Source organism: Stegostoma tigrinum, chromosome 6, assembly GCF_030684315.1.
Source record: "Stegostoma tigrinum isolate sSteTig4 chromosome 6, sSteTig4.hap1, whole genome shotgun sequence".
NCBI classification, from domain to species: domain Eukaryota; kingdom Metazoa; phylum Chordata; class Chondrichthyes; order Orectolobiformes; family Stegostomatidae; genus Stegostoma; species Stegostoma tigrinum.
Window position 1 is genome coordinate 113054553 of NC_081359.1, and position 288358 is coordinate 113342910.

Consider the following 288358-nt stretch of genomic DNA (forward strand, 5'->3'; position numbering starts at 1 on the left):
ATGTTCTTTAGGGAAAGAAACTGCCATCCTTACCTGGCCTGGCCTACATGTGACTCCAGACCCACAGCAATGTGGGTGACTCTTAACTGCCCTCTGGGCAATTAGGGAGGGGCAATAAATACTGCCTGGCCAGGAATGCCCTCATCCTGTGAACAAATAAAGAAAGAAAAAAATGAAGCAGCTGAAGATGGTTGGGCCGAGGACACTACCCTGAGGAACTCCTGCAGCGATGTCCTGGAGCTGACGTAACAGACCCCCAACACCCATGACCATCTTCCTATGTGCCAGGTATGACTCCAACCAGCGCAGAGTTTGCCCCCTATACACATTGATTCCAGTTTTGCCAGGGCTCCTTGATGCCACACCCAGTCGAATGCAGCCTTGATGTCAAGGACTATCACTCTCACCTCACCCTCTGGAATTTACCACTTTTGTCCGTGTTTGAACCGAGGCTGTAATGAGGTCAGGAGCTGAGTGACCCTGGCGGAACCCAAACTGCAGCATGGATAGAGTTTTTTCCCAGGGTAGAAATATCAATTACTAGGGAACACAGTTTTAATGAAGGGGTAAATTTCAAGGGAATGTGACAGGCAGGTGTTTTTTACACAGAAGGTGGTAAGTGCCTGGAATGTGTTGTCAGAGGAGATGCTAGAGGCAGATGCAATAGCAACATTTAACATAGAACATAGAACATTATAGCACAGTACAGGCCCTTCGGCCCTCGATGTTGTGCCGACCTGTCATATCGATCTCAAGCCCATCTAACCTACACTATTCCACGTACGTCCATATGCTTATCCAATGATGACTTAAATGTACCTAAAGTTGGCGAATCTACTACCGTTGCAGGCAAAGCGTTCCATTCCCTTACTACTCTCTGAGTAAAGAAACTACCTCTGACATCTGTCCTATAGCTTTCACCCCTCAATTTAAAGCTATGCCCCCTCGTGCTCGCCGTCACCATCCTAGGAAAAAGGCTCTCCCTATCCACCCTATCTAACCCTCTGATTATTTTATATGTTCCAATTAAGTCACCTCTCAACCTTCTTCTCACTAATGAAAACAGCCTCAAGTCCCTCAGCCTTTCCTCGTAAGACCTTCCCTCCATACCAGGCAACATCCTAGTAAATCTCCTCTGCACCCTTTCCAAAGCTTCCACATCCTTCTTATAATGCGGTGACCAGAACTGTACGCAATACTCCAAGTGCGGCCGCACCAGAGTTTGTACAGCTTCACCATAACCTCTTGGTTCCGGAACTCAATTCCTCTATTAATACAAGCTAAAACACTGTATGCCTTCTTAACAGCCCTGTCAACCTGGGTGGCAACTTTCAAGGATCTGTGTACATGGACACCGAGATCTCTCTGCTCATCTACACTACCAAGAATCTTACCATTAGCCCTGTACTTTGCCTTCTGGTTACTCCTACCAAAGTGCATCACCTCACACTTGTCTGCATTAAACTCCATTTGCCACCTCTCAGCCCAGCTCTGCAGCTTATCTATGTCTCTCTGCAACCTACAGCATCCTTCGTCACTATCCACAACTCCACCGACCTTAGTGACAACAAAATGTGAGGCTGGATGAACGCAGCAGGCCAAGCAGCATCTCAGGAGCACAATGAAGGGTCTAGGCCCAAAACGTCAGCTTTTGTGCTCCTGAGATGCTGCTTGGCCTGCTGTGTTCATCCAGCCTCACATTTTGTTGTCCACCGACCTTAGTGTCGTCTGCAAATTTACTAAGCCATCCTTCTACGCCCTCATCCAGGTCATTTATAAAAATGACAAACAGCGGTGGACCCAACACCGACCCTTGCGGTACACCACTAGTAACTGGTCTCCAGGATGAACATTTCCCATCAACTACCACCCTCTGTCTTCTTTCAGCAAGCCAATTTCCGATCCAAACTGCTATATCTCCCACAATCCCATTCCCATTGCATTTTGTACAATAGCCTACTGTGGGGAACCTTATCGAACACCTTGCTGAAATCTATATACACCACATCAACCGATTTACTCTCATCTACCTGTTTGGTCACCTTCTCAAAGAACTCAATAAGTCTGTGAGGCACAACATTCCCTTTACAAAACCGTGCTGACTATCCCTAATCATTGTATTATTTTCTAGATGATTATAAATCCTATCCCTTATAACCTTTTCCAACACTTTACCAACAACTGAGGTAAGTCAAAATCCCAGAATTCCCTCCCTAAGGACATTGTGGGTCAACCTACAGCACATGGACTGTAGCAGTTCAAGAAGGCAGCTCACCGCCACCTTCTCAAGGGGCAACTAGGGACGGGCAAGAAATGCTGGGCCCAGGCAACGACTCCCACATGCAATGAATGAATTAAAAGGAAGTGGGAGGCCGATATGGAACGGCAGATTTTGAACATTTCAACTGGCCGGAGCAAAAGCTACAAAAAGAACTAATCTGGCTAATTGACTCCGTTAGGTTCAGCCTTTCATAGATAAGTAGAAAATAAAACTTTTTTCTAAACTCATAACGAGTACAGGTCCAATCCACCCAACCTCTCCTCATAAGAAAATCTTTCTGTACCTGGCATCAGCCTGGTGAACCGATAAGGGGCCCGAAACTTTTAACCATATCCCAGCTGTGGTCTGACTATTATCTTGATTATTAGGGGGTTTGTCAGGTAGTTGTGGAGAGTTTGTTACCCTTTATGAGAGTGTCCAGGACCAGAGGGTATCATTTCAGAGTACAGGGTGCCCAGCGATGAAGAGGAATTTCTTCTATCAGAGGGCCATGAATTTGTATTCAAGACTGAGAGAGAGATTTATAATCTAAAGGAATCAAGAGTTATTGGAAAATGCCAAAAAAGTGGAAGATTATCAGTCAGGATCTCAGTGAATGGCATTAGCTGAATTGCTTACTTCCTGTCCCACGCTTTATGTTCTTGTCCAGTTGTAACAATACTTCCCAATTTTTATACTCAATTCTCTTTGGAATAAAGTCAGAAGTCACACAACATCAGCATATAGTCCAACAAATCACATGATTTCAAATAAACCTGTTGGACTATAACCTGGTGCCATGAGATTTCTGACTTTGTCCACCCCAGTCCGACACCAGCACCTCCACATTTTGGAATAAAGGCCAACATTCCATTTGAACATAGAACATAGAACAGTACAGCACAGAACAGGCCCTTCAGCCCACAATGTTGTGCCGACCATTGATCCTCATGTATGCACCCTCAAGTTTCTGTGACCATATACATGTCCAGCAGTCTCTTAAATGACCCCAATGACCTTGCTTCCACAACTGCTGCTAGCAACGCATTCCATGCTCTCACAACTCTCTGCGTAAAGAACCTGCCTCTGACATCCCCTCTATACTTTCCACCAACCAGCTTAAAACTATGACCCCTCGTGCTAGCCATTTCTGCCCTGGGAAATAGTCTCTGGCTATCAACTCTATCTATGCCTCTCATTATCTTGTATACCTCAATTAGGTCCCCTCTCCTCCTCCTTTTCTCAATTGAAAAGAGACCGAGCTCAGTCAACCTCTCTTCATAAGATAAGCCCTCCAGTCCAGGCAGCATCCTGGTAAACCTCCTCTGAACCCTCTCCAAAGCATCCACATCTTTCCTATAATAGGGCGCCCAGAACTGGACGCAGTATTCCAAGTGCGGTCTAACCAAAGTTTTATAGAGCTGCAACAAGATCTCACGACTCTTAAACTCAATCCCCCGTTAATGAAAGCCAAAACACCATATGCTTTCTTAACAACCCTGTCCACTTGGGTGGCCATTTTAAGGGATCTATGTATCTGCACACCAAGATCCCTCTGTTCCTCCACACTGCCAAGAATCCTATCCTTAATCCTGTACTCAGCTTTCAAATTCGACCTTCCAAAATGCATCACCTCGCATTTATCCAGGTTGAACTCCATCTGCCACCTCTCAGCCCATCTCTGCATCCTGTCAATGTCCCGCTGCAGCCTACAACAGCCCTCTACACTGTCAACGACACCTCCGACCTTTGTGTCGTCTGCAAACTTGCTGACCCATCCTTCAATTCCCTCGTCCAAGTCATTAATAAAAATTACAAACAGTAGAGGCCCAAGGACAGAGCCCTGTGGAACTCCACTCACCACTGACTTCCAGGCAGAATATTTTCCTTCTACTACCACTCGCTGTCTTCTGTTGGCCAGCCAATTCTGTATCCAGACAGCTAAGTTCCCCTGTATCCCATTCCTCCTGACCTTCTGAATGAGTGGATGCAGTATACCACATTGGCAGATGTGCAGGTGAACCTCTGCTTAATGTGGAATGTCATCTTGGGGCCTGGGATAGGGGTGAGGGAGGAGGTGTGGGGGCAAGTGTAGCATTTCCTGCGGTTGCAGGGGAAGGTGCCAGGTGTGGTGGGGTTGGAGGGGAGTGTGGAGCGAACAAGGGAGTCACGGAGAGAGTGGTCTCTCCGGAAAGCTGACAGGGGAGGGGATGGAAAAATGTCTTGGGTGGTGGGGTCGGATTTGCTTTCCCTATTATCTGCTGAGCTTGAAAGTGAGATTGTTGTGACTAATGCACGAGGACTCCTAAATCCCAATGCGCTGCAGGCTTTCTCCATTTAAATAACATTAAATAACTCATGTATCCTCCTGATTAAAGTGCATAATCTCACATTTCCCCACATCATATTCTGCTGGTGATATTTTAATCCACTCACTTAACCTGCGAATATACCTCTGCGGATTCTTTGTACAATTCTCAAAAAGCAGGGAAGGGGGAAATAGTGTAGGATGATAATTTAGAATTTAGCAACAGTGAGACCATAAGAGATAGGAACAGGAGTAGGCTATTCAGCCCCTGGAGCCTGCTCCATCAATCCATCGGATCATGATTGATCTGAAATCGCTCATGTCGACGTTCCTGCCTTTTCCCCATAACCCTTGAACGCAAACTGATCAAGAATCTATCTCAGCCTTAAGTAGACACTTGGACTGTACCTACACAGGTCTCCGTGGGAAGGAGTTCCAAAGATTTTCAACCCTCTGAGAGAGAAGAGACAGAGAATTAGGAGTTCAGAGTGTACTGAACCCATGACCATTGATAACACAGAGATATACAAAGGTTGCAACAGTGAGAGAGGAAGAGATAATAAAATGTGAGACTGGATGAACACAGCAGGCCAAGCAGCATCCCAGGAGCACAAAAGCTGACGTTTCGGGCCTAGACCCTTCATCAGAGAGGGGGATGGGGAGAGGGAACTGGAATAAGTAGGGAGAGAGGGGGAGGCGGACCGAAGATGGAGAGTAAAGAAGATAGGTGGAGAGAGTGTAGGTGGGGAGGTAGGGAGGGGATAGGTCAGTCCAGGGAAGATGGACAGGTCAAGGAGGTGGGATGAGGTTAGTAGGTAGCTGGGGGTGCGGCTTGGGGTGGGAGGAAGGGATGGGTGAGAGGAAGAACTGGTTAGGGAGGCAGAGACAGGTTGGACTGGTTTTGGGATGCAGTGGGTGGGGGGGAAGAGCTGGGCTGGTTGTGTGGTGCAGTGGGGGGAGGGGACGAACTAGGCTGGTTTAGGGATGCAGTAGGGGAAGGGGAGATTTTGAAACTGGTGAAGTCCACATTGATACCATATGGCTGCAGCGTTCCCAGGCGGAATATGAGTTGCTGTTCCTGCAACCTTCGGGTGGCATCATTGTGGCAGTGCAGGAGGCCCATGATGGACATGTCATCTAGAGAATGGGAGGGGGAGTGGAAATGGTTTGCGACTGGGAGGTGCAGTTGTTTGTTGCGAACTGAGCGGAGGTGTTCTGCAAAGCGGTCTCCAAGCCTCCGCTTGGTTTCCCCAATGTAGAGGAAGCCACACCGGGTACAGTGGATGCAGTATACCACATTGGCAGATGTGCAGGTGAACCTCTGCTTAATGTGGAATGTCATCTTGGGGCCTGGGATGGGGGTGAGGGAGGAGGTGTGGGGACAAGTGTAGCATTTCCTGCGGTTGCAGGGGAAGGTGCCGGGTGTGGTGGGGTTGGAGGGCAGTGTGGAGCGAACAAGGGAGTCACGGAGAGAGTGGTCTCTCCGGAAAGCAGACAGGGGAGGGGATGGAAAAATGTCTTGGGTGGTGGGGTCGGATTGTAAATGGCGGAAGTGTCGGAGGATAATGCCTTGGATTATGAAACTTTCTGAGTTCTGGTTCCTTTCTTTCACCACGCTCTTCCTAACACCAGTTTGAGAGTCAGTTTTGTCATTGCCCTCAGAGAGAAGACCCATTGAAATCAGTCAGCCTGGAGCTGCTGCTCTCAATTCAACCACAACAACACCCATCACCTCAGTGTGGAGCTGGATGAACACAGCAGGCCAAGCAGCATCTCAGGAGCACAAAAGCTGACGTTTCGGGCCTAGACCCTTCATCAGAGAGGAAGCCTCTCTCTGAGGGCCTCTCTGGTGAAGGGTCTAGGCCCGAAACATCAGCTTTTGTGCTCCTGAGATGCTGCTTGGCCTGCTGTGTTCATCCAGCTCCACACTTTGTTATCTTGGATTCTCCAGCATCTGCAGTTCCCATTATCACTAACGACCATCACCTCACCAGGTGGTAAACCCCTTAATGTCCCCGTTAACCCAGTGACTGGCAGTAAACCCCTTAATGTCCCCGTTAACCCAGTATCTGGCAGTTAACCCCCTTAATGTTCCCGTTAACGCAGTGGCAGGCAGTAAACCCCTTAATGTCCCCGTTAACCCAGTATCTGGCAGTAAACCTCTTAATGTCCCCGTGAACCAAGTATCTGACAGTAAACCCCTTAATGTTCCCATTAACCCAGCGTCAGGCAGTAAACCCCTTAATGTTCTCGTTAACCCAGTATCTGGCAGTAAGCCCCTCAATGACCCCGTTAACCCAATATCTGGCAGTAAACCACTTAATGTCCCCGTTAACACAGTAACTGGCAGTAAGGCCCTCAATGACCCCGTTAACCCAGTATCTGGCAGTAAGCCCCTCAATGACCCCGTTAACCCAATATCTGGCAGTGAACACCTTAATGTCCCCGTTAACCAAGTATCTGACAGTAAACCCCTTAATGTTCCCATTAACCCAGTGTCAGGCAGTAAACCCCTTAATGTCCCCGTTAACCCAGTATCTGGCAGTAAGCCCCTCAAAGACCCCGTTAACCCAATATCTGGCAGTAAACCCCTTAATGTCCCCGTTAACCCAGTGTCTGGCAGTAAACCCCTCAACGTTCCTGTTAACACAGTATCTGACAGTAAACCCCTTCATGTCCCCGTTAACCAAGTATCTGACAGTAAACCCCTTAATGTTCCCATTAACCCAGTGTCAGGCAGTAAACCCCTTAATGTCCCCGTTAACCCATTATCTGGCAGTAAGCCCCTCAATGACCACGTTAACCCAATATCTGGCAGTAAACCCCTTAATGTCCCTGTGAACCCAGTATCTGGCAGTAAGCCCCTCAATGACCCCGTTAATCCAGTGTCTGGCAGTAAACCCCTTAATGTCCCCGTTAACCAAGTATCTGACAGTAAACCCCTTAATGTTGCCATTAACCCAGTGTCGGGCAGTAAACCCCTCAATGACCCCATTAACCCAGTGTCTGGCAGTAAACCCCTTAATGTCCGCATTAACCCAGTGTCTGGCAGTAAACCCCTTCATGCCCCCGTTAACCCAGTGTCTGGCAGTAAACCCCTTAACGTTCCTGTTAACACAGTATCTGGCAGTAAAACCCTTAATGACCCGTTAGACCAGTATCTGGCAGTAAAACCCATAATGTCCCTGTTAACCCAGTATCTGGCAGTAAACCCCTTAATGTTCCCGTTAACCCAGTATCTGGCAGTGAACACCTTAATGTCCCTGTTAACCCAGTGTCTGGCAGTAAGCCCCTCAATGACCCCGTTAACCCAGTATCTGGCAGTAAACGCCTTAATGTCCCAGTGTACCCAGTGTCTGGCAGTAAACCCCTTAATGTCCCCGTTAACCCAATATCTGACAGTAAACCCCTTAATGTTCCCATTAACCCAGTGTCTGGCAGGAAACCCCTTAATGTTCCTGTTAACACAGTATCTGGCAGTAAACCCCTTAATGTCCCCATTAACCCAGTGTCTGGCAATAAGCCCAATGACCCGAGTAACCAAGTATCTGGCAGTAAACCCCTTAATGTCCCCGTTAACCCAGTGTCTGGCAGTAAACCCCTTCATGTCCCAGTTAACCCAGTGTCAGGCAGTAAACCCCTTAATGTTCCCGTTAACCCAGTGTCTGACAGTAAACCACTTAATGTCCCCGTTAACCAAGTATCCTGCAGTATAGCCCTTAATGACCACGGTAACCCAGTGTCTGGCAGTAAACCCCATAATGTCCCCGTTAACCCAGTATCTGACAGTAAACCCCTTAATGTCCCCGTTAACGCAGTGTCAGGCAGTAAACCCCTAAATGTCCCCGTTGACCCAGTGTCTGGCAGTAAACCCCTTATATCCCCATTAATCCAGTTTCTGGCAGTAAGCCACCGACTGTTCCCGTTAACCCAGTGTCTGGCAGTAAACCCCTTACTGTTCCCGTTAACCCAGTATCAGGCAGTAAATCCCTTAATGTCCCCGTTAACCCAGTGTCTGGCAGTAAACCCCTTCATGTCCCCGTTAACCCAGTGTTGGCAGTAAACCCCTTAACTTTCCTGTTAACACAGTATCTGGCAGTAAACCCCTTAATTTCCCCATGAACGCAGTGTCTGGCAGTAAACCCCTTCATGTCCCCGTTAACCCAGTGTCTGGCAGTAAACCCCTTAACGTTCCTGTTAACAGAGTATCTGGCAGTAACCCCTTAATGTCCCCATTAACCCAGTGTCTGGCAGTAAGCCCCTCAATGACCCCAGTAACCCAGTATCTGGCAGTAAACCCCTTAATGTCCCCGTTAACCCAGTGTCTGGCAGTAAAGTCCTCAATGTCCCCCTTAACCCAGTATCTGGCAGTAAACCCCTTAATATCCCCATTAACGCAGTGTCTGGCAGTAAACCCCTTAATGTTCCCGTTAACCCAGTATCTGGCTGTAAACCCCTTAATATCCCCGTTAACCCAGTGTCTGACAGTAAACCACCGACTGTCCCCGTTAGCCCAGTGTCTGGAAGTAAACCCCTTAATGTTCCCGTTAACCCAGTGTCTGACAGTAAACCCCTTAATGTTCCCATTAACCCAGTATCTGGCAGTAAACCCCTTAATGTTCCCGTTAACCCAGTGTCTGGCAGTAAACCCCTTAATGCCCCCATTAACCCAGTAGCTGACAGTAAACCCCGTAATATCCCCGTTAACCCGGTGTCTGACAATAAACCCCTTAATGTCCCCGTTAACCCAGTATCTGGCAGTAAACCCCTTAATGACGCTTGTAACCCAGTGTCTGGCAGTAAACCCCTTAATGCCCCCGTTAACCCAGTGTCTGGTAGTAAACACCTTAATGTCCTCGTTAACCCAGTGTCTGGCAGTAAACCCCTTATATCCGCATTAATCCAGTTTCTGGCAGCGAGCCACCGACTGTTCCCGTTAACCCAGTGTCTAGCAGTAAACCCCTTACTGTTCCCGTTAACCCAGTATCTGACAATAAACCCCTTAACGTTCCTGTTAACACAGTATCTGGCAGTAAACCCCTTAATGTCCCCGTTAACCCAGTATCTGACAATAAACTCCTTAATGTTCCCATTAACCCAGTGTCTGGCAGTAAACCCCTTAATGTTCCTGTCAACCCAGTGTCTGGCAGTAAACCCCTTAATGTCCCCGTTAACCCAGTATCTGACAATAAACCCCTTAATGTTCCCGTTAACCCAGTGTCTGGCAGTAAACCCCTTAATGTTCCTGTCAACCCAGTGTCTGGCAGTAAACCCCTTACTGTTCCCGTTAACCCAGTCTCTGGCAGTAAAGCCCTCAATGTCCCCCTTAACCCAGTATCTGGCAGTAAACCCCTTAATATCCCCATTAATCCAGTGTTGGCAGTAAACTCCTTAATGTTCCCATTAACACAGTTTCAGGCAGTAAACCCCTTAATGTTCCCGTTAACCCAGTATCTGGCTGTAAACCCCTTAATATCCCCGTTAACCCAGTATCTGGCAATAAACCATCGACTGTTCCCGTTAACACAGTGTCTGACAGTAAACCACCGACTGTCCCCGTTAACCCAGTGTCTGGCAGTAAACCCCTCAATGTTCCCATTAACCCAGTGTCTGGCAGTAAACCCCTTCATGTTCCCGTTATCACAGTGTCTGGCAGTAAACCCCTTAATGTTCCCGTCAACCCAGTGTCTGACAATAAACCCCTTAATGTCCCCGTTAACCCAGTATCTGGCAGTTAACCCCTTAATGTTCCCGTTAGCCCAGTATCTGGCAATAAACCCCTTAATGTTCCCGTTAACCCAGCATCTGGCAGTAAACCCCTTAATTTTCCCATTGACCCAGTATCTGGCAGTAAACCCCTTAATATCCCCGTTTACCCAGTATCTTGCAGTAAACCTCTTAATATCCCCATTAACCCGGTGTCTGGCAGTAAACCCCTTAATGTTCCCGTTAAGCCAGTGTCTGGCAGTAACCCCTTAATGTTCCCGTTAACCCAGTGTCTGGCAGTAAACCCCTTAATGTTCCCGTTAACCCAGTGTCTGGCAGTAAACCCCTTAATGTTCCTGTTAACCCAGTGTCTGGCAGTAAACCCCTTAATGTCCCCATTAATCCATTATCTGGCAGTAAACCCCTTAACGTTCCTGTTAACCCAGTGTCTGGCAGTAAACCCCTTAATGTCCCCATTAATCCATTATCTGGCAGTAAACCCCTTAACGTTCCCGTTAACCCAGTATCTGGCAGTTAACCCCTTACTGTCCCCATTAACCCAGTATCTGGCAGTAAACCCCTTAACGTTCCCTTTAACCCAGTATCTGGCAGTAAACCCCTTAATGTTCCCGTTAGCACAGTCTCTGGCAGTAAACCCCTTAATGTTCCTGTTAACCCAGTGTCTGGTAGTAAACCCCTTAATGTTCCCGTTAACCCAGTGTCTGGCAGTAAACCCCTTAATGTCCCCATTAATCCATTATCGGGCAGTAAACCCCTTAACGTTCCCGTTAACCCAGTATCTGGCAGTTAACCCCTTACTGTCCCCATTAACCCAGTATCTGGCAGTAAACCCCTTAACGTTCCCTTTAACCCAGTATCTGGCAGTAAACCCCTTAATGTTCCCGTTAGCACAGTCTCTGGCAGTAAACCATGAAACATAATAAAATGTAAAGTCAGTTTCATCTTACTCTCTCAGAGAGAGACGATGGAGATGGTTTATCCTGAGAGTGGCCATGCCTCAGGGTGAGGGGAGGGGTTCACTAGGAGTGTCCTTCATTGTAACATCAACCAGAGCAGGAACTGAGCCCACGCTGATAAATAATAAAGAACAAAAGCGAAGCACAGCATGGGAATAGGCCCTTCGGCCCTAAGCCTGTGCTGATTATCATGCCCTGACTAAACTACAAAAAGCCTTCTGCCATTATTCTGTCTGTATCCCACTATTCCCTCCCTATTGATGTAACCATCCAGATGCCTCTTAAATGTGGCCACATGCCTGGTTCTACCACATCCTTCTGGTAGTGTGGTGACCAAAACTGCACACAATACTCCACATGCAGCCTAACAAGGGTGTTATATAGTTACAACATGGTTTTCCAACTCCTGTTCTTCATGCCCCGGCCAGTGAAGACAAGCATGCCATATGCCTTCTTAATCATTTTGAGAACTGTGGACTGACAGGCACAGATCCACCTGCATGTTAATGTTCCTAAGGGTTCTGCCATTTCCAACATAATTCATACCTAAATTTGATCCTCCAAAATGCATCACCTCGCATTTGTCTGGGTTGAACTCCATTTGCCATTTCTGTGCCCAAGTTGCCAATCTATCAATACCCTGTTGTATCCTTTCATTCGCATTGGCATTATCAGCAACTCAACCAATCCTCACGTCATCTGCAAACTTACTAATCAGACCACCCGCACTATCCTCACGACCATGGCATTCAGGAGGCATGGGATTCAGGGAAATTTGGCTCTGTAGATACATAATTGGCTGCCCAATAGAAGACAGAGAGTGGCAATGGATAGGAAGTATTCAGCCTGGAGCTCATGACCAGTGGTGTTCGCAGGGATCTGTTCGGGACCTCTGCTCTTTGTGATCTTTATAAATGACTTGGATGTGGAAGTGGAAGGGTGGATTAGTAAGTTTGCCAATGACACAGAGGTTGGTGGAGTTGTGGACAGCGTGGAGGGCTGTTGTAGGTTGCAACGGGACAGTGACAGGATGCAGAGCTGGGCAAAGAAGTGGCAGATGGAATTCAACTGGAAAAGTGTGAAGTGATTCATTTTGGAAGGTCAAGTTTGAATACAGATTACAGGGTTAAAGGTAGGATTCTTGGCAGTGTGGAGGAACAGAGAGATCTTGGGATCTGCGTCCATAGATCCCTCAATGTTGCTATCCAAGTTGATAGAGTTGTTAAGAAGACGTATAATGTGTTGGTTTTCATTGGCAGGGATTGAGTTTAAGAGCCACAAGGTTATGCTGCAGCTCTATAAAACCCTCGTTAGACCACACTTGGAATATTGTGTTCAGTTCTGGTTGCCTCATTATCGGAAGGATGCGAAGCTTTAGAGAAGGTGCAGAGGAGATTTACCAGGATGCTCCTGGACTGGAGGGCAGGTCTTATGAGGAAAGGCTAAGGGAACTAGGGCTTTTCTCATTGGAGATGAGAGGTGACTTGATAGAGATGTACAAGATGATGAGAGGCAGAGATAGAGTGGATAGTCAGAGACTTTTTCCCAGGGTGGAAATGGCTATCAGGAGGGGGCATAATTTTAAGGTGATTGGAGGAAGGTATAGGGGAGATGTCAGAGGTAGGTTCTGCACACAGAGAGTGGTGGGCTGCCGGCAGTGGTTGTGGAGTCAGATACATTAGGGACTTTTAAACGAGTCTTGGATTGGCACATGGAGGATAGTAAAACGTAGGGTATGCAGGGTAGTTTGATCTTAGTACGATACTATGTTGGCACAACATCGTGGGCCGAAAGGCCTGTGCTGTGCTGTACTGTTCTATGTTCTATCATTTACATGTATCACGAACAACAGAGGACTCAAGACTGATCCCTGTGGAACACCACTAGTTACCGGTCTCCATTCTAACACTACCCTCTGTCTTCTATCCATCTAGCCAACCCAACCTGAATCCCATGTGATTTTAGCTTTTGTACCAATCTGCCATGTGGGACTTTATCAAATGCCTTACTAAAGTGCATATAAACTACATCCACCGTTCTTCCCTCATCAATTATCTGTATCACCTCTTCAAAATTTCAGTCAGGGTGATGCGACATGACCTTCCCCAAGGGAACAACACAGGCTAACCTCTAGCCCTCTGGAACCTTGCCTGTAGTCAAAGACGACGTGAAAATATCCGCTAATGTTCCAGCTATTTCTTCCCTTGCCTCTCACAGTAACAATGATCCCATCTGTCCCTGGGATCACTGAACTGAGCTAACCGAGCCCCCATATAGAAACATAGGAACTGAATCCAGTGTAGGCCATTCAGCCCTTCAAGCCTGCAATACCATTCAATACTGTCCTGGCTGATCATGCAATGTCCATATCCCACTCCCACCCCCTCCCCATACCCCTTGATCCACAAGGGCCATGTCCAGCTCCCTCTTGAATATATCTAATGAACAGACGCCAACAGCTTCCTGTGGGACAGAATTCCACAGATTCACAACTCTCTCAGTGAAGAAATTCTTCCTCACCTCAGTCCTGAATGGCTCCCCCCTTATTCTTAGACTGTGACCCCCAGTATGTTCCCTGGTCATATGTTTGAGTTCAGTTCTTGTCCACATACCACAGGACCAGCATGTCTGTGGTCTAAATCTCATCCAGGATTCTCTGAAGCCTTAATCTGGGGGCTGTGGGGAGCTCTGTTTCCACATTTCACCAGGAAGAGGCCCTATATGTAAAGCATTTTCAAAAGATATTTTGTGTACACCCCTCTGATCCACTTAGCAGGGTATTGTATGGGTCTCTCCCTTCTCCTGAAGGACTCTATGCCAATTCAATTGTCCTGTGTTGTTAAGGTTCTGATCAAAGCTGCAGTGTCTGGAGCACTAGCTGTGTGCTGGCTTAATGTGTCGAGAGAGTGGGTGAAGATCGTTTGTGTGTTCCCCTCTTCCAAGCGATCAGGTGCTTCTCATCTTCAGCCCACATCACTGACAGCAGCAAAATGAGAAAAAGTCAGTTGAGTGTGTCTCTCCCTGTCAGCACACATTGGGAAGCGCTCAGCTGGGCCTCCTCCTGGTGGAAGAGTCCCTCACAGCCCCAGGTTAAAGCTTCAGGGGAATACGGATGAGATTTGGACCTCAGACATGCAGATCCTGTGGTACGTGGACAGGAACTGAGCTCAAACATATGGCCAAGAAACAAGAGGCGGCTACCCAGCCATTCTGATCTGATTTTAACCTCAACTCCAAATGCCTGCATATCCCTGATATGAATTCATGAACAAACTCTCAGCAAAAGGGACAAATAGGCCCAGTTCCTTGTGGATCACAGAATCATAGAATACATACAGTGTAGAAGGAGGCCATTCATCCAATCAAAACAGCAGGTCCTCCAAAGCGCATCCTACCAGGCCCAACCCGCTATGTTATCCCTGTATCCTTGCATTTCCCATGGTGAATCTGCCTAGTCTGCACATCTTGAGACCTAAGGGAATATGAAAAAAAGTCTGGAGTCGAGTCAAAAGATAGATGGATGTCTCAAAGAGGCCGATCTCCAGCAACTGCTGAAGCCAGGCCCATGTCAATGACCCAAAACGTCAGCTTTCCTGCTCCTCTGATACTGCCTGGCCTGCTGTGTGCCTCCAGCTCCACACTGTGTTATCCACATCAAATGTGGTGTATTTCATTCTTTTGGACTCAATCAGGTGACAAGAGGAACCCTGACATTTGGGCAGCCCATGGGGATCCACAGATTTCACCCAAGTTTGTGCCCTGGACACAATGGGATTTTTCCGTTCATACTAAACAGGCCATTCTCATAATGGCAGGTGGTGACTATTAGACTCAGTACTTGGGCCTCATCTATTCATCATACATACGAAGATCTGCAGTTCAGGACAAATGTAATGTTTCCAGATTTGGAGATCAAACAAAGTAACATGGGAATGTGTGTGTGGGGAAGATGTCACATGGCTTCAGGAGGATCTAGACAGACATAATAACTGGGAAAGAACGTGGCAGATGGAATGTAATTGGAAAGTGTATCCAGAGTAAGAGGGAACAAATGTGCAGTGACCGTTTGAAATTATGAGAGTTTAAAAAGTCTGGATGCACAAAGAGACCAGGATGTCCTTGTCAATAAATTCACTGAAGGCTAACATGCATCTGGAGGAAGATTGAGGAAGACGGCTGGAATGTTTGTTTCTATTGCAAATGATTTGAGTACAGGAAGAGTGAAGTCTTCCTTCAGTTGTATAGGGACTTGCTTAGACTACACCTGGGAAACGGAGAGACAATTTTCGTCTCCCTGCCACGGAGGGAGTTCCTGTAGGTTGACCAGACTTGTTCGTGGGATGGTGGGACAGTACCATGAAGGAGGGTTGGGCAAATGGAGCCTGTATCCTCCAGCGTGCCGAAGAATGAGGAAGTGGGAAGACAGGGTAACTGCAGGTAGAATATTTCCGGGTTTAGCAGGTCGAGAGCCATCGGCTCAGTTTAAAAACTAAGGGGTTAGAGCCTCTTCAGCCCGAGAGAGCAAATATTACTTTACTCAGACAGTTTGAACCTTTGGCATTCTCTAGCACAGGAGGCTGTGGAAGCTCAGTCTTTGAGTGCATTTAAGAATTTTACACTTCAGAAGGAAGCCACTCGACCCATTATATCTGTAATGGGTCCCAAAGAAGTTACCTAGATAGTCCCATTCTCCAGTCCTATCTCAATAGTCATCTAAATTAATCACTTTCAAATATATACCCAGCTCTCTTTTGAGACTTCCTGTGGAATCTATAGCTACCTACCTCCCAGGCAGCACATTGCAAATCCTGACAACTCTCTGGGTCAAGAGATTTCTCGTCACCCCATTCCTAGTTCTCCAGCTGACAATATTGAAATTATGACAAAGAAACTGCAGATGCTGGAATCCAATGTAGATAAACAGGAGGCTGGAAAAGCACAGCAGGCAACATCAGGAGGAAAGGAGCAGTCGGTGTTTCGGATATTACCCTTCTTCAGGACTGGGAAGGTGTCAAATGTTTCACCCCACTGCTAGGTAACATCGTCTGTGAAGCGTTGGTGTTCTGTCCCGTTTGTTGTTTATAAGCCTCAGTTTGCTGGGGTGGTCGGTACCACTTCCAGTTCTGTTTTTCAGTGGGTTGTGCACAGGCTCTAATTCAATGTGTTTGTTGAAGAAGTTCTGATTGGAATGCCAGGCCTCCAGGAATTCCCTGGCATGTCCCTGTTTTACTTGTGCGATTATGGATGTGTTGTCCCAGTCTAGTTCTTGTCCCTCGCTGTCCTTGTGTAAGTGAGACAAGTGAGAATTGGTCATGTCTCTTGGTGGTTAGTTGGTGTTCGTGTATCCGTACTGTCAATTTTCTTCCCGTTTGGCCCATATAATGTTACTCACAGTCCTTGCATGGTATTTTGCATATTAGAACAGTTACACAGGTTTTGGTACGGGATCCTTTACATTCGTCAGTAGCTGTCAGAGGGTGGTTGTCAGTTTGTGGGCTACCCCGATACCCAGGGGTCTGAGTGGTTTGGTGTTCATCTCTGAAATGTCCTTGATGTAAGTTAGGGTGATTAATGAGTCTGGTCGTGTTATGGTCTGTCTCGGAGGTAACAGCAGATTGTACTTTTTGTGAATCCATTCCTTTTGAAGACACTATAAAGGTGCTCCTTTTCTGCTTTGCAGAAGTGTTCTGGAGCGGTCTGAGGTTGTTAAAAAGTGTAATACGCCAAATCCCCATCACCTGTGGGGGTTTTCAGGACAAGGGGGCTTATGTTTAAGGTGACAGGAGAAAGATTTTAAAAAATCCATGAGGAGCAATTGTTTCACACAGTGGTTTGTATGAGGAATTAATTTCCGAGGAAAATGTTAGATGTAAGTACAGTTACAACATTTAAAAGGCATTTGAATAATGACATGAATAGGAAATGTTTAGAGGAATATGGGCCAAGCACAGGCAGGTTGGTGTAGTTTAGTTTGGGATTATGGTCAGCATGGACTGATTTGACCAAAGGGTCTGTTTCTATGCTGTAGGACTCTGTCCGTGGGGTACAGGAGCACAACTCCCTGTCAATAACAAGAGAAAACCCAGGTACACTTCCAACATAACTCTCCAGTCTACTGTAGAGAAACACACAATCAGATCAGACCAGTCAATCAAAAAAATGAAAAATGGGATATGGAGCTGACCTTGGGTTTACTTGTGCCTACAAATATCGTGGAGTTAATGTACAAATGCAAGAATTTCTTTTGTATCCTTCAATAAGATTTGACACAGTGGCTGAAAGTGGCACAGCTTCTATTTGTGAGCAGTAGTGGTGGCTCAGATTAAAACACAGTATTGCATCACGAACCCTTCATTGTTTTGTTTGTGCATGATTGATGTGATTTTGTGATAAGCTGTGACACAATGAGAGAATGCAGCAACTGAGTTACTGAGAAGCTTCAACCCATTGTAATAGTGGAACAATGATAATAAAATGTGAGGCTGGATGAACACAGCAGGCCAAGCAGCATCTCAGGAGCACAAAAGCTGACGTTTCGGGCCTAGACCCTTCATCAGAGAGGGGGATGGGGAGAGGGAACTGGAATAAAAAGGGAGAGAGGGGGAGGCAGACCGAAGATGGAGAGAAAAGAAGATAGGTGGAGAGAGTATAGGTGGGGAGGTAGGGAGGGGATAGGTCAGTCCAGGGAAGACGGACAGGTCAAGGAGGTGGGATAAGGTTAGTAGGTAGATGGGAGTGCGGCTTGGGGTGGGAGGAAGGGATGGGTGAGAGGAAGAACCGGTTAGGGAGGCAGAGACAGGTTGGACTGGTTTTGGGATGCAGTGGGTGGGGGGGAAGAGCTGGGCTGGTTGTGTGGTGCAGTGGGGGGAGGGGACGAACTAGGCTGGTTTAGGGATGCAGTAGGGGAAGGGGAGATTTTGAAACTGGTGAAGTCCACATTGATACCATTAGGCTGCAGGGTTCCCAGGCGGAATATGAGTTGCTGTTCCTGCAACCTTCGGGTGGCATCATTGTGGCAGTGCAGGAGGACCATGATGGACATGTCATCTAGAGAATGGGAGGGGGAGTGGAAATGGTTTGCGACTGGGAGGTGCAGTTGTTTGTTGCGAACTGAGCGGAGGTGTTCTGCAAAGCGGTCTCCAAGCCTCCGCTTGGTTTCCCCAATGTAGAGGAAGCCACACCGGGTACAGTGGATGCAGTATACCACATTGGCAGATGTGCAGGTGAACCTCTGCTTAATGTGGAATGTCATCTTGGGGCCTGGGATAGGGGTGAGGGAGGAGGTGTGGGGGCAAGTGTAGCATTTCCTGCGGTTGCAGGGGAAGGCGCCGGGTGTGGTGGAGTTGGAGGGCAGTGTGGAGTGAACAAGGGAGTCACGGAGAGAGTGGTCTCTCCGGAAAGCAGACAGGGGTGGGGATGGAAAAATGTCTTGGGTGGTGGGGTCGGATTGTAGATGGCGGAAGTGTCGGAGGATGATGCGTTGTATCCGGAGGTTGGTAGGGTGGTGTGTGAGAACGAGGGGGATCCTCTTTGGGCGGTTGTGGCGGGGTCGGGGTGTGAGGGATGTGTTGCGGGAAATACGGGAGACGCGGTCAAGGGTGTTCTCGATCACTGTGGGGGGAAAGTTGCGGTCCTTGAAGAACTTGGACATCTGGGATGTGCGGGAGTGGAATGCCTCATTGTGGGAGCTGATGCGGCGGAGGCGGAGGAATTGGGAATAGGGGATGGAATTTTTGCAGGAGGGTGGGTGGGAGGAGGTGAATTCTAGGTAGCTGTGGGAGTCGGTGGGCTATAACTGACTGGCTTGCTCCTATTCAGTATATTTTGACATTGCTACACCACAACCTTTGCAAAGTGTCCTGGGCTCTTCTTGTGCCGAGAATGAAGATAGTGTCTCTTTAAATATCCAACTGGTTGTGCTCTGTGAGAGGATCCAGAAAGGTCAGGGGTCAAGAGGAGCCTTGTTTAATCGACAAGCACTGGTCTGGATTTCACACAATAACCTCTGCAATGTTGGTCACGCTGTGTGGTTAATGTCTAATTTGTGTGAACATACAACTGTTGAATCAGACAGCACAGGCCATTCAGCTCACCTTACCAATGTGTACTGGCTAAGGTGAAAGATCAGTCCAACTTTTCCTCTCTCCTATAGCCTGGAAAATACTTCACTTTAAGTATTTATTGAATTTCCCTTTCGGAAAGTTCCTGTTGAAACTGCTCCCACTGCCTCTTCAGGGAGCATATTCCCACATCACAACTCACTGTGGGAAAAATAACATTACTTGGGTTTTTTGCCAGCATGATTAAATCTGTGTCCTTTGTCTCTGACTCTCCGTCCACCGGAAACAATATCTCTTTATTTACTCCATCAAAATCATTCATAACTCTGTACACTCAAATCAGTTCTCCTCTTAACCTGCTCAGCTCCAAAGAGAACAACTCCAGCTTCTCTAGTCTCACCACATCCACTTCATGACATCCTTCATAAAGAACATTGATCAGAACAGGCGATAATCCTCCAGCTGGATCTGAATCTGTTTTATAAAGGTTCAGCATCACTTCCTTGCCTTTGTACTCCATGATTGTGTTTACAGGACCCAGGATCTCTCATCCTATGAACTACTTTCTCAACCTGTCCTACCATTTGTGCACATGGACCCCGAAATCGCTCTATTCCAGCACTCGTCACTGAATGGTCATGTTATAGTTTGTATTGCCTCTTTGAACACTTCTTTCAAGTGTGTATCACCTCACTCTTCCCTGGATTATACTTTATCTGCCCTACATATCTCCTTTTCACCAGCCTGGCTTTATTCTTCATTGGTGTGCCACCGTCCTCCTCATTCTTCAATATATTCCACCTTCCCTGCCACTTGCTAACATTGAAATGATGCCCATGTACCCAGTTCATTCAGTGCCATCGCCCCATTGTCTTGCCTTTGGGCTCCTGACCGTGTTCTGCCCTTCCTCCTCACTCTCTGGTCCTCTGCCAACTTTGTGCCCATTCAGGTGTTGTTCCTTTAACTTCATGGATCTTGGTTTTGTGAACAAATCTGATATGTGCAACTTTATCAAAGACCTTTCGAAAGAGATGGTGAGTCAGGGACTGTTTGTTCTGGTCTCTCTGTTCCAAAGGACCTTGCCATCTGTTTACTTTGAAACGGGACTGCAGAATCGGATATATATTGAGCCCCAGGCTTGGGCACAACACTCAGTCCTCACAGATCTACCAAGTGACAATGAAGTTTCTGCTGGGAGGATTGTGTCTGTTTGGGGCTGTGGCCCTCAGCTCCTGTTACCCCTGGTAAGTGTTGTTTCTGTGTACAGCTTTTGCAGAATATTGTGCTGTCAACTGTTAAACTTCCATTAACGTGTTCTTAACTGATCATAAAGCTGACAGAATCCATGTACTGTGGGTAGGGTCTAGGCCCGAAACGTCAGCTTTTGTGCTCCTGAGATGCTGCTTGGCCTGCTGTGTTCATCCAGCCTCACATTTTATTATCTTGGAATCTCCAGCATCTGCAGTTCCCATTATCTCAGAATCCATGTACTGTCTGTTTCTAAAATAACTTTCACCAAGACTTGCCAAAATCTTGTGAATTCATTTATTTATTTTGTGTAGCTTCAAACAAAGAGATGGTTCAAATAGATGCTGACGATCAAAGAGGTTGAGCTAATGTACACATCAGGAACAAGAGAGAAGGAAAATTGCTTTTACCGTCTGGATTCTTTGCTCCAGGCTCTGACGTGTCTGTTAGAAAGGGAGGTGGCAAAGAAGCTAAAGGGCTCAAATTCTAAAGGAAAGGACTTTATTTCAGCTGCAGGAAAGCAAACTGAACGGAACAGATTGAAATTGTTCTTCAGAACAATGAATGATTGAATCAACACAGAAAGTGATGATTTATTATTTTGTTCCAGGTTAAAGCACGTGCCAAACATTACAGAAGATGAGTTGAACCAGGATCACTCCCATCACAGACGTGAAGGTTTGTGTCTACTTAGCTTCTCCTATCTGTGAACACCACGAGGCGATCTAATGCACTCACATCAGTCCCATCATTCATAAGCTCATAGCTCACCTGCAACTGAACTCTATCTACCCAACTTTGTCCTGATAGCCTTTAATGGTGAACAAAAACCAATAAACCTCAGATTTAAAATAGACAATCAATCCTTCGTTCACCAAAGAGAATTCCAAATTTCTCAAATCCACTCTGGAATGGTGTGACTAGATGGCACCTCCACAAATAACTGCAATTGCACAATTCCACTTTCCTCTTCTTTTAAATTCACTCGTGGGATTTAGGCACGGCTGGCTAGGCCAGCATTTATTGGCTGTCTCAAGCTGCCCTTGAACGGAGGGCTTGCTCAGAGGGCACTTGAGAGCCAGGCACGATGCTGTGGGTCTGGAATCACATGTAGGTCAGACCAGCTAAGGATAGCAGTTTTCTTCTCTGAAGGCAATCACAGAGCTGGATGGGTTTTTACAACAATTAACAAGGGTTTCATAGCCATTAGTAGATTCTTAATTCAAGCTTTTGTTTTGATTTTGAATTCAAATGCCACCATCTGCTGTGGCTGGTTTTAAAACCCATACTCCAGGACATTAGTGATAATGTGTCTAACCCTAACCCTCTCTGATGAAGGGTCTAGGCCCAAAACGCCAGCTTTTGTGCTCCTGAGATGCTGCTTGGCCTGCTGTGTTCATCCAGCCTCACATTTTATTACCCTCTGGGTTATAGCCTATTTATTTTGCGTTACTTATGAAAGAAAACATTGAACATCTATTTTCATTTCATATCTTATCCTATCATCCCTACAGTGTGGAAGCAGGTCCTCGAACCAACAAGTCCACACCGACTCTCAGAGCATCCCACCCAGACCCATCCCCCTAATCTACACATCCCTGAACACTACGGGCAATTTAGTATGGCCAATCCACCTAACCTGCATGTCTTTGGACTGTGGGAGGAAACCGGAACACCCGGAGGAAACCCACGCAGACACAGGGAGAATGTGCAAACTCCACACAGACAGTCACCTGAGGCTGGAATCGAACCTGGGTCCCTGGTGCTGTGAGGCTGCAGTGCTAACCACTGAGCCACCGTGCCGCCCTGATGGTAAGAGTTGAGGCAGTGAGGGGCATCTGTACAGTGAAGCATTCACTCACCTTATAGAATGGACCTGGCCCCTCGGTCCATCAAATTCTAACAACTGCAATCCCCTACTTTGGTTACTTCAGCCGAGCTATGTATCATTGACACATTGCAAGGAATCAGACGGCAGCAATCTGTTCCCAATGCTATTGGCTGAGGGCCCTCCCACCTGGCCCAAATGGATCAAATCCCAGTCAACTGAATCCTTCATCTCTGGTCACACCACCAAGAAAGGCAGTGAATAAAGACTTTTTCAATGGAATTTGTCAGGACATCAACAGGCTCCAGACTCCTGGTTGTTACATTGGTTTAACTCCTTTCATTAAGTGTTCACAATTTATTTCTCCAGGTTTTCCTGATCGTTGCGATGGTCTCGGATTTGATGCAGTCACCCTGGATGAGCAAGGAGTTACCTACTTTTTCCGAGGTGAGATTATTCTGCCTGGCGCAGGCCCAGGCCGGGTGAGGTGACTTCCCTCACGGTTCAACTTTCCACACAAAACAAAAACCATTCAAGTAGGGGACATGGTGGCATAGTGGTTAGTAACCTAGTGCTGCAGGCAGACATTCTGAAAACATGGCACTAAAGACCACCAATAGCAGCTGGTAGAGTTTACATTCAATTAATAAATCTGGAAGATTAAAGGAAAGAGCATCTTTCAGTGACGGTGACCAAGTACCATCAATGATTGTTGTAAAAACCTGTCTGGGTCACTAATGTTCTTTAGGGATGAAAATCTGCTGTCCTTACCTTGTTTGGCTAGCATGTGCCTCCAGGCTCGTAACTACCCCCTGGAATAGCCAAGCAAACTCCTCAGCTCCAGGGCAATAAGGGATGAGCAACATATGAAACCAAACAGCTGCTGACTGCAGGGTTGGTAATTTAGGATGAGCTGTTGGTTTTATTTGCCCTGACAGCTTTGGAGAAACAAAACGAGTTTAGACTATGGCCTAAAGTTAGATATTGGATTAGCATCTGGTCAGTGACCACAGTAACATGAGCCAAAACTCATGCAACCCTCATTCAGCACCTTATTGTGTTCAGTTCTGGTTTCCACTTTACCAGAAGGATGTGGGGGCTTTGGAGAGGGTACAGAAATGGTTACCAGGATGTTGCCTGGTCTGGAAGGTATTAGCCACGAGGAGAGATTGGACAAACTCTGAGATAGTAAGAGCTGTCGATGCTGGAGTCAGGGATAACACAGTGTGGAACTTGAGGAGCACAGCAGGCCAGGCAGCATCAGAGGAATGGGAAAGTTGACATTTCGGGTCAGGGTCCTTCTTCAGGAATGGGGAGGGAAAGGGGGCTTCAAAATAAATAGGAGGAGGAGGGGTGGGGCTGGGGAAGGGATGGTGATAGGTGAGTGCAGGTAGGTGTGATGGGGATTGGTCAGTGAGGTGGGAGGAGTGGATAGGGGGACAAGAAGACGGACAGGTCAAGGAGTTGGGGATGAGAGGCAGGGTTGGTCTTGGGATGAGGCCAGAGGGGGTGGGGAGAGTTTGAAACTGGTAAAGTCCACATTGAGACCATGGGGCTGTAGGCTCCCGAGGAAGAATATCAGGTGCTGCTCCTCCAGTTTGCGGGTGGAGCTGCTGTGACATTGCAGGAGGTCCAGGATGGATATGTCACCCAGGGAAGGGGAGGGGGAGTTGAAGTGGTTTGCGATCTGAAGGTGTTGTTGTTTGTCACGAACCGAGAGCATGTGCTCCACAAAGCGATCTGTTTGTTTTCATTTTAACATTGGCAGCTAAGGGATGACCTGGTAGTGGTTTACAAAATTCTGAGGTTACATCGATGGCTGTATTGGCGCCATCTAGCGCTCCCACAAGGAGCTTGAATGATTCATTCATTTCACCAACACCTTCCACCCCAACCTTAAGATCACCTGGGCCATCTCTGATACTTCTCTCTCCTCCTGGATGTCTGTGTTTCCATCCCTGAAACCACCTGGAAACCGATGTCCATTTCAAGCCCACCGACTCCCACAGCTACCTAGAATACACCTCCTCCCATGCACCTTCCTGCAAAAACGCCATCCCCTATTCCCAATTCCTTCGCCTCCGCCGCATCTGCTCCCAGGATGAGGCATTCCACTCCCAAACATCTCAGATGTTCTCGTTTTCCAAGGACTGCAACTTCCCACCGCCCCCCCAAAGTGGTCGGAAACGCCCTCGACCTTGTCTCCCACATTTCCTGCAACACATCCCTCACACCCCCTTCCCCGCAATAACCACCAAAACAGAATCCCTCTCATCCTCACATACCACGCCACCAACCTCCGGATACAACGCATCATCCTCCGACACTTCCGCCATCTACAATCTGACCCCACCACACAAGACATTTTTCCCTCTCCACCCTTATCTGCTTTCTGGAGAGACCACTCTCTCTGGGACTCCCTTGTCTGCTCCACACTCCCCTCCAACCCCACCACACCCGGCACCTTCCCCTGACACGCCCAGAAGAGCTACAGCTGCCCCACACCTCCTCCCTCACCCCCATCCCAGGCCCCAAGAAGACTTTCCACATCAAGCAGATGTTCACCTGCACATCTGCTAATGTGGTATACTGCATCTGCTATATCCGTTGTGGCTTCCTCTACATCGGGGAAACCAAGAGGAGGCTTGGGGCCCGCTTTGTGGAACACCTACGCTTGGTTCGCACTTCACAACTGCACCTCCCAGTGAACCATTTCAACTCCCCCTCCCATTCTTTAGACGCCCTGTCCATCCTGGGCCTCCTGCAGTGCCATAATGTTGCCATCCGAAAGTTGCAGGAACAGCAACTCATGTTCCGCTTGGGAACCCTGCAGCCCAATGGCATCAATGTGGACTTCACAAGCTTCAAAATCTCCCCTTCCCCCTACGGCATCCCAAAACCAGCCCAGCTCGTTCCCACCTCCCTAGCCTGTTCCTCCTCTCACCTATCCCCTCCGCCCACCTCAAGCTGCCCCCATTTCCTACCTACTAATCCCATCCTGCCCCCTTGACCTGTCCGTCCTCCCTGGACTGACCTATCCCCTCCCTACCTCCCCACCTATACTTTCGTCTACAGGCTCCATATCTGCCCCTTTAATTTGTCTGTCTCATCTCCAACTATCTTCTCCTCTATCCATCTTCGATCTGCATCCCCCTCTCTCCCTATTTATTTCAGAATCCCTTTCCTCTCCCCCATTTCTGATGAGGTGTCTAGTCCCGAGACGTTAGCCTTCCTGCCCCTCCGATGCTGGGCCTGCTGTGTTCATCCAGCTCCACACGTGGTTATCTCAGAAAAGACCATTTGTTCACCTGTCCCGTTCCATTTGACAGATGAATTTCTGTGGAGAGGGTTCCGTGCTCCTGCTGAATTCATTAATAAAACCTGGCCCGCATTACCGGATCACATCGATGCAGCATTCCGGATCCACCATAAAAACTCACCGGAGCATCACGACAGAATGTTCTTCTTCAAGGTAGGGCTGACCAGCGACAGTATCCGATGGTTATCAAGTCTTCAGCAGGCCTGCAGCTTCCATGTAGGTTTCTATGGAGCAGTAATCCCCTGGGCACAGCCCAGACTGTGGCAATGGCCAACAGCCAGTGGACATACCATTCTATATACCCACTTGGTGTTTCACAGGCTTGCCTGGCACTGGGTCATCAATCAACAGGCCTCCACCCTTACACGGCACACTGGCTCAACCAATCTGCAAATCAGCAAAGAGGGGATTGGAGAGGGCAGGAGGGCAGAAGGAATTTCTTCTCTCAGGCAGAAGTGTTTCTGTGAAATGGGTCATTAAGTATATTGGAGGCTGAGAGAGACAGATTTTTAATCAGTAGGATATCCAGAGTAATGGGAATATGCAGGAAAGTGGAACTGAGGACTTTCAGATCAGCCATTATCTTATTGAAGGCACAGAGCAGACTCGTGGACTGAATGACCTACCTTGGCTCTCACACTTTATGGTCTTATAGGAGGTAGGATGTGAGGTTGGGAATGTCACTGGGTTAGTAAATATAGATGCACAGGTTGATAGTCTGGGGACATGGGTTTTGAATCCCACCCTGCAGCTGGTGACAGTTAAATTCAGCGAATCGATCTTGAATTGAAATCTAGTCTCAGTGATGGTGACCATGAAACTACCATCGACTGTTGTTAAAACCCATCTGGTTCACTAATGTCCTTCTGGGAAGGAAATCTGCCACCCTCACCTGGTCTGGCCTACATGTGACTCCAGGCCCACAGCAATGTGTGTGACTTTCATTGGCCATGCCGGCAATTAGTAATTGGCACTGAATGTGACCCAGCCAGCGATATCCACATCCTGGTAATGAATAAACAAAAAGGTCTGCAAATTCCTGAGTGGGCTGTATGGAGTTGACTGAGAAAAGCTGTTCCCACTCGTAAAAGAAACAAAAATGTTATATTCAAAGCGATGTGTGAATGAAGCAAGAGTGTGGAATACACTCCCTGGAAATGTGGTGCAGGTAGGCCCAATTGAGACATTCAAAAGGGCGCTGGATAGTTATTTGGATAAAAAGAATGTGCAAGATATGGAGATAAAGCAAGGAATTTGCCACAAGGTAATGATGCTACAGACAGGATGGGCCAAATAGCCTCTTTCTGCACAGTAGAATTCTACGCTTCTAAAATATTCATAAATGGTTGGGGACATTGGATACAAAAGGCTCTGGACCTTGGCAATATTCCAGAAACTGTGCCGAAGACTGCTCCCCAAGCAAAGTTGTTCTGGTATAGTTATAACACATAGTTAAACCTGAAACACTACACTGGGTTTCCCACTCTCCCTCCTTCTCTGACCAAAAAAAAAGTCTCTGTGAGGACCACTGGCAAGGTAAGGGTGTACAAGGGAGCAGCCATTAAACAGAGTGAGCCAGTGTTAGAGTGGAAATGCTGAGGCCTTTGCTTGAGAGGTTTCGGTGTGAGGAGGCTGAATAGGGAAACAGGTAAGAGCAGGTAAGGGCTCCTTAACTCTACTTTCTTTCTGTCTAGACTGAAGGCAGTAGGGACAGCAGTTACAGCAGTGGCAGGCTCCTCTTGCAGGATGTGGGAGATCAGGGAGACTTCCAGTGTTCCTGGTAGCTACGCCTGTGAGACATGCACCCAGCTGCAGCTCCTGACAGATCACGTCAGGGAATGGGAGCTGGATGCGCTCAGATCATCCGGGATAAAAAGAACATCATTGCTACGAGGTAACTCCTAAGGTGCAGGCTGCAGGGAACAGGTAGAGGTAGGTTCTTTACTCAGAGAGTGGTAGGGGTGTGGAATGCATTGCCAGAGAGGGTAGTGGAGTTGGCCTTATTAGGGGTCACTTAAGCGGCTATTAGATAGGCATATTGATGATACTATAAGGTAGGGGTGGAGGTTAGATAGACCTTAGGTTTAGGGTAAAAGTTCGGCACAACATCGTGGGTTGAAGGGCCTGTCCTGTTCTATGTTCTAACTGGGTGACCACTAGAAGAGGTAAAGGGTGATAGCAGATAGTGCCGGGCCCCTCTGTGGCCATTCCCCTCAATAACAGATATACCACTCTGGATACTGATGGGGTGGGGGTGGATGTGACCTTTTAGGGGCTAGCAGCAGCAGCAGCAGTCGGGTCGGTGGCTCTGAGCTCAGAGGGAAAGGGTACAGTCAGACTGAGCAATAGTGATAGGAGACTCAGTTGAGATGGGGACAGACAGGAGATTCTGTGGCCTCAGAAGAGACACCAGGATGGTGTGTTGTCTCCCTGGTGCTAGGGTCAAGGATGTCTCTGAGCGGCTGCAGAACATTCTTACGGGGAGGATGAACAGCCAGAGGTCATTGTGCACATCGGTACAAAAGACAGACGGAGATTAAGGAATGGGGTCCTGTGAAATGAATCTAGGGAGTTAGGTGAGAAGTTAAAAAACAGGACCTCAAGCGTAGTGATCTCTGGATTACTCCCAGTGTGACGTATCAGTGAGGATAGAGATAGAAACATAGGCCAGATGAATGTGAGGCTGAGGAGCTGGTGTCAGGGACAGAGTTTTCAGTTCTTGGGTCATTAGGATCCCCTTTAGAGTAGAGATGACCTGTACAAGAGGGACGGGTTGCACTTGAACCTGAGAGGTTCCAGTATCCTCACAGGGAGATTTGCTAGTGTTACCCAGGAGGGTTTAAACTAGTTTGGCAGGGGGTTGGGGCTCTGAATAAGAGAAGGGTCATCGAGAAGTCAGGGGAAAATACATTAGCCATCAAGAGCAAATTTGCTATTCAAGATAACCGGGGCACAGTAAAGGGCGGGAAAAGACTTCTGTATTAAAGTGCACTTATGTCAATGCATGACGACTGACTGGTAAGGCAGATGAGCTCAGAGCATGGATTGGCTCTGGGGAGTAGGATATTGTAGCAGTAACAGAAACAGGGCTGAGGGAAGGGCAGGACTGGCAGCTCCGTATAGCTGGGTACAGAAGCTACAGGCATAACAGAGGTAGAAGTGAGCGAGAAGGGGGATTGCCCTTTTGATATGGGAGCACATAACAACAGTGCTTAGAGAGGATATTCTTAAGGGGTCATCAAATGACGCCAAATGCTTAGAACTTAGAAACAAGAAAGGGATGGTCACTTTGTTGGGACTGTATTGTAGACCCTCAAATAGCCAGCAGGTACTAGAGGAGCAGATGCGAAGGGAGATTGCAGATACCTGTAGGAATAATAGAGTAGTATTGGTCGGAGATTTTAATTTCCCCTGTAATGACTGGGCCACCCAGAGTGTAAAAGGCCCAAATGGGGTGTAATTGTCCAAATAAGTTTCCTGAATCAATATGTTGAGGGCCCTACTGGGGAGAATGCAACACTCAACATCCTCTTAGGAAACAGGGTCAGGCAAGTGACTGAAGTGTCGGTCAGAGAACGTTTTGGATCCAGTGATCGTAACAATTAGCATTAACATAGTTATCGGAAAAGATGGGACAAGTCCACAAGTTAAGGTGCTGAACTGGAGCAGGGCCAATTTTGGGTTCATTAGGCCAAATCAAGCAAAATTTCATTGGGCGCTGGAAAAAGAATGACTGGCAAATGGGAGGCTTTTAAAAGTGTGATATCAGGAGTACAGGGACAATGTGTTCCTGTTAGGGTGAAGGGAAAAGCTGGCAGGTTTAGGGATCCCTGGCTGACAAAGATTACTGAGGCTCTAGTCAGGAGAAAGAAGGTGGCATACATTGGTTTTAAGCTATCAAGCTCAAGTGAACCCCTAAATGATTAGCATGATTAGAAAAGATTAGCATGGCCGTCTATGTGTGGAGCCACAGTAGATGGGAGAGATTTTTAATGAATATTTCTCCTCAGTGTTTAGAAAGGAGAGATTCATGGATGCTAAAGAAAGACAGGAAACAAGTGAGGATGGTTTGGACCACATACACATGACTGGAAAGGAGGTGTTTCCAGTATTCAAGTGCATCTGGTTGGATAAATGCCTTGGGCCTGATCAAGTTCATCCTCGGATGTTGTAGGAGACTAGGGAAGAAATTTCAGTGGCCCTTGCAGTGACGTTTGCTTCGTCTTTAGCCTGTGGTGAAGTTCCAGAAGACTACAGGCCAGTGAGCCTGACATTGGTAGGCAGGTTATTGGAGAGGATATTGAGTGACAGGATCAACTAACATTTGGATAGTCAGGGTCTGAGGGGGATAGTCAGCATGGATTTGTGCGTGAGAGGTCATCTCTGACAAATCTTTTAGAGTTTTTCAAAGGGTAACCAATAGGATAGATGACGGTATGGCAGTGGATGTTGTCTATATGGACTTTAGTAAGGCCTTTGACAAGTTCCCATATGGCAGGCTAGTTATGAAAGTTAGGCTGCATGGAATCCAGGGGGTGAAAACTGGAGGAATAGATTTAAGGTGAGAGGGGAAAGATTTAAGGAGGATCTGAGGGGCAGCTTCTTCACACAGAGAGTGGTGTGGGCACAGGATGGGCTGCCAGAGAAAGTGGTTAAGGCAAGTACAGTAGCAACATTATTTAAAAAAATGGATAGGTACATGGATGGGAAGGGTTAAGAGGAATATGGACCAAATATGGGCAATTGGAACTAGCTGAGTGGACACCATGGTCAGCATAGACAAGTTTGGGCTGAAGGGCCTGTTTCCATGCTGTATCACTCTCTGGCTCTACTAACAATACTATCAAGCCAACATCTGCTCAGCAATAACCAGGACCATTCAGCTGCTGATCTCATTACAGCCTTAGTTCAAACATGGACAAGAGCTGAATTCCAAACGTGAGGTGAGAGTGATAGCCCTTGACATCAAGGCTGCATTCAACCAAGTGTGGCATCAAGGAGCTCTACCACAACTGGAATTAATGGGTATCAGGGGGCAAACTCTCCACTGGTTGGAGTCATATTTGACACATAGGAAGGTGGTTATGGTTGTGGGAGGTCAATCATCTCAGCTCCAAGACAACTCTGCAGGAGTTCCTCAGGGCAGTGGCCTAAGCTCAACCATCTTCAGCTGCTTCATCAATGACCTTCCCTCCATCATAAGGTCAGAGTGAGAATGTTTGCTGATGTTGCACATTGTTCAGCACCATTCACAACTCCTCAGGTACTGAAGCAGTTCCTATCTGCTGCCTCACAGCGCCAGGGACCCAGGTTTGATTCCACTCTTGGGCGACTATGTGAAGTTTGCACATTGTCCCTGTGTCTGAGATAATAAAATGTGAGGCTGGATGAACACAGCAGGCCAAGCAGCATCTCAGGAGCACAAAAGCTGACGTTTCGGGCCTAGACCCTTCATCAGAGAGGGGGATGGGGGGAGGGAACTGGAATAAATAGGGAGAGAGGGGGAGGCGGACCGAAGATGGAGAGCAAAGAAGATAGGTGGAGAGGGTGTAGGTGGGGAGGTAGGGAGGGGATAGGTCAGTCCAGGGAAGACGGACAGGTCAAGGAGGTGGGATGAGGTTAGTAGGTAGCTGGGGGTGCGGCTGGGGGTGGGAGGAAGGGATGGGTGAGAGGAAGAACCGGTTAGGGAGGCAGAGACAGGTTGGACTGGTTTTGGGATGCAGTGGGTGGGGGGGAAGAGCTGGGCTGGTTGTGTGGTGCAGTGGGGGGAGGGGATGAACTGGGCTGGTTTAGGGATGCAGTGGGGGAAGGGGAGATTTTGAAACTGGTGAAGTCCACATTGATACCATATGGCTGCAGGGTTCCCAGGCGGAATATGAGTTGCTGTTCCTGCAACCTTCGGGTGGCATCATTGTGGCAGTGCAGGAGGCCCATGATGGACATGTCATCAAGAGAATGGGAGGGGGAGTGGAAATGGTTTGCGACTGGGAGGTGCAGTTGTTTGTTGCGAACTGAGCGGCGGTGTTCTGCAAAGCGGTCCCCAAGCCTCCGCTTGGTTTCCCCAATGTAGAGAAAGCCGCACCGGGTACAGTGGATGCAGTATACCACATTGGCAGATGTGCAGGTGAACCTCTGCTTAATGTGGAATGTCATCTTGGGGCCTGGGATGGGGGTGAGGGAGGAGGTGTGGGGACAAGTGTAGCATTTCCTGCGGTTGCAGGGGAAGGTGCCGGGTGTGGTGGGGTTGGAGGGCAGTGTGGAGCGAACAAGGGAGTCACGGAGAGAGTGGTCTCTCCGGAAAGCAGACAGGGGTGGGGATGGAAAAATGTCTTGGGTGGTGGGGTCGGATTGTAAATGGCGGAAGTGTCGGAGGATAATGCGTTGTATCCGGAGGTTGGTAGGGTGGTGTGTGAGAACGAGGGGGATCCTCTTGGGGCGGTTGTGGCGGGGGCGGGGTGTGAGGGATGTGTCGCGGGAAATGCGGGAGACGCGGTCAAGGGCGTTCTCAATCACCGTGGGGGGGAAGTTGCGGTCCTTAAAGAACTTGGACATCTGGGATGTGCGGGAGTGGAATGTCTTATCGTGGGAGCAGATGCGGCGGAGGCGGAGGAATTGGGAATAGGGGATGGAGTTTTTGCAGGAGGGTGGGTGGGAGGAGGTGTATTCTAGGTAGCTGTGGGAGTCGGTGGGCTTGAAATGGACATCAGTTACAAGCTGGTTGCCTGAGATGGAGACTGAGAGGTCCAGGAAGGTGAGGGATGTGCTGGAGATGGCCCAGGTGAACTGAAGGTTGGGGTGGAAGGTGTTGGTGAAGTGGATGAACTGTTCGAGCTCCTCTGGGGAGCAAGAGGCGGCGCCGATACAGTCATCAATGTACCGGAGGAAGAGGTGGGGTTTGGGGCCTGTGTAGGTGCGGAAGATGGACTGTTCCACGTTACGTGGAACAGTCCATCTTCCGCACCTACACAGGCCCCAAACCCCACCTCTTCCTCCGGTACATTGATGACTGTATCGGCGCCGCCTCTTGCTCCCCAGAGGAGCTCGAACAGTTCATCCACTTCACCAACACCTTCCACCCCAACCTTCAGTTCACCTGGGCCATCTCCAGCACATCCCTCACCTTCCTGGACCTCTCAGTCTCCATCTCAGGCAACCAGCTTGTAACTGATGTCCATTTCAAGCCCACCGACTCCCACAGCTACCTAGAATACACCTCCTCCCACCCACCCTCCTGCAAAAACTCCATCCCCTATTCCCAATTCCTCCGCCTCCGCCGCATCTGCTCCCACGATAAGACATTCCACTCCCGCACATCCCAGATGTCCAAGTTCTTTAAGGACCGCAACTTCCCCCCCACGGTGATTGAGAACGCCCTTGACCGCGTCTCCCGCATTTCCCGCGACACATCCCTCACACCCCGCCCCCGCCACAACCGCCCCAAGAGGATCCCCCTCGTTCTCACACACCACCCTACCAACCTCCGGATACAACGCATTATCCTCCGACACTTCCGCCATTTACAATCCGACCCCACCACCCAAGACATTTTTCCATCCCCACCCCTGTCTGCTTTCCGGAGAGACCACTCTCTCCGTGACTCCCTTGTTCGCTCCACACTGCCCTCCAACCCCACCACACCCGGCACCTTCCCCTGCAACCGCAGGAAATGCTACACTTGTCCCCACACCTCCTCCCTCACCCCCATCCCAGGCCCCAAGATGACATTCCACATTAAGCAGAGGTTCACCTGCACATCTGCCAATGTGGTATACTGCATCCACTGTACCCGGTGCGGCTTTCTCTACATTGGGGAAACCAAGCGGAGGCTTGGGGACCGCTTTGCAGAACACCGCCGCTCAGTTCGCAACAAACAACTGCACCTCCCAGTCGCAAACCATTTCCACTCCCCCTCCCATTCTCTTGATGACATGTCCATCATGGGCCTCCTGCACTGCCACAATGATGCCACCCGAAGGTTGCAGGAACAGCAACTCATATTCCGCCTGGGAACCCTGCAGCCATATGGTATCAATGTGGACTTCACCAGTTTCAAAATCTCCCCTTCCCCCACTGCATCCCTAAACCAGCCCAGTTCATCCCCTCCCCCCACTGCACCACACAACCAGCCCAGCTCTTCCCCCCCACCCACTGCATCCCAAAACCAGTCCAACCTGTCTCTGCCTCCCTAACCGGTTCTTCCTCTCACCCATCCCTTCCTCCCACCCCCAGCCGCACCCCCAGCTACCTACTAACCTCATCCCACCTCCTTGACCTGTCCGTCTTCCCTGGACTGACCTATCCCCTCCCTACCTCCCCACCTACACCCTCTCCACCTATCTTCTTTGCTCTCCATCTTCGGTCCGCCTCCCCCTCTCTCCCTATTTATTCCAGTTCCCTCCCCCCATCCCCCTCTCTGATGAAGGGTCTAGGCCCGAAACGTCAGCTTTTGTGCTCCTGAGATGCTGCTTGGCCTGCTGTGTTCATCCAGCCTCACATTTTATTATCTTGGAATCTCCAGCATCTGCAGTTCCCATTATCTCTGATACTATTGTCCCTGTGTCTGTGTGGGTTTCCTCCGGGTGCTCTGGTTTCCTCCCACAGTCCAATGATGTGCAGATGAGTTGGATCAGTTATGGTAAATCTGAGGATAGGAATGGCAGGTTTGCTGCAGACTGAATGGGCCAAATGGTCTCTTTCTGCACTGTAGGATTCCAAGATTTTATGGCCAAATGCAGCAAATCTGGACTTGGACAGTTTTGGGCTGAAATGTGGTAAGGAACATTCTCATCGCACAAATGCCAGGTAATGATCATCTCCAATAAGAGACAACCTAAGCATTGCCCCTTGACGCTCAGTGGTGTTGCTATCACAGAATCCCACACTATCAACACTCTTCGGATTACCATTGACTTGAAACTCAACTCGACACGTCACATGAACACAGTGGCTACAAGATGGGCACGAAATGCTCTCCCAGCCAGTCAGCTACATCCCATGAAAGAATATTTAATCTCTACCACCATTCCAATTCACGAAGCAAGCAACATTCGTAAAGCCATAAATACTACATGCTTCCCATAAATCTCCTCAACTAGTTCAGCAACATTTAATCACTTCCGGATCAGGACTCTGCTCCAGCACTCACTTTCAAATCACTCACTAAGCTCTTATTGGTTATCAGGGGAATCAAGTCTGGCAATACAGCGGCACTAAACCAGAAGGTCAGTTCCTCATTCAAGACAAATTCCATGGAATTCCAGATGATCTGGGGGCTGCAGTCGAGTGTCCTGAGGGAGAGTGCCAACATGATTCTGTGCTTTTCTTCAAAGGTAAGACCATTCCCTGAAATGGGATATGACCCTCTGACAGCATGGTGCTCCCCTCAGCACCGACCCTCCGACAGTGCGGTGCTCCCTCGGCACTGACCCTCCGACAGTGCCCGCTCCCTCGGCACTGACCCTCCGACAGTGCCCGCTCCCTCGGCACTGACCCTCCGACAGTGCGGCGCTCCCTCGGCACTGACCCTCCGACAGTGCGGCGCTCCCTCGGCACTGACCCTCCGACAGTGCCCGCTCCCTCAGCACTGACCCTCCGACAGTGCGCCGCTCCCTCAGCACTGACCCTCCGACAGTGCGGCGCTCCCTCAGCACTGACCCTCCGACAGTGCCCACTCTCTCAGTGCTGACCCTCGGGCAGTGCGGCGCTCCCTCAGCACTGACCATCCGACAGTGCAGCGCTCCCTCAGCGCTGACCCTCCCACAGTGCCTGCTCCCTCAGTGCTGACCCTCGGGCAGTGCAGCGCTCCCTCAGCGCTGACCCTCCCACAGTGCCCGCTCCCTCAGTGCTGACCCTCGGGCAGTGCAACGCCCCCTCAGCGCTGATCCTCGGCACTCCCTCTGTAATGCAGCCTACCTCTATACTTGTGTTTGCAGGAGCCACCACATACGTGTTTGATCTGAGCACCAACACAGTGAAGGAAAGGCCATGGACAGGGTTACATCTCTGTTCAGCTGCAATGAGGTGGATTGATAGATATTACTGCTTCCAGGGGTCAAACTTCACTCGCTTCCATCCTCACACTGGGCTGGTTTTTGAGAACTACCCGAAGGATGCGCGGAGATACTTCATGCGGTGTGAAGGCCAAGGTGAGAGGTTGGTTATTGCTCCTGTTTCAGTGACTTGGGAGGTTTGAGCTGGATCCTGACTCCAGAACTGGGTGCTTTTGTCTCAAACACAGGCCATGGGAACAGAACTGCAGATCCTTCCATCCATAACCGTTGCAGTAACCGGTCCTTTGACGAATTTAATGAAGATGGGCTCGGAAGAGTTTATGCATTCCGAGGTGAGTTTCATATTCAGTGGGTGGCACTTTGTGGAGTCCTGATACACTATCCCTCGGTTATGAGGAAATATTCAACAAAAGCAGATGCTGGTAATCGAACCGTGCTGCAGAAACGCAGTGGGTCTGGCAGCATCAGCAAAAAGAGGAACTAAAGTTCATCCCTCAGTTAGTGACCTTCCATCAGAGGCAAAAAAGGATCAGAGCTTCCTTCTGCGCATTCACTCTCTCCTGTCAGTACACATCCAATGAAGGAAGCAGAGGGCCCTTTTGGTACAATATTCCCATTGCACCAACCTCTTTCAATTCTCATTGAAATTCCCATGAAAGAAGGACAGAAGGCTGCGTGGGACTTGACTCCACCAGCTGGGAATTGGTGGTTTCCAAAATAAAATTGGGAATACTACAGTCAGATATGGATGTCTGGGAGTCTATTATCTACCCGGCTTTTTTTTATTTGTTCACAGGATGACTGGCTGAGCCAGTATTTATTTTCCCGAGGGCAGTCAAATGTCAGTCCCATTGTGGTGGGTCTGGAGTCACAAAATGCCAGACCAGATAAGGATGGCAGATTTCCCTGAAGGGTAATAGAGGTTTTCAGCCCACATCCCCAGAACATTAACCTGTGTCTAGAGTGCTGCCTCCTTCCACCCTAACCAATTACAGAAATTTCTCACTATGTTGGGCTCGGTGTGTGAGTAGTAGCTTTGAGCCAAGGCTCCCCTCATCTTGGCTGCTTCCTTTGATCTTTCCAGGCAACTGGTACTTTCGTATAGACTCCAAACGAGATGGCTGGCATGCGTGGCCAATTCATTCTGCCTGGCCATCACTGCACGGCAAAATCGATGGAGTTTTCAGCTGGAACAAGAAGATGTACTTTATCCAGGTAAGTAACAGCTCCGGGTCTGTCGACACCTTCAGAAATTTCAACAATCTGTCATCTTCAGTCCTCAATATGCACGTGCGTGTCTGTTTCTGGCTGTTCTTGTGTGTGTGCATCTGTGTTTCTGGCTGTTCCACTGTGTGTGTCTGTGTATGTATGTTTCTTAGTCTATGTCCTCTGTTTGTGTTTCTAGCTGTTCTTCAGCATATGTGTATGAGTGTTTCTGATGGGTTTGTGTGTGCGTGTGTGAGAGAGAGAGAGTGTGTGTGTGAATGTTGGTGCGCGTGTGTGTGTGTGTGAATGTTGGTGCGCGCGTGTGTGTGTGTGTGTGTGTGTGTGTGTGTGTGTGTGTGTGTGTGTGTGTGAGAGAGAGAGAGAGTGTGAGAGAGTGACAGTGTGTGAGCGAGCGAGCCTGCGTGTGTGTGCATGTGAGAGCGTGCTTGTAAGAGTTTTTGGAGGAGGGATGAGTAGGTCTCTCAGGTTGCATGATCTGCTGTGCCATTTCATACACTGCTGGCTGAATGACACCGTCAATATCTTTTACCCACAGTATCTCCAAAACCAAATCAAAAACTTGTTAACCTCTACCTGAAACATACTTAAAGACTGAGTGTCTACAGCCCTGTGGGATAGAGAATTCCAAAGATTCAGCACAACTCCATCTTACTTTCCTTCTTGTCTGTCCTTCCTAAACATCAAATATTTCTGAATATTCAGTTCCAAATCCTGGTCACCTCTGTAATGACAATTCAGTCACACCCATGTATCATTAATTTTGCCTTTAGATCAAATTATTCTGTCCTTTCCTGACATTTTTCCACTTCTAAAGCATACTCAATGCTCAGCTTTGCTTCACAGAAACAGAGAAAATAGGAGCACGAGCTGGCCATTTGGCCCTTTGAGCCCTCCCTGCCATTCAGTTTCATTGTGGCCGATAATCCAACTTAGTATACTGTACCTGCTTTCTACCCCATATCGCTTAGCCCAAGTTTCTCCTGTCTTCGGATCTCCTTGCAGCTTATCAACTTCCTGTTACCAGCTTAATTACCTTCCAGTTTGTGTTACCCGTCAGGTTCCTGTCCCTGTGATGATGTAGTTTAACCTGCCCTAGCAGCCCTGGTACATCTCCCTGGGAGGATATGACTCCCAGGCCCATTCAGCTGCAACCCATTCAGCTTGTTCCACCTGCCTCAGAACTGGTCCCCATGTCTCAGAATCTGATGCGTCTACAGCCATGTGTTCAATTGATTGACCCTCCTGGTCTTATACTTGCCAGCACATGGCACCGGGAGTAATTTTAAGCTTCCTTTCCAAACATCCTGCTTTTTAATTTCCTTCCCAACTCTGCCTTCAGGCCCTCCTCCTGCTTCCTCCCTCTTGTTGCTGGACCATGATCTCTGGTGAACCACCTCCTTCCCCAGAAGGATGTTCTGCAGCTACTCTGTGACCCCATTGATCCCGGCACCAGGAGACAACATACTGTCCTGGAGTTACATTTACTGCCACAGAAACACTTGACTGATCCCCTACAGTATAGAAACAGGCCATTCAGCCCACCATATTTGTGCTGACCAATAAACACCAAACTACATTAATCCCATTTACCTGAACTTTGTCCATAGCCTACTATACCCTGGCATTTTAAGTGCTCATCCAGATGGTACTTCAATGTTGTGAGAGTACCTGCCTCCCAGGCAGCAGGTTCCATATTTTTACCACCCTCTGGGGGAATTTCTTTTCTCTCAGATCTCCTCTAAACTACTGACTCCTCACCCTAAACTTATGCCATTTGGTCTCAGACACATCTGCTATGGGGAAAAGATTTTTACAATCTACTCTATGCCTCTCATAATTTTGTAATACATCATTCAGATCTCCCATCAGCCTTCTCTGCTCCATGGAAAACAAACCCAGCCTATCCAGTCTCTCCTCAGATATGAGACTGGTCATTCCAGGCTGCATCCTGGTAAACCTCACTTGCACCCTCTCCAGTGCAATCGTGTCCTTCCGGTAGTGTGGCGACCAGAGCTGCACACAGTATTCCATCTGTGGCCTAACCAATGTTTTATAAAGTTGTAACAATACTTCCTTGCTTTTATATATTGTATGCTGTGGCTAATAAAGGCAAATATCCAGTATGCCTTCTTCACCACCCTGTCTAACTGGGCTGACACCTTCAGAGTCTTGCACACCAAGGTCCCTTTGTTCCTCAGTACTCCCTGGGGACCTACCATTCATTGTGTATATCATTCCTTCATTAGACCTCCCAAAATGCATCACCTCACACTTATCAGGATTACATTCCAAATGCCATTGCTCGGCCCAATTTAGCAGCTGATCAATATTAGATTGTCGCTGGTGGCAATCCTTCTCAATATCATGTTACAGTTGTATAAGACTTTGGTTCGACCACATTTGGAGTACTGTGTACAGTTCTGGTCACCACATTACCAAAAGGATGTGGATGCTTTGGAGAGGGTGCAGAGGAGGTTCACCAGGATGTTGCCTGGTATGGAGGGTGCTAGCTATGAAGAGTGGTTGAGTAGATTAGGATTATTTTCATTAGAAAGACGGAGATTGAGAGGGGACCTGATTGAGGTCTACAAAATCATGAGGGGTATAGACAGGGTGGAAGCAAGAAGCATTTTCCCCCAGAGTGGGGGACTCAATTACTAGGGGTCATGAGTTCAAAGTGAGAGGAGGAAAGTTTAAGGGAGATATGCGTGGAAAGTTCTTTACACAGAGGGTGGTGGGTGCCTGGAACGCGTTACCAGTGGAGGTGTTAGACGCAGACACGCTAGCGTCTTTTAAGATATATCTGACAGGTACATGGATGGGCAGGGCGCAAGTGGACACAGACCCTTAGAAAATAGATGACAGGTTAGACAGAGGATCTTGATTGGCACAGGCTTGGAGGGCCGAAGGGCCTGTTCCTGTGCCGTAATTTTCTTTGTTCTTTGTAATATCAAAAACACCCATTGATTTTCATGACATCTATAAACTTACTAATTATTCCTTCTATATTCACATCAAACTCATTAATACATATCAAACAGCACTGATCCCTGAGGTACACCACTGGTCACAGGCTTCCAATCACAAAAACATCCCTCCACCATCCCCCTTTCCTTCCTATTTGCAAACAAATTTTGGAACCAGTTTATCAACTTGCCTTGGGTCCCAGGAGCTCTGGCCTTTTGGACCAGCCTTCTACGTGGGACCTTGTCAAAGACCTGACTGAGACTGTGTAAACCACATTAACTGCACTACCCTCATCAATACATTCAGTCACCATTTCAAAAAAACTCAACTAAATTTGTCAGACAACATCTCCCTTTAACAAATCCGCACTGACTATCCCTGACCAATCTCTACTTTTCCAAGTGTTGATTGTTCCTGTTCATCAGAATATTCTCCAATAATTCCCTCCCACTGATGTCAGATTAACTGGTCTGTAATTCCCTGACCTATCCCTGTTGCCCTTCTTGCATAGAGGAACCACATTAGTTGTCCTCCAAGTTCACCTGTGTCCAGCAAAGAATTAAATATCCCCACCAGAGCGTCAGGAATTCCTGCTTTGCCTCCCATAGCAGCCTGGGATACATGTCATCATGTTCTGAGAATTTCATAAAGGTGTACACCAACTGAAAAATCTAATACCGCATCCTTATTAGTCTTACCACGTTCTAGAATTTCACCATCATCGCTATGACCCTTCCATTCTTCCTCCTCCTCCCAGTGCTGAGACATACTTTGTGTCGAAACACATTTGTCTATGGCTGCACTCTCCCAGGGACCCATCACCGTCACCAGTTTCTCTGTCTCGCTGTCTCTCAAACACACATACACACGCTATTTTGTTCAAAAAGCACACAGTTTATGGACAATAAGTCAATACGGCATTTTATAAATGCCTACTTTAGAAATAAAACCAGTCTGACTCCAAACCAAAACACAAACAGATTCTAAACAAGGCCTCACACCTAACATGCACTATCTGACCTTAAACATCACCTCTTCTTTACACTGATAAAACCTTTAATTCTCTCAGGACAGTGACTTGGAAACAATTTGAAGATTTACATATAAATATTAATCAACTAAAACCTTCTAACTGATTAAAGATTTAACAACATCTTAGGTTTGTTTAATACAGCCTTATCAGTGATGTGACCCTTTGAACTATTATTTATAAGTTCTGTGCCTGATGCCAACTCTGTCACTGACACCTGAAGGAGGAGTGAGAGTCCAAAAGCTTGTGTTTTCACATAAACCTGTTGGACTATAACGTGAGATAACAAGATGTAGAGCTGGATGAACACAGCAGGCCAAGCAGAGGAGGAGGAAAGCTAATGTTTTGGGCCTAGGCGCTTCTTCAGAAATGGGGGGAGGGGAAGGGGGTTCTGAAATAAATAGGGAGAGAGGGGGAGGCTGATAGAAGATGGATAGAGGAGACAGACAGGTCAAAGAGGCAGGGATGGACGCAGTAAAGGTGAGCGTAGGTGGGGGATAGGTCAGTCCAGGGAGGATGGACAGGTCAAGGCGGTGGGATGAGGTTAGTAGGTAGGTTTTAGGGGTGGGGCTTGAGGTGGGAGGAGGGGATAGGGAGGAGGAAGGACAGGTTAAGGAGGCGGGGTTGAGCTGTGCTGGTTTTGGGATGCGGTAGGGAGAGGGGAGATTTTGAAGCTGGTGAAATCCACATTGATACCATTGGGCTGCAGGGTTCTCAAGCGGAATATGAGTTGCTGTTCCTGCAACTTTCGGGTGGCATCATTGTGGCACTGCAGGAGGCCCATGATGGGCATGTCATCTAAAGAATGGGAGGGGGAGTGGAAATGGTTCATGACAGGGAGGTGCAGGTGAACATCTGCTTCATGTGGAAAGTCTTCTTGGGGCCTGGGATAGGAGTGAGGGGGAAGGTGTAGGGGCAGGTGTAGCACTTCCTGCGGTTGCGGGGAAAAGTGCCGTGTGTGGTGGAGAGTGTGCAGTGGACAAGGGAGTCACGCAGAGAGTGGTCCCTCTGGAAAGCAGATAAGAGTGGGGAGGAAAAATGTCTTTGGTGGTGTGGTCGGATTGCAGATGGTGGAAGTGTTGGGCTTGATGCGTTGGATCTTGGTGAGGTGGTACGTGAGGACATGAGGGATTCTGTTTTGGTTGTTATTGCAGGGGCGAGGTGTGAGGGATGAAATGCGGGAAATGCGGGAGACACAGTTGAGGGCATTCTCGACCACTGAGGTGGGGGGAAGTTGTGGTCCTTGGAAAACGAAGACACCGGAGATGTACAGGAGTGGAATGCCTTATCCTGGGAGTAGATGTGGTGGAGGCAAAGGAATTGGGAATAGAGGGTGGCATTTTCGCAGGAGGGTAGGTGAGAGCAAGTGTATTCTAGGTAGCTGTGGGAGTCGGTGGGCTTGAAATGGACATCGATTTCTAGGTGGTTGCTAGAGATGGAAACAGAAAGGTCCAGGAAGGAGAGAGAGGTATCAGAGATGATCCAGATGAACTAGAGGGTGGGGTGGAAGGTGTTGGTGAAGTGGATGAACTGTTTGAGCTCCTCATGGGAGCACGAGGTTGCACCTCATAACCTGGTGTTGTGTGATTTCTAACCTTGTCCACCCCGGTCCAACACCGGCATCTCCGCATGATGGTAGATAAGGAAGAGCAGCAAACATTCAATTGAATTGGTTTTAAATTTAACACAATAAATTGTAGATAATAGTTTTTTTGACTTTCAGGGATCACAAATATACATTTACAAAGCTGAGGCACATTATACCTTGATTGAAGGATATCCCAAATCGATCACAGAAGAGCTGGGAATCCACGGCGCAGGTGTTGATGCAACATTTATCTGCCCAGGAAAACCTGTCCTGTATGTGATCAGGGGTAAGACAAACATTTATGTTGTAATGATCTTCATGAAAGATATCAACATGGTCTGTTATTTAAATGACTTAGAGATTGCCACACTGTTGGAAGGTCGGTACTGAGACAGTACTGCACTGTTGGAGGGTCAGTGCTGAGGGAGTGCCGCACTGTCGGAGTGTCAGTGCTGAGGGAGCGCCGCACTGTCGGAGGGTCAGTGCTGAGGGAGCGCCGCACTGTCGGAGGGTCAGCGCTGAGGGAGCGCCGCACTGTCGGAGGGTTAGCGCTGAGGGAGCGCTGCACTGTCGGAGGGTCAGTGCTGGGGGAGCACCGCACTGTCGGAGGGTCAGTGCTGAGGGAGTGGGCACTGTTGGCGGGTCAGTGCTGAGGGAGTGTCGCACTGTCGGAGGGTCAGTGCTGAGGGAGTGTCGCACTGTCGGAGGGTCAGTGCTGAGGGGGCGCCGAACTGTTAGAGGGTCAGTGCTGAGGGAGTGTCGCACTGTCGGAGGGTCAGTGCTGAGGGAGTGCCGCACTGTCGGGGTGTCAATGACTGAGATATAGTCGATCTTTACAAAGGATGAAAGAATGAAGGATAATGGATTGAAAAAAAATCAAACTTAAAGAAAATGCCTTCCTGATACCTTCTGGCCACAGAGTGTACCCAAAGAATAAAGCTCTCAGGCATGGCAGGGCAGCTCTGCTGCATGGGAAGCTTGTCCTTTAGTTGATATAAAATGTGACTGAGATTGTCATACGTGGCACTGTCCCCAGCTGCAGAAACATGATCTCCGGCTTCGGACCTCGATCGACACCAGAAGCCACTTGATGCATTCCCCATTAAATCCAAAAGAACTGCGGATGCTGTAAATCAGGAACAAAAACAGAAGTTGCTGGAAAATCTCAGCAGGCCTGGCAGCACCTGTGAAGGAGTAAAAAAGGAGTTAATGTTTTGGGTCTGGTGGCTCTTCCTCAGAACTGACAGGACCCAAAATGTTAGCTCTGTTTTCTACTTCACAAGTGCTGCCCGACCTGCTGAGCTTTTCCAGCAGTTGTTGTTGATGCATTCCCCAGTTTGACAGCTACATAAGCCATATGTTTAGACAAGTGCTGACTCCAATGGCTGACAGCATGCAGGGAGAAAGTTAATGGGTAACAGTCAGGCAATCCAGGATACCCATACAAGTACCGCAGGAGTTCCCCAGAAATCCTGTTCACTAACAGTTCTTCCACTTTGGATGCTGGTGAGGGCACTGGAGTACAGACAAGGCCAACATTGCTAGCTCACCTGGCTGCAGTGCAGTATAACACCAATGGCGTGTGTTCAATATCTGCACTGGCTGAGGTTACTGTGAAGGATTGTCCTTCACTTGAGCATTGGGGACCATTGGGTCAAACCTCCTGGAGTTGTCTCTGGCTGTTGAGAGAGCAGCTATATGTTCCGGTTGGGCTACGGTGACTTTATCCTTACCGTATTTAAGGAAGGATTGAATTGCCTATTCGTGTCTTGTTCAAACTTAAAAGGAGATTATTCAATCTGGGACCTCACTGTGTGCAAATTGGCTGCTCCATTTCAAACATTACAAGAGGAACTCTACCCTGTAAAGTACTTTTAAAGTAATTTGTTTGCAATATTCTGAGATTATGAAAGTTGCTGGTTTAAAAAAAACCTGTTTGTTTTAACCTTTCTTCCTGTGTGATGTTGCAGGTAATCAAGTGCAGAGTATCAATCTGGAACAGACACCCAGAAATCTAGGCGATGGGTTCCGGATTGGTCATTCCCATGTTGATGGTGCCATGTGTAATGCAAATGGTATCTTCATATTTGTCGGTACAGATTACTACAAGTACCATTCAACAACTGAGCTTGCAGGATGGAAAAACACCCCAGAACCACACAGTATCAGTGCAGATTTCATGTCTTGTGCACAATGATTGGGCAGTTGGGTAGCAGGAGGGTGGGACAGTTGCCCTGGGTACATCTGAAGTGAGAAACTTTCGGTGATGTCCTGAATCTTAGCATCTCCTAAAATGCAAATCCTTTCTGCTGACCCTACTGCATACAATAAACAACTGGACAATTCCATGTTCTTGCTGACCTATCACTTATCATTAATAAAGGAATTATTATTCCACATTCATTGGCTGACTTGAATTATTTACAATATTTTGCTGCCTCCCTAGTTTGTGAGCTGAACACGCACACATCACATTTATCCAAATCTGCCATTGTTTCAGTGGTGAAGGCTCTGCTAATGTGGGATTCCAGCCTTGCTTAATGACACCAAATCAGAAAACACCCTTTGTTTTCGGGAGCCTTTTCTGCTACTTGTCCTTATTCCTTTGTCCAAACATGAATTCCAAAGGTGAAGGGACACTGACTGCCCTTGACATCAAGGCTGCACTTGCTTCAATGCAGATCAAGGAGCCCTGGCAAAACTGGAATCAACGGGTACCAGTGAAAACTGCTACAAAGTACATTACAGAAATTCACTCCTTAGACAAAACCCTCCAAATCCATGAACACTTTCCTTCCTATGGTAGAGACCATAGCTTTGAAAAGCAAGGTTGAATATGGCTCAGTGAGTTACTGCAGATAATTTTTTTTTAGATTTTGTAGGCAACAAAGGATATGGAGAAAAAGTGGGAATATTGCATTGAGACAAAGGATCAGCCATGATCATATTGAATGGCACAGCAAGCTAGAAGTGCCAAATGGACTACTCCTCCTCCTAGATTCTATGTTTAGCATTGTACACTAATCAGTAAAATTCGATCACATGGGATTCAGTGTGAGCTTGCCAACTGGATACAAAATTGGCCGAATGGTAGGAGACAGAGGGTGGTGATGGAGGGAGGTTTCCAGACTGGAAACTTGTGATCAGCTGTGTTCCACAGGGATTGGCACTGAATCCACTTTTGTTTATCATTTATATAAATGATTTGGATGAGAATATAGAAGGCATGGTCAGTCAGTTTGCAGATAACACAAAAATTGGTGGTATATTGGACAATGAAGAACATTATCTAAGAGATCTCAATCAATTGGGTCAATGGGTTGAGGAGGGTCAGATCAAGTGTAATTTGGATAAATGAGAGGTATTGCATTTTGGTTAAAACAAAGGAATAGGATTTAGACAGTTAATAGGGCCTGGGTAGTATGGTGGAACACAGAGACATAGGGATTCAGGTACATCATTCTTTGAAATGTACACCACAGGGAGACAAGGTGGTTAAGAATGCATTAGCATGCTTGCCTTCATTGCTCAGACCTTTCAGTATTGGAGTTGGGATGTCATGTTGAGGTTGTACAGGACATTGGTGAAGCCTTTTCTGGAACGCTGTGTGCAGTTCTGGTCACTCTGCTAAAGGAAGGATATTATTAAAACTGGAGATGGTTTAGGGAAGATTTCCCAAGATGTTGCCAGGAATGGAGGGTTTGAGTTATAAAAACAGGCTGGAACCTTTTTTCACGGAGCACAGGATGTTGAAGGAAGGGTGAACCTTATAGAGATTTATAAAACCATGAGGGGCGTAGATAAGGTGATTAGCAAGGGCTTTTTCCTAGGGTGAGGGTGTTTGAAATTAGGGGGCATATTTTTAAGGTGATAGTAGAAATGTTTAGAAAGACATGAGGGACAACTTTTTTTAAAAAGACAGTGGTTCATAGAACATAGAACATTACAGGACAGTACAGGCCCTTCAGCCCTCAAAGTTGTGCCGATCTGTGAAACCAATCTGAAGCCCATCTAACCTACACTATTCCATTAATATCCATATGTTTATCCAATGACCATTTAAATTCCCTTAAACTTGGCGAATCTACTACTGTTGCAGGCAGGGCATTCCATTCCCTTACTACTCTCTGAGTAAAGAACCTACCTCCGACTTCTGTCCTATATCTATCATTCTTCAGTTTAAAGCTATGCCCCCTCGTGCTCGCCATCACCATCCTAGGAAAAAGGCTCTCCTTATCCACCCTATCTAACCCTCTGATAATTTTATTTGTCTCAATTAAGTCACCTCTTAGCCTTCTTTTCTCTAACGAAAACAGCCTCAAGTCCCTCACCCTTTCCTTGTAAGACCTTCCCTCCATACCAGGCAACATCCTGGTAAATCTCCTCTGCACCCTTTCCAAAGCTTCCACATCCTTCTTATAATGCGGTGACCAGAACTGTACGCAATACTCCAAGTGCGGCCGCACCAGAATTTTGTGCAGCTGCAACGTGACCTCATGTCTCTAAAAGTCAACCCCTCTACCAACAAAACTTAACACACCACACACCTTCTTAACAACCCTATCAACCTGGGTGGCAACTTTCAGGGATCTACGTACATGGACACCGAGATCTCTCTGCTCATCCACACTACCAAGAATCTTACCATTAGCCCAGTGCTCTGTATTCCTGTTACTCCTTCCAAAGTAAATCACCTCACACTTTTTCACATTAATCTCCATTTAAGACTATAAGACATAGGAGTGGAAGTAAGGCCATTCGGCCCTTCGAGTCCACTCCGCCATTTAATCTGGCTGATGGGCATTTCAACTCCACTTCCCTGCACTCTCCCTGTAGCCTTTGACTCCTTGCAAGATCCAGAATTTATCAATCTCTGCCTTGAAGACATTTAACCTCCCGGCCTCCACTGCGCTCCATGGCAATGAATTCCACAGGCCCACCACTCTCTGGCTGAAGAAATGTTGTCTCATTTCCATTTTAAATTTACCCCTTCTAATTCTAAGGCTGTGCCCACGGGTCCTAGTCTCCCCGCCTAATGGAAACAACTTCCCAGCGTCGACCCTTTCTAAGCCATGTATTATCTTGTAAGTTTCTATTAGATCTCCCCTCAACCTTCTAAACTCTAATGAATACAATCCCAGGATCCTAAGCCGCTCATCGTATGTTAAACCTACCATTCCAGGGATTATCCGTGTGAATCTCTGCTGGACACGCTCCAGTGCTAGTACATCCTTCCTGAGGTGTGGGGCCCAAAATTGGACACAGTATTCTAAATGGGGCCTAACTAGAGCTTTATGAAGTCTCAAAAGCACATCGGTGCTTTTATATTCCAACCCTCTTGAGATAAATGACAACATTACATTCGCTTTCTTAATCACAGACTCAAGCTGCAAATTAACCTTTAGAGAATCCTGGACTAGCACTCCCAGATCCCTTTGTACTTCAACTTTATGAATTTTCTCACTGTTTAGAAAATAGTCCATGCCTGTATTCTTTTTCCCAAAGTGCAAGACCTCGCATTTGCTCACGTTGAATTTCATCAGCCATTTCCTGGACCACTTTCCTTAATTGTCTAAATCTTTCTGCAGCCTCCCCACCTCCTAAGTATTACCTGCCTGTCCACCTAACTTCATATCATTGGCTAACTTTGCCAGAATGCCCCCAGTCCCTTCATCCAGATCATTAATATATAAAGTGAACAGCTGTGTCCCCAACACTAAACCCTGCGGGACACCACTTGTCACTGGTTGCCATTCTGAAAAAGAGCCTTTTATTCCGACTCTCTGCCTTCTGTCAGACAGCCAATCCTCAATCCATGCCAGTAGCTCACCGCGAACATCATGGGCCCTCACCTTGCTTAGCAGCCTCCCGTGAGGCACCTTATCAAAGGCCTTTTGGAAGTCTAGATAGATAACATCCACTGGGTTTCCCTGGTCTAACATACTTGTTACCTCTTCAAAGAATTCTAACAGGTTTGTCAGGCACGACCTCCCCTTACTAAATCCATGCTGACTTGTTCTAATCTGACCCTGCACTTCCAGGAATTTAGAAATCTCGTCCTTAACAATGGATTCTAGAATTTTACCAACAACCAAGGTTGGGCTAATTGGCTTATAATTTTCCATCTTTTGTCTTGATCCTTTCTTGAACAAGGGGGTTACAACAGCGATTTTCCAATCATCTGCGACTTTCCCTGACTCCAATGACTTTTGAAAGATCACAACCAACATCTTCGGTATTTCCTCAGCCACCTCCCTCAGAACTCTAGGGTGTAGCCCATCGGGGCCAGGAGATTTATCAATTTTTAGACCTTTTAGCTTTTCTGGCAGTTTCTCTTTTGTAATGCCTATCATACTCAACTCTGCCCCTGACTCTCCTTAATTGTTGGGATACTACTCATGTTTTCCACTGTGAAGACTGACGCAAAGTACTTATTAAGATCTTCAGCTATTTCCTTATCTCCCATCACTAGCATTCTGCAATAATTCGGAGCGGCCCAATGTCTACTTTTGCCTCTCGTTTGTTTCTTATGTATTGAAAGAAACATTTACTGTCATTTCTAATATTACTAGCTAGCCTACCTTCATATTTGATCCTCTCTTTCCTTATTTCTCTCTTTGTTATCCTCTGTTTGTTTTTGTAGCCTTCCCAATCTTCTGATTTCCCAGTGCTCTTGGCCACCTTATAGGCAGTCTCTTTTTCTTTGATACATTTCCTGACTTCTTTTGTCAGCCATGGCTGTCTAATCCCCACCCCCCACCCTCTTCCCCCCACCGGACAATCTTTCTTTTCTTTGGGATGAACCTCTGTACTGTATCCTCAATTACACCCAGAAACCCATGCCATTGTTGCTCTACTGTCTTCCCCGCTAGGCTCTGCTTCCAGTCGATTTTCGTCAGTTCCTCTCTCATGATCCTGTAATTACCTTTATTTGACTGTAACACCATTACATCCGATTTTGCCTTCTCTCATTTGCCACCTCTCATCCCAGCTCTGCAGCTTATCTACGTCCCTCTGTAACCTGCAACATCCTTCTGCACTATCCACAACTCCACTGACTTTAGTGTCATCCGCAAATTTACTAACCCATCCTTCTACACCCTCATCTAGGTCATTTATAAAAATGACAAACAGCAGTGGCCCCAAAACAGATCCTCACGGTACACCACTGGTAACTGAACTCCAGGATGAACATTTCCCATCAGCCACCACCCTCTGTCTTCTTTCAGCTAGTCAATTTCTGATCCAACATGTGTAAAATGAACTGCCAGAGGAAATGGTGGATTTATTTTTCCTTTATTCCTTCACAGGGTGAGGGCGTTGATGGCCAGGCAGCATTTATTGTCCACCCCTAATTGCCCAGAGGGCAGTTAAGAGTCAACCACATCACTGTGGGTCTGGAGTCACATGTAGGCCAGACAAGGGTAAGGATGGCAGCTTCCAGGCAGCTGCCTGGGTCTCTGGATTAACAGTCCAGTGATATTATCACTCGGCCATTGCCTCCCCAGTGGGTACACTTACAATATTTAAAAGACATTTGGATAAGCACATGAATAGGAAACGTTTGGAGGGATATGGGCCAAATGCAGGCAGATGGGACTAGTTTAGTTTGGAACACAATTGGTCTGGACAAAATAAAAACTGAAAGAACTGCGCATGCGGCAAATAGGGAACAAAAACAGAAGTTGCTGGAAAATCTCTGCAGGTCTGGCAGCAGTTCTGTGGAAGAGTCACCAGACCCGAAATGTTAACTCTGATTTTTCTTCACAAATGCTGCCAGACCTGCTGAGCTTTTCTAGTAATTTCTGTTTTTGGTGGGATGGACTAGTTGGACTGAAGGATATGCTTCCATGCTGCAAGATTTTATGACTCTAAGACGGTCTGAGTAGATGCAAGTTCCTCTCCAAGCCACTCACTGTCCTGACTTTGAAATATATCACTGTTCCTTCAATGTTGCTGGTTAAAATCCTGGAATTCCCTCCGTAAAGGCATTGTAGGTCTACCTACAGCACATGGGTTGCAGCAGTTCAAGAGGCAAATCACCATCACCTTCTTAAGGGCATTTAGGGGCGGGTAATAAATGCTGGTCCAGAGAGTGATGCCCACAAATGTGAATGACTCTTCTAAAAAATTCCTAGTGAGGATGGTGTGAGATTTGGAAGGGAACTTGTATGTTGCGTTCCTTTGCAACTGTTGTTCTTGTCCTTGTTGCGACAGCGAGTGGGTGAGAGTTTGGAAAGTACTGTCAAAAGTAGCTTAGTGAGTTATCACAGTGTATCTTGCAGATGGTACACACTGCTGCTACTGAATGACAGTGGGGGAGGGCGTGGAAGTTGTAGATGTGGTGCCAATCAAGTGGACGGGCTTTGTCCTGCTGCACCCATCCAGGCAAATGGGGAGTATTCCATCACACTCCTGTCTTGTGCCTTGTAGATGGTGGGTAGGCTTTGGGGAATCAGAGGGTAAGTTACACACGCAGTGTTCCCAGCTTCTGACCTGCTCTTGCAGCCACTGTGTTCATATGGATTGATCAGTCCAGTTTCTAGTTAATGATAATCCTGAGGGTTGATAGTCAGTGATTTAGTGATGGTAATGCTACTGAATATCAAAGAATTATATTCTGACTTATTGAAGATATGTATAAAGCCATAAGAAATAGGGACAGCAGCTGGCCATTTGGCCCTTACAGCCTGCTCTGCCATTCAATAGGATCACGGCTGATCCAACACTCTTCATGCCTACTTTCCTGCACTTTCCCCATAATCTTTGATCAAGAATCTATCTATCTCAACATTAAATATACACAAGGATTCTGCCTCCACAGCTCTCTGTGGCAAGAAGTTCCAAAGACTCTCAAACCTCTGACAGGAGATATTCTTCCTCATCTCAGTCTTAACTTGGAGCCCCTTTATTTTGAGACTATGCCCTCTGTTATAGATTTTCCCATGAGGGGAAGCAACCTTTCAGCTTTTCTCTGTCAAACTCCTTAAGAATCTTACATATTTCAATGGCATTTTGTACGGCATGGATTTCCCCTTTAACCCAAGCCTGATTGCTTTCCAGGTCTTGCTACATTTGAACGTGGACTGCATCAGTATCTGATAAGTCTGAATGGCTCTGAACGTGTTTGCTGATGATTGCACAATCTTCAGAGTCAGAGTTCAAAGTCACACAGGCCTCGAAGAAAAAGAATTTTCAACCCTGTGCCTAAAAAGCAACTCTTAATTTTGAAACAGTTGTCTCTAGCTCTGGACTGACCTACAAGACGAAACATACTTCCCATGTGCACATTGTTAAGACCATTCAGGACCATTTATACACTCCAATCAAACCACCCCTCTTTCTCCTAAACCCTAATGGATACAAGCACATTCTGTCCAAATGTTCCTCATATGACAACCTGCTCATTACAATCTGAACTGCCTACAACGTATTTACATCTGCGCTGAAATGAGGAAATCAAAACTGTACACACAATTCAAAAAGTGCCAAACATTCTTACTTCGATGTTCAATTTCTCCCGTTAGCTTTCTTCATATTTTTCGAACATATTTTTGTCTTTCCTACTAAAGTGAAAACTTCACATTGTGCACATTATTCTCTACCTGCCAATCAATCTATACACGGCTTTCTGCATACTTCTTTATGTCTTCATCACAACACACAAACTAGGTGCAGGGTAATACGTCTGGCCCTTCAAACCTGCCCTGACATTCAATATAATCAGAGCTGATCTTGTCTCTTTTGTTTTCTCCGTGACCTTTGATGACTATAATGTCTAAAAGCTCTTTTTTGAATATATTCAGTGACTCGACCTCTAGAATTCCACAGGTTCACTACCTCTGAGTGAAAAAAAATGTTTCCTAGTCTCTGTCCCTGATGGCCTCTTCTCTCTGCATCTAGACTGTCGAGGCTGATACAATCAGAACACTCCCCAGTCTTCTGAATGGTAGTGAACATGTGCCCAGTGGAATCAGTGGGACAGCAGTGCAGTTGCCTTCAGAAAGACATGTTGTAGGGAGGAACAGGATTGGTGATTCAACATTCCAGGGCAAAGCACATTCAGACAGGACAGGGATGTAAAAACACTTGCATTATTAACTAAAGGATTCACTTTCTGCAATAAAGTATAGAATGTACCGGGGCAACATAAGAAAGCAATTAGGAGAGCAGAGAGGGGGCTTGAAAAGCTCTGATGGGTAAAATTAGGGAGAAACCCAAGATATTCTATAAGTGTATCAAGGGAATAGGATTAGCAGGGAAAGAATAGGGCCCATTAGGAACCAAGGGGGCAATGTGTATGTACAGCCAGAAGACATTGGTAGAGTGTTAGACAAGTACTTCCTGTTTGCATTCATTTGGGAGAAGGAGGATGTAGGTACAGAATTCAGGAGGAAAGACTGTGAGATTCTTCAGCAGTTTGACAGCTTAAAAGTAGATAATTCCCCAAATCTGAATGAGTTGCTAGGAGTTCATTACCTCCTGTCGGAGATGAGGGATGAAATTACAGGGGGTTTAGACCCAAATTTTTAATTCCTCTCTGGCCACTGGGGAGGTGCCAGACTACCAGATTGAAGCTAACGTGGTTCCACTTTACAAATGCATGATTGAGATAGACCAGGGAACGATAGGCCAGGGAGCCAGGATACATAAGGGATTGATGGAGCTAACCAATGGTAGACATGTGAAGAACACATGGGTCAATTTCAACAATTGTGCATCCTGGACTGGCAAGTAAGCTATAGACAGGATGGACAGCAAGAAGCTTTATCCACAGTGGGGGACTCAATTACTAGGGATCACAATTTCAAGGTGAGAGGGGAAAGGTTTAAGGGAGATATGCGTGGAAAGTTCTTTACGCAGAGGGTGGTGGGTGCCTGGAACAGATTGCCAGTGGAGGTGGTAAAGGCGAGCACAATTGCATCATTTAAGACGTATCTGGACCGGGAGCAGAGGGATACAGATCCCTGGAAAATAGGCGACAGGTTTAGATAGAGGATCTGGATCGGCACAGGCTTGGAGGACTGAAGAGCCTGTCGCCGTGCTGTAATTTTCTTTGTTCTTTGTTCTGTGATAGGCAAGTGAGTCGAATATCAGTGGTGAGGAAATTATCACAAAAAATTCTGAAGCATAGAATTAATCTCCACTTGGAGAGGCATGGTTCAATAAGGGATAGTCAGCATGGCTTTGTCAGAGGGAGGTCATCCCAAACTAATTTGATAGAAATTTTCAAGGTGTTGATCAGATATGCAGGTAAGGGTTGTGCAGTTGATGTCATTTATGTGGATTTCAGCAAAGCCTTTGGGTTCCACATGGGAGACTGCTAAAGAAGGTAAAAGCACTTGGGATCCAGGTTAACTTGGCAAACTGGATCTAAAATTGGATTAGAGAAAGGAGACAGAGGTTGGTGGGAGAGGGCTGTTTCTGAGACTGGGGTGCAGTGTGCAGTGGTGTACCACAGGGATTAATGCTGCTCCCTTATTGTTTATAATAAAGTGTGAAGCTGGATGAACACAGCAGGCCAAGCAGCATCTCAGGAGCACAAAAGCTGACGTTTCGGGCCTAGACCCTAGATCCTCTCTGATGAAGGGCCTAGGCCCGAAACGTCAGCCTTTGTGCTCCTGAGATGCTGTTTGGCCTGCTGTGTTCATCCAGCTTCACACTTTATTATCTTGGATTCTCCAGCATCTGCAGTTCCCATTATCCCTTATTGTATATAAGGGAAACAGAAGAGGATATTGTAGAGATGATAAGTAAGTTTACAGATGATACAAAGATTGACTGGGCGGGTGATAGAGAGGAGGAAAATCTTAGGTTACAGGAGGATGTAAATGGATTGGTCAGATGGAAGAGCAATGGTAGATGGGATTTAACCCTGATCCCTGTGAGGTGATGTACTTTAGGAGAAGGAACATAGCAAGGGAGTACTCAATAAATGGAAGATCACTAGGAAGCTCAAAGGAACAGACGGATCTTAGGGTGCTTGTCCACCCTAAGATGGCAGGGCACTTTAGTAGCTAGTTAAGAAGTCTATGGGATGCTTATCTTTATCAGTTGTGGCACAGATTATAAGAGCCAGGAGGTTATGTCAGAGCTGTACATGACTTTGGTTAGGCCACAGCTGGAGCACCGTGTGCAGTTCTGGTCACCGCACTATGGGAAGGATATGATTATACGGGAGGGGTTGCAGAGGAGATTGACTGGGATGTTAGTGGGGATGGAGCAGTTTAGTGATGCAGAGGCATTGGATAAGCTCTGGTTGTTTTCTTTGGGAATAGAGAAGGCTGAGGGAGCCCTGACGGAGGTGTACAGGATTATGTTGGGATGGACAGCGTGGATAGAAAGCAGGTGTTCCTCTCATCAAAGGATCAATAATAAGGAGGTATAATTTTAAGGTGGAAGGCCAGAGGTTTGGAGGGAATCTGAGGAAAACATCTTCTTCCCCAGAGGGTGGAAGGAGTGTGGAATACATTGTCTGGAAGGATAGTTGAGGCAGGAATGCATAATATCTTTAAAAAAGTATGTGGATGAGCACCTGAAATGTCATAACATTCAAAGCTATGGACCAAGTGCTGGAAAGTTGATTATTGCAGATTGACAGTAGTTTTGTTAGTACTGACTCGATGGGCTGAAGAGCTCTTTCCATACTGTGTGATTCTATGAGTTTTTCCTCATAGGACACACCTGACAATCCTGATCTCTGTTGTACTCCCTTCAAGGCAAGTAAATCAAAGAAAAAAGAACTAAAGAAAATTACAGCACAGGAACTGGCCCTTCAGCCCTCCAAGCCTGCGCTGATCGAGATCCTCTGTCTAAACCTGTCACCTATTTTCTAAGGGTCTGTATCCCTGCCCATCCATGTATCTGTTCAGATACATCTTAAAAGACACTATTGTGTCTGCGTCTATCACCTCTGCTGGCAACGCATTCCAGGCACCTACCACCCTCTGCGTAAAGAACTTTCCAAGCATATCACCCAGAAACCTTCCGCCTCTCACGTTGAACTCATGACTAGTAATCAAGTCCCCCGCTCTGGGAAAAAGCTTCTTGCTATCCACCCTGTCTATACCCGTCATGATTTTGTAGACCTCAATCAGGTCTCCCCTCAATCTCTGTCTGTCAAATGAAAATAATCCTAATCCACTCAACCTTTCTTCATAGCCAGTGCCCTCCATATCAGGCAACATTCTGGTGAACCTCCTCTGCACCCTCTCCAAAGCATCCACATCCTTTCGGTAATGTGGCGACCAGTACCGTACACAGTACTCTAAATGCGACTGAACCAAAGTCTTATACAACTGTAACATGACCTGCCAACTCTTGTACTCAATACCCCATCCGATGAAGGAAAGCATGCCATATGCCTTCTTGACCACTCTATCGATCTGCGTGGTCACCTTCGGGGAACAATGGACCTGAACACCCAGATCTCTCTGAACATCAAATTTCCCCAGGACTTTTCCATTTACTGTATAGTTCACTCGTGAATTAGATCTTTCAAAATGCATCACCTCGCATTTGCCCAGATTGAACTCCATCTACAATTTATCTGCCCGACTCTCCAATCTATTTATATTCTGCTGTAATCTCTGACTCCCCTTCACTATCTGCTACTCCACCAATCTTCGTGTCACCTTCAAACTTGCTAATCAGACCACCTGTACCTTCCTACAAATCATTTACGTATATCACAAACAACAGTAGTCCCAGCAGAGATTCCTGTAGAACACCACTGATCACAGTTCTCCATTTTGAGAAACTCCCTCCTACTCCTCTCTGTCTCCTGCTGCCTAGCCAGTTTTTTATCCATCTAGCTAGCACACCCTGGACCCCATGCAACTTCACTTTCTCCATCAGCCATGGGAAACTTTATCAAACGCCTTACTGAAGTCCATGTATATGACATCAAGAACCCTTCCCTCATCAGTCAACTTTGTCATGTCATCAACGAATTCTATTAAGTTGGTAAGACATGACCTTCCCTGCATAAAACCATGCTGTCTATCACTGATAAGTCCATTTTCTTCCAAATGGGAATAGATCCTATCCCTCAGTATCTTCTCCAACAGCTTCCCTACCACTGTCGTCAGGCTCACCGGTCGATAATTACCTGGATTATCCTTGCTACCCTTCTTAAACAAGGGGACAACATTAGCAATTCTCCAGTTCTCCAGGACCTCACCAGTGTTTATGGATGCTGCAAAGATATCTGTTAAGGCCCCGGTTATTTCCTCTCTCGTGTCCCTCAATAGCCTGGGATAGATCTCAACTGGACCGGGGGACTTGTTCACTTTAATACCTGTTGGGATACCCAACACTTCTTCCTTCCTTCCTTCTTTTTTTTTAAGTAGAGACCAAAACTGCATACAATACTTCAGGTGTGGTCTCACGAAGGCTTTGTCTAACTTCAATAAGACATCCCTACTTCTGAACTCAAAATCCTCTGGTAATGTAGACTAATATACCATTTGCCTTCCTAAATGCTTTCTGCATCTGCCTGAAACAAAGAAATGGCAGAAGAATTGAATTGGTGCTTTGCATAAACTTTCACAGTGGAAGACACTAGTAACATACCAGAACTTCAAGAGAGTTAGGGGCAGAGGTGACTGAGTGACTACCCATAAGGAGAAGATGTCGGGGAAGCTGAAAGCTCTGAAGATGGATAAATCATCTGGACTTGATGGACTACACCCCAGAGTTCTGAAGGATATAGCTAAGGAGATTGTAGAGGCATTGGTGGTGATCTTTCAGAAATTGCTAGACTCAGGGAGGGTACCAAAGGACAAGAAAATGGCTCATTGTAACATCCCTGTGCAGGAAGGGAGGTAGAAGATAGGAAATTACTGGCCAGTTGGCCTGGCCTTGACCATTGGTAAGATTTAAGACTCCATTATTAAGGTTCAGATTGTGGAGTAGTTGGAAGTGCATGGTTTCACGAACGGAAGGTCATGCCTGGCAAATCTGTTAGAATTTGTTGAGGAGGTAATGAGCAAGTTACACAGAGGTGAGCCAGTGGATGTGGATCTGTCTGGATTTCCAGATGGCCTTTGACAAGGTGCCAGGCAGGAGGCTGCTGAATAAAGTAAGAGCCCATGATGATAGGGGCAAGGTTCTGGCATAGATAGAGGATTGACTGACTGGCAGAAGGGAGAAGGTCAGATTACAAGTGTCTTTTTCAGGATGGCAGCCATCGGCTAGTGGAGTTCTGCAGGGATCTGTGTTGGGGCCACAACTATTCACAACCTGGACAAAGGAACTGAGGCCATTGTTAATAAAATGTGAGGCTGGATGAACACAGCAGGCCAAGCAGCATCTCAGGAGCACAAAAGCTGACGTTTCGGGCCTAGACCCTTCATCAGAGAGGGGGATGGGGAGAGGGAGCTGGAATAAATAGGGAGAGAGGGGGACGCAGACCGAAGATGGAGATAGGTGGAGAGAGTATAGGTGGGGAGGTAGGGAGGGGATAGGTCAGTCCAGGGAAGACGGACAGGTCAAGGAGGTGGGATGAGGTTAGCAGGTAGATGGGGGTGCGGCTTGGTGTGGGAGGAAGGGATGGGTGAGAGGAAGAACAGGTTAGGGAGGCAGACACAGGTTGGACTGGTTTTGGGATGCAGTGGGTGGGGGGGAAGAGCTGGGCTGGTTGTGTGGTGCAGTGGGGGGAGGGGACGAACTAGGCTGGTTTAGGGATGCAGTAGGGGAAGGGGAGATTTTGAAACTGGTGAAGTCCACATTGATACCATATGGCTGCAGGGTTCCCAGGCGGAATATGAGTTGCTGTTCCTGCAACCTTCGGGTGGCATCATTGTGGCAGTGCAGGAGGCCCATGATGGACATGTCATCTAGAGAATGGGAGGGGGAGTGGAAATGGTTTGCGACTGGGAGGTGCAGTTGTTTGTTGCGAACTGAGCGGAGGTGTTCTGCAAAGCGGTCCCCAAGCCTCCGCTTGGTTTCCCCAATGTAGAGGAAGCCGCACCGGGTACAGTGGATGCAGTATACCACATTGGCAGCTGTGCAGGTGAACCTCTGCTTAATGTGGAATGTCATCTTGGGGCCTGGGATAGGGGTGAGGGAGGAGGTGTGGGGACAAGTGAGGCCATTGTTGCTGAGTTTTCAGATGACACAAAGATATGTGGAGGGACAGGTAGCATTAAGGAAGTGGGGAGGCTGCAGAGGGACTTGGACAGTCTGGGAGAATGGGCAAAGAGGTGGCAGATGGAATGCAGTGTGGGTGTTATGCACTTTGTCTTAGTGGTATTATTGCTGGACTGTTAATCCAGAGTCCCAGACAACAATCTGGGGACCCAGGTTCGAATCCTGCCATGCCAGCTGGTAGAATTTGAATTCAATAAAATATCTGGAATTAAGAATCTTATGACCATGAATCCATTGTCGATTGTCAGAAAAATCCACCTGGTTCACTAATGTCCTTTAGGGAAGGAAACTGACATCCATACTTGGTCTGGTCTACATGTGACTCCACACCCACAGCAATGTGGTTGATTCTGAACTGCCCTCTGGGCAATTAGGGGTGGTCAATAAATGCTATCTAGCCAGTGACACCCTCATCCCGATAATGAATAAAAGGAAAAATAAAATATTGTGTGCCCCAAATCTAAAGAAGGATGTGTTGGCCTTGAAAGGGGGTTCAGAGCAGCTTTACAATAATGATCTCAGGGATGAAGGGCTTGTTATATGAGGACAGATTGAAGCATCTAGGTCTGTATTGGATGGAGTTTAGAAGGATGAAGGGGGAACCTGATTGAAACTTATCAGAAGATTGAGCAGCCAGAGTTGAGTGAATTTGGAGATGATGTTTTGAGCAGGAGGAAAAAATAGGACCCAAGGGCACAGCCTCAAAGGCATGACCCTTTGGAATGGAGAATAAAGAACTGTACAACGCAGGAGCTGACTCTTTGGCCTACCAAGACTACAACAACACATGCTGCCATTTTAAACTAAAAACCTTTTGCCTCCACACAGTCTATATCCCTCTATTCCCTGTCTATTCATGTCTCTGTCAAGATGCCTCTTAAACATTGCTACTGAATCTGAGATAACAAGGGGTGGAGCTGGATGAACACAGTAGGCCAAGCAGCATCAGAGGAGGGGTGAAGCTGGCAGCACATTCCAGGCACTTACCACCCTATCTAAAAAATTGCCTCTCACATCTCCTTTAAACTCATTCCCTTTTACCTTCAACCTATAGTGTAGGTTAGATGGGCTTCAGATCGGTATGACAGGTCGGCACAACATCAAGTGCCAAAGGGCCTGTACTGTGCTGTAATGTTCTACATTCTATATTCCCTAGTAATTGACATTTCTATCCTGGGAAGGAGACTCCAACTATCCATTCTGTCTGAGCCTTTCATAATTTTGTAAACTTCTGTCAGGTCACCCCTCATCCTTTGACGTTCGAATGAAAACAAACCAATTTTGTCCAAACTCTCCTCATAGCTCATATCCTCCAAACCAGGCAATATCCTGGTAAACCGTCTCTGTGCCCTCTCCACATTTTTTCTGGTAGTACAGCAACCAGAACTGTACACATTGTTCCAAATGTGGGCTAACTAAACTTGTATACAGCTGCAACATGACTTGTCAATGTTTATACTCTATGCACTGACTGATGAGGACAAGTATGCCATCCACCTTCTTAACTGCCTTATATTGACACATTCTGGGAACTGTGGACCTGTATGTCGAGATCCTTCTGTATGTTGATGCTGCTCAAGATTTTGCCATTTACTGTATACTTCCCAAAAGTTATCATCTTGCATTTGTCCGAATAAACACCATCTGCCATTCTTCCACCCCAGTCTCCAGTTAATCTATATCCTGCTGTATCCTCCGGCAATCCTCCTCATTTTTGCAGCTCCCCAACCTTTGTGTCACCAGCAAACCAATTGATAAGGCCACCTATATTCTCCTTCAAATCATTTATATACATACTACAAACAACGTAAAACACCTTAAGTCATACTTTGTATCGAGCTGCCATGAAGAACATTGTCAAAGGCCTTGCTCAAGTCCACGCAGAAAACATTTTTTTTTTCTTTACTCATTTGTGGGATGTGGGTGTCACTGCTGGCCAGCATTTATTTCCTATTCCTCGTTGTCCTTGAGAAGGTGGGGGTGAGCTGCCTTCTTGAATTGCTACAGTCTATGTGCTGTAGTTTGACTCACAATGCCTTTAGGGAGGGAATTTCAGGATTTTGATCCAGCGACAGTGAAGGAACAGTGATCTATTTCCAAGTAAGGATGGTGATTGGCTTGAAGGGGAACTTGAAAGTGGTGGTGTTCTCATATCTGTTGCCCTTGTCCTTAGATGGAAGTGGTCATGGGTTTGGAAGGTGCTGTCTGAGAATCTTTGGTGAGTTTCTACAGTGCGTCTTGTAGATAGGACACACTGCTGCTACTGAGCGTCAGTGATGGATTATCATTTCCTCACAAAACTCAATCAAATTTGTAAGACGCAACCTTCCTCCACAAAGCCATGCTGCCTATCACTAATAAGTCCATATGTTTCCAAATGTGAATAAATACTGTTCCTAAGATCTCCAAAAATTTCCCTACCACTAAGATAAAGCTCACCATCCTGTAATTTCCCAGATTATCCCTGTCTCCCTTCTTAAACAAAAGAACACTACTCTAGTCCACTCAGACCTCTCCTGTGACAAATGATTTTGTACCAGGCCTCAGCAATTTCCTCCCTCAGCATTCTGGGATAGATCCCAATAGGTCCTCAGGACTTGTCTATGTTAATATTTTTGAAAACACCAAACACCTCCTGTAATTTTTCTATCAGCATGTCTAGAATGTTAATATGCCTGCCCAAGCTCATTTGGCTCACAGTCTACAATGCCCTTCTCCTTTGTGAATATCAGAGCAGATTTTATTCACTTTCTCTGGCTCCAAGCATTAAATTTTCTCTTTTGTTGTTGACTGGACCTACCCTTCCCTTAGCTTTGCTTTTGCTCCTTAATATTTGTATAAAACACCTTGGAATTTTCCTTAAGCATGCTTGCCAGAGATCATTTTAGCCCTCTAATTGCTTATTTGAGTTCTTTCCTGCTGTCTTTGTAGTCGTCGTGATCCTTCTCCTTCAAGATGAGGGGGAATTTTATTCAGCCAAAGGGTGGGGACTTTGTGGGCCTCAAGTTATTGATTGTACTTAAGACAGAGATAGATAGGGATAACACAATGTGGAGCTGGAGGAACACAGCAGGCCAGGCAGCATCAAAGGAGCAGGAAGACTGATGTTTTGGGTAGGGATCCTTCTTTAGAAATGACCTGAAATGTCAGCTTTCTTGCCACGCTGACGCTGCCTGGCCTGGGTTTCGCTAGCTCCACACTGTGTTATCTCAGACTCCAGTATCCTACTATCCCTCAGAGATTGATAGGTTCTTGATTGGTGAAGGAATCAAGGGTTACGTGGAGAATGGGGTTAAAAAAAAGAGCCATGACTGGGTTTTTAAGCCGAAGTAGACAGTGTGAGAATCATTTCATTTATCTCTACACCCAGACACCTCTGAGAAATTCAACCGTAACTCATAGGGTCAGGCATGATCTCCCCTGAACAAAGCCATGGTGACCATCCTTGGTTAATCACTCTCTCGCGAAATACAGATTACTTCTTTTCCTCAAAATTGCTTCGAATAGTCACCCCACCATTGAGCTTGGACTGACCGGCTATAATTCCCTAGTTTATCACATATTCTATTTTTGAGTAAGAACACAATATCTCCCTAACCCTGCACCTACCGTCTCAGTACGGTTATTCACTCCTTCCCACCCCGCCATAACAAAGTCATTCTTCACGCTCATCACTCTCTGCGCACGCGCAACCTTACCAAGCTGGCCGCCAGGTGGTATTGAGACCCGGATGAAAGGAAGCACGTCATCGCCTGGTTATGTGTTGATTCCGAGATGTCCCGAAGATAAACAGAAAAGAGTGAGGTAAAAAACATACCCGTTAAAGGGGTAAAATATCCCGGGTGAGGGGTAATAACACCCGTTAAAGGGGTAAAGTCACCTGGGAGGGGAGTCAGAATACCCGTTTAGGGGTGCAGAAGAAAGGGCGTGTAAACATACTGCAGAGGGAATAAACCGCCCGACAGGGCTAAACCCGCCCATCAGGAGTTAAACCTGCCTGTCAGGGGTAAAACTGCCCATCGGGGGTAAAGCCACCCGACAGGGGTAAAACTGCCCATCAGGGGGTAAAGCCACCCGACAGGGGTAAAACTGCCCATCGGGGGTAAAGCCACCCAACAGGGGCTAAACCCACCCGACAGGGGTAAAACTGCCCATCAGGGGGTAAAACCCACCCAACAGGGATAAAACGGCCCGACAGGGCTAAACCCGCCCATCAGGAGTTAAACCTGCCTGTCAGGGGTAAAACTGCCTATCAGGGGGTAAAACCCACCCGAACAGGGGCTAAAGCCACCTGACAGGGGTAAAACTGCCCATCAGGGGGTAAAACTGCCTGACAGGGGTAAAACTGCCCATCAGGGGGTAAAACCCACCCAACAGGGGTAAAACCGCCTGACAGGGGCTAAAGCCACCCGACAGGGGTAAAACTGCCCATCAGGGGTAAAAATACCCATTAGATGGTAAAACCCCCTGTCAGGGGGTTAAAGACACCTGTTAGAGGGTAAAACTTCAGAGGAAGGAGACAGTGGGGTAAAATCACCCAGGAGAAAGGCGGACAAGGGAATTTTTGGGAGAAAGGAACAAGAGAGTACCTGGGAGAAGGGCACAGGGGAATATCAGGGAGAGTAATTGAAATAGCAAGAAAGGGTCAGAATATGTGACAAACCTAATGAGGGCCAACACGTTCTGAAGTTAGTTTTTGGGAAAGGAAGATGGACAAGTGGGTGAGGAGATAGTGGGTGACTGTGTTAGGGATAGTGACCACCTTTTGGTTAGATTTAGTATTATTATGGAAAAGGACAGAGGTAAGTCAGGAGGAAAAGTTTTTAATGGGGGTGGGGGGAAGCAAATTTTACAAAACAAGTGATTTGGATGAGGTGGGCTGGACAAGCCTGCTAAAGGATAAATCAGTGGGAGGCACTAAAAAGTGTGATTCTTCGGGTAAAAATCAGACATGTTCCCTCCAAAAGTAAGAATTCTACTGTCAAAGCTAGACCCTAATGGTTGTCTTGAAAAATATAGGGGAAGATTAAACAGAAAACGAAAACTCATGATAGTCATGAAAAATACTCATCATTGCAGATAGCCTAGATGAGTATAAAAAGTACAAGGATCAAATGGAAAGAAAAATAAGGAAATCGAAGAGAGGGCATGAAAAATTTGCAAGCAAGTTAAAGGAAAACTCAGAAAAACAAACAAAAAGTGATAAAATGAAATTTGGTACTTATCAGAGATGAAGAAAGGGACTTGTGTGAAGATGCAGAGGATATGAGAAGAATTTCAGATTTTTTGTCACCATTTTCACAAAGGGAAGGGATAATGAGGCGACAGTAATCCAAGAGGAGAAGTGTGAAATATTGTAGAAAATAATTGAGGGAGAAAGTGTTAGAGAAGTTGGAATCCTTGAAAGTGAATTAGTCACCAAGGCTGGATGGATTGTTCCCTCAGACTTTGAAGGAATTCAAGGAAGAAATAGCAGATGCTGTGAGAATTATTTTCCAATCTTCACTATACACAGATGAGATGCTTGATTTGGCATTTCCTTTGTATCCTTTTAAAACAATTATAGGTCAATTAATCTTACCTCAGTGGTTTTGTCAAATTGTTAGAATCAATCTGAGAGATTGAATAAATTGTCACATGGAAAGCCATAGACTAGTCAGAGATAGTTGGCATGCCTTTGTTAGGGGAAGGCCATGCCTTACAAATTTGATTAAACACTTTAAGGAAGTGACAAAGAGCATCGATGAGGATAGTTAAGTGGATGTTGTCTACATAGGTTTTTAGTAAGGCATTTGACAAGGTTCCACATGGCAGACTGGTTAAAAAAGTAAAAGCCCATGGAACACAGGGTAATATATTGAATTGGACTGAAAATTGGTTTAGTAACAGGAGACAAAGCACAAGGGCCAATGGCTGCCCTTGTCAATGGAAAGCTGATTCACTTTGTATTCTGCAGGGCTCAGTGTTGGCATTCCTGCTGTTAGTTTTATACACTATCTATGTGGATTGAAAATGGGGGCTACAATTGGGAAATTTGTAGATAACACAATTATTGGCCATGTAGTGGATAGCCATTAGCTCCAAAATGATATAGATAGGTTGGTGGGGTAGGCAGGAAAATGGCTGGTGGAGTTCACCTCTGATAGGTGTGAGGTGATGCTTTTAGGAAGGTCAAAACGTAAAAAGGGAATACACTGAGGGGTTAGATAAAGTGAGAGATCTTGTCATACAAGTGCACAGTCACTAAAGGAAGCTGTATTAGTAGATGAGGTTGTAAATAAACCATGTAATTGCTCTGGAGAAAGTGCAGAGAAAATTTGCCAGAATGTTACAAGGGCTGGAGAATTGTAGTTAGAAGATGAGCTTGGAGAGGTTGGTGTTGGAGATGATAACGACTGCAGATGCTGGAAGCCGGAGTTTATAGATGTGAGGCTGGAAAAAAACAGCAGGGCAGACAGCATCCGAGGAGCAGGAAAGGCAATGTTTCAGGCTGAAACCTTACATCAGGACAGGGAGAGGGGAGTCCAGAAGTAGAGGGAGGGGGTGGGGCAGGGAAAACTGTAGGAGAAGTGGTGATAGCTGGATGCAAGTAAATGATTATTGTGATTGGTCTAAGGGAAAGGTGGAGCAGATAGGTAAATAGGAAAATGGACTGGTTAGGTTAGGTCAGGTCAGAGGGGGAAGGCTGGACATGGGATGAGGTTGGGGGTGGCGGGATGTTGAAGCTGGTGAAGTCAATGTTTAGGCCATTGGGCTGTAAGCTTCCAAGGCGAAATATCAGGTGTTATCACTCCAGTTTATGTTTGACCTCACTCTGACAGTGCAGGAGGCCAAGGATGGACATGTTGTCAGGAGACTGGGTGGGGGAATTAAAATGGATGGGAACTGGATGGTTGGGTTGATTGTTACATGCAGAGTGCAAATGCTCTGTGAACCAGTCCCTGATTCTGCGTTTGGGGCCCCCGTGTAGAGGAGACCAAATCAGGAGCAATGGATGCTGTAGATCAGGTTGGATGAAGTGTAGGTGAATCTCTGCTGGATCTGAAGGGATTGTTAGGGGACTTGGAAGGAGGTGAGAGGGGAGCTTTAGGGGCAGGTGTCGTGCATCTTGCGATTGTAGAAAGGTACCAGGTGTGGTGGACTAATTGGTGGGGAGTGTAGAGCTGGTGAAGCATTCACAGAATGAACGATCCCTGCCGAAAGTGGACATGGATGCAGAGAGAAATATCATTTTGGTGGTGGGGTTTGACTGTAGGTGGCAGAAATGTTGGAATATGTTGCATTGGATCCGGACATTGGTGGGTGATACAGGCACTCTATCCTTATTGCTGTTGGGAGGAGGGGGTTTGAGGGCAGAGGTGTGGGAAATAGAGGACGTGATTGAGGGCATCCTTGATTGAGGGGAGGTGATGGCCTAGTGATATTATCACTGGGCTGTTAATCCAGAGAGTCCCAAATAATGTTCGGGGACCTGGGTTTGAATCCCACCACAGCAGGTGGTGGAATTGAATTCAGTCAATGTTTAGAACTGAGAGTCTAATGATGACTATAAATCTCTTGCTGATTGTTGGGAAAAACCCATCTGGTTGACTGATGTCCTTTAGGGAAGGAAGTCTGCCATCCTTACCCTGGCCTGGCCTGCATGTGTCTCCAGACCCACAGCAATGTGGTTGACTCGGAACTGCCCTCTGGGCAAATGGGGGTGGACAATAAATGCTGCCTGGTTAGTGACACCCTCACCCTGTGAATGATTTTTAAAAAAAGAGAAGGGGAAACTATAGTCCGTAAAGTAGGAGGATATCTGGATGTCTTGGAGTGGAACGCCTCATCCTGGGAGCAGATGTGGCAGAGGAATTGAGAGTATGGAGGAGGTGTAGTCAGGGTAGTTGTGGGAATCAGTGGGTGTAAAATAGATATTGGTGCTGATTTAGTGTTGTTTTCCTTGGAACAGGGAAGGCCAAGGGGTGATATGATTGAGGTATACAAAATCTGGAGTGGTGGAGATAGAGGAGGCAGGAGGAATCTATTTCCCTCGGCAGAAAGTTCAAAAACCAGTGGTCGTGGATCCAAGCGAAGTGACAGAAGGATTAGAGAGGCATTTTTTACATAGAGGGAGGTGGGTGCCTCGTACCCACTCCCTAGGTCGGTGATGGAGGCAGAGGACCTAAACTCTTCTCAAAAGCATCTGATCTACACCTTAAGTGCTGTAAACTGCAGGGAATGGGCCATGTGCAGGAAGAGAGGATTAGAAAGCGTTTCTAGGTGTCTTTGGGTTGACATGGACAAGATTGTGTGGTGTATTGTTTCTATGGAGAAGAGTGTAAAAGTACCCATGAGAGGAGTTTAAAAAAACCAGGCGAACGGTAAAATCACTGGGTAAAGGGGATAAAAATATCCGTGAGGAAAGTAAAAACACCTCGGAGAGGGGAGAGTAACATTAAAAGGAACATGGAAGAGGTGTGTAAAAATACCCAGGAGAGGGGGAGAAACATCTGAGACAGAAGAATGAGAATAAAATACCCAGGAGAGTGACAAAAATATTCAGGAGAAGGGTAAAACACACAGAAGATAGGTAAAACCACCAGGGATAGGGGTAAAAACAGTCAGGACCAGAAAATCATAAGATATTGGAGCAGAATTAGGTCATGAGGTCTATCTCACTGTTCGACCTATCGATCATGGTTGTTATATTTCTCAACCCCATTCTCCTGTCCCTCTAATCCTTGATCCCCTTACCAATCAACAATCTACATCTCTGCCTTAAATACGCTCAATAACTTGGCCTTCACGGCCTTCTGTGGCAGATCCGTAGATAACCACTCTCTAGCTGAAGAAATTCCTCCTCATTTCCGTTTTAAAGAGCCATTCCTTGAGGCTAAGGCTGTGCCCTCGGGCCCTAGTCTCTCTACTAGTGGAAATATCTTCTCCATGTCCTCTTTATCCAGGCTTCTCTGTATTCTGTAAGTTTCAATCAAATCCCTCCTTCATCTTTCTAAACCCCATTGAGAACATACCCAGAGTCCTCAATTTCTGCTTCATCCCCGGTATCATTCTTGCGAACCTCCTGTGGACCTCTCCGATGCCAGCATGTCCTCCCATAGATAAGGGACCCATAACTGACAGGGGAATTGAGTTTGAGCCATGAGGTTATGCTGCAGCTGTATAAAACCCTGGTTAGACCATACTTGGAATATTGTATTCAGTTCTGGTCACCTCATTATAGGAAGGATGTGGAAGCTTTAGAGAAGGTGCAGCGGAGATTTACCAGGATGCTGCCTGGACTGCAGTGCAGGTCTTAAGACTTGATAGAGGAGTGCAAGATGATGAGAGGCACAGATAGAGTGGATAGTCAGAGACTTTTTCCCAGGGTGGAAATGACAGTTACGAGGGGGCATAATTTTAAGGTGATTGGAGGAAGGTACAGGGGAGATGTCAGAGGTAGGTGCTGCACACAGAGTTGTGCGCTGCTGGCAGTGATAGTGGAGTCAGATACTTTAGAGACTTTTAAGTCACTCTTCGATAGGCACATGGAGGATAGTAAAATGTAGGGGATACAGGGTAGTTTGATCTTGTGGGATTATAGGTTGGCACAACATCATAGGCCGAAGGGCCTGCACTGTGCTGTACTATTCTGTGTTGTTCTAACTGCTCACGATATTCCAGATGCGGTCTGACCGGCATGTTGTACATTCTCAGCAGCACACCTTTGCTGTTATATTCTAGCCCTCTTGAAATGAAGGCCTTCATTTGCCTTCCTAACTGCCAACTGAACCTGCATGTTAACCTTAACAGATTCCTGAACTAGGACTCCCAAATACATCGGTGCTTCAGATTTCCGAAGTCTTTCACCATTTAGAAAATAATCTGTGTCTTCATTCGTCCTACCAAATTGCATAACCTCACACTTTCCCATTGTATTTTACCTGCTACGACTTTGCCCACTTACCTAGTCTGTCCAAGTCCTTCCAGAGCCGCCCCACTTCAACACTATCTGGCCGTCCTCCCATCTTTGTGTCACCTACAAACTCAGCCACAACGCCCTTAGTTCCTTCATCCAGATTGTTAACTGAAGGGTAAGGAAAATACCCAGAAGAGGGGTAAAAGTGCCTGGGAAAAGAAAAAACGTGATTCAGGAGAAGGGAAATATAAATATTCAAGGTCAGAAATCACACAACACCATGCAAGAAATCAGACAACACTAGGTTAGAGTCCAGCAGGTTTATTTGAAAACACAGGCTTTCAGAGACTCCCTCCTTCTTCAGATGTTAAGGAGAGAGGTAGTATCAGACACAGAATTTACAAGTAAAAGATCGAAGAGTCACACCACTGATGAGTATGCATTAAACAAACCTAGGATACTGTTAAATTTTTAATCAGTTAGAAGGTTTTAATTGATTAATATGTGCATGTAAATCCCTGAATTCCTTTCAAGACATTATCCTGAGAGAACTAAAGGTTTTATGAGTGTAAAGAAGGGATGACATTTTAGTTTAGGTGTGAGACATTGTTTAGGATCTCTTTATGTTTTGGTTTGGAGCTGGATAGGTTTTGTTTCTGAAATAGGAATATATAAAATGCCACATTGACTGTGTCCAAACTGTGCACTTTTTCAACAAAGTACATTGAATCTGCAAATTCAAGTTCACTCCATAGATTTATGTGTGTGCGCGTGTGGAGAGAGAGAGAGAGAGTATGTGTGCAAGTCTGTGGGGGAGGGGGTGGGGAAAGAGTGTGGGGGATAGACAGTGATTTTGTGTGTGAAGGGTAAGGAAGGGTAAGCGGGAGAGAGAGTATGTGTGTGGGGGAGAAGTGAGAGTGTGCGCGTGTGAAGGTGTGGGAGAGAGACCGAGGGGGCGAAGGGGAGAGAGAACACGCGAGGGGGCGAAGGCGAGAGAGAGCGCGCGAGCACGGTGGGGTGAAGGGGAGAGAGGGAGCGCTAGGTGGCGAAGGGGAGAGAGGGAGCGCGAGATGGGACCGCGAGGGGGAGAGAGGGAGCGCGAGATGGGACCGCGAGGGGGAGAGAGGGCGAGAGAGGGGGAGCGCGAGGGCGCGAGGGGGAGAGAGTGAGGGCGCGAGGGGGAGAGAGCGAGGGCGCGAGGGGGAGAGAGCGAGGGCGCGAGGGGGAGAGAGCGAGGGCGCGAGGGGGAGAGAGCGAGGGCGCGAGGGGGAGAGAGCGAGGGCGCGAGGGGGAGAGAGAGGGTGCGAGGGGGAGAGAGGGAGCGCAAGGGGGAGAGAGGGGGCACAAGGGTGAGAGAGGGGGAGCGCGAGGAGGAGAGAAGGAACGCGAGGGGGAGAGAGGGAGCGCGAGGGGGAGAGTGGGAGGGCGAGGGGGGACGAGGAGGAGAGAGGGAGCGTGAGGGGGAGAGTGGGAGGGCGAGGGGGGACGAGGAGGAGAGAGGGAGCGTGAGGGGGAGAGTGGGAGTGCGTGGGAGATGGGGGGGCAAGGGGGACAGTGGGAGCGCGAGGGGGAGAGAGGGGAAACGGGGAGAGAGGGAGAGGGGGTGAGTGGGAGCGCAAGGGGGAGAGAGGGAGCGGGCGAGAGGGCGCGCGAGGGGGAGAGAGGGAGGAGGCGAGGGGGAGAGAGGGAGGGGGGGAGGGGGAGAGAGGGAGCGCGCGAGGGGGAGAGAGGGACCACGTGAGGGGGCGAATGGGAGAGAGACTGTGTGGCTTGTAGGGATTGTCTGTAGGGGATGACTTCTTTGGTATGTTTCGGGTGGAAGCTAGAAAAATGAAGCATTGCGAGGTTGTGTGTGGGCTTACGGCAGAGTGAGGTATTGAAGTGTCCTTTCCTGATGGACATGCATGTGTTCAAAAATGGAGCTGGTTCTGAAGAATAGCCCATGGTAGGCCTAACAGTTGGATGAAACTTGCTGATATCACTAACCAGTTGTTTCAGTGATTCCTCACCATGAGTCTAAAGGAATAAAATATCGTCAACGTATCTGGTGTGTAACAATGGTCGGAGGTTCTGTGCAGCAAGGAAGTATTGTTCAAATTACTGTTACTGTGCATGAAAATGTTAGCAAGTTGGGGAGCAAATCTGGTGCGTCTAGTTTGTGTGCCTGGATGAGTAACTGTTTGTCAAAGGTCAAGACGTATGGTCGAGGGGATGAAGTAGATGAGTTGTGGTACAGTGTCTGGAAATTGGCAGTTGGTGGTATTGAGCCCTGAGGCTGTTGCGGCAATGCTGTCATTGTGGGGGATGCTGGTGTAGAGTGTCAAAATATCCATTGTGACAAGGAATATTCCTGGCTCGACTGGTCTGTGGGTGCTGAATTTCTGTAGGAAATCTGCAGTGTTGTGACAGAAGCTGGGGGCTTCCTGTACAATAGATTTCAAGATGCCCTCAGCATAGCCAGAGTGGTTCTCACACGGGGTGCCATTGCCTGATATGATCAGACATTCGGGTGTGTTGGCTTCGTGTATGTTTGGAAGGCAGTAAAACCCCACACGTGGGATGAGTGTGTGTTGGGTACTCAGAAGGACTGGATCAATAGTCATGACCGGTCTGCTCTGTTGACAGGTGTGTCCTTTAGTCAGATCAGCAGGTAATTGTCTTTAGTGTTCCTGATTGTTCAGTTGTCAATACACTTCCTTGTAGTAGTCCATTCTATTCTGTATGACAATGGCTCCTCCTTTGCTGGTTTGATGACAATGATGCGATTAGGTTTGAGAGCACGGATGGCTGGGTAACATTTTGCACTACCTTGTGAGTGCGGCTGATGAATTTGGCGTTCACGCATTCTCTGATGGCTTGAGCATACCTGTCAAGCCCCAGGCACAGGCCCTCTGGAGGGGTCCAATTCAACTCCTCCTTTGCCCATTCTCCCATGAATCTCTTTGTTGACTGATCAGGTTCATTGGTTGTCTCATTGAGCTCGTTGCTGACATCTTTGAAGAATTCTTGGAACCTTATTCTTCTGATGAATTCTTCTGTGTCTGCCACAAGACCATCGGGCTCCGTTTTGGTGGCTGGGCAGAAATTGAGTCCTTGGCTGAGAACGTCGATCTTGTCAGGTTGAAGGGTGTGATCAGGTAAGTTGATGATGGATTTTCCTGTGTTGGGACTGTTTTCAGCTGTGGTTACCAGGGGAGACTTGGCTACTGCTGGTGGTGATGCTATGTTTCTCGAGTTTCTTGTTCATGGTGTGTATGTATTGACCTAAAACGTCACCTCTTCTTTACAGTGATAAAACCTTCTCTCAGAACAGTGACTTGAAAGGACCCTGGGGATTTACATATACATATTAATCAATTAAAACCTTCTAACTGATTAAAGATTTAACAGCATTTTATGTTAGTTTACTACATCCTATTCAGTGGTGTGGCCCTTTGTTCTTTTACTTATAAATTTTGTGTCTGATACAGCCTCTCTCACTGACAGATGAAGAAGGACCAAGCCTCCAAAAGCTTATGATTTCAAATAAACCTGTTGGACTATAGCCTGGTGTTGTGTGATTTCTGACCTTGTCCACTCCAGTCCAACAGCAGCATCACCACATCATTAGGCCACTATTGGAATACCACATGCATTTCTGGTCTCCCTGCTCTCGGAAAGATCTTGTGAACCTTGAAAGGGTTCAGAAAAAATTTGAGGATGTTGCCAGGGTTGGAGAGTTTGAACTGTAAGTAGAGAAGTCCAATGTGCTATCCATTGCTACCCAGGTTGACAGGGCTGTTAAGAAGGCATGCAGTGTTTTAGCTTTTATTAATAGAGGGATCGAGTTCCGGAACCAAGAGGTTATGCTGCAGCTCTACAAAACTCTGGTGTGGCCGCACTTGGAATGTTGTGTACAGTTCTGGTCACCGCATTATAAGAAGGATGTGGAAGCTTTGGAAAGGGTGCAGAGGAGATTTACTAGGATGTTGCTTGGTATGGAGGGAAGGTCTTACGAGGAAAGGTTGAGGGACTTGAGGCTGTTTTAATTGGAGAGAAGAAGGTTGAGAGGTGACTTAATTGAAACATATAAAATAATCAGAGGGTTAGCTAGGGTGGATAGGGAGAGCCTTTTTCCTAGGATGGTGATGGCGAGCAGGAGGGGGCATAGCTTTAAATTGAGGGGTGAAAGATATAGGACAGATGTCAGAGGTAGTTTCTTTACTCAGAGAGTAGTAAGGGAATGGAACGCTTTGCCTGCAGCGGTAGTAGATTTGCCAACTTTAGGTACGTTTAAGTCGTCATTGAATAACCATATGGACGTACATGGAATAGTGTAGGTTAGATGGGCTTGAGATCGGTATGACAGGTCGTCACGACATCGAGGGCCGAAGAGCCTGTACGGTACTGTAATGTTCTATGTTCTAGAGGCTGATTAGGCTGGGGCAGCTTTCCCTGGAGTGTTGGAGGCTGACGGATGACTTAACAAAATCATGAGGATCATGGATAGGGTAAATAGACATGGTCTTTTCCCTGGAGTGGGAGAGTACAAAATTAGAAGATATAACTGTTAAGGAGAGAGGGGAAAGGTTTTAAAAAGGACCTGAGGGGCAGTTTTTTCATGCAGAGAGTTGTGCGTGTATGGAATGAGTTGCTAGAAGAAGTTGTGGGACAGGTATGATTGCACCATTTGAAAGGCATCTGGATAATGTATGAATAGGAGGGTTTTAGAAGGTTATGGGCCAAATGCTGGCAAATGAGACTAGATTTATTTGGGATACCTGGTCAGCATGGATGGGTTGGACTGAAGGGCCTGTTTCCATGCTGTAATTCTCTGGTCATGGACCTTCAGGTAGAAAAATACTCTTCTAGTTTCCTCTGTACTCTGTGACTACGCCAATTCTGTATTAAACTTACCAACTCACCATGGACCCCATGGGACTTAATCTTGTGAACCAGCCTGCCATTGGGGCCTTTATCAAATGCTTTAGTAAAGTCCATGTATACCCTCATTGATCGTCTTTGTCACTTCCAAACTCAATCATATTTGTGAGACAAGATCTCCACTGCACAAAGCCATACTGAATGTCCCTAATAAATCTGTTCTTTTCCAAATACGAGTAAATCCTGTCCCTGAGAATTTCTTCCAATGATTCCCCTTCCACTAATGTAAAACTCACTGGCCTATAATTTCCTGGATTACCCCTATTGCTGTTAAACAAAGGAACAACGTTGGCTGTTCTCAGTCCTCTGAGACCACGCTGTGACTAAAGATGAATCAAACACCTCTATCAAGGACCCAGCAGCCTCCTCCCTTACCTCCCTCGGTATCTTGGGGTAGATCCTGTCAAGCCCTGGGGACTTTTCTACCTTAATGTTTTTCAAGATACTCAACATCATCTCTCCCACCTTAATGTCGACATCTCCTAGAATATGAATGTACCCCTTCCTAATCTTGACATCATCCATGTCTTCCTTGGTGAATACCGATGCAAAGTACACGTTAATGACTTCACCCAGTTCCTCTGGCTCCATGCATACGTTCCGTCCTTTGTCCTTGAGAGGACTGTCCTTTCCCTAGCTATCCCATTTTGTGGAGATACAAAAAGCGTTGGGATTCTCCTTAATCCTACTTGTTAAGGACGTTTCATGGCCACTTTTGGTCCCCCTAATTCCTTGTTTAAGTAGTTTCCTGCTTTCTTTATGTACCAGAAGGGCCTTGTTTGATTTCAGAATAACTGATCCCATCTCTCTTCATACATGATAATAAAATGTGAGGCTGGATGAACACAGCAGGCCAAGCAGCATCTCAGGAGCACAAAAGCTGACGTTTCGGGCCTAGGCCCATCATACCCTCCTCTCTTCATACATGAGTCCTGTTATCACAGGAATCAGTCTGGTAAATCTTTATTGTACCATCTTCGTAGCCACGACATTCTTCCTTGGATAAGCAGACTGAAACTTCTCACAATATTCCAAGTGCAGTCTCACTAAGGCCTTGTATAATTACAGTAAGACATCCCTGCGCCTGAATACTCACACTATGAAGGCTATTTGCCTTCATCACTTGCCTGCTTGCAGAATCTGCACATTTGCTTTCAGTGACTGATGTACAAGGACACCCAGGTGTCATTGCTTCTCTCCCCTTGCTAATTTATTGTCTTCAGATAATTCACCTTTCTGATTTTACTCTCAAATTGGATATCTTCCCATTTATTCACAGTATACTACAACTGCCACGCATTTGTCCGCTCACACAACTTGTCCAAATCACATTGAAGCATCTTTGCATCCTCCCGACAGTTTACATTCCTATCCAGTTCTATGTCTTGTGCAAACTTACATTTTCCTCATCTAAATCATTAATATGTATTGCAAATAAATGGGGTCCGAGCACTGTGGTACCCCGATAGTCACAGGCTGCCTTTTGGAAAGTAAGCCATTTGTTCTTACTCTTTTTCTTCCTGTCTGCCGAGCAGTTCTCTATTCATGTCAGTACGTTACCCATGAAGCCATAGGCTTCAGTTTTACAAGCCAATCTTTTATATAGGGTCTTACCGAAGCCCGAAAATTCAAGTAAACCAACCAACCAACATCCCCCCCCCCACCCCCAATTTATAAACTCTGCTGTAAAATTCTAGTGGATTTGCCAAACATAATTTCCCTTTTATAAATCTGTGGTGACTCTGCTCAATCCTGTCTCTGTTTTCTAAATGTTCTGCTATTAAACCTTTTACAATGGCCTCTAGCATTTCTCCATTACCACTTCAGGCTGACTGGTCTATAATTCCCAGTTTTCTCTCCACTACTTTTGTTAAATAGTGAGGTTACATTAGTTACCCTCCAATCCATAGGTACTATTCCCAAGTCTGTAGAATCTTGAAAGATGACCATCTGCTTTGTCTAGGTTCACTTCCATAAGTATTTTGGGATGTTGATTATTGTGCTCTGGGGATTTATTTGTCTTAAATACCACCAATTTCCCCAACACCATTTCCCTGCTAAAAACTGCAGGATTTCCTCCTCTGATTTGATTTGCCCAATCCATTGCAGATTAAAGTAATCTATAACTGCAGCTGTATCTTTATTGTGTACATTTCTGATTTCCTATTTAATGACTTCCCTAACATTACCACTACAGTTTGGGGGGCTATATATAATACCCACCCATTTCCTTCTTTTCCTTTCTCTCATGGGCCTCTGTGTTCTTCAACAATTTTGATACGTTATTTATGTCCTCCTTTGTGAAGGCAGAGCTAAAGTATGTTTTTAGTTGGTTTACAAGTTCTTTGTTCCTCAGCATAACTTTCTCTATTTCTGAATGTACCTACATTTGTCTTCACTTATTGTTTTCTCTTCACATACTTATAGAAATGTTTGCAATCGGTTTGTGTGTTCCTTGCAAGCTTACTTTCAAACTTGATTTTACCTATCATAATCAATCGCATTGTCCTTTACTGAAATGTAAACTGCTCCCGGTCCTCTCAACTCCTTTTTTTGACCAATTTATATATGCCTTCATTGGATCTAATATAATCCCTAATTTCTCACGTTATGGTCTGGCCACATTGCCGATTTTACCTTTGTGTCAGACAGGAATGAACAATTGTGTGCAGTTCTTCCATACATGCTTAAATGTTTGCCATTGCCCATCTACCATCATAACCTTTAATCAACATTCCCCAATTTATCATAGCCAGCTTGCACCTCAGGTCAACTACATCACTCTGTGATAGTTCTCAAATAAAAAAGAGCAAGTTAATTAGAAAAGGCAGGAAGAGCAGTCCAGAGAAGGAGATAATTCTGATGAATTAAACTGCATTTATTTCAGTGCAAGAGCTCTTACATGCCCTGAGCTCATCGATCTTACCAGTATGGGAAATGGGACCAGGGCAACATAGCTACTACAGAAACGTGGCTGAGGGAGAGACAGGACTGGCAGCTCAACATTCTGGGTTTAGACACTGTAGGAATGATAGAAAGGGAGGTGAGAGAGGAGGGGGACTGGCATTTTTGATTAAGAAAAACAATACTGCAGTACTTAGGATATGCTTGAGGGATCGTTCAATGAAGCTACATGGATGAAACTCGGAAATAAAAAGGCGATGATCACCTTGATGGAATTGCACTGTAGGCCCCCCAGTTGTCAGAGGGAAATTTTGGAATAAATATGTCAAAGCATTTTGGATCTACGTAAGAATAATAGGGTTATAATAGTAGGGGATTGAGTTTTCCAAGCATAGACTGCGACTGCCACAATGTTAAGGGATGGTGAGCAAATTGTTACATGTGCTCATGAAAACTTTCTTTATCAATATGTAGATATACCACTAAAGAAGGAGCAAAACATGACCTTCTGTTGGGAAATAAGGTCAAAGAAGTGACTGAAGTGTTATTAGAGAAGCACTTTGGGACCATAATTCTATTAGTTTTATAATAGTTATGGACAATGTTGGGCATTGTCTCAAAGTTGAGGTTTTTAATTGCGGTAAGGCAAATTTTGATGGTGTGAGACAGGAACTTTCAAGACTTGATTGGAGTAGACTGTTCGCAGGTAAAGGGATGACTGGCAACTGGGAGGCTTTCAAAAGTGAGGTAACAAGAGTTCAGAGTCATTAGGTTCCTGTTAGAGTGAAGGGCAAGGCTGGTAACAGTTGGGAACAATGGACGAATAAAGATACTGAGGAGCAAAAACAAAGTTGCTGGAAAAGCTCAGCAAGTCTGGCAGCATCTGTGAAGGAGAAAACAGAGTTAACATTTCAGGTCCGGTGACCCTTCCTCAGAACTTGGATATTGAGGAACTGGTCAAGAATAAAGAGGAATCATATATAGGCATGGCATGGTGGCTTGGTGTTTAGCACTGGTGCCTCACAGCACCACAAACCTGGGTTTGATTCCAACCTTGGGTGACTGTCTGTCTGGAGTTTGCACATTTTCCCCGTGTCTGTGTGGGTTTCCTCCGAATGCTCCGGTTTCCTCCCACACTCCAAAGATGTGCAGGCTAAGTGGATTGGCCATTCTAAATTGCCCGTAATGTTCAGGTATGTGTAGCTTAGGTGGGTTATAAGGATGGGTCTGGATAGGGTGCTGTGAGGGTCAGTGTTTTTACTGTGAAGAAAGAAGTGGAGGCTAGGGAACACAGGGAAATAAGTCTTGATGTCTTGAAAACAGTCCACATATGGAAGAGGAAGAGCTATAGGTCTTAAATATAAAGGTGGATAAATCTCCAGGACCTGATCAAGTGTATCCCAGGACATTGTGGGAAGTTAGGGAAGAAATTTTGGCACCCATCAGAGATATTTACGTAGAACATAGAACAATACAGCACAGAACGGGCCCTTCGGCCCTCGATGTTGTGCTGACCTGTGAACTAATCTAAGCCCCTCCCCCTACACGATCCCATCATTATCCATATGCTTATCCAAGGACTGTTTAAATGCCCCTAATGTGGCTGAGTTAACTACATTGGCAGGCAGGCCGTTCCATGCCCTTACCACGCTTTGTATCTTTGTATTTGTATCATCTACAGCCACACGTGAGGTGCCAGAGTACTGAAAGGTGGCTAATTGTGCCCTTATTTAGGCTGTCAGGAGAAGCTTGGGAATTAATGGTCTGAGAGTTTGACATCAGTGGTGGGTATGTTGTTGGAGGGGATTCTGAGAGATGGGATTTACATGCATTTGTAGAGGCAAGGACTGATTTGCATTAGTCGGCAAGGTTTTGAGCATGGGAAATAATGTCTCATGTACTTGGTTGAGATTTTTGAGGCCGTGACCAAAAAGATTGATTGTGGCAGAGAGGACTTCAATCTTTAGACTTTAGACATAAAGTCCACATGGACTTTAGCAAGGCCTTTAACAGGGCCCCGCATGGTATGGTAGCTAGTCAGGTTAGATCACATGGAATCTAGGAAGACATGGCCAATTGGATACAAAATTGGCTTGATGGTAGGAGATAGAGGGTGGTGTGGAAGGGAAACTTGTGACCAGCAGTGTTTCGCAGGGATCAGTGCTGGGCCCACTTATGTTTACGTAAAATTTATATAGACATTTTGGATCAGATTTTAGGAGGCATGGTTAGTAAGTTTGCGGATGACACCAAAATTGGAGGTCTAGTCGACTGTGAAAAAGATTATCTAAGATTTCAAAGGAATTTTGATCAATTGGGCCAATGGGCTGAGGAAGGGCAGATGGACTTTTATTCAGTTAAATGCTAGGTATTATGTTTTGGTAAAACAAACAAGGGCAGGACTTACACATTTAATGGTAGGGCTCTGGGGAGTGTTGTAGAACAGAGAGTAGACAAACAGGAGGCTGGAAGAGCACAGGAAACCAGATAGTACCTGGTGGAAAGGAGAAGTCAATGTTTTGTCTATTAGCCTTCTTCAGGACAGAGAGACTGGAAGATTTCAGTTATGAGGATAGGCTGGGGTATTTTTCACTGGAACCTAGGAAGTTGAGTGACCTTATGGAGGTTTATAAAATCATGAGGGGCATAGATAAGGTGAATAACAAAGGTTTTTCCCTAAGATGGGTGAGTTCAAAACAAGGGGCATATTTTTAAGGTGCAAGGAGACAGGTTTAAAAGTACCCTTAGGACAACTTTATTACACATAGAGAGTGGTTTGTGTGTGGAATCAATTGCCAGAAGAAGTGGTAGATACAGGTACAGTTACAGCATTAAAAAGACATTTGGACAAGTACATGAACAGGAAAGATTTAGAGGGATATGGGCCAAACGCAGGCTAGTTGGACTAGTTTAGCTTGGGAAACTGGTCTACATGAATGTGTTGGACCGAAAGATCTACATCTGTGCTGTATGATTATGTAAATTCTATCATTGTGTGGCCACTCTTGCCCTGTGGGCCTCACATGGCTAGAATACCAATTATTCATTTCTCATTAGACTATGCCCAATCTAGAATGGCTTGTCTTTTGATTCCATACGACCGCAGAACATAGGAACAGGAATAGGCTATTCAGTCCCTTGAGCACAACCATTCAATAAGATCAGACACTCCTCACATTCACATTCCTGCCTTTTTCCCATAATCCATGATTCCCCGACTGATCAAGAATCTGTCTATCTCTATCTTAAATGTACACAAGGCCAAGGACTCTGCCCGCCACAGTTTTCTGTGACAAAGAGTTCCAATGACACTCAACCCTCCGAGAAATGGAAATTCCTCCTCATCGTAGTCTTAAATTAGTGGATCCTTATTCTGAGACTGTGCCCTCCGGTCCTAGACACTCTGGTGAGGTGTAACATCCTCTCAGCATTTATCCTATCAAGGTTCTAAACTCCATTGATTCGAGTCTCAACCTGTTTAGCCTTTGCTCATTAGACGGTTCCTCAAAGTTTCGATCTAAGAAATCAATCTTGTACACAAATCAGAGACTCTTCATCTGATTTGGTTTCCCCAGTCTGTTGGACATTAAAGTCAGCTGTAATTACTGCTGTACCTTCATTGCTTGTATCTCCTATTTTATGACTTGCCCAATGTTACCACTACAGTTTGGGGTCAATGTATTAACCCCACTAATATTTTCTGCCTTTTTTTCGCATTTCTATACCCATATAGAATCCTCTGTCACTGAATCTAATATTCTTTCTCATCACTACATTAATTTCTCTTCAACCAACAACATTACTCTGCCTCCTTTTCAGCTTTGTTCTTTTAAAATGGATAATGATTTCCCATTCTGGTCACTCTATAGCCACCTATCTTGTCATCCCAACTATGTGATATACCAGTTTCGTTTATTTTCATGACAGATTTATCCACTTTATTCTGAATGATCTGTGCGTTAAGACAAAAGGCCTTGTCTTTTTAACATTCTTAGTCCAGTTTACATTAATTTGCGGTGTCCCTGTTTGATTTGTCTGCCTGTTGCTGCTTATTTCCCATTTTGTCTTTTGTCTTTATTTCCCTCTCTTTTGTCTTCATGTATAGATCCTATCCTCCTCACCATTTCAGTTTAATTCTCCCCAACTGCACTCTCAAATACTCCTCCATGGACATCAGGTCTAGTCCTGTACAGATATAACCTGTTCAGTTTGTGCTGTCCCATCTCTCCCAGAACCAGCCCCAGTGTCCCAGGAATCTCTGAGGTAGTAGGAACCGCAGATGCTGGAGAATCTGAGATACCAAGACGTAGAGCTGGATGAACACAGCAGGCCAAGCAGCAGCATAAGAAGGGTCTAGGCCCGAAACGTCAGCTTTCCTGCTCCTGTGCTGCTGCTTGGCCTGCTGTGTTCATCCACCTGCATACCTTGTTATTCCCAGGAATCTCAAACGCTTTGCTCCATCAGTCCATCAGATTTTCATCTGATATATCCTGCCATTTTTATTATGACTATTGCGTGGCACGGGTAGAAATGCTGAGATCACTACCTTTTGAAGTCTTACCTTTGAACCCACTTTCTAGCTCACTATGTTCTGCTTTCAGACCCTCATCCATTTTTTTTTGCCAGCATGTAGATACATGTGTACCATGATCACTGGCTGTTCACCCTCTCACTGCAGAATGTCTTGTCACCACTTTGAGACATCCTACACTGTAGCACCCAGAAAGCAAAATACCATCCTGGAGTCTCAATTGTGGTCACAGAAACATAGAACATAGAACGTTACAGCACATTACAGGCCCTTTGGCCCTCGATGTTGTGCCGACCTGTCATACCGATCTCAAGCCCATCTAACCTACACTATTCCACGTACGTCCATATGCTTATCCAATGACGACTTAAATGTACCTAAAGTTGGCAAATCTACTACCGTTGCAGGCAAAGCGTTCCATTCCCTTACTACTCTCTGAGTAAAGAAACTACCTCTGACATCTGTCCTATATCTTTCACCCCTCAATTTAAAGCTATGCCCCCTCCTGCTCGCCATCACCATCCTAGGAAAAAGGCTCTCCCTATCCACCCTAGCTAACCCTCTGATTATTTTATATGTTTCAATTAAGTCACCTCTCAACTTTCTTCTCTCTAATGAAAACAGCCTCAAGTCCCTCAGCCTTTCCTCGTAAGACCTTCCCTCCATACCAGTAGTAAATCTCCTCTGCATCCTTTCCAAAGCTTCCACATCCTTCTTATAAAGCGGTGACCAGAACTGTACGCAATACTCCAAGTGCGGCTGCACCAGAGTTTTGTACAGCTGTAGCATAACCTCTTGGTTCCGGAACTCATTCCCTCAACCTGGGTGGCAACTTTCAAGGATCTGTGTACATGGACACCGGGATCTCTCTGCTCATCTGCACTACCAAGAATCTTACCATTAGCCTTGTTAGCGAGTTTTGAGAAGATTTGTAGCTCAGGTTGAGTTTCTGGATGTGAGTTTGCTCGCTGAGCTGGAAGGTTAGTTTTCAGACGTTTCGTCACCATTCTAGGTAACATCATCAGTGAGCCTCCGACAAAGCGCTGGTGTTATGTCCCGCTTTCTATTTATCTGATTGGGTTTCCTTGGGTTGGTGATGTCATTTCCTGTTCTTTTTCTCAGACCATCCCCTGAGAAAAAGAACAGGAAATGACATCACCAACCCAAGGAAGCCGAAACAGATAAATAGAAAGTGGGACACAACACCAGCGCTTTGTCGGAGGCTCACTGATGATGTTACCTAGAATGGTGACGAAACGTCTGAAAACTAACCTTCCAGCTCAGCGAGCAAACTCACATCCATTAGCCCAGTACTTTGCCTTCTGATTACTCCTACCAAAGTGCATCACCTCATACTTGTCTGCATTAAACTCCATTTGTCACCTCTCAGCCCAGCTCTGCAGCTTATCTATGTCTCTCTGCAACCTACAGCATCCTTCGTCACTATCCATCTAATCTAACATCTAATCTGTTTCTCTTCTGATTGAATCCCATACTACTATAACCTTGGTACACTTTTTCCTCCTGTCCTCTGCGACAGAGCCAGTGGTGGTGCAACAAAATTGGCTATTGCAATTCTCTAAGAATCAGCAGTATCAAAAATGGTATATCTGTTTTGCAGGGGAAAGACCACAGGGGAGCTCTCATGTTGCTGAGTCCCCTTTTTCTGCCTAGTGGTCATCCGTTTCCTCCCACCAGCCTGTGGACTCTTAGCATATGGAGTGTCCATTTCTCTGTAAGTGCTGTCCACAAAATTGTTGGTCTCACTGATGCCCTACAGTATGCCAAGCTGCTGCTGCAGCAGTTCCAAAACCTAGGTTCTCCAGAGCTGTAGCTGGAGACACTTGCTGCACGTATTCTGGCCCTGGGAGCTATGTCCAACATTCCACATAGAGCAGGAAAAGTATATCTGATTCCATGGAGTAACTCTTTAAATTTAAATGATACAAATTACTTCGGAGCCTTTCCCTGGACCTCTGGTTGATTGCCTTTTCAGACTGTAAACCTATTTGAAAAATCTTAAAACTCTCACCTGACCTTACCCACCCAATCAACAATTTCTTCTTGCCCTGCATCACTGCTTGACACTCTTCCCAGAATGCTTCACTGTGGTGCTGAATGTGGGAAATTCTTCCTGGGAAGGGGAGAGAGAGGTGATATTACCCAGAAGGGGGTGGAAGAAAGAGGGAGAGAGTGAGGTAAATATCAGGAGATAGGGAGAGAGGGGTAAAAATACCCTGGAAAGGGGTGAGACCCTGATTAAAAAATACCCGGGGGGGGGGTTGTGGGGGAGGTAAAAATACCCAGGAGAGGTGGAGAGAGGAGTAATTGTACCTGGGGGAGGGTGATAGAGAAGTGTAAAAATAACTATGGAAGAGGGGAAAGAAAGGTGAAAAAAATACCCAAGAGAAGGGACTGGGTGATGGCAGAAGAGAAAGGGTTAGAGGTTTTGGGGTAAATGTGCTGCATTGAGGTGAATGGCATGGATTAGGGGGTTAACAGTAAAGGATGGGTTACTGGATGGTGCTGTGCATATACAGGCTGAGAGGAGGTTGGTTTCTTGCTGTACTTGGCTGTAACACGGAAGGTGTGAGTGTCGCAGTGAGGAAAGATCCTGTAACAAGCACCAAAATAATCCAAGCTGACAGAGCAGGTGCAGACAGCTCGCAGTCTGTGAGCAGGAGAAATGGGCTGCTTGAGAATGTGTTTGTGTGGTAGAGTCTGGAACTTACTGTCTGCAGGAAACCCTGGGGTGGATGTAAGAGGCCCAAGTCCAAGAGATGGAAGAGGGGGTCAGCGCTGGAGTACAGCAGCCAAAGGCCAGGTCTGTGTTCAGGGTTGTTGGTGTTAATGTTGATGAGAGGAGTGTAGATGCAGGGATAGATTTGGTGTTGTGTCTGTGTTGGCACATAGAGCCTCTGACCGAAGCCTTATTATTGAATTTTGTCAAGCTGCTCTTGTTTAGAGCTGCAAGGCAGTGAGAAAGCAAGATGTGTTTTAAAAAGCATCTTCCATATCCTCGAGATAATTTCAGCACTGTTGTCGTAAAGCCGGTATGTATGGCAGCCATTTAATGTATAGGCATATCTCTCAGATATTCATGAGTTAAACCACTGGTAGGACAGCTTAGGGCTTGTTACGTAAATTATTGCCTTGGAAACTGGGAAAATCCTCCTGCTGTTCACTGACAACTGGCCGTGGAATCTGTGACTTCCACCTGAAAGCATATGTGATCTCGAGAGAATGTCTCACCCAGGAGTTAGAATATAAGAATGAGGAGCAAGACTAGGCAATTCAGCAATTCAAGGCTGATCTGCCACATCTTGGCCGATTTCAGCTCAGCTTGAACTCCATTTCCTGCCCAGTCCCCATTTAATTTAAGCCAGTAGGGAGGACCAACTTTTGCTCTCATTTCAATCACAACACAGGGTTAGGTGTAAAGTAAAGCTCCATCTACACTGTCACTTCAAAGCGCTCGCAGGACAGGTACAACATGAATTTAGATACAGAGTAAACCTTCCTCTATATTGTCCCCATCCCATATTCCGAGCACTGGTACAGCTGCCCCCACTCTGCCCCATCCAACATTCCAGTGCAGATGTGGTGCAGATATTTTTTTCAAGGTGTCAACACTGGAGGAGTCCTGTACACATTGTATATTCATTCATGGGATGTGGGTGTTGCTGGATGAGTCAGCACTTATTTCCCATTCCTAATTGTTCTGGAGCCAGTGGTGGTGAGCTGCTTTCTATAACCACTGTAGACCTTGGGATGGAGGGATGCTGTAGTACTCTTAGGAAGGGAGTTTGAGGATGTTGAGCCAGCAGTGAGGGGAGTTGGCGGATCAGTGATGGTCATCCTGTTCAATGTCATAAAGAGATGATTAAATTCTGTCTTGTTGGAAATGATCATTGTCTGGCACTTGTGTGGTGTGAATATTACTTACTGCTTATTAATCTCCCAAGCCTGGATTTTATCCAGGTCCTGCTCCATTTGGACATAAGATCTGAGGAGTCACAGATAGTGCTCAACATTGTGTAATCATCAGCGAACATTCTCACTTCTGACTTTATGGTGAAGGGAATGTCATTGATGAGCAACTTAAGATGGTTTTGCCTAGGACAGTACGCTGAGGAACTCCTACGGAACTGCCCTGGAGCTGAGAGATGGGCCTCTAACAACCATAGCCATCTTCCTTTCTCTAGGTATGACATCAGAGAGTTATTTCCCCGACTCAATTTGATTTCAGCTTAGTTAATATTCCTTAATGCAAAATCCATTCAAATATGGCCTTTAACTCAAGGACAGTCACTCTGACCTCGGCTCTGGGCTCTTGCTGGAACCCAATCTGAACATCACTGAGCAGGTTATTGCTTACCAAGAACCGCTTCATAGCAGTGATGATTCCTTCCACCACTTTAATGGTGATCGAGAATAGATTGATAGGACAATAATTGTCTGATTGGATTTGTTCTGCTCTTTGTACAAGACATAACCTGGACAATTTTCCACATTGTTGGCTAGATATCTTTCCTTTGCTGATCAGGAACAGCTGGGTTGGGGCACAGTGTGTTCTGACATGCATATCGTCAGTACTATTGCTGGAATGTTGTCAGGGCTCTGTAACTTTGTGATATCCAGTATCTTCAGCTTTTCTTACGGAGTCTGTCGAATTGACTAACGACTGGCATCAGTGCTGAGGTTCTCAGGAAGAGGCTGTTGATTGTTTACTTGGCATTTTTGGCTGAAGAATGTTACAAATGCTTCAGGCTTGTCTTTTGCACTGACGTGTTTTGTTCCCATATCAGTAAAGATGGGGGCGTGTGTGAAACCTCCTCCTCTTGTCTTCTAGTATTCATGACTAGATGCGACAGAACTTCAATCTGATGCATTGTTTGTGGGATTGATTAGCTGTATCTACCACTCGCTGCTTATGCTATTCAGCATCAAAGAGCTTCATCAGGTTGACACTTCTTTTTAAGGTATGCCTGGTGCTGCTCCTGGCGTGCCCTCCTGCACTCTCCTTTGAACTAGAGTTGATACCCTGACTGAATAGTAGTGTTAGAGATGGGGATGTGGCAGGCTTTGAGGTTGCAGGTTGTGTAAGGAGCACCAGCTCTTCTGTTGATGATAACCCATGATGCCTCATGGATGTTCAATTCTCAATTGCTAGGTCTGTTTGAAGTCTGTCCCATTTAGCACAGTGATAGTAGTGCCACATAACATGATATAAGGTATTCTCAATGTTGAAAGTAGGACTTTGTGTTCACAAGGACTGTGCAGTGGTCGCTCTTACCGATTCTGTCAAGGACAGATGCATTTGCAGCTGGCAGATTGGTAAGAATGAGGGCAGGTATGTTTTCCCCTCTTATTGGTTCCTCAGCACCTGCTGCAGCACCAGTCTAGAATCTATGTCCTTTTAGGCCTCAATTAACTGAGTCACTAGTGGTACTGCCAAACCAATCTTGGTGATTGACGTTGACATCCATCAAACAGAATATACTCTACCCTTGCCAGCATCTATGTTTCCTCCAAGTATTCTGAAATATAAGGAGTACTGATTCATCAGTCAAGATAGGACAGTGTGTGATAAACAGCAGGAGGTTTCCTTGCCCATGTTTCACTTGATATCATGAGACTTCATGGGATGTGCAGTCATTATTGTGGACTCCCAGGGCAGCTCCCTCCTGACTGTATACCATTGTGTTGCCACCTCCCGCTGGTGGGACAAGGCATATCCAGGGAGGTGTTGGTGTTGTCTCTGACGTTGTCTTTAAGAATTGATTCCTTGAGTATGACTGTGTTAGATAGTTGACTGGTCTGTGAGACAGCTGTCACAGTTCAGTAATCTACCTGATGTTACTAAGGAGGATTTTGCAAGATTGATAGAATTAAGTTTGCAGTTATTGTTTCCAGTGCCTCACTCAATACTGAGTGATTCATCTAGCTTCTTTCCTTTTAGCAGATTTTGTTGCCAGACCAGGTAAGGACAACAGATTTCCTTCCCTAGAGATAATAGGAACTGCAGATGCTGAGGCTCCATCCCTGCCTATTTAACTTGTCTGCCTCCTCTCCACCTATCTTCTCCTCTACCCATCTGTGATCTGCCTCCCCCTCTCTCCCAATTTATTTCAGAACCCCCTTCCCCTCCCCCATTTCTGATGAAGGCTCTAGGCCTGAAAAGTCAGCTTTCCTGCTCCTAAAATGCTGTTTGGCCTGCTGTGTTCATCCAGCTGTATACCTTGTTATCTTAGATTTCCTTCCCTAAACAGCATTAGTGAACTAGAAGGATTTTAATGATAATTGACAGCTATTTCTTTGTCATCATCAACTGGTTGTTTTCATTCCTGATGTTTATTAATCAAATTCAAATTACATCATTTGTGTCTTTTGAGTGTATATTCTGAGAATATTTTTTATTAATTTGTGGGATATGAGCATCGCTGGTTGTGCCAGCATTTTTTGCCCCTCCTCAGTTGTCCTTGAGAAGGTGGTGGTGAGCTGCCACCTTGAACGGCTGCAGCCTGTGTGCTGTAGGTAGACAAATAATACCCTTAGGGAAGGAGTTCCAGGATTTTGACCCAGTAAGAACCTAATGTCACTACTACTCTGACATTACCACAGTGCCACCACTGATTGCGTGTTAGAGGTACAGTACTGAGGGAGTGCCACAGAGGGAGCAGTGCACTGTTCAAGAGTCAGTACTGAGGGAGTGCTGCACTGTCAGATGGTAAGCACTGATGGAGCACTGCACTATTTGAGTACTGTTCATCAAAGGGAACGTTTAAAGTCGGGTCCACCTGCCTTGTGATACATGCAGAATGTTCAGCCTGAGTTTTGGGGAAATGGAACGTGTTCTCATGCACATTCCTCCTTTAATTATCACCGATTGTGGAAAATCTGTACATTCACCTTCCTTGTAGGCTGTGGTAGCTTACTGTGTAAATTGGCAGTGTGTGTTGTTGGCTGGTTACTGCTGTGAACAAACAAAATACTTCTATGAAAATTGTTTTGAGTGACAGCTCAGGATGACACCTGAAGTATAGTCTGCCACTAGCCACTTATCTATACAGCACAGTCTGTCAGCAGCCAGCAACACCTTCACAATTAGCAGTGAGTCTACAGATACCAAAAGGGTGATTAGTGATGGGCAACAAAGACTGGTCCAGCCAGCAACACCACAATCCTGATAATGAATAAAAGGAAATGAATGATGGCCAATTTGTTGATTGGAATCTTGCGTGCTCATAATAAGATTAGCTTCTCACCAAAGTGATGAAAAATCAGGTCAATCTCTCCTGCCAAGTCAGTCCCCCTACCTTTCCAGTCAGCAGCTGTTTGAACCTGTGTTTGGGAAAACTGGGTGTAATTGGATCTGTGGTAATGGGAACTGCAGATGTTGGAGAATCCAAGATAATAAAATGTGAGGCTGGATGAACACAGCAGGCCAAGCAGCATCTTTTGTGCTCCTGAGATGTAATTGGATCTGTATTTACATTGATAGATGAGTGTGATAATTAACCTCCACCAGTGGTGCATCACTAGAGGATGGGCTGAACGGTGTTCTGAAACCTCATGGCGGGTAGTTGGTTGAACAAAGAAAGTTACAGCACAGGAACAGGTCCTTCTGCCCGCCAAGCCTGTGCTGATCCAGATCCTCTGTCTAAACCTGGCACCTGTTTTCCAAGGATCTGTATCCCTCTGCTCCCTGCCCATTAATGTATCTGTCTAGATAGATCTTAAATGATGCTATCGTGCCCGGCTCTACCACCTCTGCTGGCAATGCGCTCCAGGCACCCACCACCCTCTGCACAAAGAACTTTCCACGCATATCTCCCTTAAACCTTTCCTCTCTCACCTTGAAATCTGGACCCCTAGTAATTGAGTTCCCCACTCTGGGGGAAAAAGCTTCTTGCTCTCCGTCCTGTCTATATAACTCATGGTTTTGTAGACCTCAATCAGGACCCCCTCAACCTCTGTCTTTCTAATGTAAACAATCCTAATCTACTCAACCTCTCTTCGTAGCTAGTGCCCTCCATACCAGGCAACATCCTGGTGAACCTCCTCTGCATCCTCCCCAAAGCATCCACATCATTTTAATAATGTGGCGACCAGAACTGTACGCAGCATTCGAAATGTGGTTGAACCAAAGTCCTATACAGCTGTAACATGACCTGCCAAGTGTTGTACTCAATACCCTTTCTGATGAAGGAAAGCATGCCGTGTGCCTTTTTGACCGCTCTTTCGACCTGCGTTGCCACCTTCAGGGTACATTGAACCCGGACACCCAGATCTCTCTGTGCATCAATTTTCTCCAGGGCTTTCCCATTTACCGTATAGTTCACTCTTGAATTGGACCTTCCAAAATGCATCACCTTACATTTGCCTGGATTGAACTCCATCTGCCATGTCTTTCCGCCCAACTCTCCAATCTATCTATATTCTGCTGCATTCTCCGACAGTCCACTATCAGCTAGTCCACGAATCTTCGTGTCACCTGCAAACTTGCTAATCAGACCATCAAAACCTTCCTCCAGATCATTTATGTATATCACAAACAACAGTGGTCCCAATACGGATCCCTATGGAACACCACTGGTCCCAGTTCTCCATTTTGAGAAACCTCTTCCACTACAACTCGGTGTCTCCTGTTGCCCAGCCAGTTGCTGTTAAATATTTGCTGTGTTTCATTTCAGGGTGATCGGGGCGCTATGTCTGGCTCTGTCAGTAACCAGACAGGCCTGGTGAATGTCACCAGCTGTGTGACCCCAACACTGACGCTCAACCTGCGCTCATCACACAACGAGCTGCTTAATGCTGACATCAAGAGATCGACGCCACCCAAAGGCCGTAAGGTTTATGCTTCTACTGACCTTCAGACTGCCATGGGACTGGCTGATGAGACTGCCAATAGCAAGTGGCTGAAGGACGGACGAAATCAGATGCGCAAGGCTGCCGAGAACGAGAGAAAAGACCAGAATTGGAACGTTACCTCGAGAACGGAGGAGATTGAGAGCTCTGCAAAGAAGGAGCAACAAGAATCAGCAGACAAGGAGCAAGCAGTGAACCAGGCTGGTTCCCAAAGTAAAGGCTTCCTCAGTTACTACATGGGCCTGGAACTCTCCCTCAATGCATGTGGTGGGAATTCTGACAAAGGACAACCACTGGTCATCCAGTTGGATCAGGGAGACTTTGAGGCATGTGAGTCAGACTCAGCAAGTCAACCATCTGAAATCCGGTCAGGTTCCAAAATGCGTGGAGAGCAGCCACTGGAAGATGCAAAAGTCGGACTGACCAACCCATTGGAGGCACCCAGTGACCATCGGAAAAGCTCATGTCTGTTGTTTGGAATGAAAAATACAGCAGCTAGTGATGAGGACTCGAGTTGGACCAGCCTTTCCCAAGGCAGTGCTTCTTGGAGTTCCCCTGACGATATAGGTATGTTCCTACCTATCTTCAACTTAACTCCTGGGACGGTGGGGCTGAGAGCTCGTTAGAAGTAGGAGCCAGAGTAGGTTATTCAGCCCTTCAAACTTGCTGCACCATTCAGTAGGAGCTTGGCTACTCTCTTGTGGTCGAGGCCCCATTTTTCCAATAACTCTTGGCACTCAAAAATCTGTATGACTCAATTTAGGTTATATTCATTGATCTCCACTGTTCACTGATGTAGACAATTCCAAAGACTTACAATCCTCTCAGCATCCGCTCTGCTTGTGTGAATAAAGTGATCATTTATTATTCAAAGTCCAATGAGTACAGGCCTGGACTGCTCAAACTTTGATAGAACTGTTGATGGTGGCGGCTAATATCCTTAAACCTGTGCACTGGGTTGGAAGCAATAGGTTGGCCATTACAATGTGAGGTCAAATCTCATTGTGCGATAGGAGTTTCATGTAGAGTCATAGATCGTACAGTGCAGAAGATGGCCTTTAGCACAGACCCATCTACACTAATCCCACTTTCCAACATCAACGAAAAGGTACATTTACATCCTATGTACCCTATGCACCCTATCCATCATATTCTCTTATACACTTCCATCAGGTTCCCCCTCAGCTTCCTCTGCTCCAAAGAAAACAACACAAGCTTATCCAGCTCCTCTTTATCGCTAAACTTGTCTATGCCCAACAATATCCTGTTGAATCTCCATTGTATCCCCTCCAGTACAATCACATCCTTTCTACAGAGCAGTAACTAATGCTGTGCATTGTACTCAAGCTGTGGCTTAACCAATGTCCTGTACAGCTCCAATATAACTTCCTGGCTGTTATAATCTGTGCCATGACTGATAAGGAGAAGTGTCTTATATGCCTTCTTAACCACCCTATTAACCAAATTAAGAACAAGCAGCATGGTGCTGCAGTGGTTAGCACTGCTGCTTCACAGCATCAGGCACCCGAGTTCAATTCCAAACTTGGGTGACTTTCTATGTGGAGTTTGCACATTTTCACCATGCCTCTGTTTTTTTTTTGGCTTTATTCATTCATGGAATGAGGGCGTTACTGGTTAGGCAGCATTTATTGCCCACCCCTCGTTGCCCAGAGGGCAGTTAAGAGTTACCACATTGCTGTGGGACTGGAGTCACATGTAGGCCAGACAGGGTAACGATGGCAATTTAATCCCTTAAAGGACATTAGTGAACCAGATGGGCTTTACCAACAGTTGACATGGTCATCATTAGATTCTTAATTCCAGATTTTTATTGAGTTCAAATTCCACCATTCGAACCTGGGTCCCTAGAGCGTTATCTGGATCTCTGGTTTAACAGTGCAGTGACTAATACTACTAGACCGTTGCCTCCCCGATTGCTGCTGGGTGCTCCAGTTTCCTTCCTTCAACAAAGACATATGGGTTAGGTGGACTGCACAGTTGGGATTCTATAATTCTATAAACCTGTTCTGTCACATTTGGGATAGTATCAGAGATAATGGGAACTGCAGATGCTGGAGAATCCAAGATAATAAAATGTGAGGCTGGATGAACACAGCAGGCCAAGCAGCATCTCAGGAGCACAAAAGCTGACATTTCGGGCCTAGACCCTTCATCTCTGATCAGAGATGAAGGGTCTAGGCCCGAAACGTCAGCTTTTGTGCTCCTGAGATGCTGCTTGGCCTGCTGTGTTCATCCAGCCTCACATTTTATTATCTGTCACATTTGGGGATCTGTGGGCAAGCGCCCCAAGATCCCTCTGTTCTTCCTAGTGTCCTGCCATTCATTGAGTATTCCCTTATCTTGTTTCTCCTTCCAAAATGTTTAATCTCACACATCTCAGAGTTAAATTCCATCTCCCACTGACCTGCCCATTTGACCTTCCTGTCTATACCTTCCTGTAACGTAAGCCTTCTTCCTCACTTAACCATGAGGCAAATCTTCATGTAATCCACAAACTTATTTGTCATCATCTCCACATCTTTTTTTTTGTATATAACAAACAACAGTGGATCAGCACTGCTCCCTGCAGTACCTCTCTGGATACTGGCCCCCAATTTCTCAGACAAACCCTTTTATCACCAACCTCTGTCACCTGCCACTAAGTCAGTTTTGGTTTCATTCACCAAGTTGCCCTGGATCCAAGACAGTGGGAACTGCAGATGCTGGAGAATTCGAGATAACAAAGTGTGGAGCTGGATGAGCACAGCAGGCCAAGCACATAAACCTTCTTCATCAGCTTCCCACATAGGACCTCATCGAAGGCCTTGTCAAAGTCCATATAAATTATATCAGTTGCCCTAGCCCTATCTACATGCCTGTTGACTTTCTCTTAAAAATTCAACCAAATTTGTTAGGCCGGGCCTCCTCCTGACAAACCCATGCTGAATAGCCCTCCTCAAACATAAGGTCAGGCTATGAGACGTGGCTGTGATAATTGGGAAATGTTACTTAAAGGGATGATGGTGGAAAGGGGATGACAAACCTTCAAAGAGTTTATAGGGGAACTGCAACAATTGTTCATTCCTGCTCTGGTGGAAACGGAACATTGGCTAAACTATAGCTTACAGAGGAAATTAGAGTTAGTATTAGATCAGACCAGTGAAGTGGGGCAGTTTAGAATTCAACAAAGGGAGACAAAAGGGATTGATTAAGAAAAGGAAAATAGTGTAAGAGTAAGCTTGTGGGGGAAGACAAAAACTGACTGTAAAACTTTTCATAGGTATGTCCCTTACAGCCAGAAACAGCATAATTTATAGTGGGAAACAAAAAAATGACTGGCCAACTAAATACATCCTCTTGTTTAGCTTTCACAAAGGAGGGCACAAACACTCCTTTGGTAGGAGTAACTGGAAGGCAAAGTACTGGGCTAATGGTAAGATTCTTAGTAGTGTAGATGAGCAGATGAACAGAGAGATCCTGGTGTCCATGTGCACAGATCCTTGAAAGTTGCCACCCAGGTTGACAGGGTTGTTAAGAAAGCGTACAGTGTTTTAGCTTTTATTAATAGAGGGATCGAGTTCCGGAACCAAGAGGTTATGCTGCAGCTGTACAAAACTCTGGTGTGGCCGCACTTGGAGTATTGTGTACAGTTCTGGTCACCGCTTTATAAGAAGGATGTGGAAGCTTTGGAAAGGGTGCAGAGGAGATTTACTAGGATGTTGCCTGGTATGGAGGGAAGGTCTTAAGAGGAAAGGCTGAGGGACTTGAGGCTGTTTTAATTGGAGAGAAGAAGGTTGAGAGGTGACTTAATTGAAAAATATAAAATAATCAGAGGGTTAGATAGGGTGGATAGGGAGAGCCTTTTTCCTAGGATGGTGACGGCGAGCAGGAGGGGGCATAGCTTTAAATTGAGGGGTGAAAGATATAGGACAGATGTCAGAGGTAGTTTCTTTACTCAGAGAGTAGTAAGGGAATGGAACGCTTTGCCTGCAGCGGTAGTAGATTTGCCAACTTTAGGTACATTTAAGTCGCCGTTGGACAAGCATATGGACGTACATGGAATAGTGTAGGTTAGATGGGCTTGAGATCGGTATGACAGGTCGGCACAACATTGAGGGCAGAAGGGCCTGTACTGTGCTGTTATGTTCTATGTTCTAAACAACACGCTGGAAACGTTGGGGAACACAGGATTTAGTGAGAGAGAGGAACTGAAGGAAATCAGAATTAAGAGGGAAATGGTGTTTGGGAAATTGTTGGGATTGAAGGCCGATAAATCCCCAGTTCCTGATAACCTACATCTCTGAGTACTTAAGCAAGTGGCTCTAGAAATAGTGGGTGCATTGGTGGTTATCTTTCAAGGTTCTATCGGCTCTGGAACAATTTCCACAGATTGGTGGGTAGCTCATGTAAGCCCTGGTTTTAGAAATGGAAGTAAAAAGATAGCAGGCAGTTATAGAGCAATCAGCCAGACATCAGTGGTCTTGAGTCCATAATAAACGATTTAATTGCAGAGCACTTGGAAAATGGCAGTGGATTGGACAGAATCAATGTGGGTTCACAAAAGAGAAATCATGTTTTACAAATCTACTGGAATTCTCAAGTGATGTAACTAGTATGGCTGAGGGTGAGCCAGTGGGTGCGGTATATTTGGACATTGAGAAGGCTTTTGATAAAGTTGCACATGAGAGATTAATGTGTCAAGTTAAAGCTCTCAGTGTTGGAGGTAAGTATTGACATTGACTGCTGACAGAAAACAAGGAGTAGCAATATATGGGTCTTTTTCTGAATGCCAGGCTGTGACTAGTGAGATACTACAGGGATCAGTGCTAGGACCCCAGCTATCCATATTACATATTAATGAGTACTAATTAATAAATGTAATATCTCCAAATTTGCAAATAATAAAAAGCTGGGTCGGAGGTTGAGCTGTGAGGCAGATGGATGCTTCAGAATGATTTGGACAAACTGAGTGAGTGGACAAATACTTGGCAGATGCAGTATAATTTGAATAAATGTAAAGTTATCCACTTTTGTAGCAAAAACAGGGAGACATTATTATTTGGCGATAGAGTTAGGAACATGCAATGTGTCCTCACACACCAGTCGCTGAAGGTAAGCCTGTATGTGTTGTAGGTGGTAAATGGTATGTGGCCTTCATAGTGAAAAGATTCAAGTACGGGAGCGGGAATGTCTTTCTCTCATTATGCAGGGCCTTGGTGAGACCACATCTGAAATATTGTGTGCACTTTTAGTCTCCTTATCTGTGAAAGGTAGTTATTGCTAACATTGTCAGCAATTTCTCGTTAATGAGTATAATTGTTCACCTAGGAAATTTCATATCACTGCTCGTGGATTCAGTAGCTGGTTGATGAGCCTGATATTAGAACTGCCAACCATGTTTGACAGTTGTTTCTGGGAGATGGAATTGACCCTTGCCTTGAGGCCGTTGGCATTCCTTTCTCCAGTTTCTTTTCCATACATCAGCTTACCATTCGGTATTCTCAAAGAATTGTGTACCTTTAGACAGGAGTTTCCTCCAAGTCAGTTTCTTCTGAACAAAGATCTCCCATGCATTGATATCTATGTTGCATTTCTTGAGGGAAGCCTTCTGCAAGTCTTTGAAACAATTACGTTGTCCTCCACTGGGTATCCAAAGCACGTAGCTGTCCAATAAAGTTGGTTTTGGATGATCATGGCCTTGATGCTGGTGCTGTTCGCTGTTTCAACGATGCTGATGTTAGTATGCCGGTCTTCAGTTGAGAATCTGTCTCAAACTCCTTTGCTATAGGGGGAGTACAGCAAAAGTTTACCAGTCTGTTTCCTTGGATGGTAGAACTGATGTATGAGGAGAGATTAATTTGCTTAGAATTATATTCCCTGTGGTTCAGAACGGTAATGGGCAATCTTTTGTAATGCTGACAGGACCAGACAAGGTAGATGCAAGAAGGATGATCCCACAGGCAGAGGTCACAGTCTCAGAATATGAAGTAAACCATTAAGGACTGAGATGAGGAGAAAGTTCTTCATCCAGAGTGGTGATTGAGTGGTGGCACGCTGGCCTTCATAACAAGAGGAATTGAGTATAGGAGCAAAGAGGTCCCTGGTGAGACTGCACCTGGAGTATTGTGTGCAGTTTTGGTCTCCAAATTTGAGGAAGGACATTCTTGCTATTGAGGGAGTGCAGTGTAGGTTCACAAGGTCAATTCCTGGAATGGCAGGACTATCATATGTTGAAAGATTGGAGCGACTGGGCTTGTATGCACATAAGTTTAGAAGGATGAGAGGGGATTTGATTGAGACGTATAAGATTATTAAGGGATTGGACACTCTGGAGGCAGGAAGCGTGTTTCTGCTGGTGGGTGAGTCCAGCACCAGAGGACTCAGTTTAAAAATAAGTGGTAGGCCATTTAGAACAGAGTTGAGGAAAAACTTCTTCACCCAGAGAGTGGTGGATATATGGAATGCTCTGCCCCAGAAGGCAGTGGAGGCCAGGTCTCTGGATAGTTTCAAGAAAGAGATAGATAGAGTTCTTAAAGATCGTGGAATCAAGGGATATGGGGATAAGGCAGGGACAGGCTACTGATTGTGGATGATCAGCCATGATCATAATGAATGGTGGTGCTGGCTCAAAGGGCGGAATGGCCTACTCCAGCACCTAAAGTCTATCGTCTAATGTGATTCAGTGGAATTTGCTACCTAGAAGGCAGTCGAGCCTAAAACATTGTGTGACTCCAAGAAGGCGTTTATGTAGAACTTGGGGCTAAAAGGATTAGAAGATACGGAGGATTGGTGTGACCAGACTATTGAGTTGGATAATCAGTCATGATCACAATGAATGGCGGAGCATACACAAAGGGCAAATGGCTTCTGTTTTCTATGTTTCTGTGAATCTCCAAGTGGGGATTAATTCTCCTGTCCAGAATTTTCACCCAATTGTTTTCTGACCCTGATTTAAGATTCACTGGTCTGTAATTCCCTGGTGGTCCTACCACCCTTGAAAAATGGAACTACAGTGTTTGTCCTCCGCTTCTGTGGCCTATAAGCAATTAAAACTCTGGGTCAGAGCCCCTGCAATTTCCTGCTTTGCTGTTCTGTAGCCATGACAGGCAAGGATAGCAGATTAATTCTTGGTGGCCTAAGAACTTAACAGAATCAACTTACCAACCAATCAGCACCCTTTTCTCCTGTAGTATAATTTGTGTGATTGTTTGGAACTTGGTATTCTTGAATTTGTCCAGATCAATGATTGGTGAAAATTTCAGGAACATGTCGCTCCTTTCAGTAAGATTAGATTTCCTTTCCTGAAGGGCATTATTAAAACAGGTCGACTTTTATAACAATATCTTGGCTTTACTATCACCTCTTATGTCAGATCATAAAACAGTAAGGTTGCCTAGTGGAGGGAGATGCCAGGGTGAAATTACCCTCTGTCTCTTGGCAGCTGGCACCCGGGTAAATGTCTTACTCTGTATGCTGGACATGCCCCAGACAGAACGTGTTGTTGTTCCATTTCTCTAATATATTTCTGTTTATTCACGGGGTGATCAGACAACAAGTCAGGAGCCTGTGTTCCTGACAGATCTAGAGAGATTAACACTGTTTGTTCCCGCTATCAGTCTGATAACATTCTGCCCCAATCTGTAGTCCAGTCGAAGCATTGTTTGTCCAGGCCTATTTCGCAAAGTTTTCTGCTGTGTTCATCTCTACTGCTATCAGTTTATGTTCACCCCGCACCCACACAACTCAAACAAGGTTTACCTTCGATTAGCTGTAAAGTTCAGGGCGAGCTTTATTCTGTGTGTAACCCTGAGCTGTACCTCAGGATAACAGAATTATTACAATTCAGAAGGAAGCCATTCGACCCTTCATGGCTGTACCAGGTCTGCTTGTGCTAAACTGCTAGGTTATCCCCATATCCTTGCACCATTACTAACCAAATAACCATCCAATGTATCTTGTATATCTTAATTGAACTTGCTTCCACCATATTTCCGAGCAATGCACTCCATACTCTGAATAAACTGTGTGTAAAAGCTCTATTTCTCACATCACCTGCTTCATTTGTACATCACTTCAAATCTATGCCCTTCTCATTCTTGTTACTTTGACACGCAGCAACAGCTTCTCGTTTTCTGTGCTATTCAGCCTGCTACTGGTTTTGAAAACCTCAATCAGATCTCCACTTGGCTGCTTTCTCTTCAAGGAGAACAGTCCCAAGTTGAATCAATTCTCATAGATATTCTAGTATCACTTACGCACTCTCTAAAATATAATCACACCTGTCTTGGGAGTGACTGTTGAAGACAGTGTTGTGGGAGCATTACACTGTATCTAACCCTGTGCTGTAACTGTCCTGGGAGTGTTTGCTGGGGACAGTGTCAAGAAACCTTTATTTTGAGTTTAAAGAAGTAGCATTAGCTTAACATTTAGTTTAAAAGAATAGAGGAGGCTCTACTCTGTAGTTAACCTATTGCTGTTCATGACCTGAGCATGTTTATAGAATAGAACATTACAGCACAGTACAGGCCTTTCCGCCCTCGATGTTGTGCCGACCTGTCATACCGATCTCAAGCCCATCTAACCTACACTATTCCACGTACGTCCATATGCTTGTCCACTGACAACTTAAATGTACCTAAAGTTGGCAAATCTACTACCGTTGCAGGCAAAGCGTCCCATTCCCTTACTACTCTCTGAGTAAAGAAACTACCTCTGACATCTGTCCTATATCTTTCACCCCTCAATTTAAAGCTATACCCCCTCCTGCTCGCCATCACCATCCTAAGAAAAAGGCTCTCCCCATCCACCCTATCTAACCCTCTGATTATTTTATATGTTTCAATTAAGTCACCTCTCAACCTTCTTCTCTCTAATGAAAACAGCCTCAAGTCCCTCAGCCTTTCCTCGTAAAACCTTCCCTCCATACCAGGCAACATCTTAGTAAATCTCCTCTGCACCCTCTCCAAAGCTTCCACGTCCTTCTTATAATGCGGTGACCAGAACTGTACACAATACTCCAAGTGCGGCCGCACCAGAGTTTTGTACAGCTGTAGCATAACCTCTTGGTTCCGGAACTCGATCCCTCTATTAATAAAAGCTAAAACACTGTATGCCTTCTTAACAGCCCTGTCAACCTGGGTGGCAACTTTCAAGGATCTGTGTACATGGACACCGAGATCTCTCTGCTCATCTACACTACTAAGAATCTTACCATTAGCCCTGTACTTTGCCTTCTGGTCACTCCTACCAAAGTGCATCACCTCACACTTGATGGGGACGGTTTAGAGAAAGATTTATTTTAAGTTTAAAGGAGTGGACGGAGCATTAATTATATACTGCACCTGTCCTGTGAGTGTTTGATTGGGACACTGCTGAGGTTAGGCAGTGGCTGGGGGCTAATAAGAAAGTTGGGTCTTCAGGTCTACTGCATGGTGGATGGGTGACTCAGTCAGGTATTGAATTAACAGTTTAGAAGAGTCAGACACAGGATGGTGTTGGATGGCTGTTTGTGGCGCAAGATGACTATTTGTGGTGACCATTCGCATTCCACAGGGATCAGTACTGGTACTCTTACTGTTTGTGATTTTCACAAATGTCGTTGATCAGAATATGGGTAGATAATAACGTTTGTTGAAGACAAGGTAGGTAGTTGGCCAGATGTTTGACATTGAGGAGAAAGGCCGTAAGTTACAGGGGGATGTCATCAGATTGTTCAGGTAGACAGATGAGGGGAATATGGAATTTAACCGTGATAAGCGTGAAGTGATACACTTTGGAAGAAGTAACAAGCAAATACTCAATGAATGGCAGGACTCTATGAAACTCAAAGGAACAGAAGGAACTCGGGGTGCTTGTCCACAAATCCCTGATGATGTCAGGGCAGGTTAATTGGTAGTTAGGGCATACGGGACACGACTTTATTAGTCATGGCACAGTTTATAAGAGTCAGGAGGTGCTGTTGGAGCTGTGCAAAACTTTGGTTATGCCACAGCTGGAGTACTGTGTAATGTACTGGTCACCACACCATGAGAAGGATATGGTTTGCTCAAGCATATGGACGTACATGGAATAGTGTAGGTTAGATGGGCTTGAGATCGGTATGACAGGTCGGCACAACATCGCGGGCCGAAGGGCCTGTACTGTGCTGTAATGTTCTATGATTGCGCATACCAATGAAGATGGCCTCAACTGTGATCTTAGGTTCATGTCGTGTTACATGTAACCCCACCATACTGTACTATATCAATAAAATCTTTCTTACTATCCTGTTTTAACACCATCATCTTGACAACTTGTTATGGCAGCTGTACCTTAAGTGGTTTGTACAGTTTTGGATTACTTACTACATCCGTTAGAACCTTAGTATACATATGAATTGCATATTATGTTATCCTAGTCACTTGGTTTGCCTCCAGCACCACTTATTCTTAATTTTTTGTAATTATCTCTCTGCCATATTTAATTGGATTATTGGTCATCCCTTCACTTGTTATTCAGCTGTGATACTTACACCATCTGAAACTCTTGATCACCTGCAGAGGTATTATTTTGCGTTTCGACGCTCCACTGAGACCAATTGTATGATCTTTTGATCTTTCTGCCTATAAATTCTGTGCCTGTGTGCTTCTCTAAAACTTCACCTGAAGGGCCAATGCTCTAAAAGCTTGTGAATTCAAATAAACCAGTTGGACTGTAATCTGGTGTCATCTGACTTCTGACTTCTGACTTTGTCCACGTCAGTTCAACACCGGCACTTCCACATCAATGTATAGGCTATTCAGCCCTGTTTGTCTCTGCTAGCCTCTCTTTAGAGTGCTCAGATTTCCCTCAATTTCCTTCCTCTTTATCCTGATCTCCTTAACTGAGGAAGAGTTGTACTGGCTATGGAAGCGTGCAACAAATGGTTACCAGACTGATTACTAGGATTGCAGAACTGTTATATGAGGAGAGACTGGGTCAGTTAGGACTGTGTTCACTGCAGTTTAGAAGAATGAGGTAGGGGAATCTCATAAAAATGTTAAAATTCTACCAGGATGAGACAGTGTAAAGGCAGGAAGGATGTTCCCAATGACTCGGAAGTCCAGAACCAGGGTTCACAGTCTAACAATATTAGAGAGGCCATTTAGGACCATGATGTGGAGAAATGTTTTCATTCGGTGAGTTAGAACATAGAAAAGTACAGCACAGTACAGGCCCTTCGGCCCACGATGCTGTGCCGTGGAATAATCCTAATCCAAAAATAAAATAACCTAACCTACATTCCCCTCAATTCACTGCTGTCCGTGTGCATGTCCAGCAGTCGCTTAAATGTCACTAATGACTCCGCTTCCAAGACTACCACTGGTCAACTATTCCATGCACTCACAACTCTCTGGGTGAAGAACCTCCCTCTGATGTCTCCTCTATACCTTCCTCCTAACACCTTAAAACTATGACCCCTCGTGGCAGTCAATCCTGCCCTGGGGAAAAGTCTCTGGCTATCGACTCTATCCATGCCTCTCATTACCTTGTACACCTCGATCAGGTCACCTCTCTTCCTCCTCCTCTCCAGAGAGAAAAGTCCGAGCTCAGTCAACCTCTCCTCGTAAGCAAGCCCTCCAGTCCAGGCAGCACCCTGGTAAACCTCCTTTGCACCCTCTCCAAAGCCTTCACATCTTTCCTATAATAGGGCGACCAGAACTGGACACAATATTCTAAGTGTGGTCTCACTAGGGTTTTGTAGAGCTGCAGCATAACCTCGCGGCTCTTAAACTCGATCCCCCTGTTAATGAAAGCCAAAACACCATATGCTTTCTTAACAACCTTATCCACCTGGGTGGCAACTTTGAGGGAGCTATGCACTTGAACACCAAGATCCCACAGTTCCTCCACACTGCCGAGAATCCTGCCTTTAATCCTATATTCAGCATTTAAGTTCGACCTTCCAAAATGCATCAAGCCTGTTTCCCTGCTCCTCAAAGTTCTCGTTCACAACTGGTCCCTTTCCTTAGTGAAAACCGAAGCAAAAAACTCATTTAGGACTTCCCCTATCTGTTCAGACTCCACGCACAAGTTCCCTACGCTATCCCTGATCGGCCCTACCTTCTCCCTGATCATTCTCTTATTCCTCACGTATGAGTAAAATGCCTTTGGGTTCTCCCTAATCCTTCCTGCCAAGCCTTTGTCGTGCCCCCTCCTGGCCCTCCTCAGTCCACTTTTGAGCTCCTTCCGAGCAAGCCTGTAATCCTCTAAAGCTGTGCTAGACCCTTGCTTCCTCCACCTTAGGTAAGCTGCCTTTTTCTTTTTGACAAGAAGCACCTCTGTACCCGTCATCCAAGGCTCCTTAATCTTACCCCTTCTTACTTGTCTCAGAGGAACAAATTTATACATCACTCGCAACAACTGCTCCTTAAACAGCCTCCACATGTCTGTTGTGCCCTTTCTGTGGAACAATTGCTCCCAATTTGTACTTCCCAACTCCTGCCTGATAGCGTCATAGTTTCCTTTTCCCTAGTTAAATATCTTCCCCTGATAACTGCTCCTTTCCCTTTCCATGGCTATGGTAAATGTGAGGCTGTTGTGGTCACTGTCACCAAAGTGTTCTCCCACCACGAGATCTGACACCTGTCCTGGCTCATTGCCGAGCACCAAATCCAAAATAACCTCTCCCCTCGTCGGCCTGTCCTTGTATTGAGCCTGGGGGATTCTCTGTCGTAGAAAGTGGGTAAGGTCAATGAAGAGTTAGATATAGCTCCTATGACTAAAGGGTTCAAAGAGTATAGTGAGAATGTGGGAATAGGTTACTGAGTTGCATGAGGCTTGAAGGGCTGAACGGTGTCACAAAGCTACCAGTTCTCTCTTTCTGTTTCTATATCTTTGCCTCTGAGCCCTCCCACCACTAAATATTCACTGTCATTCCTCGATCTCCAATGGTAACCTACCTATTCTTTCTGTTGACTTGCTTCCCTGTTTATCTAGGAGGGGGACTGCCTTATCTTAGGGGTGTGGAATGGGCAGCCCCCGGGGTTTGGGGTAGATGCTTGATGGAATAGTGAAATGTTGGGGTCCCATTGAAGGTGGGGCCAGGATTGGGGGCGGGATCACTGTAGGCCAGCCTGCCAGAACTACAGTGAGCAGCTCTAGGATGAATCAGCAGTCGGAGCAGCTTTTGGAATCATGAAGGATTATTTCTTGGCTATTATGCTGCCTGATCATTGTCCAGGTACAGAGTCCAATTTGACAGGATCCTTCCATATCACAGAGCCTCAAGGTAGCTGAGATTGGTGGAGATTTTAAGTGAAATTGTTTGTGTGGTTTTGTGTGTGGGAGCGAGCTGCGAACAACCGATCATCTACAGCTGAATCTGTTCCAGAGATGAGCTAAACACTAGTAATGTCAGCCTCAGTTCCAGCAACAAACTGTGCATTCAAAGCAAACACAACTGACAGTGCTGGAGAGTGCAGTCACAGCAGGAATGTTGGCCAGGGGGTTGGGGGGCAATGTTCTGGAGAAAGAGATCCATAAGGTGTGGGCAAAAGAAAAGCAAGCAGGATGAGGAAGGGTGTGGTGGATTAGAGCGGGAATTGGAAGGGAGTGTGGGGTGGGAGCAGGAAGAGAAAGCAAGTGGAGGGTGAAAGCAGGAGGATGAGGAAAGTGGAGGGTGGAAGTGGTAGGAAGAGAAGGGAAGTGGAGGGTGGCCTTCTGAACTGGATCTGTAAACCTGTCCTGCCCTGTTAAATGCAAAGATTAGAAATGGCTAGAGGAGAGTCAGTATAAAGAAAACCACATGGACCACCACGCATCAGCCAAGTCACCAGAAAACGTGTAGCGATCTGGTCAATTCTGCAAAGTCATCTTTATTAACATCCGAGGCTTGTGCTAAAATTTGAGAGCTGTTTCACAGACAAGTCACGTAACAGCCTGACATAATTTTTCTCACAGAATTATACCTTGCAGACAATTACTCAGACACCATCTTCACTATCCCAGGTTATGTCCTGTCTGCTAGACTTCAAAGTGGCAACACTACTGACCGAGCTGGTAGATTCCTAAAGGACACAGCTGCAGGTTTGAGGTGGCGAGCAAACTAACAAAAGGGATAAACGTATTTGACTTCTGCCTGTCTAATCTGTCTGTCACAGATGCGTCTATCCATGACAGCATTGGGGCAAATGACCAACACACAGTCCTGTGGAGACATAGACCCTCTACTGTTTGAGGCAACCTTGCATTGTGTTGTACAGCACTACCATGCCAAATTGGATAGACTTTGCGTAGATTAAGCAATTTAAAGCTGGGTACTCACAACGCAACAGAGTCAATACAGTGTGGAGCTCCGCCACCTTTGCAGCTATTTCTTTGACCAGGAGTCTAACACACCCTCTGCAGACGCCTTCTCCTGCCTCCAACAAACCCCATCCTCCTGAATACTACCCCACGGCCTCCTACCCTTCCTCGACCTCTTCATCTCCAATTGCCATTGCGACATCAATCGTCACATCAACCTCCTGAATCTCTCTGCCTCTCTCACTCACTCCAACCTCTCCCCAGCTGAATGCACAGCCCTCTGTTTCCTCCTCTCCAACTTCCCCATTAAAGCTGTTGATAAAGGTGGGGGGAATGGTGGTAGTATGGCAAAGTGACCTCTACGATGCTGAAGCCAGGTGCCAGCTCTCAGACACCACCACCTACTGTTCCCTCAATTATGATCCCACCCCTGATCACCAAACCATCATCTCTCAGATCATCAATAACCTCATCACCTCAGGAGACCTCCTGCCCACAGCCTCCAACCTCATCTTTACCCAAACCCCCGCACCACCCGTTTCTGTCTCCTTCCCAAAATCACAAACCTGACCGCCCCAGATGTCCAATTGTTTCTGCTTGCTCCCGCCCCACTGAACTCATCCCCGCTTACCTCAACTCCATTTTTTTCTCCCCACCTCCATACTCCACCACCCATGCCCTCTACCTCCTCCAAGACTTTCAATTCCCCAACCCCAAACATTTTTTTTCTTTATTCATTCATGGGATCAGGGCAGTGCTGGCAGGGCAGTACTTATTTCCCATTCCTAATTGTCCAGAGGGCAGTTAAGAGTCACTCACATTGCTGTGGGTCTGCAGTCACATGTAGAGCAGACCAGGTAAGGATGGCAGTTTCCTTCCCTAAGGGACATTAGTGAACTAGATGGATTTTCCCCACAATCGACAATGAATTCACGGTCATCATTAGATTCTTAATTCCAGATATTTATTGAATTCAAATTCCACCATCTGCCATCAGAGATAATGGGAACTGCAGATACTGGATAATCCGAGATAACAAAGTGTAGAGCTGGATGAACACAGCAGGCCAAGCAACATATTAGGAGCACAAAAGCTGATGTTTTGGGCCCAGACCCTTCATCAGAAAAGGGGGATGGGGAGAGGATTCTGAAATAAATAGGGAGAGAGGGGGAGGCCAACCGAGGATGGACAGAGGAGAAGATAGGTGGAGAGGAGAGTATGGGTGAGGAGGTAAGGAGGGGATGGGTCAGTCTGGGGAGGATGGACAGATCAAGGGGGCAGGATGAGGTTAGTAGGTAGGAAATGGAGGTGAGACTTGAGGTGGGAGGAGGGGATAGGTGAGAGGAAGAACAGGTTAGGGAGGCGGGGACGAGCTGGGCTGGTTTTGCGATGCGGTGGGGGGAGGGGAGATTTTGATGCTTGTGAAATCCACATTGATACCATTAGGCTGCAGGGTTCCCAAGTGGAATATGAGTTACTGTTCCTACAACCTACGGGTGGCATCATTATGGCATTGCAGGAGGCCCAGGATGGACAGGTCATCTAAGGAATGGGAGGGGGAGTTAAAATGGTTCGCGACTGGGTGGTGCAATTGTTTATTGCGAACCGAGGGTAGGTGTTCTGCAAAGCGGTTCCCAAACATGGTTTCCCCAATGTAGAGGAGGCCACAACGGGTACAGCGGATGCAGTATACCACACTGGCAGAAGTGCAGGTGAACATCTGCTTGATGTGGAAAGTCGTCTTGGGGCCTGGGATGGGGGTGAGGGATGAGGTGTGGGGGCAGGTGTAGTACTTCCTGCGGTTGCAGGGGAAAGTGCCGGGTGTGGTGGGGTTGGAGGGGAGTGTGGAGCGGACAAGCGAGTCCCGGAGACAGTGGTCTCTCCGGAAGACAGACAAGGGTGTGGGGATGGAAAAATGTCTTGGGTGGTGGGGTGGGATTCTAGATGGCGGATGTGTCAGAGGATGACGCGTTGTATCCGGACATTGGTGGGATGGTATGTGCGGGCGAGGGGGATTCTCTTTTGGCCGTTATTGCGAGGGTGGGATGTGAGGGATGAGTTGCGGTAAATGCAGGAGACATGGTTGAGGGTGTTCTTGACCACTGCAGGGGAGGGGAGGTTGTGGTCCTTGAAGAATGAGGCAATCTGGGATGTACGGGAGTGGAATGCCTCATCCTGGGAGCAGATGCGGCAGAGGCAAAGGAATTGGGAATAGGGGATGGAATTTTTGCAGGAAGGTAGGTGGGAGGATGTGTATTCTAAGTAGTTGTGGGAGTCGGTGGGCTTGAAATGGACATCGGTTTCTAGGTGGTTGCCTGAGATGGAGACAGAGAGGTCCAGGAAGGTGAGGGATGTGTTGGAGATGTTCCAGGTGAACTTGAGGTTGGGTTGGAAGGTGTTGATGAAGTGGATGAACTGTTCGAGCTCCTCTTGGGAGCATGATGCGGCTCCGATAAAGTCATCAGTGTTTCAGAGGAAGAGGTGGGGTTTAGGGCCAGTGTAGGTGGTGCAGAAGAGGAACTGTTCCACGTAACCTACAAAGAGGCAGGCATAGCTTGGGCCCATGCAGGTACCCACGGCCACCCCCTTTGTAGGAAGTGGGAGGAATCGATTTCACACACTTCAAAATCTCCCCTCCCCCCACTGCATCCCAAATCCAGCCCAGCTCGTCCCCCTCTCCCTAACCTGTTCTTCCTCTCACCTATCCCCTCCTCCCACCTCAAGCTGAACCTCCATTTCCTGCCTTCTAACCTCATCCCGCCCCCTTGACCTGTCCATCCTCCCCGGACTGACCTATCCCCTCCCTACCTCCCCACCTGTACTGTCCTCTCCATCTATCTTCTCCTCTGTCCATCTTCGGTCCGCCTCCCCCCTCTCCCTATTTATTTCAGAACCCTCTCCCCATTCCCCTGTTCTGATGAAGGGTCTAGGCCCAAAATGTCAGCTTTTGTGCTCCTAAAATGCTGCTTGGCCTGCTGTGTTCATCCAGCTCCACACCTTGTTATCTCCACCATCTGCCGTGGCAGGATTTAAACCTGGGCCTTCAGACCATTTATGGATCTGTGGATTAACAGTCCAGTGATAATACCACGAGGCCATTGCCTCCCCTTCAACCACACCTTAACCATGGGCATCTATTCCCTGTTCGCTTGAAACTCCCATGCAGATGGCCTAAAAGCCCTCTGCTTCTTCCTCTCCGACAGGTCCAACCAGTCCTCCTCCACTGACACCCTCATCTGCTTCATGAATCTTGTCCTTACCCACAACGGCTTTTCCTTTAACTCCTCTCACTCCCTACAAACTAAAAGGGTGGCTATGGGCACCCATTTGGGTCTGAGCAATCCCTGTCTCTTTGTAGGATACGTGGAACAGTCCCTCGTCAGCTATTATGCTGGCACCATCCCTTACCTCTTCCTCCGCTACACTGGTGACTGTATCAGTGCTGTCTTATACTCCCATGAGGAGCTTGAACAGTTTGTTTCACCCCAATCTCACATTCACCTAAACCATCTCTAATACCTCCCTCTCCTTTCTGGACTTCTTCATCTCCATCTCCGGTAACCATCTCAGCATCGACATCTATTTCAAACCCACTGACTCCCATAGCTGCCTTGATTACACCTCTTCCTCACCTATCCTCCTTCAAGAATACAATCTCATGCTCCCAATTCCTCCGCTGCCCCTGTCCCTAGATGGAGCATTCTACCCCTGGGCATTCCAGATGTCTTCCTTCTTCAAGGACTGCTCACTCCGCGCATCCCTTATTCACTGCACACTCCCCACTAACCCAACCACTGCCGACACCTTTCCCTGCAACTGCAAGAGGTGCTACATCTGCCCTTACACCTCCCCTTTCACCTTCGTCTAAGACCCTAAATAATCTTTCCAAATCCGACAGGGATTCACCTATACATCCTCCAACCTGGTCAACTGTATCCGTTGCTGTCAATGTGGTCTCCTGTACATCAGTGAGACCAAGTGCACACTCGGTGACTGATTCGCAGAGCATCTGGGATCTGTACAGTATAACCAACAACACTTTGCAGTTGCTGACTATTTTAACTCCCCCTCCCACTCCCTTGGTGACATGTCCATCCTGGACCTCCTGCAATGTCACAATGACGTCACATGCAAACTGGAGAAACAACACCTCATATTCAGCCTCAGGAGCTTGCAGACCAATGGCCTCAACATAAAATTCACCAGTTTCAAAATATCCCCATTCCTGGCCTCATCCCATGTCCAATCCTTCCACTCATGCCGCCCTCCTTGACCTGACACAACCTGCCCAACTTTTTGTCTCACCTATCCACCCACCCTTTCCTCTGACCAATCTCCACTATCTCCTGCCAGCATCCACCTATCACCGTCTCGGCATCCCATCAACCTTCCCCCAGCCCCAAGCATCCGCCCCCATAGTTTATTTCCAAGCTCCCTTCCCCTCCCCAGTCCTGATGATGGGTGTAAACCCAAAAGTTGACTTTCCTGCTTCTCTGATGCTGCCTGATCTGCTCCACAAGGCAATGCTGGCCATCAGCAACAGCAATAGTACTGTATTCAGCCACAATGTGTAACCTCAGAGCATGACATATCCCCACTCTACCATTGCCATCTACTCTGGGCATCAACACTGGTTCAATGAAGATTGCAGGCGCGGGGAATGCCAACAGGGCATACACCAGCATACACGTATGAAGTGTAATCAGGAAAAGCAAATGGGATGTTGGTCTTTACTCAAGAGGCTGGAATGCAAAGCAGTGGAAATGATAGTTCAGTTGTACATAACCTAGCTGAGACCCCATCTGAAGTAAATGTGCTCAGTTCAAGAGGTAAAGTCACAATATCCCACTGGACCATTTGAAAGAAGCCGCAGATGGTGGTTTAACCTGAGGGTCACTATGTCTCAGCTCAGGGGAGAGGTTGAGAAGGAGTATCTGTCATGGTAACCTTAGCTTGTGCAGGAATTGAACCCGTGTTGTTGGTATTACTGCATCACAAACCAACCTTCTAGCCTACTTAGCCATCCAATCCCAAGGCTCAGTTTAAGCACCAAATCTCACAAAGATGTATTGATTGATTGTGAAGGAATGCAGCGGAGTTTCATTAAAATGCTATCAACTTTTGAAAGATTGAATGGTGATGTTGCATAGCCTCAGCTTTTCTTGCTTTAAGGGGTGATCTAATCAGGGTTTTGTGATGATTAAATGATTTGATGGGATAAATCATTTAGTTCTTTTTCAGGGTCAAAAGCAGAAATTACTGGAAGAGCTCAGCAGGTCTGGCAGCATCTCTGGAGAGAAAGCAGAGTTAATGTTTTGTGTCCAGTGACCTTTCCTCAGAACTGAAGAAGATTCTGAAAAATGGTCACTGGACGTCAAGTGTTAACTCTGATTTCTGTCCATTGCTGGCATACCTGCTGAGCTTTTCCAGCAATTTCTGCTTTTGTTTCTCATTTCCAGCATCTGCAGTTAATTGTTTTTTTTTGTTTATTGATACTCAGGGTCATTTGAAACTGCTAAGACTGAGGTGGAGAAAGTTTTGATTGGACAGGAATATTAAAGAATTGGAGTAATGGAGTTGAGAACTGAAGGAAGCACAGACTCCAATTCTTCCTGTTCCTATGTCCCTCAACAAATGTGCTTCCTGAAATTCAGTTGGTCTCACTAGAACATAGAACATAGAACATAGAACAGTACAGCACAGAACAGGCCCTTCAGCCCACAATGTTGTGCCGACCATTGATCCTCATGTATGCACCCTCAAATTTCTGTGACCATATGCATGTCCAGCAGTCTCTTAAATGACCCCAATGACCTTGCTTCCACAACTGCTGCTGGCAACGCATTCCATGCTCTCACAACTCTCTGCGTAAAGAACCTGCCTCTGACATCCCCTCTATACTTTCCACCAACCAGCTTAAAACTATGACCCCTCGTGCTAGCCATTTCTGCCCTGGGAAATAGTCTCTGGCTATCAACTCTATCTATGCCTCTCATTATCTTGTATACCTCAATTAGGTCACCTCTCCTCCTCCTTTTCTCCAATGAAAAGAGACCGAGCTCAGTCAACCTCTCTTCATAAGATAAGCCCTCCAGTCCAGGCAGCATCCTGGTAAACCTCCTCTGAACCCTCTCCAAAGCATCCACATCTTTCCTATAATAGGGCGCCCAGAACTGGACGCAGTATTCCAAGTGCGGTCTAACCAAAGTTTTATAGAGCTGCAACAAGATCTCACGACTCTTAAACTCAATCCCCCTGTTAATGAAAGCCAAAACACCATATGCTTTCTTAACAACCCTGTCCACTTGGGTGGCCATTTTAAGGGATCTATGTATCTGCACACCAAGATCCCTCTGTTCCTCCACGCTGCCAAGAATCCTATCCTTAATCCTGTACTCAGCTTTCAAATTCGACCTTCCAAAATGCATCACCTCGCATTTATCCAGGTTGAACTCCATCTGCCACCTCTCAGCCCATCTCTGCATCCTGTCAATGTCCCGCTGCAGCCTACAACAGCCCTCTACACTGTCAACGACACCTCCGACCTTTGTGTCGTCTGCAAACTTGCTGACCCATCCTTCAATTCCCTCGTCCAAGTCATTAATAAAAATTACAAACAGTAGAGGCCCAAGGACAGAGCCCTGTGGAACCCCACTCACCACTGACTTCCAGGCAGAATATTTTCCTTCTACTACCACTCGCTGTCTTCTGTTGGCCAGCCAATTCTGTATCCAGACAGCTAAGTTCCCCTGTATCCCATTCCTCCTGACCTTCTGAATGAGCCTTCCATGGGGAACCTTATCAAATGCCTTACTGAAGTCCATATACACCACATCCACAGCTCGACCCTCATCAACCTTTCTAGTCACATCCTCAAAAAACTCGATAAGGTTTGTAAGGCATGACCTACCCCTCACAAAGCCGTGTTGACTGTATTTGATCCAGCCATGCTCTAGCACTACTTGTTTCCAGACCTCTTTACTGCTTTCTGAAAACATGGACTTCGCTGAATTCTTTTCCTCTATTTTCTGAATGTGCTCCTCCTGTTTGTTCCTGTAGAGTTTTCAGTGTCAATGGCCTGAGCGTATTTGTACCAATCCAGTTTTTAATGCTTTGGCCCTGGCAGGTTTGTACCTATATAATTTTTGTATCTGTGACCCGAGAATGTTTCCATCTATATAGTTTTCTGTTCAAATTTTCTAGTGTGTTTGTACCTGTACAGTTTTCAGTTGCTATAACCTTGAGATGTCGGAGCAGACATAGGCTATTCAGCCCATTGAGTCAGCTTCACCATTCAATAAAATCAGTAGCTCATCTGATAATCCACCATCCTGCCTTTTCCCTCAATCCTTTAATTCCCTTACTACTTAAACATTTGTTTAACTCGGCTCCAAATATACTTAACAACCCAGCCACAACTTCCCTCTGTAGTAAAGAATTCCACAAATTCACTACCCTCTGAGAGAATAGATTCTTCCTCACCTCATTTTTAAATGGGTGATTCCATGTTCTGGTCCTAGACTCTCTCAAAAGAGGAAACAACTTTTCTGCATCTACTCTGTCAAGTCCCCTAAGACTGTTTTGATTCCCTACAATGTGGAAACAGGCCCTTTGGCCCAACAAGTCCACACTGCCCTTTGAAGCATCCCACCCAGACCCATCCCCCTATAACCCACACACCCTGAGCACTACAAGCTATTTAGTACGGCCAATCCACCTAACCTGCACACCTTTGGGCTGTGGGAGGAAACCGGAGCACCCGGAGGAAATCCACGCAGACACTGGGAGAATGTGCAAACTCCACAGAGACAGTTGCCTGAGGCTGGAATCAAACCTGTTTCCCTGGTGCTGTGAGGCTGCAGTGCTAACCACTGAGCCACCGTGCCCCCCGCTAACTGTTGTATAGTTTTCAGTGCCTCTGGCCCTAGAGTGTTTGTACCTGTGTAGTAGCTGCAGTACAAAAACAGAAATTACTGGAAAAGATCAACAGTCTGGCAACATCTGTAGAGAGAAATCAGAGTTAACTTTTTGGGTCGAGTGACCCTTCCTCAGAACTGATGGTAGCTGGGAAAGTGTCGGTTTATCCTGGAAGAAAGGTGTTGTCTTAGCACCAGTTGTTCTAGGTGAGGGTCCAGTCTTACAGCAGAGTTGTTCATTATTAACTATACTCTGAGGTTGAGGCAAGCCACCTGTTGGCACTCAAGGTAGCTCACCACCACCATTGGGATGATGGCTCCATGGATAAAGGAGTTACAGTTTAGACAAGGATCTGTACCATAGCCCAAAGAAGCAAGAGGGTTTTTCCCTGCAAGAAGGTAGGGTGGGTGCTTGGGAGTTGACTGTCTGTTGAGTCACTGTGTGGAAAGGGCTGTCCTAAGTCTCACCCCTGGGTCTGCTCCAGCACTGATGTGATTTGAAACTCAATGCCACGAATGGTGATCACAGTTCACATTATTGCAGCCTGGTAATTTTGGAGCTTGTTCATTGCTGCTTTGTTACTAGTAACTAGCAATTTAGATGTCTGTACTTGAGCACTCAATTTAAAACCAACAGTACATGGGCAGGGTGCAGACATGGGCTAATCCCCAGCTGCAGATTTCTGTATTGTCTCTGGGAAGCAGCTTTTTTCCATCTAGTGGATGGTGAATTTATTGAGCTTTGAGTTTCTATCAAAGACATCTGCACATCTAATCTCCACAGAGTCTCTGAATTCGGGCACTGGTTTTACCCCGACAACTTCTCCTGGTCTCTGTTCCATGATGATCTCAAATGTGTTGATTAAATTTCTGTGACTGCTCACTTTCATCCTTGAGGGTATTACTGTAACTAATGGGAAAGTGGATGCTGAAAATATCAGCAAGCAAATGGAAAGGAAAGTGATTGGATTGGCTTATTGGAGCTCCAGCCTGAGTTTTCATTTATTGGAACTGTAGTATAGGTTTGTGTATATAGAGCTCCAACCCAGATTTGTGTATATTGGAGCACAGTTCCTGGTTTGCTGTTACCAGGGCTGTAGCCTGGGTAAGAATCATGGAGTTAAAAGATCCTTAAGCCCAACATGTCTATGCCGGTCATGAAGCATCTATCTGTTCAAATGGCATTTTCTATTTCAGTGCTTGTATCAATGTTGCTTAAATGCCTTGAGGGTTCTGCTCACTACCCTCCTAGATGAAAAGAAATTCCCTCAAATGCATTGTAAACCTCCTGCTCCTGCCTTAAAACTGCTCCCCCTGCTAATGGACCCCTCTACTAAGGGGACAGATTGCACCATAACCACCCTTTTTATGACCCTCAGAATTTTGTGCAACTTAATCAGACCATTCCTTGCCCCAAGCCATCTGTGCTTTAAAGAAGGCCAACACAGGTACGCATGCATCAGGGCCCTGCCTGGGTCCATGGGCATTGGAACTCCATTTCGTTCAGGGCTCCATCTGGGTCCGCGTGTGCTGCGTCTCCACATGGGCGCTTGAGCTTTTGGACTCCAATTGGGACTGTGCATCTAAGGTCTCCGTTCGGGCCCACGCACCTCAGGGCTCCGGCTGGGTCAAGGCTACGTCTGGGGGTGCAAGCTTTGGGACTCCGTCTGGGCCTGTGCACCTCAGGGCACTGATTGGATCAGGGCTCTGTCTGGGCCCACGCACCTCGGGGCTCTGTCTGGGCCAGAGTTCAACAAGTTGGAGCACCACGACACTAACGGGGTTTTATCATCTGTGGGGTTGTTTTATACAGGGATATGAGTATGTCTGGAATGGCTGGCATTTATTTGCTGCCACTAAGTTTTTAGTCTTCCATTAGGGGTGGCACGGTGGCTCAGTGGTTAGCACTGCAGCCTCACAGCACCAGGGACCGAGGTTCAATTCCAGCCTCGGGCGACTGTCTGTGTGGAGTTTGCACGTCCTCCCCGTGTCTGCATGGGTTTCCTCCGGGTGCTCCGTTTTCCTCCCACAGCCCAAAGATGTGCAGGCTAGGTGGATTGGCCATGCTAAGTTGCTCATAGTGTTCAGAGGTGTGTGGGTTATTGGGGAATGGGTCTGGGTGGGATGCTTCAAAGGGCGATGTGGACTTGTTGGGCCGAAGGGCCTGTTCCACACTGTAGGGAATCTAATCTAATCAGATATGAGTTTTCTGGCAAGATGAGCATTTGTTGCCAATCCCTGATTTTGTTTCTTACTCACGCATGGAATGTGGGCGTCGCTGCCTGAGCCAGCATTTATTAGTCATCCCTAGTTGCCCTTGAGAAGGTGGTGGTCCTTCTTAGACCACAGTAGTCCATGTGCTGTAGGTTGACACACAATGTAATTAGGGTGGGAATTCCAGGATTTTGACCCAGTGACAGTGAGTATTTCCAAGTCAGGAAGGTGAGTGACTGGACGGGAACATGCAGGGGGTGGTGTTTCCATTTATCTGCTGCCCTTGTCCATCTCTGTGGAAGTGGCCATGGGTTTACAAAGTGCTGTCTAAGGATCTTTAGTGAACTTGCACTTTGTGTCTTGTGGCTAGTACACACTGCTGCTGCTGAGTGGGCTGCTTTGTCCTGGATGGTGTCAAGCTCCTTGTGTTTTGATTCAATTTGATTTGTTGTTGTCACACAACCTAAGTACAGTGAAAAGCTTTGTTTTATGGACAGCACTGGCAAATCAAAGCAAACAAGGACATACAGATCATAGGACGCTTAGAGTAAGGCATACAGGTTTCAGCTGCACAGGCAGTGCACAAAGCAAGATCAACGTTAGCAAGATCAGCATTATTTGAAGGTAGAGAGTCCATTCATCAGTCTGATAACAGCTGGAAAGAAGCTGTTCTGGAACCTGCTGCTGCATGTGTTCACACTTCTGTTTCTTCTGCCTGATGAAAAAGGGTATCGTAGAGCATTTTGAGCTCGGATTTTTCTCTCTGGAGAGAAGGAGGAAGAGAGGTGACTTGATCGAGGTGTACAAGGTAATGAGAGGCATGGATAGAGTCGATAGCCAGAGACTTTTCCCCAGGGCAGGACTGACTGCCATGAGGGGTCATAGTTTTAAGGTGTTAGGAGGAAGGTATAGAGGAGATGTCAGAGGGAGGTTCTGGACGTGCACATGGACAGCAGTGAATTGAGGGGAATGTAGGTTAGGTTATTTTATTTTTGGATTAGGATTATTCCATGGCACATCGTCGTGGACCGAAGGGCCTGTACTGTGCTGTACATTTCTATGTTCATTACCAGGGTGTAATAGGTCTTTAATGTTGTTGGCAGCCATTCCATGGCAATAAGTGGAGTCCGTGGATGGGAGGTTGGCTTCCATGATGGTCTGAGTTGTCTGCACAGCCTTCTGTAGTTTCTTATGGTCCTGAGCAATGCACTTGCTGTATTAGGCTGTTTTGCATCCGGTCAGTATATTTTCCATGCTGTGTCTATAAAAGTTGATGAGCATCTTTCTGGACATGTCAAGTTTCCCACCTGCCTGAGTGGGGAGAAAAGGTGGTGCTGTGCTGCTTTGTGTGTCTCATCTACATGGGGAGTCCAGGACAGATTGCTGGTTATCGTCACTTCTAGGAACTTGACACTCTTGACCCACTCCACCTCAGCTCCATTGGTATAAATGGGGTGTGTCATCCTCCTTTCTTCCTTAGGTTGATGCTTAGTTCTTTTACTTTGCTGACATTGAGAGAGAGGTCATTATCATTGCATAACAACACCATGTCCTGCATCTCCTTTCTGTATTCGGACTCAACATTATTTGATACTGTCCTACCATGATGCTGTTGTCAGCAAACTTGCAGATGGTGTTTGTTCGGAATTTGGATACACAGTCGTGGGTGTACAGGGAGTACAGTAGGGGTCTGATATAGAGGAGATGCTTTTGCCTGTGTTCACTGACTGCAGTCTGTGGGTCTGAAAGCTGAGGATCTAGTTGTTCAGGGTGGAGCCAAACCTAGGTCTTAGAGGTTCGAGATCAGTCCGGATGGGATAAAAATGTTTAAAGCGGGGCTGTAATCCATGAGTAGGAATCTGGCGTAGGTGTCCTCGTTGTCCTCATGTTCCCCCGATGACTTCAGGTTAAGGAAATGGCATCTGCTGTGGACCTTTTACGTTGGTAGGCAAATTGCAGGGGTTCGAGGCAGGCTGCGCAGCTAAAGTACATGTGAGCCATGACTAGCCTTTCGAAGCACCACATGATTATGGAGGTCAGAGCCACTGGGTGGTAGGTATTAAAACACGCTGCATGTGCTTTCTTAGGTACGGGGATGATGGTGGTCTTCTTGAAGCCGGTGGGGGCTTCAGCTTGTAGGAGGGAGAGGTTGAAAATGTCAATGATTACCTCCACTAGCAGACGCACACAGGATCTAAGTGCACAGGTGGGGTCTCAATCCTGCCCTGTCACTTTCTTAGGGTTAACACTCATCGTGACATCCAGGATGACCTGAAGTCTGCAGCAGTGAAGGAGGGAACTGTTGTGTCTAGGCTGTTGGGGCAGGTGATACTGTGCCACTGGCATTCTGCTCAAACCAAGCATCGAAAGCACTGAACACATCAGGGTGAGATGCGTTTTTGGCACTATCTTGCTCTGCATCATTTTGTATCCTGTTGTGTAGGCCTTGTCACAGGCAGCAGGTATCCCTATGGTTGGCTCGAGCCTTTGACTTGGCCCGGTTGTGCTTCTTGACATCTCTGGCTTTCCAGAGGTCATATCTGGATTTTCTGCAGAGCTCTGGGTCGCCCAATTTGAATGCTGCAAGCATAGCCTTCAGTAGGCAGTGGATTCCCTGGTTCATCCAAGGTTTCTGGTTTGTTGGAGCTGCACCCATCCAGGCAGATGGCAGTGTTCCACTATACTCCTGACTTGTGCCTCTTTGATGGTAGAAAGGCTCTGGGGAGTCGGGAGCTGAGTGAGTTGACATAGCATTCGTAGACTTTGACATGTTCTTGTAGCCACTGTGTCTGTGTAGTGAGTCCAGTTCAGTTTCTGGTCAATGGTAATCACCAGGATATTGATAGTCAGGGTTCAGTGGTGGTAACACCATTGAATGCCAAGGGATGGTAATTGTATTCTCTCTTACTGGAGGCAATCATTTCCCAACATTTGTGTGCGAGTGACCCTGGCAGAACCCAAACTAGGCATCGCTGAGCAGGTGCTGTATGATAACACTGTTGATGCCACCTTCCATCACTTTACTGATGATCAAGCGTAGACAGATGGATTGATAATTGGCTGGATTGGATTTGCCCTGCTTTTTGTGTACAGTACATACCCGGGCAATTTTCCACATTGTTGGGTAGATGCCAGTCTTGTAACTGTACTGGAAGAGTTTGACTAGGGGACCAGCAAGTTCTGGAGCACAAGTTGTCAGACCTTTTGCCGGAATGTTGTCAGGGCCTGTAGCCTTTGCAGTATCCAGTGTCTCTAACTGTTTCTTGATATCACATGGAGTGAATTGATTGGCTAAAGACTGGCATCTGTAATGCTGGGGGCTACAGGAAGAGGCTGAGATGGATCATTCGCTCAGCAGTCCTGACTGAAGATTGCTGGAATGCTTCAGCCTTATCTTTTGCTTTGATGTGCTGGGCTCTTCCATTATTGAAGATCAGGATATTTGTGGAGCCGCCACCTCCATTGAGTTGTTCAAGTGTGATTGGTTGACTCGCCCAGCTGGTTTGTTATTCTGCAGACATTCCATTACTCTGCTGGGTAACATCATCAATACAGCCTCTGATGAAGTGCTGTTATGTTTTCCTGCCTGTCATTTAAACTGGACTGTCCGTTGAGCTGGATTGCCGGTTTTCCTTCGCAGTGGAGTGTATATGGGGTCTAGCTCCATGTGTTTATTGATCCCTTTCTTAGTGGAGTACTAGGCTTCCAGGAATTTCTGTGCTTGTCTCTGCTTTGCCTGTCCCAGGATCCTGGTGGTGTCCCACTCGAATTGATGGTTCTCCTTGTCCATGTGGATGGAGATGAGTGAGTATTGGTCGTGTCTTCTTGTTGCCAGTTGGTGTTTATGTACCCTTTGGTCCGAACCAAAGACACACTACCCACTGTGGACAGGATCAATGTCATATACAAGATTCCCTGCAGAGACTGTGACAAACACTACATTGTACAAACAGGAAGGAAATTAATCAGAGGTACACGAACATCAACTGGCAAAAAAAAAAGATACAACCAATACTCACTCATCTCCATCCACATGGACAAGGAAAACCACCAATTCGATTGGGACACCACTAGGATCTTGGGACAGGCAAAGCAGAGACAAGCACAGGAATTCCTGGTACTCCACGAAGAAAATCATCAACAAACACATAGAGCTACACTCCACTGTGAAGGAAAACTGGAAGTGGGATAATCCAGCTCAACGGACACCAGAGTTTAAATGACAGGTGGGAAGACACAACAGCACTTCATCAGAGGCTGCACTGATGGTCTTAGCCAGCAAGATAATGAAACGAACAACAATCCAACCAACCACAACACCCACGATGTGAACTACAAATCTACTCTTAAAACCTTAGCGTTGTTTAATTGTCCACCACCGTTCACAACTGGATGTGACAGGACTGCAGAGCTTAGACCCAATCCGTTGATTGGGAGATTGCTTAGCTCTGTCTATCACTTGCTGTCTGTGCTGTTGTCCTATTCACTGGCTCCACCAGGTTGACACCTCATCTTCAGGTAAGCCTGGTACTGCTCCTGGCATACCCTCCTGCACTCTCCGTTGAACCGGGGTTGATCCCCTGGCTTGCTGGTAATGCTTGAGTGGGAAATATGCCGGGCCATGAGGTTGCACATTGTGCTGGAGTACAATTATGCTGCTATTGATGGCCTCCAAAACCTCATGGATGCCCTGTGAGAAGTCTGCCCCATTTAGCAGGGTGTTAGAGATTATTCTCAATGTGAAGGCGGGACTTCGTCTCTATGCTGACTCTGTCTGATCCTCTAACTGTTTTACAACTGCTTCCTACTAAAGTTTTATAATGGACTTTAGCATTTTGCCCATTACTAATGTCAGGCTAACTGGCCTATAATACCTACTTTATCTTTACCTCCTTTTTTAAATAGGAACATTGGTCTACTTCTGTTTCTTTCAGCCCCTCAAGCCTGTTTCATCATTCATGGAGACTTATTCACCCCTTGAACTGAGTGGCATGCTGGGCCATTTCAGAGTGCAGTTAAGAGTCAACGACAATATTGTGGGCCTGGAATCACTTTATGGAAAGTTGTTATGTTGGAGTTGTCACAGTCCAGGCAAAAATCAGTTGCCATCCTTCATTGCCCTTGAACCTATAGGCTTTCTCACCCATTTCAGAGGACTTTTACGAGTCAGCCACATTGCTGTCTGGAACCACTTGTAGGGCAAGGGCTACAGATTTCCATTGTGAAGGGCATTTATGAATGTAATGTGTTTGTGAAATAGTGTAATTCCACCAAACCCTGGTTAGACCCCTTTTGGAGTACTGTTTGCAGACCTGGACACCATGTCTTAGGAAGGATATATTGGCCTTGGTGGGAATACAACATAGGCTTACAAGAATAGTATTGGACTTCAGGGGTTGAGTTATGAGAAATCGTACAAATTTAGCCTGTTTTTTGTAGAATTGAGGAATAAGTGTGATCTGGTCAAAGTCGTCAAGATATTAACAGGAAAAAACAGGAAAGAGAAAGTATTTCCATTCATGGAGATTCTAGAATCAGGCGGCATAGCCTGAGAATTCGGGCCAGACTGTTCAAGAGAAATGTTAGGAAATACTTCTACACACAAAGGGTGGTAGAGGTTTGGAACTCTGTTCCACAAATGGCAGTTCATGTCAGATTAATTGTTAATTTTAAATGTTGTTAACCAAAGGTATTTAAGGAGTAAGTGCAAAAGTCAAGTACACAGAGTTAGGCCACAGATCAGCCATGATCTCATAGAATGGCAAAACCTGCTCCAGGGGCTGAATGGCCTATTCCTATCCCTAAGTTCCTATTTTTAAAAAGAGGTAAAGATAAAGTAGGTATTGTAGACAAGTTAGCCTGACATTGGTAGTGGGTAAAATGCTAGAGTCCATTGTAAATATTTAATAGCAGGGTACTTGAAAAGCAATCAGAGGATCGGTCAGAGTCAGCGTGGATTTATGAACGAGAAATCATGCTTGACATATCTGCTGGAGTTTTTTTGAGAATGTTTCTATTAGGTTTGGTGAGGGGAGCCAGAGGATGAGGTTTACTTGGACTTTCGGAAGGCCATCAATGAGATCCCACGTAAGAAAATTACGTGTAAAATTGAAGCATGTGGAATTGAAAAGCTTCCACCTCTCTTTCAGGTCGTGTATTTTAGTTTATAACTTACTGAGTTTAAAAATAAAGTTGTCCCTATCTCCCCCTATTGCTCTGAAGGAAGGTCATTGACTTGAAGTGTTGACTGTTTCCCTCTGCAGATGCTGAGGATTTTCTGTTTTAGTTTGTGTTTGATTATTAATGAGGTATTAACGTTTATAATTCAGATCCAATCTGGAATCGGAATTCATTTGAGACAGATGCAGACCTGCCCTCTGGCTGGATGCGGGTACGAGACACCTCGGGGACCTATTACTGGCACATTCCAACGGGAACAACTCAGTGGGAGCCGCCGCCACCTGCCTGTGACCAGGAATCAGGATCTCGGAAACCTTCTGTCATGTCACAGTGTACGACTCCCTTGGAGGATCAACAGGTAAATGCAGCAGGTTGTAAACTTGGTGTGTAGCAGAGGCAGTGATTGTTCACCCCTGGAAGAGTGGGATCCCAGAGGGTCCAGTATTGAATGAAGGATAAAAATGTAAGGCTTCAAAAACATTGAAGCTAGTACGGGAGAAGGTGGGTACAACGTGTAGTAGGAAAATAGGAACAGGAGGAGACAATTCAGTATAAGCAGGACTGATCTGCTTTTCCAACTGACCTGGTTAGAGAATTCCAAAGATTCATTATCCTTCGAGTGAAAACATTTGCCCTCATCTTAATCCTAAACAATTGGCGCCTTATCCTGAAAGTGTGTTCCTGGTTTCTTGATTCCCAGCCTGGGTAAACAACCTAGCAGTGTCTATTTAGCAAACCCATTCAAAATCTGTTCAGTTGTGCTAAATTGCAGAGAATATGGACCAGTTTATTCCGGCTGTCATCATGGACAACGTTCTAACCTTAGAGACTAATTTAGTGAACCTTGGTGGTTTGGGGATAATAGAAGATGGGTGGCTGGTGTAAGTGATTGCTGGTTCAATAACTTTTATTTTGCCCTGTCTGCCCCCACGTGCTCTCCACATGCCTCTGTTTGCTGGATTACCCTCCCTTTTGTATTTTTCCTTCCTCCATATTGTTGTTGTCACTGCATTTGCTCTTTGGAACTTTGTTCCAGCTGACTTGGACTGGTTTAACTGTGGGTGAGAAGTGTGATGGTGTTGACATGTGGAAGGCAAGTTCCTGTTTATTTAGTGGGTTTATACCTTTGCAAAAATGAATTTAAGGAAGACCATGGTTCCTGTGTTAAAGCTGTAGCAGGAACTGATTGGGCAGCAGATCATGCCTGAAATGTGGCAGTGGTCTGAAGGTAATACAATGGAACATAGCTGACAATGTCCCAGGTCCCTCCTAAAGGAATGGTATAGATACAGTCACCCCTCCCCCGACCCTTCTCCCAACAAACAAACAAACAAACAAACACGCACACACTTTACCCACTCCACACCCCCATTCTCTCTCTCTCTCTGTCTCTTTCTCTCTCTCTCTCTCTCTCTCACACACAGACACAGACACAGACACGCACACGCACACGCACACGCACACACAAATAAATGCTGAGACTCCACCTCCAGGATCGTGAACATGCTGTTTCATGGGGTGAAATTATCCCTATGGATAATTAGGATCTCAAATGATCCCTGACCAGATAATGTCCACTGAACAGTGTAGAAGCCCTACTGTAAGCAGGAAGCCATTTGGCCCACTAAGTTCCGCATCAACTTCCCATAGAGTATCCCACCCAGACCTACTCCCTTATTCCCCTAAACCCGACAATTCCCAAGTAAATTCACCTAGCCTGGACACTACAGCGCAATTTGGCATGGCCAGTCCACCAGATCTACATGTCTTTGGACTGTGGGAAGAACCAGGAGCACACAGAGGAAAACCACACTGACACTTGGAGAAGTGCAAACTCCACACAGTCAGTCAACCAAGGGTGGAATTGAACCCAAGTCCCTGGCACTGTGAGGCAGTAGTGCTAACCACTGAGCCACGCTTTCATATATTGATAAAGCTGGAACATAACTCATGGAAGTCTATTAGAAGCTCGTTCATTTGAGGTAATCGGGGGCTTTGGATGATTATTTAAATAGAAATGATATTCAAGGCTATGGGGAAACACAGGAGAATGGCATTAAGTTGTAGTGCTCACTCAGGGAGCTGGTACAGACATGCTGGGCCAATTGACCACCTTCTGAGCTTTAACTGACCTGTGACATAGTGCCTTTTCAAACTTTGAGCAGTACCAAATAATTTTCCAGCTTTACTTTGGGGCGTCATCCCTGTTATTATAATAGAATTAGAACATGACAAGATCCCACAAATAGCCATGTGATGGTAACCAGATAATCTGATTTTTGACCGTATTGGTTTAAGGGTGTTACGACCTATGCAGAGGTATGTGTGCTCATTCTCAAGCTCCACTAATCCACAAAAATGACTGATTTAAGCAAAGCATGCACACTCCTTGATTTACCTGTATGATGGACTCAGGTTAACAGAAAACACTAACCAGGTTTCTGCACTTGATAAGAAACTATGTTTATTACAAGATGAGTAAATTCTGACCACAAGTGAAAGGTCACTATATAACTCTAATAGTTAAATCTCTAACCCCATTTAAAATCTCTACATATATGCATGGGAATTCCCGGAGGCCTGGTTTTCAACCCATAATGCAAGTGACAGACATGTGGAATTGGACCCCATATACAAACCCATGCAGAACAGAACCGGAAATGACACAACCCTATTAACAGTGCTGCCCCATCTCCTTTACCATCCCTCCTAGTCCAAAGATGTGCAGGCTAGGTGGATCGGCCGTGCTAAATTGCCTGTAGTGTTCAGGGGTGTGTGGGTTAACTTAACAGACTGGATCATATAAATACCATGTGGAGTAGAACAACATTGCTTCATCAGAGGCCACAGGGATGATGTTGCTTAGCATGGTGGTGAAACGTCTGTACAATAACCAGCCAGCTCAGCGAGCAAACCAACAACCTCAACTCGACATATACATACAGAAAGACTCAGAAATAAAATTGTGAATGTTATGAGTAGAGGAGAAAATATTTGGGAACACACTGTTCATTAGCACCAGTCTACAGGCTTTGATGAAATGTTTCCTTTTAAGTCTAAGTCTAAGTCTATCATGCTGAAATTACGTGCTGAAATCACGTGCTGAAATCTTCCAGTAAAACCCACAGATTCCTAAAAACTCATGATTTCTTAGATAGTTTTAGGAACAGAGAATGCTATTGGAGCCTTCACTTTTGTAGTTCTTGACAACACTTGTCCTTGTTCTATAATATGATTGAGGCAAGGTACTCTTATTTTCACAAATACACTTTTAGCTAAATTTATTACTAAGCCATCTGACTGTAATTGCTTGAGCAGGTTTTCTGCCTGTCTCACATGCTTTCCCATGTATCATCTATTAGAACATCATTTTGGACTGTGGGAGGAAACCGGAGCACCCGGAGGAAACCCACGCAGACACGGAGAGAATGTGTAACTTCACACAGACAGTTACCCGAGGCTGAAATGATTGGCTAGCTAAATGCAGACTTTGGTGCTATGTTTGTGAAGAAGGATACAAATATAAGTAGTTCACTTATAACGCGATAGTTGCGTTCTTGTGTGACCTCGCACTATAGAAAATTACATAATAGCAAAATCGCTGTACCTATACAGCAGAAAATTTGCATCCACTATTTTCTGAAGAAGGGTTCCGACCCAAAACATCAACTTTCCTGTTCCTCTGATGCTGCCTGGCCTGCTCTGTTATCTCCACTATTCATCAATTGAGTTACAGCCAATTTGTGGTAACAAAACATGTGTTATAGCAGAATTACCTGTAACACACCAGAAATGTGCGACATAGTTCAGTGAGAGGCAGGAACTAAAGGATTTCAATATTAGTAGGGAAATGGTGTCCGGGAAGTTGAATGGGATTGACGATTGATAAATCCCCAAGGCCTGATAATCTACATTCCAGAGTACTTAAGGAAGTGGCCTGAGAAATAGTGGATGCATTAGGGGTCATCTTCCAAAATTGTAATTCCAAAATTATGAAACAGTTTCCACAGATTGTAGCTAATGTGACCACTGCATTTAAAAAAGGAGCTAGAGGGAAAACGGGATTATAGACCAGTGATCCTGATATTGGTAATGTGGAAGATGCTGGAGTCCATTGTCAAAGGTTTAATAGCAGAACACTTGGAAAAAAATGGGAGGATTGAACAAAGTCAGCATGGATTTACTAAAGGAAAATCATGCCTGACAAATTTATTGGAATTCTTCAGAGATATAACTAGTAGTGTTGATGAGGGGGAGCCAGTGAATGTGGTTTATTTGGACTTCAAGAAGGTCTTTGACAAAGTCCCACATAGGAGATTAGCGTTAAAATTAAATTGCATGGGATTGGAGCTGGAACATTGAGATGGATAGAGGAATGGTTGGCAGAAAGAACAAAGGGTAGGAATAAACAGATCTTTTACCAAGTGGCAGGCAGTGACTAGAGGGGTACGGCAAAGATTGGTTCATGGACTCCCAACTCTTCACAATATATATTAATGATTAGATCAGGAAACTAAATGTAATATTTCCAAATTTGCAGATGTCACAAAGCTCAATGGGAGAGTGAGCTGTGAGGAGAATGCAGAGATGCAACTGCATCGTTTGGACAAGCTGAGTGGGCAAATACATGGCAGGTGCTGTGGGAAACTGTGAGATTACCACTCTTGGTGCAAAAGCAGGAAGGCAGATTATTAGAGATAACAAGGTGTGGAACTAGATGAACACAGCAGGCCAAGCAGCATCAGAGGAGCAGGAAGGCTGATGTTTCGGGCCTAGACCCTTCTTCAGCCAGATTATTATTTGCTATAAACTGAGAAGGGGAATGTGCAACGAGACTTGGGTGATTTGATTGATTTATTGTCATGTGTATCTAAGTACAGTGAAAAGCTCTGTTGACGAGCGGTACAAGCAGATCATGGTAACCAAAGAGATACAGATCATATGGTGAAACGTGGACAGAGGCATACATTATGTCGCAGTGGGCATTATCTAGGCAAGATCACCATTAGTAAGATCAGCATTATTTAAAGTTAGACAATCCATTCACCAGTGTTAAATGGCCTAAACTTGCTGGTGCATGTGTGCAAGCTTCTGTAACTTCTGCCTGATGGAAATGGTTGTAGAAGAGCATTACCAGGGAGCGATGGGTCTTTGATGATGTTTGTGCTATAGAAAATCATCATTTAAAATTGAATTATAGCGAAATTGCTATACCTGTACAGCAGACAGTTGTATCCACTATTTTCCGAAGAAGAGTCTCAATCCAGAACATCAACTTTCCTGCTCGTCTGCTGCCTGGCCTGCTGTGTTCCTCCAGCTCCACGGGAACAAGCCAGTCAGGTAAATAGAGCCCATGGATGGAAGGTTGGCGTCCATGATGGTCTGGGCAGTGCACACCACCTTTTGTAGTTTCTCATGGTCCTGGGCAGAGCAGTTGCCATATCAGGCCATTATGCTTTCAGTGGTGCATCTGTAGAAGTTGGTGATGTCCTCATGGACATGCCAAATTTCCTGAGCTGCCTGAGGAAGAAGAGGCATTTGCTGTGCCTTCTTGACTGTCTCATCTACGTGGGAAGTCCAGGACAAGTTGCTGGTTATTGTTACTCGTAGGACGTTCTGACACTGTCCACCCTCTCAAACTCAGCTCTGTTGATGTAGATGAGGGTGTGTCCTCCCCCTTTCTTTCTGAAGTCAGTGATTAGTTCTTTAGTTTTGCTGACGTTAAGAGAGACCTTGTTCTCATTGCAGTGTTGTCTCCAAGCCCTCTGTCTCCTGTTGTGTATTCTGACGCACCGTTATTAGCTATCTGTCCTACCACAGTGGTGTCGTCAGCCAAGGTGTAGATGGTATTCATTCAGAATTTAGCAGCACAGTCATGGGTGTACAGGGAGTACAGTAGCGGGCTGAGAATGCATCCTTGTGGGGGTTCCAGTGTTGAGTATTATTGTGGAGGAGGTGCAGTTATGTAACCTCACTATGGCCTATAGGTCAGAAAGCTGAGGATCCAATTTCAGAGGATGGAGCTGAGACCAAGGTCTCAGAGTTTTGATATCAGTCTGGAGGGGATAATGGTATTGAAAGCAGAGCTGATGACAATGAGCAGGAGTCTGACGTAGGTGTCCTTGTTGTCCAGATTCCAGGGATAAGTGCAGGGATAGGGGAGTGGCATCTGTTGTGGACCTGTTACATCAGTAGGCAAATTGTAAGGGATTGAGATAGGCTGACAGGCTAGAGTTGATGTGGCCCAAGATCAACCTCTAAGCATTTCTAGGTTATGGAGATCAGAGCCACTGTCACTGAAGGTAAGCATGCAGGTGCAGCAGGCAGTGAGGAAGGCAATGGTACATTGGCCCTCATTGCAAGAGAATTCGAGTACAGGAGCAGGGATGTCTTGCTGCAAGTATATAGGCCTTGGTAAAACTGCACCTGGGATATAGAGTGCAGGTTTGCTCTCCTTATCTGAAGAAGGATGCTCTTGCTATGGAAGGAGTGCAATGAAGGCTCTTTCCTTTAATCATTCATGGGATGAGGGTGTCATTGGCCAGGCAGCATTTATTGCCCATTCCCAATTGCCCAGAGGGCAGTTAAGAGTCAGCTACACTGCCGTGGGCCTGGAATCACATGTCAGCCAGACCAGGTAAGGATGGCAGTTTCCTTCCCTAAAGGACATTTATGAACCAGATGGATTTTTCCAACAATTGGCAATGGATTCACAATGCTTTATTCCAGATATTTTTATTGAATTCTGATTCCACCATCTGCCATGGTGGGGTTCGAACCCAAGTCCCCAGAACAATATCTGGATGTCTGGATTAACAGTCCAGCAATAATACCACGAGGCCATCGCCTCCCCGCAATGCTGATTTGATTTCTGGAATGACAAGACTGATGTGTGAGGAGTGACTGAATCACTTAGAATTATATTTGCTGGAGTTCAGAGAGCTGAGGTGTATTTCATAGAAACCTCCGAAATTATAAGAGGACTAGAAAGGATAGATGCTGAAGGATATTCCTGATGGCAAGTGAGGCCAGAGCTGGGGAAATTGAAGCATACAGGGTAAATGATTTAGGACTGAGCAGAGAGAAATTTCTCAACCTCAAGAATCATAGATTCATACAGCGCAGAAGAGGCCCTTCAACCTATCAAGTCTGTACTGCTAATATTGTACTGCTGCCTACACCAGATCCACTTTCCCACATGAGGCGCACTGCCTTGAATGTTGTAACACTTCATGTGCTCATTTAATCACTTGTAATGGTTGTGGGGTTTCCTGCCTCAGCTACCCTACCAGGCAATGCATTTCACACCCCTACCGACCTCTGGTTGAAAAGAATCTTTTCTCAAATCCTCCCTAAATCTCCTGCCTTTCATGTTAAACATGCACTGCCTTGTTATTAATCCTTTGACTAAGGACAACAGCAGCTTTCTATTAGCCCTGCCCATGCCCCGCATAATCTTATACTCTTCCATCAGGTCCTCCCTCAACCTTCTCTACTCCAAATAAAACAACCCGAACTTATCCAGCCTGTCTACCTCGCTAAATTGCTCTATCCCAGGCAACACCCTGGTGGATCTCCTGTGCACCCCCTCCAGTGCTATCACTTCCAAAGTGCTGAGCCTATGGAATTCAGAAAGCTGTTGAGGCCTAAACGTATGACTTTAAGGAGTTGGACACCGCATTCAGCCCCACTGAGATCAGAAGATATTTGGCAGCGCTAGGGTGGGGCAGGGGTGTGTGGCTTTATTGAGTCGAGGGAGAGGAGTTGAGGTTTACCTTGAAGATGTTGGCGCAGTTGCGGATAGGGAGAAGAGGGTGAGATTTTCAGATGTGGAGAGTTGATGGGGAGAATGGATGGGTTTTGGGATATGGAGAGGAGGGGATGGGATTTAGGGATATGGAGAGGAGGAGATGGGGTTTCATCATGTGGACAGGAGGTGGGATTTTGTGTTGTGAGTTTGGGCAAGTATGGATGGTTTGGCAGATATTGGGTGACTTTGGTTTTGAGGAAAAGAGAGATGGTTGGCTTTTGGTAGGTGAGCATGAGAATGGGGTGAGAGAAAGGGCACAATCTTGCATTTGGCAGGAAAAGGGGAAGGGTTAAATTTGGAGGGAAAGTAGCACAGGGCAGGAATTGGTGGAAGAGGCATTGGATAGGGTTATGGGGAAAGGGGGAGGGGATAGGGTTGGGGAAAATGGGAAGGGTTAGTGTCACAAATGGAGACATAGGAAAAGCGCGAGGTGTGTGTGTTTGTGCTAGGCTTGTTTTTATCTGTCCTGCTAAAGATGTTTGTGAATTTCTAACCAGCTGGACTTCATATCTCACCAGGAGATCCAAACCACAACTGAGACCTCAGATACGAGTCTGAAAGAGTTTGAGGGGGCAACACTAAGATATGCATCTTTGAATCTCGGGTGAGTGAACAGTGGCTCTTCATAAAATTCAACTTGGGAGTAGGAGTTGAGGTAGACAGCAGAGAATTAGATTGCATCTGTATATCTCACACACTGCCCTGTAACCGGCCCCCCACTCAGCTCCCCAGCCTGTAACTTTACCTTTGTTCCCGTGCTGAACCTGTAACCATTTCCCTTACCCCCATGCCATCTGTACCAAGTTTGTAACATTAACTGCCTTTCCTTTACCAGCCTTTAACTGTGACTTTTACAACCCTACCCTTTTCTTAGCTTGGAACTGGCCTTCTACATTCCTACCCAGACTAAAACCCAGCCCCTAGCATGCCCCCTACACTGGGTGGGGTCTCACCAAAGCCTGCTGCAGTAAGATTTTCTCCCAACTGCACTCAAACCCTCTTGGAATAAAGGCCAATGTGCATTTGCCTTACTGGATAAACATATGGATGATAATGGAATAGTGTAGGTTAGATGGGCTTCAGATTGGTTTCACAGGTCAGTGCAACATCGAGAGCTAAAGGGCCTGTATTGCGCTGTAATGTCCTATGTTCTTTGTTGCTGCTTGCTGCATTTGCACTTGTTTCCAGTGACTGATGTGCAAGGAGGGCCCTCTGTATATCAGTAGTTCCCATTTACCACCATTTAAATAATACTCTGACATTCTGTTTTTTTCTATCAAAATGGATAACTTCACATTTATCCACATTGTACTGCATGTGCCATATATTTTCCCACTCGACTAAACTGCATTGACGCTTCTTTATATTCTCCTCGCCACTCTCTGCATCTAGTTTTGTGTTCTCCGTCAACATTTGGTTCCCTCACCCAAACTGTTGGTATATATTTTGAATAGCTGGGACTGAACTGTGTTACCCTGTTTGTCACCACCTTGCGCTCTGAAAAATATCCCCCCACTGCATCACAAAACCAGCCCAGCTTGTTCCCGCCTCCCTAACCTGTTCTTCCTCTCACCTATCCCCTCCTCCCACCTCAAGCCGCACCTCCATTTCCCACCTACCAACCTCATCCTGCCTCTTTGACCTGTCCGTCCTCCCCGGACTGATCAAGCCCCTCCCCACCTCCCCACCTGTACTCTCCTCTCCACCTATCTTCTCCTCTATCCATCTTCGGTCTGCCTCCCCCTCACTCCCTATTTATTCTAGATCCCTCTCCCCCTCCCCCTCTCTGATGAAGGGTCTAGGCCCAAAACGTCAGCTTTTGTGCTCCTGAGATGCTGCTTGGCCTGCTGTGTTCATCCAGCTTCACACTTTGTTATCACTTATTCCTACTAGCTGTTTCCTGTCTGCTAACCAGTTTTCATAGAAGATATGAGCAAGAGGAGGCCATTCACAGTATGTGTGAAAAAATTGCCCCTCTGGACTCTTGTATCTCTCCCCTTTCACCTTGAACAAATGCGATCAAGACCTTATCTCTGCCTGTCATGATTTTATGGACCTCCATAAGGTCACCGCTCAGTCTCCATTACTCCAATGAAAAAAGTCCCAGTCTGTTCAACTTTGCTGCTTATTATTTTACAAAGTTTTGACAAATTAATAAAATCCATTTTAACTTTGTAATTTCTTTTCCCTCAGAGGCCAAACAGAAGAGGATAATTACAAAAATATCCTAAATACTGATGATGAGTCAAAGGTGAGGTGGTGGCATCGCAGTAATGTCGCTGGTAATCTAGAACCTCAGGCTAATGTTCTGAGGACATTTTGTAAACCAATAAAAAAAATTGGGATGAAAAGCTAGCCTAATAACAGCCATGTAGTCAGATGACCACGTAATCACTCGGTTGTGTACAGGCCCTTTAGGGGCAGAAATATGCCAACCTTCCAGCATATGATTAAATACAGATTAAAACTCCCTCCACTGTTTTAAACTAAAATTAAAGCCCTCTCACTTGTAAACAGAAAGTAAAGCCACTTCTAAACTGTTGCCATCAAATACTCCCAGGACAGGTATAGCTTGGGGATACAGAAACAGAAATTGCTGCAAAATATCAGCAGATCTGACAGCATCTGTGGAGTGAAATCAGAGTTAACATTTTGGGTCCAGTGACCCTTCAGAATAGCATGGGGATAGGTAGAGAGTAAAACTACCTGTACTCTTTTAAACTGAAATTAAAGCTCCCTTGATGCTGTCACCACAAAACATTCCCTCTTGAGGGACAACATGGGTTAGATAGAGTATCTTTTATACTGAAGTTAAAGCTCTCTATGCTCTATTAAATGGAAAATAAAGCTGTCCACTGCTTTGAAGTAAACTGAAGGTAATGCTCCCTGACACTGTCCCCACCAAACAATCCAAGGGCAGAGACAGCACGGGGGCATGTGGAGAGTAAAACTTCCTTTACGCTGTTTCCAATAAATGTTTCTCGCGCAGATAGAGCATGTCATTAGACACAGAATAAAACTCCTGATCTGACAGTGTATCTCTTTGCCCTATCCAAACAGGATTGCTGCTTAGTTCCTCAATTTAATGAGTTCCTATTTTATCACCCTTCTGCTGGAAGTAATTGCCAGTTTGTTGCATGTTGGGGGAAAGTGATCACTTGGATTTTACTGGTATGTTGCATTAGACAAATTTCAGGATAAATTCTTCCAGTCTGTCATTCTCAAAAGACGGTTCAGCCTCTTGTGCATTCTCCATCATGGAGTGAGCTGTAACTTAACTCCATCTTGCTTCACTAACTGGAAATTAATATCTGTTTGCTCTGGGCACTACAGATCTATCTGTACAGCTTGATCTCTTACTCCTGGTATCAGGCTGCTGAATCTGTGCTGCACTCCTCCAGGGCTCATATCTTTGTCTGAGAGGCCCTGTTGAGAACTGAAGGTATCCAGGGGAGTGCTAAAAGAAACTTTATGCAATTGTGGTGTGACTCCTACATATTCCATCCCATTCCCACAAGCTTCAGCATTGTCAACCTCCCCGTTTCCATAGATGTTGATCAGCACTAACACCCATCCATCCTTACAAGATCTGTTCTCCAGCACAAGTCCTCTGCCTTCCATAAACTCAATTCTCCTGATTACTGATGTTGTACTGAATGTGCAGGAATGACTGTGGCTATGTTTTCTGCAGTGTTTTTCTGTCCGCTCCCTTGGTTGGGTAGAGATGTTGGAGGAGGACCTCGCTCCAGGAAAGAGCAGCATTGCTGTCAACAACTGCATACGACAGCTGTCCTACCACAAGAACAACCTGCACGATGCTGCAGGAACCTGGGGGGAGGTAGGTAGAAACTTTCAACAGGACAGCTGGACCTGATCATGACCCTTGACCTAAGAATGCCTGGCAGTCGCATTTCAGCACTTCACCCACTGTAAGAGAGCTGATGGTGACTGGGAAAAATGTCAGATTTTTTCAAACTGCTGAGTTTTTCCAGCAACTTCAGTTTTTGTTTCGGCCAGTTACCATCCCATCAGTCTACTCGAGATCATCAGTAAAGTGTCATTAACAGTGCTACCGAGCAGCACCTGCTCCACACTCAGCTGCTCATTGACGTCCAGTTTGGGTTCCACTAGGGCCATGGTCTTGATTCAAGCATGGACAAAATGGCTGAATGGCAGAGGTGAGCTGAGAGTGACAGCCCTTTACATCAAGGCCACATTTGACGAGTATGGCATTGGGGAAAACTCTCCACTGGTTGGAGTCATACCTGACGTATAGGAAAATGGTTGGGGTTGTTGAATTTCAATCATCTCAGCTCCAGGACATCTTCGTTGGAGCTCCTCAGGATAGTGTCCTAGGCCCAACCATCTCCAATGCTTCAATGACCTTCCGTCTATCATAAGGTCAGAACTGGAAGTATTCACTGATGATGGCACAATTTTCAGAGCCATTCATGACTCCTCAGATTTGGAGGCATTCCATGTCCAAATGGAACAAAATCTGGTCAATATCCAGGTTTGGGCTGAAAAGTGACAAGTAACATTTGTGCCAGGCAAAGCCCAGTGCCCTGTGAAATTCAGTGGCATCACTATCACCAAATTCTCTGTGATCTTAGGGAATGCCATTGATCAGAAATTTGTCACAAGTACAGTATCTACAAGAGTAGATCAGAGGCTATGAATACTGCAATAAGTAACTCATCAGCTGGTGGAGTCTGTCCACTATCTCCAGTGCACATGTCAGGAGTGTGATGGAATATTTCCCACTTAAATATTCTCCACAATGCATTCAAAAAGTGTGACACCATCCTGGAAAAAGCAGCCTGCATAATTGACACCACATTCTCAAATGTAGACGATGTCCCTTCACCACAGGTGCTCGTTTGGAGCAGTGTGTATCAGCTACAAAATGCGCTGCTGTAATATGTCAAAGTTCCTTGGACAGAAGCCACAATCACTTCCATCTAGAAGGACGAGGCTGATATGTGGGAACGCCATCACCTGCAAATTCCCATACAAGCTGCTCAACATCCTGACTTGGAAACCTGTCACTATTGCTTCACTGCCGTTGGGTCAACATCCTGGAATTCCCTCCCTGACTGCATTGTGGATCTGTCTACAGCACGTGGACTGCAGCAGTTCAAGAAAGCAGCTTACCATCTCCTTCTCAAGGGCAACTCGGGACAGGCAATAAATGCTGGCTCCACCAGCAATGCCTACATCCCAAGAGTGAATTTTAAAAGGAGCAGGAATGTAGAGTTGAGGTTAAAATTGCGATCTTATGAACGGGTGGAGTAGGCTCAAAGGCTGAGTTGCCCACTCTTGTTCTTTGTTTACGAACTCGTGAAGTGGGGGGTTGTTACCGAGGTAGTGCACCATTATCAAAGATATATTGTAGCGTTTTATTCATTCACTGCATGAGGACATCACTGGCTGGGCCAACATTTATTGCCCATCCCTAATTGCCCAAAGGGCAGTACAGAGTCAACCCCATTGCTGTGGGTCTGGAGTCACACATGGGCCAGACCAGGTAAGGATGGCAGTTTCTTCCCTGAAGGACATTAGTGAACCAGATGGGTTTTTCCTGACAATTGACAATTCATAGTCATCATTAGACTCTTAATTCTGGATTTTTTTTAATGTAATTCAACTTCCACCATTTGCCATGACGAGATTTGAAATCGGATTCCAAAACATTACCTGGGTCATGAGATTCACAGTCTAACAATAACACCACAAGGCTGTCGCTTCCCCCTCAACATTACTGAAGAAATGTTGCACGTTCAAAGAGTTCATGCCGCACTGTCGGAGGGTCAGTGCTGAGGGAGCGGGCACTGTCGGAGGGTCAGTGCTGAGGGAGAGGGCACTGTCGGAGGGTCAGCACTGAGGGAGTGGGCACTGTGAGAGGGTCAGTGCTGCGGGAGCGGGCATTGTCGGAGGCAGCGCTGAGGGAGTGGGCACTGTCGGAGGGTGAGTGCTGAGGGAGCACTACACAGTCGGATGGTCGGTGCTGAGTGAGTGGGCACTGTTGGAGGGTCAGCGCTGAGGGAGTGGGCACTGTCCGAGGGTCAGTGCTGAGGGCGTGGGGACTGTCGGAGGTTGAGTGCTGAGAGAGCACTGCACTGTAGGAGGGTCGGCGCTGAGGGAGTGGGCACTGTCGGAGGGTCAGCGCTGAGGGAGTGGGCACTGTCCGAGGGTCAGTGTTGAGGGCGTGGGGACTGTCGGAGGTTGAGTGCTGAGAGAGCACTGCACTGTAGGAGGGTCGGCGCTGAGGGAGTGGGCACTGTCGGAGCGTCAGTGCTGAGGGAGTGGGCGCTGTCGGAGGGTCAGCGCTGAGGGTGGGGGCACTGTCGGAGGGTTAGCACTGAGGGAGTGGGCACTGTCGGAGGGTCGGCGCTGAGAGAGTGGGCACTGTCGGAGGGTCAGTGCTGAGGGAGTGCCGCACTGTCGGAGGGTCAGTGCTGAGGGAGTGCCGCCCTGTCGGAGGGTCAGTGCTGAGGGAGCGCCGCACTGTCGGAGGGTCAGTGCTGAGGGAGCGCCGCATTGTCGGAGGGTCAGTGCTGAGGGAGCACCGCATTGTCGGAGGGTCAGTGCTGAGGGACTGCTACATTGTTGGACGTTGTGCCAGCGTTACTGCCTGTTGAGGTGTTTATTGGATCACATGACAGTTCTGCAAAAGCAGAGTTCACTTTATGATGTTACCGCTGGACAAGTCAGTTTCCAGAATTAAATATGGTTTGATAGATCAGCCTTTTTAAAATAATGAGTTAACGTGTACATTTAACTCACTGAAACATGCTATCTAGTTATCAAAGTCGATTTAGAAAAATCTTAAAGCACAGCAAAATAAATTTTTCAACTGTTAGCCATTACCAATTTTTAGAGGTTCATATCTGGAGAAATTACCCTTCTTTATCGAATCCTTTAACTTGCACTTCTCTGATTTTCTTCCAGTTTCCTAACTGAATACTAACAATGTTAATAAAAACTGAAAGAACTGCGGATGCTGTAAGTTAGGAAAAAAAACAAAGTTGCTGGAAAATCTCAGCAGGTCTGACAGCATCTGTGAAGGAATAAACAGAGTTAACGTTTTGGGCCCGGTGATCCTTCCTCAGAATGGGTTCCTGACTAATAAAGTTAAATTTGCCATGGCCCTACCAGACCATAAGACTGCTCATTAAAGAGACATAGCTAGTTGTGGTTTAACCTGGGGGTCACCAAGCCTCAGGCAAGCGCAGAGGTTGAGAAGGTGGAACCTTCATAGTAACCTAAGCAGTTGTGGGTATTGAAACCATGCAGTTGATGTCACTCTGCATCATTAAACCGGTTGTTCAGCCAACTGAGTTAACCAATCGCTACTGATAAAACTGAGGGTTTAAACTTTCTCAACTTCTAATAACCTGCAGATTTCTAACAGATCTCTCCTGGTTTGGAGGCTGCAGAAGCTAAATATTATTGCTGATGACTACTTTCCCTGAACTGTCCTGTACTCCTTTAAGGAGAATGGTATTGGACAAGAAAAAAAAATTACCTTGCTTCTGACTCAGCCAGGTGTCCTTTGAACTGTCCTGCTGACTTTAAATCTCTAGGTTTTCTAAACTAAAATTGATTCTTGATTATTCTGTACCGAAAACAGGCCAATTGCCTTCAGTGTTGATGTTGACCTTGTGAAAACCCCCACCATATAAATACTCAAATAAAAGCAAATTACTGAAAATGGTGAAAATCTGAACTAAAAACATAAATGGTAGAGAAACTCAGCAGATCTGGCAGCATCTGATCTAACTCTTCTTTGGAACAATATAAATCATTTTCCTTTAACATCCCTCGGGGTAAACTACCTGTATTTTAAAGGAAAACTCTTAAGAATTATTTGAATAATTTGTATGAATCTATTATATAAATGATTTGGGTGAGAATTTGGAGGTGTTGTTAGAAGGTTTGCAGATATACCAAGACTGATGGAATAACGGACAGTGAAGAAGGTTATCTGTGAATACAGCGAGATCTTGATCAACTGGTCCAGCGGGCTGAGGAATGGTAAATGGAGTTTAATTTAGGTAAATGCAAGTTGTTGTATTTTGGTTGGTCAACCCATGTCAGGACTTGGACAGTCAATGGTAGGGCCGCGGGAAGTGTTATAGAACAAGAGATCTAGGAGTACAGGTTCTTCGCTCCTTGAAAGTGGAATCACAGGTAGACAGGAGGGTGAAGAAGCATTGTCAGAACATTGGCTGTAGAAGTTGAGATGTTTTGTTGTAGCTGTACAAGATGTTGGTAAAGTCACATTTGGCGTATTATGTGTAATTCTGGTCACTCTACTATTGAAAGGATGTTATTAAACAAGAAAAAGTGCAGAAAAAAATTACAAGGATGCTTCCTGGACTGAAAGGTGGGAGTTAAAAGGAGAAGCTAGATAGACTGGGACTTTTTCCGGTCTTTTCCTATTCATGTATGTCGGTGCAGGCTTGGAGAGCCAAAGGGCTTGTTCCTGTGCTGTATTGTTCTTTGTTCTTTTTTCCTGGCATGTAGGAGACTGAGGGTGACCTTATAGAGGTCCATAAAATCATGAGAGGCACAGGTAAGGTAGATAGCCGACAGCTGGTACGAGAGTCTAAAACTAGATGGCGTAGGTTTGAGGTGAGGGGGGAGAGATACAAGAGAGTCCAGGGACACTTCTTTCACACAGAGGGTGGTGAGCATCTGGAAATGGCTGCCAGAGGTAGTGGTGGAGGCGAGTACAGTTTTGTCATTTAAGAAACATTTGGCCAGGTGCATGGATGGGATAGGTATGGGGGGGATATGGACCAAATGCAGGCAAATGGGACTAGTTTAATTGTGAAAACTGGGCAACACAGAGAAGTTGGTTTGAAGGGTCTGTTTCCGTGCTATAAACCTCTCTGACTCTGTTGAGCCATGTTTGACTGTCTCTATGGTAAAATGTACTTTCCAAAAAAGATACTAATGTATGTAAATTATGCACTTCTTATCATACCTGGTGTCATAGACAATACTTTGGGGTCTGCCAACATTAAAAGCAGATGTAATGATCAACTTTCTTATTACTGTTTATGGATTTTGGCTGTGTATGAAGTGGCTGCTTTATTTTTCGTAGAACAGCAGCTAAAGTTTGCACTAGCTGAAAGTTGCTGGTTAAAACATGCCTCTTCTTCCCAGGGTAAAGACATGCTGCTACTGCTTGAAGACGACACGCTGAACCTCATCGATCCCCTGGGCCAGAATTTGCTACATACACAACCGATTGTCAGCATCCGGGTATGGGGTGTCGGCCGGGACAGTGGGCGGTATGTAAAGATCACAACTCCCTTTGTGTGCTATCATTTCTCACTCTGCTGCCTTTACCCTCAATCCATAGGTGAGCAAACTCTGTCTCAGTTCCCTGACGTTGCCTTCAACTCAACCCTCACTTCCTATCAATCCAGGAGTTGCTGGGCAATTGTAGCAGCATTTTCACATCTGGAATTCCACAAAGTTGTGCAGGGCCTACTGGATCAATGTTATCAGAAGCACGTGTAACTTAAGGTGGGGATGTGTGAAATTTTAAAAATAAATAGTTTTGGATGGTGAGAGACAGGAAAGCATCAATAATCACTGGGATCTGGATTTCCACGTACACAAATCTGAGAGTTAATATGCAGGGAATATAGGCAACTTGGAAAGTAAACACTGTCAACTTCCGCTAGAAAGAGATTAGAGTATGAGACCTTACTGCAGTTGTAGATAACATTTGCAAAGCCCCAAGGTATTAAGTGGTCCCTAAAGAAGAATAAATATGCCTAATTGAAAGCCAACAAAGGTGTACTAAACAAGCTGCTGCAATATTTCCCCAAGAGGGAGAGAGAGGGGACTGAGGGACACTAGTGAGTGTAGATATCTCTCTGAAGGGAGAAGTGGGGGGGACTGAGTGACACTAGTCAACGTACAGGATATCTTAGAGAGACAGAGTGGGGACTGAGAGACACCAGTCAGCATACAGGATATCTCCCTGAGACCGAGAGGGGGGACTCAGAGACACCAGTCAGTGTACAGGATATCTCCCTGAGAGAGAGGACAAGGACCATAGTACCTTTGGTAGACCATTCAGCCCCTTGAACCAGTTCCATCATTCAATGAGATCATGGCTGAAATGTGGCCTAACACTATATATTTGCCTTTGACCAATATCCCTTAATACCTTTGCTTCACAAAAAAATCTCAAAATTAATACTGATCCAGCATCCACTGCCATATGTGGGGAAAGTTCTAAACATCTAGCACCCTGTGTATGTAAAAGTGAGAGACACCAGACATTGTACTGATGTGAGAGACCAGTCAGTGCACAGATGACTGTCTTGGCAGTGGCATACTGACTGTCCTGCTGTTGTGCAGTGTTAAGATTGTTCCTTGCGTGGTGTAATGATCTAATTTGGTTTTTCTCTCCTCTGGCTGATCTGGCTGTGATGCAGTGAGAGGTACAGTATCCAAGCCTCTCCTTCTCGCATTCTTCACCTCATTGTGTCATCTTAAAGTCTTCATGAACACATTTTTAATGAAGCTAGTCTCCTGAAATAGAATATGTCGCATTTGTCCTAGTTACTGCCTGCCTGTACATCACATTCATTTTCATTCTTTTGCTTCCTGTGTGTGAATTCCTCTTGGGTATCTACCCTGTTAAGTTGGTGTAGATTGGACGCAAATCTGTCATCCAGGTTCCCAACCCCAATCACCTCCAATACCTGTAGCCTCAAGTTCCATTTCACCCTCATTGTGTTCTTCTGTATTAGCACACAGTAGAAGTTTGTTGTTGACTGAATGTATTGCCTGTGGCTTAGTAAGGAATAAGCACAGTCTAAACACAGTGTCAAAAGTTCATAAGTTGAAACCCCACTCCAGAAACAAGGACAAAATCCAGGCTGCCACTCAGTTCAGTACTGAGGGACTCTGTCAGAGGGTCACCTTTCTGGTGAGGTCCCATGTCTCTCTTCATGGGTGTGAGAATTACCATTGAACTATTTCACATTAAAGCAGGGTCTTTTTTGTGATGCCTGGATCCATATTTATCGCCCAATTAACGGCAGAAATACAAATTACCTGTTGGTTCCACATTGTTGTTTGTGTAAGTTTGCAGTGAGCTATTTGGCTGCCACGTTTTCTGCAGCAGTAACTGCACTTCAAAACACACTTCATTGGCTGTGAAGCACTTTGGGGTTTCCTAAGGTGGTGAAATGTGATGTTTGACGTTCAGTTCATGCCTTTCTTTATTTTGAAGTTTCCATAATTCCTAGCCCTGTAATATTAGTGTTACTTCTGTTGCTCCTAATGAGGAGATAGTGTCTCACGTACTCTGCACATTCAACACAACCTAAGTGGATTCAGGTTATAGAACATAGAACATAGAACATAGAACAGTACAGCACAGAACAGGCCCTTCAGCCCACAATGTTGTGCCGACCATTGATCCTCATAAAGTTATAAGTTCGGTTTCTGTCACTCATCCGTCTTATCTCCATCCAGGTATTTTAATAAGCTCTGTTTTATTTTAGGGATTTTGCCTATGTCGCCAGAGACAAACTGACGCGTGTACTGAAATGTCACGTATTCCGGTGTGACCTGCCAGCAAAGGCCATTGCCACCAGACTGCATGAAATCTGCTCAAAGGTATTGATCACCCACAGTCACATTTGCTGGTCTGTGAGCCAGCCTGACCAGCCCAGGTACATACAGTCCATGGGTCATACTTGTGTCACTGGGGCTAACTGAGAGCTTACTTTTTATACTTGGTAAACTGCACAACTTCTTCTTGTTAATATATCCAGAATAGATTCTCAAGCTAAGCAGCAGAAGGATTGACACTTATCTATCCATTAAATCCTACACTACACAAATATTGAAAATACTTTAATAATGAATTGCTTTCAAGTGGAGGGACACTAAAATAAGCACAGCAAGATTCCATCAACAAAAATTAAATGAATAACCAATTTGTTTTCATCTTCCAGAATGAAATTTAAAGGAAGGGCCACATATGTTTCCTCACATCAATGTAAAATGTCACTATTTCGGAGAGGAGCAAGGAAGTGCTCCCCAGCATCCTGGCCATTGGTTATCCCTCAGTCAACATCATTAAAACAGATTAGCTGCCTGTTTTATTTAGATTTATGGGATCTTCTACTGCATACTTTGGCATTTTTTAAAAAATTCATTCATGGAATGATGGTGTTGCTGATGGGTCTGGAGTCACATGTAGGCCAGAGAAGGTGAGAATTGGCCATTTAGTGAACCAGATGGGTTTTTGCTCGAAATCAACAATGGATTTGTGGTTGTCCTTAGACTCTTAATTCCAGATTTTTATTGAATTCAAATTCTACCAGCTCCCATGTCACGATTCAAACACATATTCCCCAGACAATTACCTGGATCTCCAGAATAACTGCAGCAATTATACCCCAGGCCATCACGCCGTACACCCACCCCCCACGCCCAAAAATATATTGTTTCTCTCCACATTAGAGCAACGACTGCACTTTAAAAGACTTTATTGGCTCTAAAGGACTTTAGGACATCCTGAAGGAAGCAAAGGATAAACTGGGTAACTACAGGCCGCTCAGTCGAACCTCAGTGATGGGGAAATTATTGAAAGAAATTCTGTGGGATAGAATTAATCTGCATTTAGAGAGGCACGGATTAATCAAGTACAGTTGGCATGGCCTTGTTAAGGCAAGGTTGTATCTGACCAACTTGATTGTATTTTTCAAAGAGATTACTGGATATATAGGCGAAGGCTACATTAAAAGCCTTGCCTACTTGGACTTCAGCAAGGCTTTTGATAAGGTCCCACATGAGAGACTGACATCAAAGGTTAGAGCATATGGAACCCAAGGAAATTTGGCAAATTGGATCCACAACTGGCTGAGCAGCAAGCAGCAGCGGGTGACAATTGAGAGTGACTTTGTGACTAGAAACCTATGTCTAGTGGGATCCCACAGGGGTCAGTGTTTGGGCCCTTGCTGTTTGTGGTGCATAAAAATAATTTAGATTTGAATGTAGGGAAGGTTAAGTAGTAAGTTTGCAGATGATTCAAAGATTAGTTGAGTCTTAAGTAGTGAGAAGGATAGCCATAGCCTACAAGAGAATATATATGCGCTAGGCAGATCAATTTATCGATATAAAATATAATTAAATCCAGACTTACGTAAGTGATACAGCTAAACTAGGCAGGGGAATACATGATGAACAGTAGGGCCCTGGGCAGCACCAAGGATTGGAGGTACCTTGATGTTTATCTACACCGGTCCTTTTGAATATCATTCAGATGGATACAGTGGTTAAGAAGGCATGAGGTACATTGGCCTTTATTAGTCGAGGCATCAGGTTTAAAGGCAGGGGGTGATGCTGGAACTGTACAGAATGTGAGTTAGTTCACAGCTAGAGTATTGTGTGCAGTTTTGGAATCCACTTTATAGGAGGGATATGAGTATACTGAGGAGGGTACAGATTTATCAGGATGTTACCCATGCGAGAGAATTTCAGTTATAAAGAGAGATTGAACAGACTGAGAGATAGCAAGAACTAGAGATGCTGGAGTAAGAGACAACACAATGTGGAGCTTTCATATCAGACATGGATTCACCTCTACGTCCGTCAACTTGGTCTACTGTATCGACTGTTCCCGATGTGGGCTCGTCTATATCAGTGAGATCAAGCGTAGACTCCGAGACTGTTTTGTAGAGCGTCTACATGCTATTCACGACAAGTGACAACACTTTACAGTACCACCCATTTTAACGCCCCCTCCCACTCCCTGGGCAACATGTCCATTCTGGGCCTTTTCCAGTGTCACACTGACACTGCCCGGAAACTGGAGGAGCAGCACCTCATATTCCGCCTTGGGAGCCTACAGGCCAATGGCCTAAGTTTGGAATTCACCAGTTTTAAAATCTCTCCAGCCCCAGCTTCATCCCCTCTCATCCCTGCCTCTGTGACCTGACACAACCTGTCCATCTTCTCTCCCACTTATTCACCCTTCCCATCCCACTGACCAATCCCCCGTAAAGACCCTATACAGACAACAAATAAAACGAATGTCATCTACAAAATACCTTGCAAGAACTGTGACAAACACTACATTGGACAAACTGGCAGGAAGCTAGCCACCAGGATACATGAAATCAACTAGCCACAAAACGACATGACCCACTATCACTCATATCCTTACATACAGATAAGGAAGGACACCACTTTGATTGGGACAACACTTCCATCCTAGGACAAGCCAAACAGAGACATGCACGAGAATTCCTAGAAGCATGGCATTCCAACCGGAATTCCATCAACAAACACATTGACTTGGAGCCAATCTACCATCCCCTGAGAAAAAGAACAGGAAATGACATCACCAACCCAAGGAAACCTAACCAGATAAATAGAAAGTGGGACATAACACCAGCGCTTCGTCGGAGGCTCACTGATGATGTTACCTAGAATGGTGACGAAACGTCTGAAAAGTAACCTTCCAGCTCAGCGAGCAAACTCACATCCAGAACCTCAACCTGAGCTACAAATCTTCTCAAAACCCCGTTCCCTACCTGCACTAACTGATCGTCATCCCACCTCCCTTCCCCAGCCCTAGCCCCCTCTCTCTATTTACTTCCCAGCTCCCTTCCCCCTCCCCCATTTCTGAAGAAGGGTCCTGACCCGAAACGTCAACTTTCCTGTTCTTCTAATGCTGCCTGGCCTGCTGTGTTCCTCCAGCTCTACACTGTACTGCCTTGACCAGACTGGGGTTGTTTTCTTCCAGAGTAGAGGAGATTAAGAGGCGACATGACTGAGATGTATAAAATTATGAGGGACATAGAGAAGATAATAACTTTTGCCCTAGATAGAGGAATCAGTGACCACGGGGCATAGGCTTCAGGTAAGGGGCAAGAGGTTTAAAGGAGATGTGAGAAAAAAACATTTTCACCCAGAGGGTGGGAGTCTGGAACTCACTGCCTGGAAGGGTGGGAGAAGTAGAAACCCTCAGAACACTGAAGTATTTAACTATACATTTGCAATGCCAAGGGAGACAAGGCAGTAGACCAAGTGCTGGAAAATGGAGTGAGAATTGTTAGGTTGTTGTTTTTGGCCAATGCAAACATGATGGGTCTTTTTCTGTGCTGTTGATCTTGCATACAAGTTTGGCAGGCGTTATGAAAATATAAGCTTTTCTTTTAGTTTTGGCAAGCCAGACTTGCATTGATACTGATACTCCATAGGACCTTGGGTTAAAAGCCTCACCTGAAGGATGGCACCTTCTGCAGTGCAGCATTCCCCTCAGCACCACTTCGGGCTGTTGAGTTAGACAACGATTTCCAGCTTTGTAATGGGATCCAATCAGCTCCTTGTGTATAATTAAATGCAAAGCAACAGTCGAGAATTGTTACCAGCTTTTAACAACTATATTTGCTATGGGAGATGCAGAATAAAGCTTGAAGTTGTAGAGAAGACAGGGAGAAGTTCTTTCAGTGGCAAAAGGACAATGGTAACAAGGGTTTAGAGATTTAAACTATTTAGCAAAAAACTCTGTCAGGAGTTGAGAATTTTTTTTTTAAACTCTGGGAATTGTCATGATCTGGAATGTTCTGCCTGAAATGGCTGGAGCAAATTCAATAACTTTTCTGAAGTGAATAAAAGAAAAACTTGCATTTACATAGTTTCTGTCATGACCACTAAATATCCCAAATTGCTTTACAACCAATGTAGTGCTTTGGGAAGTATAGTCACTATAGTAGAGTAGGCAGCAGGGAATCGATAAATATAGAGGGGGTTCTTGGCAAAGGGGCAAAAGACTAATTGACCAAATCTCTCAAAGAATGAGCTCAGACACAGTGTGCCAGACCTCTTTCTGTACTGTCTGATTTTAAGAAGTGGCAAGTGTACAAGATTCTCATTTCTAATGCAGGCTGCTGAGATAGTCAGCGAGGAGGGGAACCTTAATTGGGTGACTGGTAATGTCATTTGTACTGACCAGGCTGGAGACACCCAGTAGATAAATGTACTGACACCAGTCTGTCCTCTGCCCATTGTCCTACATTGCCTAAAATTCCTCAGAAAAGTTTGATCTGTTGTAACCTTGTAGAATGGTTTCCATAATCTTAGAATAATTTCCACAGTGTTTCTTTTTTCCCTAGTGGCCCAGATTTCTTCAGGTTTCCCTGCTTCTCCTCCGAGACAGTTCCTTTGTTTCCAGTTCCCCCCCCAGAGTCTGTCTCTCTCCAGACTTGGACTGTGGGTGTTACCCACCACAACTGATGCCACCTCACTTATCTCCACAGATCATGGCTGACAGGAAAGATACCAAGACCTCGATGAACGGGATGCTGTTTGACCATTCAAAGCTTGTCGATGTCCCATTCCAAGGTAATGTCTGACTGTGGGCTCAGAAGCTGTAGCACTGAAACAAAAACAGAAATTATTAGAAAAACTTGGCAGGTCTGGCAGCATCTATGGAGAGAAAACAGAGTTTATATTTCTGGTTCAGTGACCCTTCAGACCTGCAGACTGAAACATTAAGTAGCGAGTTTTGAGAAGATTTGTAGCTCAGGTTGAGGTTCTGGATGTAAGTTTGCTCGCTGAGCTGGAAGGTTCGTTTTCAGACGTTTTGTCACGATTCTAGGTAACATCATCAGTGAGCCTCCGGTGAAGCGCTGGTGTTATGTCCAGCTTTCTGTTTATGTGTTTAGGTTTCCTTGGGTTGGTGATGTCATTTCCTGCGTTGGTGATGTCGTTTCCTGTTCTTTTTCTCAGAGGGTGGTAGATGGGCTCCAAATCAATGTGTTTGTTGATGGAGTTCCGGTTGGAATGCCATGCTTCAAGGAATTCTCGTGCGTGTCTCTGTTTGGCTTACCCTAGGATGGATATGTTGTCCCAATCAAAGTAGTGTCCTTCCTCATCTGTATGTAAGCATACGAGTGATAGTGGGTCATGTCTTTTTGTGGCTAGTTGATGTTCATGTATCCTGGTGGCTAGCTTTGTGCCTGTTTGTCCAATGTAGTGTTTGTCACAGTTCTTGCAAGGTATTTTGTAGATGACGTTCATTTTGCTTGTTGTCTGTATAGGGTCTTTTAAGTTCATTAGCTGCTGTTTTAGTGTGTTGGTGGGTTTGTGAGCTACCCTGATGCCAAGAGGTCCGAGTAGTCTGGCAGTCATTTCGGAAATGTCTTTGATGTAGGGGAGAGTGATTATGGTTTCTGGGCACGTTTTGTCTATTTGTTTGGGTTTGTTGCTGAGAACTGGACGGACTGTGTTCAGTGGGTACCCGTTCTTTTTGAATATGCTGTATAGATGATTTTCCTCTGCTCTTCGTAGCTCCTCTGTGCTGCAGTGTGTGGTGGCTCGTTGGAATAATGTTCTAATGCAGCTTCGTTTGTGGGTGTTGGGATGGTTGCTCCTGTAGTTCAGTGTTTGGTCCGTATGTGTTGTTTTCCTGTAGACGCTGGTTTGAAGTTCCCCATTGACTGTTCGCTCTACCGTGACATCTAGGAATGGCAGTTTGATGTTGTTTTGCTCCTCTTTTGTGAAAGTTATGCCAGTAAGGGTATTATTGATCGTCTTGAAGGTTTCCTGTAGTTTGTTTTGTTTAGTGATGACAAAGGTGTCATCCACGTAGCAGACCCAAAGTTTGGGTTGGATGATTGGCAGAGCTGTTTGTTCGAGTCTCTGCATTACTGCCTCTGCTAAGAACCCTGATATCGGAGATCCCATGGGTGTACCGTTGGTTTGTCTGTAGGTTTTGTTATTGAAAGTGGAGTGGGTGGTAAGGCATAGCCCATTAGCTTGATGATGTTGTCCTAGCTGATGAGGTTGGTGGTGTCTGGTGTATGTGTCTTTGGTTCTTCTAATAAGAAAACATTAACTGAAACATTGATAATGGGAACTGCAGATGTTGGAGAATCCAAGATAACAAAGTGTGGAGCTGGATGAACACAGCAGGCCAAGCAGCATCTCCGGAGCACATGCTGCTTGGCCTGCTGTGTTCATCCAGCTCCACACTTTGTTATCATTATCTGTTTAACATTAACTGTTTTCTCTCTACAGATGCTCCCAGACCACTGAGTTTTTCTAGCAATTTCTGTTTTTGTTTCAGATGTACAGCATCTGCAGTTCTTTATTGTATTATGTTGCATTTCTTTCTGTTGAAGTACCACCTGTTGTAACTGTATTGGGATTGTATCCTGCAGACCTGCATGTAACCTGACAAGCTGAAAATGGTCTGCACTCATCAAAGTGAATCCATTGGAGATTGAAATTGGAATTTTTCGTCCTTACAGTTCAACATGTACCACTTTGACAGTATCTACAAACATGTGAAACAGCAAATCAGATGAAGATTATTCAAATTTTGAACTTGCTTTGCAGTTCCAAAAGACCATGATTGATTGCTGTCTTTTCCAAATTCTACATTGCTATCTACCCCTAACGAGCAGTGTTACCTTTAAGCTGCGTTGCTATGAAGCTGCTCGAAGGATCCTCCACGGTTCCACACATGCCAATTGGGACAGTCCAACACAGTGACCTCCAGTTTCAGAAGTCGATGCCGTGCATGGACCTTCGAGGTCTGTGCACCAGTGAATAAAAGTGAGAGAAACAATTGACAATAACCTTTGATTCCTCAGCCTGATGCATCTATCTTCTCTGCCTTAAAAATATTCACCACCTTATGAAGCAGATTTTTAAAGTCATAAAATACTCATAAATAGTTTCTCCTTGTTTCTGACTTAAAAGGGCAACCCTTGATTTTAAAACAGTGTCCCCTAGTTCTGGACTCACCTACAGCAGAAAAAATTCTTTCCATGACGACCTTGTCAAAACCATTCAAGCTGGAAAAGCTCAGCAGGTCTGGCAACATCTGTGAAGGGAAATCAGAGTTAACATTTTGAGTGTGGTGACGCTTTCTCAGAACTGAGTTCTTTCAGTTTCTGTTCAGGATCTTGTACGCATCAATAAAATCACCTCTCACTCTTGTAAACTCCTGTGAAAACCAGCTCAGCCTTTCCAGCTGATCCAAGTAAACCTCTGAACCACCTTCAACACATTTATGTCCACCTTCAAATAAACAGACCAAAACTGGACATGCATGTGGCCTCACCAAAATCCTGTATAACTGCAACACAACATCCTTATGTTATGTTTACTCCCTTTTACAATGTTACCCTCCTTGATTATGAGGTGTACTTGCATAATAATCTGTGCTATTGAATCAGAATATCTAAACCCTCTGTACCTTGGAATTCTGCTGTTATTCTCTATTTAAGTAATACTCTACTTAATTAATATACTACTGCAGTCATCAATGTTGAGCGTCATTTGTGACTCCTCAGATACTGAAGCAGTCAATGCCCAAATGTATCAAGGCCCCAACAGGATACAGGCTTAGGCTTACAAGTGGCAAGTACTTGTACTACATAAATGCCAAGCAATGACCATCTCCAATAAGAGACAATCTAACCATTGCCCCTGACATTCGATGGTATTGCCCATTCTGAATCCCCCACTATCAAAATCCTTTGGGTTACCATAAACCAGAAACTCAATAGGACTCGCCATATAAACGTGGTGGCAGTAAAAATAGGTCCAAGGCCAGGAATACTGTGACTCACCTCCTGACTCCCCAAAGCCTGACCACCATTTACAAAGCACAAGTCAGGAGTGTGATGGAACACTCGCCACTTGCCTGGATGGGTGCAGCCCCAATAACACTCAAGAAGCTTGACACCATCCAGGACAAAGTAACCCACTTGATTGGCACCACATCTACAAACATCCACTCCCTCTACCACCGACACTCAGTAGCAGCAGTGTAATATCTACAAGATGCACTGCAGAAATTCACCGAGAATCCACAGACAGCACCTTCCAAATCCAAGACCACTTCTATCCAAAATGACAAGGCCAGCAGATATATGGGAACACCACCCACTGCAAGTTCCCCTCCAAGCCATTCACCACCCTGACTTGGAAATATATTGCCGTTTCTTAAGTATCACTGGGTTAAAATCCTGGAAATCCCTCCATAACTGCATTGTTGGTCTAGCTTAGAGCATGTTAACTGCAGCAAGTCTAGAAGGCAGCTTACTGCCACCTTTGTGAGGGCGACTAGGGATAAGACCATAAGACGTTGTGACATAATAAAGCTGTTCTGCCCATTGAGTCTCTTCTGCCATTTCATTATGGCCGGTATATTTATAAACTCTATTTTCCTGCCTTCTCACCATTACCCTTCATACCCTGACTAATCAAGAACCTATCTATCTCTCCTAAATGCACTCAGTGACTTGGCCTCCACAGCCCTCTGTGGCAATGACTTTCACAAATTAATCCGCCTTCAGCTAAAGATTTTCCTCCTCACCTTAGATCTAAAGGACCTTCCCTTCGCTCTGAGACTGTGCCCTTGGGATTCAGTCTGTTCTACAAATGGAAACAGCTTCTCCAGGCCTTTTCGATATTCTGTAAGCTTCAGTCACATTTCCCTCCTTGTCCTTCTAAACTCTGAGTACAGGCCCAGAGTCCTCAACCGCTCCTCATAGACGAGCCCTTAATCACTTTCTTGGATCATTCCAGTAAACCTCATCTGAACCACCTCCAATGCCAGCTTATTTTTCCTTAGATACAAGGACCAAAACTGCTCACAATATTCCAAATGCAGTCTAGCCAGGACCTTATACAGCATCAGCAGCACCTCCCAGCTCTTGTATTCTGGCCCTCTTGAAATAAATGCTGACATTGCATTTTCCTTCCAACAGTAAAATGAACCTGCATGTTAATCTTAAGAAAATCCTGAATAGGACTACCTTGTCCATTTGCTGTTGCTGTTCGGATTTCCGAAGACTTTCTCCATTTAGAAGATAGCCTACACCTCTGTTCTTTCTACCAAAGTGCATACCCTCCGACTTTCCCACATTGTATCCCATTTGCCACTGTCTGAGCCTGTACAAGTTCTGCTGCAGCCTCCCTGCTTCCTCAAAACTACCTGACCTTCCACCTATCTTTGTGTCATTTGCAAACTTAGCAATTATGCTGTCAGTTCCTTCGTCCACATCCTTCATGTATAATGTGAACATTTGTAGTCCCAACACAGACCCTGTTGAATTCCACTAATCACTGGCTGCCATTCTGAAAAACAGCCCTTCATCCCAACTCTCTGCCTTCTGCCAGTCAGCCATTCCTCTATCCATGCCAGTACCTTGTACCAACACCACGGGCTATTACCTTATTTAGCAGCCTCCTGTGCAGCACATTGTCAAAGGCCTTCTGTAACTTGCTCGTTACCTCAAAGAATTCCAACAGATTTGTCAGACGTGACCTCCCCTTGATGAGGCCATGCTGACTCAGTCCTATTTATCGTGCACTTCCAAGTACTCCATATTCCAATCCTCAGTAATGGACTCTAAAATCATACCAGCAGCTGAGGTCAGTCTGTCTGGTCTATAGTTTCCTGTTTTCTGCCTCCCTTCTTTTTCCGACGGTGTTACAATCAGCCGTTTTCCAGTCCTTTGGGACTTTCCCTGAGTCCTGCAGTTCTGGAAAGATCACCACCAATCCCTCTAAAATCTCCTCAGCTATCTCCTTTGGAACTCTGGGATATAATCCATCTGGTCTAGGTAATTTATCCATCTTCACCAGCACACCCACCTCTGCCCCCCGCTGTCTTGAAGTTCTGCTATACAACTGGTGTTTCCCATTGTGAAAACTGATCTAAAGTACCTATTCGGTTCCTCAGCCATATCTTTGTTCCCCATTCCTGCTTCTGCAGCCTCAATATCCAGCCATGCAGTGTCTATTCTTCGCTCTGTCTTACCTTCAAGATATCTTAAAAAAAATTCTTGCAATTTTATTTTATATTACTAGCTGGCTTACTTTTAAATTTCACCTTCTCCCCCTTCTTGCTTTCTTTCACTTAACCTCTGCTGTTTTTTTAAAGGCTTTCCAATCTCCTAGCTTCCCACTAATCTTTACATTGTATGCTTTTTATTTTGTTTTTATGCTGTCCCTGACTTCCTTTGTCAGCCATGGTTGCCTTGACCTCCCCTTCGTATGTTTTGTTTTCTTTGGGATGAATTTCTGCCATGCCTCCCAAATTACCCTCACAAACTCCTGTCATTGCTGCTTCACTGTCATCCTTGGTAGGCTCCCCTTCCAATCAGCTCTGGCCAGCTCCTCCCTCATGCCTTTGTAATTGCCTTTACTCAGTTGTAATGCCATTACCTCTGATTCCATCTTCTGTCACAAACTGCAGAGTGAATTTTATGGTGATTGCCCCATCGGAATTCCTTCACTTTTAGCTTCCAAATCAAGTCTAACTCATTTCTCATCACCAAATCCAGAATTGCCTGCTCCCTGGTGGGCTGTAGATATTCCATGAATTCCTTTTCTTGAGATCCGCCACCAACCTGACTTCTTTCCAGTCACCTGCAGATTGAAGTCCCTCATGAGTATTCTAACAGTGCCTTTCTTACATGCCTTTTCTACCTAACCCTAACTCCCAAAAGGGGTTTTTCCCCTTTGTGGCTTCTCAACTCTACATCGCTTCTTGCTGTCAGTTTAATTTCATTCTTACTAACAAGGCAACCAGCCCACTTTGTTCTTCTGATAGGCTGTGTACTCTTGATTGTTTAGTTCCCAGCCCTGATCCCCTTGCAGCCACATTTCTGTGATACTCATAACATTGTACCTGCCAATTTCAATCTGCACAACAAGCTCATTTAATTTGTTTTGTAAACTGCATGCATTTAACTGCAACATCCTCAATCCTGCATTGACTGATGCCTTCTCATAGTTGTCCCCTCGCCTGCTGTGTCTGTGGTTAGTTTCCTGACACTCCATATTCTTCCTGCGTTACTTTTTCTGCAAACTTTAATAACCTCTGCTTAACCTTCCCTACTTTAACTTTTTCCATAATTTTATATGCAGCTACTAATATTCAGTTAAAAGCCCGAACAACAGATCCTATTGTGCAATTCACTGAGGTGATGGTCCCAGTACGATTCAGGTGGAGCTTGTCCCATTGGAACTGCTTCCTCCTTCCCCAGTACTGATGCCAATTCCCCATGAATTCAAACCTGTTTCTCCCACACCAATCTTTGAGCCACATGCTTACCTCTTCAATTTTGTTGAGCATATGCCAATTTGTTTGTGGCTCAGGTGGTAATCTGGCGATCGTTAACTTTTTGGTTCTGCTTTATAATTTAGCCCCTAGTTGCTCCTATTTCCTCAGCAGTTTCCCTTTCCTCATCGCCTACAAGGCATCTCTATTTTAATTACTTAGTTCTTAATTTTATTTTTAAAAATATTCATCCTGATCTTTAATTTGTAACCTGTAAATATTACCTCTGTTTACCTTCAAGTTGAAAGCAACCAATCATAGTCAAATTATGAGCTATAACCAGCCAATGAACCTGCAATTTACCTGTGATGTCACTCTTCTGTGTTGGGCTTCATTTAATCCAGTTTAAAACAAAACTTACAAATGATGAGCCAAAAACAGCAAGCATAAAGCACTTCTTCATCTCTGCACCAAATGTGTTGAACTATATACTCACATAGAACATAAAACAGTACAGCACAGTACAGGACCTTCAGCCCACGATGTTGTGCCGAATTTTTACCCTAAACCTAAGGTCTATCTAACCTCCACAGCTTCCTTATACTATCATCCATATACCTGTCTAATAGCCGCTTAAATGTCCCTAATGAGGCCAACTCCACTACCCTCTCCGCCAATGCCCTACCACTCCCTGAGTAAAGAACCTACCTCTGACATCCCGCCGATATCTACCTCCTTTCACTTTAAAACTATGCCCCCTCGTAAAAGCTACCTCCACCCTAGGAAAAAGTCTCTGGCTGTCTCCTGTATCTATACCTGAGATCATTTTGTACACCTCTTTCAAGTCACCTCTCATCCTTCGTCATTCTAAAGAGCCCTAGCTCTCTCAGCCTTTCCTCGTAAGACCTTCCCTCCATTCCAGGCAACATCCAGTAAATCTCCTCTGCACCTTTTCCAACATTTCCACATCATTCCTGTAATGAGGTGACCAGAACTCGACACAATACTCCAATGTGGCCGATCCAGGCTTTTGTATAGCTGGAGCATAACTTCACAGCTCTTGAACTCAATCCCTCTATTAATGAAAGCTAACACACCATACGCCTTCTTAACAACTCTATCCACCTGGGTGGCAGCTTTCATAGAAAATAGAACATAGAACATTACAGGACAGTACAGGCCCTTCGGCCCTTGATGTGCGGACCTGTCATTCCGATCTTCTAGAGGCTTTTACTTGATTCCTACAGAATGGAATCTATTGTCTGAGCTTTGAACAAATTGATAACTGGAGAATAATGAGAGAGGCACACAGAGAGCAAAACCAAAAAGCCGCCCAATCCGGAAACTTCCAAAACAAAACTGCCCCCTGCCCAAAGCCCAGTCAGAGCTGGTGTGCTTTGTTTTTTTTCCCCCCTGTTCTTCAATATTCTTTGTGATTGGCTGGCCAGTACCAATCCTACTTTGACCGATCAGCTGCCAGACACTGAGCACATCAACATCCCGGTGCCAAAACATTTGCATTTCCCTTGAGCAATAATTAATCAGCACTATCTTTCTAGGCCAGTTCCCAACCTCGAACATCTGTCTTTTATTCTCTGAGATAGCAAGAACAGCAGATGCTGGAGTTAGGGATAACACAGTATGGAGCTGGAGGAGCACAGCAGGCCAGGCAGCACCAAACGAACAGGAAAGTTGATGTTTTGGGTCAGGACCCTTCCTCCAGCTCCACACTTTGTTGTCTTTTGTTCTCTCTTGTTTTTCAAACAAGCTGCTGTTCAAAGTTCAACTCTTAACTGCAACTCTCAGTTCCGAACCAAAAAGGAGAAAAATAAAAGTAGTGATGTTCTCAACAGTGGAACCGTGTGTTTTCCGAGAAATACCTTGTTAATAAATGTTCCAAGTCTTTTCATGGATTTCTTTTAAGAAAGTAAAACAGTATAGGCATTTCCAAAGTTATACAAATTCAAGTTCACACAAATATTAAATACGAAACCTTCATAACATCAGTTCTGCCTTTGTACCCTCATTGTAACCTAATTAGGTTAAAAATACTCATGTTCATTCCATTTATTCGAAGCTGTTCGATCAGTCATTATGGAGGAGCTGGCACAATGCTCATGTTCTCTGGCTTGGGTTAGTGCTGCCACTGATGAGACCCCAGAGGAAACAGTAAGTTGCAAACACCATCTGAGTGAAGATTAAATCTGGCATTGCTACTATACGATTGTTGTCATTGATGAATTTCCTCAGCAGCTCTTCATGGGAGCATGACTGTATGTCAGTGACCATTACTTTGTGTTAAATTTGTACCATCTAAGACTTCCTTTCTGTCTTGTGTTCCCTTGTCTGCAGTGGAATTTCCAGTGCCCAAGAGTGAGCTTGTTCAAAGGTTCCAAGTGCTGTACTTGGGAAATATTCCAGTGACGAAGCCTGTAGGTAAGAAAGGAAACTCAGCTGAACGGCCCAGACATTAATGCTTGTTCCTAACCTTCATCTTTCATAATTATTGGTAATGGCAATGGCTGGAATTGAGGAATAGGGTCTGCTTCTCACTCCAGCCCTACTTAATCTTCCACATCTGTTGTCCTTAATGAGAGTATAACAAATCCAGTTCCACTTTGTAACCGTCTTTTTCCTCCTGTCATCAACATTTCTCTATTTTACTGTTAATTCTGTCTTGGTTGAATGACTTTTTAATAATTTTCTTTTCCCAGCCTGATCTCCTCTCTTTGTACGACTATATATGTGCATGGGTTACCTGGATGTTTTATTTGAGAGCTCAGTTACAATTCTGATTTGGTCAGTGTTCAGGGACAGGAGTGTGTGATGACCTGTAAAGTAGGGAAGGGGCCCCAATGGATGGGAGTTTAGGAACCTCAACCTTTGTCATTGTCCAACAGGTTTTGGGATCCAAAACAGAAACTGATGAAAATGGTCTGGCAGCACCTGTGTAAAGAAATCAGAGTTAATGTGTCAGAATCCTTTTTCAGAATCCTTTCAGGATCCTTCATTTGTCTAGTCGAGAGTAAGGTCTGCAGGGTGCACAAGGTAACTGACTATGATGCTGGGGAGCGGGAATCCATTCAAGAATGTGCAGCAAAGTGAAATGTAGTGATTGTTGGGGACCGTGTGGTGATAGCAATTGAACCCAGTCTATGCAGAAAAGAATGAGAGTCCAGGTGACTGTTATTTTCCCAGTGCCAGAACTCAGGAAATGTTCAGGACTGGAGAGCAATCTCCAGTGGATGCAGGCGGGACCTCCTCACTCTGGTCCACAGGATAGAAGAAGGACAAAGAAAGAAGTCCTGCATAGTGAGTAGGTAGAATTATGCACCAATTACAAAGCAGAGGCTATAAGAGGCTCTCTACCATGTGAAAACTGATATACGCAACTAAGATTAAAGAGAATGAATGTCTTGCTCAAAGTCTGGTGCAGTAGAAGTGATGAAGGGTCTAGGCTCGAAACGTCAGTTATTGTGCTCCTGAGATGCTACTTGGCCTGCTGTGTTCATCCGATTTCACACTTTGTTATCAGTAGAAGTTGGCTTGGTTAATGAGGCATCAGCATTAATGCCATTGAGAGCTGGGGTTGTCTTGTTAGAACAGTCTGCACCTGACTCACGCTAGGAGCAGTATTCTTGTGAGCAATGTAACTAGGGAAATAGAGTTTTAAACTGAAATCATGGGGTAAGGGATCAAATTTGGGACAATGTGGTAAATCAAAGATTAGAGACATGGCAAGAGAAAAATACTTATACAGTAAATGAAAAACTGACAGTGGTGACAGAACAGAGAGAAAGTTCCAATGTAGTTGTAATTTAATGCATAAGTTTAGAAATAGCAAAACTGAAGGCTCGTCAACTGAATGCATTCAAAATTTATCTATATCTGCAGCATTTGAAAGAAACAGATGAACAGAGTGCATCAGAACTAAAGAAATGCAATCTGATAATTGTGATTGAAGGATGACAAGGATTGAGATCTGAATATTAAAGCACTGTAAAGGATTGAGCAGTGGTTCTGTTAGTCAAAGATGGTGTTAGCAAAATAGAGAGGATGGGTGAGAGTGAAGATGGTGTGCTGATGTCTGAAAACTATTGGAATAGTGTAAATCACCTGAGATGCTCTCCTAAAGGCAGGAATACTAGATAATGTGATGAACCTGGCCTGTAGTGACAGAGCAGGGGAGTTTTAGGGAATTTAGTGGCAAGATCCAGAACAGCAAAAGTGTTTGAGGGTGTAAGCATTTCTACTTGCAGATAATTGAGGATTTGTACGAGGAGCATGGAGAACAAGGAATTGTCTGGGAATCATAGTGTCCTACAGCAAGGAGACAGGCCCTTCAGCCCAAACTAGTTCATGCCGTCCAAAATGTTCATCCATGCTAACCCCATTTCCCAGCACTTCACTGTCCATTATATTGCCTATTTCAGTGTCATCCACAAAATTACTAATCGTGCCCTGTACATTCTCACACACATTAGTGATATAGATAACAAACAGCAATGGGCCCAGCACCAACCCCAGAGGCACCCCACAAGTCACAGGCCTCCAGTCCGACCAGCATCCTTCCACTATTACCCTCTGCTTCCTACATCAAGCCAATTGTGTATCCAATTTGCCACCTCTCCCTGGATTCCATGTGATCCAACCTTCCAGAGCAGCCTACCATATGGAACCTTATCAGAGGCCTTATTGAAATCTATCTACCACTCTGCCCTCCTCAACCTTCCTGGTCACTTCATCAGAGAACCCTAAGAAATTTGTGAGGCATGATCTCCCACGCACGAAACCACACTGACTACGCCGAAACAAACCATGTCTTTCTAAATGCGTGTATATCTTATCCCTCAGAATCTTCTCAAGTAACTTATCTACCATAGACATTAAGCTTACTGGCCTATAATTTCCATGTTTCTGTTTGCAGCCCTTCTTGAACAAGGGCACAACATTCGCTACCCTCCAGTCTTCCGGAACCTGACCCGTGGCTAGCGATGAGGCAAATATTATCAGCCAGGGCCCCCACAATTTCTTCTCTAGCCTCTTGTAGGGTTCTTGCATATATCTGGTCAGGATCAGGATTTATCCACCTTCATACATCCTAATACTTTCAACACCACTTCTACTGTGATATGGGCTGTTCCCAAGATGTGGCCACCAACTTCCCCAAGTCCCCGAGTCTTCATGTCTTTCCCACGGTAAACACAGAAGAGAAATATTCATTGAGGACCTCACCCATCTCCTGTGGTTCCACGCATACATGTCCACTTTCATCTTGAAGTGATCCTATTCTCTCTCTAGTTATTCATTCTTCTTTAATATACTTAGAATCTCTTTGATTTCACCCAAGCCTTCGCAGCCAAAACAACCTTGTGCCCCCTTTTTGTCGTCCTGATTTCCTTCTTCAGTAAAATCCTGTATACCTGCAGGGATTCCCTCGATCCCAGCTGCCTGTACCTGAGCCATGCCTCCTTTTTTCCATCAATGCCATAAATATCTCTGTTTCCCAGGGTTCCCTATTCCTGCCAACCTTGGCCTTCACCCTCACAAGAACACATAGACGTTGAACTCTGTCATCTTTTAAACGCCTCCCACTTGCCAAAGGTCCCTTTGCCTGTAAACAAATACTACAATCAACCCCTGCAAACTCCTATCTAATTCCATCTAAATCTGCCTTGTCCCAGTTCAGAACTTGAACCTGTGGACCAATTTTGTCCTTCTCCATAATGATTTTAAAATTAATAGAACTACGGTCACTGGTCCCAATGTGCTGTCCCACTGTCACCTCAGTCACCTGTCCCACCCTGTTTCCCAAGTGCAGGTCAAGTTTTGCCCCTTCCCAAGTAGAACCCTCTACGTACTGCTTTCCGAACCCATTTAACAAATTCCACCCCATATAAGCCCTTAACATTGTGGAGGCCCCAGTCTGTGTTAGGAAAATTAAAATGCCCCACTATGATAACTCTATTGCTCCTGCAAGTCTCTGCAATTTCCCTCATATTTGTTCCTTTAATTCCCATTAACTATTTGGAGGCCTATAGTACAACCACAATAACATCACCAGCCCTTTCTTATTTCTTAGTTCCACCCACAAAGCCTCACTGAATGATCCTCAGTTATTTCATCTCTGGCTACCTCTGTGATACTCCCCTTAATCAAAAATGTAACCCCCCCTCCCTACATTCCTGCACCTCTGAACTGCCGAAAGCAGCTGTACCCTGGCACATTAAGCTGCCAGTCTTGACTCTCCCTTAGCCATGTTTTTGTAATGGCTATAGTATCCCAGCCCCACGTACCTATCCGCACCCTGAGTTAACTGACCTTACCTGTCAGCTGCCTTGCATTGAAACAGATGCAGTTTAATCCAACAGGCATTCCTTGCTCCCTGTCCTATCCCAGCCTGACCTGTCTGTTGCTATTTCTGATTACTATATCCCCTTCCAGCCTCGCACTTGCCTCCCTGCTGTTAAGGAGCCCCCCTCCCGCCTCCCCCACCAATCTAGTTTAAACCTTCCTTGCGGCACTAGCAGTAGCAAATCTTCCCTCCAACTCAGGAGTAACCTGACTGTCTTGAACAGGTCACCTCTGCCCCAGAAAAGATCCCAATGATCCAGGAATCTGAATCCCTGCCCCCTGCACCAAGTCTTTAGCCACACAGTAATCTACCATATCCTCCTGTTCTTACCCTCACTAGCACATGGCACTGGAAGTAATTGGTAGATTACCATGTTAGAGGTCCTGGTTTTTAACTTTTTTCCTAGTTCCCTACAATCAATCTTCAGGATCTCAACCCTATTCATGGCTATACATTAGTGCCAACATGCACAATAACTTCTGGCTGCTCTTCCCACCCTACCTCTTCACCTCCACCACCCCCCCCCACCACACTCACACACGCACTCACACACGCACTCACACACGCACTCACACACGCACTCACACACACGCACTCACACACACGCACTCACACACACACACTCACACACACACTCACACACACACTCACACACACACTCTCTCTCATACACATTCACACACACACTCTCTCTCATACACACGCACTCACGCACGCACTCACGCACGCACTCACGCACGCACTCACGCACGCACTCACACACACACTCTTACACACACTCTCATACACACTCTCATACACACATTCACACACACACTCTCTCTCATACACACACTCTCACACACACACTCACACCCCAACTGTCCCTCCACCCCCGGGCCCCTGGCACCTGTGAAGCAACACACTATCCTGGGATATTGGTTGAACATTAAGATTACAGTGTCACACTCTAGAATAAGTTTAGAAAAAAGCAATCAGAGTATCATCACCGACAACCATCGAGCACCAAGTTGGAACGAGAATTGCACAGCTCATGTGTGGAATTAGTGCATGCACAACGGGGCTCATCGCCTCCTGTACTGGCCAGCTGTGGTTTGCAGTTATGGGTGCTGAAGGCCATGGTTCGCGTTTCCAGGGGTCACTGTCCACAGTTAGAGGGAGTGGGGGCAATGGCTAGAGGGGGTGGCAACCATGATTACAGGGGGCAGTACCCAGCAATAGAAGGCAGGACCAATAGGTTGCAGAGGGCAGGGTCTGCAGTTAGAGAGGGTCACAGTTGTCCATGACTCGTCAGTTAGCCTCTTATCACAGGTCCTCTCTTCCTGCCTCATATTCTGACATCTTCCCTCACAAGGCAGCTCATCACATTTCACTCATCTCTCATAAAACTACTCACTAAGTCAGCCTCTCTGACTTGAAAATGCATACAAACGTACAGCAGTCGTAGCTCATTGAGCCTTCTCTGAGATTTAGTAACATGTTTGCTGATCTGATTGTGAGATCAAATCCCACTTACTCCTGAGAAGTTTTCAGCCATCTTCAGCTGCTTCGCATTCCCTCCATCATAAGGTTAGAGATGTGGATGTTTGATGATTATTGCATAATGTTCAGCTCCATTCATGACTCCTTAGATTCCATGTTTGAATGCATCAAGATCTGGACAATAACCATCCTGGGGTTATAAGTACCAAGTGACATTTGTATCACACAGATGCCAGGCTATGACCATCACCAATAAGAGACAATCTAACCACCGCCCTCGGACATTCACTGGCGTTACTGTCACTGAATTGCCCAATGTCAGCATCTGGGGGTTATCAGTCACCAGAAACTCGATTAGATTTGCCGCATAAACACAGCGGCTGCAAGAGCAGGTCAGATGCTGGAAACACTAAGTGAATAACTCACCACCTGACTCCCCAGAGACTTTCGCTATCTACAGGGCACGAATCAGGAGTGTGATGGAATACTCCCCTCTTGCCTGGGTAGATGCAGCTCCAACAACACCTAAGAAGCTTGACACCATCCAGGACAAAGCAGACAACTTAATTGGCACCACATCCACAAGCATCCACTCCCTCTACCACCGGCACTGTGCACTATCTACAGTGCACTGCAGAAGTTCACCAAAGATCCTCAGACAGCACCTTCCAAACCCACAACCACTTCCATCTAGAAGGACAAGGGAAGCAGATACATGGCAACACCACAACCTTCAAGTTCCCCTCCAATCCAGTCACCATCCTGACTTGGAAATATATTGCCGTTCCTTTGCTGTCGCTGGGTCAAAATCCTGGAATTCCTCCTTCATAGCATTGTTGGTAAATCCACAGCAGGAGGACTGCAGCGGTTCAAAAAGGCAGCTCACCACCGCCTTCTCAAGGGGCTAACTAGGGATGGACAATAAATCCATTTCAAGCCCACCGACTCCCACAGCTACCTAGAATACACCTCCTCCCACCCACCCTCCTGCAAAAATTCCATCCCCTATTCCCAATTCCTCCGCCTCCGCCGCATCTGCTCCCACGATAAGACATTCCACTCCCGCACATCCCAGATGTCCAAGTTCTTCAAGGACCGCAACTTTCCCCCCACAGTGATCGAGAACGCCCTTGACCGCGTCTCCCGTATTTCCCGCAACACATCCCTCACACCCTGCCCCCGCCACAACCGCCCTAAGAGGATCCCCCTCGTTCTCACACACCACCCTACCAACCTCCGGATACAACGCATCATCCTCCGACACTTTCGCCATTTACAATCCGACCCCACCACCGAAGACATTTTTCCATCCCCACCCCTGTCTGCTTTCCGGAGAGACCACTCTCTCTGTGACTCCCTTGTTCGCTCCACACTGCCCTCCAACCCCACCACACCCGGCACCTTCCCCTGCAACCGCAGGAAGTGCTACGCTTGCCCCCACACCTCCTCGCTCACCCCTATCCCAGGCCCCAAGATGACATTCCACATTAAGCAGAGGTTCACCTGCACATCTGCCAATGTGGTATACTGCATCCACTGTACCCGGTGTGGCTTCCTCTACATTGGGGAAACCAAGCGGAGGCTTGGAGACCGCTTTGCAGAACACCTCCGCTCAGTTCGCAACAAACAACTGCACCTCCCAGTCGCAAACCATTTCCACTCCCCCTCCCATTCTTTAGATGACATGTCCATCATGGGCCTCCTGCACTGCCACAATGATGCCACCTGAAGGTTGCAGGAACAGCACCTCATATTCCGCCTGGGAACCCTGCAGCCTAATGGTATCAATGTGGACTTCACCAGTTTCAAAATCTCCCCTTCCCCTACTGCATCCCTAAACCAGCCCAGTTCGTCCCCTCCCCCCACTGCACCACACAACCAGCCCAGCTCTTCCCCCCCCACCCACTGCATCCCAAAACCAGTCCAACCTGTCTCTGCCTCCCTAACCGGTTCTTCCTCTCACCCATCCCTTCCTCCCACCCCAAGCCGCACCCCCATCTACCTACTAACCTCATCCCACCTCCTCGACCTGTCCGTCTTCCCTGGACTGACCTATCCCCTCCCTACCTCCCCACCTATACTCTCTCCACCTATCTTCTTTACTCTCCATCTTCGGTCCGCCTCCCCCTCTCTCCCTATTTATTCCAGGTCCCTCTCCCCATCCCCCTCTCTGATGAAGGGTCTAGGCCCGAAACGTCAGCTTTTGTGCTCCTGAGATGCTGCTTGGCCTGCTGTGTTCATCCAGCCTCACATTTTATTATCTTGGAATTCTCCAGCATCTGCAGTTCCCATTATCTCTCATGGACAATAAATGCTGGCCAGCCAGTGACTCTCACATCCCACAGATGAATTCTTAAAAATCTACTTCTGTCTTCACGATATTCAATGACTGTGCTTCAACTCTCTTTACAGAAACATCTCTGTCCAAAATGACCAGGCTGTTTTTCAATCAGTGAGCCCTGTGTCAAGATTCTCCCACAAGAAGAAATATCTTTTTCACATTCCCTGCCCAGTCCAGGCTTCTTATGATCTTTTATGTTTCAATTAAGTCACCTCTTATTCTTCTGAGCTCCTTTGGATACAAGCCAAGCTTGTCCAAATTTTCCTCATCAGACAACTCTCTAATTTCAGGTATGAGCCTACTAAACCTTTTCTGAATGGCTCCCGCACCCCCTTCCTCTCAGCTACTTGTGAAATGTAGTAGCCAGTTTGCTCACAGCAGTTTGTACAAGCCAAAGGCTAATTGTTGACATTTTGGTAAATATTTATTTTTAGTTTGTTTTTCCCTCGTCTTCCCGACAGTAGGAGAGACTGACATGTCTGTACTAACACTGCTGTTATGTCTTCTCATCCAGCCATGACCTCTAACCTATCAGCTTAGTAACATTTTAAAACAAGCAGTTTTTTTTAATAAATGCTCAAGATTTCACAAATGAGCCTTCCTCTTATCAGACACTAGGCACATCTGGAGATCAGGGATGCTGGGAGCCAATCGTGGGTCAGGGATGCAGAGATCAGGTAGGGAGCTAAACTGCTGCTAGGCACCAGGAGCTTGAGTTCTCTACATATGTTTGTGGATGATTGTAGTTAATGGAAAAACACACAATGTATTGCAGTCTGCATGTTCTCCTAGATCCCCACTTCCTCAAGGGATTCAGGATGGGTAGCAGATGCCACCTGAGCCAGTGATGCTGAAGGGAATTTTGAAAACATGTTAAACATAGAACAAGACTGAGTCTTTCTCTCAGCTGCTGAAACTGTCATTATTGGATTTCTGAATGCACAGATAACTTTTCATTCTATTTCTTCACGATAAAACTCTTCTGACACCTCTCCCCCCATCCCCTTGCCCTCATCCTCACCCTCAGCTCCAACAGATGTGAGAGTCTCATAGAACTTGTTTGTCACTGAGATTGAGACTATTCAATCAACTTCCTCTGCTACTTCCAACCTTTCACTCACCTATTTGGGAGACCCAGTGGTAGTATCACTGATCTAGTAATCCAGAGATTCAGATAATGCTCGGGGGACTTTGTTTTGAATCCCACCACGGCAGATGGTGGAACTCGAATTAAATTTTAAAAACAATAATCTGGAATTAAAGTTGAACGATGACAAGGTAATCATTGTTGGTTGCTGGAACATTCATCTGACTCACTAATGCCCCTTCAGGGAATGAAACTGGCGTTGTTACTTGGTCTGCTCTACGTATGACCCCAAACCAACAGCAATGTGCTTGACTCTAAACTGCCCTTGCTAAGCCTGCCTTACCTCTGTAGTCCTTCAAATTTTTGCTCTCTGGGTAATGACCTTGATTATCAAAGCTGGGAAAGGATGTGTGTTGCAGAGAGAGAATTAATGGAAAGAGTCTTGGCATTGTGGAGGAGCAGAGGGATCCTGGGGTTCATGTTCACAGTTCCATGAAAGCTGCCGCTCAGGTGGATAGAGTTGTTAAGAAGGCGTATGCTGTGTTAGCTTTCATTCATAGAGGGATTGAGTTCAAGAGCTGTGATTATGCTCCAGCTATACAAAAGCCTGGTTCAGCCACGTCTGGAGTATTGTGTCCAGTTCTGGTCACCTCATTACAGGAATGATGTGGAAGTGTTGGAAAAGGTGCAGAGGAGATTTACCAGGATGTTGCCTGGAATGGAGGGAAGTTCTTACGAGGAACGGTTGAGAGAGCTAGGGCTTTTCTCTTTAGAATGACAAAGGATGAGAGCTGACTTGATAGAAGTGTACAATATGATCAGAGGTATAGATAGAGTGGACAGCCAGAGACTTTTCCCTAGGGTGGAGGTAGCTATTACGAGGAGACGTAGTTTTAAAGTGAAAGGAGGTAGATATAGGGGAGACATCAGAGGTTGGTTCTTTACTCAGGGAGTGGTCAGGGCGTGGAATGCGTTGCCGGAGAGGGTAGCGGAGTCAGCCTCATGAGGGGCATTTAAGCAGCTATTAGATAGGGAAATGGATGATAGTATAAGGTAGCAGTAGAGGTTAGATAGACCTTAGGTTTCGGGTAAAGGTTCGGCACAACATGGTGGGCCGAAGGGCCTGTACTGTGCTGCACTGTTCTATGTTCATAATTACCACAGTATTGCTCCACAGCATCTTTTAAGCTCAGAACCTGCAGATATATGCAACAGTTGACACAGAAATGAACAAGTAGTAATTGAACTCAAATACCTGACCCGCATTCTTAACCAAGGAATAGTGCTGCCCTATCAAAATACAGCCCTCCGACAGTGCGGCACTCCCTCAGCACTGACCCTCCAACAGTGCGGCGCTCCCTCAGCACTGACCCTCCGACAGTGCGGTGCTCCCTCAGCACTGACCCTCCGACGGTGCGGTGCTCCCTCAGCACTGACCCTCCGACAGTGCGGCACTCCCTCAGCACTGACCCTCCGACAGTGCGGCACTCCCTCAGCACTGACCCTCCGACAGTGCGGCGCTCCCTCAGCACTGACCCTCCGACAGTGCGGCACTCCCTCAGCACTGACCCTCCGACAGTGCGGTGCTCCCTCAGCACTGACCCTCCGACAGTGCGGTGCTCCCTCAGCACTGACCCTCCGACAGTGCGGTGCTCCCTCAGCACTGACCCTCCGACAGTGTGGCTATCCCTCAGCACTGACCCTCCAACAGTGTGGCGCTCCCTCAGAACTGACCCTCTGACAGTGCGGTTCTCCCTCAGCACTGACCCTCCGACAGTGCGGCGCTCCCTCAGCACTGACCCTCCGACAGTGCGGCGCTCCCTCAGCACTAACCCTCCGACAGTGCGGCGCTCCCTCAGCACTGACCCTCCGACAGTGCGACACTCCCTCAGCACTGACCCTCCGACAGTGCGGCGCTCCCTCAGCACTAACCCTCCGACAGTGCGGCGCTCCCTCAGCACTAACCCTCCGACAGTGCGGCGCTCCCTCAGCACTGACCCTCCGACAGTGCGGTTCTCCCTCAGCACTGACCCTCCGACAGTGCGCGCTCCCTCAGCACTGACCCTCCGACAGTGCGGCGCTCCCTCAGCACTGACCCTCCGACAGTGCGACACTCCCTCAGCACTGACCCTCCGACGGTGCAGCGCTCCCTCAGCACTGACCCTCTGACGGTGCGGCGCTCCCTCAGCACTGACCCTCCAACAGTGCCTGCTCCCTCAGCACTGACCCTCCGGCAGTGCGGCGCTCCCTTAGCACTGACCCTCCGACAGTGCGGCGCTCCCTCAGCACTGACCCTCCGACAGTGCCCACTCCCTCAGCACTGACCCTCCGACAGTGCGACACTCCCTCAGCACTGACCCTCCGATGGTGCGGCTCTCCCTCAGCACTGACCCTCCGACGGTGCGGCTCTCCCTCAGCACTGACCCTCCGACAGTGCGGCTCTCCCTCAGCACTGACCCTCCGACAGTGCGGCGCTCCCTCAGCACTGACCCTCCGACAGTGCGGCTCTCCCTCAGCACTGACCCTCTGACAGTGCCTGCTCCCTCAGCACTGACCCTCTGACACTGCGGCGCTCCCTCAGCACTGACCCTCTGACAGTGCCCGCTCCCTCAGCGCTGACCCTCTGACAGTGCCCGCTCCCTCAGCACTGACCCTCCTGCAGTGCGCGCTGCGCTTATTATTGATTCTCTGAAGCAAGATTTGAAACATTGTGAAGTAAAAAATAAAAGAATTGCAGATGCTGGAAATCAGAAAAAAAAATCAGAAATTGCAGAGAAAAACCCAATGGCACCATTTGTGGAGAGAAAGCAGAGTAAATGTTCCCAGATGGAAATGCTGCAAAAATATAGCATTGAACCCTCATCCACCCCATAGAACAGAGTGAGACACAGAGATGATGGTTTTTAGTTTCTGAAATATTTTTGTATGTGCTGCTGAAGTATTGGCACCTGTTTGTAAAGTGAATATTTGAGTGCAGAAGGTGGTAAAGTGCCCACCCGCTCCATCTGTTATCTCTCTGAATTCCAGTTCGATCATCACACCATTCTGGGCTTCTTGTTCACTGATGTCAGTATTGCAGTCTTTTTCTCAAAAAGGAATCCAACTGAACCCTCAGAATAGCAGCAATAAGTATATGGAATTATTCAGAGGCAGTCTCAGGGAGGGGTTGTGCTAAGATTGACCAGAGTGTGGTGCTGGGATCAGCCAGAGTCATACAGAGACTGGATTCTCAATCTACTTCCTCAAATACAAAAGTCAGCTGCAATCTGTCAACCCCAGAACTGTCCCCTGCTCGTGGCTGTGCAGTTTCTCCTTTCTCCAGCCTTCTTCCTCTCCCAGTTGCGGTAGAGATGCCAAGTTATTTAACTTCACAAATGTCACTGAGCTCAGCCTGAGACAGACAATCGCCCACCCACCGCACCCCACCCCCCCAACACCTTCCGCACTCCATGACTTCCTGCTGCCCTACCCCTCCACTCAGAGGGTAGTGTGTGTCTGGAATTCACTGCCTAAAAGGCTGGTAGAGACTGGAAGCATAGTCACATAAGAAGAATTTAGATGAACCCTTGAAAAGTACAGTATGCAAGGCTATGGACCAAGTGTTGGAAAATGGAATGAGGATTGATAGATCTTTGATGACTGACACAAACATGATGGGCCAGAAAGCTTTAGTTGTGCGGTCAACTCTCTGGCTTCTGTGGCCACTGTCCCCTACACATGGATTCTACGCCTCCCCCAAGCTGTGAGTTGTTCCATAAATGGAATCCCCCACTACTCTGCTATCCATAATGAAGGTCCCTCATTGACCTTCTGAAATGTCTCAAACTCCAGTCCATCTATATTTTTACCTGCAGTGAACAGCCCAGGAGTGCAAAGCCAGAGTGTATTGAAATGAGGATTAACCTTTCTGCTGAAAGAGGTGAACAGGTCAGCGCAAATCTGAGTGATTGCTGTAGGAAACTGTCCTGGGAACAATGTAGCCTAGATTTCTTTATTTATCAACCAGACTTTGTGTGAACAGTGATGTAACAATGATGATAATATGACTGAGACAGAGAAATGTGAACCAGTTACTAATATTCCAGATTTATGTAAGATTGGCTTAATGGGATGAGATAAGGACTGTCTGTTAATGAATAAAATTACAAAAGATGATCTGTGGGAGGTACCCAAAAAAAAACAAATTTAAAATGTTTCAGAACCAGCTTAAATGCTAAAATCAATTTACCAAAAACCAAATCCAGAGACAACTAAAGAATAAAAAGGAAGTGCAGACAAAATACAAAAACTAATGGACATCCTGGTGAATGAAAATGATACAAAGAACCACAAAAGATGACAGGTGGCAAAAATTACACAAGGGATCTTACAAAGGATATCAAAACCAGCTTCGGCCTTGAAACTGCTCACCTCCATCTCCTACTTTCTAACCTCATCCCGCCCCCTTGACCTGTCAGTCCTCCCCGGACTGACCTATCCCCTCCCGACCTCCCCACCCGCACCCACGTCTACAAGCTCCATCCCCATCCCTTTAAACTAAATGCTTGGGATAGAGATGAGAATAACTATAATGAGGAATAGCAAAATGGCAGAGACATTTAACAAATACTTATTTTTTGATCTTCACAATTTAAGACGCAATGAACCATACTAGAAATGGAGGGTCTCCAAGGGCTAACAACAGAGTGGAGCTTAAAACAATTAATATCAGCAAAGAAAAATACTGAAGCAATTTATAGGACTACAATTTGACATGTCCACAGCAGCTGATGGCTTACACTCTTTGGTTATGAAAGGGGTAGCTGCTCAGTTAATGGATACACTAGTGATGATTTTCCAAAGTTTCTGTGATTTTAGAACGGTCTCAGCAGTTTCAAAATTAACAAAGGTATTACAGTTAATCAACAAAAACAGTGAGGGAGGAAACAAGGAACAAGTCAATTTACCTGATGCGAGTCATTGAGAAAATGTTGGAATCTATTATTAAGGATATGTTCACAAAATACTTAGTAATCATTCATCAGTAATTTTATGATAGGGAAGTATTGCCTAATAAACTTTAGTTTTTGCAGATGTTACGAACAGCATAGATCAAGCGGAACCAGTGGATGTAGTATAACTGGATCCTCAAAAGGTGTTCAATAAAGTACCGTCTAAAAGGTGATAACACAAAATTAGGACATAGGCGTTGAGTCTTAGAATAGTTAAAGGATTGGTTAACAGAGCAGGAAGTGTAAGAGTAAGGGTAAATGGAGGTTTGTTGATTTGGTGAGGGGTGGAGTTAGCAATCACAGTTGCCTGATACAGGCAGTTAACATTTGTAGCACTTTTCTGATTGTTTATTAAGTTTATTAAGAAACAGTGGTTTAGATATAATGCATTTGTTAATTGGATGAAAAGAGGTGTGTGACCGTCACAATTGGAGATGGCTCATTAATACCTTAGGACAAACTGGCTGTTACACAGAATGTGTTGGTTTTGGCAAGATAATGGGGCAGCATCCTGCGCCCTGTATGAAGAATGAGGAATCTCTTCCCTGGATCTTCCTCTTGCTCTTGAAATGAGCAAATGAACAAATGCAAAAGTACACAGGAACAGATCCTTTGGTCTCCAAGCCTATGCCAACCATCGTGCCCTAATTACTCTAAAATCAAACCTGCAATTTTTCGATCTGTATCTTCTGGTCTATCTTCACTCTGGAGAAGTGTGGCTTTCTGAGGGCCACAGGATTAGAGATACCCCCGTGAGAACTCATCCTTACTGTTATAGTTCCAGGGGCAGGGTATTTTCTCTGTCAACCCTATTAGCCAATGGCCATGGGACAGCCATTGAGGACATTGAATGACTATTGTCCCCTTGTCTACCTCCGTTTGAAAGTTAGTTTTTATTTCTCCTAAGAACAAACCCTCCTTATTTTTGTAAACCACACGCAAATAAATGGAGCATGTTTGGCTCCAGTTAAACTGTTGACATTATTTCAGTACGCATTGTGAGCTCCGTTTTTCTAGTAATTCTTTGTATTTCTTTTCCCATGCTAGAATTTTGGAAAGCTAATTACGGTTAAATGAAATCTCATGCAACTCTATAAATAATGGGAAAATCCAGTTTTGAAGGGACCCCAATTTCTAACACATTTTCAATTTGGCAGGTGGTGACTATTGAAGTGTGAAAGGATCATCGGGACTTCGGCTGTTTGCGATCTACACTAGTGACTTAGAGAGGGACAGAGAGTACTGTGTAGGTAGGGGAGGCACTCTATGTATCTATAGAGAAAGTAGTTCGTGTAGTAGCATTATCACTGGGCAAGTTCTCCAGAAATCCATTTATAGTTCTGTGAACACAACTTTGATTCCCACATGAAGGAGGGAATTTGAATTCAATAAAAGTAAATCTGGCTTTACAGGTTTACTGATAGCCATGAAACCATTGTCAATTGTTCTAAAGCCTATCTGATGCACCAGTTTTCTTCAGGGAAGGAAATCTACCAACTAACCATTAGCACTGGAGTGAGTTGGTTTATGGATGTAGTGCTAACCAAGCTGTTTGGTTTACCTTGATGGTTTCAAGCAAGATGTCAAGGGATGCTCGTTAGATTCTTTCTTGTTGATGATGGTCATTGTATGGCACTTGTGTGACATGAATGTTACTTGACGCCGGATATTGTCTTGTTACATTTGGTCATGGACTGCTTCAGTATCTGAGCAGTCATGAATGGTGCTGAACATGATGCAGTCATTGGTGAACAACCCCACTTCTTTTAGTTTTACACACACTCTGGTTCCAGATGATCTGCACTCAAAACTCCCCCACTGCTTGAGCAGCCAACAGTATTTAGTGAGTGACAATCAGGCCGAATGTGGGAAGGAAAGCACCAAGTGAAGACCATGTTGTAAACTCTACAATCCTATCATGGTGGTAGACGATTAAAACAACTCATTAAAGGAAGATGATCCACAAACATCCCCAGCCTCAATGATGAGGGAGCCCAGCAAATGATAAGAACACAAGAAATAGAAGCAGGAGTAGGCCATTTGGCCCCTCGAGCCTGCTCCATCATTCAATAAGATCATGGTGGATCTTTTTGTGGACTCAGCTGCACTTACTTCCCCATTCACCATAATCCTTAATTTGTGTACTGTTCAAAAAATCTATCCTTGCCTTAAAAGCACACAATGAATAGCCTCACTGGGCAGGGAGTTCTACAGATTTGCGCCCTTTGGGTGAAGAGGTTCCTCCTCAAGTCAGCTCCCCCTTATTTTGAGGCTATGCCTCCTAGTTCCTGTTTCACTCCCCAGTGGAACAACCTTCCTGCTTCTATCTTCGCTATTCCCTACATATTTTTATGTGTTTCTATAAGATCCCCCCTGTTCTTCTAAATTCCAATGACTCTAGTCCCAGTCTACTCAATTGCTCCTCATAAGCCATCCCTCTGAACTCTAGAATCAACCTAGATCAATCTCTGCACCCCCTCCAGTGCCAGTTCATCCTTTCTCAAGTGAGGAGACCAAAACTGCACACAGTACTCCAGGTGTGGCCTCATCAGCACCCTATGTACTGCAGCATAACCTCCCTGCTTTTAAACTCCATCCCTCTGGCAATGAAGGACAGTATTCTATTTGCCTTCTTAAAGACCTACTGCACCTAAAAACCAACTTTTTGTGATTCATGCACCAGGACACCCAGGTCCCTCTGCACTGCAGCGTGTTGCAATTTTTCTCCATTTAAATAATAATCCATTTGGCTGTTCTTCCTACCAAAATGGATGACCTCACATTTACCAGCATTATACTCCATCTGTAAGACCCTTACCTGTTCACTTAACCTATCTGTATCCCTCTGCAGATATCGCTCTACCATTCATCTTCGTGTCATCTGAGAACGTTGACACACTGCACTTGGTCCCCAACTATAAATCATCTGTGGTCCCTACACTGATCCCTGAGGCACTAGCCACTGATAACCAACCGAAAAAAAACCTATTTATCCCCACACTTTGCTTCCTGTTAGTTAACCAATCCTCCGTCCATGTTAATATATGACTGTGACGCTCTGCACCTTTATCTTATGCACCAGCCTTTTGTGCAGCACCTTGCCAAATGCCTTCTCGAAATGCAGACGCACCACACCTGCTGGTTCCCCATTGTCAACTGTGCTCATAACGTCCTCAAAGAATTCCACTATCTTGTCTGATGCTGCTTGGCCTGCTGTGTTCATCCAGCTCTACACTTTGTTATCTTAGTTAAACATGACCTGCCTTTCATCAACTCATGCTGTATCTGCCCGATGGGACAATTTCTATCCAGATGTCTCGCTGTTTCTTCCTTGATTATAGATTCAAGCATTTTCCCCACTATAGAAGTGAAGCTAATGGCCTATAGTTACCCACCTTTTGACTCGCTCCTGTTTTAAACAGTGGTGTCACATTTGCTGTTTTCCAATCTGACAGAACTGCCCCAGAGTCCAGCAAATTTTGGTAAATTGTCACAGGTGCGGCTGCTATTACTCCCTCCATCTCTTTTAGTACCCTGGGCTGCAATCCATCAGGGCCAGGAGACTTGTCTACCTTTAGCCCCATTCGCTCGCCCAACACAATCTCTTTAGTGATAATGATCATTTCTAGGGCCTCACCTGACATAGCCTCCCTGTCATCAATTATTGGCATGTTGTGTCTTCCGCTGTAAAGACTAACAAAATATCTATTCAACGCCTCAGCCATTTCCTCAGCTCACATTGTTAAATCCCCTTTCTCATCCTCTAAAGGACCAATGTTTACCTTAGCCACTCTTCTTCGTTTTGTATATTTATAGAAAATTTTGCTATATGTCTTTATATTCTGAGCTAGTTTATTCTCATAATCCATCCTACTTCCCTTTGTAGCTTTTTTAATGGCTTTCTGTTGATCTTTAAAGATTTTATAGACAATAGACAATAGGTGCAGGAGTAGGCCATTAGGCCCTTCGAGCCAGCACCACCATTCGTTATGATCATGGCTGATTATCCACAATCAGTATCCTCTTCCTGCCTTATCCCCTTAACCCTTGATTCCACTATCTTTAAGAGCTCTATCTCTCTCTTTCTTGAAACTATCCAGAGACTTGGCCTCCACTGCCATTTGGGCCAGAGCATTCCATATATCTACCACTCTCTGGGTGAAGAAGTTTCTCCTCAACTTTGTTCTAAATGGCCTACCTCTTATTTTTAAACTGTGTCCTCTGGTTCTGGACTCCCCCATCAACGGAAACATGCTTCCTGCCTCCAGATTGTCCAATCCCTTAATAATCTCATACGTCTCAATCAGAACCCCTCTCATCCTCCTAAAATCAAGAGTATACAAGCCCAGTCGCTCCAATCTTTCAACATATGATAGTCCCGCCATTCCGGGAATTGACCTCGTGAACCTACGCTGCACTCTCTCAATAGCCAGAATGTCCTTCCTCAAATTTGGAGACCAAAACTGTACACAATACTCCAGGTGCGGTCTCACCAGGGCCGTGTACAGCTGCAGAAGGACCTCTTTGCTCCTATACTCAATTCCTCTTGTTATGAAGGCCAGCATGCCATTAGCTTTCTTCACAACCTGCTGTACCTGCATGCTTGCTTTCATTGACTGATGTACAAGAACACCCAGATCTCGTTGTACTTCTCCTTAACTAACTTGACTCCATTGAGATAGTAATCTGCCTTCCTGTTCTTGCCACCAAAGTGGATAACCACACATTTATCCACATTAAACTGCATCTTCCATGCATCCGCCCACTCACCTAGCCTGTCCAAGTCACCCTGTATTCTCATAACATCCTCCTCACATTTCACACTGCCACCCAGCTTTGTGTCATCAGCGAATTTACTAATATTACTTTTAATGCCTTCATCTATATCATTAATGTATATTGTAAATAGCTGCTGTCCCGAACCTTGTGGAACACCACTGGTCACTGCCTGCCGTTCCGAAAGGGACCCGTTTATCACTACTCTTTGCTTCCTGTCAGCCAGCCAATTTTCAATCCAAGCCAGTATTTTGCCCCCAATACCATGTGCCCTAATTTTGCTCACTAATCTCCTGGGTGGGACTTTATCAAAGGCTTTCTGAAAGTCCAGGTATACCACATCCACTGGTTCTCCCTTATCCATCTTCATAGTTACATCCTCAAAACATTCCAGAAGATTAGTCAAGCACGATTTCCCCTTCGTAAATCCATGCTGACTCTGACCTATCCTGTTACTGCTATCCAAATGATTCGTAATTTCATCTTTTATAATTGACTCCAGCATCTTTCCCACCACTGACGTCAGGCTAACCGGTCTATAATTCCCTGTTTTCTCTCTCCCTCCTTTCTTGAAAAGTGGGACAACATTAGCCACCCACCAATCCGCAGGAACTGATCCTGAATCTATCGAACATTGGAAAATGATTACCAATGCGTCCACAAGTTCTAGAGCCACCTCCTTAAGTACCCTGGGATGCAGACCATCAGGTCCCGGGGACTTGTCAGCCTTCAGACCTAACAATCTATCCAACACCATTTCCTGCCTAATATAAATTCCCTTCAGTTCATCCATTACCCTCGGTCCTTCAGCCACTATTGCGTCTGGGAGATTGCTTGTGTCTTCCCGAGTGAAGACAGATCCAAAGTACCTATTCAACTCCTCTGCCATTTCCTTGTTCCCCATAATAAATTCACCCGTTTCTGTCTTCAAGGGCCCAATTTTAGCCTTAACCATTTTTTTTCTTTTCACATACCTAAAAAAGCTTTTACTATCCTCCTTTATATTTTTGGCCAGTGTGCCTTCGTACCTCATTTTTTCTCCACGTATTGCCTTTTTAGTTATCCTCTGTTGCTCTTTAAAACTTTCCCAGTCCTCCAGCTTCCGGCTCATTTTTGCTATGTTATACTTCTTTTTTATCTTTATCTTTTTCCAATCCTCTAGGTTCCCATTAATGTTTGCCAGTTTATAACTATGAGCTTTCAATTTGATACTCTCCTCTATTTCCTTATTTCTCCATGGCTGATTGTCCCTTTTCCTACATTCTTTCCTTTTCACTGGTGTATACTTTTCCTGAGCACTGTGAAAAATCACTTTGAAAGTCCTGCACTGTTCCTCAGACACCTCACCATTTCATCTTTGTTCCCAGTCTACCTGAACCAACTCCTCCCTCATCCCATTGTGGTCGCTTTTGGTGAAGCACAGGACACCTTCTCACCATCCATCTGTTTTTTAAATTCAGCCTTACTGTGGTCACAAAAAACAGAAGTTGCTGGAAAAGCTCAGCTGGTCTGGCAGCATCTGTGAAGAAGAAAATCAGAGTTAACGTTTCTGGTGTGGTGACCCTACCTCAGAATCCAGTTTACAGCATCCGCATTCCTGAATTCATACCTGGATTTCTGAAGAAGGGTCTAGGCCTGAAAAGTCAGCCTTCCTGCACCTTAACTATGAGATCATCAGTTCCTGTCTCATTACACAGGACCAGATCGAGAATAGCTTGCTCCCTCATCGGTTCCATTACATACTGTTCCAAACCTATCACAGATACTTTCTATTAAGTCCTCAAAGCTGCCTCGACCGACTTGGTTGGACCACTATGCAGATTAAAATCCCCGTGACAATTGTCGTACCATATTTTCATGCACCAGTTATTTATTTGGTTATTGCCGGCTACACAGTGATGTTATTATTTCGTGGCTTACAGATAGCGCCTATCAGAGTGATATTTTCCCCTTACTATTTTTAATTTCCACCAACATTGATTCAACCTTTTTCTCATCTGTCATTCCCACCCTGATGTCATTCTTAAATATCAGAGCTACGCCACCTCCCTCTATTTCCTGTCTGTCCTTCCGGATAGTCGGATACCTCTGGATATTTAACTCCCAGTCATGACCACCCTGCTGCCCTCTGTGTAATGGCCATTAAATTGTACCTATCCATGATGATTTGTGCTGTCACCTCACTTAGCAAGTGCTTTGAGCATTCAGATAATTTGCCTTTCTGCTAGTTTTATTCCTTTTTTGAATCCTGACACCTCCAACAGCAGAACTTTTGTTTTTAAAACTTGGCACTTTTTCTGCCATGACCTGGTTTCCACTCACTTTACTGCTACAGTGCTCAGCTGCTTGTTGCTTTATATTTACTAACTTGATTCTCTTCTTCCTTAAGACGTCAGCCACTGTAGCTAAGTCAGAACCTCCCCTTAAGTTCCCATCCCCTTGGCAAACTAGTTTAAAGCTCATTGATAAAGCTGAAGCATTCACAATAATCCTCAGCCAGAAGAGCCAAGTAGGTGATCCATTTCTCATTCCTGTGAAAGGTACCAGTCTTCAGTCAATTCAGTTCACTTCACATGATATCAAGAAGTGGGTTGGAAACATTGCAACATTCCAACAATAGTACTGAAGACTTGTGCCCTGGATCTTGCCGCTCCCCTGGCCAAACTCTTCCAGTACAGTCACAGCACTGGCATCTACCTAACAATGTGGAAAATTGCCCAAATGTATCCTTTACGAAAAAGCAGAATAAATCCAAGATGGCCAATTAGTGCCCCATCAGTCCACTGTAAATCATCAGTAAAGTGATGGAAGGTGTCATTGACAGTGTTATCAAGCAAACGCTGCTCAGCAATGTCCAGTTTGGGTTCTGCCAGGGCCACTCAGCTCCTGACCTCATTACAGCCTGGGTTCAAACGTGGACAAAAGAGCTGATTTCCAGAGGTGAGGTGAGAGTGACAGCCCTTCACAATAAAGCCAAATTTGACTGAATATGTCACTAAGGGATGCAAGCAAAATTGGAATCAGTGGTAATTAATTATAAAACTCTCCGCTGGTTGGAGTTATACCTGGCACAGAAGAAGATGTTGTTGTTGGAGGTCAGTCATCTCAGCTCCAGGACATCGCTGCAGAAGTTCCTCAGGGCAGTGTCCTAGGCCCAACCATCTGTAGCTGCCTCATCAATGATCTTCATCCCCATCATAAAGGTCAGAAGTGGGGATGTTTGCCGATAATTGTACAGTGTTCAGCACCATTTGTGACTGCTTAGATATTCAAGCAGGCCACATCAAATGCTGCCACACCTCAACAATATTCAAGTTTGGGCTGACAAGGAGCAAATAACATTCAAGCCACGCAATTGCCAGACAATCTAACCGTTGTGCCTTGATGTTCAGTGACAAGTCCTCATTGATTTCTCACATTATCAACACCTTGGGGTTATCATCGTTCAGAAACAGAACAGGACTAACCAAGATAGCAACAGGGTAAGTCGCTCCATTTCGAGCTCCACTCTGTTATAAATAGATAAATAGAAAGCGGGACATAACACCAGCGCTTCGTCGGAGGCTCACTGATGATGTTACCTAGAATGGTGACGAAACGTCTGAAAACTAACCTTCCAGCTCAGCGAGCAAACTCACATCCAGAACCTCAACCTGAGCTACAAATCTTCTCAAAACTCACTAATTCGAAACCCTTTTGCCCCCTACCCTTTAGAACACCAATCGAAGGAGTCGAGTCGTGACCGGGAACTGAATGTGTGGTCTGTGTCCTGCAGCGATGATGGATTGCGTGTGGGCCAGAGTAATGTCACTGTTAAGAGCAGGACTGGGTGGGGGTGGGGGGGGGGCAACAGCTTGGTGAGAGCGGGATAGTGAGGGTGCAGTGAGCAGTGGGAGCGTGGACGGTGAGGGGGCAGCAGCTCAGTGTGAAGGGGACGGTGAGGGGGCAGCCGGTCAGTGTGAACGGGGACGGTGAGGGGGCGGCAGCTCACTGAGAGCGGGTACAGTGAGGGGAAGGCAGCTCGGTGTGAACGGGGACGGTGAAGGGGATGCAGCACAGCGTGAACGGGGACAGTGAGGGGGAGGCAGCTCAGTGTGAACGGGGTCGGTGACGGGGCGGCAGGTTGGTGTGAACGGGTCGGTGAGAGGGCGGAAGGTCGGTGTGAACAGGGTCGGTGAGGGGGCGGCAGCTCGGTGTGAAGGGAGAAGGGGGGGAGGCAGCTCGGTGTGAATGGGGACAGTGAGGGGGCGGCAGGTCGGTGTGAAGGGAGAAGGGGGGGAGGCAGCTCGGTGTGAATGGGGACGGTGAGGGGGCGGCAGGTCGGTGTGAACGGTGAGTGGGCAGAAGGTCGGTGTGAACGGGGACGGTGAGCGGGAGGCAGCCCGGCGAGAGCAGTGACAGGGAGGCAGCTCGGTGTGAACGGGGACGGTGAGGGGGAGGCAGCTTGGCATGAACGGGGACGGTGACGGGAAGGCAGCTCGGCGAGAGCAGGGACAGTGACGGGGAGGCAGCTCGGTGTGAACGGGGACGGTGAGGGGGCAGCAGGTCGGTGTGAACGGGGACAGTGAGGGGACGGCAGGTCGTTGTGAACAGGGTCAGTGAGGGGGAGGCACGTCGGTGTGAACGGGGACAGTGAGGGGGAGGCAGGTCGGTGTGAACAGGGTCAGTGAGGGGGAGGCAGGTCGGCGTGTACGGGGACGGTGAGCGGGAGGCAGCCCGGCGAGAGCAGTGACAGGGAGGCAGCTCGGTGAGAGCGGGGTCAGAGAGGGGGAGGCAGCTCGGTGTGAACGGGGACGGTGAGGGGGAGGCAGCTTGGCATGAACGGGGACGGTGACGGGAAGGCAGCTCGGCGTGAGCGGGGACAGTGACGGGGAGGCAGCTCGGCGAGAGCAGGGACAGTGACGGAGAGGCAGCTCGGTGTGAACGGGGACGGTGAGGGGGCAGCAGGTCGGTGTGAACGGGGACAGTGAGGGGACGGCAGGTTGGTGTGCACGGGGACAGTGAGGGGGAGGCAGGTCGGTGTGAACGGGGACAGTGAGGGGGAGGCAGGTCGGTGTGAACAGGGTCAGTGAGGGGGAGGCACGTCGCTGTGAACGGGGACGGTGAGGGGGAGGCAGCTCGGTGTGAACGGGGACGGTGAGGGGGAGGCAGGTCGTTGTGAACGGGGACGGTGAGTGGGAGGCAGCTCGGTGTGAACGGGAACGGTGAGGGGGCGGCAGCTCGGTGTGAACGGGGACGGTGAGAGGGAGACAGGTCGGCGTGAACGGTGACGGTGAGGGGGCGGCAGCTCGGTGTGAACGGGGACGGTGAGGGGGAGGCAGCTTGGCATGAACGGGGACGGTGACGGGAAGGCAGCTCGGCGTGAGCGGGGACAGTGACGGGGAGGCAGCTCGGCGAGAGCAGGGACAGTGACGGAGAGGCAGCTCGGTGTGAACGGGGACGGTGAGGGGGCAGCAGGTCGGTGTGAACGGGGACAGTGAGGGGGAGGCAGGTTGGTGTGCACGGGGACAGTGAGGGGGAGGCACGTCGCTGTGAACGGGGGACGGTGACAGGGGGGCAGGTCGGTGTGTACGGGGACGGTGACGGGGAGGCAGCTCGGTGAGAGCGGGGACGGTGAGGGGGAGGCAGGTCGGCGTGAACGGGGACGGTGAGGGGGCGGCAGCTCGGTGTGAACGGGGACGGTGAGGGGGAGGCAGCTCGGTGTGAACGGGGACGGTGAGGGGGAGGCAGGTCGTTGTGAACGGGGACGGTGAGTGGGAGGCAGCTCGGTGTGAACGGGGACGGTGAGGGGGCGGCAGCTCGGTGTGAACGGTGACGGTGAGGGGGCGGCTGCTCGGTGTGAACGGGGACGGTGAGGGGGCGGCTGCTCGGTGTGAACGGGGACGGTGAGGGGGAGGCAGCTCGGTGTGAACGGGGACGGTGAGGGGGAGGCAGCTCGGTGTGAACGGGGACGGTGAGGGGGCGGCAGCTCGGTGTGAACGGTGACGGTGAGGGGGCGGCTGCTCGGTGTGAACGGGGACGGTGAGGGGGCGGCTGCTCGGTGTGAACGGGGACGGTGAGGGGGCAGCAGCTCGGTGTGTACGGGGACGGTGAGGGGGCGGCTGCTCGGTGTGTACGGGGACGGTGAGGGGGCGGCTGCTCGGTGTGAACGGGGACGGTGAGGGGGCGGCTGCTCGGTGTGAACGGGGACGGTGAGGGGGCGGCTGCTCGGTGTGAACGGTGACGGTGAGGGGGCGGCTGCTCGGTGTGAACGGGGACGGTGAGGGGGAGGCAGCTCGGTGTGAACGGGGACGGTGAGGGGGCGGCTGCTCGGTGTGAACAGTGACGGTGAGGGGGCGGCTGCTCGGCGAGAGCAGGGTCAGTGAGGGGGAGGCAGCTCGGTGTGAACGGTGACGGTGAGGGGGCGGCTGCTCGGTGTGAACGGTGACGGTGAGGGGGCGGCTGCTCGGTGTGAACGGGGACGGTGAGGGGGCGGCTGCTCGGTGTGAACGGGGACGGTGAGGGGGCGGCTGCTCGGTGTGAACGGTGACGGTGAGGGGGCGGCTGCTCGGTGTGAACGGGGACGGTGAGGGGGCGGCTGCTCGGTGTGAACGGGGACGGTGAGGGGGAGGCAGCTCGGTGTGAACGGGGACGGTGAGGGGGCGGCTGCTCGGTGTGAACGGTGACGGTGAGGGGGCGGCTGCTCGGTGTGAACGGTGACGGTGAGGGGGCGGCTGCTCGGTGTGAACGGTGACGGTGAGGGGGCGGCTGCTCGGCGAGAGCAGGGTCAGTGAGGGGGTGGCAGCTCGGTGTGAAGGGTGACGGTGAGGGGGAGGCAGCTCGGTGTGAACGGGGACGGTGAGGGGGAGGCAGGTCGGCGTGAACGGGGACGGTGAGGGGGCGGCTGCTCGGTGTGAACGGGGATGGTGAGGGGGAGGCTGCTCGGTGTGAACGGGGACGGTGAGGGGGAGGCAGGTCGGCGTGAACGGGGACGGTGAGGGGGCGGCTGCTCGGTGTGAACGGGGATGGTGAGGGGGAGGCTGCTCGGTGTGAACGGGGACGGTGAGGGGGAGGCTGCTCGGTGTGAACGGGGACGGTGAGGGGGCGGCTGCTCGGTGTGAACGGGGACGGTGAGGGGGCGGCAGCTCGGTGTGAACGGGGACGGTGAGGGGGTGGCAGCTCGGTGTGAACGGTGACGGTGAGGGGGAGACAGGTCGGCGTGAACGGTGACGGTGAGGGGGCGGCTGCTCGGCGAGAGCAGGGTCAGTGAGGGGGAGGCAGCTCGGTGTGAACGGTGACGGTGAGGGGGCGGCTGCTCGGTGTGTACGGGGACGGTGAGGGGGCGGCTGCTCGGTGTGAACGGGGACGGTGAGGGGGCGGCTGCTCGGTGTGAACGGTGACGGTGAGGGGGCGGCTGCTCGGTGTGAACGGGGACGGTGAGGGGGCGGCTGCTCGGTGTGAACGGGGACGGTGAGGGGGCGGCTGCTCGGTGTGAACGGTGACGGTGAGGGGGCAGCTGCTCGGTGTGAACGGTGACGGTGAGCGGGCGGCTGCTCGGTGTGAACGGTGACGGTGAGGGGGCGGCAGCTCGGTGTGAACGGTGACGGTGAGGGGGCGGCTGCTCGGCGAGAGCAGGGTCAGTGAGGGGGAGGCAGCTCGGTGTGAACGGGGACGGTGAGGGGGCGGCTGCTCGGTGTGAACGGTGACGGTGAGAGGGAGACAGGTCGGCGTGAACGGTGACGGTGAGGGGGCGGCAGCTCGGTGTGAACGGGGACGGTGAGGGGGCGGCTGCTCGGTGTGAACGGGGACGGTGAGGGGGCGGCAGCTCGGTGTGAACGGGGACGGTGAGGGGGTGGCAGCTCGGTGTGAACGGGGACGGTGAGGGGGCGGCAGCTCGGTGTGAACGGGGACGGTGAGGGGGCGGCAGCTCGGTGTGAACGGGGACGGTGAGGGGGCGGCAGCTCGGTGTGAACGGGGACGGTGAGGGGGCGGCAGCTCGGTGTGAACGGGGACGGTGAGGGGGCGGCAGCTCGGTGTGAACGGGGACGGTGAGGGGGCGGCAGCTCGGTGTGAACGGGGACGGTGAGGGGGCGGCTGCTCGGTGTGAACGGGGACGGTGAGGGGGCGGCAGCTCGGTGTGAACGGGGACGGTGAGGGGGCGGCAGCTCGGTGTGAACGGGGACGGTGAGGGGGCGGCAGCTCGGTGTGAACGGGGACGGTGAGGGGGCGGCAGCTCGGTGTGAACGGGGACGGTGAGGGGGCGGCTGCTCGGTGTGAACGGGGACGGTGAGGGGGCGGCAGCTCGGTGTGAACGGGGACGGTGAGGGGGCGGCTGCTCGGTGTGAACGGGGACGGTGAGGGGGCGGCTGCTCGGTGTGAACGGGGACGGTGAGGGGGCGGCTGCTCGGTGTGAACGGGGACGGTGAGGGGGTGGCAGCTCGGTGTGAACGGGGACGGTGAGGGGGCGGCTGCTCGGTGTGAACGGGGACGGTGAGGGGGCGGCTGCTCGGTGTGAACGGGGACGGTGAGGGGGCGGCAGCTCGGTGTGAACGGGGACGGTGAGGGGGTGGCAGCTCGGTGTGAACGGGGACGGTGAGGGGGTGGCAGCTCGGTGTGAACGGGGATGGTGAGGGGGTGATGGTGGCCTGTTGATGGGAGCTGTGTGCGCACCATTGTGGAGATGGCTGTTGGGACCATGAGATGTAGATTTTTGTTTTCTTCCATCCGTTTTGGCTCTGTTAAATCTTTTAATTCTGGTTTTTGTAACCACGTGGGTGGTAGTGAGTGGTGACTGCACACTTTTTGCTGAATCTATGTATTCCTATGCTTAATGTGAAAATAAATAAATCTAAATCTGTTCTGTGGCTACAAGTCAGAGGCTCTGGGTTCTGGAGTGAGTAACTTGCCTCCTGATTCTCCATTTGCCTCGATCTGTGCAGCTGTAGCAACACTCAAATTTCGATACCATCCAGAACAAATTAGCGGCTTGATTGGCACTATCATAAGATGTAACAACAAAAGCTGATCATTCAGCCCATTGAGTCTGCTATACCTTACACTGAGATCATGTTTGATCTAGTAATCCGTAACTCCAGCTCCCTTCTTTGTCTCCTTAAACCTGCACCCTTGGAACATTTGTCTAGGTCTCTACATTCCTTGTCCAATGATATGATGATCACACTGTTGCCTCCTCTTGATCATTATAATAAAGCAGAATTGTTTTTAAACAGTGAAAAACTTATAAATGTTGCTATTCAGAGGCATCTGGGTGACCTGATAACAGTCAAAACGTTCACATCCAGATGCAACCGCAATTGCATAGGCACATGGTATGTTGACATCTGTTGCAAGGCATTTGGAGTCCAAGGATTGTACAAATGAAATCACAGCAGGCAGGCTGTGCACACTTTTAGTTTCCATACCCACAGAAGATTAAACTTACAACTGGGGGCTGTAACAGCAGATCAACAGACTGTTTCCTGTGATGAAAACCTGAATACATTGGGTTAATATTCTTTGGAGTTTTGGAGAATGAGAAGTAATCTCATTGAAGCATAACACATTACCTGAGGATTTGACAGGGTAGTTGCTGGGTAACGGGGGAATCTGCAATGTGGATTGCCATCTCAATAAAAGGACTGGATCATCTAGGGCTGCGTTGTGGAGATGTTTCTTCATTCAGAGTGTTGTGAATCTTTGGAATCTGTACTCAAGGGTTTTGACTGCTCAGTTGAGTACAATTGCAGCTGAGATTTTTGTGTGTTAGGGGATCACAATGTTTGGGGATGATGCAGCGGGGTGGAACTGAGAAGGACAACCAGCATGATCTTGTTCAATGGCAGACCATGCTGAAATGGCTGATTGAACATCTCCTATCTCTTAATATTCTTATACATCAATTGTTCATTTCACATCTGTGATTGATAGTTCTCTGTTGACCAAAGGTTTTCAGGGATGTGGGGCACAGGTGGGTAGGTTAGAGTAAAGTTGCCTGTCAGCATGATCTCATGAATGGTGTAACAGGCTTGAGTGGCTGCATGGTGTTACCCTGTTCCTGTGCTCGTATTCTAAGATTTCTCATTTCTCTTCCCCACCTCCCTCTCCCACCCCGCCACTGTGTCCTCTCTCTCACCCTCCCCTTCCCTCTCATTTCCCAGGTATGGATGTGATAAACAGTGCACTGGAGAACACTATTCAAAGCAGCTGTAAACAGAACTGGACCCCAGTTATCGTCAATGTGGCTTCAGCAACTCTCACTATTATCAGTGAGGAGGTGAGAATGTGAGGGTGGGTTGCAATGATCTGAAGTAGGAACAACAGTGTTTCAGTGTAAATGTCTTCATGCAAACATGGAAGTTAACAAATTAATCCTAATGAGTAACCAAACCATCGGGGGGCTGCAGATGCCATATTTTCAGGCTCTTTCCATGGGAAATATCACCAAACTGATTGAGATATCTGATAATTTGGAACTTATCCTCTTTTCTCACAAAGAAGTGGGGAATCTTACTTCCAGGAATTCCCACAGCCTGATATATACTTTCCCCTATCACTGACTGTCCAGACCCATCTAATACATTCTCCCACAGCTCCAGGACTTCTCTGCAGGAGTTCCTTAAGGTAGTGTCCTAGGCCCAACTATCTTCAGCTGCGTCATCCATGACTTGGAGGCAGTAAGGACTGCAGATGCTGGAAGCTAGAGTCAGTACATGTGGAGCTAGGAAAGCACACTTTGGGCTGGCCAAAACGTTGACTTTTATGCTCCTTGGATGCTGTTTGACCTGCTGTACTTTTCCAGCTCCATGTTTATAGCTTCCTCAATGACCTTCCTTCCATCGTAAGGTCAGAAATGGGGATGTTCACTGTTGACTTCACAGTGCTCAGCACTATTTGTGACTCCTCAAATACTGAAGCAATCCATGTCCAAATGCAGCAAGACCCGGACAGTATCCACATTTCATTTGACAAATGATACACTGGCAACTAACATTTGTACAACACAAGTGCCAGGCAACGACTGTCTCCAACAAGAGAAAAATCTAGCCATTGCCCCTTAGTGTTCAATGACAATACCATTGCTCAATCCCCCATTAGCAACACCCTGAGGGTGACCATTGACCAGAAATTGAACTAGACCAGCCAAATAAATATTGTATTATATGTACGAGTAGATCAGGGGCTAGGAATGCTGCAGCAAGTAACTCACCTCCTGACTCCCCAAAGCCTGTCCACACTGCACAAGGCACAGGTCAGGAGTGTGATGGAATACTCCCCACTTACCTGAATAGGTGGGTGCACTTAAAAACCTTGACACCACCTGAGGCAAAGCAGCCCATTTGGTTGGCACCACGTCCACGAGCATCGACTCCCTCCACCAAAGATGGTCAGCAGCAGCAGTGCGTACTATCTACAAGATGCGCTGCAGAAGTTCACCAAGATTTCTTCACAGCATCATCTGACCACCACCGTCTAGAAGGACAAGAGTCGAAAATTCATGGGAACACCACTAACTGCAACAAAAACAGAGTGAAAACCAAAAGAACTGCGGATGCTGTAAATCTGAAACAACGACAAAAGTTGCTGGAAAACTTCAGCAGGTCTGGCAGCATCTGTGGCGAGAAATCAGAGTTAACGTTTCAGATATTGTGACCATTCCTCAGAACTCTGGTTCTGATGAGCCACTGCCTGCAAGCTCCCCTCCAAGTCACTCACCATCTTGATTTGGAAATATATCGCTGTTCTTTTAATGTCGCTGGGTCAACATTCTGGAGTTCCCTCCCTAAGGACATTATGGGTCTACTTACAGCACATGGACTGCAATGGTTCAAGAAAGCTGCTCACCACCACCTTCTTAAGGACAACAAGGGATAGAGCAATAAACGTTAGTACAACCAGTGACGCATGTATCCCAAAATTAAAGAAACCCATGTCCATTTCCCCATCACTGACTGTACCCACCCATTTAATCCCCTTCCATATCCCTGTGTGCATTCTTCTCCCCCACATCAGCCTATTGTCCCTATCTCTCTCTCTCTTTCTTCATTGTGGTTTTGTTTTATTTTACCTTGCAGAGTGAAGAGGTTCTGACAGAATGCCGGGTGCGTTTCCTCTCTTTTATGGGTGTTGGCCGAGATGTCCATTCCTTTGCCTTCATTATGGCTGCTGGTCCTGATCAGTTTGATTGTCACATGTTCTGGTGTGAACCCAATGCTGCTGGCCTATCAGAGGCTGTACAGGCAGCGTGCATGGTGAGTGGGTTGGGGGGCACCACATAGCAGGCGTGCTTGTCGGGAGTGTGGCGGGTGACAGTGGAGGGGGCACAGTCAGACTAGGGTTGGGGAAAGATGTTCAGGTTGGTTTGTCTCAGTGGTGGAGGGGGATGGGGGCGGGGCTGTTGGTTGGGAGGGGTTCGAGGTTATTGTGTGAGTTGGGATAATGGATATAGTGCCTGGTCCAGATGATGCATCTGATGTGAAAGCCTTGATGATCTATGCCCATGATGTTGTATCTTTCTTCCTCCCTCCTGCTCTGACTGTTTCCAGCTGCGATATCAGAAATGTTTGGATGCTCGGCCTCCAGGACTTGGCAACTCGCTGACTGTGCCATGTGCAGATTCTGTCGCCAGGAGAGTTGGTTCCAGTGTTAAGAAGGGGGTTCAGTCCCTCCTGGGCTCCTTGAAACCCAAACGCTCTGGATCGCAGACTCCCTAACAGCTCCAAGGCTAAGATTGGACCTGCACTTGTGGACTCTTTCCTCTTAAATAACAAACTGCCAACAAGAACAATTCAAATTCATGTGCCAGTGAGTAAAGCCCACAACTAAAACTTCTCTGTCTGCTTCCTCCCGTTTCTCTCTGTCCTCCCTGTCTACATCTCTCTGTACACTCTGTTTCTCCACTCCCCACACCTCTCTCCCCACCATGTGTCTTTCCAAACATTTTATGCCTTCTCCTAGCCTCTGGCATCTTCTCCTCCCACATCACCCCCTCTCTCCTGGCCCACTGCACCTCTCCTCTCTCTTTACAGGCTGAGAAGACACCAAGAGTTTTCTAGTGATTGTCTCTCCAGGCAGCCTGAATCCAGCATTGCCCCTGCAAAGGGGCTGCTGTCTGGGGGCTGTTGCTGATTTTGGAGCTCAGTACCAGTAAAACCTGATACTTCAGAAAATGTTGATTTCTAAATTGATGTTTTGATTTGTAAAATAATGATGGTTTAGATATCTAGGGGCTGGGCCTGTAGTTGGAAAGCAGTGACAAACCTGGGAGAGCAGAGCATTTCCAGGGCTTGAGTCTGAGGCTAAAGAGCAGCAATGGACCTCCTTCCCCAAAGTTGTAAAGACTTTCAGCATCCGAAGAGTTTGAAAAATCCACAAAATTCCTCCTTTCAAGCAGGAAGTGGAATTTGAGTGCCTTTTTTGTTGGACTGTACAGTTAATCATGAAAACTCTACAGAATATTCCTGAACAACACTACACCTATCCTAGCAACCAGAAACAGTATCCTTCACTATGGCAACACTACAGCTTCCTCCACGGCAACGAACCTCTCTCTCCCATCCCTCCATTTGCTGGCAGCCAGTATTTTCACAGGGATCGATCTGCCTGTGTTCTCTCTCTTTCTGCACTTTTCTTGCTGTTATATGACTGCTCAGACCCTATGGAGAGCTATTCAGGATCAGAAAACCATGGTGATTACACTCTCCATATATCTGTCTGAATCTGAGATGGACCCCAGCCTAGACACTGAAGAACTTGTCGTTTCTAATCACTAGGTCTCTGCACCTTGAACTAGGTTTGCTGTAAGTTGTGATGGGTATGTGATGGAGAATCTTGTTATTCCCACAGTAATCCCACCATATGCAGACAGTGGGAGTGATTCTGAGTCTCACTCATTACCAAACTGGAATCATACTCAAAATCAAGTTGTGGATTTGTGTTAACAAGGTGTAGAGCTGGAAGAAGGTTCTAGCCCTGAAATGTCAGCCTTCCTGCTCCTCTGATGCTGCTTGGCTTGCTGTGTTCATCCAGCTCTACACCTTGTTATCTCAGATTCTCCAGCATCTGCAGTGCCCACTATCTCAGGTGGATTTGTGTATTGTGAATGACAAGCAGTGACTATGGACATGTATTATCACTAGTGAGTTGATCATGCCTCATACTGATCTTATGTTTAAAATGTACCCCCTGCACGTTCGAAATATTTAATTTAAACATGGGATGGGAATGAAACAATGTCAACAAGGCCAATTCGAGGTGACCCAAGAGTGGGAGCTCACTATGGCACTGCACTCATGATCATTAATGTTCAGGGAACTGCTGCAGCCAGGGCTTTGCCCAAGCAACAGTTGTCCCCTACCTCAGCCCTCTCAATGATGGTAGTAATATTGACTCAGCCAGTTCCTGCCTGTCCAACACCATTCCCCCGTCCCAAAATCTCCTGTGACCTGAGCTCAAAAATGATGACTCCTGTAAACTACCTTAAATGTTGGTTTGCATTAAAATCATGTCTTTATTATTGACATTCTGTACCTGTATTTAATGTGCAAACATTAATAATGAGATTTAATTACCATGAGCATTGTAAGGGCGCAGTGGATGTTTACGTGGTACTAACCTCTCACACTTACAACAGCTGCTGGATGCATTACACTCCTGAACTTACACAGGCTCAAAAAACCATGACAGCCCTTAAATGTTGGAGAGGTGGGGGAGGGACTTGTCCCACACTGACCCTTGGGCTATCTGTGTTGGATAATAGATTCCTTGAGTAACAACATTAATTTTCAAACAGAATTGTATGAAAAAAACTGTGGGGCTTAACCTGTGTGTTATTGTGAATTAACAAAATAAACGTCACAGTGTCGTGTCTCCTCATGATTTATTGTGTCAGAGCCTGAGCCTCTCTTCCTGTATAACTTTTACTTATTTTTCCTCCCCTTCTCAATTTCCCTTTTCCCTCCAAATGTTTTTACCTCCACCCTGTTATTCCCTCTTCCTTTTTCTATCATATTGACCTTTGCCTGTTTCTCACTAAAGCCTTTATTAAGAGGGATATAAATTACGTGAGAGGTGAAGTTAAACGTATAGCAGACACTATTTAGGCTTCCATTGAGTATAGTTTTGTGCATCACAATTCAGTCAGAATTTGGAGAGAGTGCAGAAGAGTTTGCAAGAATGGTTCCCGGGATGCAGTGTTTCTGTACTGAAGATAGATTGAAGAAACTGGGACTGTTTTCGAAGAATAGTACAGCACTGGAACAAGCTGTTAGGCTCACCAAGTCTGTGCAAACACATGATGCTTTTCTAAATGAAATCTCTCAGTGTGGAGGCAATCTGTATTCCTATATTCCCTGCCTATTTATTATATCTGTTAAGATGTTTCATTAATGTTGCTATCGTACCTGCCTCCACCACCTCCTCTAGCAGTGCATTCCAGCCACTTACCACCCTCTGTAAAAAATTAGCTTCTCATATCTTCTGTTACCCTAAACCTGTGTCCCTAGTGATTTTTTTTATCTTAAGAAAAAGACTACAACTATCCAACTTTGATGTTCAAGTGAAGACAAACCAAGTTTGTCCACTCTGACCCCAAAGCTAATACCCTCCAAAGCAGGCACTACCCCTTTCTGTACCGTCTCCAAAACTTCCACATTCTTCTGCTTGTGTGGCGACCAGAACCTGAGACAATATTCCACATGTGGCTGAACTGAACTTCCATACAGCTACAATATGACGTGCCAGTTTTTGTACCCTGCCCTGACCTATGAAGACTAGCAGGCCATATGCTGCCTTGACCACCTTATCCACGAATGTTGCCATTTTCAGGAAGTGAAGAGGTGCCGTCAGGAACCAGTTGATTTTAATCAGCTTTTCTGTAGCACGTATCGAAGTCAGATCTAGGTGACAAGTTGCACCCAAACCTAAATCCTGGCAGAATCGCAATCAGATAATCATGCTTCACCTTGTTAAATAACTTCTGATCAATGGACAGGAGGGTGCTCAACAGATCAGTCCTCTGGGGAAAGTGGATCCTCCAGCCTGAGACCTGGATCCAAGGCAAGAAGACAATAGATAACAAAGTGTGGAGCTGGATGAACACAGCAGGCCAAGCAGCATCTCAGGAGCACAAAAGCTGACGTTTCGGGCCTAGACCCTTCATCAGAAGGGGGAGGTGAGGGTTCTGGAATAAATAGGGAGAGAGGGGGAGGCGGACCGAAGATGGAGAGAAAAGAAGATAGGTGGAGAGGAGAGTATAGGTGGGGAAGTAGGGAGGGGATAGGTCAGTCCAGGGAAGATGGACAGGTCAAGGAGGTGGGATGAGGTTAGTAGGTAGGAGATGGAGGTGCGGCTTGGGGTGGGAGGAAGGGATGGGTGAGAGGAAGAACAGGTGAGGGAGGCAGAGACAGGCTGGGCTGGTTTTGGGATGCAGTGGGGGGAGGGGAAGAGCTGGGCTGGTTGTGTGGTGCAGTGGGGGGAGGGGACGAACTGGGCTGGTTTTGGGATGCAGTGGGGGAAGGGGAGATTTTGAAGTTGGTGAAGTCCACATTGATACCATTGGGCTGCAGGGTTCCCAAGCGGAATATGAGTTGCTGTTCCTGCAACCTTTGGGTGGCATCATTGTGGCACTGCAGGAGGCCCATGATGGACATGTCATCTAAAGAATGGGAGGGGGAGTTGAAATGGTTTGCGACTGGGACCCCAAGATGACTTTCCATATTAAGCAGAGGTTCACCTGCACATCTGCCAATGTGGTATACTGTATCCATTGTACCCGGTGTGGCTCTCTCTACATCGGGGAAACCAAGCGGAGGCTTGGGGACCGCTTTGCAGAACACCTCTGCTCGGTTTGCAATAAACAACTGCACCTCCCAGTCGCAAACCATTTCAACTCCCCCTCCCATTCTTTAGATGACATGTCCATCATGGGCCTCCTACAGTGCCACAATGATGCCACCCGAAGGTTGCAGGAACAGCAACTCATATTCCGCTTGGGAACCCTGCAGCCCAATGGTATCAATGTGGACTTCACCAGCTTCAAAATCTCCCCTTCCCCCACCGCATCCCAAAACCAGCCCAGTTCGTCCCCTCCCCCCACTGCATCCCAAAACCAGCCCAGCTCTTCCCCTCCACCCACTGCATCCCAAAACCAGCCCAGCCTGTCTCTGCCTCCCTAACCTGTTCTTCCTCTCACCCATCCCTTCCTCCCACCCCAGGCCGCACCTCCATTTCCTACCTTTCAACCTCATCCCACCTCCTTGACCTGTCTGTCTTCCCTGGACTGACCTATCCCCTCCCTACCTCCCCACCTATACTCTCCACCTATCTTCTCTCCATCTTCGGTCCGCCTCCCCCTCTCTCCCTATTTATTCCAGAACCCTCACCCCATCCCCCTCTCTGATGAAGGGTCTAGGCTCGAAATGTCAGCTTTTGTGCTCCTGAGATGCTGCTGGGCCTGCTGTGTACATCCAGCTTCACACTTTATTATCTTGGATTCTCCAGCATCTGCAGTTCCCATTATCACTCAAGAAGACAATAGTTTGGTGAAGATCTTGTGATTGTGCTGAGGTGCGAGACCAAGCCCCAGTTGTGTTGTAAACAAATGTCCCTTGAGCAGGAGAACAGTAACAGCCCTGCTCCAAGAAAGGGGCAACGCTGTTGTTAAACAGGATCTACATGTCGTCAATTCCCAGGATATCCCAAAATGCCCTTCACAGAGAGCCTGTCCAGCCCTGAAGGACCTTCCCCTTCAGAGATGTGTGAGGTTACCAGTCAGCTCTTCTAAAGTGACAGGATCATTGAGCATGGTGTTGAGAAATTGTTACACTCTGTTCTAAATGCTGTAATAGCACAACATTTTGAAAAACAGTGTGATTGAGCAGAGTCAATGTGACTTCACAAAGGACAATCCATGCCTTTTAAATTTATTAGATTTCTTTGTGTAGGTAACAAACAGGATGGGTAAAGAGAAAGCAGTGGATGTATTATGTTTGCATTTTCAGGTGTTTGATCAAAAAAATCATGCATAATACTACTTAATGAGAGTCCAAGGTGTTGGAGGTAGTATGTTAGCTTGGATAAAAGATTGTCTAAATAATAGAAGACAGAGATTGTGATAAGGGCATTTCTAGGATGGCAACCTGTGACTTGTGGATTGCCACAGGGATCAATGCTGCGGCCACCATTATTTACAATATTTATTAATAACATGGATGACAGTACTGAATGTGCCCTCACCATGTTTGTGGATGGCAAAAGTAAGTGAGAAGGCAAAATGACACCAAGCCTGCACAGGGAGAGAGATGATAGGTCTAGCGAGTAGGCAAAAACTTGGTAAATGGATTATGATGTGGCAAAACATGAGATTATGCATTTTGGCAGAAAGAAGAGAATGGAGAAAGGCTGCAGAAAGCCACAAAACAGGGGGATTTGGGAGTCCTCATTTCATGAATCACATAAAGTTAACATCCAAGTTCAGCAGATTATAGGGAAGACAAATGGAATGTTAGCCCTTATTTCAAGGTAATGGAGTATAAAATGTAGGTAGCATTTGGTAAAATTAGACAAGGCATTACTTTACTTTGTCTACAGCTGGAATGCAGTGAAAAGTTTGAGCCCCACATCTAAGGAAACAGACCCACATTGGGGCAGACCAGAGAAGGTTCACTCAGCTGACCCTGGGTATGGAGGGGCTGGCCTATGAGGAGAGTTTGAGTAGGTTGGGGCCGTGCTCATTAGAGTTTAGAAGAATGAGTAGTGATCTTATTGAAACGTACAAGATTCTTAGGGGATTTGACAGGAGAGATGTGAAACAATTGTTTCCCCCTTGCAGAAAATCTAGGACCAGAATAAGGGGCCAAATATTTAAAACAGATGAGAAATCGCTTGAAGGCGAGTGAAACTGGGATTCTTTACCACGGGGGTTGTAGCGGCTGGATCGTTAAGTATATTCAAGGCTGAGATCAAGAGCTTTTTTAATTTGTAAGGGAATCCATGTTAAGGGGTAAAGGCAGGCACAGGGAGTTGAGGATTATCAGATCAGCTATGAACTTATAGAATGGCAAGGTCGACTTGATTGGCTGAATGACCTACTCCTGTTCCTTCCTGTCATTCCATCTCTTCCATTCTCCAGACTAACCCCATGGCAGATCAACTGCAGAACTTTCTGAGTACTGTCACTGGACAGAGAGAACAGAGCAGTGTTATAGGCTGAGGCATGAGCCCTGATTCCCTCCGGATCCAAGAATGAGGGAGCTGTCATCAGTGAGCAACACAAGGAGCTGCTGACTGACCCCTGCCTTTTCTCCAGCGAGTAAAAGAAGGGGGAAACCACAGTCCAGATCCCAGAGGAACCAGATCCGTGATGTCAGGTATGCACTGCAGGACTCTCAACGTGCCCTTCCTTGTTTCATTCACACCCCCACAGGTCCACAGTGGGTTGACTGAGACACTAAAGGTCCAAGCACCTCCTGCTGGAATCACTGGAAATCAGTGAGATTGCTTGGGCTGAACTGTGCAAGTGCCTTGCCTGTGGGCTGAGTGAGATACTCGTGTTACAATTGCTGTAAGCATTCCAGTCAACTTTTTAGCCTCCACTTTGTGCCAGTTTATGATTATAACAATGAATTTGTGTCTCTTTGTTGATCGCTGTGTATATCCAGACAGAAGACATTGATGGGGCACTTGTTCATGTCTCGTCATAGCCTCAGGGAAGGAAAGCTTCTCCAGCCAAGCCAGAACAAGGGGATAAGGCCCAGAACCACTTGCTCCCCAGCAGCACGTCATTAAAAGTAACAGTAAACAGAGGCCAGCTCCATCCACGCCAGTTGGTGATCAGTATGTCGGCTGTAACACAGAAGCTGCTGGAATGCAGCTGAGGCGTCCCCTGGAAACGTACAGGCAGTAAATTCTGATTGCCAGGCCTCATGAAGGTGATGGAGTCAGGATATAGATTCTACAATATAGTCAACATGTCAAAGTGATAGGGTTAGTTAGGAAAAGTACACATCCTTCATATTAATTAACATTAATGAATGGAAGAGGAGGCCTTTTCTCAGCTCAGCTCAGAACTCCTCCCCTCTCTGGGCCCCAGCCTGAGCAGTAACAGTGAGGATGTCAAATGTAGGACCAACGAGTGCCTCTCTCTGTTGAATAATCAACACAACTCACTCGTCAGTCAGTGTTGGACCTTCCGAGCCTCAAAGCTTCAGACTTCAAGTTCAGGAAAGTGAAACAGCAAACCAAATCCCAGTTTCCAACCATCATCTGGAATCCTTTCCTGTCCAGAATCCAACTCTATAGCTTTGTAGATACCAATGACTGATACCAGCTTTACGCTTGTAGATTTTATTAAATGTATTTAAGTTTGACAAGCTGCTATGCTAGGATTAAAAACCCATGTCCACAGACCATTACTATCCAGGGACATGACCAGTATCTGTGCATCTTGTAGATGCTGCTTCTGTGTACTAGCAGTGAAGGGGTCATGTATATTTCTGCATTATGCATGCTCTTGTATTTTTTTAGACAGTAGTAGATAGGAAGGGTTGAGGCAAAGGACATTGCGGGGGCATGGGTTGTACCACCCTCCTTCCCCTGGCTGACCTTGTTCTCAGTCATTGAACAATTCTCCTTTGACAAAAGGAGGAGTGGCGCTTCTAAATAAAACGTGGCTAGTTGGTAATGATAATCAAACAACAAACCTCATTTGCTGGAAATCTGAAAGAAAAACACAAATCGCTATAGAAACTCCATAGGATTGGCAGCTGCCAGATGCTTTCTGTGCTGCTTCTGTGAAACTCAGTAGAGTCTTTGCAGACATATTGAATTTCCTTAGCCTTCTGAGGAAGCAGAGGTGTTGGTGAGCTTTCTTGACCGTAGCGTTGATGTGGACAGACCAGGACAAATTGTTGGTATATTTACTCCTAGGAACTTGAGCACTGTATCATCTCCAGCTCAGCACCACTGATACAGACAGGGGTGTGTACCGCACTCTGCTTCCTGAATTTGATGGCCAGCTCCTTCATTTTATTGACATTGAGGGAGAGATTGTTGTCCTTATATCAGGCCAGAGGAAGTGAATGAGGTCCTTAATACATACTTTGCATTAGTATTCACCAAGAACATGGGTGATGGTAAAGATTGGGGAGGGGTATTTTGATCATTTAGAGCATGTATATTTTAAGGAGGTGGTGGTATTGGAGTCATGGAAGAACATTAAGCTAGATAGGTCTAGGGCCTGATGGATCTATCCCAGGATACTAAGGGAAACAAGAGAGGAGACTGCTGGGTAAAAACCATATGAATTTTGGCTGTTGTAAGTCAGAAACAACAAACTGAAATTGATGGAAAAGCTCAGCAGGTCTGGCATCATCTGTGGAGAGAAAACAGTTGACATTTCAGGTCAAATGACCCTTCCTCAGAACAGGAGATTGCTGGGGACATGATAGACATCTTTGTATCCACAGGTGAGGTCCCAGAAGACTGGAGAATAGCCAATGTTGTTGAAATTACTACAGAAGATTCTTAGGGGCAAGATTTACTCACATTTTGGAAATACTAGGGATAGGCAGCATAGCTTTTTGGGGAAGTGACAAAGATGATTGATGAGGGTAAGGCAGTGGATGTTGTCTGCATGGACTTTAGTAAAGCATCAAGGTCCCTGATGATGGTCGGGTCCTGAAGATTAAGTCACATGGGATCCAGGGTCAGCTGGTATGTGTATGTCGTAGAATTCAGTGGGTAGTTGTGGAGGAATATTTTTCTGACTGGGGGTCTGTGACCAGTGGTGTTCTGCAAGGATCAATGTTGGGACCTCTGTTGTTGGTAATATATATAAATTATTTGAATTAAAATACCAGTGGTCTAATTAGAAGTTTGCATACAACACAAAAATTGGTGGAGTTATGGATAGTGAGCAAGATTGTCAAAGAATGCAGCAGGACATAGATCTGTTGAAAAGTTGGGTGGAGAAATGGCAGATAGCATTTAATCTGGACAAGTGAGAGGTGATGGATTTTGGGATTTTAAATACAAGAGGAAACTGTACAGTAATTGACCCTTGGGAGTGTTGACATACAGAGGGATCTCAGGATGCAAGTCCGTAGCTCCCTGAAAGTGGCAACACAAGTGAATAAGGTGGTAAAGAAGCTGTACAGCATGCTTACCTTCACTGGGTGGGGCAATGAATCTAAAAATTGGCAAGTCATGTTGTAGGTTTATAAAACTTCAGCTTGGAGTAACATGCGCAGTTGTGGTCGCCATACTATTGGAAGAATGTGGGCGCTTTGGAAAGGGTGCAAAGAGATTTGCCAGGATGTTACCTGGATTGGAGTCTATTAGCTATAAGGAGAGGTTGAACACACATCGACAGTTTTTCGGTTGACTGTCAGAGGCTGAGGTGGGGGTGGGGGAGGGGCGCGATGTGATAGAAGTGTATAAAATTATGAGGTATGAATAGAGTGGAAATGTCAAGTACTAGGCAACACAGGCTTAGGGTGAGAAGGGAAAAGTTTAAAGGAGATGTGCCAGGAAAGAATTTTTTTTAAACAGAGGATGATAGGTGCATGGAACATGCTGCCAGGGGAGATGGCAGAAGCAGATGCAGTAGCAATGTTTAAGAGGCATTTAGACAAACACATACAGGAAACAGAGGGATACAGACCATGTACAGGGAGATGGGATTAGCTTTAAAAAGGTATCGTGGACTGTAAGTCCTATTCGTGTGTTGTACTGTTCTATGTAACCTTGCCAAAAACAAACTATGAATACTGGTCAGTGAAGGTGAAACTCAGGGGAAACAAAACAGGGACAGAGTTCACACTCTGAAATTATTGAACTCCATGTTGAGTCCAGAGTCTCGAAAGTGCTGGAAGGGAAAGTTTTCTTGGACTTGAATCTCTGTAGCGGGTCATATTGGGAAACAGTTTGAAATTTTGCATTGACACTAAGATCTTTTTAACTGTATTACACACAGAGAGAGAAAGAGATTGGTTTGCTTGGTTTCTTTCTTTTGTGTTTTGTTGTTAGAAACAACACCTACATAGCCTTGTAATTTAATCTAGCATGCCAGGTTTCATTCCAGAATCCAACTTGCCTCGAATTATCACAAGCTGGGATCACACAATGGCAAAAGACCACTGCTATTCCCCTTATGTCCCTCATGATTTTAGAAACCTCTACACGGTCACTCCTCAACCTCCTATGCTCCAGTGAAAATGGCCCAGCATATCCAGTCTATTTTTATAACTCAGACCCTCCTTTCCTGACAATATTCTGGTAAATCTTTTCTGAACCCTATGTTTAATAATATCGTTCCTATAACAAAGTGACCAGAACTGCACACACTAGAACAGGCCTCACCAACATGCTGTACAACCTCGATATGTTGTCCCAATTCCTATACTCAAAGCTCTGAGCAATGAAGGCAAATATGCTAAACACCTGCTTAACCACCCTGTCTATGATACAAATTCCAAAAGAATTATGTACCTGAACTCCTTGGTCTCTCCGATGGCCCTACTGTTAACTGGAGAAGTCCTGTTTATACAATTCCTAAAACTCCCATGGCTACCTTGACTACACCTTCTCTCACCCACCCTTGTGCAAGAATGTGATCTAATATTCCCAATTCCTCCACCTCCGCTGCATCTGCTCCCAAGATGATGCATTCCATTCCCAGACATCTTCCTACTTCAATGACTGCCCCCCCCCACCCACAGTTGATCAAGAATGCCCTCAACTGCATCTCTTGCATTTCCTGTACTTCTGCCCTCAAACCTACTCCTCCATCAAAAATAAGGACAGAGTACCCCTCGTCCTTGCATACCATCCCACCAACATCCATATCCAGGGTATCATCCTCCTCTACTTCCATCACCTACAATCGGACCCAACAACCAAACAGCTGTTTCCCTCCCCACTCCTATCTGCCTTCTGTAGGGACCACTCTCTCTACCACTCCCTCGTCTGCTCCACATTCTCCACTAACCCCACCAGCCCACAACCGCAGGAAGTGCTACACCTGCCCCAGCACCTCCCCCCCCTCACCTCCATCCATGGCCTAAGACAGTTTCCAAATCCAGCAGGTGGTTCATCTTTACATCTTCCAACCTGCGCCACTGAACCTACTGCTCCTGATGTGGCCTCATCTACATCAATGAGGCCAAGTGCAGACCCAGTGACTGATTCGTGGAGTACCTGTGCTCTGTACGCAAGAAACAAGCACCACCTTCCAGTTGCCAGCCATTTTAACTCCCCCTCCCACTCCCACTCCCAGGATGACATGTCCACCTTGGGCCTCCTCCAGTGCCACAATGACACCACCTGCAAACTGGAGGAGCAGCACCTCGTAGTCCACCTTGGGACCCCACAACCCGATAGTCTCAACATAGCATTCAGCAGTTTCAAAATCTCCCCGTCCCTGGCCTCATCCCATGTCCAACCCTCCCTCTCATCCCCGCCTCTTTTGTCTAGGAAAAAGGCTCTCCCTATCCACCCTATCTAACCCTCTGATTATTTTATATGTTTCAATTAAGTCACCTCTCAACCTTCTCTCTCTAATGAAAACATCCTCAAATCTCTCAGCCTTTCCTCATAAGACCTTCCCTCCATACCAGGCAACATCCGGGTAAATCTCCTCTGCACCCTTTCCAAAGCTTCCACATCCTTCTTATAATGCGGCGACTAGAACTCTACACAATTCTCCAAGTGTGGCCGCACCAGAGTTTTGTACAGCTGCAACATGACTTCATGGTTCCGAAACTCAATCCCTCTACCAATAAAACCTATCACACTGTACTGTACACCTTCTTAACAGCCCTATCAACCTGGGTGGCAACTTTCAGGGATGTATGCACGTGGACACCGAGATCTCTCTGCTCATCCACACTACCAAGAATCTTACCATTAGCCCAGTACTTTGCCTTCTGGTTACTCCTACCAAAGTGCATCACCTCACACTTGTCTGCATTAAACTCCATTTGCCACCTGTCAGCCCAGCTCTGCAGCTTATCTATGTCTCTCTGCAACCTACAGCATCCTTCGTCACTATCCACAACTCCACCGACTTTAGTGTCATCCTCAAATTTACTAACCCATCCTTCTACGCCCTCATCCAGGTCATTTATAAAAATGGCCCCAGAACAGATCCTTGCGGTACACCACTCGTAAGTGAACTCCAGGATGAACATTTCCCATCAACCACCACCCTCTGTCTTCTTACAGCAAGTCAATTTCTGATCCAAACCGCTAGACCACCCTCAATCCCATGCCTTCCAGCTTTCCCTTTCTTGCCCACCTATCCGCCCCACCCTTCCCACTGACCAATCCCCATTATCCCATACTTGCATTCACCTATCACCATCCCACCTATCTTCCCCCAGCCCCACCACTGGTCTCTCTATGTATTTCCCAGCTTCTTCCCCCCTCCCCTGTTCTGAAAAAGGATCCTGACCTGAAACATTGACTTTCCTGCTCTTCTGATGCTGCCTGACCTGCTGTGTTCCTCCAGCTCCACACTGTTTGACTCTAACTCCAGCATCTGCAGCTCTTGCTAAGTCCTCGCATTTATCCAAAATAAACTCCACCTGCCATTTCTCAGCTCATTGACCCAATTGAGCATGATCTCTTTGTAATCTTAGATAATTCTTCACTGTCCACTGTACCATCAATTTTGGTGACGTCTGCAAACTTACTAACCATGCCTTCTATATTCTCATCCAAATAATTTATAGAAATGACAAACAAATTTCTCACATCAGTTTCCTGTGTTTACCCCAGAATCCTTGAATTCTCTACTGATCAAGAATCCACATCAGCCTTAAACATACACAAGTTCTCAATGGAAAGATCATAAAGATGGTTAAAAATGTTCGTGATTCAGGGAGTGGACTCCTGGCCCAGGAAGTAGGCACAGAAACAAGACAATGAAAGAAGAGTTCACCATTGTACCTTGTCTAAAATTAATTTGAAATTCATGCAGGTTAGTTTGAGCTTGGGATAGGATAACAGGTCAACGCATTGTGGGCCAAAGGGCCTGTACTCTGCTGTACTGTTCCATGTTCTATGATCATTGAGGTGATGTGTGCAGGAGGATAAAACAGTGTGTTCTCATTCTAGCCGATGGTACCAAAGGACATGTCAGAACCCAGAGTGGAATCTGCCTTAATAGATCATAGGGCGAATTTGTAGCCAGTGTGGTAGTTAATCATTGAGACAGTTACACAAGGATGCAGACAGAAACATAGAAAATAGGAGCAGGAGTTGGCCAGTCACCTCTTCAAGTTTACTCCACCATTCAGTGTGATCATAGTTGTCACTGAACCCAGTTCCCTTTTCCTTTTTCTCTTTGTGTACTTTGATCCCTTTACTTAATCTAACTCCTTGAAAACGTTGTGTTTTGACCTCAAACACTGTGTGGCAGACCTCAGCTCAGTCCTAAAGTGTGCACTCTGTATCCTTAGACTGTGATCCATACTTCTGTACAATCATTGGGAACATCTTTCCTGCATTTACCCTGTCCTAGTCCTCTTAGAAATCTATAAAATTCTATGAGATCACCCCTCAGTCTAATCAGCTCCAGTGAATATACTCCTAACCGACCAGAGTCTCTTCATACCCCAGGAATCAGTCTAGTAAATTTTCAGTGGCAGTCCCTTGCTTCCTCAGGTAAGGAGATGAACACTGCACAGAATACCCAGGGTGTGGCCTCACCAAGGCCCTGTATTTTTGCAGCAAGACATCCCTGCTCCTGTACTTGAACTGTCTCACCACAAAAGTAAACATACCATTTGTCTTCTTCACTAAAAAAACCCTTAAACAGCATCTTCCAACCCTATGACTACCGTAGAAGGACAAGGGCAGCAGATACACAGGAACACCACCCCCTCCAAGATCCCCCTTCCAGCCACTCACCATTCTGACTTGGAAATACATCCCCATTCTTTCACTATTGCTTGATCAAAATCCTGGAAATCTCCCCAAGGGCAGTGTGGATCTGCCAGCAGCACATGGACTGCAGCTGTTCAAGGCGGCAGCTCACCCCCACCTTAAGGGGGCAACCAGGGGTGGGTATTAAATGCTGGACCAGATGGTGATGACATGTTCTATGAATGAATGAAAAAAACACCTGCAGCACCTGTGCCATATTTGGGCCTATACTTGATAGAGTTTCGAAGAATGACAGGAGATAAAATTGAGGTAAACAAGATGCTAACAAGAACTGATAAATCTTTTGTTTATGCTGTAGAAGGTTAGTTACTGCTGTAACAGTTGAATGTGATCTCATGCTACCTAGAAAACGGTAACTTTGGAACACGAAAAGCACAGAGTTTTAAAGGGGGCCCAATTTCCAAATCCTATGGGAGATCGGGCAAAACATTTCTCAAAGAAGTGCCAATAACCAGTGACACAGTTTCAAGGGAAAGTGCAGGTGATTTTGAAGGAATTTGAAGAACAGCTCTTTCATTCAAGGGCTGAGAGTATCTAGAACTCAGTGCCTAACAGGATGATAGAGACAGGAACCCTCAAGACATTTAAAAACTCTGTGAACACTTGAAATGACAGGTTATAACAACATGTGGGGCTGGATGAACACAGCAGGCCCAGCAGCATCTCAGGAGCACAAAAGCTAAGGTTATAACAACACTGGGCCAAGAGCTGGAAAAGATGGGATTAGAATACGTGGATGTTTGATGACTGGCATGTACACAATGGGCTGATGGTGCGTCTTTCGGTGCTGCAAACCCTATGACATAGTAGGACAATGATGCCCCCTTGTGGGGTATGCTAGAATGAGAGATCATTGTTTTAAATCTTCCCACATCAGACTAAAACTGAGATAGGAGCAAGAGGTACACTTCCAAAGGATTATCAATCTGTGCGATTCACCACCCCAAAGTGCAATGGATGCTGGGACACTGAACAAATCTGAGAAAACAGATTTTAATTAGTAATGTGTTAAAAAGTTATGGGGAGCAGACAGGAAAATATGAAATGAGATCAGCTATGGTCATAATGGTGAAACAGGCTCGAGGGGTTGAATTGCCTACTCCTGCTCCTAATATTTACATTATCACTTTCAGCATCTGGTGCACGCTGTTAGGGCTGCCCATGACTGAATAGCACAAAGTAGCCGACGGATGCCCATGGTTAGTGCAGCAGAATATGGCTAACAGTAGTCAAAAACCTTGGGAAAACATTTGCTTTATGTAGTCTTCCCAACTAAAACAATACTAGCTCTGTAGAGTCAAGGTTACTGGACTGAGATAGAATGTGCAGCAGTTGTTAACAAGTAAGACATAGGTAAGACATTTAATAGGAAAGTTTCTCTTGTATTATTTAATCTGTTACAATGGTTAGAGTAGGCTTTAGTAAAGACCCTTCAAATAATCATAGATTATAGATTCCAAAGTAGTTATAGATCCACCTGCAGACAAATAAAAGCATTAGAAGAAAAGATTCAAACCAGTTCCAAACAGTAAAAGTAGCCCCCATTTCATTACAGGGAGATAAGAGATTCTGGTAGCATCACGAAACCATGTAGGATAGAGCACAAGCCTGTCCATCTCTTTATAATTCAGTGATATGATTAGCTTAATTGGAAATACACTGAAATTTGTGACTGTGGCAATACTTACTTTGGGTTCAGAACTAAACAGCTCAGTTGCAAAGTGACAACTCAGCACTGTTGACTTATTGTAAACAAAGCGGACAAGTGGGGTAGGTTGTGTGTGCACTTTAAGCTTAAGCTGTATAAAATAATCTACTTAGAACCCTTTTGTGTGCCTTATTGCTCTGCAGAAATGAGGCTGTACTGAAAATAAAGCTGCAATAAAGGTTACCTGATGCCACCCTGCAACTCGGACTCTCATTGGAAACTATGAGATCTAACATACACCAACATCATGTTGCACCTTGTGCTTTCCCAAACGGCACCATTCAGATAACTTCACATGGGTCCACATTAAATTTCATCTGCCGTGCATTTGCCCACTCACTCAACTTGTCAAAGATCTGCTTTGGCAACAGAACAAACTTATTGCACAAAAGAAATACAATAAACCAAGCTATTTATAATGATCCTAGCACAGAGAAAAAAAAAGTCTCAATCTGTTTTCTGACAAATTTCATAGAATTTAAAGTCAAGAGAAATTACAGCCATATCTCAGCTCTTAAGTTTCCATTTCACGGATTCCTGACATTTTTTTGCCATTGATCTGTACAGATCATTCAGCCAGTGCTTCTCAAATATACTGGCATAAAATTTTTCACAAATCTGAGAGCCTAAACATTCTCAGTTTCAATAAGCTGCAGATTCTTACCAAGGTCTCTGTTTGCAAGATTCACAAACTGAACACTGAATGATGGGTTGGTCAGAGGGTCACCAGGATGTTTCCTGGGACAGTGAAACTGACCTATAAGGAGAGGCTCGGATTGTTTTCTTTAGATCAGAGGAGACTGAGGGGGGTCACAATTGACATGTATAAGGTTATGAGGGGTATGGACAAGATGGATAGAGAACAGCTGTTCCACTTGTTTGAGGGGTCAATCATGAGACAGCACTGTTTTAGGGCAAGGAGCAGGAGATTCAGAGGGGATTTTGGAATATCTATTTTTGCTCAGAAGGTGGGGGGGAATCTGGAATGCACTGCCTGGGAAGGTCGTGGAAACTGGAAACCTTATTTAAAAAATTGGCTGAGCCCCTCAAATATCATAACATTCATGGATACAGGACAATTGCAGGAAATTGGGATCAGCACATTTTTAGTGGTAGCTATGTCAGTGCAGACTCGATGGGCCGAAGGACCTTTTCTGCACTGTATGAATCTATGACGTAACAGGTTCCCTGAACCCCTTCTAAGTGGGAATAAAAATTCAATCCTGAAATCTTCTGAACTGACTTCAAGCAACACTTCGCTCAGTCTTAAGATTTTTCTGAATTACCCAATTGGTCATAAACTCCATAGTGTACACAGTTTTCCATTAATATCAGAGATAATGGGAACTGCAGATGCTGGAGATTCCAAGATAATAAAATGTGAGGCTGGATGAACACAGCAGGCCAAGCAGCATCTCAGGAGCACAAAAGCTGACGTTTCGGGCCTAGACCCTTCATCAGAGAGGGGGATGGGGTGAGGGAACTGGAATAAATAGGGAGAGAGGGGGAGGCGGACTGAAGATGGAGAGTAAAGAAGATAGGTGGAAAGAGTATAGGTGGGGAGGTAGGGAGGGGATAGGTCAGTCCAGGGAAGACGGACAGGTCAAGGAGGTGGGATGAGGTTAGTAGGTAGCTGGGGGTGCGGCTTGGGGTGGGAGGAAGGGATGGGTGAGAGGAAGAACCGGTTAGGGAGGCAGAGACAGGTTGGACTGGTTTTGGGATGCAGTGGGTGGGGGGGAAGAGCTGGGCTGGTTGTGTGGTGCAGTGGGGGGAGGGGATGAACTGGGCTGGTTTAGGGATGCAGTAGGGGAAGGGGAGATTTTGAAACTGGTGAAGTCCACATTGATACCATTGGGCTGCAGGGTTCCCAGGCGGAATATGAGTTGCTGTTCCTGCAACCTTCGGGTGGCATCATTGTGGCAGTGCAGGAGGCCCATGATGGACATGTCACCTAAAGAATGGGAGGGGGAGTGGAAATGGTTTGCGACTGGGAGGTGCAGTTGTTTGTTGCAAACTGAGCGGAGGTGTTCTGCAAAGCGGTCCCCAAGCCTCCGCTTGGTTTCCCCAATATAGAGGAAGCCGCACCGGGTACAGTGGATGCAGTATACCACATTGGCAGATGTGCAGGTGAACCTCTGCTTAATGTGGAATGTCATCTTGGGGCCTGGGATGGGGGTGAGGGAGGAGGTGTGGGGACAAGTGTAGCATTTCCTGCGGTTGCAGGGGAAGGTGCCGGGTGTGGTGGGGTTGGAGGGCAGTGTGGAGCGAACAAGGGAGTCACGGAGAGAGTGGTCTCTCCGGAAAGCAGACAGGGGAGGGGATGGAAAAATGTCTTGGGTGGTGGGGTCGGATTGTAAATGGCGGAAGTGTCGGAGGATAATGCGTTGTATCCGGAGGTTGGTGGGGTGGTGTGTGAGAACGAGGGGGATCCTCTGGGGGCGTGGTGTGAGGGATGTGTCGCGGGAAATGCGGGAGACGCGGTCAAGGGCGTTCTCGATCACTGTGGGGGGAAAGTTGCGGTCCTTAAAGAACTTGGACATCTGGGATGTGCGGGAGTGGAATGTCTTATCGTGGGAGCAGATGCGGCGGAGGCGGAGGAATTGGGAATAGGGGATGGAATTTTTGCAGGAGGGTGGGTGGGAGGAGGTGTATTCTAGGTAGCTGTGGGAGTCGGTGGGCTTGAAATGGACATCAGTTACAAGCTGGTTGCCTGAGATGGAGACTGAGAGGTCCAGGAAGGTGAGGGATGTGCTGGAGATGGCCCAGGTGAACTGAAGGTTGGGGTGGAAGGTGTTGGTGAAGTGGATGAACTGTTCGAGCTCCTCTGGGGAGCAAGAGGCGGCGCCGATACAGTCATCAATGTACCGGAGGAAGAGGTGGGATTTGGGGCCTGTGTAGGTGCGGAAGAGGGACTGTTCCACGTAAACTACAAAGAGGCAGGCATAGCTGGGGCCCATGCGGGTGCCCATGGCCACCCCCTTTGTCTGTAGGAAGTGGGAGGAGTCAAAAGAGAAGTTGTTGAGTGTGAGGACGAGTTCAGCTAGGCGGATGAGAGTGTAGGTGGATGGGGCCTGGTCGGGCCTGCGGGACAGGAAGAAGCGGAGGGCCTTGAGGCCATCTCCATGCGGAATGCAGGTGTACAGGGACTGGACGTCCATGGTGAATATGAGGTGTTGGGGGCCAGGGAATTGGAAGTCCTGGAGGAGGTGGAGGGCGTGGGTGGTGTCACGGACGTAGGTGGGGAGTTCCTGGACCAAAGGGGAGAAAATGGAGTCCAGATAGGTGGAGATGAGTTCGGTGGGGCAGGAGCAGGTTGAGATGATGGGTCGACCAGGGCAGGCAGGTTTGTGGATTTTGGGAAGGAGATAGAAACGGGCCGTGCGGGGTTGGGGAACAATGAGGTTGGAGGCTGTGGGTGGGAGGTCCCTTGAGGTGATGAGGTCATGAATGGTGTTGGAGATGATGGTTTGGTGCTTGGGTGTGGGGTCATGATCAAGGGGGCGGTAGGAGGTGGTGTCGGAGAGTTGGCGTCTGCCCTCAGCGATGTAGAGGTCAGTGCGCCATACTACCACTGCGCCACCCTTGTCTGCGGGTTTGATGGTGAGGTTGGGGTTGGAGCGGAGGGAGCGGAGGGCTGCCCGTTCTGCGGGGGAGAGGTTGGAGTGGGTGAGAGGGGTGGAGAGGTTGAGGCGGTTAATGTCTCGACGGCAGTTGGAGATGAAGAGGTCGAGGGAGCGTAGGAGGCCTGGGGGTGGTGTCCAGGAGGAGGACTTGTGTTGGAAGAGGGTGAAGGGGTCAGTGGAGGGAGGGTTCGGCTCCCGGTTGAAGAAGTAGGCGTGGAGGCGAAGACGGTGGAAAAACTGCTCTATGTCCAACCGTGACTGGTGTTGGTTGATGTGTGGTTGTAGGGGACAAAGGTGAGCCCCTGACTGATGACTGACCGTTCGTCCTCAGTCAGTGGGAGGTCTGGGGAGACGGTGAACATGTGGCAGGGCCGGGTGTGGCTGTCTCCTCTGGGGCTGCTGGCTGTGGAGGTTGTGGGCGGAGCGATGAGGTCGTCGGCCGTGGGCGGGGTTTCGCCGGCGTCGGCCGTGGGCGGGGTTCCGTCGGCCGTGGGCGGGGTTCCGTCGGCCGTGGGCGGGGTTCCGTCGGCGGTTGGAGGATCGGGGTGGGCGGCAGCAGCTGAGGTGAGGGTGGTGTGTGAGGTGTTGTACCTGGAAGTGGAGGTGGTGAGTGCAGCAGCGGTTCCGGAAGTGGTGTGGCCGGCGGAGGCGGATGTGACGTCATCGGTGGGGTCTCCGGCCGTGTCCTCATGGTCAATGGCGGCGGCGCAGGTACAGACTCGGGATTTGGGAGGCGCAGGAATCCTCTTGTGGGGGGCAGGGGCCCGTGAGTTGGTTGTACTTACATTAATATCACATTGGTCTCCAGTCACCTGCTGTTTGACAAATGATGGATTGAGTCATTGTTCCAAAAGAAACTCTGCCTTTTTTTTAAAGGAACTCTTCACAGAAGTAGCTAACACTATCTGCCTCTATCTGAAATTCAAACTTCAAGTATGGAATTAAAATATATAAATGATACAGCCTTCATCACACAAATTCTTTACTAAGCACAATTCGGTGGGTCAGAGAGTGGAAGGTCAGAGGTGGACTGTGTACCTGATCTGATGGGATTGGAGGGAAGGGAAGGAAGGAAGGATCCAGAGAAGCATTGGTACCTGCAAGTTTTTGGAGCTTGTATTCCTTAATGCCTGGACACTTTATTAAAAAAAAACCCAGAGGGGAACAGAAGGCAATGAAGCTGAACAAGATGAAAGTGAGAAACAGAAATCCCAGAGAGAAGAGCAGAGCTTCAAGATCAGCATTTCTGAAAGATAAGTGGCAGTGAATTAAACATGAAGACTAAAGTAAAACATTAAGGATGCTGGAAATCTGAAGTAAAAACAAAGTGCTGGAGAAACTCAACAGCCTCTGTGGAGAGAGAAACAGAATTGAATTTCAAGTCAACAGGAAGTGAAAGCCGAGTGGTACGATTGTGAAACTTTTAATACGGAGACCCAGGTTCAAATCCTGCCACGTTCAGAGTCCAATATTACTCTTCTACAGTCAAAAGCATTCAACTTAGACAGTCTATCAGTGCCAGCAATGAGTCAGAAATTGAGACACAAACTTGTTTATTGCATTGCTACAGAGCCATGATAAAGAATCATTACGCACAGCTAGCTCTATCACTCCCTTCATACACAGCAGCACAGGAACACAAACCATTACATTTCACATCTGCCTAGATACACAATGTGCAAAACCTGTTATTGTGCAAATTTTACAGTTCATTAAAGTGCAGGGACAACAAAATATACTTCAATACTCCCATGACAGGTAAAGCACAGGGTTAGCTACAGAGTAAAACTTCCCCTATACTGTCCCAGAATTTCTCCCTGACTAATGCTCAAAGCACCTGAAAGCAGACGACTGTAGGATTTCCCAGGCTCCTGATTCATCTGCTTAAGGGAAAAACGTGGATCATCGCGGAGGAAAAGAATGTGGAATTCTCTCACTAAAAAGGCTATGATTCTAGGGGTCAACTGGAATTAAAATTCAGATCATCCATGATCAAACCGAAAGACCGGGTCAGAATGAAAAGCTTCCTTCAGAATGCTACGTCACAGAGTAGAGTAAAGATGGTTCACTTTGGGGAGTTAACAGGATACAGTGAGGGAAAGTGACGAGAGCAAGCTGAGAGCCTCAGGGCTGGTTAAGCGAGGGGATGTGGGGAGTAGATATCGGGGGTTTTCTACAATCATTACCGCACCACTGTTAGCCAGTGATTATATGTGGTTCAACCCTCACCTTGGCAGCATCACGAGCCAGCCAGTTACTAACACACAGTGTACGCGAGCACTGTCTGACTGCTCTACATTCAACACAGGACATAGACAGCCCTGTCCACTCTGATGCCAGTGTCCAGACAGCCCCGTCCAGGCAGTCAATGTCCAGTCAGCTGTGCCCAGCAGTCATCAGGATTCATTGGATGTCGGTGAAATTAAAGCAACGATAAAATCTACAAGGGAGTCATTTCAGATGATGAGCCGAGATTTTAGCACATTCTCCGCTGCCTCCAGAGGCTCTGTGTTTCCCTGTACGTCAACTTGTTGTGAAGGTCCTTGCAGAGCGCAGGGTCACCTGCCCTGCCTGTGCGAAGGGCACAGATGGTAGCGGTCTTGCAGGCTTGCTGACATGGTTGGTCAGTGTGGCCCTTGTGGTACAGGAACCAGTACCTCTGGAAGAGACGGTCATCGAGCAGGAAGTGGCTGATCAGATTGTCCATATCGACTGGAAACGCAGTCTTGATCCCATAGGCCTCCTGGAGCCCGTACAGGAAAACCCACTTGGGATTGTCTCTCTCATTGGCCTCGGTCAGGTTCAGGATGTAGGTCTCATGGTCAAGCACCGCGTGTGAACTTTCTGGATAATTCCCATCAATCCGGTAAACCCGAAACCCTGTGGAATAACAAGGTTTTCTTTTAAAAAGAACGAGCTACACCAGCAGTATGTGTGTTACTGGAATATTCCAGGTAACGAGTTCAAACACCAAACAGGCACTTGGAAAATTTGAGTTTAATTGTAAACTATTGAATTTGGTTAAAGTGAAGGTGTGGGACTGTCATAAAATCTTCAATTTGTTTCCAAATAGCCTTGAGGGTACAAGCCGAGCAACTGAGTCCCAGTTATTGTCAATGTCAAGCACAGTGCCACGTGACTAGAGCTACACACAGATCAGGACCAGACACAGACTCACTTTGGAGCACCACTGCACCCAGGTTGAGCACAGTCACCGTGCACCCCTCCCACAGCACACATTCCCGTGCACCACCCCTCCCCACACCCCCCGCTGGCACAGGTGCCCCACGTACCTGGGTTGAGGTTGATGTAAGTTGTGACACTGGGGGCAATGAAAGCCACAGACACTGCACGGCTCAGAGTCTCCTCGTCATAAAAAACCTCAAACTCATCCACGTGGGTGTGGCCAAAGAACTGGGCAGCGATGGTGCCCTCATACCTGGGACAGCAAGGACAGGGTTAGCGCATCGACAGTCAGACCGCACGGGCAGTGGGGGGGGGGGGGGGGGGAAGAGGAGGAGCGCGCGCTAGGATCGGCGGGGGGCGGCGAGCGCGCGCTGGGGAGTAAGGACAGTGAACAATGTGATGGGTTAGGGACAGTGAACGTGCTGGGGATTGCAGAGATAGAGTGAAACGGTTACGAAGGTATCACGGTGAGGTCTCACCTACCTATTGACAATTCGGTAATAGTTCCAGCTCCAAACCTTCATGCAGAGACCTGGTGGGATGTGACCAATTATGTGAACCTTGAAGGGTAACAACAATAGTTTGAAATGTTGGTGAGATTCTGTACACACCTGTCAAGGGGGATGGTCAACAACAGATCATATTGAGCATGTGCCCTAGAACAGTACAATCCCTGTCGGTCTAATCTCAGAATCAGAAGAGACATCACAATATATCATCAATCAAGTGAAATCAAACAGTTTACAACAAGGACTAAGTCTGAACACTGACAAGACAAACACAATGAAGGAATACATGGGAAGAAACTAGCATGAAGGGTGAAGTTGGTCTGTTGACAGTGGAATGATATAGAAGTGAGAAAGATAGAGACAGCCAGAAGAAATTTTGTAAAGACAAAGGAAATGGTAACTGGAAGGAAACTCGAGCTTGTAACATGGAGAAAAATCTCATAAGATTCCACAATCTATCCACTTTTCTGGTGCCTTGGAAACCTGATCATGAGTAAAGATCTTTAGAAGAAATAACTGTGAAATGTGAATTCTTTTTGTTGAGTCATGGCATGTGGGTGTTGTTGGCTGGACCAAAATTTATTGATCTCTCACCACCTATGACCAGAGAGGATCCTTTCCCCTGAAAAGCCTACGATACATCAGCTTAGTGTCTTTAAAAATATTCCATGTCAACAAACCGCCACAGTCTCCAGACCATTACCTGGCTCTCTGCATCACTAATCCAGTAACAAAACTACCATACCATTCCAATAAATGGATGTTAAGACAGACACTTAGAAATTGCATGTACAGATTATAAAACAATCAAGACACAGTGGTGTTTGAAATTGCAAGAGTAGAAAGAACTCTCAAAACAGATAGCAAGAAAACACCAGCCACTTGATCACAACTGAAGAGATCTTTCGTCTCAAGGGCAAAATGGAGAAAAGCAGAAAAAAAAGAGTCAGCCACAAAGCTGGATGATGCATATTACAAAGCAGTTGTAGACGAGCTCCAAGCAACAAGCGAAGATAGGGTAAGACACACAAGCTCGACACTAACAGCCGACCTTCCAGCACCAAGAGTGACAAGCAGCAGCACAGCCACTCCTTCAAACCCAAACTGTACTCAGCACTGAGTCTGCCAAAGTCTTTCCCTCCCTGTTCACCAAACTGGATATTCCTGTATTTCTCAGCTGCCCACTGTGTACAAGATGTTTTAAGGAAGATAATGAAATCCTTCATCTCTCTTGGTGAAGCTACAGGCATCAGAGATGCTGCTTTCCATCTCGAAACGTAAGTGAGAAACCACAACATCTTTCAGAATCAGCCGATTGTCACACCACAGCCTTTACAGAGCACAGCAACAGGAAATTTGCAAAACAACAAACCCACCAGAACTAGCACAACTCAGTGTGCAACAAGGAGGTGGTGATCTGATCGATTAGACAGTCAGAAGAGAAATTATAACAAACTATAAATGGAAAAGGCAGACATATTTTAAAAAGGGTCCTGTGTGTCTTCTGATAGAAATCACAAAAAGAAAGAAATTTAGGAACCAAGGATCTGGCCAGTGTGAGGAACTAAAACAAGTAAATAATAATTTAAATATGGAGAAAATAATAAGATTGTCATCTCCAGGAGATACAATCTGTATATGAAAAGTGGTGGCTATACAGGCAGAGAATGTATTGAATTTTAATTGTCCAGAACGGCCTGGATTCAATAACATTCTCTGTGGTTTGAAACATGGCCTATCCTGCTCCAATAATCCCAAATTAGGAATCATAATTCCCCTGGGAAAGACACCACACTGGCTAACACAGGCCAGTGGGACAGACACGAGTGTGTGGAGTGTGCTAGAATCTACTCAGTTCCTGGAAAATCAGGATGGCGAGTGTCTCGGAGGGGAACTAGCAGGGGGTGGTGTTCCCATGTATTTGCTGCCCTTGTCCTTCTAGATGGAAGTGGACGTGGGTTCGGAAGGTGCTGCCCGAGGATCTTTGGGCTGCTGCTACTCAGCGTCGGTGGTGGAGGGAGTGGGATGTTTGTGGATGTGGTGCCAATCAAGCGGCTGCTTTGTCCTGGATGGTGTCAAACTTCTTGAGTGTTGTTGGGGCTGCACCCATCCAGGCAAGTGGGGAGTGTTCCATCACACTCCTGACTTGTACCTTGTAGATGGTGGGCAGGCTTTGAGGAGTCAGAAGGTGAGTATGTGATACAGGATTCCTAACCTCTGACCCACTCTTGTAGCCTGAGGGGTCTCCAGTTTATGAACCTCCGACTTACGAATGCAATCCCATATAGGGTGGGATGTTAAAAAACCTGCCGTAAGGGTGGCTCAGTGGTTAGCACCGCTGCCTCACAGCGTCAGGGACCTGGGTTCAATTCCACCCTCGGGCAACTGTCTCTGAGGATTTCCTCCGGGTGCTCCGGTTTCCTTCCACAGTCCAAAGATGTGCAGGCTAGGTGGATTAGCCATGTTAAGTTGCCCGTAGTGTTCAGGGGTGTGTGGGTTAGGAGGGTTATAGGGGGATGGGTCTGGGTGTGATGCTCCGAGGGTCAGTGTGGACTTGTTGGGCCGAAGGGCCTGTTTCCACACTGTAGGGATTCTATTCTATTCTATACAAACAGCTACTTTACATTGTCCTGCATTACTTGTGTATAAAACAACTTGCAAATTAACTCAAGGATGGATCCTGTTTGCAATCCAGGGACTCCCTGTACATGGCAAGTCTTGTTAGGTTTGTTAATCGTAACCCCCAGGATGCTGACAGTTGGGGGTTCAGTGACGTCAAGGGATAGTAGTTAGACTGTCTCCTATTGGAGGTGGTCAGTGCCGGGCATTTGTGTGGCGTGAATATTGTACAAACTGGGTGTGAGTGAGCAGGTGCTGCTTGACAGCACTGAGGGCGACACCTTCCATCACTTGACTGATCGAGTGTAGGCTGATGGGGCAGTAACTGGCCGGGTTGGATTTGTCCTGCTGTGTGCGTGCATAGGAGATATTTAGGCAATTTTCCACACTCTCAGGTAGATGCCAGTGCTGCAGTTGCACTGGAGGAGCTTGGCTTGGGGAATGGCTGATTCCTGAACAGTATTCAGTGCCTCCAGCTGTTTCTTGATATCATGTGAGTGACTAATTGTCTGAAAACTCATCTGTGACACTGGGAACCTCTGAAGGACGAGACAGATTATCCACCTGGTGCTTCTGGCTGAAGATTGCCGCAAATGCACCGATGAGCTGGGATCTCCCTCAAGAACAAAAATAAAGTGTTGGAAATACCACAAATATCAATGTAAAATGGGAAACGGAGTTTAATGTTTCAAGTTGAAAGCCTTTTTTTTCAAGCCATTGTGGGATTGCTTAGCTCTGTCTATCACTTTCTGCTCATGCTGTTTGGGTGCAAAGAGTCCTGTTTGGTAGCTTCACCAGGTCAGCGCCTTGTTTCTCGCTCAGCCTGGTGCTGGTCCTGACTGCCCTCTTGTAGTCTCCACTGAACCAGAAGAGAAAGTAATCTGAAAGATAACATTCTTCATGGCTTTCACAGACTGGATGCTAGGAGGATGTTCCTCTGGTTGGGCAATTGGAGGGGTGAACTGCAGAGGTATTGCAGAATATGGTACTGGTCGTTTAGGACTAAGGCAGGGAGAAATCTGCTAACGCAAAGGACCAGGATTCACTGGAGTTCTCAGTAGCTGACTACATCCCATTAGGCAGACATTGATTTGTGGACCAGGAGCTAGTGTGGGGAGTCACAGTAAAGGTGGATCAGCCATTATCTACTTGAATGAAGGAGCAGTCTTCAGGGGCTAAATGACCTACTCCTGTTTACACCCAAAGGACCTGCAGACCCTGTAAGTCCCCTGGAGACGACAACCTGTAAATTAAAAAGAGGTGGCTATAGAGACAGAGAATGTATTGATTTTAATTGTAAATCAGAAACAAAAACATAAGTTGCTAGAAAAACTCAGCAGGTCTGGCAGCATCTGTGAAGAGAAATCAGAGTGAACGTTTCGGTTCCAGTTCTGAGAAAGGGTCACTGGACCCAAACTGTCAACTGATTTCTCTCTACAGATACTGCCAGACACTAAGCTCTTGCGGCAATTTCTGTTTTTGGGCCTACTCCTGTTTCTATTTTGTTTTCTATTCCTTATTTTCACTCTGACCAATTCCATTACAACCTGTAACTTCTCCAGCCCCATTCTTCTATAAGTAACCCTCCTCCCTGAGGGAGGCATGTTTCTGTTGTAAATTGTTTTCACTTTGAAGCATTGAACAAAATTCTACTTCCTGAAGAACAGACTGCTTCATCAGAGCTACGAGTGCCCTTTTAAATTTGTAACTCGAATGGTTTGGTCTCCCTAAGTTTGCATGGGGCTGGTCTGTACTGGCTGCCTGGGCCCACTCTCTCATTACCTTGTCACCGCTGTCCTCTGCTTCCTGCAGGATGCTGACCAGCCACTGCAGCTGGCCAGCTGGATCAGTCGAGTTCACCAACAGCCAGAAGTTCTCATGGGAACAGAAGTTCATGTTGAGTGAAACAAGTCGCAGTCCAGGCTTGAGCTTCACTGTGTAAAAGCCCGCTTTCCTGAGTGAGTAAAACAATCAACAACAAGCAGAGAACTCTCCAAACTGCCCAGGGCCTCCCTGGACTCAGAATTATTACCTTCATCAGCCTCCACTTCCTCCCAGCTGGACTCCACACATTGCACCCCGCGTCTCCCACACCCACATGGTCTGAACAATTGTGCGAACCACCACAATATGCACCGTGATTCTATAAAATTAGAAGCAGGTTTAGTCACTTGAATGCTGGGATAACCTCACTCCACCACAGTGACCATTCTCAACCTGCCCAACTTTAACAGCGATGGGAGAATCAGGCTACTGCACCCTTTCTGGGTCAAACCAGCTTCAGTCATACAGTCAGAAATCTACAGAAAAATACCCTTCAGCCCATCAAATCTGCTCTGGTCAAAAACAACCACCTAACTATTCTAAACGTTTTCCCAGCACTTGTTCCATAGCCCTGCCTGATTAGGTATCACAAATGTACATCTCAATACTTTGTCAATGTTCTGAGGGTTTCTGCCACTCCCACCCTTACAGTGAGTTCCAGATTCCCAACCTCTGGGTGAAAAAAGTTTTCCTCGTGTCCATTCTAAACCTCCTGCCCATTACCTTAAATCTATATCGTCCAGTCATTGATCCCTCCATCAACAGCAAAATTAGTTTCCTCTCCAGAAGATCATAAGGTATAGCAGAAGTAAGTCATGGCTGATATGTTTTCCAACCCCATTACCTTTACTAAGAGCTGCTCTCTCTCTCAAATGCACTCAGTGACTTGGCCTCCACAGTTCCCTGCGGCAATCAGTTCCACAGATTCACCACCCTCTGGCTGAAGGTATTCCTCCTCATCTCAGTTCTAAAGGGTTGTCCCTTCACTCTGAGGCTGTGTCCTTGGGTCCTAGTCTCCCCTCCTTGTGGAAACATCTTTTCCATGCCCATTCTACCCAGGCCCCTCAGGATTCTGTTAGTGTCAATCAGATTCCCCCCCTCCACCATCCTTCTAAATTCCATCAAGTATGGACCCAAAGTCCTCACATACACCTCATAATGACAAGCCTTTCCATTCCCGGAGTCATTCTTACAAACCTCCTCTGGACCCCTCCAAGGCCAGCACATCCTTCTGAAGATACAGGGCCCAAAACTGCTAATAATATTCCAAACGCAGCCTGACCAGAGCCTTATACAGCCGCAGCAGTACATCCCTGCTTTTGTATACTAGCCCTCTTGAGATGAACACTAAAGTTGCATTTACCTTCCCCACTGCCAACTGAACCTGCACATTAACCTGAAGAGAATCCTGAGCTAGGAATCACCATGTCCCATTGCGCTTCAGATTTCCAAAGCTTTTCCAGGTTTAAACAATAGTCTAAACTGTGTACAGATCTGGTCGCCCCATTAGAGGAAGGATGTGGAAGCATTGGAAAAGGTGCAGAGGAGATTTACCAGATGTTGCCTGGTCTGGAGCGCAGGTCTTATGAAGAAAGGTTGAGGGACTTGGGTCTGTTCTCATTGGAGAGAAGGAGGCTAAGAGGGGATTTAATAGAGACATACAAGATGATCAGAGGATTAGATAGGGTGGACAGTGAGAGCCTTTTTCCTAGGATGATGACTACAGCTTGTACAAGGGGGCATAGCTTCAAATTGAGGGGTGATAGATTTAAGACAGATGTCCGAGGCAGGTTCTTTACTCAGAGAGTGGTAAGGGCGTGGAACGCCCTGCCTGCCAATGTAGTTAACTCAGCCACATTAGGGGCATTTAAACAGTCCTTGGATAAGCATATGGATGATGATGGGATAGTGTAGGGGGGTGGGCTTAGATTAGTTCACAGATTGGCACAACATCGAGGGCCGAAGGGCCTGTTCTGCGCTGTATTATTCTATGTTCTAAGTTCTAAACCTCGATTAGGTTGCATCCTCTAGGTTCTAAACCTGAAGAAAGCCAATGGCATGCTGGCCTTCATAACAAGAGGAATTGAGTATAGGAGCAAAGAGGTCCTTCTGCAGCTGTACAGGGCCCTGGTGAGACCGCACCTGGAGTATTGGTCTCCCAATTTGAGGAAGGACATTCTTGCTATTGAGGGAGTGCAGCATAGGTTCATGAGGTCAATTCACGGAACGGCGGAACTATCATATGTTGAAAGATTGGAGCGACTGGGCTTGTATACGCTTGAGTTTAGAAGGATGAGAGGGGATCTGATTGAGACGTATAAGATTATTAAGGGATTGGACACTCTGGAGGCAGGAAGCATGTTTCCGTTGATGGGTGAGTCCAGAACCAGAGGACACAGTTTAAAAATAAGAGGTAGGCCATTTAGAACAGAGTTGAGGAGAAACTTCTTCACCTGAGAGAGTGGTGGATATATGGAATGCTCTGCCCCAGAAGGCAGTGGAGGCCAACTCTCTGGATACTTTTAAGAAAGAGATAGATAGAGCTCTTAAAGATCGTGGAATCAAGGGTTACAGGGATAAGGCAGGAACAGGATACTGATTGTGGATGATCAGCCATGATCATAGTAAATGGTGGTGCTGGCTCGAAGGGCCGAATGGCCTACTTCTGCACCGATTGTCTATTGATTCTTCCCAAAGTGCATAATCTCACTCTTTTGCACTTTGTACTCTATCTGCCACCTCTTTGCCCACTTCCCCAGCCTGTCCTAGTCCTTCTGCAGCCTCCCAGCTTCTTCAATACTACCTGTCCCTCCACCTATCTTTGTGTCATGTGTAATCTTAGCAACAATGCTCTGAGTTCCTACATCCAGATCATTAAAGTATAACATGAATAGTTGTGGTCCTAACACAGACCTCTGTGGAACTCCATGAGTCAAAGGCTACCATCCTGAAGAAGAGCCCTTTATCCACTCTCTCTGTCTTCTGTCAGTCGGCCAATCCTCTATCTATGCCAGTACCTTGCCCTAACACATGGACACTCTTACGTAGCAGCCTCCTGTGTGGCAACTTGCAAAGCACTTCTGGAAATCCAGATTGCATTCACCGGCTCTGCTTTGTCTAACTTGCTCCCCAAAGAATTCCAACAGATTTGTCAGGCATGACCTTCCCTTGATGAAACTGTGCTGACTTAGCCCTACTTTACCGTGCACTTCCAAGTACTCTACAATCTCAACAACAGACTCTAAAATCACAACGGAATCTACCAACTCACACCACACAATGAGAACACATTGCCTGACCCGGCATCTCTACTCTAACTACTTAGTTCAATTTTTAAAAATGTTGCCCCTTTTAGTTTGTCATCTATAAATATTTCCCCTATTTACCTTCAATTTGAATGTAACACGTAATGGGCAATCAAATTAACAGCTATTACCAACCACTGAACTTATGGTTTACCTTTGATATCACTCTTTTGGGGTGAGCCCCTGATCCCGGGCTTCTAATAATCCTGTTTAAAACCAAACTTTACAAACTATGAGCCAAAAGAAGCAAAAAGCATTTCCTTCCCTCTGCACCAAATTACTGCGCTGCCTCCAATGCCCCCAAACTATATACTCACTTGGACTGTGCCTCATGCTGGCCATGACCAGGCCTTCCTGACCGTGCAAAGCTTACTGGTGTATCCTGGAATACTGAGCTGCCAATCCTGTACCTCTGTCAACCATATCTCTGTGACAGCCATGATAACACGACCTATGTTTTAATTTATACCCTCAATTTATCTGCCTTGTTCATCAAACTCCTTTCCTACTGGCTGAAAGATTATTTGAACAATTTTTGCCACATTTCCAGAGGTCAGCACTGAGGGAGCTCTGCACTGCTGGGAGGCCTGTATCAGAGAACATTGCACTGTCTGGTAACATGGAGATAATAAGGGACCATCTCCTCACTATGTCGAGGGGAAATGCACCCACCAAGATGAGAAAGCCTTACAATATGGAAGGACCCAGACTGCACTCCCCCCGCTTCTGCTCAGATTCTTGTTTACCGGAGAGTTTCTTGAGCTTCCTCAGGCAGCCAGTATTTCCAGAGCTGCACCATTGCGTCGTAGAGCCAGGTAGAGGACTCATTACCGTGGATGAAGGGAGGGGGGAAGCTGTTGACTGGCGTGCTCTCATGATTGCCGACAGCTGGGTAGACAGGGATGTGGCCCAGGTTCTTCCGGATGAGTCCAGTGATGGTGCTGAGGGCCCTGAGTTGGTCCTTCCGGGTCTGGTGCCAGACATCATGAGCTGGAATATCCCCCGTCCAGTAGACCAGGTCAAAGTGTTCAGATTGGAGATGCTGGAGAAGGTTCTCGATGGTGTGGAGGGGAAGGTCACACTTGCTGTATTCACCCCACTTACCAGCTCCTTTCCGATGTTTTGGGGGTAAACCAGAGCCCTTCCTGCAGCACAAGGGGTCTTGACAGTCAGGGTTAGTCCCCGGGATGTAATCCTTGTCCCAGTGAATATCTGTGAGAAACAATACCCTTGTGACTGGAGAACCAGGGCTGGGTGGTTTGGGGGGGGTGACAGGAGGCTTCGGTGTGTCAGGAAGTGTGACATTCCAGTCAGAGTAAATGTCCCAGTGACCACAGGCAATGCCCAGCAACAAGCCACAGATCTCTGATGGCTTCAAGACAGATTCAGTCCAGGCCGTTATCACATCGTGTTTGAACAAGGTGATGGCCTGGACACAGATATCCTGAGGGGCCAGCTTTAACCGGACACACAGCTTGGAGGCGACAACAGCTACCTCATCCACGTTACTGTTAAACTGTAAAAAAAAAACAATTAGCCCAAAGAACCTTTATATAACAACCCTTTAAACAAATACAGTACAAATATACTTTTCTGAAGAAGTGTCTGGACCCAAAACGTCAGCTTTCCTGCTCGGCTAGCTTTGTTCATCCAGCTCTACACCTTGTTACCACAGTACAAACATACACAGGACCATCACATGAATAACATAGATAGGTCTGCTCTAACACTTCTACTCAGAAACCGGAAATATTACAGTCTAAAAGTTAGAGGGGGTATTTGAATTATTGAAGCTTGGTTGATGTTAAAGTTAAAGGCACAGTGGTTAGCACCCTCTCTCTAAGCAAGAGGCTTCACATTCGAGTCCCAATCTGGATAGGTGGGTGGCCACAAAGTGCACTCAGAACAGGGCCAAACCTGCAAATTCTTCCAACACAAATCCAGTGCTCCTTGAGCTATTCGTGTGTGATCAGAGATAATGGGAACTGCAAATGCTGGAGAATCCAAGATAACAAAGTGTGGGGCTGGATGAACACGGCAGGCCAAGCAGCATCTCAGGAGCACAAAAGCTGACGTTTCAGGCCTTGACCCTTCATCATGGGGTGAGGGTTCTGGAATAAATAGGGAGAGAGGGAGAGGCAGACTGAGGAGAAGATAAATGGAGACGAGAGTATAGGTGGGGAGGTAGGGAGGGGATAGGTCAGTTCGGGGAGGACGGACAGGTCAAGGAGGTGGGATGAGGTTAGTAGGTAGGAAATAGAGGTGGGGCTTGAGGTGGGAGGAGGCGATAGGTGAGAGGAAGAACAGGTTAGGGAGGCAGGGAAGAGCTGGGCTGGTTTTGGGATGCGGTGGGGGGAGGGGGAGATTTTGAAGCTTGTGAAGTCCACATTGATACCATTGGGCTGCAGGGTTCCCAAGCGGAATATGAGTTGCTGATCCTGCAACCTTCGGGTGGCATCATTGTGGCACTGCAGGAGGCCCTTGGTGGACATGTCATCTGAGGAATAGAGGGAGAGTTGAAATGGTTTGCGACTGGGAGGTGCAGTTGTTTATTGCGAACCAAGCGGAGGTGTTCTGCAAAGCGGTCCCCAAGCCTCTGCTTGGTTTCCCCAATGTAGAGGTAGCCACACGATGTACAGTGGATGCAGTATACCACATTGGCAGATGTGCAGGTGAAAATCTGCTTAATGTGGAATGTCATCTTGGGGCCTGGGATGGGGGTGAGGGAGGAGGTGTGGGGGCAAGTGTAGCACTTCCTGCGGTTACAGGGGAAGGTGCCAAGTGTGGTGGGGTTGGATTTTATTCCCAATTCCTTCGCCTCCACCGCATCTGCTCCCAGGATAAGGCATTCCCTCCCATACATCCCAGATGTCCTCGTTCTTCAAGGACCACAACGTGTTCCCCGCAGTGTTCGAGAACACCCTTGACCGTGTCTCCCGCCTTTCCGCATCTCATCCCTCACACCCGCCTCCGCAATAACCGCCAAAAAAGAGAATCCCCCTTGTTCTCACATACCACCCCACCAACCTCTGGCTACAACACATCATCCTCCGACACTTCCGCAATCTACAATCCGACCTCACCAAAGGCATTTTTCCATCCCCACCCTTGTCTGCCTTCCGGACAGACCACTCTCTCCGTGACTCCCTTGTCCGCTCCACACTGCCCTCCAACCCCACCACACCCGGCACCTCCCCCTGCAACCGCAGGAAATGCTACACTTGCCCCAACACCTCCTCTCTCACCCCCATCCCAGGCCCCAAGATGACTTTCCACATTAAGCAGATGTTCGCCTGCACATCTGCCAATGTGGTATACTTCATCCATTGTACCCGGTGTGGCTTCCTCGACAACTGGGGAAACCAAGCGGAGGCTTGGGGACCGCTTTGCAGAACACCTCCACTCGGTTCGCAACAAACAACTGCACCTCCCAGTCGCAAACCATTTCCACTCCCCCTCCCATTCCTTAGATGACATGTCCATCATGGGCCTCCTGCAGTGCCACAATGATGCCACCCGAAGGTTGCAGGATCAGCAACTCACATTCTGCTTGGGAACCCTGCAGCCCAATGGTATCAATGTGGATTTCACAAGCTTCAAAATCTCCCCTCCCCCCACTGCATCCCAAAACCAGCCCAGCTCATCCCCGCCTCTCTAACCTGTTCTTCCTCTCACCTATTCCCTCCTCCAACCTCAAGCCCCACCTCCATTTCCCACCTACTAACCTCATCCTGCCCCCTTGACCTGTCCGTCCTCCCCGGACTGACCTATCCCCTCCTTACCTCCCCACCTATACTCTCGTCTCCACCTATCTTTTCCTCTATCCATCTCTGGTCTGCTTACCCCCTCCCCATTTATTTCAGAATCGTCTCCCCCCCCACCTTTTCTGATGAAGGGTCAAGGCCCGAAACATCAGCTTTTGTGCTCCCAAGATGCTGCTGGGCCTGCTGTGTTCATCCAGCCCCACACTGTGTTATCTCGGATTCTCCAGCATCTGCAGTTCCCATTATCTTTGGTCCCAGTCCTGTCTAGAAGCAGTTTATCTTGCTTGTACCGATCCACTGATCCAAACGTTCCTGGGAAATTTGAGAAATTCAAGAATTGAACAAGTTGGGCGAAATAATGCTGAGAGCCCAATTGCTTTCTTGACATGTTCTGCCACCTTCAAAGATCCAAGCCAGATGTACACCTCAGTTTCACTGCTCTTGTTCCCCCTCAGGAATAGGAGAGAACTTTTAATGTATCTTTGCATTTTCCAATCAAGATTTCTGAACAAGCTTTTCAGTTGTGTCAAACCATGAAGAAATCTCAAATAACTTAAACTGGACAGACCATCTGTTATCGCCAGCCATGATAATCACAGATTCAGCCCTGTCATTGAACTACAGAGGAAATGTTGGCCATTCAGCCCTTCGAGCCTGCTGCACCATTCACTATGATCATGGTTGTGCATCCAACTCAATAGCCCATTCCTGCTTTGTCACCTGTATCCTTTGAACCCTTTAGCCCCAGGTTTATTCAGCTCCTTCTTGAAATCATACAGTATTTTGGCCATGACTGTTTTCTATGGCAGTGAATTCAACAGTTCACCACTCACTAGATGAAGAAACTTCTCCTCATCTCAGACCTAAAAGGTTTAATCCTTAAACTATGGCCCCTGGTTTTGGACACCCCACCACTGGAACATCCTTCCCCTATCTACCCTGTCTCGTCCTGTTAGAATTCTTCTGAACTCCAGAACATATTCTAACTGATTCAACTCTCCTTAAACATCCATCCTGCCATTCCCAGGAATTAGTCTGGTAAACCTTCATTGCACTCCCTCTGTAGCAAGAACATCCTTCCTTAAATAAGAAGGCCAAAACTGCACGCATATTCCTGGTGTGGTCTCACCAAGTCCCTGTATAATTATAGCCAGTCACTCCATCCCCGTCCTCAAGTCCTCTCCCAATGAAGGCGAACATCCCATTTGCCCTTGTCATTGCCTGCTGCACCTGCACACTCGCCTTCAGAGATTACGGCATGAGGACACCCAGCTCTCATTGCACATCCCCCTTTCACTTTGTGGCCAGATAATAATTTGCCTTCCTGCTTTGGCTACCAAAATGGACAGCCTCACATTTATACATATTATATCGCCATGCATTTGCCCACTCACTCAATTTGTCCAAATCATTCCATCATCTGAGCATCCTCCTGACAGCTCACCCTCCCACCCAGCTTTGTGTCATCTGCAAACTTGGGATATGATATTTAGTTCCCTCATCTAAATCACTAATTTAAGGTTTTGGAGTAGATCTGTAGCTCGGGTTGTGGGTTTTGAGGATGGCTGGCTCACTAGCGGGTTTGTTGTTCTGCAGACGTTTCATTACTGTGCTCGGTAACATCCTCAGTGCAGCCTCTGATGAAGCATCAGTGTGTTTTCCTGCCTCGTTCTTAAACTCTGCGGTGTTTTTCACCATTTTTAAACTTGGTGGAGGGTTAGGCACCACGAAGCAGGCTATTAATAAACACACTGAATTCGACCCCATATACATTCCACTACGAAGGAAACCCGAAAGTGAGGCAATCCATCTCAACGGAGCCCAGAGTTTAAAAACCAGGCAGGAACACATTGACACAGCTCGGTGAGGCAACCAACCTCAAAAATCATTAATATGTATTGTGAATAGCTGGGTCTTAGCATGATCCTTACAGTACCCCAGTACTCATTGCCTGACATTCAGAAAAGAACCCCTGTTTATTCCTACTCTTTATTTTCCATCAACCAGCCAGTTTTCTATCCAATCTCAATAAACTAACCCCAATCCTAAGAGCTTTAATTTTACACATTAATCTATTAAATGGGACTTTGCTGAAAATCTACATAAACCACATCCACTTAGCCCCTGCCCCCACTAACAACACTACATCCTCGATGACTTTCAGTCGATTGCCCAAGTATGATTTCTCTTTCACAAATTCATGTTGACTCTGTCCAATCCAGCCACTGTTTTCCAAATGTGCTGCTATTAATTCCTTTATAACTGATTGCAGCATCTTTCCACCAACTGACATCAGACTCACTGGTCTATAGTTCCTGTTTTCTCTGTATCTCTCTTTTTAAATAGAGGGGGATACATTACCTACTCTCCAATCTGTAGGAGTCTCTCGGATCTTGGACAAGCACCACATTTACCCCTTTTTTCTCCAGCCACTTCCTTAAATACTCTGAGATGTAAATTATCAGGAACTGGGGATTTATTGTCCTTCAATCCCATAAATTACCCCAACACCATTTCCCTCCTAATACTGATTTCCTTCAGAGATAATGGATTCTCCAGCATTTGCAGTTCCCAAGATAACAAAATGTGAGGCTGGATGAACACAGCAGGCCAAGCAGCATCTCAGGAGCACAAAAGCTGGTGTTTCAGGCTGAGACCCTTCATCACTGATTTCCTTCAGTTCCTCCCTCTTACTAAACTCTGTGCTCCCCAACATTTCTAGGATGTTATTTCTGTCCTTCTTTGTAAACGCAGGACCAAAGGATGTAGTCAGTTAGTCAACCATTTCTTTGTTTCCCACTATAAATTCCTCTCTTTCTGACTGTAAAGGACTTACATTTGTCTTCACCAATCTTTTTCTCTACATACCTGCAACGGTAGTAGATTCGCCAACTTTAGGTACATTTAAGTCATCATTGGACAAGCATATGGACGTACATGGAATAGTGTAGTTAGATGGGCTTCAGATTGGTATGACAGGTCGGCACAACATCGAGGGCCGAAGGGCCTGTACTGTGCTGTAATGTTCTATTAAAAAATCTATCCGTACAAAACATACAGTCACATTTTATGATTCCCACAGGCTTACTCTTACATTATTTTCCTTTTGTTAATTAATCCCTTTGTCCTCCTTTGCTAAATTCTAAACTGCCCCACTTCTCAGATCTGTTGATTTTTTTCTGACCGATGTGTGCACTTCTTCCGAAAACAAAAAGTGCTGGAGATCGCAGCAGGTCAGACAGCATCCACTGGGAGACAGAAGGTTAACATTTCGAGTCTCGATGACTTATCATCAGAGCTGAAGTGATTTGTGGAGGGGACAGCATTTATGTGATAGTGGGGCATACTGCGGGGGAGAAAGGATGTTGATAGTTCAGGTTAAATGCCTCTTCCTTGTTGATGCATGGGCACAGATTACAGAAGAGAGAAAACTGACGAATACGTATAAACCACTGGCCTTTGAGTAGGATGTAAACCCAGAACCTGATAACGAGTGAGCTAGCCCTGAACCATACCAGAGAAAATGGGAGGTTCCAGTTTGTACGTCCAAGGTACATCCACAAGGAGAAATTTCAGGACTTTAATCCAGCAATAATGAAGGTAATTCTGCGTACAAATCAGTGTTGAGCAACATTTAAAGATGATTCAGCACTGCTCTTCACTCAGATGAGGATGATCCTGCTAAAGTAACCTAGGTGAGATATGAATGTAGTACGTCTACCTTGGGAGAGTTACACAGAGAAGCGAGTTCTGGGCTTCTGAGTAGAATAGAACTGACAGTTCTGGAGTCAGACTCCTCCATTCTCCTTGAAATAGCTGTGATCTGTGATCAGTTTTAAAAGCCACCTCGGTTTTAGTTCATGATTTTTTTAACGTCATTACAGATTTATCCAGAGTGTGTTTGCAGCAGTAACAAGAACAATGTCTAATTCCCAGAGGGGCCAGGGAATTCTTGTACAAGGAAACCAATTGACAACGAAGTGGAAATGTATCGGTGGCTACCACTCTCACTTCGTTGGTGAGGATTGTTATCTCTTCAGGATTGTCCTGGAGAGTCCAGGAACTTAGTGTCAATCGATGGAGGAGAAAGATTAAAGGATGTTGCATTTATTTTGTAGCAAAGGGCCTGTTTATTTGACAGCGTATGGGATTCGGTGAGAATGGGCATGTTGGTAATCAATGACTTTGAGTGGGACCGGAGCCATTAAGATCATGTGATGAAACCTTCCAGAACTTGGAAGCCAACCAGACATCAATGCCTTCTGGGTGGGGATTTAGCACTAAACTCATTCTTGTGCTGAATCCTGTGAATACCCAGCGATAATAGGACACTTGCTGTCAGTGACTTTAGATCAAAGGAGAAAGTACTCCATTGTAGATGCAAGAGGAGTAAAAATGATCATCAGACTTTGTTGACATTGGGCAAGTGATAAATTCAACGTTCAGGTATGATGACTAGACCATATTTGGAGAAATCTGGCTGGAATTGTCGTTTTGACAACCTGCAAAGGGATTGCACACTGTCGATTCCACTTGGGGAGGTGAATTTGACAGTGCTGTTGATTGATGGGGAGATTGTCTCAGCCTCCGGCACTTAGGAAAAAGTTGCAAATTGTGTACTTCAAAGAACAGTTTTAGATGCAGAAGGCTCTTTGGTACTTCACAAATACCAATCTTTCTGTCTTCGCATGTCAGCTGCTGTTTAAATTGTGAGAAGAATGCTCAATTAGCAGTCCGCAAGTGTTTAGTACCTAATCCTGCAGTCCAGTGCTGAAGTCTGTGACTACATCAGAAGTGCTGGCTTTCACATAAACTGGACATTACATTGTGGGGCCCCATCAGATGCTGGACGTAAGCAATGGAATATTGCTTTGGGTGCAATCAGAATGAAGCTTTTGCTGTGCGCCTAACTCATGAGATTTGCTTAGTGTTGAGTGAGAGAGAGGAAGATTTGCATTTTGATAGCACATTTCCCAATGTCAAAGAGCCCAGTGTAATTACCAGTTAAGCTATTTAAATGTATGGAATGAGGAATAAAGATTGTTCTGCCACAGAACTTCCCAACATTTCTTTAGGCAGCGCTGTGGGATCCTTCACATCTATCTCAGGACCTTAGTTTATTTTAACATCAAGAAGACAGTACCTGCAATACTGTTTCACTTTTTCAGTGCTGCACTGTGACTATCAGCCTGAATTTAGTGCCCAAGCCTCTGAAGTGAGGTTTGACCGCTCCTTCGTCACTGATAGTCTGGCCATATGCAACTTTATTTCCTTATTCAAGAACGGACATAAATTGGATAAGCATATGGACGTACATGGAATAGTGTAGGTTAGATGGGCTTCAGGTCGGTATGACAGGTCGGCAAAACATCGAGGGCCGAAGGGCCTGTACTGTGCTGTAATGTTCTATGTTCTAGTTGTGGACTGGAAAATACACTATATATCTACTGTGCATTCAGTCAACAGGCTCAGTGGACAATGTTGAATCATACTGAGGATAAATGACTATTGTAGCAAACCACAAGATGCTTTAATATCCATAACTGCACTCTTACTTCTCGTATACGCCGAAACCAAATCCATTGCACAATTCACCCAAAAGATAATCTGTCAGCAATCTCCCAATCCAGCTGGTTTTCAGTCTTGCAAAATGTGTACAAAACTTGCACATTTTCATAAATCACAAATGTCATGATTTCTCGTTTTAACTGTCTACAATATAAGTGAACTGAACTATATAAATGTGTTTTTTAATATTTTAAAGCAACCTTGTTTTCAAGGTAGGAAACGGGGGAGCGAGAGGGAGAGAGAGCTCGGGCCTCCCCAGTCTCCGGGCCCGGGCTTACCTTCAGGGCGATGTCCAGCACGGTGAAGAGGGCCCGACAGGCCGGGCATGACAAGTTCCTCCAGCTCAGGCCAGCGCTGAGCGCCGGGCTCCCCGGGCTCGGGCCGATTCCCAGGAACCAGAGGCCTAGAGACACTGAGAGGATGAAGCGGATCGCCATCAGGCTGCAGCGGACAGGCTCTAAGACTGGGAGACCACCCGACAGCGAGGGTCACACGGGACTGGCCGAGCGCCGCGCCGGAAACGGGGGGAGGTGGGGGGGAGAACTTCGGGGCAGGGCCTGGGGGCGGAGGGGGCTGTTCTCCGGGGCGGCCCCTGGGGCGGAGGGGCAGTACTCCGGGGCGGGGTTGGGGCGGAGTAGGCGGCACCCAGGGGAGGGCCTTTGGAGGAGCTGTGGCACGTAGGGGCGGGGCCTGGGGCGGAGTGGGCGGCACCCAGGGGAGTGCCTTTGGCGGAGGGGGGCACGAAGGGGCGGGGTCTGGGGTGGATTGGGCGAAACCCAGGGGCGGGGCCTAGGGTGGGAGTGGGCGGGGTCTGAGGAGAGGGGCCTCCAGCACTTCCGGTGGTAGCCCTCAGTGTGAAAACGTTGCCGTTGTGTCCGTTTGATATCATTCGCGTCTCACCTTAAACCGATGTCTGAGATAATGGAAACTGCAGATGCTGGAGAATTCCAAGATAATAAAATGTGAGTCTTTAAGGACCGCAACTTTCCCCCCACAGTGGTCGAGAACGCCCTTGACCGCGTCTCCCGCGTTTCCCGCGACACATCCCTCACACCCCGCCCCCGCCACAACCGCCCCAAGAGGATCCCCCTCGTTCTCACACACCACCCCACCAACCTCCGGATACAACGCATCATCCTCCGACACTTCCGCCATTTACAATCCGACCCCACCACCCAAGACATTTTTCCATCCCCACCCTTGTCTGCTTTCCGGAGAGACCACTCTCTCCGTGACTCCCTTGTTCGCTCCACACTGCCCTCCAACCCCACCACACCCGGCACCTTCCCCTGCAACCGCAGGAAATGCTACACTTGTCCCCACACCTCCTCCCTCACCCCCATCCCAGGCCCCAAGATGACATTCCACATCAAGCAGAGGTTCACCTGCACATCTGCCAATGTGATATACTGCATCCACTGTACCCGGTGCGGCTTTCTCTACATTGGGGAAACCAAGCGGAGGCTTGGGGACCGCTTTGCAGAACACCTCCGCTCAGTTCGCAACAAACAACTGCACCTCCCAGTCGCAAACCATTTCCACTCCCCCTCCCATTCTCTAGATGACATGTCCATCATGGGCCTCCTGCAGTGCCACAATGATGCCACCCGAAGGTTGCAGGAACAGCAACTCATATTCCGCCTGGGAACCCTGCAGCCATATGGTATCAATGTGGACTTCACCAGTTTCAAAATCTCCCCTTCCCCTACTGCATCCCTCAACCAGCCTAGTTCGTCCCCTCCCCCCACTGCACCACACAACCAGCCCAGCTCTTCCCCCCCACCCACTGCATCCCAAAACCAGTCCAACCTTTTTCTGCCTCCCTAACCGGTTCTTCCTCTCACCCATCCCTTCCTCCCACCCCAAGCCGCACCCCCATCTACCTACTAACCTCATCCCACCTCCTTGACCTGTCTCCTCCCTACCTCCCCACCTATACTGTCCTCTCCACCTACCTTCTTTACTCTCCATCTTCGGTCCGTCTCCCCCTCTCTCCCTATTTATTCCAGTTCCCTCACCCCATCCCCCTCTCAGATGAAGGGTCTAGGCCCGAAACGTCAGCTTTTGTACTCCTGAGATGCTGCTTGGCCTGTTGTGTTCATCCAGCCTCACATTTTATTATCTTAAACCGATGTCTGTCTGATTTTCAACTCTTCCTCCCCGGGAAATGCCTTTACCTGTTTATCCAGGCCCATAATGATTGTATAAACCTGTATAAGGTCACCCCTCAGCATCCAACACTCCAGGGAAAAGAGCCTCATTCTGGATGTGAGTTTGCTCGCTGAGCTGGAAGGTTAGTTTTCAGACAATCCGTCACTTTTTTTTAATTTGAAAAAATATACTTTATTCATAGAACGTACAAAAGATAAAACACTTATACACCTACCCAATCATGCAAGCCGCTCCAGGTTACCCAGGGGGTTTGTACACCAACTAAAGGAAAAACAAAACAAAGAAAAAAAAACAAAGCAAAGAAAACACCCCGGCAGTCGTCTCCCCGCACAGTCCCTGTTGCCCGCCTGACCAGTTGGGGAAGGCGCCAGCTGGGCCCAGTTACCAGATAGGGCCCTTGTTTCTATTCTGGACGAGGGGTTTCATACGGTGGTCTTTCCCCACCGTGCCTTAGCGACGGCTGCCCCAAGCTTTAGCACGTCCCTCAGCACGTAGTCCTGGACCTTGGAGTGCGCCAATCTGCAACACTCGGTTGGGGTCAGTTCTTTGAGCTGGCAGACCAGCAAGTTGCGGGCAGACCAAAGAGCGTCTTTCACCGCATTGATGGTCCTCCAGGTGCAGTTGATGTTAGTCTCGGTGTGCGTCCCCAGAAACAGCCCGTAGAGCACGGAGTCCCGCGTCACAGAGCTGCTTGGGATGAATCTCGACAAATACCACTGCATCCCCCTCCAGACCTCCTGCACATAGGCACACTCCAGAAGGAGGCGATCGACAGTCTCGTCCCCCCCGCAGCCACCTCGAGGGCAGCGTGCGGTGGCGCAGAGATTCCGGGTGTGCATAAAGGATCTCACTGGCAGAGCCCCTCTCACTGCCATCCAAGCAATGTCCTTGTGCTTGTTTGAAAGTTCTGGCGATGAGGCATTCTGCCAAACGACTTTGGCAGTCTGCGTGGGGAACCACACAACGGGATCCACCCTCTCCTTTTCCTGAAGGGTCCTGAGGATACTACGTGCTGACTACTGCCTGACGGCCTTGTGGTCAAAGGTGTTTCCTTTCAAAAATTTCTCCACGAAGGACAGGTGGTACGGGACGGTCCAACAACTGGGAGTGTTCCGCGGCAACGAGGCCAGGCCCATCCTTCGCAACACCGGGGACAGGTAGAACCTCAGTAAGTAGTGACACTTGGTGTTTGCGTACTGAGGATCTACGCACAGCTGGATGCAGCCGCAGACAAAAGTAGCCGTCAGGGCGAGGGTGGCGTTCGGTACGCCCTTTCCGCCATTTTCCAGGCCTTTGTACATAGTGTCCCTGTGGACCTGGTCCATCCTTGACCCCCAAATGAAGTGGAAGATGGCCCGGGTGACTGCAGCGGCGCAGGCCCAGGGAATAGGTCAGGCCTGTGCCACATGCAACAGTACCGAAAGCCCCTCGCACCTGACAACCAGGTTCTTACCCGCGATGGAGAGGGACCGGAGCGTCCACCTGCCCAGCTTCTGCTTCAATTTGGTGATACGCTCCTCCCAAGTCTTAGTGCACACCCCAGCTCCACCAAACCAAACACCCAGCACCTGCAGGTAGTCTGTCCTGACGGTGAAGGGGATGAAGGAGCAGTCGTCCCAGTTCCGAAGAACATGGCCTCGCTCTTACCCCTATTGACTTTGGCACCCGAGGCCAGTTCAAACTGGCCGCAGATGTCCAATAGTCTACTCACCGACCGACGATCGGTGCAGAAGACGGCGACATCGTCCATGTACAGGGAGGTCTTGACCTGAAGGCCTCCGCTGCCTGGGATAGCCAAGCCCTTCAGGCTCATGTCCTTCCTGATGGATGCGGCGAAGGGCTCAAAACAGCACATGAACAAGGCAGGAGAGAGCGGGCAGCCCTGTCTGACTCCAGATCTGATGGGAAAACTGTCCGATTCCCACCCGTTGATCGAGACTGCGCTAACGATGTTGGTGTAGAGCAGCCAGATCCAATTGCGGATGCCCTCCCCGAACCCCAATTTCGAGAGGACGTCCCTCATGTAAGCATGAGAGACCCTGTCGAAGGCCTTCTTCTGGTCCAGGCTGACGAGGCAGGTGTCCACCCGCCTGTCCTGCACGTTGGCGATCGTATCCCTGATGAGCGCGAGGCTTTCAGCGATCTTCCTGCCCGACACAGCACAGGTTTGATCAGGGTGAATCACCGACTCCAGGACAGACCTGACCCGGTTGGCTCTGACCTTGGCCAGGATTTTGTAGTCCACGTTCAATAGTGAAATGGGACGCCAATTCTTAATTTCTTCCCTCTCCCTCTTCCTCTTGTAAATGAGGGTGATGATGCCCTTCCTCATGGACTTGCACATTTCCCCTGCCCGAAGCGCACTATCGTACACCTCCAGAAGGTCCTGGCTGACCAGGTCCCACAGCTCGACCGGTAAGCCGTCGCTTCCAGGAGTCCTACTCCTCTCCAAGGACTTGAGGGCTCTGGTCAGCTCTCCAAGGATATTGGCCGGTCCAGCCACTTCCTCGTGCCGTTGTCTAAGACCTCCGTGATAGACGACAGGAACGACTCGGAGGCCGTGCTGTCCGTGGGCTTCGTGTTGTACAGTCCGGCATAGAAGGATCTGCTGATCCTCAAAATGTTAGGCCGAGACGACGTCATCGAGTCGTCATCCTCCTTCAGCCGGCTAAACACAGAGCTCTCTTTGTGCACCTTCTGAAAGAAAAAATGCGAGCATGTCTCGTCCTGCTCCACGGAACGGACCCTGGACCGGAAGATTATCCTGGAGGCCTCCGCGGCGAAGAGCGAGGCTTGCTGGCCCCTCACCTCGCGGAGGTCCTCCGTGACATTGACCCCCATCAACTGCAGAAGGAGCAGGTTGTGCACCCTTTTCTGGAGTCGCGACAGCTTTCCCCGCCTCTCTCTCACCTTCCGAACACCCTTGAGGACAAAGAACCTCTTGATGTTCTCCTTCACTGTCTCCCACCAGTCGCCCAGAGACTCAAAGAGGGGTTTCATGGTTCTCCAACCGGCGTACTCCCTCTTAAGCTCCTCGACGTTCTCTGGGGTCAACAGAGTCGTGTTGAGCTTCCACGTCCCCTTGCCGGCCGGCTGGTTGTCCTGTAAGTGACAGTGGGCCAGCAGGAGGCAGTGGTCAGAGAAGAACACCGGCGGACCTGACCGAGAACGCCCGTGACACAAACAGGAAGTCTATCCTTTCGGTACTGTTGTATGTGGCACAGGCCTGGCCTATTCCCTGGACCTGCGCCGCTGCGGTCACCCGGGCCGTCTTCCACTTCATTTGGGGGTCGAGGATGGACCGGGTCCACAGGGACACTGTGTACAAAGGCCTGGAAAATGGAGGAAAGGACGTACCGACCGCCTCCCTCGCCCTGACGGCTACCTTTGTGTGCGGCTGCATCAAGCTGTGCGTAGATCCTCAGTACGCAAACACCAAGTGTCACTACTTACTGAGGTTCTACCTGTCCCCGGTGTTGCGAAGGATGGGCCTGGCCTCGTTGCCGCGGAACGCTCCGGTAGTTGGACCGTTCCGTACCACCTGTCCTTCGTGGAGAAATTTTTGAAAGGAAACACCTTTGACCACAAGGCCGTCAGGCAGTGGTCAGCATGTAGTATCCTCGAGACCCTTCGGGAAAAGGAGAGGGTGGATCCCATCGTGTGGTTCCCCACGCAGACTGCCAAAGTCGTTTGGCAGAATGCCTCATCGCCAGAACTTTCAAACAAGCACAAGGACATTGCTTGGCTGGCGGTGAGAGGGACTCTGCCAGTGAGATCCTTTATGCATGCCTGGAATCTCTGCGCCACCGCACGCTGCCCTCGAGGTGGCTGCGGGGGGTCGAGACTGTCGATCACCTCCTTCTAGAGTGTGCCTATGCGCAGGAGGTCTGGAGGGGGATGCAGTGATATTTGTCGAGGTTCGTCCCGAGCAGCTCCGTGACGCGGGACTCCATGCTCTATGGGCTGTTTCCGGGGGGACACACCGAGACCAACATCAACTGCGCCTGGAGGACCATCAATGCGGTGAAAGACGCTCTTTGGTCTGCCCGCAACTTGCTGGTCTGCCAGCTGAAAGAACTGACCCCGACCGAATGTTGCAGACTGGCGCACTCCAAGGTCCAGGACTACGTGCTGAGGGACGTGCTAAAGCTTGGGGCAGCCGTCGCTAAGGCGCGGTGGGGAAAGACCACCGTATGAAACCCCTCGCCCAGAACAGAAAAAAGGGCCCTATCTGGTAACTGGGCCCAGCTGGCGCCTTCCCCAACTGGTCAGGGGGCCAACGGGGACTGTGCGGGGAGACGACTGCCGGGGTGTTTTCTTTGCTTTGTTTTCTTTCTTCTTTGTTTTTTTCCTTTAGTTGGTGTATGTACCCCCTGGGTAACCCGGAGCGGCTTGCATGACTGGGTTGGTGTATAAATATGTTTTATTTTTCGTACATCTTATGAATAAAGTATATTTTTTCAAATTTAACAAAAAGTGACAAAACGTCTGAAAACTATCCTTCCAGCTCAGCAAGCATTTCACATCCAGAACCTCAACCTGATCTACAAATCTTCTCAAAACTCGCTAAAGGGGGAGGCAGATTGAAGACGTATAGAGGAGAAGATAGGTGGAGAGGAGAGAATGGGTGGGAAGGTAGGGAATGGATAGGTCAGCCCGGGGAAGACGGACAGGTCAAGGAGGCAGGATGAGGTTAGTAGGTGGGAATGGAGCAGCAGCTTGAGGTGGGAGGAGGGGATAGGTGAGAGGAAGAACAGGTTAGGGAGGCAGGGATGAGCTGGGCTGGTTTTGGGATGCAGTGGGTGAAGGGGAGATTTTGAAGCTTGTGAAATCCACATTGATACCATATGGCTGCAGGGTTCCCAAGCGGAATATGAGTTGCTGATCCTGCAACCTTCACGTGGCATCATTGTGGCACTGCAGGACGCCCAGGATGGACCTGTCATCTAAGGAATGGGAGGGGGAATGGAAATGGTTCGCGACTGGGAGGTGCAGTTGTTTATTGCAAACCGAGCGGAGGTGTTCTGCCTCCGCTTGGTTTCCCCAATGTAGAGGAAGCCACAACGTGTACAGTGGATGCAGTATACCACATTGGCAGATGTGCAGTGAACATCTTGATGTGGAAAGACTACTTGGGGCCTGAGATGGGGGTGAGGGAGGAGGTGTGGGGGCAAGTGTAGCATTTCCTGCGGTTGCAGGGGAAGGTGCTGGGTGTGGTAGGGTCGGAGGGGAGTGTGGAGCAGACAAGGGAGTTGCGGAGAAAGTGGGCACCTTCCTGCAAAAATTCCATCCCCTATTCCCAATTCCTTTGCCTCCACCACATCTGCTCCCAAGATGATGCATTCCACTCCCGCACATCCCAGATGTCCTTGTTCTTCAAGGACTGCAATTTCCGCCCCCCCCCCCCCCCCGCAGTGGTCGAGAATGCCTTCGACCAAGTCTCCCGCATTTCCTGCAACTCATCCCTCACAACCCGCCCCCACAATAACCGCCAAAAGAGAATCCCCCTCATCCTCACATACCACCCCACCAACCTCCAGATACAACACATCATCCTCCGACACTTCTGCCGTTTGCAATCTGACCACACCATTAAAGACATTTTTCCAACCCCACCCTTGACTGCTTTCCGGTGGGACCACTCTCTCCAGGATTACCTTGTCCACTAGGTGAGTGGATGGATGCATGGCAGATGCAGTTTAATGTGGATAAATGTGCGGTTATCCACTTTGGTGGCAAGAACAGGAAGGCAGATTACTGTCTCAATGGAGTCAAGTTTGGTAAAGGGGAAGCACAACGGGATCTGGGTGTTCTTGTACATCAGTCAATGAAAGCCAGCATGCAGGTACAGCAGGTAGTGAAGAAAGCTAATGGCATGCTGGCCTTCATCACAAGAGGAATTGAGTACAGGAGCAAAGAGATCCTTCTGCAGCTGTACAGGGCCCTGGTGAGACCGCACCTGGAGTGTTGTGTGCAGTTTTGGTCTCCAAATTTGAGGAAGGACATTCTTGCTATTGAGGGAGTGCAGCATAGGTTCACGAGGTCAATTCCCGGAATAGTGGGACTATCATATGTTGAAAGATTGGAGTGACTGGGCTTGTATACACTTGAGTTTAGAAGGATGAGAGGGGATCTGATTGAGACGTATAAGATTATTAAGGGATTGGACACTCTGGTGGCAGGAAGCATGTTTCCGCTGATGGGTGAGTCCAGAACCAGAGGACACAGTTTAAAAATAAGGGGTAGGCCATTTAGAACAGAGTTGAGGAAAAACTTCTTCACCTGAGAGAGTGGTGGATATATGGAATGCTCTGCCCCAGAAGGCAGTGGAGGCCAACTCTCTGGATAGTTTCAAGAAAGAGATAGATAGCGCTCTTAAAGATAGTGGAATCAAGGGTTATGGGGATAAGGCAGGAACAGGATGCTGATTGTGGATGATCAGCCATGATTATAATGAATGGCGGTGCTGGCTCGAAGGGCCGAATGGCCTGCTCCAGCACCTATTGTCTATTGTCTATTGACTTTCCACATCAAGCAGATGTTCACCTGCACATCTGCCAATGTGGTATACTGCATCCGCTATACCCGTTGTGGCTACCTCTACATCAGGGAAACCAAGCGGAGCTTGGGGGCCGCTTTGCAGAACTTCTCTGCTCAGTTCGCAATAAACAACTGCACCTCCCAGTCGCAAACCATTTCAACTCCCCCTCCCATTCCTTAGATGGCATGTCCATCCTGGGCCTCCTGCAGTGCCACAATGATGCCACCCGAAGGTTGCAGGAACAGCAACTCACATTTCGCTTGGGAACCCTGCAGCCCAATGGTATCAATGTGGACTTCACAAGCTTCAAAATCTCCCCTTCCCCCACCGCATCCCAAAACCAGCCCAGCTCGTCCCTGCCTCCCTGTTCTTCCTCTCACCTGTCCCCCCTCCCACCTCTAGATGCACCTCCATTCCCTACCTACTAACCTCATCCTGCCCCCTTGATCTGTCCATCCTCCCCAGACTGACCTATCCCCTCCCTACCTCCTCACCCATACTCTCCTCTCCACCTATCTTCTCATCTGTCCATCCTCGGTCCCCCTCCCCCTCTCTCGCTATTTATTTTAGAATCCTCTCCCCATCCCCCTTTTCTGATGAAGGGTCTAGGCCCAAAACGTCAGCTTTTGTGCTCCTGAGATGTTGCTGGGCCTGCTGTGTTCATCCAGCTCCACACTTTGTTATCTCAGATTCTCCAGCATCTGCAGTTCCCATTATCTCTGCTCTTATAGACACTGTGTTTATGTGGTTAGTCCAGTCGAGTTTCCGGTCAATGGTAACCCCAAGAATGATGATAGTGGGGAATTCAGTGATGGGACCAACATTGAATGCCAAGGCACGGTGGTTACATTGTCTCTTTTTGGTGATGGTCATAACCTGGCATTTGTGTGACATGAATGTCACTTGTCACTTGTCAACCCAAACCTGGATATTGCCCAGATCTTGTTGCATTTGAACATGGACTGCTTCAGTATCTGAGGAGTCACGAATGGTGCTGAACATTGTACAATCATCAGTTAACATTCTGATCCGATGATGGTGGGAAGGTCATTGATGAAGCAGCTGGAGATGTTTGGGCCGAGGATAAAACCCTGAGGAGCACCTGCAGAGATGTCCCTGGATCTGAGATGATTGACCTCCAACAACCACGACCATCTCCCTATGTGTCAGGTCTGGCTCCAATCACTGGAGTATTTGCCCTTGATTCCTGTTGATTCCAGTTTTGCAAGGGTGCTGCGAAAACCGATGAATCTGCAGGTTGCTATGTGGCCTGATGAACTTCATCCTAGGTTTTGTAAAATGTTGCTAATAAACTTGTGGATGAGTTGGTGTTAATTTTCCAAATTTCCTTCAATTCAGGAAACGTTCCAACAGATTGAAAAGTCACAAATATAACTTCTCCTTTTAAGAAGGGAAGATGGTAATGGGGAAGTTGTCCAAATTGATATTTAAAGAGTATTGGTGCGAAACTTCTGAGGAAGGAGCACAGTATCTGTGGGAGGGAGTCTTCACCTGAGTGAAACAGGGCCTGAGTGAGTATGTCTGGGCAAAATTGAAATTCAACTCTTTCCAACCTCACTCCTTTAGTAAAAGCCAGGCCTAGAAACAAAATCTGCTTTCATGTAAGAGGAGGCAGAGGTTTAGTGGTAATGCACTGGACTAGCGTTCCAGAGCTCTCGGCCAATGTTCTGGGAGCTTGGATTTAAATCACACCATCGTAGATTGTGTACCTTGAAACGGTAAAATCTAGAATAAAGAACTGGCCTAACACTGACTGTGTAACCAGTTTCAGTTGTTGTGATTGGACTCTTAACGTGATGACAGTCAACCGGACATACCAAGCTACGCAACATTGCTCTCCCTTTACAGCAAGGCTCCTGCTCTGAAAACATTCAGAATATTTACAATCGTATCAATGCCAGTAGGTGAGATGTTCTGGAGGATGTTAGTTCCTGGGTGACAGTTGGCATACCCCAAGTGTCTGTTTCTTGTTCTGGTTGGCTTTAACCTCATGCTTTCGGTTTAATCGGAACATCATCTGTCATTGTTCTTTCCTGAGATGAGGGTTTGTCTATTGAGTCAGTACGGGTGGAAGCCAGAAACAGGAAAGGAGCAGTCACTTTACTGGGAGTTTTCTATGGACCTCCCAGTAGCAACAGGGGCACTGAAAAACATGGGGAGGCAGATTTTGGAAAGGTGCAGAAGAAATAAATTTGTTGTCATGGGTGACATCAACTTCCCAAATATCAACTAGCCTCCTAACGTGTAAATAGTTTGGTTGGAGCAGATTTTTTCAGGTGTTTCCAGGAAGGATTTCTGACTCAATATGTAGATAGGCCGCCTAGAGGGGACGCCATATTGGATTTGGTGCTTGGCAACGAACCAGGCCAGGTGTCCGATCTCTCAGTGGAAGAGCATTTCGGTGACAGTGATCATAACCCCCTGACCTTTACTACAGTCATGGAGAGGGATAGGAGCAGATGGTATGGGAAAGTATTTAATTGGGGGAGGGGGAATTACAATGCTATTAGGCAAGAACTGCGAAACACCAATTGGGATTAAATGTTCTCGGGAAATGCACAACAGAAATGTGGAGGTTGTTTAGGGAGTAGTTGCTATAGGTACTGGATAGGTTTGTCCCACTCAGGCAAGGAAAGAATGGTAAGGTGAAGGAACCCTGGATGACAAGACATGTGGAACATATAGTCAAGAGGAAGAAGAATGCTCACTTAAGGTTGAGGAATTAAGGATCAGACAGGGCTCTAGAGGTTCACAAGGTAGCCAGGAAGGAACTGAAGAATGGTGTTCTGACGAAGGGTCACCAGACCTGAAATGTTAACTCTGCTTTCTCCTCCACAGATACTGCCAGACGTGCTGAGTTTTTCGAGCAACTTTGTTTCTGTTCCTGAGGAATGGACTTAGGAGAGCTAGAAGAGGGTATGAGAAAACTTTGGCAGGTAGGATGAAGGAAAACTCCAAGGTGTTCTATGCTTATGTGAGGAACAAGAGGATGGCCAGAGTGAGGGTCGGGCCAATCAGAGATAGTGGAGGGAACTTGTGTGCAGAGTCGGAGGAGGTAGGGGAGATCCTTAATGAATATTTCGCTTCAGTATTCACCAGTGAGAGGGGACTTGACGTTTGGGAGGATAGCATGAAACTGGCAGATATGCTCAAACAGATTGATGTTAGAAAGTAGGATGTGCTAGAAATTTTGAAAAACATATGGATAGACTGGGGTAGTACCAGATAATTAGAGGGTGGCAAATATTATTCCCTTGTTCAAGAAAGGGAAAAGAGATAATCCTGGGAATTACAGACTGCAATTACTACTTCTGTGGTGGGCAAATTATTGGAGAGGATTCTGAGGGACAGTATTTATGATTATTTGGAAAAGCACAGTTTGATTGGGAGTAGTCAGCATGGCTTCGTGACGGGCAGGTCATGCCTCCCAGGGTTTACTGAATTCTTTGAGGATGTGACAAAAAACATTGATGAAGGTTGATCAGTGGATGTGGTGTACATGGATTTTAACAAGGCATTTGATAAGATTCCACATGGTAGGCTCATTCAGAAAGTAAGGAGGCATGGGATTCAGGGAAATTTGGCTCTCTGGATACAGAATTGGCTGTCCAATAGAAGACAGAGTGTGGTAGTAGATGGAAAGTATTCAGCCTGGAGCTTGGTGACCAGTGGTGTTCGCAGGGATCTGTTCTGGGACCTCTGCTCTTTGTGATCTTTATACATGACTTGGATGAGGAAGTGGAAGGGTGGGTTAGTAAGTTTACTGATGACACAGAGGTTGGTGGAGTTGTGGACAGCGTGGAGGGCTGTTGTAGGTTGAATGGGACATTGATAGGATGCAGAGCTGGCAGATGGAATTCAACCCAGAAAAGTGTGAAGTGATTTGTTTTGGAAGGTCGAATTTGAATGCAGATTACAGGGTTAATGGCAGGATTCTTGACAGTGGTGGAGGAACAGAGAGATCTTGGGGTACACATCCATAGATCCCTCAAGTTTCCCACCCAAGTTGATAGGGTTGTAAAGAAGGCGTACGATACGTTGGCTTTCATTGGCGGGGGAACTGAGTTTAATAGCCGTGAGGTTATGCTGCAGCTCTATAAAAGTCTGGTCAGACCACACTTGGAATATTGTGTTCAGTTCTGGTCGCCTCATTACAGGAAGGATGTGAAGCTTTAGAGAAGGTGCAGAGGAGATTTACCAGGATGCTCCTGGACTGGAGGGAAGGTCTTATGAGGAAAGGTTGAGGGAGGTAGGGCTTTTCTTATTGGAGCGAAGAAGGATGAGGTGACTTGATTGAGGTGTACAAGATGATGAGAGGCATAGATAGTATGAACAGACAGAGACTTTGTCCCAGGGTGGAAATGGCTATTATGAGGGGTCATAATTTTAAGGTGATTGGAGGAAGGTACAGGGGAGATGTCAGAGGTAGGTTCTACACACAGAGTGTGGTGGGTTTGTGGAATGTGCTGCCGGCAGTGGTCGTCGAGTCAGATACTTTAGAGACTTTTAAACGACTCTTGGATAGGCACATGGAGGATAGTAAAGTGTAGGGTATGCCGGGTGGTTTGATCTTAGTTAGAAAATGGTTCGGCACAACATCGTGGGTCGAAGGGCCTGTGCTGTTCTGTATTCTGTATGTTCTATGACTGCGCATTCAGGGGTTTGCACATTGTGTGATATTCTCCACTAAGATACTTTCCATCTCAAATGGTTCCGTTGTTGTTCTGTCTTCAGGTATATCCAGGTCTCTTTTCTTCATATTATTTGTAGATCTTAACATTATCTCTGGCACATTCATCCAGCTTTACACTTTGTTATCCTGGCACATTCTCTTTGGTTGTCAAAAGTTTATCTGCTTATCTGTCTGTTGTCTCTTATCTGGATTGTATTGGACATCAGTTCAGTGTGTGCTACTATGATGGCTGGTACCCACTCCTCACCAGTGTGTAATTCCTTGCCTTCACTTCTTGACATTTTTGGTAAATGTAGCTTTTGACCCTGTTCTATTATTGGAAAACCTTGATTCTGTTGTTTCCTGTCAACAAACTCTTTAGCCATAGGTGGTTTCAGTAAACCAGAAACTGTGTGTACCTGACGCTTTACCATGAGCAATACTGGAGAAGTTTGAGCCATCAAGTGGGTTAATTTCTGGTATGATCAATTTTTTGGACAGTGATCTTTGTTCTCAAGTTATCTTGAAGGATGATTCATTGTGAACAAATTTTTCTCCCAAACCATCTGTGACTGGGTGATAAGGAGATGATTGGATATGTTCCATTCTCTTCTGTTTTAGACAGCCCATGAACTCTTGTGATGTAAACTGTGGACAATGTCACTGACAAATTGTTCCAAATAACCAAACTGCACAAAGGTCTCTCTCAATCTTTCAACAGATTTCTCTGAATATGTCATAGAATCGTACGGTACGGAAAAGGACCTGCAAGGTCACAGTTTTCGATCATTTGGTACGTCTGTTACCCGTGACAGAAGGCATTCAGCCTTCGAAGGATCCACTGTGGCCAATATGAATTCTTTGCCATGGCCTTTTCAGCCATTCCCACAAGTGTAATGGCGCTAATGAAGGTCAGTTGCAGATTCTTATAAGCTGTATAAATTCCCACCTTCTCAATTTCAGAGTCGAGCTCTGGCCACCAAATGTAGCTTCTGTTTAGAACATAGAACATAGAACAGTACAGCACAGTACAGGCCCTTCGGCCCACGATGTTGTGCCAACCTATTATCTTACCCCAAGATCAAACTACCCTGCATCCCTTACATTTTACTATCCTCCGTGTGCCTGTCCAAGAATCGCTTAAAAGTCTCTAAAGTATCTGACTCCATTACCACTGCCGGCAGTGTATTCCACGCGCCCACCACACTCTGTTGTCTCAGGGATATCACAAAGATGGTCCGAACGTGGTGGCAGCTCATTGAACATGTGTCAGACACAAACCCCTGAACTCGGATTCTCCAGCATCTGCGGTTCCTACTATCTCTGAAACAATTTCTATGTAAGGGTTGTTTGTAGTTGACTCATTTGGCAAAGGTAATGTAGAGAGCCTATCTATATTCCCTGTAAATTGATTGCCAATACTTAATTGTATAAGTGTGAGCTGATAGGAGCAATGCCCACCATTGAATTCAGCTCCCTGTGACAGAAGATATCCCTGGATGAGATTCAAATATTGTGGTTAGTCGTGAGTAGTCTGTTCGGTAAATTCCCAGCCAAACAGGAAGTGGTGAATTGTCTTGTGCCAAGAATGATTCCGGGAGCCTCTTTGTTTCGCTGTGCATATTTCACTTCTGCTTTGTTTAACAATCTTGTTGCAAAAGCTATTCACTTTTTTCCTCAACCAGGATTCCCATCACCGTGACTGACAGGGCCCTCAGCCACATTTGACCCATTTCCCGCACTTTAGCCCATACGCCTTCTCTTCCCTCCCACATCAGCCATGGGGTAGCCCTTGTCCTCACCTACCATCCCCCCTGCATCCACGTGCAGAGGATTATTAGCTGCCATTTCTATCACCTCCATATGTTCTCAAACTTGGCTTCTCTGGTGGTAGCAGGCACCTCAGGAATTTAAAAGCCACTCGCCCCTCCCCACTCCCTCATCGTAATACTCAGGAATGCAGGGGTGACTATACCCACTTCAATTTTGTTGTTTTGTTATTATCTCTGTGTAGGATTTCCAGCTCTCTGTATTTTCATCATATGGTGCTTTGGCACAAAAACATTCTGCTTTTTTCAATTTTTGTATGGCATACCATGAAAATTTTAGTATTAACTTCTCCCACTTAAACAATGTACTCCTGAGACTACTTGTTCCTTCTTGAGGCTGTGTGCCTCGCTTGAAACATTTCCCTCTGATTAGGGTACTCATTACCCATAAGGGTCCTTCAGGATGGAGCGTAGAATCATTAAAATCTACAGCAAAGAAAAAGATCCTTCAGCCCATCACTTCCATGCCACATGAAAACAGACACTGGCCATTTTAATCCAACTTGCCAGCTTTGGCCCATTGCCTTACATGTTTTGGCATTGCTAGTGCACATTTCAATACCTTCTTAAATGTTCTGAGGTTTTCTGACTCCACCACCCTTAACAGGCAGTAAGTTCCAGATTCCCACCACCCTCTGGGTGAACAGATTTTTTCCTCACATCTCCTCTAAACCTCTCCTCTAAACCTCCTGCCCCCATCTTAAATCTACACCCCTTAGTCATTGCTCCTTCTGCCAAGGGGAGAATTCTCTTCCTTTCTACCATATCTTTGTCCCTCAATTTTAAACATCACAATCATGCCACGTCTCAATCTCCTCTGCTGTAAGGAAAACAGCAGTCTATCCACTCTCTCTTCAAAACTGAAACTCTCCAGCCCAGGCAACATCCTGGTAAATCTCCCTCTGCACCCTCTCTCATGCTATCACAATGTGGATCCCAGAACTGCACACAACACTTCAGCTGTGAAAAAAAATCAATGTTTTATACAGTTTCAGCATAACCTCACTGCTCTTAAACTCTCTCAGCTAATAAAGGCAAGTATCCCATATGTCTCCTTAACCATTTACTCTATCTGTCTTGATACGTTGAGGGACTAGTGTCAACGCACATCATGATTCATCTGTTCGTCAGTACTTCTCAGGGTCTTACTGTTCATCATATATTCCTTTGCCTTGTATGTCCTGCCCAAGTGCACCACCTTGTGCATGAAAAGTGAGGCCTGGTGCCATCTGCTGGAAAGACTTTTTGTAAAGCTGACCATTTAAAAAATTTTTCTAATTTATTCCTAAGATCCCGTACCTGGGCATCTTTATACCTAAGATGGTGCCATAAGTAGTGACTTTGTAAACTTTTCACTGTACTCATGTGAGTACGTGACAATAATCTTTCATTCTAATTCATATAGTCCAGTTTGAATTCCATTTGCCTCTGATCAGCCCATTTGACCAGCTGTCCATGTCCTCCTATAATCTAAGATTATCCTGCTCACTATTTATTAACCCACCGATCTTTGTATTTGTCTGTGAACTTACGGATCAAATCTCCTACATTCAAATCTTTATCATTATATAAACCACAAACAGCAAGGGCCCCAACACCGACTGCTGCGTGGCCCCAGTTGACTCAGGTTTCCAGCCATAAAGTTACCCTCAAACCATCACACTCTGGTTCCTGCCCCTCAGCCAACTGTGGATCCAATTTGCCAAATTTCCTTGGATCCCACGGACTCTTACCTTTGTTATCAGTCTCCGATGCTGAACGTTGTCAAAAGCCTTGCTGAAATCTAAGTAGACTTTGTTGAATGCATTGTCCTCATCTACACACCATCTTCCAAAAGTTCAGTTCAATTGGTCAGACATGATTCCCCATGGACAAAGCCACGCTGACTGTTCTTGATTAACCCCTACCTCTCCAAATGCAGATTAATTCTGTTCCTCAGAATTGTTTCCTATAGTTTCCCCACCATTGAAGTTAGACTGACTGGCCTGTAATTTCTGGTTTATCCATTGCCCCTTTCATCAGTAATGATAGCACGTTGACTGTCCTCTAGCTGTTGCCAGACAAGAATTGAAAATTATTGCCAATGCACACGGCAAGCTTCTTCTATATTGCTCCTGTTCGCTGGGGTGAATTATTTTTTCCATTTTCCTTGCTGAACGTACCTGCTTTCAGGCAGCAAAGGCATCTCTTGATTTCTTTTAATTGAAATGCTTCTGGTCAAGGGGACCAGGATTTTTTTTTACAAATCAGTGAGTTGATCTGGTGGATATCAAAGTGGCTGAGATCCTCATCACTAGTTTTCTTCTTGTGTTACATTCCACACATGACTGGGAGGTTTTAAATGGCAGCAGCTTTAGAAAAGAAATGTTCACTCTGCATGCAGCAAGATTAGACTGAACTTTTACCCACCTAAAACAGCCAGTGGTGACACCATCATGTGATCAGGCTCAAATTGACAGTCCAATAATAGTTACATCAATAAGTTTTCACAAGCTGTTTATTGAACTCCTCTGCCATTTCCTGGTTCCCCATTATTTTCTCCATATCATTCTCTAAGGGGCCCGTGTAACCTTGGTTTCTCTCCTCCTTTTTCTACGTTTAAAGAAGCTCCTACTGCCTGACTTATTATCACTTGCCAGTTTATCCTCAAAGTCTATCTTAGGTTCAAAGAACTTTACAGTACAGACAGAGGTGATTCAGCTCATTGTATCTGTACTGGATCCTGAAAGCAGTCCCCAGCTAGACCCACTCTTCAGCCCTATTTCTGTAACCCTCTAACTTCATCACTTTCAAATTAATATCCAGATTTCTTTTGAAACCTCCAGTGGAATCTACCTTCACCACTCTCCCAGGCAGCACTATCCAAATCCTAACAACTCTCTGAATAAATATATTGCTCCTCGTCTCACTCCTCGCTCTCTTGTTGACAATTTTGAACTTGTGATTCCTAATTACTGACAATCCAATGAGTAAAAAGAGAATATCTTTCTTTACTCTGTCAAAATTATTCTTTTTGAACACCTCAGGGGTGACCTTTTCGAGGTTTATGAAATCATGAGGAGCATGGATAAGGTGAATAGCCAAGGTCTTTTCCCTGCGATGGGGCGAGTTCAAAACTGGATAGCATAAGTTTAAGGTGAGAGGAGAAATATTTAAAATGAACCTGAGGTGCAACTTTTTCCACAAAGAGGGTGATATGTGTATGGAATCAGCTGACAGAGGTGATGGAATGGGCTGGTACAATTACAACATTTAAAAGATATTTGGACAGGTACATGAACAGGAAAGGTTTAGAGGGTTATGGGCCAAATGCAGGCGAATGGGATGAGTTCAGTTTGTGATATCTGGTATGTTTCACGCTGTATGACTCTATGACCTCTTAATCTTCTCAGCTACATGGAGAACAAACCCAATTTTACTAGCCTTGCAATGTATCTAAAATCCCTCTTTCCCAGTATCATTCTCTCCAAGGCTTTAATATCCTTCTTTAAATAGGGGCCCAGAACTGAACACAATACTCCAAATGTGGTCTAACCAATGATTTGTAGAGTATAGCATCACTTCCTTGCTTTTAAACTCTGCTTCTATTTACAAATCCAAGGAACCTATACAACTTCTTACCAACTGTTTCAACTTGCCTGACCACCTTCAGAGAATTATGCACTTGAACCATGAGATCCCTCTCTTCCTGTACTCCCCTCAATATTGTACCATTGACCTTGTACTATCTCTCCATGTTCGTTCTACCAAAATGCATCTCCCTCTTCAGTTTTTTTGTTTTTTTTGTTAGTTTGTTAAAACTTTCCAAATCCTCTGGTATACCACTAATCTTGGCCTCATTGCATGTTTTTTTTCTTTCCATTTGATGCTATCTTTAACTTCTCCGGTTAACCATGGTTAGGTTTTCTCGTTCCTAGAATCCTCCTTCCTCATTGGGATGTATATTTGCTGTGATCCATAAACTATTTTCGACAACATCAGCCATTTTCCCTCAACTGTCTTTGTTGTTGAACTCCTTTCCCAGTCCATTCCGGCAAGCTCTACCCTCATTACTTTATTCCTTACCCTTAGTTAAGCTTAGCACTCGGAGATGGTAAGAACTGCTGATGCTGGTGTCAGAGATAACAGTGTGGAGCTGGGGGAACACAGCAGGTCATGCAGCATCAGAGGAATAGGAAAGCTGATGTTTCAGGGCGGGACCATTCTTCAGAAATCTGAAGAAGAGTCCCGAACAGAAACGTCAACGTTCCTGCTCCCCTGATGCTGACTGGCCTGCTGTGTTCCTCCAGCTCCACACTGTTTCCAATCCAAACTATCTCCCTATCAGATTGAATGCTCAATTTTACCATGTTATGATCAGTTTCTTCCGGGATGTTTTACTCGAACAATTTTATTAAGCATGCCACATTACACATCTGCAACATATGATGACAATTTATTTATTGTCACTTGCACCTTACAGTGAATAATACAGTAAAATGTAGTGAAAAGCTTCAACTGTCACCACAATCCAGCACCATTTTTGAATAGTTTAAGAATGAAAACAGTAAAAAGATATAATGGTTAGAAAGTTTTATCTTGGTTTCACCGCCTCCGCCATGAGTCCTGAGCCAGTTCACCAGCGACACCTGCCGTCCCTCCTCCATTGCCATGTTGCCACCTGCATGGACCCAACAATGTAGGAGTTGCCACTCTTTAGGTGCCATGGAGCCCACTGCTTGATGTGTTCGTGCTGAACCCACACTCGCTTGGCAACCAGGATTCCCTGGCCCTGCTGTTGCCTTGATGCCAGGAGACCTCGCTCCAGGCAGACCATTCTGCTGTCATCTCACCAGTGCAGGAGACCCTGCTCTAGAACTACTGCAACTAGGACAGCACAGTTCCGTGGTTAGCACTGCTGCCTCACAGCGCCAGGGGCCGGGTTTGATTCCACCCTTGGGCAACTATCTGTGTGATGTCTGCGCATTCTCGCCCCATGTCTGTGTGGGATTCCTCTGAGTGCTGCGGTTTCTTCCAACAGCCAGAAAGTGTGCAGGTTAGGTGGATTGGCCATGCTAAATTGCCCATAGTGTTCAGGGATGTGCAACTTAATTGGATTATGCCAGGAGGAAATGCAGTGTTTTAATGATAGGGGCAGAGTGTAGATCTGGATGGGATGCTCTTCGGCAGGGTTGGTGTAAACTTTATGGGCCAAATGACTTGCTTCCATAATGTAAGGATTCTACAGAGTCCCTGGCTCCTCTGCCAGGCTAGGCCACTGTCACACCAAGGATCCCACTTTGGCCAGCCTCCTACAAACTGTCACCTTGCGGGTGCTGCCATCTCGAAGAGCCTGCTGCCATTGCCAGCCCCGAACACCAGGAGGATGTTCCACTCACTGGGAAGAGCTGTGTCCAGCACTGCTCTGTGCATGGCCCGCTCTCTCACTGCCACACCAACGCTGCCAGCTAACCTCCCAAAGAAAAACAGCAGAAGTAAAAAGAGAAAGAAACAGAATGCAGATGGGAGCAGACAAACCCCAGGGCAAGAGCCCACACACAGCCCTGCTACTCCACTGCATCCTGTGAAACTTTTTTGAATACACTATGACTTTTTTTTCTCATGGCATCCTGTGCCAATCTGATAATCTCAACCAAGATGAAGATCAAAGTCACATGATTAATGTCCCGTCTTTTCTAACATGCCCTTGTTATCTCCGGATTTATCCTGAGTCCTCCATAAAGTTACTGTCGGGGGGCCTATAGACACCTCCTAAAGTGTCATCGTCTTGCTATTTCTTACCTCCACCTGTACGGATGTTACATCCTCCAATCCAAAATCATTTCTTGCTATTGTAATTATTCCATCCTAAACCAATAATTCCATCCCACCATTCTTTCCTTTAAAAAGTCTCATACCCCTTAAAATTTTGCTTTCATCTCCTTACTCAGTTATCAGGTCCGACAGCACAGAGAGGCCCTTCGGCCCAAACTGGTCCATGCTGACCAAAATGTCCATCCACACAAACCCCATTTCCCTGCACTTGGCCCATATCCTTCTAAACCTTTCCGATCCATGTATTCGTCCAAATTCCTTTTAAATGTTATTAATGTATCAACTGAGCCACTTCCACTGGCAGCTCATTCCATATGTGTGCCACCCTCTGTGTAAAAAAAGTTATCGCCCAGGTCCCCATTGTATTCTTTTCCCTCTTACCTTAAACTGATGCTCTCTAATCCTTGATTCTCCAGCCCTGGGAAAAAGACCAGGCACATTCACCCTATCCATGCCTCTCGTGATCTTACACACTTCTATAAGATCCCACCCTCCCATTCAGTCCCCTACACTGTAAAGAAAAAAAGCTCCTGGCTTGTCCAACCTCTCCCTATAACTCAGTCCCTTGAGTCCTGGTAACATCCTTGGAAAAGTCTTCTGCACTCCTTCCTGTAGCAAGGTGACCAAAACTGAACACAATACACCATGTGCAGCCTCACCAATGTTCTGAACAACTACAACATAACTTCCCAACTTCTGTACTCAGTGCCCTGACTGATGAAGGCCAGTGTGCCAAATGCCTTGCTCGCTGCCCTGTCTACCTGTGACTCCACTTCCAGAGAACTCTGCACCTGAACTCCAAGGTTCCTCCGTTCCACTACACTCCTTAAGGCCCTACCATTCATCATGAAACTCCTACCCTGATTTTACTTTCCAAAATGCAATACCTCACACTTATCTATATGAAACTCCATTTGCCATTTCTCTGCTCACTTCCCCAGCTGTTCAAGATTCTGCTGCAATTTCTGATAAACTTCCTCACTGTCCATTATATTGCCTATTTCAGTGTCATCCACAAAATTACTAATTGTGCCCTGTACATTCTCACACACATTAGTGATATAGATAACAAACAGCAATGGGCCCAGCACCAACCCCAGAGGCACCCCACAAGTCACAGGCCTCCAGTCCGACCAGCATCCTTCCACTATTACCCTCTGCTTCCTACATCAAGCCAATTGTGTATCCAATTTGCCACCTCTCCCTGGATTCCATGTGATCCAACCTTCCAGAGCAGCCTACCATATGGAACCTTATCAGAGGCCTTATTGAAATCTATCTACCACTCTGCCCTCCTCAACCTTCCTGGTCACTTCATCAGAGAACCCTAAGAAATTTGTGAGGCATGATCTCCCACGCACGAAACCACACTGACTACGCCGAAACAAACCATGTCTTTCTAAATGCGTGTATATCTTATCCCTCAGAATCTTCTCAAGTAACTTATCTACCATAGACATTAAGCTTACTGGCCTATAATTTCCATGTTTCTGTTTGCAGCCCTTCTTGAACAAGGGCACAACATTCGCTACCCTCCAGTCTTCCGGAACCTGACCCGTGGCTAGCGATGAGGCAAATATTATCAGCCAGGGCCCCCACAATTTCTTCTCTAGCCTCTTGTAGGGTTCTTGCATATATCTGGTCAGGATCAGGAGATTTATCCACCTTCGTACAGATTAGATTCCCTACAATGTGGAAACAGGCCCTTCGGCCCAACAAGTCCACACCGCTCCTTGAAGCATCTCACCTAGACCCATCCCCCTATAACCCACACACCCGTGAACACTACGGGCAATTTAGCATGGCCAATCCACCTAGTCAGCACATCTTTGGACTGTGGGAGGAAACTGGAGCGAACCCACGCAGACACAGGGAGAATGTGCAAACTCCACACAGACAGTTACCCGAGGCTGGAATTGAACCCGGGTCCCTGGCGCTGTGAGGCTGCAGTGCTAACCACTGAGCCAACGTGCCGCCCATAAATTCTAATATTTCCAACACTACTGCTACTATGATATGGACTGTCCCCAAGATGTGGCAACTAATTTCCCCAAGTTCCCAAGTCCTCCAGTCTTTCTCGTGGTAAACACAGAGGGAAAATATTTTTGAGGACCTCGCCCATCTCCTGTGGTTCCACACATACATGTCCACTTTGGTCTTGAAGGGTCCTATTCTCTCTCTAGTTATTCTTTTTCCTTTAACATACTTAAAGAATCTCTTCGGTTTCACCTTAATCCTCTCAGCCAAAACCTGTAACCATGTTTCCTTATTGGCTATAAGATCACACCCATTCACCTTTGTTTGTGCCATTAATTCATCCATTTTGCACCGAATATTACATGTATCCAAGAGCCATTCATTTTGCCAAATTACATATTACCATACCATACTGAATATCAACTTGTGTTGATAGAAGCTTCCTGTTTAGCCACATGATAAAATGAAAACTGGAGCATTTACCGTTATTCCAGGCTACATCATTTGTGTACAAGGGTCCATTACTGCAGCAAACCCTCTTACAGAGAGGGGTGGCGGGGTGGGAGGGGGTTGGTGGCTCAGTTGGCTTAAAGTTTGGTGTGGTTAAGGTTGCTGCCAATGGTACAGGGGTTCGATTCCCCTGTTCCAGCTGTGAGAGTGTCCGACCAAGTGCCTTGCCCTAGTTGTAGTGAAGGCCGTGGTGCTGTCAACCAAACTCGACCTGAGCACTGAAGAAGCAGGTTGACTCTAGCTCTTCACTGGCTCCAATATATCTCCTATTTCTAGATTTTTCTATGGCCACCCTATCTCTGCAATCTCCATTCCTGCAACCCACTAAAGGCCTACATTGTCTCCACTTCTGGTCTCCTGCGCATCACTGATTGCTGCATTTTCGGTGGCCCAGCCTTCAGATGCCTGAGTCCCAAGATCTAGAATTCCCTCTCCAACACAGAATCCCTTTAGGGCACCTTGAAAGCTTTGATCAAGTCTTTCCTACTGCTTCTTGTAACTGATACCAAATTTGTCGTTAACGCCCCTGTGGAATGACTTGGGATGTTTCATTACTTTAAAGGTGCTATACAAATGCAAGCTTTGTTCAGTTGGATAGTTACTGTGCAGGACCGAGCACAATGGGAGTGCGCCTTGTCAGAAGTGGTCAGATACTTGCTGAAAGCTCAGTGTAACTTTGCAGGAGGACCGTTCTTCTGGATCACTTTCTAACTGGGTGTGGATATGGTTGATGGCAGGGAGGATTCAACCTGTTTAACTGATGCACCAGTACACGATGTAAATTGCAAATCTGTCTCTCTTTAATGTAAAGTCCATAAAGTTATATTTTCAATAAAACAGCAGTGACTTGTTGGAAGAAATTGGAAATACAAGTGTTATATAAATTACATAAATGATTAGCAAGTTCCATTTGAGTAATGCTGCCCGGCTAGGGATTCAGAGTTAATGTGTTCAGGAGCCAGAAGGTAGCAACAGCAAGGAGACACGTTAGTGAAGGTTGACAATTACACAGGTGACGGCATGGGGCACAAGGTCTTCACGTTTTCCACAGCAAGAATGGCACACAAACTGCAAGGGCCATGGAACAGGAGTCACACAGACAGCGCTATGGCTATCCCTCCACCGTCTGGAACGTGGGTCACATTCAACCCCAGAAGGGAGACAGGTTACAGCCTGGGCTGACTGGGAGACAGGAGGTTCATAATGTAGGTGAGAAAGCAGGAAGATAAGGCTGCAAGACACAGTCACCATAAACAGGTACAGTTGTGAGCACAGCCAGGTTAGGAAACTGCAACAAATTATAAAACAAACAACTGTACCTGACTTTTTAGAAGATTGTTGTTTAGCAAAGATGAAAACAGGAACCAGGTTCATGCTCCACGACACCCTGGATGACCACAGAGAGAGAGAGAAATGTTCTGGACCAGTTCTGCTCTTACTACTACCTAACAGGGCCAAGTACTGGACACAGATCAGCAGCAGGACCCAGGCTAATTTCCCCACCCTCCCTCAATTAGGATCACTAGCAGGGATCCTGGCAGATTTCCCATCTCTCTGTAACTTGGGGATCACTGGTTAGTGATTATGAGCAGGAATCCTGGCTAATTGGTCCTCTCCTCTTTGTCACATGGGATGAGAGAGAAGGCCTTGTATCTCCAGGGGTGAACAGAATTCTCAACAATATAAAGTAGGTAGAGAAAATGCCGCAATAGACACACACTGTAAACAAACGGAGACAGGAACAGGTTTCTGAAACTCCCAAGTCTCAAATCAGATCCTGGAACAATGGGAGTCCTTGTGGCAGGATAGTCCTGTGAAGGCTATGTGTGGTTACAGGAAGCTGTAAGGCTGACAGGGAGGGATTAACAGAGGAAAAGTTTTCCAAATCCCTGTCTACTTGTCCTGCATCTTCTCCATTATTGGGACAATCATGTCAAACTTTGGTCTTTTTGCTGGATCCTCATTCATGCAGATTTTCATCAGCTTGCAGATGTGAGGGGAGATTCCTGGGGGGATGGTGGGTCGCAGACCTTCCAGAGAAACCTGCAAAATCACAGTCAGCAGATAAAAATCTCCACATGCACAATGACAAAAAAAAAATCACACATCTACACTGAAAGAATGAGTCAGAGAGCGGTGGGCTCTTACGTGCCAACCCTCCGACAGCGCGGCGCTCCCTCTGCGCCCACCCTCCGACAGCGCGGCGCTCCCTCTGCGCCCACCCTTTGATAGCACAACAGTAGTATACATTAGATTCTTATTAGAATTAGACATGAGTCAGTATTACAGATCGCTGTAACCTTGGTAAAGCCACGTGGGATTTTCAATGCATTTCACTTTAATAAGGTCCCTCCAAAATATCCAAAGCCATGTTTAATTGGTGACATACTCAGGGAAGTAGGAGGGGGGTAAAATCTTTCTCTCTGCAGGTGGTGAGTTGATCATACCTTCATACCGATCTCCATATTGGAGAGATCTGCAAAGGGTACTTCCCGAGTCACCAGCTCCCACAGGAGAATCGCAAAGCTCCACATGTCTGCAGACCGTCGGTTAATCTCTTCTGGCTTTTTCTGAAGAGCTGTGTATAGAAACGATTAAAAAAAGATCAGGAATTACTGGGTCATAATTAATACCCAACAAGGAACAACAAACTAATACTCAACAATCCAACCTACCACAGTGTACTTTAGAATCACTGAGTTACAATGGTGTATTTTAACACTGACATTAGTGGGGAAGAGAGTATGGAGACAATTTGGCTTTGGAAGATGGAGTGCTGTGGCACTAATGATTCACTATACAATCTTCACACCTTATCTAGTCCTACCTATTCCTTAAACGGAAATCCAACTCTCGGTGCGATCTAGATACCAGAGAGCGGGTACAATTGGGATATTAGACATAGAATGAGTATAATTGGGATTCAAACACAGAATGGGTATAATTGGGATATCAGTCACATGGTGGGAGTAATCTGGATATCAGGGAGTGGTAGTATGCAGGATACCTGACTCTAGGAATGAGTATTTTTCTTCAGTACGTACTGACAAGCGACTGAGGTGTGCAGCTCTCTGCTGCCTATGATCGTGCCTGTTATTCAGATATCAGAGGAAAGGAAATAACTGGGATACTTCACCTTCTGGAGCGACCCAGGCAGGAGCGTACATTCTCCCAGGACACTGGAAGGAGAACTTGACATCAGCCATGCTGATTCGAGCCGTCATATCCTCGTCAATCTGTGTGGTACAGGACAGAATGAGATAAACAGGGCTGAGGTAAAACAGACATTGAGAGAAAATGTTCCTGTTCATTAGCAGCAGTCTGCAGGGATCATTGAGATGTTTCTTTTGGTTTGCCAGTACCTTTTGTTCCTTAATCAACTTTCTCCATGTCCTTTCACTTCTTCACAGATGGCACTGGGCAACTGGTACACTAACTACATAATCAGTTCTTTACTGGTTACAGACTAAAGCTTACAGTAACTAGGAGAAAATAATGGGCTTTTTTACAGTAACTAGGAGAAAATAATGGGCTTTTTTACAGTAACTAGGAGGAGAAAATAATGGGCTTTTTTACAGTAACTAGGAGAAAATAATGGGCTTTTTTACAGTAACTAGGAGGAGAAAATAATGGGCTTTTTTACAGTAACTAGGAGAAAATAATGGGCTTTTTTACAGTAACTAGGAGGAGAAAATAATGGGCTTTTTTCTGGCTTCAGGCATTTTTTTTACTGCAGATACACAGAGATACATAACCTGTCTTCCAGCAGTTCAAAGGTTTCTTCCAATTTCTACGGACCAGACAGCTGTCACTAGGATAATGACCTTTGGCATCCTTTGGTGACAATTGCACAAGCCAATCAGCAATTTGTTTCTGGCTAAATCTCACTCTAGCAACACACCTTAGAGCTGGGCTGTCTGCAAACAGATTCCCCTAGTTTGTGAACAAGGCACCATTGAAAATACCACACAGTGAGTTTCAGTAACTTGAAAAGTGCAGCAATTCCTTCTGTAGTCCTTGGTTTTAAAACAATTGTTTTTCAGTTCTTGGTCCATAATGAAAAATTCAGAAAACGAAATGATAATGATATAGTCTTTGCCGCGTCCATCTGGGATTGATGCAAAATCACTGCAACAGGAAGAAGCCATTGTCCCCCTTTAGACTATCTCATCATACAATGAGATCATTACAGGCTTGCAAACAAACTCCCTAGACTAGGATTATTCTCATTAGAAAGATGGAGATTGAGGGGGGACCTGATTGAGGTCTACAAAATCATGAGGGGTATAGACAGGGTGGATAGCAAAAAGCTTTTTCCCAGAGTGGGGGACTCAATTACTAGGGGTCATGAGTTCAAAGTGAGAGGAGAAAAGTTTAAGGGAGATATGCATGGAAAGTTCTTTATGCAGAGGGTGGTGGGTGCCTGGAATGCGTTGCCAGTGGAGGTGGTGGACGCAGACATGTTAGCGTCTTTTAAGATATATCTGGACAGGTACATGGATGGGCAGGGAGCAAATGGACACAGACCCTTAGAAAATAGATGACAGGTTTAGACAGAGGATCTTGATCGGCGCAGGCTTGGAGGGCTGAAGGGCCCGTTCCTGTGCTGTAGGTTTCTTTGTTTCTTACACCCATTTGTCCCTATACTGTATCTTTCAAATCTCTTGTGAACAAAGATTACTCAGTTATATTTAATATTAGTGATGTGGAGCAGAGTATAGTTACAGTTGAGGCCACTCAGCCCATCATGGCTGTGCCATCTCTCTGCAAAAGAAATTTGCCTTGTCCTATTCCTTAACCCTTAGCGATTGGGACTTGAAAATGTTTAGTGTAACACCCTTTTAAGGCGGTAGGGGAGCAGAAGACCAGAAGTTATAGGACAGTTAGCCCGATCTCGGTTGTTGGTAGGATTTTAAAATCCATTATTGAGGTTAAGATTGCGGAGTACCTGGAAGTACATGGTAACATTAGGCTGAGTCAGCACGGCTTGGTCAAGGGGAAGGTCATACCTGAAAAATATGGTTGAAGTCTTTAAGGAGCAAAAGACAAAGGAGGGCCAGTGAATGTGATCTATTTGGGTTTCTAGAAGACCTTTGAAAAGGTGCTGCAGAGGAAGCTACTAAGTAAGAACCCACTATGTTAGGGCAAGGTACTGGCATGGATAGAGGATTGGCTGATCGGCAGAAGGCAGAGAGTCAGGATAAAGGGATCTTTTTCAGGATGGTAGCTAGCGATGAATGGAGTTCTGTGAGGGGGGGTCAGTGTTGGGACCACAACTATTCACGTTTCACATTAACGATGTGGATGAAGGAACTGCTAACTTTCCAGATGACACACAGACAGTGGAGCAACAGGTAGTGTTGAGGAAGCGTGAGGCTGCAGAAGGACTTGATCAGTCTTGGAGAGTGGCAAAGAAGTGGCAGACAGAATAGTATTCCTAAGATGCTGCTTGGCCTGCTGTGTTCATCCAGCTCCACACTTTGTTATCTCAGATTCTCCAGCATCTGCAGTTCCCACCATCTCTATCGCAGACAGAATAGTATTGGACAGTGTGAGGTTGTGCACTTTGGCAGAAAGAACGGAGGCATGGACTATTTTCTAAATGGGCAAAGACTTTGGAAATCTGAAGCATAAAGGGACTTGGAAGTCCTAGTTCAGGATTCTCTTAACATTAACATGCAGGTTCAGTTGGAAGTTAGGAAGGAAATGTAATGTCAGCATTCATTTCAAAAGTGCTAGAATGCAAGAGCTGGGACATAATGCTGATGCAGTATAAGGCCCTGGTTAGACTGCAGTTGGAATACTGTGAGCAGTTTTGGACTTTGTATCGAAGAAATGATGAGTCATTGTTGGAGGTGATCCAGAGGAGGTTTACAAGAAAGAAGGGCTTGTAATGCGAAGAGCAGTTGAGGACTCTGGGTCTGCACTCGATGGAGTTTAGAAGGGGAATCTCACTGAATCTTACAGAACACTTAGGGGCCTGGTCAGAGTGGATATGGAAATGTTTCCACTAGTAGGAGAAACTAGAACCTGAGGACACAGCCTCAGACTGAAGGGACGACCCTTTATAACGGAGATGAGGAGGAATTTCTTCAGCTGTAGGATGGGTAATCTGGGGAACTAATTTCTGCAGAGGCCAGAAGCCAAGTCATTGAGTGTATTTAAGGCAGAAATGGAGAGATTCTTGATTGCTAATGAGATCAAATGTTATGGGGAGAAGGCAGGAGAATGAGGTTGAGAAACGTGTCAGCCACAAGTGAAAGTCAGAGCAGACTTAATTCTGCTCCTATGTATTATGGTCATATCAGTTGCATCATTCTCCAAACGTTAACAACATTCTTCTGAATCACACCGTTGTACCTGCCTCTGCTACAATCTCAGGAACTGCAATCTGGACCCGATCCACGCGTTGATGCACAAAGTACTCTTTCACTCGTCACTATTGATCCTTTTCAACTGTTTTCAATCTGTCTCCTGTGGTTCTCAATCCTTCAAACACTGCAAGTGGCTTTTCCTGATCTCGGCTCTCCAAGCACCTGATGATTTTGAGCATCTTGTTTTTTCTCTTCATTGGGGTGAGGAAATCACTGGTCAGGCCAGCAGTTATTCTTATTCTAATTGCCTTCGAGAAGCGTGCTGGAGAGCTCACTGCCTATCTGAACCACAGCTGTCTGTGTGGTCTCAAACAAACGGAGCTGAATGGCCTGCTTCTGGCTTATAAATTCTTTGTGAATTTTCTCTCAATCTTGCCCTCTCAGGAGATCAAACCAAGCTTCTCCGATCTATCAACTACTTCTGCTCCATCTGCCCTGTATACATTTCATCTCTCAATGTTGTCAGTCCCCATGTTCTGGGAATTTAAAGCACTCCTGCCTTCACTGCCTCTTCAGCCACACATTTACCTACACTATCCTTCTATTCTTTTACCCACTTGCCTGTGGCATGGAGAAAAATTCAGAGATTACCACCACTGAAGGGAGTGTTTTCTATTTATCTCCCTAAACTGAGTCAGTTTCTTATCTCTATCCATGTCTTCAGTAGCGATGTGCACAGATCTCCTTCCAATGGTCTCCCAAACCACAAACACCACCACCAGCACCAAAAAAACATTCTGCAGCCACTCAGTAACACCCCCATGTTGGTACCAGGGAGAAAAGACACCATCCTGGAGTCCAGTCTGTAGCTGAGGAAATGCCGGTCTGTTGGTGGCTGGTCCAAAGTTGCAGCAATTGATTTTTGAGAGAGCCGAGATGAGGGCACTCACCATGATGCTCTTGCTGTTGACATAATGCCTGGGTATGAGAGGCTCGAGAGTATGCAGAAAGGCCAACCCCCTGGCAATGTCCAGTGCAAACTTCACTGCCTGGGTCTGGTCCACCACAAAATCTGAAAAGGTGACAGCAGAAATTTTAAGAGATGGCTCGTAATCCCAGGTTTACCCAAGCAGCACTGCGTCTCCTGGCATGTGAGCGGGAAATGCCAGTTTTCCTTCCCAATGGTTGAAGGAGATCAGCTTTCCCATCATTATCCAATCCCCACACAAACACATCAACTTTCCCCACCAAGAGGTCATTGGATGGGCAGAGGGACCAGTGCCTCTGGCTGACACTTCCCCGGCCAATCTTCAGGCTGCAGTGAAGGGGATGGGAGGTGTAGCTGTGTTAATGACACCAACACCAATCACCTTCCATAAGTGACTCTTAACCTGTTAAACACAAGATAAATGAGAGCTTGTCCATTTACAGTTGCAGCTCGAGTGCTGACAGTAATAAGATTCACAAGGATGTTGCTGGGCTTGGAGCTAAAGGAAGAGGCTGAGACTTTTTCCCTGGTTTACAAAATCACGAGGGGCATGGATAAAGTGAATAGCCAAGATCTTTTCCCCTGGGTACAGAGTCCAAAACTAGAGGGCATAAGTTTAAGATCCGAGGGGCAAGATTTAAAAGGGCCCTAAGGGGCAACATTTTCATGCAGAGGGTGGTACGTGCACGGAATAAGCTGCCAGAGGAAGTGGTAGAGGCTGGTTCAATTACAACATTTAAAACGCATCTGGATGGGTTTATGGATGGAAAGGGTTTAATTTCTGAAGAAGGGTCCAGATCTGAAATATCAGCTTTCTTGCTCTTCTGATGCTAGCTGGCCTGCTGTGCTCATTCAGCGCTACACCTTGTTGTCTATGAACAGCCCGAGCATGTTTTTACAGCGCATCGGTCCACCCCTGAACTTACTTGTCCCCTCGTGCAAGACATTGTACAGAGACCCATAAGGCATCCAGTGTGTGATGATGATGGGATGTGGGGCCGGTGGTGACTGACAAGCTCCAAGAACGGGCAGCACATTAGGGTGGGAGAATATCCTGCCAAGAGAAACAGCAGAATATTATTAAAGCAAAGAACTGAGAAACCGAGAGGAGACTGATTCCATCGCTCACAGCATTGCTCCCTGCCCAGTCCTCCCTCATACTTGACCTTACCCTCACACCCAGCCTCGTCTTCATGTCGTGGCCTTGCCTCCCTCCCCCCCGGCCCCACACCCAACACCCCCCACACCACATTCACATCCCACTCACAGTCCCTCAGGCCTCGAGTACCTGAGCTTTGGATACTCCTCATTGAAGTCACGGCTTTTGCGAGTAGTCCAATCACGCACCTTCAGGACTTTGATGACAATGTCATTCCCCTGCCACCTACCCTTCCACAGCTAGAAACAAAACAGAGAAACTTTCTATGAACAACTGTAACAGTTTCAACGCAGAGTACAGCTTGCACAAACTTGGCTTTTAAAACCAAGTTAAGGTTGAGAGGTGATTTACTGGAGATATCTGAATGACCCAGGGTTTCGACAGGATCGAACAGTACAGAATATTCACAGAGCTGATATCAACTCCACTATCCAGAGGAACACAGTGTAATCTTACAGTGTAAAAATAAACCCACTTCTCATCGCTGACTCACCAGCAGAGGTCACTGACTCCAATATCTCATGAAGACTGTGGACAGTGATCACAAGTCCAGCACCATGAGGCTACCTGCTCCCTAAGTGGAAGATAAATGGTGTCACAAGGTGTAACTGAGGCCATGAGTCCCAGAGCATGGAGACTTCACACTCAGCTGCACAGTATGATCATCTCTCCACCTGGTATCTCAAGGGATCAGTGGATGTACCGTCATATTAGCCATCCTGTTACATGTAGCAAATAGCTTCGATGCAGAAACCATTTCGTTAGTATCGAGAGTCCAGCACAAAGTGGCTTCATTCTGAAGTTAGAGCCAGGCTGTTCAGATGATGGTGTCAGGGAGCAACTTTTCCACATAAAAACAAGTCAAATGTAGAACATTCTGTCCTAAAAAGGAGCTGTGGATGCTGGCTTGAATGAAGCTGGGATGACTGAGATCAATGGATTTTTTGGACAAGGACAGCTGGACTGGAACCAAGAGTGGATAAGTGGAGATGAGACCTGCATCTCTTCCTTACCTCATAGTCCTAGATTCCCTTGTAATCAACAAGTGTCGAACTCAGCCTTGAATAAATTTAACCACCCAGCTTCCTGGACAAGGGAATTCTACAGACCATCAACTCAGAGGAAATCATTCCCCCTTACTGCTGACTTAAACCGAGAGACCCTTTTTTAAAAACTACACCCCTAGTTCTCTAAACTCATGCGCAGGTGCAGCAAGCAATTGGAAGTCCAATGGTACACAAGCCTTTATCACAAGAGGATTGGAGTACAGAGCAAAGAAAAACCAAGATAGAATTAGCAGTCATATGGAAAAAGCTGGTTTGATTAAGAACAGTCAGCATGGATTTCTAAAGGGGAAATTATGTTTAACTGATGTGGAGTAATTTGAGGAGGGAACAGAAGGGCTTGATGATGGTAACGCTGAATATATGGTATATGTGGATTTCCACAAAGCGTTTGATACAGTGCCACACAGACTGTTGAGAAACATTATAGGTGATGGTATAGAAGGGAAAGTACCAATGTGGATCCAGTGATGAGAAACAGAGAAAAAAATGGTCATTGAATATTTTTCAGGTGAGAGAAAAATGTGTAGTGGAATTCCTCAGGAATCATCATCAGGACCCTTGGTTTTTCTGATTTACATTAATGATCTGGATCTTGTTGGGAAGAGTATACAATTTCGAAGTTTGTAGGAGACAATAAGCTTGGAAGAATTGTAAACTTTGAGGGGGACAGTGTGAAAATTGATGAGTGGGTGGAGAGATGGCAGATGAGGTTCAGTTCAGGGAAGGGTGAGGTGATGCACTTTGTTTGGAAGAACATTGAAAGACAATATAAAATAGGGATTACAATTCTAAAGGGCGTGCAGGAGCAGAGGGAGCTTGGTCTCTGTGTGCACAGATCTCTGGATGTGGCAGGACAGTTCAAGAATGTGGTTCATCAAGCAGCCCGTGTCCCCAGCTTTATTAATAGGGGCATGGAGTACAAGAGGGAGGAGGTGATATTGAACTTGTACAAAACACTTGTTAGATTGTGCTGGAGAATTGTGTACAGTTTTGGACACCACATTATAGGAAAGGCATGAATGCATTGGAGAGAGAGTGCAGAAGCAGTTTCCAAGAACATTTTCAGCAATGACAAATGTCAGTGATGAGGAGAGATTGAAAAAGTTGGGACAGTTCTCCTCAGAGAGAAGGCAGCTGCGAGGAGATTTGATAAAGGTTTTCAGAGTCATGAGTGGGCTGAACAGGGTAAATAGGAAAAAGCTGTTTCCAAACGCAATTTGGGCAAGATGAGGGGCATCCATTTCAAGTAACGTTCAAAAGAAGCAAAGGCAGTGAGAGGAAAAAAATGTTTCCGTACAATAAGTTGTTAAGATATGGAATGCACTGCCTGGTATAGAGGCAGGTTCACTTGAGGCATTCATGAGGACAGGGCAGCACGGTGGCTCAGTGGTTAGCACTGCAGCCTCACAGCACCAGGGACTTGGGTTTGATTCTAGCCTCGGGTGACTCTGTGAAGAGTTTGCACATTCTCCCCGTGTCTGCGTGGGTTTCCTCCGGGTGCTCCAGTTTCCTCCCACAGTCCAAAGATGTGCGGGTTAGGTGGATTGGCCGTGCTAAATTTCCCACAGTGTGTAGAGTGGGAAATGCAAGGATAGGGTCGAGGGTGCATCTGGGTGGAATGCTGTTATGGGCTGAATGGCCTGCTTCCACACTGAAGGGATTCTATGGTTCCATTCCATGGCACCAGGCAATTATTTGCAAAGAAATAATGCACAAAGGTATGAAGAAAAAGCAGGAATTTTGCACAGGGCAATGGTGAGTCTTTTAGAGCTGGCATGCTGTGCTGACTGGCCTCCTCCTCTGTAATAACTTGGTGATTGTGTGAAATCCTTTTCCTATGAAGAAACTGGGCCTGCTTTGACTGGTGTTTAGAAGAACGAGAGGTGATGTCACAGACATGACAAAATTCTTAAAAGGGTTGTGAGGTTTCCCCACTCAACCTACCTCCCAGGCAGAACATTCCAGACACCCACCTTCTCTTTGCTCAAAACCCCTTTAAACTTCCCACCTTTCACCTGAAAATTATGTCTCTTTGTAATGGACCATTTGAAGAAGGGGATCAGTTGTTTTTCTATTCATCCTGTCCATGCTCCTCACAATCTTACACACCTCTATCAGGTCCCCCCAAACTTTCTCTGCTCAAAATAAAACAACGTGAGCTTGTCCAGCCTCTCCTCATCACTAACCTGCTCCATCCTAGTCAACAGAGATAACACGGTGTGAAGCTGGATGAACACAGCAGGCCAAGCAGCAGAGGAGCAGGAAAGTTTGACATTTCGGGCTGAGTCCCTTCTTCAGAAGCTCCTCTGATGCTGCTTGGCCTGCTGTGTTCATCCAGCTTCACACCGTGTATCTCAGATTCTCCGGCATCGGCAGTTCCTACTATCCCCATCCTAGTCAACATCTTGGTGAATCTTCTCTGCACCCACTGCAGTGCAATCTGACCAATCTGTTTATATCCCCTGTAACCTAAGGCCTTCTTCCTCACTTTCAACCACTTGGCCAATCCTCATGTCATCCACAAATTTGCTTATCATTGCATCCAAATTCTCATCTACATCATTTATGAATATCACAAACAGTAAGGGACCCAGTGCTGATTCCTGTGGCATACCGGGCTCCCACCGCACAGACAACCCTCTACCACCACCCTCTGTCTCGTGTCACAAAACCAATTTTAGATCCAACTTGTCCAGTTACTAAGGATCCCACGTGCTTTTACCAACTTTGAGTTTCCTAGTATATTACAGATATACAGAATGAAAGGGAGGCTATTATTAAGTGAGACAAGGTGGAACGACTTCACTCAGAGGGTGGAGAGTCTTTGGAATTCTCCACAACAGAGGTTGTGGAAGCTCAATCATTGAGAAGGTTCAAGATAGAGATTCATAGGTATGGAGTTACTGCTGACATCCACGGAGAGGGGATAATGCTGGAATATGGTATTGAGGTAAATGATCAGTCAGGATCCAGAATGGCAGAAAAGCTCAAGGAGTTGAATCACTTACTTCTTCTCCTATGTTCCTATCTCTCAATGTGAGGAACACTGTCTAGCCCAGTCAGCCCTCTTACACCCTTACATGTTTCCATACGATTACCTCTAATTCTTCTCGATTCCAATGAGTATACGGACTACCTACACAACCTTTCCTCATGAAGTAAGCACCTCATCCCAGCTATTAGCTCAGTAAACCTTTACTGAACTGCCTCTAAAGCAAGCGTCCCATCTCCAAATTAAGAGGTCAAAACTGCACAGGATCTCACCAATGCCCTGCACAATTATAACAAACATTCCGTAATTCCTCTGTATTTCAATTAAATTTTGCTTTTTTGTCCTCCTTGAAGTGGACAGCCTCATATTTTCCCAAACTATACTCCATTTGCCAAATTTCTGAACACACGTGACCTTTAACATATCCTCCTCCTTTCCACTGTGTCCTCCTCAGAGCTTGTTTGGCTCTCACCCTTACATTGAGTTAGTAAATCATTCCCTATTAAGTGTGGGTGGAGAAGGAGCTGAAGAGTGATTTGTAAAGACATTGATATATTTTATTGAGCTTTAAGTTGACTGATGAACCAGAGCTATTTAAACAACAGAGTTCTAGATGTTGCCTTGAGTCAGGGCAGATTACCTCTCCGGAGTGGTTCTCATTGATTTTATGATTCAGGGTCAGCTGCTTGAAGTCAATGCCAGCATGTTTATTCAATGTTCCATTTCCTGCAAAAGACATAAATAGCAAAGAGATTAATTCCACTCTCCCCATGACCCAGTCCTAGCCACTCTATGTAGAGAAACTCCAGCCCCTACCCCATACATCAGATCAGGCTCCATCCTTCACATCCATCGAAGCTGACACATCTCACTATATCAAAGAACAAAGGGCCTGTTGAGATTCAGTGTGGAGGGCTTGACATTTCAAGTAACAAGCAACTTGAATAAAAGGGAAGCTGGCGTTATGGGATTTCCAAAAGACATTTGACAAAGTGCCACATCAAAGATTATTACATAAAATGAGAGCCAAGTAAACGACAACTTAGCAGAATGGATTGAGCACTGGCTAACTTACAGGAAAGAGAGAAGCCATAAAGTGAGGGGTAGGGGGTAGTGGAGCGGTAAATGTCATGGACTAGTAATCCAGGCATGGGTTCAAACTTCCACACCATGACAGATGGTGAAAACTGAATTCAATGAAAATCTAGAATGAAAAGCTGTCCTTATGGTGACTCAAGTCAACAGTTACAAAATTCATCTGGTTCACTAATGTCCTTTAGGGAAAGAAATCTGCCATCCTTACCCAGCTTGACCTATATGTGACTCTGGATCCACTCTTACTGCCGTCTGAGCAATAAGGAATGCGTAATGAATGCTGGCCTTGCAAGTGATGTGACAACCCATGAACAAATATTTTAAATATTTGTTTGAATTATTTAAAGCGTTGGTCAATTTTGAGTAGGCAATATGTAATTATTGGAATGTCACAGCTTCAGTGATGGGACCTCAATTATTTACAATCTCTTTCAATGATTTGAAGGTATGGCTGTTAAATTCACCGATGGCACAAAGACAGGAGAGTAAATTATGAAGAGGAATCTACAAAGAGATGAGGTAGATTAACTGGATAGGCAATAACTTGGCAGATGGAGTATAATGTGGGAAAATGTGAACTTGTTCATTTTGGCAGGAAGAATAGAGAAGCAGCAAATTAAGTTATAACATTGACATGGAAAGAGATTGCAGAACTTGTAGGCACAGAGATGTCTGAGTGTTTTAATGAATGAATCACAAAATGTAATCATCAAGTGATTAGGAAGGCAAATAGTATACTGTCAATTATTGCAAAAGGAATGGAATATCTCAGTTTGTTGCTACTGTTGTACAGGACATTGGTGAGACCATATCTTGAGCGTTATGCAGGTTTGAATTTTAAGAAAGGACATCATTGTATTAGAAGCCATTTAGAGGTTTACTTGACTGATTCCTGGGATGGGATTTGTTGTTTTTTAAAATTCACGCATGGGATGTGAGCGTCAGTGGGTAGGTACTTTATCACATTGTCAGGTAAGGTTGTCATTGTACTGTAACAGCTTGGCTAAGGGTGTGACAAATGCTGGAGCATATGTCTTCAGTGCTATTGCCAGAATGTTGTCAGGGCCCATAATATTTGCAATATTGTGCACTACATGCCAATCTCCTCCAATGAGAATAGACATTTGTGGAAGCTTTTCTTCCAGTTCAATCATCCACCACCAGGAAGGACTGCAGAGCTTAGATCTGATCTGTTCGTTGTGGGATCACTTTTCTCTGCCAATCACTCGCTGTTTCGACGGCAAGAGCTATAAACAGGAGAAGGCCATTCAGCCGTGCAAGTCTGTTCCACCATTTGATACAATCATGGCTGATCTCATCTTGGTCTCAACTCCACTTTCCTGCCCACTCCCCACAACCCATCAACCCATTATTAATAAATAATCTGCCTATTTCCTCTTTAAATTTATTTAATGTCTCAGCATCCACTGCACTCTGGGCTAATGAATTCAATGCATTCATGACCCTTTGAGAGAAGTAATTTCTCCTTGCCTCTCTTTTAAACCTGCTAACTGTCCAAAGCTATTGAAATTAGCCTTCTCCCAATTTAGACCTTTAACTTCTGCACTTAACAGGGAGAATTATACAAGTTTTCTCATGAGGAGTGGTTAGACAGGTTCAGCCTGTATCCAGTGGAGTTTAGAAGAATGAGAGGTGACCTTATATATCTATGCTCAGAGTATGCCTCCTCTTGTTGGAGTGAAGAACTAGTGAACTCAGTATCAAAGTAAGAGAATTCCCATTTATGACAAGACTTTTTTCCTCCTCTCAGAGAGTCATTAGTCTGAGGAATTCTCTTCCTCAGACAATGGTGGAGTGGGGTCACTGAAAGGAGTCAAAGGCTATCAGGAACAGGTGGGGAAGTACAGTTTGGGTCATGATCTGGTCACTTAGTGAAGCAGACTTTGGTCTTCTCTTATCTGACTATTCCCATGCTCGTAAGTTACCCTTAACTTGACTGAGATACAATCAATCAATCATGAATTCTGCTGCAATCAATTGTGAATAAAATTTAGGGGGTCACTGACGGGGGCGAGTGCGAGTTGTCCCTTTCCAGAAGGTGTCCTTGTAGGGTACTTTTGTCAGACTCTGGCCCAGCTTCTCTGCACGTTCTGTAATGAAAAAAAGACAAAAGGAGAGTTAAGGGTGAGAAGAACAGGAATAAAAGAACATTAACATATTTCCAAGGGAGCATCTCAAACCCCATATCCTACAGTTCAAATTGGTCACACAGTCTCTGATACCGAACGTAACACAATAGAATGACAAAGCTCCATATCCAATGGGTTTCAAAGGAAGTTGTTTTGACCACTGCACTGAACCATGCATGGTCAGCAGATATAGTAAGATCACATTAGTTCACCTGGTTAAAAATGAGGAGATTCTGTCATTTTGGTCCAAAAATAAAAACATCCCACTTCATCACATTTCAGTTCTCTAACTGTGCCACTTTCTTTCTGGTTAATCAATTTTTCTGAATAATGAATTCAAGAAATAGAGAAATGCAACAAGAACACTGGAACAGGAGGATCCATTCATGCCTTGAGCCTGTCCCATTTTACAACTAAGGCTATGGCTACTGTGTACCTTTACATCATCTACATGCTTACCTTCTAGCTTCAAAACCTTTTCACCCAATAAATTTGATTAATTTCAGTTCTGCCCAAAGCCACGGTCTTTGTGGGGATAGAACTGTGGATTCCCATTCGCTTGGTGTGAAGTGGTTCTTCACATGATCCCTGAATAGCCTGACTCTAAAGTGAAGGCTCTGTCTCCTCATTCTGGCCCTCCCCCCTCCACAGAAATCACTTGTAGATATTTTTGAGATGTTGTTATACCCCTCTCAACAAAGTGGGAAATGAACCAGGCCTCCTATCCCTGAGGTAGAGATGCTACCACTATGCCACAACAGTCGTCTTAGGAAATAATTTCTCCCACTTCTATATCAGAAATTCTACTGCTATTGAACCATTTAATTTGTTTAAATAATTCAATTAGATCACGTGTCAATCTTCCCTTGGCAACAGAATACAAGTCCAGCCCAGACAACCTGATCTGGGGACATTCTGGTGAGGCTACATGGAGTGCCTTTCAAGGTAGATGTATCCTTTATGAGGTGTATTTACACCAGGTGGGACCTAAACAGTATTATCCAACTGTAGCATTGCTTCCATCGTTTTTATTTAGTCATGATATGTTAATATCGTTGACGAGGTCAGCATTTGTTACCCATCCCTAAGTGCCTCTTGAAATGAACGGTTTGTCCTCAGGTCCTCAACTGCTTCTCAAACGACAAGCCTCTCATCCCTGGGTTCATTCTTGTCAATCTCCTCTGGACCCCCTCCAATGCCAGGGCATCCTTTCTTAGATACTGGGCCCAAAACTGCTCATAACATTCCATATGCGGTCTGACCAGCACCTTATACAGCTCCAGCAGCACGTCCCTGCTTTTGTACTCTAGCCCTCTTGAAAAGAATGATCAGCATCACTGAGGCTAGTTTTTTTACCTGAATTTAAATTCCACCAGCTGCCGTGGTGGGATTTGAACCTTTAGCATTAGCCTGAGTATCAGGGTGACTAGTCTAGTGATACAGTCACTACCTCATGATCTTCCTTGATTGCTATCTATATGAATGCCTCTAACACATTATAAATCATATCTCTGCATGCAGTTACTCCCAATGATTCAAATCCCACAGGTTGAGGTTGATTCTAAATGCTCACATTCCAATTAGGAAATGTGACTTTGCCAGTCGTGTCCATGTCCCAGAACCAGATTAAACATTGCAATGGGAAAAATGGGAAAAATTAACTCAGAAATGTGGTAAAACATGAAAGCAAGGAGTCAAGTGATACTGACAGGAAATGCATGCAGAGATAAGACTAGTAATATATTTGAGACAATTGTTTAAAAGACATCTAGATGGACATATGAACAACCAGGGAGAACGGGGTACATCAGGTGTAGACAGATAGGATTGGTTTAGATGGTCAGTGCTGACGTGGCAGGCTGAAGGGCCTGTTCCTGTGTTATGCTGTTCTGTTTTTTTTTTACAGACTGGCAATATGGGAGGGTAGTGGTAACATCACTAGACTCGTCATCCCAGAGTTCAAGGCTAATGGTCATGGACATAGGTTCAGTTCCCAGCACTGCAGCTGTTGGAACTAAAGTTCAATTCATGAATCTGGAATTAAATGTGAGTCACCATAATTATGTCAAGAAAACCTTTCAATTGTTGCAAAAACCCATCTGCTGCACTGATGCTCTTTTGGAAAGAAATCCATCATTTTTACCTGGTCTGATCTACTCGTGAATTCAGACCTACAGCAATACGGTCGATTCTTGACAACCATCTGAAATGGTCGAGTGAGCTCCTCAGCTCAAGGACAATTGGGGAATGGCAACAAATACTGGCTGTGCCAATGACAGACATGTTGCAGGAAGGCGGAATTAAAACAAGACAAGCAAAGAGGTACACACAAGAGAGGAGAGGCCGAGAGAGGAGAGGGAAGTAAGAGAGGAGAAGGTGAGGACAGAGTGAGCAAGGGAGAGTGAGAAGAATGTGAAAGGGGTGCAAGCAAGAGGGGCGAGCACTAGGGGGTTGAGACTAAGAGGATGAGAGGTTTATATACTGACATGTACACAAAGCCACAATCACTTCCTGAATTTTACCTGAACCTCCACCATTTAATGGGTTGGATAAAGTAGCGTACGTACCCTTCAGTAGCTCCCGTAAGTGTGCCTTTCCTTTGTCCAGTGGAGTCTCTCCATACTTACTGCAGATACTGACAAGGGCTCCATTCAGCACTAGATCCTGAAAGGGAAAAGACCAGAAAAACTACAAGCGGATCTCCAGCTTCACAGATCCCAGTGTATTAGGTGTTTATGTTGGAATTTCACCGCCCAGTCCTGGAAAGCTATTGTCACTAGGATCCATTCATTCCAATGTTTCCCATTATCTTCGGTGACATTACATTTTCAATGTTCAATGTGGATCCCAAGCCAAAAATATACACAACAGGAAATTAAGTTTGTTGGTGGAGATTTTACAGTTGTTCTGCAATATGCTTCAAGTAAGGAGGGTCTAAGAAACACAAGACAGATTCCTAGTTTAATTCAGGCATTCTGCCCTGTCATTTCATTTCTGCCGGGTAAGTTGTATAACAAAAGGTACATTTACAAACCCTGTAACCAAGTCATCATGGCAGTGACGACACTGGGGCTTCATACTGAGATAGCAAGAACTGCAGATGTGGAATCAGATTCAATACAGTGTGGAGCTGGAGGAATACAGCAGGTCAGGCAGCATCAGGAGAGCAACAGAGGTGACATTTTGGGTTTACGCCCTTCATCAGGACTGGGGAGGGGAAAGGCAGCTTGGAAATAAACGAGGGGAGTGGGGCTAGGGAAGGTAGGTGGATGTACATGGGGGTTCTGGGGATTGGTCAGTGAGAAGGATGGGGCGGATAGATGGGAGAGAAGATGGACAGGTTGTGTCAGGTCAAGGAAGTGGGGATGAGAGGGAGGGTTGGTCATGAGGCTGGGGTTGGGGAGATTTTGAAACCGGTGAATTCCATGTTAAGGCCATCAGCTGATCTGTGAATTGGTCCTTCCCCAGTCCCACCCTCCTCCTTCTATTTAGTTCCAACCTCTCTTCCCTCTCCACAGTCCGAAGGACATAAACCCAAAACGTCGGCTTTCCTGCTCTGCTGCTGCCTGACCTGCTGTGTTCCTCCAGCTCCACACTGCTTTGACTCTGGCTTCACAGTGGTGGGACAGTCCAGTTACAGGGTGACTAGTTTGCCAAAAGACTGCAAAACGTTACCAGGAATTGCACATGTAAAACTGACAATTGAGTATACAGCTACATATGTTGATATGGAATGTGTTACAGTCTAGAATCTAATCCAAGAGAGGGACATGATGGATGTTGAGGTTAGGGATAGATGTTTGATTACTCTAGGTCAAGTCAGCACAAGGAGGGAGGAAATGTTGGATATCCTAAAAGGCATTAAGATGGATGGGATCTATCCCAGGTTATTGAGGAAATAGCCAGGGCCTTAACAGATATCTTTGCAGCATCCTTAAACATGGGTGAGGTCGTGGAGGACTGGAGAATTGTAATGTTGTCCCCTTGTTTAAGAAGGGTAGCAAGGATAATCCAGGTAATCATAGACCAGTGAGCCTGATGTCAGTGGTAGTGAAGCTGCTGGAGAAGATACTGAGGGATAGGATCTATTCCCATTTGGAAGAAAATGGGCTTATCAGTGATAGGCAACATGGTTTTGTGCAGCGAAGGTCATGTCTTACCAGCTTGATAGAATTCTTTGTGGACGTGACAAAGTTGACTGATGAGGAAAGGGTTGCAGATGTCATATACATGGACTTCAGTAAGGCATTTGATAAGGTTCCCCATGGCTGATAGAGAAAGTGAAGTCACATGGGGTCCAAGGTGTGCTAGCTAGATGGATAAAAAACTGGCTACGCAACAGGAGACAGAGAGTAGTAGTGGAAGGGGGTTTCTCAAATTGGAGAGCTGTGACCAGTGGTGTTCCACAGGGATCTGTGCTGGGACCACTGTTACATAGATCATGACAGCACGGTACAGGGCCTTTGGCCCTCGATGTTGTGCTGACCTGTCATACTGATCTCAAGCCCATCTAACTTACACTATTCCATGTATGTCCATATGCTCATCCAATGACGACTTAAATGTACCTAAAGTTGGCAAATCTACTACCGTTGCAGGCAAAGCGTTCCATTCCCTTACTGCTCTCTGAGTAAAGAAACTACCTCTGACATCTGTCCTATATCTTTCACCCCTCAGTTTAAAGCTATGGCCTCTCGCGCTCGCCGTCACCATCCTAGGAAAAAGGCTCTCCCTATCCACCCTATCTAACCTTCTGATTATTTTATATGTTTCAATTAAGTCACCTCTCAACCTTCTTCTCTCTAATGAAAACAGCCTCAAGTCCCTCAGCCTTTCATCGTAAGACTTTTCCTCCATACCAGGTAACATCCTAGTAAATCTCCTCTGCACCCTTTCCAAAGCTTCCACATCCTTCTTATAAAGCGGTGACCAGAACTGTACACAATACGCCAAGTGCGGCCGCACCAGAGTTTTGTACAGCTGCAGCATAACCTCTTGGTTCCGGAACTCGATCCCTCTATTAATAAAAGCTAAAACACTGTATGCCTTCTTAACAGCCCTGTCAACTTGGGTGGCAACTTTCAAGGATCGGTGTACATGGACACCGAGATCTCTCTGCTCATCTACACTACCAAGAATCTTACCATTAGCCCAGTACTTTGCCTTCCGGTTACTCCTACCAAAGTGCATCACCTCACACTTGTCCGCATTAAACTCCATTTTCCACCTCTCAGCCCAGCTCTGCAGCTTATCTATGTCTCTCTGCAACCTACAGCATCCTTCGTCACTATCCACAACTCCACCGACCTTAGTGGCGTCTGCAAATTTACTAACCCATCCTTCTATGCCCTCATCCAGGTCATTTATAAAAATGACAAACAGCAGTGGACGCAACACTGACACTTGCGGTACACCACTAGTAACTGGTCTCCAGGATGGACATTTCCCATCAACTACCACCCTCTGTCTTCTTTCAGCAAGTTGTTTGTGATATACATAAATGATCTGGAGGAAGGTATAGATGGTCTGATTAGCAAGTTTGCGGATGACACTAAGATTGATGGAGTAGCAGATGGTGAAGGGGACTGTCAGAGATTACAGCAGAATTTAGATAGATTGGAGAGTTGGGCAATAAATAGTAGATGGAGTTCAATCCGGGCAAATACGAGGTGATGCATTTTGAAAGATCTAATTCAAGAGTGAACTATATAGTAAATGGAAAAGTCCTGGGGAAATTTGATGATCAGAGAGATCTGGGTGTTCAGGTCTATTGTTCCCTGAAGGTGGCAACGCAGGTCAATAGGGTGGTCAAGAAGGCATACGGCATGCTTTCCTTTATCGGGTGGGGTACTGAGCACACGAGTTGGCAGGTCATGTTACAGTTGTATAAGACTTTGGTTCAACCACATTTGGAGTACTGTGTACAGTTCTGGTCGCCACATTACCAAAAGGATGTGGACACTTTGGAGAGGGTGCAGAGGAGGTTCACCAGAATGTTGCCTCGTATGGAGGATGCTAGCTATGAAGAAAGGTTGAGGAGATTAGGATTATTTTCATTAGAAAGACAGAGATTGGGGGGACCTGATTGAGGTTTACAAAATCATGAGGGGTATAGACAGGGTGGATAGCAAGAAGCTTTTTCCCCCCCAGAGTGGGGGGCTCAATTACTAGGGGTCACGAGTTCAAAGTGAGAGGAGGAAAGTTTGAGGGAGATATGCGTGGAAAGTTCTTTATGCAGAGGGTGGTGGGTGCCTGGAATGCGTTGCCAGCGGAGGCGGTAGACGCAGACACGTTAGCGTCTTTTAACATATATTTCGACAGGTACATGGATGGGCAGAGAGCAAATGGACACAGATCCTGAGAAAATAGATGACAGGTTAGACAGAGGATCTCGATCGGCGCAGGCTTGGAGGGCCGAAGGGCCTGTTCCTGTGCTGTAGGTTTCTTTGTCTTTGTGCAAAGCGTTTATATACAGTATATTACATAGCCAGGACTGAATTAACAGTTGAGCATCCAAGCAAAAACTCAGTCAGTGCAGTGTGATAGTGCACTGTTTAACAAGCTTTTCAGGAACTGGAATACCTGCCTGTGGCAGATAGAACGTTGGTTGCATAAGGGACCAGGGAAGTTTCAGTTCTGTGGGCTGATGATAGCTCTGCTAAAATGATTGATTCGTGTACAGTTGTCAAAGTGCTCCCACTGGCAGAGGAGTTGCAGAACAGAAGACACCAACATAAGGTGATAGATAAAAGAACTGACAATGAAATAAGAAAAAAACCCAACAGTGAGTGGTAGGGGGTAACGTCTGAGTGTGTGGGGGAGGCAAGGTCACTCGAGTGGCTAGGGTCTGGAATATGCTGAGTGTCTGATGGAGGCAGATTCAACTGACACATTCAAAAGGGAATTAGATAAGGATCTGAATGGGAATCATTAGCAGATTTAATAGGAATGGTTGTGGAAGTGGGACTTGCTAAAGTGTCCTGCAATTAGCCAGCATGGGTGGGGGCAGCCAAGTGTCTTCCCTGCACTGCAAGCATTTTGTGATACCTCACATCATCAATATCTCACTGATGCGAACAGTGACAGCACAGGGTGCAAGTGAAATTTGGAACCAATTTACTCATGTTGTGCCGTTCACGTTAGTCACAACAGTTGAGTCATGATGCAGACATGTAAACTTAATTGCTGCTGTGTCAGAGACTGTGAACGGAGCATGACACAAACTCTTACCTCGGCCACCTCATCATGACCCCAGAAACAAGCGTAATGCAGTGGTGTGTTCCCATGTTCGTTCACTGCACTGACATCTGCTTTGCACTGGATAAGCTGTGGGCACAAATGCAGTTGGTGATCCACCTGAACTCAAGACAGACCCAGAACAACAAAAGTGAGAGATGTACAGGTCAGAGAGAGATATGATGTGTTTGGCTCCCCTCTGTCAAATGTAATGCCTTGCTGACCGAATGATGACCATAAAACTTTGCACAAATCTAGCAACTCAAGACCGGGCATCCATGAGGAGCTGTGGACCATCAACAGTAGCAGAATTGTACTCCAGTGCAATCTGTAACCTCATGCCCTGGCAATATCCCCCACTCAACCATTAAGCCAGGAGATCGACCCTGGTTCAATGGATAGTACAGGAGGACATGAGAGGAGCAACACTAGGCATACCTGAAGATGAGGTAACAACCTGGTGAAGCCACCAAACAGGACTACTTGCACAGCAAACAGTAAAAGCAGCAAGAGATAGACAGAGCTAAATGATCTCACAATTAACGACCAGATCTGAGCTCTGCAGTCCTGCCATATCCAGATGTGAATGGTGGTGGACAATTAAACAAATCACTGGAGGGTCCACAAACATCCCCATTCTCAATGATGGAGGAGCCCAGCACATCAGTGCAAAAGATAAGGCTGAAGCATTCGGAGCAGTATACAGCCAGATGTGGCGAGTGAATGATCCATCTCGGCCTCCTCCAGGAGTCCCCAACATCACAGATACCAGTCCTCAGTCAACTCAATTCACTCCATATGATGTCAAGAAATGGTTGGAGACATTGGATACTGCAAAGGCTACAGATCCTGACAATATTCCGGCAATAATAAGGAAGACTTGTGCTCCAGAACTTGCCGCTCCCCGAGCCAAGCTGTTCCAGTACAGTTACAACACAGGTACCTACCCGACAATAGAACATAGAACACAGCACAGTACAGGCCCTTCGGCCCACAATAATGTTCCCCACTTTTACCCTAACCCTAAGATCTATCTAACCTCCACCCCTACCATATACTATCATCCGTTCACTTTAAAACTATGTCCCCTCATAAAAGCTACCTCCACCTAAGAAAAAGTCTCTGGCTGTCCACTCTATCTATACCTCTGATCATATTGTACACCTCTATCAAGTCACCTCTCATCCTTCGTCATTCTAAAGAGAAAAGCCCTAGCTCTCGCAACCTTTTCTTGTAAGACCTTCCCTCCATTCCCGGCAACATCCTTGTAAATCTCCTCTGCACCTTTTCCAACGCTTCCACATCTTTCCTGTCATGAGGTAACCAGAACTGGACACAATACTCCAGATGTGGCCGAACCAGGCTTTTGTATAGCTGGAGCATAACTTCAAGGCTCTGGAACTCAATCCCTCTATTAATGAAAGCTAACACACCATACGGCTTCTTAACAACTCTATCCACCCGGGTGGCAGCTTTCAGGGAACTGTGAACATGAACCCCAAGATCCCTCTGCTCCTCCACACTGCCAAGTATCTTTTTGTTAACCCTGTATTCTGCTTTCAAGTTTGTCCTTCCAAAATGAATCACCTCACACTTTCCAGGGTTAAACGCCATCTGCCACTTCTCAGCCCAGCTCTGCATTCTATCAATGTCCCTTTGTAACCTAGAACAGCCCTCGCACTGTCCACAACGTGACCCACCTTCGTATTGTCTGTGAACTTGCTAATCCATCCTTTCACTCCTTCATTCAAATCATTTACAAAAATCACAAATAGAAGAGGACCCAGAACAGATCCTTTTGGTACACCACTCATAACTGAGCACCATGTTGAATATTTTCCATCCACTACCACCCTTTGTCTTCTCAGGGTTAGCCAATTCTGAATCCAATCTGTCACATTTCCCCCTATCCCATGCCTCCTTACCTTCTGGGGAATCTTATCAAAACGCCTTATTTAAATCCATGTATACCACATCCACTGCTCCACCTTCATCCACATGTTTGGTCACCTCTTCAAAGAATTCAATAAGGTTTGTGAGGCATATCTACCCCTCACAAATCCATGCAGACTATCACAAATCAAACTGTGCCTTTCCAAGTGATCAAAAATCCTACCTCTCAGAGCCCTTTCCAATAATTCGCCCACCACTGACGTAAGACTAACTGGTCTGTAATTTCCGGGGTTATCTCTATTCCATTTTTTGAACAAGGGAATGACATTTGCCTCTTTCCAATCTTCTTCACTGTCGCACCTACGTGGGAAGTTCAGGACAGGTCATTGGTTATTGTCACTCTGAGGAACTTAATGCTCTCCACCCTCTGAACTTCATGGTTGGTTCAGGTGGTTCGGCCACATTTGGAGTACTATGTGCAGTTCTGGTCGCCACATTACCAAAAGGATGTGGATGCTTTGGAGAGGATGCAGAGGAGGTTCACCAGGATGTTGCCTGGTATGGCGGGTGCTAGCTATGAAGAGAGTTTGAGTAGATTAGGATTATTTTCATTAGAAAGACGGAGATTGAGGGTGGACCTGATTGAGGTCTACAAAATCATGAGGGGTATACACAGGGTGGATAGCAAGAAGCTTTTTCCCAGAGTGGGGGACTCCATTACTAGGGGTCACGCTTTCAAGGTGAGAGGGGAAAAGTTTAAGGGAGATATGCGTGAAAAGTTCTTTACACAGAGGGTGGTGGGTGCCTGGAACGCGTTGCCAGCGGAGGTGGTAGATGCAGACACGTTAGCGTCTTTTAAGATATATTTGGACAGGTACATAGATGGGCAGGGAGCAAATGGAATAGATGAAAATAGATGACAGGTTAGACAGAGGATCTCGATCCAGGGCAGGCTTGGAGGGCCGAAGGGCCTGTTCCTGTGCTGTAATTTTCTTTGTTCTTTGTACACCTGCGGACAGTAACAATGTGGAAAATTGTACAAATACATACTGTACATAAAAAGCAGGACAAATCCAACCCAGCCAATTACCGCCCCATCAGTCTCCTCTCGATCATCAGTAAAGTGATGAAAGATATCATCAACAGGGCTATCGAGCAGCACCTGCTCAGCAATAACCTGCTCAGTGACGCCCAGTTTAGGTTCTGTCAGGGCCACTCAGCTCCTCATCTCATTATAGCCTCGGTTCAAACATGGACAAAAGAGGTGAATTCCAGAGGTGAGATGAGAATGACAGCCCTTGATATCAAGGCTGCATTCGACCGAGTGTGGCATCAAGGAGCCCTGGCAAAACTGGAATCTATGGGGAACAGTGGGCAAACGCTCCAGTGGTTGGAGTCAAACCTGACCCGTAGGTGGATGGTCATGGGTGTTGGAGGTCAGTCGTATCAGCTCCAGGACATCTCTGCAAGAGTTCCTCAGGTAGTGCCCCAGACCCATCCATTTCCAGCTGCTTCATCAATGACCTTCCCTCCATCATAAGGTCAGAAGTGGGGATGTTCGTCGATGGTTGCACAATGTTCAGCGCCATTCGTGACTCCTCAGATACTGAAGCAGTCCATGTTCAAATGCAACAAGATCTGGACAATATCCAGGCATAGTCTGACAAGTGACATTCGCACTACACAAATGCCTGGCACTGACCGTCACCAATAAGAGACAATCTAACCACCATTACCATCACTGAATCCTCCATTATCAACATCCTGGGGGCTACCATTGACTGGAAACTCAAATTAACTCACCACGTTAACACAGTGGCTATTAGAGCAGGTCAGAAGCTAGGAACACTGCAGCAAGTCACTCATCTCCTGACTTCTCAAAATCTGTCCACCATCTACAAGGCACAAGTCAGGAGTGTGATGGAACACTCCCCACTTGCCTGGATGGGTGCAGCCCCAACTAAACTGAAGAAACTTGACACCATCTGGGACAAAGCATCCCATCCACAAGCACCCACTCCGTCCACCACCGACGCTCAGTAGCAGCAGTGTGTACCATCTACAAGATGCACTGGAGAAAGTGGGGGATTGCAGAATGTGGGGAGAGGGAGGTAGGTAGGGGTTTGAGGGATGGGGAAGATAGTTTGTTAAAAAGAAGTTGAGAATTTTGTTTGATTCTTAAAGATCCAACAGTCTGGACCCAGGATAAAAGAACATCTGTGACAGGCCCTGGAAAGTCCCTACCTTCTGTACAATATCGCGGTGCCCATGGCTGGCAGCAAGGTGCAGCGGTGTGTCATCACCCCGGTTCATCACATTGATCCGAGCTCCACGCATTATCAGCATGTCGACAACATTGGATCGCCCCTCACGGCAGGCCCAGTGGAGGGGACTGAAGCCATGGTCATCTCTGCAAAACAGTAACATTCCCAGTCAGACAGCAGCTGATGTAGTGACAGTACCACATGGTGGATTAAAACACACACCATTAGTGAGGATCACACTCAAGGTTGGTTCAGTAACTGATTGCCAGCTGGCACCAAATAAATGAACCAACAATAGCCATAGGATTTTTGCAAGAATCCACTTGGTCATTCAGGGATCTTATTTTAAAATTCGTTCATGGTTCAGCTAGCATTTATTGCCTGTGCCTTGTTGCCCACAGGGTACTTAAAAGTCACCCACTCTGTCTGGACTCACATAGGAACAAGAATAGACCATTCGTCCCCTCAAGTCTATTCAGCCTTTCAAGGAGATCACGGACAACTTATGGGCTTACACTATTTCCCTGCCTTATGCCCATATCTCTTAATGCCATTGCTTAACAAAAAATTATCTATCTCAGATTTAAAATGAACAACTAATCTTGCGTCAACTGCTGTTTATGGAAAAGAGTTCCAAATTTCTATCATCCTTTGTCTGTAGAAGTGCTTCCTAACATTTCTCTTGAACAATCTGGCCCTAATGTTTAGTCTATGCCTCCAAGTTCTAGTATCTCCCCTCATAATGATAATAATGAGATAGTGTAGGGAGAGGGGCTTAGATTAGTTCACAGGTCGGCGCCACATCGAGGGCCGAAGGGCCTGTTCTGCGCTGTATTGTTCTATGTTTTATGTTCCATGTTCTATAGCATAACCCACAAAGTCCTGGTATCATTCCTGTAAACCTACGTTGTACCCTGTCCTGGCCAATATATCCCTACTGAGGTGTGGTGCCCAGATCTGCTCACAGTGCTCCAATGGGGTCTAACCAGGGTTCTGTGCAACTGCAACACAATGTCTGCATCCTGTACTTCAGTCCGAGACATAAAAGCCAGCATTCCATTAACTTTCTTGCTTATTTTCTGTACCTGTTGGTGGCATTTTAAAGAACAATGCATCTGAACTGCCAAATCTCATCGGATGTTGACTGTATTTACCTTCATACCATTGAGAAAGTACCCTGATCTATCTTTTCTCGGTCCAAAATAAATAACCTCACTTGCTTAGATGGAACTCCATCTGCTACAGTTTTGCCCAGTCACCTAGTCTTTCAATATCTCTGTAATTTTACGCTTTCTTCTACACTGCCACTCAACAATGGCACCTAATTTTGTGTCATTAGCAAATTTGTATATATGACTTTTTATGCCATTATCCAAGTTGCTAATAGATAATTTGAATAATTGAAGCCCTAACACATCCTAATGGGACACCACTGGTCACCCCATCAAATTGGGAATCAACCCAATATCCCTATATTCTTTCGCCTGCAACTCAACCAATTTTGCAGCCATGTCAGTAACTTTCCCTCACTTGTGTGGGGCTTCTACATTAGTTAATAGTCTCTTATATGGGACTGTATCAAATGCCTTCTGTAAGTCTATTTAAACCATATCCATAGACATTCACCTGTCCACTACCTTAGTCACCTCTTCCAAAAGTTCAACAACGTTTGTTAAGTTTGAGTTACCTGTCATGAATCCATCCTCTTCCTGATTAACTGAAAATTTTCATGGTATTCAGTTACCCTATCCTTGATTATAGACTCCAATGATTTCTGCACCACAAATATTAGGCTAACTAATCTGTAATTCTCTGGTGTTCCTCTACCCTCTTCTTAACAAGTGGCATGAAACTGCAATTTTCCAATCCAGTGGGATGACTCCCGAATCTGGGGAACTTCAGATTATAGTTAGTGGATCTACTACGTGCTCCCTTACACCCTTTGACACCTTCAGATGGAATCCATCAGTTCCCGCAGATTTGTCACTTGCTGGTATCATAATCTCATATTATCAATGTTTTACTTACACTGATGTTATTTAGTCCCTGTCCCTGATCCATTATTATTTCCCTTGGGACTTTCAGCAAGCCAACCTCCTTGTGTAACTTTGTAACGAAGTAACTGTTCAACACATCCTCCATTTCTGCGCAGTCATTGAAAATAGTCCCATTTTCAGCGTTTAGTGGGTCAGCACCGCTCCTGACCACCTGCTTTTCCTTTATGGGACTACAAAATATCTTATTGATTTTGATGGCCCCTGCAAGTTTCCTTTCATAATGCCTTTCAGCAGGCTTTATAAACAGGTAAGGATGGCAGAATTCCTTCCCTAAAGGACATTAAAAAAACCAGATGGGTTTTGACAACAATTGACAATGGTTACATGATTACTATTAGACTAATTTACCTATTCCAGATTTTATATTGAACTCAAATTTTGCCACCTGCCCTGGTGACATTTAAGCCCTTGTGTGAGCCAGTAACATTAAAATGCCGTTATCTCTCTGATTAAAAACTTGATGTTCTTAAATAGAATTCCTCAATTCCCTCAAGGAAAATGGCAATAGACCATAGGCAAAATAAATGCACAAATATTTTCTGCAGAGAGAAAGTACATGGTCAATCTCTCAGGTTTTGGGTCCCTTATCTAAGGAAAGCTGGAGAGGAATTTGGAGGCAGTCTGGAGAATGCTCACCTGGCTGACACTGGGCACGGAGGGACTGTCTTATGAGAGGAGCTTGAGTAGATGAGGCCTGTACAATTAGAATTTAGAAGAAAGAAAGGTGATCTTACTGAAACATACAACATTCTTTGAGGACTTGACAGGGTAGATGTGGAAATGTTGTTTCCCCTCAGGACAGTGTGTAGGACTAGGGGTCATAACCACTGAGTAAGAAGGAAGCCCATTCAAGAAAGATTTGAGAAGGAGTTTCTTCTCTCAGAGGATAGTGAATCTATAGAATTCTTCATCGCACTAAGCTATTAAGTTTGGGTAATTAAGAATATGGAAAAGGCAGGAAAGTAGAGTTTAAGATTATTAGATCAGCCATGATCTCATCGAATGGTAGAGCAAACTAAATGAGCTGAATGGCCTACTTCTGCTTCTACAGCCTACGATCTGCTGGAAAGCAGAGGAGAACTCTGCTGAGGGACAGGCTAGATTTAGAATTGAAACTGGAATGAGAAGTTTCCTCGCTGGTGGTCTCTTTAATGGAATAGTATAACCCTTTCATGTGGCACGGTGGTTCAGTGGTCAGCACTGCTTCCTCACAGCGTCAGGGATCTGGATTCAATTCCACCCTGGGACGACTGTCTGTGTGGAGTTTGCATATTACCCTCGTGTCAGCACACGTCACCTCTGGGCGCTCTGGTTTCCTTCCACAGTCCAAAGATGAGTGGGTTTGATGGATTGGCCATGCTAAACTGCCAATAGTGTGCAGGCTAAGTGGATTAGCCACGGGGAAATGCAGAATTGGGGGGGCGGGGGGAATGCTCTTCAAAAAGGGTTGGCGTGTGTTTGATGGGGTGAATGGCCTGCCCCCATACTGTAGGCATTCTATGATTCACCAGGATTTGCTGCTCGGAAGAAGGATAGCTGGACCCAAAATGTTAATTCTGTTTTCTCTCGACATAGGCTGCCATTTGAGATTTTGAAGGAGTTGTACATAATGTTAGTGAAGCCACAGCTGGAGTACTGTCACCACACTATAGGAAGGATGTGACTGCATTGAGTATGGTTCAGTGGAGCTTCCCCAGGAGGCTGCCTGGGTTGAAGCAATGAAGAGACTAGAGCAGCCTGATGGAGGGGCAGGATCTGATTGAGGTGTACCAAGTTTTTAGGGACATAAATAGGGAAGAAACTTTTCCCATGAGGGGACAGGTCAATAACCAAGGGCCATAAATGTAGAATAAAAGGTAGGAGGTTTCAAAGGGGTTTAAGGAAGAATTTTTTTCACCTGGAGGGTGGCTACCTAGAACTCACTGCGTCAAATGATGATACAAGTTGGAACCCTCACAATATTTAAGAAGCACTTAGATGATCACTTGAAACACACGACATACAAGAGCTGGATAATTAGACGAGACTAGACAGGCGATTGTTGATCAGCAACATGATGACAGTCTGCCTGAGCTGTAAAACGCTATGCTGCAGACACAGTGTGTGTGTGTGCGTGCGTGTGTGCGTGCGCACATGCACCCAGGTGCTCAAAAGACAGAGATGCTGTGAGAAACAGGGACAGACACAGCGAGATGCAGATGTGATGAGACAGACAGATGTGGGGAAAGTGAAAGAGACAGGAGCACAGAAAGAGCGAGGGGGGAGCGGGCGAGAGGCCCGCAGGGAGAGGAGATACAGACAGCCAGAAATGCGGTGAGACAGACAGACAGACAGAGACGCAGAGATGCAAAGAGAGAGCGAGACAGAGACGTGGTGTGTGAGAGGGAGAGAGATGCGCAGTGAGAGCGAGAGACAGAGACAGATGAGATAGAGATGGAGGGAAATGTAGTAAGAGAGAGACACACAGAGAGACGTGCGGTCAGATGGAGAGGGAGAGACAGAGACACGGTGAGAGAGACAGACACGGACACGGGGGGGGGGGGGGGGCATGAACAAAGTGAGAGACAGCGGGATGCGGAGACAGAGAGGGTGGGAGGATGCAGAGGGAGAGGGAGACTGAGTGGGGGATGTGGAGACAGAGAGAGAGAGGGAGGGAGAGCACACGAGCGCCATAGTGACAAACAGACAGAGCAACGGGTGGCACAGTGGCTCAGTGGTTAGCACTGCTGCTTCACAGCACCACGGACCTGGATTCAATTCCACCCTCGGGCAACTGTCTGTGTGGAGTTTGCACATTCTCCCCGTGTCTGCTGGGTTTCGTCCGGGTGCTCTGTCTTTGTCCCACAGTCCAAAGACGTGCAGGTTAGATGGAATGGTCATGCTAAATAGCCCTTCACATCTGGAGTGAGGAATGAAGGGATCGGGTACAGGATGGGTTTAGATGGGACGCTCTTCGAAGGGTCAGTGTGGACCAAATGGCCTGCTTCTACACTGTAGGGATTCTATGAGAAGACATGGAGAGAGAGAGAGAGACAGAGAGACAGAGATGCAGTGAGAAAGAGGGGCAGAGAGAGAGAGGCAGTGAGACAGACGAGGTGTGTGAAAGAGAGAGAGATAGATGCAGTGAGAGAGAGAGAGAGAGATGTGGTGAGGGAGAGACAGACAGAAACATGGCAAGAGAGAGTGAGTGACAGACAGACACAGAGATATGGAGAGAGATCTGGGTTGATTTGACAGGTTTTGCCCAATGGAGGCGCTGTTTGTTAAGATGAAACTGATATAATGGTGCAGAAATCTGCCCGTGTGCTCTGGGAGGCAGTGAATGCCTGAAACATACCGCTTTGTGGAAAGACCACGCTGGCAGCATGACTCAATGCCTGGCAGCTTGCCAGCAATGCAGGCAGCAGTGGCTGTAGCTGAGGATCTCTGGGAGACAGGAGAACACAGATTGCAGGAGCCAGACTTGTAAAAGTGAGCATTCAGCATACGCGTGAAACCCATAGACTTCGAACACATCAATCTCAATTACAATATAGGAGTACTGAACAGGGCAGACCAGTGAGTAGTCTTTATGCAGATACAGCAGGCTCATCCTCCCCAGTGTGACATACTCCACCCTAGCACTTTAACCTGGCTGAACATCCCAACGCTGCCCTGTCCTGCATTGTATTCCATTGTTCACAGATCTTTTTCTCAATGTTTTATCAAATTGGATAGGTTCTGTACTGAGATACCAAGGTGTAGAGCTGGATGAACACAGCAGGCTAAGTAGCATCAGAGGAGCAGGAAAGTTGATGTTTTGGGCCTAAACCCTTCTTGAGAAAATCTGTACTGTTCTGTACGGGAGTAGGGATAGGCAGTGTTGGAAATGGAATCTACACTTTTCATAAATATGGCTGAGCCAGCATTTACTACCTGTCCCCAATTACCTTAGAGAAGGTGAGCTGCCTTCATGAACCTGTCCATGTGCTGTGGGTTAATCCACAAATGCTCTTCAGGAGGGAATTCCAGGAATTTGACCCAGCATCACTGAAGGAACAGCAATGCATTTCCAAGTCACGATGGTGAATGAATTTTTTTAAAAAGCCATTCATGGAAATGCACATCACTGGCTGGGACCAGCATTTACTGCCCATCCCCAGTTGCCCCTTGAGAAGGTGGTGCTGAGCTGCCTTTTTGAACAGCTGCAGTCTATGTGCTGTGGTTGACCCACAATGCCTTTAGAGAAGGAAATCCAGGATTGTGACTCAGTAACACTGAACAAACAGTAAAATGTTTCTAAGTTAGGATGGTGATTGGCTTGGAGCGGAACTTGCAGAGGCTGGTGTTCCCACATATCAGCAGCCCTTGTCCTTTTGGATGGAATTGATCATAGGTTTACACGGTGTTAATGAAGGAGCCTTTGTGACTTTTAGATGGCGCACGTTGTTGTCACTGCATGTTGGCGGTGATTGCTGAAGATGGTGGATGTGGTGTGAAACCATCGCGGTGCTTTGTCCTGGGAGGTGTTGAAGTGACACTCATCCAGGTAAAAGGGAAATGAGTAAAAAAAAAATAGAGCATTTTGAAGGCAAGTCATAGCGGACTTGAAACATTAACGCTGTTTTTCTCTCCACAGATGCTACCAGACTTGCTAAATTGCTCTTGCATTCTGTGTTTGTTTCATATTTCATCACACACTGATTTGTATCTTTTGGATGGTAGACAGGCTTTGGGGAGTCAGGAGGTCAGTTACTCGTGACAGGATTCTTAGCCTCCACGCTTCTAGTGTAGCCACTGTGTTTAAACGGCAAGTCCAGTTTACTTTCTTGTCAATGTTAACATCCAGGATGTTGACAGTGAGGGATTCAGAGATGGGAGTATAACTGAATGTCACAGGAAGACGTTTAGTTTCTCTCTTCTTGGAGATAATCATCATCTGTCATTTGTGCAACAGAAATGTAGATCACCATTCGTCAGCCCAAACAAAGACATTGCTCAGTTGTTTGATAACACAGTGAGGAGCTGGAGGAACACAGCAGGCCCGTCAGCATCAGAGGAGCAAGAAAGCTGATGTTTCGGGTCGAAACCCTTCTTCAGAAACGGGTTTTCTGAAGAACGGTCCCAACCTGTAACACCAGCTTTCCTGCTCCTCTGATGCTGCTTGACCTGCTGTGTTCCTCCATCTCCATACTGTGTTATCTCTGACTCCAGCATCAGCAGTTCTTAGTATCTCATTGCTCAGTTTTTGCTGGGCACACACTGTTCCAGTATCAAGGAGGTATCAATGGCAAACATTATGCAATCATCAGCAAAGAACCCCACTTAGAATCCTAGAGTTGTACAGCACAATATCAGACCCTTTGGTCGAACAAGGCCATGTCGACCATAATACCAAACTGAACTAGTCCGATATGCCTGTTCCTGGCTCATTCTCACCAAATCTTTCCTATTCATGTATCTACTCAAATGTCTTTTAAACTTTGTAACTGTACCTGCATCCACCACTTCCTCTGGAAGCTCATTCCATACACAAACCACTGTGTAAAAAAATTTGTCCTCCTATCTTTTTTAACTCTCTCTTCTCTCACCTTAAACTTCTGACTTTATGATGAAGGGGAGAGACATTTGTTCCCTTGAAGATCTCCTGAAAGGATATCCTGGGACTGAGGTAATTGTTTTCTCACAACCACAAATATTCTTCATTGTGCTAGGTGCGGCTCCAACCAGAGGGGAGCTCTCCATAACATCAGTTCTGTGGAAAAGTCACTGGATTCAAAATGTTAATTTTGATTTCTCTCCATAGATGCTGCCAGACCTGCTGAGCTTTTCCAGCAACTTCTGTTTTTGTTTGGATTAGGCTAACTGATCTAATAACCCCTGTTATTTTTGTTTCCTTCCCTTTTGAAGGAAGGGTATTACAATGGCAGTGTTCCAATCCTCTGGACTTTTCCAGATTGTAAGGATTCCTACAAGATTATTACTACTGCATCCATATTTCCCTTAATATCCTTAACTGCATTCTGTCAGATCGAGAGGACCTAGGGGCCTTTACCTTATGGCTTTCCCAAACATTTGCTCTCGCATATGTATGTAGCAATTATTTCCTCTCTTCCTTTTGCCCCTTAATTTACAGTAATTTTAGACTGCTATTCTTGTCTTCTACTGTGAAGATTGATGCAAAGGTCAGATTGAGCTCCTCTGCCATTTCCTGGTTCCCCATTATTATTTCTCCATTTTAAGGGCCTATGATAACCATGACCTCTCTCTTCCTCTTTATAAATAAAGAATCTTGTTGTCCATCTTGATAATACTTGCAAGTTTTCCCTCAAAGTTTATCTTCTCCCTCTCCTTTTTTGTTGTCTTTTGTTAGTTTTTAAAAGTTTCCCAGTCTTCCGTCTTACCACTCATCTTTGCCACATTGTATTTTTTACTTTCAGTTTGATGCTTTGTTTAACTTCCCTAGTTAATCATTGTTGGCTTATCACATTTCTAGAATCCTTCTTCCTCACTGAGATCTATCTTTGCTATGACACTTGAGCTATTTTCTACAACATCTGCTTTTTTCCTCAACTGTCTTTGCTGCCAAACTCCTTTGCCCATCCATGCCAGCCAACTCCACCCTCATTCCTTTAAAATTATCCTTATTTAAGCTTGGCAATACTGTTTCCAACCTAAGCTCCTCCCCTCTCAAACTGAATGCTAAATTCTACCACATTGTAGTCTCTGTTACCAAGGAAATCTTTTAATCTCGCATCATTTACTAAAACCTGCCTCATAACACGTCACAAGATCCAAACTAGCCCGATCCCTCGCTGGATCCATAACAGAGTGTTTGGTGAAACTTTGCCCAGATGCCTAGACTCCTCCTACCAGTGTCCTCTTTCCCTTTTATTTAAACCTCCACCCACATGGATTTTACGTTCTCCTGATCCAAGAACATTTCATGTTATTGTACTCATTCCATCACCAACAATTCTACTGTTCCACCCTTTCCTTCCTACCTGCCCTTTTCAAAGTTCACATAGCCCTCAATTTTTAATTTCCAGCTTTGATATCCTTGTAACGATATCTCCGCAACAGGTATAGGATCACACTCAATTACTTATATTTGTGTTGTTATTTAACTTATTTTGTTCACACATTCAGGTAAAGGGCCCCCTCACACCGCCAGTTCTTGCTGGTTTGCAACATTTGGACACTGCTCCTTCTGCCTGTCCCAGACAGATGGGAAGAAGGACAGGGCTCCCTTTGTTAGGAAGAAACGAAATTAAATCAACAACAAGAAGCGATTTAGGGTCAGAAGGTGTAGAATCTGTGTGGGTACAGATGAAGAACTGCAAAACAAAAAGTACCATGATAGGAGTTGTGTACAGGTTTCCTAGCAGTAGTTAAGATGTGGGGAAGAAAATAAAATAGGAGACAGAAAAGGTATGTAGGAAAGGCACTGTTACAATAATCATGGGGGACTTCAATATGCAGGTGTACTGTGAAAACCAGGCTAATAGTAGATCCCAAGAAAAGAAATTTGTGGAATGTCCACGACATGTTTTTTGGAGCAGCTTGTGGTAGAGGCCACTAGGGAACAGGGAATTCTGGATTTAGTGACGTGTAATGAGGCTGACTTGGTTAGGGAGCTGAAGGTGAAGGAACCCCTGGAGCGCTGACCATAATATGACAGAATTCACCCTGCAGTTTTAAGGAGAGGGGCTGGAATCACCTGCAACAGAATTACACGGATCCTTGCACTCAATCAACATTAGGCCAGGTGACAGGCTTGGATAAAGAGGTGTGCTTAAAAGAATGTTGTAAAGAAGTGAGAGGGAAAGAGATGCAAAGATGGAATTTCAGAGTTGAGGACATTGGCAACAATTTGCATTGGGAATGCTTAGGAGTCCAGATTTAGAGGAATGCAGGTAGTCAAAGGGTTGTGGATCTGGAGGAGGTGAAAGGAATGGAAAACGATGATGACACAGAGTAATCTGAACATGATGACCAGATGCTAATGAAGGTCAGTAAGTCTGAGGCAATAGGGTGAATGTAACTTGCAGCAGGTTTGGATGTAGGGGGCAGGGATTTGGATGAATTGGTGTGTACGGAGTTTTGCTAACTGCAATTTGCCAATCTCATATCCTCCTTACTCCCCTCTTCCAAATATCGCTATTTTCAATACTTGGATAGAAATGGATGTAGATAAATAGGCACAATCACAAACCCAAACCTCCCCACACATTGCCACTATCACAACTGTGTTCCCAAGAAAACATTCCAGGGAAACAGCGGGATCATTTCTCAGGTGTTGGCAATGCTTAGAACCAAGGATGTCTTTGGCTAGCATTCATAAGAGTTCGGCAAAATATCCTATTCCGATCCTATAAAGATCACACGTGGTCAGGTCCACTCACACTGCTACCAACTTTGGGAAAGGAATTTCACAGCAATCTGTCTCCAGGAACACTGCCAAAGAAGGAAATCTCTCGCACTGCTCTACAAATATATCACGGAGCAAGTGTGAAAGAGGCAAATGGAAACAAAGAGGAACTGTGTAGGATCTAGTGCACAAATACAAGGCATTCAACCCAACCAGTCACGTCAGTTTACAAGCTTCACTCAAGTTTCCTATTTTATCTTTTCTTATTTAAGTTAACCATTGGAACCAATGGTTCGCTTCTCCTTCAAAACGTGTGGTGGATAAACTCTTCTTTGATAACAATTGCTTTGCAGAACTGAAATATAATATTCCTAGAAAGGGGGCCATGTTTTCAAAGCTTTTTTGTCTCTCACTCATCAGGAATAATGCAAGAAATTTCAAACAATCCCAACAATCTATGTGGAACAAAGGAAGGTTACTGGTTAGCAACTCAAAACATGCATTGCAGGAATCGAGCCAGGGAGCATATGAGGAAGAAAAGGTTCAATGGGCAGGAAAACAATGTGTCAGGCACAGGGTGACGTGTGCATGCATGGGGCATGGGACACATGCAAGAAGAACAGAGTGGGGAGAGTGAGGGGGAGCCTACCTTAAGTGATTAAGAGATGAGAAACACAGTAATGAGGAATTCTGAAACATTGCAGTCCAGGTTGGGTTAGAGATACAGAGATAGTAGGAAGTGACAATGCTGGAGAATCTGAGAAGTGAAGCTGGATGAAGCTGGGTTAGAGATACAGTGAGCGATGGAGATTGAGATGTGGTGGAAGGGAGTTTGGATTTGAGATATGTTGATGGAGAGGGGATGTAAGTTTAAAATATGGTGATGGAGGTGACTTGGGTTTAAAATATGGTGATGGAGGGGGTTTGGGTTTGAGATAATGATGGGAGGCTTTGGGTTTGAAATACGGCAATGGGGGGAGTTTGGGTTTGAGATACAGTGATGGAAGAGGTTTACTTTTGAGAAACAGTGATGGTCATCTTGAGGTTTGAAATTTCAACAAAATCCCACTTTCAGTATATACACAGACAAGTTATTGGACAGTTTGGCGTGATGCCAACTACATTAGAACACAGAACAGTACAGCACAGGAACAAACCCTTTGGCCCAGCATGTCTGTGCTGACCACGATGCCATTCTAAACTAATCCCAAATGATTGCACACGGTCCGTATCTCTGTATTCCCTGCCTGGTCTTGTATCTGTCTAAATGCCTCTTAAACTTTGTGAACATATCTGCTTCAACCACCTCCTCCGGTAATGCATTTCAGGCACCTACCACGCTCTTGTGTAAAAAAAAACTTTCCTCGCACATCTCCTTTAAACTTTCCCCCTCCCACTTTAAACCAATGCCCCTTACTATTTGACATTTCCATCCTGGGAAAAAGGATCCGACTATCCTCCCTATCAACACCTCTTGTAATTTCATTTACTGCTATTAGGTCACTCCTCAGCCTCTGATGCTGTAGTGTATCCAATCTCTCCTTATAGCTAAAACACTCCAATCCAGGCAACATCCTGGTAAACCTCTTCTGGAGATAATGGGAACTGCAGATGCTGGAGATTCCAAGATAATAAAATGTGAGGCTGGATGAACACTTCCAGGGATGCCTAACCTGAAGAAGTTACCCTCCTCCCTCCGGACCAACCTCAGGGAATCTCTCTCCCATTGCAACTCTCTTGTAATACTCTCCATCTTCGGTCCGCCTCCCCCTCTCTCCCTATTTATTCCAGTTCCCTCCCCCCATCCCCCTCTCTGATGAAGGGTCTAGGCCCGAAACGTCAGCTTTTGTGCTCCTGAGATGCTGCTTGGCCTGCTGTGTTCATCCAGCCTCACATTTTATTATCTTGGAATCTCCAGCATCTGCAGT

The 288358-nt window shown here is 46.3% G+C and overlaps 4 protein-coding genes across 7 annotated transcripts in view; 2 read left to right on the forward strand and 2 right to left on the reverse strand.

The window, feature by feature from the left end:
• The first annotated feature begins 20420 nt into the window (after positions 1-20420).
• LOC125453601 (hemopexin-like) lies at positions 20421-44927 on the forward strand. Its single transcript, XM_059646898.1, has 10 exons — positions 20421-20555; positions 21170-21237; positions 22757-22834; positions 25717-25859; positions 34888-35035; positions 35639-35851; positions 35944-36048; positions 36801-36931; positions 42664-42814; positions 44499-44927. Exons 1-10 carry the CDS (start codon positions 20491-20493, stop codon positions 44723-44725), a joined length of 1329 nt encoding a protein of 442 aa, XP_059502881.1. The 5' UTR covers positions 20421-20490; the 3' UTR covers positions 44726-44927.
• A 17463-nt stretch (positions 44928-62390) lies between these two features.
• apbb1 (amyloid beta (A4) precursor protein-binding, family B, member 1 (Fe65)) lies at positions 62391-187154 on the forward strand. 3 transcript variants are annotated; one of them, XM_059646897.1, is made up of 14 exons: positions 62391-62484; positions 89633-90374; positions 120532-120740; positions 128711-128796; positions 130386-130443; positions 131884-132030; positions 137367-137494; positions 139733-139847; positions 144503-144587; positions 153622-153705; positions 162059-162124; positions 182438-182553; positions 184352-184528; positions 184823-187154. In XM_059646897.1, the coding sequence occupies exons 2-14, from the start codon at positions 89648-89650 to the stop codon at positions 184988-184990; spliced, it is 2166 nt and encodes a 721-aa protein (XP_059502880.1). In that variant the 5' UTR covers positions 62391-62484; positions 89633-89647; the 3' UTR covers positions 184991-187154. The 3 variants fall into 3 exon arrangements, with proteins under 3 accessions (XP_059502880.1, XP_059502878.1, XP_059502879.1); XM_059646895.1 differs by lacking the exon at positions 62391-62484 and adding an exon at positions 83554-83760; XM_059646896.1 differs by lacking the exons at positions 62391-62484; positions 162059-162124 and adding an exon at positions 83558-83760.
• Positions 187155-206090: 18936 nt separating this feature from the next.
• smpd1 (sphingomyelin phosphodiesterase 1) lies at positions 206091-226824 on the reverse strand. 2 transcript variants are annotated; one of them, XM_059646901.1, is made up of 6 exons: positions 226715-226824; positions 216744-217513; positions 212651-212822; positions 208224-208300; positions 207848-207993; positions 206091-207434 (listed from the first exon to the last, which is right to left on the reverse strand). In XM_059646901.1, the coding sequence occupies exons 1-6, from the start codon at positions 226742-226744 to the stop codon at positions 207031-207033; spliced, it is 1599 nt and encodes a 532-aa protein (XP_059502884.1). In that variant the 5' UTR covers positions 226745-226824; the 3' UTR covers positions 206091-207030. The 2 variants fall into 2 exon arrangements, with proteins under 2 accessions (XP_059502884.1, XP_059502883.1); XM_059646900.1 differs by lacking the exon at positions 226715-226824 and adding an exon at positions 225608-225877.
• Positions 226825-249643: 22819 nt separating this feature from the next.
• ilk (integrin-linked kinase) overlaps positions 249644-288358 on the reverse strand; it is a 78767-nt gene continuing 40052 nt past the window's right edge. The window contains exons 3-13 of the mRNA XM_048533284.1: positions 276004-276169; positions 271861-271956; positions 267198-267294; positions 264508-264591; positions 262026-262111; positions 257456-257565; positions 257094-257221; positions 256130-256251; positions 252002-252101; positions 251313-251443; positions 249644-250908 (exon numbers count right to left, since the gene is read on the reverse strand). Coding sequence (XP_048389241.1) covers positions 250759-250908; positions 251313-251443; positions 252002-252101; positions 256130-256251; positions 257094-257221; positions 257456-257565; positions 262026-262111; positions 264508-264591; positions 267198-267294; positions 271861-271956; positions 276004-276169 — 1270 coding nt within the window. The 3' untranslated portion in view covers positions 249644-250758. The remainder of the gene's footprint in view (positions 250909-251312; positions 251444-252001; positions 252102-256129; positions 256252-257093; positions 257222-257455; positions 257566-262025; positions 262112-264507; positions 264592-267197; positions 267295-271860; positions 271957-276003; positions 276170-288358) is intronic.

Bases quoted from the DNA above. Each gene is read 5' to 3' on its own strand.
- LOC125453601 (XM_059646898.1), top strand. From the start codon at position 20,491: ATGAAGTTTCTGCTGGGAGGATTGTGTCTGTTTGGGGCTGTGGCCCTC. The intron at 35,852-35,943 runs GTGAGAGGTTGG...TCTCAAACACAG, and splicing joins CATGCGGTGTGAAGGCCAAG to GCCATGGGAACAGAACTGCA. The intron at 42,815-44,498 runs GTAAGACAAACA...GTGATGTTGCAG, and splicing joins TGTCCTGTATGTGATCAGGG to GTAATCAAGTGCAGAGTATC.
- apbb1 (XM_059646895.1), top strand. From the start codon at position 83,623: ATGGGCTGCTTGAGAATGTGTTTGTGTGGTAGAGTCTGGAACTTACTG. The intron at 128,797-130,385 runs GTGAGTGAACAG...CTTTTCCCTCAG, and splicing joins TATGCATCTTTGAATCTCGG to AGGCCAAACAGAAGAGGATA. The intron at 184,529-184,822 runs GTGAGTGGGTTG...GACTGTTTCCAG, and splicing joins CTGTACAGGCAGCGTGCATG to CTGCGATATCAGAAATGTTT.
- smpd1 (XM_059646900.1), bottom strand. From the start codon at position 225,766: ATGGCGATCCGCTTCATCCTCTCAGTGTCTCTAGGCCTCTGGTTCCTG. The intron at 217,514-225,607 runs GTAAGCCCGGGC...TTTTTTTTACAG, and splicing joins TGCTGGACATCGCCCTGAAG to TTTAACAGTAACGTGGATGA. The intron at 208,301-212,650 runs GTAATGAGAGAG...TTACCCTTCAAG, and splicing joins CAGAGGACAGCGGTGACAAG to GTTCACATAATTGGTCACAT.